Raw genomic sequence first — 288358 nt, 5'->3', positions numbered from 1 at the left:
CCAGTGACAGAGTGACTCAGATGTTTCATCTAGTCCCATAAATTAGCATGTTGCTCTGGGAGAATAACTAACGGTCTTTGCCTAGACATTTAATTTTATAGTGTAAGTGAAAGAGTTAGGGAGTTTTAATATCCTTATCCAAATATTGTTAGGTTGAGTTTTCCAAGCTAAAATACAGAGAACATCACGTGTCATATTTACTTCTTACTTAAAAATGTTCTTTTTTCCCCTATTTGTTTATTAATTAGAAGTTAGGAGAATCCACAACATTTTGAAAAATGCCTTATCTGAAAGTGCCAGAAGAAAAAAAATCCGTGATAGGATAGTCTTCTCTTCACTGAGCACACTTCTCTTTATTGTATCAGTTGGTAAAGAGCGGTAGCCTGGCACTTCCTCCTGTCCTTCAGGTGAACCTGGCCCATCAGTCTACCCTATACATTTGCACAGACAGACTGCAGGGTAAATCTGTGTCAGCTGCCTATGCTGTCAACATAATCTTTCATTAGTAAATGTCAATGAATGATCAGATAGCTCCAAATATTTGAGACCAGGTCAAGTAAGAGAAAGAAAGTGATAATAAATAAAGATAATTCAAGAAATATAAAAAAATTCTAAGTATAAATCAATGTTCATGATAGAATCAAGGGAATATAGTATTCATAAAGTAAGGTCAAAGTGAGTATAAATTGGAGTAAATCAAGAGAAGAAAAAATGAGTACTTTACATTTAATTAAAGTACATAAACTAGATAGAAGAAATAAAATAATAGGTTAAATATTGTTGAAGACTATTTTATTCATATGAAAGATAAATTAAAAGATATATCCTAGAACATACAGCAAAATGACTTGAGACCAAGAAAAATTCCATAGAGAGAATAGAGACTGTGGAAGAGAAGGTTATTTTCAAAGAAACAATAGAGCATCACTTTTGTTATTATTAAAAGTTTTTCTTCCTCTTCCTGCCATAACATTCTAAATGTTTGCTTTGTTAATCATAGGAGTTGCAGATGACTTGCTTTAGCAAATTAACCGTTTGTGGAAGTAACGTGCTCCACTTCCCAAGAGAAGTGTTAAGTCTATTTTTTCCCTCTGCCATGAGACCTGAAATGTTATAGATAGAAGCTGTGTCTTAGCCTAAATACTGGACTGAAAACTAAAGGTTACTATTTTACAAAACAGTTGCCACTGCATATTTTTCCAGAACCTAATGGATTTCTCAACATTATCAATCCTGCCTGGTTTACTTTTGCACACACAGGATGTGAGATCATAAACATTTTTACACTACTATGTTGTGAGGGATTAGGTGGAATTTAACTGTTGCAGGTACAACCGTGTGCTTCCTGACTGATTCACAAATTGTGTGTTACCAGAGCAAAAACCCTCAATCATGCGTCACTGGCCTTATAAGCAGCCAGTAGACAGTGAGAAAAACGTTACTTGAGATTAGAAGGACAGTGAGGGTGTGCAGTGATAAAACATTCTTAAAATTGTAACCAGCTCTGATTTTGAAAGCAGGTAGTGTGCGAACTGAGCTCGTGCTGTGAGCCCATATGGAAACAGTGTTGGTTGCCTGCTGTGGCGTCCTCATTGAACAAGTTTCTACAAGACAGAGATGAACTCCAAAGTGAACTGGCTGGATTGCAAGCAAAATGTAAGGAGACACACAATCAAAAATCTTGGACACTTGTATATTTTGGATTTGAAATAATTAAATGTTTAAACTCTAAAATCCAAATAAAATATAACACATATACATTCACATATACACGCAAGTAACATGTACATAAAAACTCTTTCTAAGTAGTAGTTATGAAAAAATTATCAGCTTTCTTTTTTGGTAATAAACTAAGTTAAAAAATGTAAGGCATACAGGCAGAAATATTTTCACTATGTAAACAATACAAAGAATTAACATTGATTCTTATGTAAATTGCCTCTATAAATTGATATAAACAAAGATAATTAAGTAGAAAAATGAGCTCATAAAATAACAGGAAATTCTGTTTTGACAGCTTATACTTGCCAATAAATGTATCAAAAGGTGCTCAATGAAAGCATTTGCTAGCAAGATAAATACATTAAAATCACATAAAATTACCATATTTTGCTGTATATGATGCGCACATTTATGCCCATAATTTTTAAGGAAAAATAAGGTTACATATTATACATAGGTAGTACTAATTCCATATCTATAGAAATGTTTTTAATTCTTTTATTTATGCCTATACATTAAAAGTGTAACTCTAGAAAGCAAGAACAATATCCGTATGCCTTGGAATAATAATACCTTGGGATATAATAACCGGTTTTGTTTCTAAATAAAAATAAGTAAATAATTGAATTAAACATTTAAAACAAAAGATGTTTTTCTAAAGTTTGGCTGAAAATGTGGGTGCACGATATACACAGGAGTGCATTATACACCGCAAAATAATGCCCTTTATAATGCCTAGAAATTTCAAACTGTAGGGGACAGAATACAATTTTGAGAGGAGTACAAAATTGTGCCGTCTTCTGTGTGTCTGTGTGTGTGGTATGTGTGATCTTTTAAAAGAGTCTTTTGGAAATTTTTATCATTTAAAATTGTTTAAAGTCTTCAATTTCTTATTTCTAAGTATGTGTGTTGGAATGCTTGTGAGTATAAAAATATATAGAAATTAAGGTCACTGATATTTATAAAAGGAAAATATGTTAAAAATTAAACAGGATGGATGGTTAAATAATGCATTATACAAAATGACACAATAAAGCAGAGTTTTTAAAATGGTGTGAATCTAGCAAAATCAGTTAAAGATGCACACTGCTTATTTCTTCATAATAACAATCCCAAGGTATATCTGGACAAATAACACAAATCAAAATATTAAAACAATAAAAATTTAAAATGTTGAACCATAATACTTAGGAAAGTAAAGTCACTAGAATAACATATATATTATATAGAGTTAAACATTTTGTTTTAATAAAAATGCAGTTCTTTAGGGTTGTTTTAAGACTTACTTGGCTCACTTTAATATAGACATGGTCACTAGATTTGATGGTTCTTTCTGTAATATTTTAGAATTTACATATTTTAGTAAATTTTAATTTTGATGGTAATGGCAACGTTAAATATACCATAAAGACCACAAAATTATATGGAAACATAAGGTAAGCTATTGCTGCATATGTATTATAACATTTCACCAAGACTCGAACTAGATATAGAAAACAACATATTTTTCTGCTGTTCATGAATAAATTCAATTGAAAAATTTTAAGTAGTTGTAGTATTTTATTAATGTGCTACCTGGAACACCGAGGTGACCATTACATAATCTTTCTTTCTAAGCCTGAGATCACAGTGGGCTGATGTTGAGATTCAGGGTAGAAATTAACTTTCTTTTGCTTTTTTCTAGTATTTTTATATGAAAATAATGGCAACAATATCCAAGAGTTCATTATTAATTTGATGCTAGTAATATATTTTAATAAATGATATTTTTTCTGTAAGTTCATTACCCTTTCTATGCTTTCCAGAGTATTATGTACGTGGAATCTTATCACATTGCTTTTTTTAAATCTTTAAAAAAAAACTTTTTATCTTTAGAAGAGAAGGAGAAAGCGAGAGAAATATCAATGTATGGTTGCCTCTCGTGCATCTCCTGCTGGGAACTGGCCTGTAACCCAGGCATGTGCCCTCACTGGGAATCAAACTAATAAAGTAACCAATAAAAGGTTACTTAGAAAAGCAGGTGGCGGGACACAATTAGCCTGTGGATGTCACTTTCTGAATTAGGATTATCCATTTAAATATATGTAGGCATCAGAACAAGTTATCAAAACGACTGTAAATCTGAAAATTTGCCTGATACCTGAAGATATGGTTAGTGAAAAAAAGAGTAATGATTATATTTATGATTTTCAAAAATATATTTTGGTTGGTAGGAAGAAATAACTATGAATTACTGCCCTTGCTAGCCATATTTTGTAGTATTTACCATTTTTGATCAGCCAGCTTGACTTTAACCTGGCAACTCACTACAGACATATGAGAAATCTTACTCAAGATAGGCCGGGCCTGGGCCAGGGAAGCACAACTGGCCAGCCCAAGAAATTTGGTGACTTACAGAATTCTGAGCTAAATAAGTGTTGTTTAAAGCTGCTATGTTTTTGGTAGCTTATTACACACCAAAAACTGATTAATAGTAATTAGTGTACTAATTACCATTTCATTTAATAGGTGATGTTCTTAAATGATGGAAAAACTTATATGATACAGAAGGAAACCAATAACAGTATTGATTGAGTGCCCACTCTATGTGGGGACCACGCTTGACTTCTGAGATGCATCAATAATCAAGAGACTCATGACACCAAATCAAATGTTTGTTTCTATGATTAAATAACAAGTTGCTGAACGGTCCAGACTTACAGTAAAAGATTGACCTTCCACAGTGACAAAAATCAACCACCGTATAAATTTCAAAAGACTTAATGTGGCTCCAAGCAGGCTGATCTAGAATGTTTACGAGATTTTAGGTTTTTTAAGGAAGTAGAATATTGGGCTCCCCCTTTACTGGGAGCTTCCAAAATAGAGAACAATGCTGTACCCATCTCGCTCAGTTTTGCTTTTGTGGGTTAGCTTATCTGTACATATGGTATTCACTAAGCCTAGTTTTCTCTCCCTGAGAGTCTGTTGAAAGTGGCAGCAGTAGGTATATGGGACTTGAGTATCTTTTTAAAAAGTTTTGGAACGCCTCCAGTTCCTCGAAATTTAGTTCTGCTCTCTATGCTGTGATAGTTTCCATGTTGAGTCTTAGCTTCCATATTTCACATCTCACAACTGTTTGTGGTTGGGTTAGTTAAACTTAAAAATTCATTGACATAAACAATACCATAGCTGTGTGCATAATAAAGGCCCAAACTCATTTCACCTATATACTCTTTAACTAAAAATTGAGAATCGAATGTGTTCATCTTTGTCAATGACTTAATAATTAATAACTCTTATTACAAAGTATATTAAAATATGTGAAAAATGATATTTCTCACTTCCCAACTCTACAGGGAATTTCCACCACATTTTTAAACTAAAACTGATGTTTCCTGCACATTTCCTAAACTGTAAGATCTCTACTGTTACTGAAATTAAAAACCAAAAAAGGAAGTGAAAGACAAAGCAGGTTGTCCATGATCATGTTCAAAGTGACTATTGTTTCCTCGAAATTATTAATTTTAATATTAAACAGAATGAAACAAAAATTCCTAAGTACTTTTAATGCTTTTTTATCACATAACATCTATCTTTAACAAAATAAAAACTTAAGTTTTTGAAGTTGAGAGAGTAAACAACTTATTAGTATAATTATGCTAAAAATGGTATTAAAACACTAAGTAAAATTTATCTGTTATGTAAACTACAAAAATAGTAAATAATAAATTGTAAAATATCAATTAGCACTTTTTGTATTCATTTAGAATAGTGTTAATTAGAAGGCACTCAGCATATTAGGTTAACATTATCTTGAAGGTTATTCCCCACATGGAGTTGTGCATTGATATAGTATCTGGATCATTCAAATATTTTCTCAAATCTTTCAAAACACTCTAAACATCAAGCAACCAAGACCATTGCTTTTGCTATCAGTCACAGGTGCAGGCAAGAAAGAAATAGACTGGAATCAAATCACATTAACTGTCCTGTCTGCATGTCAACCATCTGGAAAAATATTCAAAAAATACTGTCAGCATGAGAACTGATAAAGTATTCCTGAGTTTAAGCTCATTAATTCTATATCTTTCCCCACATTTTTGTAGTTAAAAATTTTATATCCATATGTTTTACTTTATTTTACCATAGATAAAATGGTCTAGGCTTATAATAAGCAATTCTAGACTGTATAATTTTCTGTGATAAAACAACCAAAATTATATTAAATTTTATGCGTAAAATCTAAATGTTATGCCATATTATACAGTTTCATATTCTCAACTTTTTGATGTAAAATATTTCATTTTTACATTTAGAGCTTGCTTTTAAAATAGAAATTCTGAGCCTCAGGACCAGGGCTCCCAGTGGCACACGGCAACTCTGAGGTCGTTTCCTAAACTATGGGCTAGAGAAAGAGTCTAAGCCAAGAGTGATCTGCTGTCTAGCAGGAGCAAACTTGAGATCAATACCTGAGGCTGCAAGTGCAGTGGGGACTTGGGGGCAGTACTGGAGAGGCAGCACCCACAGAGAAGGAACCAGAAAACCTGCACAAAAACTTCCTTCTGGTTCTTGGTTAACTCCTGAGCTGCAAATTTATTAGGGTGAGACTCTGGGAGACCATCCTTGAACAGAATGAGAGTCAAGAACTGAACAGAGATTTCGGAGGTTGTATCACGCAGGGAAGACCTTGGAAACACAGCACGGCCAGAGTGGAGAGACAGCTGAGCACCATAAACATTCAACTGAGTCAAAAAAAAAAAAAAGGCCACATCCTTCCTCTCAGAACCGTGCTGTAGAGGAAGTACCAACTGGACAGGTAAGGGCACACCTGGAACAGACCATTCCCACGAAGTCTAAAACAAAATTAAGCTTGACCCAATCAACTGCTCACTAGAACTGCATTCATCATCTTTGTGATGTGCAATGTATTAAAAGTACATGCTTTACTACTCATATATAAAATTAATTATCTTAAAACTTGCAATATGTGACAAGGGTTTTGTTCTTACTATTCTAGTTAAATAAATTTGTATAAAAATATGTTTTTCTTTTTGAAAATACCTTCTCAAAACATGAACAAAAGAAAAGAACCAGATTATTTAGAGTGGTGAGAATTTTGTTATACTTAAACACATTTTCAGCGTGTTAACATTAGGGACGCTGGTTAAAGGTATATGGGAACTCTTTATACTGCCTTGGCAACTTACCTGTAAATGTAAAATGATTGCAAAATAAAAACCTTATTTAAGATAAAAAAGAAAAAAACACTTCCTCAGTCATTCCAGCTAATGCTGCTTACATCTGCCTTCACCCTCCACACTTTCCCCCTAAACAGTTGATTGCTCATAAGGTTGTCCTATCCTTTGTTTTTCTGGATATCATGCATTTTTATGAGTCCTAATACGTGTATGTTCACATTTTAATATTTCTATGATTAGGATACGCCTTATAATTCAGTCAGCTGATAGTTACTGGATAGCTTTTTCCTTCTGATGGATACATAAAATGATGTTACGTAGTACAATCAGTTTAGTCTTAGAGTTAATGAACTACGGTAAATATTTAGAAATACCTTTAGTTATCTGATACTAAAGATAAAACACAAAGATAAAGGTAAACTGCTTTAAAGGGCCATAAAAGTTATGAATAAGAAAATGATCAATGGAGAGAAATATGTTAGGGTTTCAAAGGTCTGGATTTGACTCTTGCCTCTCACTCACCATCTGGCAGACCTTGGATGACTTACTTAACATTTTTCAGTTTGGTTTTCTAATTGGTAAAACCACCAACAATAATAGTAGATAACTCATATTTATTACTATAATGACAATGAAGATGTTGGGTTGTTCAACTTCTTGCATATATTTTCCAAAATGCATATTTTAGTGTTTCAGTGCTGAAAAAAAGAGATGAGTAAAGAAAGGCAGGCAGGTAGGAAGGGAAGGAAAAAGAGAAAAAGGACATTGGGAAAGCTGTTATTTAATACAACTGGCACAGAGAAATGCATCCCCTGTTCATTTATGAAGTAATCTTGGCACCAGTTGCTGAGATATGAGTATCTGCTTTTACATAGGTGCAGAATTGTTATTGTCTTTCTTCTCAATAGACTGTAAATTCCATGAAAGCAGAAATATATCTTTTTTCTATACAGCAAGATTATAATAGAAATGCAAAATACATGATGAATAAATGTTTTATCCATTATTGATTTCCTGTTTCTCGAAGGAAAACAAACTTCCTTATAAAATTACTATATTATACAACTTGATAACAAAAATGAAGAAATATCTTTGATATGGTAATATTTAACTTATTAAACTTTAGGCTTCTAAACAGCTTTCTGAAACAATATTAATAGAAACTGAGGTATTGATACATGGAACAGACTAACAATTTTCAGAGGGGAGTGGAGAGAGAGGAACTGGGTGAAAGAAGGTGAAGGGATTAGCCAAAGAACATGTATACATAATCCATAGACACTGACAGCAGAAGGAAGGTGGGTGAAGGCAGCAGGGAGGTGAAGAAAGGGAGGGGAATGGGGAGATCTTTAATAGTGTAAACAATAAAAACAAAGTAAAAATTTCAAAAAATAAAATGGGAAAACAATGAATATAATATCTAATGACAGGCAAAGTTATTACAAAGAATAACCAGCCTGAAGATTATTTTAAAAATGTGAAGGCGACTTTCCTCACAAGATCCCCCCCACCCCCCTCCCGTCCACCATGGATGAAAATGAAACTACCAAGACAAGATCTGCTTGGAGAGGAAAGTTGGCCAATCCCTCAAAGGGGAAGGGCCAAGAGCCCCTTCCTCAAGGGGCTTTTATTGGGTTCTTTTGTACAAGAATACAGGTAAGGCTCAAATAATAGATAGCATTCAAAGTACTATGAGGGCTTATTCTTAGTCAGGGTCAGATAGCTAACTGAACCATAGAACTTTGAGGAACAAACTTCTTGCTTGGACCCTTATCATTTAAATGAGAGCATTCTAAACAAAGCAGGTTTTACAGGATTTTTACACATTCTTTCTTACGCCTGATTTACTCTAGATACCCACCCTTTCCAGCACAGGACTGCACCGCCTTCCCATCACAGGTTTTTAGGCTTAAGTGGATTAGAGCCAGAAAGTGCTTCTCTCAGACGGAAATGGGGACTTGGGCTAGGTTACAATAGCCAGGGGGGATGAGAATCCATTGTTCCCTCTTTGTTGCAGCCCCTGAGTCCTTCAATGAAGGGCTCCCAAGTGATTAAGTCTGGCTTAGATTGCCCCCCCACCCAGCTGTGAGGGGTCTTACCTGTCATTGACCTCCAACCAAGCTTCGGGGGCAGGGAAAGGAAACTGAGGCAGCGTTTGCTACAAGAGACAAGCTTTGTCTCCTGCAGCTTGCATTCCAAAAGTCATTGCTTGCCCTTAGCCACAGGGGGTCGAGTTACAACTCCTGAAAACAGGCAGAGCCATCCACAACAAAAAATTCAACTCAAAATGATATTTATAATAATGCTTTAGGATGCTTGTTTATCTTCTCTTCTTGTTACAAACAGCAAAACTACGGGAAGAATGTGGACACTACAGAGACGCAGCTACAGTAGCTGTGAGAGAGAGACGGTGAGCAATTTTGGGGAAAAGAGGAAAAAAACAACACCAGTGGAAAACAGGAACAAAAACAACAAAGACCCTGGATAATCTTTAGTGGTCAACAAACTCAACTCAGGTTCAGGCACACCCAAGCTGATCTAGGTTTACATCCAGGTCCCCCCTCCTGATAACATGACCATAGTCAGATCATCTCCACCCCTTACATATTAGAAGATTTAGAAAATATAATCCATGTAAAGTGTTTAACAGATCCCTACCTAGGGTGAAGTAGTCCTCAACCAATAATAGCTTTAATTATTATTACTATTTTGTTAAATATGGTTAAAATCACAATTTAGAAAAATATTTTGTTATATTTTATATTCACTGTTTTTCAAGATGTATAGAAATAATGAAGAGCTTTTATGATTAAAAGTGTCATTTTGGTCACTTGAAAACATTTATTCGTTTAGCCTAGCACTTCTCCCAAAGTCACTAGAAAAAGAAGAATAAACCCAGTTTCAGTAGTGACAGTGAAGGGATATTTTGACTCTTTACAGTTGGTATTGTCCTTCATAGTAAGTGTATCAGCTTTAACAACTTGAATAAACAATATGGCAAATATGGAGAATTATTCTCTTCTTGTTAAGGGACTCAATTTTCTTTCTTTCTTTTTTTTTTTTGTCTTATGTAACCTCTGTGAACTGGGGATCTGTGATGTGGCAAACTGGATCAAAGAAGAGTGAAAACTGCCCAAGAATTTGGACGTTTTTCCTTGTGTCTTCAGAAGAAAGGCTCCGTCTTTCGTGCTTTCCCCTCAAGCCACCCAGTTACTTTGCAGCCACTCCCCTTGGCTCCTAACAACAAGAATATGTCATAACTCCCCGAGAGGCAGCTGCATTTAGTTACTGTACTCGACAGGCACACATTGCAAGTCGACACCTAATTTAATACTGAAGTCATAAAAAAATGTTCAAACTCTGTTTGCTTTGGAAGAAACCAAAAGGAAAGTGACCACCATGCATTATATGGGCAAAAATGAAGAGTTCAGAGGAAGGGTTGACATCCCAGTGAACATATGCACACGCATAATGAGAGTTTTTCAGATGCCATCCTGTGAGCCACTGCAGGATTGTAGCTAAATGACAAGCAATTTGTTGAATATGTTTTTTTCTAATATATTGCAAAATCTTTAGTGTGTCTTTGTTAAGGTCCTCATGTGCCAAAAGGTTTTGATTTAATGTCATCTTTTAGTAGCTTAACCAAATACTGTTATATGAAATAGATACCATAAAAGGGTATTCACTCAATCATTTATGATTTAATCAATAAATAAACAGCATATAATTTCTCAGCCATATATTTTATAAAGCAAAGTTCAACAAATATCAAAATATAAAAACCCATTACACTTTTAAATATATCTAAATTTCTGTTATATAGTAAGCAACCTATATTGATGTCTATATATTATCATTTTTAGACTGACATTTTTGTTCTCTTCAATTTTGTGGAGTCTCATTTATTATTTGCTATTTATTCTTAATTGCTTATCTTTTGTGGAATTCATTACTAATCTCTGTATTTATTTTCATGTTTTTTAAAGTACTCAGTGATAAAATTGATGACAAGTTAAAATTTATTTCAACAAGTTTTCCCATAATTCTACATGTGAAAATGGGGTAAAAAAACTTTAGAAAGGAATGTGATTATAGCTATTTCATGTTGAAGAACTGGGTTGCAGAGCATTTTAGAATTTTTTATTTCTTATTTTTTATTGTATTTTTTCCATTACTATTTACCCCCCTTTTACTCCCCTTCTACCTGCAATCACCACACCATTGTCTATTTCCAGGAGTCTTTTTTCCTTTTTGCTCAATTCCTCTACCTTGTAACTCCTGCCCATAGTTATCATCCCACTCTTCATCTACGGGTCTGTCCCCATTTTCCTTGTTAGTTCAATTTGCTTATTAGATTCTACATATGAGTGAAATCATGTGGCATTTGTCTTTCTGCGACTAGCTTATTTCATTAGCATAATGTTCCCCAGTTCTATCCATGTTGTTCCAAAGAGTTAGATTTTCTTCTTTTTCATAGCCTAGTAGTATTCCATTGTGTAAATGTCCCATTGTTTTTATTGAATTATCTACTGATGGACACTTGGGTTACTTCCACATTTAGCAAATAATGATGCAATGAACATAGGAGTGCTTATGTTCTTTTGAATAGGTGTTTTGGGTTCCTCCAGATATATTCCCAGAAGTGAGGTTGCTTGGTCAAAAAAAGTTCCATTTTTTATATTTTAAGGTATTTCCATACTGCTTTTCAAAGTGGCTGCATCAATCTGCATTCCTGCCAATAGCACAAAAGCATTCCCCTTTCTCTAAACCCTTGACAGCACTTGTTATTTGTTGATTAATTGATGATAGCCTTTCTGACATATGTGAGGTGATATTTCATTGTGGTTTTCATTTGCATTTCTCTGATTAGTGACATTGAGTATCTTTTTATATGATGATTGGCCATCTCTGTGTTCTCTTTGGAGAAATGTATATTCAGATTCTTTGCAACTGAAATATCCTTTCTAATACTCAACTGTCACAGGTGGTATGTTCACATCTCTACCCTTCCTATCAGTCTTGATGTGCCTTATTATGTATTCCTTGACTTCTGTTCAGTTAGTCTTCAGTTGGTTTTTCAGGTTGATTGTTCTATAACTTAGTTGTACTTCCAATTTGGTTCTGGGAAGAGGGGAGTGCAACTTTTAATTATTCTACTGTAATACTGAATTCCTCAGAACATTTTTAAAGGTATCTTTTTCCCAAGTGAAGAATAAATGTAAAATTATCTCTATGGGCTCCAGATGTGTTGTAGAACAAAAGGCATCTTCTTTCCAACTTTATCAAGCAGAGCAGAACAACCTTGTCTTAGGTAAGATATCTTCTTTCTAAAACTTAAAACCATTGGTGTAGCTGCTCACTATGGACTCTGTTTACTAAAAAGATTCCACAGACAGGAAAAAACTGACATTGAAGACCCATAGGATCTCTAAGTGCGTTGTTATAGACCTTTCAGAGTGAGCACCTTGGGACCTACTAGTGTCACAGTGTGAAGTTTCAGCTAATAGTTAAATGAAGAAAAGTGTACCCATTCTTTAATTTTATTTTCAGTGTAGAAAAAACTTGAATTTGAAGCATAAATTTACTTGACACTCTTTAAAATTCAATTATATGAATCAATGACCCTGTGTCAGTACTTCTTTCTGATATATAAAAGAATAAGTTTTAGATCACTCAGCAAAAGAGTGTAAACAATTTGTTAAATTTCCAAATATGAGGATACATTGCCAAAATACAAAGGGAAAAGATGGGTCTGTACTTTAAAAAAATTATATCTGACCATTTCATTAATAGGCCAAAAGGAATCTGTTCTCCCACTCTCTCTTAATAAAATTTGCTGGCAATTACAGGAAAATTAATTAGGAGCCTATCGACAAAATATTTTATTTCAAAATAAAATTTTGAATCATGCCTCAATTTTGTCAAAGAATAACAGTGGCCTTTGTCTAGAAGGAGGTTCAAGAGGCTGGATTTATTAATTATTATTCATCATTAAACTAACAGTAGAGACCACAGAAAGGGTTCAGACCACAAAAAGGGTTATGCATGCAAAGATTTTTACAATATGCCATTTCTGCCAAAATAATTTAATTTCTAAGCATTGCTTCTGAGAAATATACAGAAAATTTTATTTACATATCAAGTCTTCATTATCTTAGTAAAATAATATTCTGTCACCCACGGTGTGGGTGACAGAATAAACCCAGAATCTGGTTTAGAAGCAAGAGGGAAAAAAATTTATGTCAACTTGAAATAAAGGTTACTTTCTCTGAAAATGTTAAAACACTTGCAACATCAGGCAAGTGGTTTCAGGAAAAGGAGTGTAGGGATTCCGGAATATAAACAGTTTTGCTATTTAAAATATGCATGTGTTTGAATTCTTTGAAGAGCAGCCCTTGTACTATCTTCAACATGCATATATATCTAGTAGATTGCAACGACATGTGTAGATCTGGAGTTTTAGAGTTTATGCATGACATACTATCATTCTCTGCATTTTTAACAAAGTTAAGTTCTAGTTTTGAGTTAATGTAGTTAAGTTCGACATTGTAGTTAAGTTCTAAATTGGTATTTGGACTTAGAGAATGTGGTGAGAAAGGAGGCAAGATAAGAAATAATATATTAAGAAATTTGCCAGATTCAAGAAGTCAAGGATGTACTAACTCATAAAAATCATTTACCTCAGAAACACTGGGTGAGTCATAGGACAATCTGATCAATGGACACTGTAGTGAAGCATACAAACCCCTGGATGCCAAAATTTCCTAGTCTCTTTCATCCTAGTATCACTTTCATTATCTTTTAGCTAAAAATCTAACCTTGGCTTTTTAATCATATCCTCGCACTCTGCAGATATCTGGGGATATGATATCCCCAGAAACCATATCCTCCATTAAAGGATTAAAACTTTTAACGCTTTATAATACAGGCTTTAAATATTAATATATTTTAGATAACAATGTTGAAATTAGCCTCTTAAAATAGTGCATTTAACTTGAATTGGTTATTCTTTTGTGAGCGGAAAAACTCCAATGTCATGTACCAAAATATACACAATGAACAAGCAACTCCTAAAAGGACTTCATGATTTTGTATTTTAGATTATTAATTTCTGGGCTTTATTTAAACAAAAATATTTATAAATATGTTCAAATTTAGATTAATATAAATATTTAAATTATAATATTTTAGCCTTAAATTAAATTAAACTCCTAAGGAGCCTTTGTGTATGGTTTTCTGTTCTGTTGATGTCTTTGTCTTATTTAGTTTTTAGGGTATTGCAGGTTCCCGAAAAAGATTTGGGAAGTATTTCATCCTGTTCTATTTTTTGGAAGAGGTTATATACATACAGAACTGGTTTTATTTCTGCTTAAATCTTTGTTAGAAATAGCCCATAAAATCATCTGGGCCTAATTTTTCTTTCTTTCTTTCTTTGTATAGATATTTAAAATTTTTTGTAGGAATTCAATTCTTATATTATATAATTGTTCAGTTTATATATTTGTTAGTTTGTGTCTTTGAAGAATTTAATATTTTTTTCATTTAGGTTGTCAAATTTACATACATTGAGTTATTTCTGTTACTATTATCATTTTCAATGTCTGTGGGGTCAGTAATAATATTCCCAATTTCATTTCTTATTAAATAATTTGTGTTTTCTCTCTTTTCTTGGTTAAGAAGAGAGAAGTTTATTAATTAAGTCTTCTTAATTAAGAAGTTTATTATTAGTAACAGTGCAACTATTTCCTGCTCATCTTTACTCCTATCTTTAACAAAACTCACATTAGCTAACTAGACCAAACCCATTTCTGTTACTTACAGTTAGAAATATTCTAATGTTTCATATTTTAAATGTCTGTGTCATCATAAACAAAAATCTATAAACAAATTTGGAACAAGGACTCCTAAATGAATGAATGAAGCACAAAGAAACTAAATAACTTGTCTAAAGGAAATACTCTGGGTAGAGTGACTGTTAGCTCCCTTATCCTGCAAACATAAGAAATACATATTGCATTTTTCTGGACATTTTTTTCTTAATAAAACAAAGTTGACAATTGTTTTCTCTATGGAATCTTGTAGTTTTCAAAGTGTATGCACAAAATAAAACTGATTCTTTAATTATTCAAGTTGTAGGGCCTGATTTATATTTTTAGAAGAAAATCTCTTTAGAATAAAGTACATGTGGTTACATACATCATATTTGTTAAAACAATGCATTTAATCTTGTCTTGGAAATTTTAAGTTACTTTTGAAGTATTGGAAAAGTTTAGCAAATCATAAGAATGAAATATAGTAATGCCTTAACTTGTAATGAAACTATTTAAAATACATTTTTACATAGATAACTGCTCTAGTGTGATAAAGAAACACTTTCCACTTAGTTTGGTAAAAGGCTAATAATTTACTTTCCACTCACACGAAATGACAATTAAAGATTGTTAAAGATTCCATTACATATAGCCTCTATATGTTGATAGCATCCAAAAACATTTTAGTGAAGGCTGTACTTTGATTCCTATGGAACTATTATTCTGAATACCATACATGAAAATATAACTTTTACAACGTACCCAAATCATTATGATTGGCACAAATCAGATAAAAAATTAACCCAACTATCTACTGTGGCTGCAATAAACATGGGAGTTCAAATATTTCTTCCAGATTCTTATTTCATTTTCTTAGGACATACATCCAGGAGACAGATTGCTATATCATATAGTACTTCAATTTTTAATTTTTTGAGGAACCTCCATATTGTTTTTCATAGTGGCTGTACCAATTTACATTCCTACCAACAGTGTATAGAGTTTCCTTTTTCTTCACACCCTTATCAACAATTAATATCTGTCACTGTTTTGGTGATAATGATCATAATACATGTGAGGTAATATCTCATTGTGATTTTGATTTGCATTTCCCCAGAGATGATTAATGCTAAGCACCTTTTTACCTACCTATTGGCCATTTGTATATCTTTGGAAATATGTCTATTTAGTTCTTCTCCAATTTTTAATTGGATTTGTTACTATTGAATTTAAAAATTGTATTTAATATATATACATTAATATTAACCTTTTATCAAATAAATTATTTGCAAATATGTTTCCCATTCCATAGAGTATCTTCTTTTTAAGGAAATTTAAATTTTCTCTTTGCATACAGTTGACACTCAATATTATTTTGTGTTAGTTTCAGATATATCATACAGTGGTTAGACAATCATATATTTACAAGTGTTCCCCACAATATGGTACTCACCTGGTACTATACATAGTTATTACAATATTATTGGCTATATTCTCTATGCTATAGGTTACCTTTTCATTTTGTTGATGATTTCTTTTGGTGTGCAGAAGCTTTTCAATTGGATGTAGTCCCACTTAAACAAGCATTTTTGCTTTTTTTGCCTTTGTGTCAATTTCAAAAAAACCATCACCAAGACCAATGCCAGAGAGCTTACTGCTTAGGCTTATGAGAGTTCTACAGTTTCAGGTTTTACACTGAATTCTTTAATCTATTTTTGAAATTCTGGGATATAGTTTAAGATAGTGGTTCAATTTTATTCTTTTTCATGTGGTGTCCAGTTTTCCCAACACCATTTATTGAGGAGATTGTCCTTTCCCCCACATATATTCTTGGTTCTTTTGTTTTACATTAATATATTCGTGGGTTTATTTCTGGGGTCTCTATTTTGTTCTATTGATCTATGTATGTTTTTATGCAGTATCATATTGTTATTTATTATTGTAGTATTAAAATATACTTTGAAATCAAGAAGCATAATGTTTCTAGCTTTGTATTATTTTAATTTAAAAATATTTTAATCAAGTTTACATTCAATATCCTTTGGTATTATTACTTTCAAGTGTACAATATAGTAGTTAGACAATCTTAGACAATCACGTACCTTACAAAGTGTTTAGCTTTGACTTCCTCTGGCTATTCAAAGTCTTTTGTGGTTTTATACAAATTTTAGAATTTTTTTCTTTCTGTGAAAAATCCCATTGAAATTTTAAAAGAGATTGTATTGAATCTAAAGATTGTGTTGGGAAATATGCAGTTTAACAAAATTAATTCTTCTGCTCTATAAACACAGGTATCTTTCCATGTATCTGTGTCATCTTTGATTTCATTCATCAAATTCTTGCAGTTTTCAGCATACAAATCTTTCACCTCCCTGGTTAAATTTATTTCTAAATATTTTATTGTTTTGGATGCTAGTATGAATGGGACTCATGAATTTCTTTTTCAGATGTTTTGTTGTTAATATGTAGAAACACAACTGATTTCTGCATGTTGTTTTTGTGTCCCGCAATTTTATAGAATTTGTTAAATTAGTCTTAACGGTATTTTAGCAAAATCTTTTGCATAAATAAGACCATATTACCTGTAAACAAAGACAGTTTTACTTCTTCCATTTCAATTTGGGTGACTTCTATTTCTTTTTCTTGCTGAAATGCTTTGGCATGAACTTCTAGTACTATGCTAAATAGAAGTGATATGAGTGGGCATTCTTGTCTTTTCCTAATCTTAAGGAAAACTTTCACTCTTTCACCACTGAGTATGCTGTGAGCTGTGGGCTTGTTATATGTGGCCTATATTATGTTGAAATACATTCCTTTTTTTTTTTTTACCGAATTTGTCAAGAGTTTTTATCATGAGAGGATGTTGTGCTATATCAAATATTTTTCTCTGCATCTATTGAGGTGACCATATGATTTTTTTCTTTCTTTCTATTAATGCGATATGTCAGATTTATTCATTTTCATGTATTGAACCATCCTTGCAAAACTGAGTAAATGATTGTGATGAATGAATGATACTTTCATTTAGTTGATTAAAATTTTGTTTTCTTTCCTGGTAGTGTCCTTATCTAGCTTTAGTATCAGCTTAATGATGGCCTCATAAAATAAGTTTGAGAATGTCCTCTCCTCTTCAAAAATTTTGAAGAGTGTGAGAAGTCTTGGCATTAATTCGTTAAATATTTGGTAGATTTACCAAAAAATCCATCTGCTCGCACTCAAGTTGGTGGACTCTTCCCAGCCCACGGATTCTGACAGGCTTTCTACATGTGCTCACTAGTTATCTGCCAGTGCTTGTTCTCGTCATCACCACTGGGAGTGCATACTGGGCACTGGCTGCAGGAGGGGTGTGTGGGTAAGGCATGCTTAGTGCTAGGGGTGACTGTGGGCCGGTCAGGGAAATCCATGAGCAAGGCATCCACAGTGACTTATGGGCAGGCTTCTAGATGTAGTCCATGTTGCAGTTAGTAGGATTCATGTCCCTTTAATGCCTTCCAAGAATTCTGTCTTCCACTTCTCACCTCTCAATCATCCCATTCATGGTTTTGTACCTGGGATGGTGTGAAAGAGAAGTGAACCTTTTTAACAGCATTTTGCACAGCTGGGGAAGCCAGGTGCTCATTCACACTCTCTCATTTGTCCCAAGGGAGGAATCACTGGCTAAGGAAGATCTCTCTTGGCGCCGAGGCAGACCTCTTTGGAGAAGGGTGATGCAGGTGAAGTGAAATTGTCTTTATTACCCTTTCCATGTGTCCAAACTTATATTTTCTGGTTCCAACAGAGTGCTGGAACTTGTCCACTGGAAACTTGGACTTCCACGAAGGCTCTTGCATCCCTGGGTGGCTGTCTAAGACAATGTTTTCCAAGAACTCCTGGGTTATGGCCCAGAGAGACTGGAGTCTGTTAATGGGCCACTGCAGGTTCTATAGTCAGGACCAAAGTTTGTAGGCCTATTATCCAAAGCACAGGTGGGAGAGACTCCTCTCAGGCCCCTTGGTACATGCTGTTGGATTCTACCACTCCCCACAAAAGAACCATTGTTCATGGATCCAAAGCAAATGTTTGTGTTCATAACATGGGGGGACGTGAAGGAGGGATGTTTTATTCTGTCATGATGCTAACATCACTAGATTCACCTAACATTTGCTTTCAGGTGAAAAGTAACTTTCTCAGGTTAGATGGTGTTATGATGAGGTAGTTTTGACTAAAGTATTTATACAACTTTTATATTTTTAAAATGGAAAGATCAATGCCATTTCAGAATTTCTATACATGCATCTGCCTTCTTGTGTAAGATATAGTTTTTTTTAGCAGTTTTCAATAATGTTCTTACCAGATATTTTTTCTATCTTTCACTTCTGTTTTTTTCACTGTGAGAATATGCCTTGGCTAGCCACTGCTCCAGTGTGGAGCAGACCTAGACTCAATTCACAACTGAGGTCAAATTCATCTTAACCCAGTCTTAATGAGTTAAAGGAGTCATGCATATTGCTTATGTCACTAAGTTGGAGGTGGTTTGTTGCATACATTGTTTTGGCAATAGCTAAATGATCTACAGTTTTTGGAAGTATAAGAGCCTCTATACTAAAGAGGAACGAGGTAATGTTGAAGAAAACAACATATTGGAGAGCAAAATAAGGGTTGAATATAAATGAAAGTTTCCTATTAACTTATTGCCCTGCTCTAGGCTGAATCTGTGGTAACTGAGAGAACCCCCTTTAAATCAAGAGATTCAAGATGAAATATGCCTGCTGGTACTTTTCAGATAGGGTCCAGGAAGATGTCGAGTCTCATTCAATAACCCCCAACAACAATGTCGTATGACTGCTGTAGGGGAGAAATGGCAACATACTATTTCCAGGTGTAAGAGGACAAGACCAGCAACCTCTCCTCCCAATAATAGTTGTGCAAAAGAGCATTTAACAGTTCCCCTGCTCTACCCTCCTTCTGCAGAAGGAAGTGTAGGTTTCCTAAAAAAAGTGAGGTTTGGGGCCTCGGTAAGGAGATGCCATGGTGGGAGTTGCAGAGTAGGTATCTAACCAGAGAATCAATAAGATTCCCTGTGAATGCCAATAGGGAAAAAAATATGCCGGAGGAGATGCCTGTGTCTCAAAGGATGCCAACATGAACCTCACACCACAGCAGCATTTACAGCATTTGCCTGTTCTCCTATAGCTTAGTGTTGTCCTTGGGAATAATATTTGAACTGCAAGCCTCTTGAGTCTCAACACATTAATTTGAATTTTGGATGTGTTACTACTCAGTTGTTACTGAGCCATAAAGGGATCTTAAAGAACAACCCGCCCCCCACCGTCACACACACACACACACACACACACACACACACACACACACACGAATTTCTGTCTATCAGCCTATTACCAGGTTTTTAGTGATCAGGGGAGGCTTCATCAGTCATTTCAAAAGAAAACAAAGGTTTTTCTTCCAGTTTTGTTTTTTAGGCTCTATAAGAAAAAACTAGTCCTGAATATTATATTTGAAAAAGCACCAAAAATATGATATTAATACCATGAGGAAAACAGAAATTGAGGAATGTGTTTTACTAAATATGATAGCTTCCCCTGTTGAGGAGGTCTTTAGATTCACAAACCGTATTGCACTAAAAATGCCCAGGCATGGGATCACCCACGTAGCAAAGCTGGAAAAAATTAAAGCACACACATAGAATTTTTAAAATTATTTTTAAATAATATACTGTGGGAAGACTTTCAGATATGAGGGGGAGAGAGAAAGGTTGAACATATACTAATTTCTTTAATCCACACACACACACAAAATTCATGCGATGGACCTGTTTTGTGGGCGAGAACTGAGACACAAGGCATCACTCAACTAGGAGGCAGAGAACTGAATCTGAGCCTGCAGGGTAAATATACCCAGAAGACAGATGCGGATCTCTTTTTACTTCATAGCTCTGAAATTCCTTGGGGCTGATCCTGGTGTTGTTTTTAATATCTGCAGTCTGATTCTTTTCAAAGTTTCGTTTTCCCCCGTTCTTGTTGATATGGAACTAAGATTGTTTCATCCATAGGATGGCATTTTTCTTTCATATTTTGCATGAAAATCTACAGAAAAAAACATTTTAAAATATGTTCAATTATTTTGAAAAGCATTTAATACTTAGATGTGCATTCCAAATGTCAGTTCCATCTTGAATAGACAAAACTTTAAAATATTGTTTTTATAATCTGCATTGAAAATACAAAATGGAAGAACACGGAACTGATATTTTATGTCAAAGCATATAAAATATATACTCCACATTTGACTAATATTCTTCTAACCATTATAATATGTAATGTAGAGATAAGTAAATACAAGTGTAAGCTTTATATATATTTCCAATTTATGAATAATGCCAACTTTACCTTTTACCATGAAAAAGATGTTGGTCAATCTATTAGTAACAATCACAAATTTTCCACTTGCTCTTTTTTTCTTTTAAGAAATTAGTGCTTTTAATTCACACAGAAGAAACATTATGCATCTATCCTCTCTACATGTCATTACAAGGTACATTGAAACATGAGTCATTTATGGGGGAAAAGGTGAAAGCTCTCCTCTTACCCTTTTTAGCGTGGTTTTTTTTTCAGTGTTTTTCATTGTGCCATGGAGTTCCCACAAGTGCAGTTCACAGCTGTGTGGTGATTGTTGTTCATTCCTGTCCCAGTGGTCCTCTGACTGTATGTGCAGCCTCACTTAGAGATCATCGGAGGCCTTATGATCACAGGGCTTAGCCACATGGCGCCGTTACACATGACAACTGCTGTCTTTTCTGCCAGCCTCCTGTTTTCATTCATTTTATGTAGTTTTGTGGGATTAAACTTTTTTTTGGCATTTTATTGTTTTGTATTTTTTCCCCTTAGGCCCCACTTACCCACCAACCCACAGTCACCACACTGTTGTCCATGAGTCCTTTTCCCTTTTTGCTCAATGCCTCCACTTCCTGCTCCCACTTAGCTGTCATCCTGCTCTCTATCTGTGAGTCTATCTCTACTTTGCTTGTCAGTTCAATTTGTTCATTAAATTCCACATATGAGTGAAATCGTATGGTATTTGTCTTTCTCTGACTGGCTTGTTTTACTTAGCATAATATTCTCCAGGTCCATCATATTATCTCAAAGGATAAAATTTTCTTCTTTTTTATGGCTGAGTTCTATTCTCTTGTGTAAATGTTGCATAGTTATTTTATCCACTCATCTACTCTTGGTGGACCCTTGGACTGCTTCCGAATCTTGGTGATTGTAAATAACACGGCCATGAACATAAAGGTGCTTATGTTCTTTGGACTTAGTGTTTTGGGTTCCTTCAGATATTGTCCCACAAGTGGAATTGCTGGGCCAAAAGGTCATCCATTATTCTTTGAGGTGTCTCCATATTGCTTTCCACAGTGGCTGTACCAGTCTTCATTTCTACCAACAGTGCAAAAGGGTTCTCCTTTCTTCACATCCTCCCCAGGACTTGTTGTTTTGTTGATTTATTGATGATAGCCATTCTGACAGGTGTGAAATGATATGGCATTGTGTTTTTAACTTGCATTTTCCTGATGATTAGTGACCTGAGCATGTTTTCATATGTCTACTGGCTAGCTGTATGTCCTCTCTGGAGAAGTGTCTATGCAAGCACTTTGCCCATTTTTTAAATTGGGTTGTTTGTTACTTTGGTGTTGAGTTTTGAAAGTTCTTTATAATTTTGGGCAATAAAACCTTAACAGATATATTGGTGAATATGTTCTTCCATTCTGTGGGATGTATTGTCTTTTTGCTTTGTTGATGTCTTCCTTTGCTGTGCAAACCTTTTTAGTTTGATGTAGCTCCATTTGTTTATTTTTCTGTTGTTTCTCTTGCCTAGGGAGATATATTATATAAACTATCTCTACATGCTATATCTGAGATTTTACAACCTGTGTTTTCTTCCAGAATTTTTCTTGGGTTTCAGGTCTAACATTTAAGTCATTGATCCATTTTGAATTTATTCTTGTGTGTAGTATAAGAGGTGGTCTAGTTTAATTTTTGTTTACATATATATCCAATATCTCCAACACCATTTATTGAATAAACTATCTTTAACTAATGTATGTGCTTGAGTCCTCTGTTCAATATTAATTGACTGTAAAGGTATGGTTTTATCTCTAGTCTCTCTTTCTATTCCATTGATTTATGTGGCTGTTTTTATGCCAATACCATGCTGCTTTGATTACTATGGCCTTATATTATAGTTTGATATTAAGTAGAGCGATTCTTCCAACTTTGTTCTACTTTCCCAGGATCACTGTTGCTATGAGGGGCATTTTATGAGATATTTTTTCATGTAAAAATTTGAAATATTTGTTCTAGTTCTGTGAAATATGTCATTGAAATCTTGATAGGAATTGCACTGAGTCTATAGATTGCTTTGGGTAGCATGGACATTTTAATGATGTTAATTCATTAACACATCCATGAACACAGGAATATCCTTGAACACAGTATGTGCTTCCACTTATCTGTATTTTAAATTTATTTCTTCAGTGTCTTACAATTTTCTGAGCACAAGTCTTTTACATCTTTGGTTAGGTTTATTTCTAGGTATTTTATTCTTTATGAAACAATTGTAAAAGAATTATTTTCTTCATTTCTCTGTCAGTTTGTTTTTGGAAATAAAAATATAACTGATTTTTATATTTTAATTTTCCATCCTGCTACTTTGTTTAATTTATTTATAAATTTTACTAGTTTCTCGATGGAATCCTTAGGATTCTCTATATACAGTATTATGTCAGCTGCAAATAAGAACAATTTTACTTCTTCCTTTCTTTGGACGTTTTTATTTCTTCTTCCTGTCAGATTGCTATGGATAGGACATTCAGTACTATGGGTTTTTTGGTTTTTTTTGCATTTAAAAAAAATTTTATTTAGTTATTTTTCAAGTACAGTTTTTTTTTGTCTATTTTTCCCATCCCAGCCCCCTCCACCCCGTGCTCCCCACCTCCCTCCCATTTCTTCCCCCCCCCCAGTCCTTGTCCCTGTGTCCTTCATATTTGTTCCTCAAAATCCCTCCCCTTTTTCCACCTTAAATTCCCTTTCCTCTCCCCTCTGGTCACTGTCCCCTTGTTCTCTATTTCAGTGTCTTGGTTTTTATTCTGCTTGCTTGTTTGTTTTGTTGTTTAGCTTCCTGTTAAAGGTGAGATCATATGGTATTTGTCTTTCAACACCTGGCCTATTTCACTCAGCATAATGCTTTCCAGTTCCATCCATGTTGTTGCAAAGGGTAGTAGCTCCTTCTTTCTCTCTGCTGCATAGAATTCCATTGTGTATATGTACCACAGTTTTTGGATCCATTCATTTACTGATGGGCACCTAGGTTGCTTCCATCTCTTGGCTATTATAACTTGTGCTGCTATGAACATTGTGGTGCATAGGTTCTTTGATATTGATGTTTTAGGATTCTTAGGATATAATCCTAGCAGTGGAATTGCTGGGTCAAAAGGCAGGTCAATTTTTATTTTTCTGAGAAAATTCCATATTGTTTTCCATAATGGTTGTACCAGTCTGCAATCCCACCAACAGTGAACTAAGGACCCCTTTTCCCCACACCCTCTCCAACATTTGTTGTTTGTTGCTTTGTTTATGATAGCCATCCTGACCGGTGTAAAGTGGTATCTTATTGTGGTTTTAATTTGCATCTCTCTGATAGCTGACGATTTTGAGCATCTCTTCATGTGTCTCTGGATATTCTGTACTATGTTGAATAAGAGTGTTGAAAGCAGACATCCCTTTCTGGATCCCAGTCCTAGGGGGAACACCTGTAGCTTTTGCCCTTTCCATATGATGCTGGCAGTGGTTTTGTGCTATATGGTCTTTGTTATGTTTCAGTATGTTCCCTATATTCCCATTTTGCTGAAAGTTTTTATCATAAGTGGGTACTGGATTTATCAAAAGCTTTTTCTGTATTTATTGATGTGATCACATGGTTTTTATTCTTCATTTTGTTTATGTGGTGAATCACATTTATTGATTTGTGAATGTGGTACTAGCCTTGCACTCCTGGAATAAACCTTGCTTGTTCATGGTGTATGAACTTTTTGATTCATTGTATTTGGTTTGCTAATATTTTGTTGAGGATTTTAGCATGTATGTTATCAGGAATATTGCCTTGTAATTTTTTATAGTGTCTTTATATAGTTTTGGAATTAAGATAATCCTGGCCTTATAAAATGAGCTTGGGAGCTTTTCATCCTTCTGAATTTCTTGAAATAGCTTGAGAAGGAGAGGTGTTAGTTCTTCTCAGAATGTTTGGTAAACTTTACTTGTGAAGCCATGAGGTCCAGGGTTTTGTTTTCTGGGAGTTTTTTGCTTACTGCTTCAAATTAACTAGTTATAATCTCTCTAGGAATGTGTCTGTTTCATGAGGTTGTCCAGTTTGTTGGCATAGACTTGTTCACAATATTTTCTTACAATTCTTTGTATTTCCTTGGCATCAGTTATTTCTCTTCTTTCATTTCTGATTTTATTTATTTGGGTGCTCTCTCCCTTTATTTTTTATTTTTGATGAGTCTGGTTAAAGTTCTGTTAATTTTTTAATCTTTTCAAAGAACCAGCTTTTGGATTCATTGATTTTTTTTTGTATTATTTTTAGACCCTGTTTTTCTTATTTCTGCTCTGATCTTTATTATGTCCTTCCTTCTATTCACTTAGAGCTTGTTGATCCTTTTCAAGTTCCTTTAAGTGTAGAGTTAGATTGTTTATGTGAGCTTTTTTTCGCTTTTCTGAGATAGGTCTGTAATGCTATGAATTTCCCCATTAGGATTGCTTTTCCTGTGTCCCACAAATTTTGGACTGTTGTGTTTTCATTTTCATTTATTTCAAAGTACCCTTTTATTTCTTCTTTGATTTCTTTGTTGACCCATTCATTGTTTAATAACATGTTATAGCTTCCATGTTTTTGTGTATTTCTCAGTGTTCTTGGGATCTATTTCTAGTTTCATAGTATTGTGGTCAGAGAAGGTACTTGATATGATCTCAATCTTCTTAAATTTATTGAGACTTATTTTGTGTCCTAACATGTGGTCTATCCTAGAAAATGTTCCATGTGCACTTGAAAACTATGTATAGTCTGCTGCTTTGGAGTGAAATGCTCTGAAGGTGTCAATTAAATCTATTTGGTCTAGTGTGTCTTTACGGTCACTGTCTCCTTGATTTTTGGCCTGGAAGCTCTATCCACTGAAGTTAATGGGGTGTTAAAATCCCCAACTATGACTGTATTTCTGTCTGTCTCTCCTTTTATGTCCATCAAGATTTACTTTACATATTTAGGTGCTCCCATGTTGGGCGCACAAATGTTTACGAGGGTTATATCCCCTTGTTGAATTGTTCCCATTGTCATTATGTAGTGTCCCTCTTTGTCTCTTACTATAGCCTTGGTTGTAAAGTCTATTTTGCTGGATATAAGTACTGCTATGCCAGTGCGTTTTTTTTCTTTTCCATTTTTATGAAATATCTTTTTCCCACCCTTTACTTTTAGTCTGTGTGTATCTTTTGATCTGAGATGGGTCTCTTGGAGGCAGCATATATTTTGGGGTCTTATATTTTTATGCATTCAGCTATGCTCTGTCTTTTGGTTGGAACATTAAAGGCATTTACATTTAAGGTGGTTATTGATAGATACATATTTAGTGCCATTTTATTGTTTAAATGTTTCCTCTGTTTTTTTCCCCCTTTCTTTTTTCTTCTTCTTAGATCAAGCCTTTTAACATTTTTTTTGCAGTACTGGTTTGGTGTTAACAGATTCCTTTAGTGTTTTCTTATCTTGGAATCTCCTCATTTCTTCTTCAATTTTAAATCATAGCCTTAGTGGGTAAATTGGCCTTTGTTGTAGGTCCTTGGTTTTCATCACCTTGAATAGCTCATGCTACTCTCTTCTGGCCTTAAACATTTGTGATGAAAAATCAGATGACAGTAGAATTGGAGCTCCCTTGTATGTAATACCTGCTTTTCTCTTGCAGCTTTTCAGATTCTCTCCTTGTCTTTAGGCTTTGCCATTTTAATTGATGTGTGTTTGTGTAGGTAGGTGTCTTTGGATTCAACTTGTCTGGGATTCTCTGATCTTCTGGGACTTATGTGACTTTTTCCTTTACCAGATTAAGGAAAATTTTGGTCATTATTTCTTCAAATAGGTTCTCAATTCCTTGGTCACTCTTCTCCTCTGGTATTCCCATGATGTGGATGTTTTTATGCTTCAGGTTGTCCCAAAGGTTTCTTTAGCTCTCTTCATTTTTTAAAATTCTTTTTTTTCCTATTTTGCTGCTCTTTTGGGGTGTTTTTTTCTACCTTGTCTTCCAAATCACTGATTTGAACCTCTGCTTCATTTAACCTACTGTTTATTCCTTCCAGTGTATTATTTATTTGGGATATTGTGTTCTTTATTTATGACTAGTCCTTTTTTCTGGTTTCTATGTTTTTTTCCATGCTGTTGAGTATCCTTATAATCATTACTCTAAACTATCTATCTGAGAAATTGTTTGTCTCGGTTTCATCTAGTTCTTCTTTTTGAGAATTCTCTTTTCTTTCATTTAAGTCTCCTTTTTTTGTTTTCCTATTTTGGCTACCTCTTTTTGTTTTTGTCTATGGAATAGGTCATTCTGCAAGACTCTGGTGCACATCTAAGTCAAACCCTGCCTGTGACTAGCCCTGGGGAAGCTGTTTGGAGTTGTCAGTGATCCACAGCATGTGGCTTCCTTTGCTGGGCTTGGGTGTGTACAGAAAGCACTATGCTGAGCAACAAGGCTGTTATTTATCTTCACTAGGCCCAGGGTAGTGTCAGCTGAAGCCTTACAGCTCCCAGAGATTTGCCTCTGCCTGCAGGTTTACTGTAGGCTTAATCAGTGAATGCCTTCCAGCTCTACTCCTCAGCTGCAGGGTTTAAGCATCATAGGGTCAGAGAGAGTAATTCCTGTGAGCAGGGTTATTGGTTACCCTCAGGTTGATGCTACTTGGAGGGGAATGCTGTACCTGAGAAAGATGTCTCCTGCAGTATGGGGAATGATTCAACACAGGGATCCTGGCAGCTGTTCCTTCAGTTTTCTCCCCAGAGCCTCAGACTCTCTTCATGTGTCTCTAGTTCATTCCTTCCCTTTGCTAGAACTCAGGATATGTGGCTGCAAATGAAATTTTTTGTGCTGGCCCTTCAAGAAGCTCTCTGCATCTCCAACCATCTCTCCCAAGCAGGCAGAAACCCTGCTGATTTTCACTGCCATATGGTATATGAGTTTCTTCCAAGGTTCTGATGCTATAGGTTGGAGAGGCTACCTCCGCACTTCTCACACTTCTCACAGGGACCCCCCAGCCCCTGAAATATCCCTCTAGCACTTCAGATGTTACTCATGGGAGCCCAGCCAGCCCTCTCACACCTCTTCCTCACTCCCTATCAGTCTCATTACAGTGATTGATGTGGTTTCTTCCATCCGTTTGTGGTTATAAGGCTTCTCTCTCCTACAAGTGTTCAGTTGGTTATTCAGGATAATTTTTCTGTAATTTAGCTGTAGATTGGTTCAGATTGGTCCTGGGAGGAGGTTAGTGTAGCTTCCACTTACTCTCCACCATCTTCCTTTATACCTTCCTCTTGCTCTTTTAACTCATACATCTTATGACCAACTTAAATTAACCAACATAAATATACCACTGCTTTTTATTACTGAAACGTGTTATATGAAATAGCATGGTTGATATAATATATTAATGTCAGTCAAATGAGTGAAAAATAATAGAACCATGTTAGTATCTTTTTCATTCAAATCTATTCATAACTCAAATATTATTATTTTATTTACAACTATTTATATGTGGTTTACCAATTTTCAAGCACTGTAGTAAATGTATTACAATATTAATGTTAAAATATTATAATAATCCTATAAGGATTATGTCATCTCCATTTGACAATGTGGAAACTGAGGCACTAAGTTAAAAAAATCATTAAGATGATACGGCTAATGAGAAGAAAATAGTATTTAAACTCTGGCAGTCTGCCTATAAAATCTTTCTTTCAAATCATTCTTTTTATATTTGTTGAAGATTTCGTTATTATTTTCATCTCACATTTTAAAAGATACTATTTTCAACTTGACATTTATAACTACATTGTATGAACAAAAGACATGCTATTATTAAATCACAATATAAGCAATAACTTTAAACTACATATGCTTTCATACTTGTGACAAACATGCTTTGCATGAGCTACTCTTTTATTTGCTAACTTATTTTTTTTCTTCTCTGTCACCCAGAGTCGTTTCAGACCATGGTCTTTCTTCGCCTAAATTCATCTTCATGTTTGTACACCTCCTGTGCTATTCCTTCCACTCTATCCTCCCCTTCACTCATTTTTGAACACTTAATTTCCCATTATGGGTAAGACTTGTTGCCACAGAAGATTCTTTTCCTACTGAAGTGGGTGGAATCATTGGGGTAACTAAATACATGACCATCTAATGAAATTTTGTGATAATTGAAGGGATCTTATTAATTACTTATTAATCACTATATACAACAGGTATAAAATACAGTTTTTTGGTGCAAACCTGACTTTATGTCTACTGGAGAGAAATCACTGACAGACAAGATGGGCCTTGAAATGAGACAAGGATGGCAGAGGAGTGTTTCAAACATAGGCAGTAGAGTCATTCGAAGCAGTAACTATGAGAAGCCCAGGACGGCAGAGATAGAGGCTCCATGTTCCATGGTAACAGAAGGTAAATCTGTAGAGCAGACGTTTGTTGTCAGAATGTAGAGGAATGTAAACAGCAGACTAGGGAATCTGACCTTAATTATACAGAGGGCGAGAATCATTGAGTATTCCAGGGCAAAGACTGGAAAACCAAAATATGGCGAACCAAAGCTTAAATAAGATTAATCTAGCCAGTGACCATCACTGGTAGGTCATGCTCTATAATTAGAAGGTGACTTGAGAGGTTCATGACTTGACCATTTAAAATAACAGCTAAATTTTATAGTTAAGAGCAATATAAGAAATCTTATCAATTCTCAAATTTTCACAATTTACCTTAGCTAATTCTTAATAATCAAATATGTCCACCATTACCACTTATGTCAACTTTACCTAATAATCTTTTATGACACTTTAATGTTATCAAATATTCTCTTTTGATAACCCTCAAACTGTTACACTTTCGTGGATCAATTCATAATTCACAAAAGTTCAGAACATCATTTTGCCCTTTTTTTTTTGTTCAAACACACTATACCTTTGGTAAAAAAAAAAAGTATTTCTATTGAGCACTACTCATTTAATTGAGCTTTCATGTTAATGGCGGTATTTTATTAAATTTTCATCACATCAGTGCACAAGTTGTCATGCTTAGAAACACTGCCTAAGAAAGTGACGTGGTCCTGACGGGTGTGGCTCAGTTGGTTGGGCATTATCCTGCTAAGCAAGAGGTCCCTGGTTTGTTTCTGGTCAGGGCACTTGTCTGGGTTGTGGGTTCAGTCTCCTGTCAGGGTGCAGTTTGAGCACCTGCGAGGCAGCCAGTCAATGTTTCTCACTCACATTGATGTTTCTCTCCTTCTCTTTCTCCCTCTCTTCCCTTTTCTCAAAAAATAAAGAAAGAAAATCTCAAAAGAAAGGAAGAAAAAGGGAGGAAGGAAGGAAGGAAGGAAGGAAGGAAGGAAGGAAGGAAGGAAGGAAGGAAGGAAGCCATATACCTGCTAAATCACCTAATGGGAAAAGATACTGCTTAAGATTAACTTTTTAATTAATAGCCCTGGCTGATGTGGCTCAGTGGACTGAGCAAGGCCTGAGAACTGAAGAGTTGATGGTTCTATTCCTGGTCAGAGAACATGCCTTGGTTGTGGCCCAGGTCCCCAATTGGGTATACGCAAGAGGCAACTGATTGATATTTCTCTCACATACAATGTTTCTCTCCTTTTTTCTCTCTCCCTTCCCCTCTGTAAAAATAAATAAAATCTTTAGAAAAAAAGATTAACTTTTTAATTAACAAATGGGAAAATAATACCCTGGGATTTATTCCATTTTTTATTCAAAACTTTTATGTCTCACTGGTTATGCATGTATTCTTTGTGCCTATATTAGCACTAAATTATTGACATTGTATAATTATCTTCTATAAGGTCACGTTTACAATTATTTTTACAATATCTATTTGCTATAATTGGTAGAAATTATGACAATATTGTTACTTTCCAGTAAGTTAAACCTATGTTGTAATCTAACATATCTATTTTTAAATTCTATTTTCTAATTAATTATGCTAAATGTTGTGTAATTATTTTCCTTTAAAATATATTTATTGACCTATAAACCCAGATTTTATTGATGAATTGAGGACTCCTCCTTTTATGTATCTTGTAAAAGGCCATTGAGAAACAGAATGCTGACCTAGATTTCTCTAGGTCACAGAGACCTTGTCCTGTGGACAGATAGAGCCACATTGTAAAGTATTTCCACGTGGCAGAGACCAAAATAATGAATAATTTAGGAAAGATCCTAAAATATAAGCCAGTGATAAATCATAGTACTAATGTTAATGATAAATTTTTTCCTTTGTTTAGAATGTAGCCCCCCCCCAATTTGTAAAGAGTGTAAAGAGTGTAACCTGTACAGAGTGTAAATTGTAATGTGTAAAGAGTGTAATTTGTACAGAGCGTAACCTGTTTATGAGTATATAATATGCTTGAAAACTCTAGTTTTATTGTAAATGCAGAAAAATGGCAGGTAGATTTGTATAACTGTGACAGTAGATGTAATTCCAAACTCTATATTATTTTCCAAAATAACTTTTTATTTACTACAAAGTTACATGTGATATTTTTACTTGAAAAATTTTTCTTTGTCCTTTGATACAGGCTTACAAATTAAACAAGGCCTGGTTCTGCCCTAAAAATAGCCTAGCCAAATGGAAGTCTCCTAACACCAGCCTGGCAACAAATGAGCCTGCTTCCAATTATGAGCCCCCATGAATGTGCAAAAAAAAGTTAATGTATGTATGAATCACCTTGGGATCTTGTTATACTGTAGATAATGAAGCAGTATGTCTAACAGAGGCTTGAAATACTGCATTTTTATCAAGCTTATAGATGCTTACTTCTGGTTCTCAGACTATGCTTCGAGTAGTAAGACACTGATAGGATAAACAATAAAGAACCGAGAAGGTCATTTTCAATATATTTCTCATACCACTGTGAGCCGAAATAATTGGCAATGTTCCTCAATACTGGGAACTGCAAAGTTAATGTCAAGGCAGCTGCAGCCAACTTGAATCTATTCCAGTGCATTCCATACAACTGAGGGCAAAGGAATACATAATCCAGGAATGATCCTGCAATATGTTAGTGATAAATGTTGGAATTAATGCTAGAGCTTAGTTCTATCTGAATTTTTTTCAGAAAAGTAGTGTCTATTTTACTTTATAACATTTCTCAAGGTTAAATCAATGCAAAAATATTCTGCTAAATTTAATTTCAGGGAAAAAGTCTTTACATGCACTAAAATATCTTTTAACTTTTAGATAATAAAGCTACATATTTTAATACAGCTTTTCTTCTCAGAGTTATCCAGAAATTTAGAGATGTTTTTAAATGCATTCCTAGGTTTCAATTCTTAAGGAAGTGACAATTATAATTTAATCTTATCGTTTAATTTCTATTGCTTTGTATCACTAATACTCTTTTAGTTTTAATTTTCAATTATAATTTACATTTAATATTATTTTATATTAGTTTCAGGTGTACAGCATAATGATTAGTCAATCATATACTTTGCAAAGTGTTCCCTTTGATATTTTCCGGTACCCACTTGGCACCAAACATAGTTATTACAATGTTATTGACTATATTCCCTGTGCTATAGTGACTATTTTGTGACTACCAGTTTGTACTTCTTGATCCCCTCACCTTTTTCACCCAGGCCCACCAAGACCTTCCCCTCTGACAACCATCATTATGTTTTCTGTGTCTATAAGTCAGTTTCAATTTTTTTTGTTCTCTAGATTCCATATATATCAAAATCATATGGTATTTGTCTTTCTTTGACTGACTTATTTCACTTAACAGTATACCCTCTGGGTCCATCTATGCTGGATACTCTTATTTTACATTATGGTTAATCTTAAAAGCATCTCCAAATAATTTGGAGGTAATCAGTAAAATAAAAGAAGAGAGTAAAGGAAAAATAAACAATAAGACAAAAAAGGGCTACAAATGAAGAGAAGATAGGTGTAAAGGAATGAAATAAGAAAAGAGGGAGAGAAGGAAAAAGCAAAGAAAGAAAAAAAGAGAGAAAAGAAGGAATAAAAGCAGGACGGAGTTTCTTTTTACATAAGATATTAGAAATTATTTTTGTGAAAAATGATAAAATACAAGGAAAGTAGTTTTAGGTCAAATTTGGCCATGCATACATTTATTTCTAAGCAGATATAAAAAATCACATAATCTGTTTGATAAACTCAGTGAGTTCTGAGGTTTAGGCATTTTAGCAGAGCCTTGCATGAAAAGTTCCTTTGAACTTTTCAGGGAAGAATTCTGCTAATCCAGTCAGAGTCAGGACAAAATCATCTGTACACAGGTTTGCATAAGACCAGTCAAAATTCTTAGCCTAGGATACTGTCCACTAGATTCTTTCTTTCTATTCATACAAAAGCTGAGCTGCCTGACTGTTCTTTCTAGCCCATCCATGTGAATTTCTACCATCCCTTATGAAAAAATTATCAACTTTCAAATGCAGATTAAAATAGAATTCTTTCAAGTCCCTCTCTGATTAACTCCTGCAGGTATATGGATTCATAACTAAGGTTTTTTAAATGCTAACTATCCAATCCTGAATTATGTACTCCTGATTAATGTACTTGCCATAATGTATTGATTAAGTTTTACATACATATAGCCCATATACTGAAACATTATAATGGATATTAAATGCAATATAATACAGTGTTTTGAAGGGCCTTACCCTGGTCTCTCCTAAAGTTTTCTACAGCACCAAAGTCTGGAAGCTTAGAATTTTATGCCTCCCTCCCGCTTCCACAGTCTTTTGTCCAATCGGCCATTGACTCTTCGGGTCTAGAATAGTGCCTAGGAATTTGAATAGGAATCGTAGCCAAGGACCATCTGTAAAACTATCAAAATTGGCTGCCTTTATGTCAACACTAGACTGCTAAAGTATGAGACCTTTAAGGTCCATTGGTGCTTGCTCTCAACAGAATTATAAAGATGTTCTAAGATTCAAGAATGGAGTGAATGCTGGCTGACTTTAACCTTTTCACCCTCTCCCAGTTGAAATTGAGAAAAAATTTTCACAGCCTGAATGTCAAAATGTTTTGATTTTCCTTTTCTCCTTTCTTTCTTTTCTTTTTCCCTTATTGAGACAGATTCAGGAGACACAGATCTCTGCAAGACTGGCTCTCTTTACAGGCCTCCAGGAGTTTGGCTGCCAGCCCGAAACCCCCAGCAAGTCAATAAGAATAATGATGCATTTGGTTCCCTGCAGTGCCCATTCCTCTCAGATCCCTGCTCTTCCTGCAGGGGTTTCTTGATCAGGAGTTACACAAATGATTTTGAAAGGAGTATCAATCCATTCCACTGAGATTTTGCTCAACTCTCTACACTCCTTTTCATTCATAGCCAACACCTCTGAGCCTTACAGGCCAGAATCCATGCCAGACTTCAAGAAGGCAAGCACCCCATGAGACACAATGAGCAGAGAAACAACACATTTTAGTCTCCAATTCACTGGCCTGGCTTGGCTTCCCTAGTTTAGAGTTCTTAAGGAAAGTGTCTAAGACATTGAAAAGAAAAAGAACATCGTGCGTTTTCTCTAACATTTTCCACCCACACCCTGCTTTCCTTTAACCAGTTGTCATAGACTATGGAGAGAGGTAAAAACAAGCCTTATTAAAGGCCCCCATGTTCCAGGGGTTCCTTCCCAATTCTGTGCCAGCTGCTGCTCCAGAGAATGCATTCTCCGTTCCCTTGGATTCTTCAGACTGGACCTCCTTGAAGGCCCCCGCTCTCCTTGCTCTGCTTTTGGCTGACAACACTTAAATCTGGATTTGAAATGTTGGCCAGTGAAGGCTTTGAACCACTCACACTGTTTTCTCCTGCAAAGTGCTCACCACCCCGAGGCCAAGGATGGAATCACTGATCTGTAAACAGAAGGAGGATAGCTGCCAGGCCCAGAGGTCCAGGTATAACGATTACACTATGGAACCTATCGGGATAAGAGATGTTTAAATCCCGAATCCCCATAGTCGGGGGGTGCGTAATGCCGACCACAAAAGGAACATTGCATGCCTCTGCAATATTCATCCTTTCTTCTCTTATTTCCCTAGGCTTCTGGCAGGTTCTGCAACAAAAGACTAGAGCCAGGGGATTTCCCCTTTCAGAAACATTTTCAGGCTCTTCAGCGCTAGAACTTTAAGGATCCAAAAATGAATATTCCTGAGATAAATGGCCTCACCAACGCCCCATTTCTTATCTGCTATGGTCCTTAGAAGGCAACATACATTACATAGTTTGATGAGGCAAATATAAATTATTACCTTTTTTAAATTTAGAACATAGGAGTTTATTATATAGAGAGATAATATATGTACACATTTACATATGTATAAATGCATATCATCAAAATTTGTACTGTAATCAGATTGCATCGACTGAGGAGTTTGTATGACGGAGCCTCCCAGTGTCCTCTGGGACCTAGAGGGTTGTTTTCACAAGTGACTCTGAGTCTTTGCAATTGGGACTTTAAGTTTTACTGTAAAAGAACCTGAAAAATTATATATATGTTTGTGTGCATGTACACATATATGTATATGTACATATATGTGTATATAAGTTGTATATGTAAATGTACACACACATATATATTTTTTTATTTGAAGTGAGAGTGTAGCAGAGGGGCTGTTAGGGAGGTAAAGAAGATGAGGAAAGCTGGGTCAGCAGGACCTGGGGAGGAGGACAGTGAAGCCTGCGTGGTCAACCCTGGTCACAATACCTAAGAAAGTAAAGATGTTGCAGCAAGGGAAAAGTGTCATATGTGAGAAAGGAGAAGCAAAATACTCCTTTCAAGGGACATTGTTGTTAATACTTGGTCTTAAGTTGAGTTGAGTTCTTTTCACTGACTGTCTAAGCTTCATTCCATTAGGAACACACAGTCACCTGCATCTGGGGGCCATCACCATTTGATCATCTCACCCACACCAGTGAATCCCTAAATGACCTGGCAAGAGTAATTCTTGTCTGTCTGTGCCATGAAACTTTGCTCAGACTCAATGTAGATAATCCTACAAATTCAATGCTCTTGTGCATCAAGACTATAACTAGTATGATAGTATATTGAGGGTTAGGTTTGAAGGATTGAACAAAACAAAGAGGAAGCCAATCAACTAGAGACAATTTGTGGCATTTCCGCCATATGCACATAAGGTAGAGATGTATCTTTCACTCTCCCTGAATCTTAGCTCCTTAATCTGGCAGTGGAACCAGATCTCTGTCCTGAACACATAGATCCCAAAGGATGCTCAAGTGTTTTCTACCACATCTTTTGTGAACACAGTGGACTCAGAGCTGCCTCAAAAAAGAAACTTTGGAAATAATCTCATTCTTTTCTCTAAAGATCCAGGCTCCTCATGCACAGGAATGAAGCAGGAGAAGGTAAGCCTGAAGGTATTGAATCTTAGGCGGAGATGGTGGACAGGGGTATTGCAAGTTTAAATCAAAGGGTTAAATTCTGTGAAAAGGAGGAGAGCTCAGAGAAAAATTCAATTCAACCTCAAAGAAAATGTAGAAATCCTGTAGAGAAGTAAAAGTTCAAAATGTTTTGTTTCAAAAAGTCCAAGAGAACTTCTATTTGATTTCAAAGATAACAAAGCCAACAAGGAGAGTTTTAGAACAAACTATAATGATTTTTTTAAAAAAAAATCAGAGTACATGACCTGGAAGTATTGTTGAAATTGGGGCCCCCTTGGAAAATTCACATATGTTCATTGAAAGAGCATTTCTAATATTTCTAAAGAGAAGAAACTCCTGGGAGTTAAATACACCCATGACCTCATCTATCCTAATCTAATTTTATTTAGGAAAGAGTCAACTTTTAATAATAAGAAATAAAATTTATAAAGTTACAAAAATTATGCTAAATGACTAAGTTCTACATGGATTATTCAGCTATTCTCTGTACTACTTTATAAAATTGTAAAGTTATTTGTAAAAGAGAATGAGGCTTAATTTGCCATTTTTGTTCTTGAACCTGCATAGTAGGAGCTCTGCTAATGGGAAAGAAGTTTTCAATGTTTTCTTTCTAGATAGAAAAATTCCAATAATGAAATATGAAGAGACACAGAAATTCAAGTTATAAGGCTGTCACTTAAAGACATCAACAGCCATTTTTAAAGACATTTTGTTATTTATGAATGTGTTTGGTTTCATACATCAGAAACTTGAATCTACTAGCTTAACCACTTTTTCCTTCCATAACAATAAATCCAAAGGTAAATAGCTTAGGGTTGGTATTGGTATGGGGTTATTATATGCCATTAGAGAAGATTCAGTATGTTTTCTAGCTTTTACAAGTGTAGTGCAAACTGACTATTGCATATCTAGGCATAATGCCTGTATTACAAGACAGAAAAAGGGAGAATGACAAAAAAGTTTATGAAACTGACTCTTTTATTTTATCTTGAGGATTATTATAGGCTTCTACACAAATGTCATGTAATAGATGCAAAGGAGTGTAAGGAAATAAGTTATTTTAATTGGACACATTACTGTCTTTAACAAAATCAGAGCTCTCAGTAATTAAGCAGGAAAGATGAAAAGGCCAAAACAATATTCTACATAATACTACCTAATATTTTAATAACATAGAACTTTTGATCAATTTTAGCTTTTATTGAAAGCTCAAGGCACTATTACATATACTGTTAACAAAAGTCTCTTTAGCCCTGGCTGGTGTGGCTCAGTAGATTGAGTGCCAGCCCGTGAACCAAAGGGTTGCCAGTTCAATTCCCAGTCAGGGCACATGCCTGGGTTGCAGGCCAGGTCCCCAGTAGTGGGTATGCAAGGGGCAACCACACCATTTCTCTCCCTGCCTTCCTTCCTTCGCTTCACTCTAAAAATAATTAAATAAATAAACCCTTTAAAAAATCACTTTATGTATCCATTTATTCATTATTGAGATAATAGAATAAATGTAGGGTCTGTCCCAAATAGTACAAGTGGTGTTTGTGTGTGTATTAGTCTGGATGAAGACAAGAACCAAATGTTACCATTTTTATATAAATAATTCATTAGAGCCAGTTATCTGGTGCTACTGGTTATAGAGTGAGGGACTGGTGTGGCAGTAAGGAGCAGTCCGCAGGTACAGAAGACTTTCTGGAGAAGCAGAAAGGCTGGACTTATCATGTCTCCTGGGATTTGAGTTGATCTCCATAATGTCACCAAGAACTGGGTAGGGGCTGAAAGGAAGTAGAATTAAGCAGCCAGCCACTCGCATTGACTCTGCCTCCAAAACCTGGTCTCAGAAAACTGAGTGTCCATTACACACTATTAATTAGGTATGCTTTTTGGAATTATTCCCAAACCATTTAATGTTAATATCAGATAAGGGTAATATAAAAATGCCATATGATAGAGTTTTAACCTAGAAGAATTTTGGAGGGGGGGTAAATTTTTGATCAACCAGATTTAAATATTAGACTATTAAACTGTTGGAACAAGTGTCAGTGATGCTCAGATATAGTTAGGAACAAACAAAAATCATGAATACTATAAGTCTACAGGGTTACTTCCAGGAAAGAAAATGCTAAATTGGAGGTTATAAAAGGAAAAGCTATTTCTTAATGAAAGGCTTTTTATCTTATGTGATAGGCAGGCTATATCCCTTTCATGTCAGAAATCTGGAAAAGCAGAGACTGATCAAGGAAAGCAAGTCACCAGATTCACTCCAAACAACTGAACAGTTTTGTAAGAAACAGACAGCTTGCAGATATTTCACAATGGCACTATCTGAGCTCTATGAGCTGTACACAGAGGCTTAGATCAAAGCCACAAGACGTGTCGAGGTTTAGCTTGTGCTTGAGTTTATCCAGAAACAACAGAAACACGATATCATTTCACATCAGGGGATAAACCAAAGTGGAAACAGCACAATTTCAGGAACAGGTTCAGCCTGTGGTCAAGTCACGCAAGAAGAGGAGGGAAAAAGTTAATTGTTCTGCTATAAATATGTATTTCCCATTGTAAAAAAAAGGATCATCAAATTGTGATTAATAAAATCAGAGATATCGAACTAGAATAAAATACCCAGCAGTTGTACATATTTATGCAGCAATTTATTTAAATTTTTCTTTATTTTCTCTTTCCTTCCCCAATCTCATGTTTTGATGTGACAAGGTGAAGATTCACATCAGATCGGCATGTATTGGTGGTGGTTAAACATGTGAGACTGTGGGAGGGCCAGCAATGTTCTCTTTAGTGCTTCCAGATAACCGAACAAAACGTAGAGGACTGTTTGATAATCACATTTAATCTCTCCCAACCAAAAAGGCAAAATCATCCTCTTGTACTTTAAAGGAATGACAGTTACATTATTTTGTATGTTTTTAAAATCTTCCTACAGATTTTCATTTTGCCCTAAGCAAACTGTGTTCAATCAGGTCAGGTTCATATTTATTAATGAAAACATTACATTCAGATCCCCTTGATTTCTTCATAACTAAAATGTACAAAGACAATTCCTTTAATTTTTAGCTCTTTAATTTTTTTAGCACTTTAACATCCATTCTACTTTTTACTTGTCATCACCTTCTCAACTAAATAAGCAAAATCTAAGGTCATTTTTTCTTTTTAAGGGGACAGAACAGCATAAACAGGTTAAGTTACTTCTCTAAACTAACATGGAGTTGTGACCAGAAGCCAATTGTCTTTCTCCATACCCAGAAAACAAATGAGGAAAATTTGTACCAGGCAGATATGGCTGATGTGGGGTTGCTTATTTGTCTGTGCTAGTAAACTATCTGGAAATACCTAGAACATCTTTCACTGAATTATGCCAAGTGCTTCAGTAATTTCCACCCATATCAGAACTGGACATACTTAAGTTTCCCCAAAAGTCACTCTGTTCCTCTGTGTTTATTGGACATGACATGCAGATTGGTGATCAACAAACCCTCTTTATTTTTCTTCATATGTCATTTCTTTTTTCATAATATTTCCTCCTTCTGTTGTACCTTATTTCATGTTATTTTTTTCACTGTAGCAATCAGATAAAATCACTACAACTAAATGCTGAGAATTGCATTTTCGTATTTACAATAGAATTATTTTACATTTAAAAAATTAATCCTAGAGAAAGCAGTGGATTGCCTATGCTACAGCAGCCAGTGGGTTACAGCAAGGACCTTCAAAGTATGTTCATCTGAAATTCAAATTTACTTTGACTAAAAAAAAAAAAAAATCTCAGAGGTTGGAAGTCGACTTGAAAAGCTAAAATCTGGAAGTAACTGAGAAGCACTATAAGAGCCAATTAAGAAGCACCTGCTGAAACAATCTGAATAAAAATTAAACTGTCGGCATAATTAGCATTCACTCTCTCCAGCAGGTTTATAAGTTTCTCTAATTTGTTCCCACTCTGTGAATATGTGGTTTCTTGTCGTATCACTTACTTCACCTGAGGACCAAAATCTATCCTGTGTCACGTGGGCATCAGGAACAGAGTTCACTGAACCTAAAAATATGGCACCATACTTCAAACACATTTTAGACCAATTTTTAGTGCAACAACACTTTTTTAAGGTAATGAAAATAAAGAGAATAATAACAAAAGGTAATTGAACTAATTTGTATCATGGCCAAGACCTGAGGAGGTAGGTTTTATTACATTCCATATAAAATGGAGGTACAGAGAATTTAAGTCAGTTCCCTGTGTCACTCAACTCAGCAGTGGCAGAGATAGGGCTCAAACTCAAAATTTAGAGAGTGAGAATTCATTGCTCATGATGTTGGGCTACTACTGATATCCCAGGAATATATAATGTCACACCTTGCGGACAAACAAAGGTTTCTGCGGAAAGTAACCTCTTGGGATTATCTGATCATAAATTCCTAACTGGGCAGGTCATGGCTAGTAGTCAGGCCCTAAGCAAACAATTTCTCTTTTTGTTTTATAGCAGCAATTTAAAAAATATTTATTAATTTAGCTTAAAATAATAAGCCCATTACATGTTAACACAAATAATATATTTTATGAAGGATAACTATTTTCCAATATTCTGTAACAATTTCTTTACTAAAAGATTTAGCTTTGCCTTAAGCAAGCCCTGTGCATTGTTTCTGTGCATCCGGGTTTAAACACTTTTGAAATTCCCCTTTTATATCCTTCCTTCTGATACCTGGCCATCCCTTCAGACACTTCAAGGGAGCACATAATCTTAAATTCCCTAGGATACAATCCCTTCATCGCTTCCTCCAGTCTTCATGTAATCTGCCTTACATTTCTTCCTTAATATAAAGTGCATTACAAAGAAGCTACAAACTGTTAATTTCTGAAGCATTTTTCTCAGTCTGTTGAGATTTTGCTTCCAGGTGTATCCTCTGTTTGGCTCAAATAAATTTTTATAAAAATTTTCTGCAGGTTTGGACATTGTTACCTACATAAGTTTCACTCATGCTAAGTCCTTTGTCCTTTTAATAATTATTTAAGATTTAAACAAACGCAGATCTACAACCCTCTTTTTTAAGCTCTAGATTTTTTTCTGATTATAAAGTTACTAAATTGGGAACTAGGAGACATTAGTTATCTAATCTAATTTAGCTCTGAGATACTGAGCCTCTAACCTTTCTGTGTTTCACTTTCACTGTAAAATGAAGTTTTTAGAATCAGTAATCTATAAAGCTCCTCTTGTACCCCACAGCCAACTCTTCATTCAAGCTCTGTACGACATTTAAGTAGCCCATTTGTTTTTAATGTAGCAAAGTTGAGCTGGGGTAAATAGGGAAGTCAGAGAAAGGAAGTCACAGAATATTCCTCTCTCCAAATTCTTGTTGCATTTTGAAATAGGCTCAGAAGGCAGGTCAAGTTTGCTGTGGTATTTGAATACCATTGCTGTATAATAAATTACAGCCTATATATGCCTTAAAAGATAAAATACAGACACATGTTGTATAGAATATATGGATATTGGGTCTTGAAGAATGTGTAAGATGTAGACAAGTGAAGGAGATAAAGGGGAATTCCAAAGAGCGAACACATCCTGGGAATAAATGCTGATGCAGGAATGAGAACCATGCCTATGGGTTTGAAGTGTGGGAAGATCAAAAGTACTGAAACTGTTTTCACTTGGGCTTATCTTGAGAAACACCACTGGATAGATAAGTCAAGGCTGAGTTGCAGAGCATCTTACATGTTGGTCATTAGTGAGCAACTGCTGCATGACAAAGTACCACAAACTTAGTGGCTCATGACAACACCCATTTATCATCTCAGTGTTTTTGTAGGTCAGAAGTCCAGGCATGGCTTAGCTAGATTCTCTGCTCAGTGTCTTAGAAGACTGAAATTAAGCTGTTAGCTGGAACTGCCATCTTATCTGAGATTCAGTCCCTCAAGCTCTCATTTGGGTTTTTTGTAGAGTTTATGATGTGGCTGTGTGAGTGACATTCTCATTTTCTTGTTAGCTATCAGTAGAGATTCTCTCTTAGCAACTAGAGGCCTTCTATTCCCAGGCCCTCTGACAGCAGAGGAACTGGCTGCTTTTTAGTGGTTATCGAGAGTGTATCTCTGATGTTTCACTTTCTTTTATTGGACTCATCCTATGATGCGAGGCCCACCCAAGATAATCTCTTCCTTTGATTACCTCAAAGTCAATTGATTAGTAACATAAACATAGAAATGACACTCCATTATATTCACTGGTCCTGCTCATCATATTAAGGGAAAGAAATTATATAGACATGCACACCAGAGGAGGGAAATCTTAAGGGCCATCTTAAAAATCTGCCTACTATGGCCAGGCATTGGAAACATTATATTATAATTGGATACTATTAAAAGTTTATTGCAGTGTGAGGTCATGTCGTTATACAAATCAGACATAGAGAGATATATTACCAGACAATGTTAGAGATTCATGCTGGATGGTATACCTCTGCCTCTTAGGGCTTAGAGCATTCATTCTCCCGAAGGCTGATCGTGTTGCCCACGGATGGGTCAGAGCTGAAACCCTCCCTGAGAATCATCCTTTGCAAAAGGAGATGACCTCACCTAAGATGATACCTCATTGTCAGAGAAGAACACATCCAATGGCAGATCTAAATAGGAAGTACAAATTCTTTCTAACTCGGGGTATTTCTAAAAGGACATTTTAGCTACAAAGTTCCCTATTGGCACTGCTTGGTAATTCCCGTGCTTCATTTTGATGATAAATAAACAAATGTAGAAGCCATGAACTAAAACAAAAAGCATGGTATTCAGAGGCTCAGTCTCCTCAACGATGTGTCTTGCTCTTCTAAGAGTGAGCATTTACATGGAGAGAGGTGCCAGCTAAGATGGAAATTTAGAATGGATGGTACTAAAAGATGGTGATGGTATCAGTGGCTTACTAAATACCAGCTGCAGTGATGGGAGCTCTAGTTTTTCCCACTAATCCTCCCCTTGTACATTTCCAAATGAAACAAAGACCAACCAAAATCATAGAGGAACTCTTTCCAAATAGGATAAACTTATTAGATACCCACATCCCTCCACTAGGATGTTCCCAAAGCACTCATGTTCTCAGTCGCCAGAATTGTTGCCTTGTAATAGTTTATAGTTGAGTTTGTCCCCAGAAGTTACTTATAGCTGAAGGGATGTCCCACTCAAAATAACTGCCACTCTCCAAAGCAAACTGCGTATAATTATTAACCCTTGATAAGGTACAGAGGACCAGCCCCCTCTCCTCAATTAGGGTGTCTCTGAAGGATTGCCCCAGCCCCACAGTTCCCACTTGGATGGCTGAAGCCATTGTTGCATTACAGTTCAACGCCTCGCCCTGCCCAGTCCAGCTTCTGCCACTATTGTATAGGTCTCATTACTAAGAGTAACTTCCAGTGAACCGTCTGTGCACAAATGTCTATCTCAGAGTCTTTTTCCTAGGGAATTCTTCCTGCAACATTATTATATCTCAATTACTTTAGCAGATATTTAAAACATTAAGCATAACTTCTCCATTGTCAACCTGACTCTCAACTCTCAATGCCCCACTTTCCAAAGTGTAGGTCTTCCCCCAGGTGCTGATTCCTGGAATTTCCATAGGTGCCCTGTGCCACACTTTCTTCCCAGGACTGGAGAAGGTCATTTCTCCTTAGGTTGATCCACATGTAAAAAGCTGCTGCACTATTTTTTTGCTGATTGTGAATGCTCATGGGATCCCTATTAAGTTACGGCACAAACTGCCCGATTTCAGCAGCCTCTCCTGTATTCATCCTCTTTTATTTCTCTGATCTGAAGCCCAGTTTGGGACTGTTTACTCCAGAGCTTCCACTCTGGGCAAACTATCCTAATAATAATTACCAAGCTTCCTCTTTTACCCAACTTCCCACATTGTTGCTAACAGTGTCTGTGCTCTATTTTGACTTCACACAACGAAAGCAGGTCAGTGGTTTCAACCCCAGGAATACCTCTAACACACATTTTTAGAGAATTATATAGGAAAAGTCCAAATTTAAATTGTGCCTTTCTTTATTAGTAAGGTCTCCCACCAACTGACTTTAAAATACTATAAAATGTTTTGTTTTTTCAGTTGATTAAGTGAATACTCAGACTATAATTACTTTTAAGTGAAAATATCCTTTGTAGATATGATAGCAACAAAACCAGGAACAATGATAAGCAGGCACATGAGAGAGTTTATAAATAAAGCACATGCTTATTTATACCAGCACCGTGCCAGACACCAAGTCATTAAAAAGTATACTTAATATAAGGTTGTTATTAGTAAGCATTTAATAACTAGGTGGAAAGGCAGAAAATATCATGTAAAATAACATTAGAAGTAAGGACTTAACAATATCCAGATAGAGGTGGATGAACTACAAGAATGCGAAAGGAGATTTGTCAGTGAATGAGAAAGAATTTGTACTTGTAAAAAATGGAGTAGAAGAGTTCAGAGTTGTGGAAACCAAATATTCGAGAAGAATGAGACAGAACACTGAAGCACTGTATGTATTCACTTTCTGTTCCATACCCCATCATGTTCAAGGAGAGAAAATTGGACAGACACTTTGTCAGCAGCCATTTACAGTTCAGCATATCTAAGTTGCCCAAACAGTCATATTTTCTAAGAATTTTTGCCAGTTTTGGTTTGGGTTTAAGCTCTTCCTTGGGATAAATTTCAAACCATAGAAAAAGCATAGTTTTTGGCTTACCAGTAAGGCAGTCTGGATTATATTTTGTGGTACTGTTGGTTCTGTGGCCATGCTCAGCACAAAAGCTCTGGCAGACACAGACCCATTTCAAAAGCCATGCCAGTGGCCACTATTGCAGGGGTAAGCCTTTCACTAGACCAACATTCCTGTTTTCAATTATGCAGGTCTTATGATTTATTTAGTCTTGAACATCTAGTCCTGGAAAGATTGAAGCCTATTTTCACTAAAGATATCATAAGGAGAAAATAGGCAGCTCAAAATTGTGGCATATTTCATGGTTCAGACAAAATAAAATTATTCTGAAAAAATATATCAAAACAATATTTGTTAAGTAATTTAATGATATATAAAACAGTGAAATAAGAGGTTAAGCTCTGTTACATTAATTTCCTTAATGCCTTATTATTGTTGCTTAAGACTTATTTGAAGCATAAGAATCTTAAAACTCAACATTTGGCATTTATAATAATAACTATCATTTATTAAGATTCTATTTAACTATAATGCTTTGCATATTACTTTATATTTTATCCTTAACACCATGACTAAATACTGTTCATACTTTGTAAGCAAGGAGACTGAGGCTTAAGGAGAGTGTTTTTCCTAAGGTCACAAAATGATTAAGTGTTGGAGACATTTAATAACTATCATAGATTATATTTATGCTTAAAATTTTCCCCCCCTTGTAGTTCTCATTCTATACCCCTATCCCAATGAGCTGAAGAGTAGACATGTGACTTGATTTGACCAATGAAATATGTGTTCACTTCTGAGCAGAAGCAATGCATGCCGCTGCCAAGCAGAAGTGCTGAGTCAACGAACTGCTTTGCCACACCACTTTTCCCTTTACTGCGAAGTCAGTAATGCTGTGGTAGGGGCAGTTTCTTCAGCCTGGAGTAGAACAGCAGCACTTGTAATGAAAATGTAGTGTGGCTGGTATACTTGCTGACATGTTACGTTCTGGCCTGGATTGATTTACTCAATATAATCAACAAATAGAAAGTCACTTTGACCTATTTCAACAGGCCTGTCCATGATTGATATATTTAATCCTCTGGAGGTGTTCAAGAATAAACATCTGATATCTCAAACTTGATTAAAATCTTTTTGGAGGCAAATATGTGTTATGCTTACATTTTCAAATTTCTACCAAAGAATTGCTCTATTCAGTGTATTTATGTGGTGTCTGCTGAAAATGAATGAGATTACATCCATTAGGTTTTTTTTTTACATTTTAGTCTGTGACCACACAAGTATATATATGTCTTTCCTCTGCATGTCCTTAAGTTTTGTATATTAAGTATCATAACTATTTTTCATCTCTCAAGGTGTGTTTATTTACTGTTGGCAGATTAATTGCACTTGAAATGAAGTAAGCAGGATCTTTGAAATTACATTAGAAAATGTCATTTTGTAAAACCTCTATAACGTAAAAAAATCTAGTATTTCTATTGAGTGCTTGTAAAATTAATGTCTACTCAATTCTGATATGCTTATCACCACTTATATATATCAGATGCATAGCTCTCTTGTATTTTTTAAAATTTAAGAGGACTTCTAGAATTTTAGTCTAGAGAAAAATGAACACTTCCACAATTAATTTCTTATTACTATACCTATATTTTGATTTTTAAATAGTGTGTTATAGTAATAAAAAATAATTTTAGCTACCAAATAAATAGGTTACTATATTTCTCAAGAACATATTAATATTTTTTAAATAAAATTTAAAATTTTGAATAGTTTTAGATTTCTGAAAAATCACAAAAATAGTTCAGAGTTTTCATGTACCTCATATATATACACCTATTGTTAACATACTTTGTATAGTGTAATGAACTAATATTGATGCATTATTATCTGAAGTCTAAGATTATTTGGATTTCTTTAGTTTTTGCCTTATACCCTTTTTCTGTCCCAGGATCTCATGTTGGGTACCACATCACATTGAAAAGTCAAGTCTCCTTAGGTTCTTCTTGGCTGTGACAGATTCTTATACTGCCTTTGTTTTTTGATGATCTTGACAATTTTGTGTAGTAATGGTCAGTTACTTGAATTTGTCTATTTTTTTTCTTTTCATGATTAGATGGGGTTGTGGTTTTATGGGAGAAAATCCTCAGAGATACGGTACCATTTTCATCACATCATGTCAAGGGTACATAGTATCTACATGATTGATAACTTTTTATGTGAACCTCAATCACCTATCAGAGGTAGTGTCTATCAGACTTCTTCATTGTAAATAGAGTTCATCTTTTTTCTGCTTTTGATACTCTTTTCTATCTTTTTATACTGTACTTTACTTCTCTATATGCAGTAAGAAGTGGGAAGTTACACATCACCCTCTTGAGGGAAAAGTGTGTATCACCTTCTTGAAGGCAAAAAATATTTGAAATTCTTCTGTACGAAATATTTCTTTTTCCTACAATTTGTTAATGTACTCAATCATTTATTTACATCACAATATGAGCTATTAATATTTATTCTTAATTATTGGACACAATCCAGTTCTTTGTTTTGTTGCTTGAATTTTCCCATCTTTGGCCATTGGAAGTTCTTTCAGGTGACTCACTCCTGTGTTGCATTATTGAGGTTTCCATTTCTTTCCTTTCCTTTCTGTCCCTTCTCTTTCTTTTATTTCTATTTCCTTTCCTGTTTCAAATTATATTTTATCATTTAAGCTATTAAGTAGTTCCAATTTTTCTCCCTATGTCCTCCTCTGCCCTGGCCCTCCCAATCCCTCAGGCAATCCCTACACTGTTGTCCTTTTCCAAGGGTCATGAATATATAATACATTCTTTGGCTACTGCGTTCTGTATGCCATCCTTTACATCCCCATAACTATTCTGTAACAACCAATTTGTACTTCTGAATCCATTCACTCTTCTTGTCCATCCCCCAACCCCTCTTTTATCTGGCAACCATCAATACATTCTTTATGTCTATGATTCTGTTTCTGTTATGCTTATTTATTTATGTTTTTTAGATTCAATTTTGATAGATATATATTTATTGCCATTTTATTATTCATATTTTTGGACCTCTTAAAGAAGACTCTTTAACTTTTCAAATAATACTGGTTTGGTGACGGCGAACTCCTTTAGCTTTTTCTTGTCTAAGAAGCTCTTTATCTGTTCTTTGATTCTAAATAATAGCTTTGCTGGGTAAAGTAACCTTGGTTGTTGGTCCTTGCTTTTCACCACTTTGAATATCTCTTGCCAATCCCTTCTAGCCTGAAACGTTTCTGTTGAGAAATTAGCTGACAGTCTTATGGGAGCTCCATCGTAAGTAAATTACTGCTTTTCGGCCTGCTTTTATGCAGTCAGTATGCAGTGATCTAAATATATGCCTTTAACAGGAGGTAGTCAATGGCTACAGAATAAATTGAAAAATGTAAAGAAATATTATTCAGAAATATGAATATAATAACCAATAGAAGGTCTAAAAATGGAAACAACTGACTTTGACTCTGTGGAATGGGCTGAGGTTGACTGACTGTTGCTTTGAATGGTATGTTCCCTATATTATCTGTTACAATGATCATATGTTACTTTGCTAAAACTCTTTTTTTAATGAAATAATTTAAAATCATAGAAAAGATTCTTTGTCTTTAACATTTGGCATTTTAATTATAATGTGTCTTGCAGTGGGCGTCTTTGGCTTCATATTGTTTGGGATTCTCTGCACTTACTGAACTTGAATGTTTATTTTCTTCACCAAGTTTGGAAAGTTTTCTATCATTATTTTTTCAAGTAGGTTTTCAATTTCTTGTTCTCTCTCTTCTCCTTCTGGAATCCCTATGTTGTGAATGTTGATATGCCAGAAGTTGTCCCAGAGGTTCCTTATACTATCCTTGTTTTCTTGGATTTGCTTTTCTTCTGGTTGTTCTGATTGGGTGTTTTTTTTTTTTTCCTTATGTACCAAACCACTGATTTGGCTCATCCATTCTACTGTTGATTACCTCTAACTTGTTCTTCATTTCAGTTAGTGTTCAGTTCATTTCCAACTGGTTATTTTTTTATGGTTTCCATGTCTTTTTTAATGCTGTTTAAGTTCTCTCTGAGTTCACCTGCTCTTCCCCTAAGTTCATTCAGCATCCTTATAACCAGTGTTTTAAACTCTGCATGTAGTAGATGATTATCTCCATTTTGTTTAATTCTTTTTCTAGAGTTTTATTCTGTTCTTTCATGTTCCTCTCTTTCCTCTTTTTGACAGACTCCCTGTGTTTATTTCTATTTAATAGGTAGAGCGGCTATAACTCACTGGCTAAGTGGAGTGGCCTAATGCAGTAGGCATCCTGGAGAGTCTAGTAGCACAGCCTCCCCTATCACCAAACTGACTCCCAAAGTCACTGTACCATTTTACATTCTCACCAACAGTGAATGAGAGTTCCAGTTGTGCTACAATCACTTACAATTGGTATCGTCAGTATTTTTTATTTTCTCCAAATTTTTTATTTAATATGGAAGTTCTAGTTAGGAAGAGACAGATGTCATGCAAAATAGCCAGAGCTCTATAATTTTATGCTAATTTTTTTTAAGAATCATTAATCCAAGTAAGTTTACTTCAGAGTCCACTTCAGAATACTGTAAGATTTGCCACCGTGTTGGTGGTATAGTGGTTAGTATAGCTGCCTTACAGAATACTGTAAGATTAGTTACATTGGGAAAATCTATGAGAAATTAGAAGAATATGTTTTAACATATTATCAATATATCAAAAAATAATATAACAATGCAATAAAAATATATCACATGAATTAATATTTGCACTGCTTACTTTAATAGCAGAATGTTTACAAGTTGTGGATTTTAGAGTGTCTGTATAGAAACCTACTTATTACATGTTGCAGTTTTATATCTATAGGAATAAAGGGTTATAAAATAGTAATCAGAAGTTTCTCCACTTACTCACACTATTTCACATATGCTGAGAAAACCTTAAGCTAGTACAATTAAGACTAAATAATTACAAGACTTAGATTGTTTCCATTCTATAAAATTAATAAAAGATAGAGTTTTATTAAAAGTACTGTATGTACAGCTAAATGAGTAAGGGATCAAAAAAGAGCATTATTTGGACTTCTGGTCAAGATGACTGTGTAGGTAAATGCAGTACTTGTCTTCTCCCACAATGACATCAGAATTGCATATAAAATGCAGAACAACCATCATTCAGAACTGCCTGAAATTTGGTGAATGGAAGTCCTGCAACTAGGAAATTAAAGAAGCAGCCACATTGAGACTCATAGAAAGGGCAGAGATGTGAAAAGGGCCTATTCCACACACAGGTGTGGCAGATAAAAGTTGAAAGGGATATCTTGGCTGCAGAGGTCTCTGCCTGAGGAGCAAAGTGTCCCAGCCTCACAAGACACTGCCTCCCCAGCCCAGGGTTCCAAGAAGAGAGGCCCATATAATTTTGGGCTGTAAAAACCAGTGGAGATTGAGGCCGAGGAGATGAGAGCTTCTGGTTTCTCAGGCAGTTCCTCTTAAAGGGCTGCCCACATGGACTTAGTATGACTCACTCCCTCTGAGCCCCAGAGCTGGGACAGCAGCTTAAAAGGCACCAGAGGCATATGGGGAAAAACTGAATTGTCTGGCATCAGAGCAAGAACTGGGGTGGTGGCAGTTTTCTCCCAGACAGAAGTATTGGCAGAGGCCATTGTTTCTCTGATGAACCCTTTCCCCACAGAGCTGCCAGGCAGGCACCAAAATGGCTCACACTGTTTGCCCCTGTCTAGTGAATCCCCGAGGCTCTGCCTCACCCAATTTTCAGGCCCACACAAGCTGTTTACAGTGGATTTTCTATACAAATGGCTTGTGTTTGTTCATGTTTCATATTTTCCAAAATTACTCAGACAACAGCATCTGGCCTCAATGTGCCCCATACCTCTTGCTAAGTGGCCCCAGGCCCAGCATTAACAGCAGCCAGCCTTGGTTCACAGATTGGTCTTGCCTGGGCCCATCTAAGCCCAGCACAAGTAATAGCTATATGCAGATCACTTTGTAGCTTTATACCCAGTGGCTCTGGGCAGGACATAAGCAGTGACTGACCTTGGTCTACACTACCTAGGAGGCCTTGGAGCCTGCTCGCCCAGTTGACAGCATCGGATCAGTTCATGGCACCATCACTCAACCATCTCCCCACATGACATATTCCAGGGGTGAACTCAGGAGGTACCAGAGTCCCACTGAAATAAGTCCTGCTCTGTAAGGTGGGCCCCAGCACTGCTTATCATCCACAGTAGTCAAGATGGCAGTCAATAGTCACAGCCAGTGCTTGCAGTTGATTGGCATGGGAGTTAATCTTTCCCGCTGACATGCCAATAGCAATCAATGCTGAACTACAAGAGGAGTATGTACAAAGCTCACACATAAAGTGTATTTCAAGTACCCAGTTTGGTTGATAGGCTGACCCTATAGAACATCTACTACATCAGTCCATACCACCAAGACATGGAGTCAAAGCACTCTACCTAATACATAGAAACAAACACATGGAGGCTGCCAAAATGAGGAGACAAAGAAATATGGCCTAAATGAAAGAACAGAACAAAATTCCAGAAAAAGAACTAGATAAAAGGGAAGGAAGCAATCTACTAGATGCAGAGTTTAAAACACTGGTTATAAGGATGTCCAATGAACTTAGTTAGAACTTCAAGAGCATAATAAAATGCTAGTCAAAAATAAAGGATACACTAATTGAAATGAAGAATAATTTACAAGAAATCAACAGTACAGTAGATGGAGGCAAGAATCACATCAGCAATTTGGAATATAAGGAAGCAAAAAATACACAATCAAAACAGAAAAAAATTATAACAAGCTTCTGGGACCACTTCAAATGTACCAACATTTACAATCATGGGGTGCCAGAAAGAGAAAGGGGGAAAGCAAGACATTGAAAATCTAGTTGAAAAATAATGACAGAAAACTTCCCTAACTCCCGTCTGGTGAAGGAAATAGATACACAAGTTCAAGAAATTCAGAGAGTCTCAAACAAGATGAAGTCAAAGATGCCCACAACAAGTCACATCATAATTAAAACAGCAAAGGTTAAAGACAAAGAGAGAATGTTAAAAGCAGCAGGAGAAAAACAGTCAGTTACTTACAGCGGAGCTCCCAATAAGACTGTCAGCTGATTTCTCAACAGAAACTTTGCAGGCCAGAAAGGACTGGCAAGAAATATTCAAAGTAAAAGACAAAAGATTTGTACATTCTGAAGAGAAACCAGAGTACAGAAATATTCAAAGTGATAAAAAACAAGGACCTACAATCAAGATTACTCAGCAAAGCTATCATTTAGAATTGAAGAAATGATAAAGAGCTTCCCAGACAAGTAAAAGCTAAACAAGTTCATCACCATCAAACCCATATTATGAAAAATATTAAAGAGATAAAAATATGAATAATACAATGAGAATAGATACATATCTATCAACAACTGAATCTCAAGAAAACAAAATGAATTAACATATAGAGCAGAAACAGATTCATAGATACAGAGAATATTTTAAAAGTTGAGATATAGGAGGGGTTGGGAAAATAGGGGAAAAAGGTGAAAGAATTAAGAAGTAAAAAGTGGTTTTTACAGAACAGTAATGGAGCTATAAAATATTCATAGAGAATATCATCAATAGCATTCTAATAATTATGTATGGTGTCAGATGGGTGTAGGATTTATCAGGATAATCACTTAGCTAGTCACATACTTTCTAATCATGGGGTGTACACCTAAAACTACTATAATAATTTATGTCAACTATCATTGAAAAATAAAAATGATTTTAAAGTGGGGAAAGACAAATCATCATTTATATGGGTAAACTAATTTGAAAAAATATTGTGTAGAACAACAGATTGGCATTATGCAGCATTAAGAAAGGTATATAAAAATTAAAAAATAGAAACTCATTTTATGAATTTTTATAAAATCTTGACACAAAGGCAAACATGTTTTATAACTATATAGTTATTGTATCTTGTTTTTTTTTTTAATTTGAAGTTATCACAAGAGCTTAAAAACATAATTGGCCTGTCTGCTTCTCATCCTAAATCTGTTTGGAATATTTAGATAAACATGAAAAAAAATTTATATTCATAATTGCCTTTGTTCTAATTTATATTAATTTATAACTATTATGAAGTGTCAAATAATAAAGTCAAGAATAATTTATGAGCCCTGACTGATGTGGGTCAGTGGGTTGGGCATTGTCCTGAAAACCGAAAAGATTGTTAATTTGATTTCCAGTCAGGGAACATGCCTGGGTTGTGGGCCAGGTCCCTGGTTTGGGGGTGTGTGAGAGTCAACATACTGAAGTTTTTTCTCACACATTGATATTTCTCTCCCTTTATTTCTCCCTCTATTCCCTTCCAATAAATAAAGAAACTCTTCAAATAAGAAATTATTAAAATATCTGAATAAATATGTACTTTAAAATGAGGGAAAAATATTTCCATATGGTGACCTATATTCTACACAAAGACTTCCATATTTACTAATTCAAACTCATTAAGGCAGAACACAGATATTTAGATGCCAACCCCAGCTTGACTAAATTGATGGGTTTTTGCAACTGTCTTTTGTTTGAGATGCTGTCTCTAATATAAATAAAAGTGATTTTGAAATTGCTGTTCAATACTGTCTACTGTACTTTAGAACCACATTTCTGTAGTTTGCTAATAACCTTTCCATATTGTGCTGATTTGCAATTTTTGAAACCATATTTTTAACTCAAGAAGTTGGCATAATCTTCAGAGTCATTGCTTTATTCTGGGAAGTCTGACTGTCATGATTGGTGGTTTGACTGGAGTATTTCCATACAAGTAAGTTCCCACTGATGTATGTGGTTTCACATATACAAAAAAAATACTGTATGATGAGTACTGGATGGAAAAGATTGTTCATCTTACTGTGATGTTTCTGACCACATAGGCATACCACAATCTGTATCAGTAATCTTCAGATTTTGGCAGTCATAAATATGCATTGTCCTTGTCAATATATGCTCATTTTTATATCATTTTCTTTTGATGTTTTAGCATTTACAAAATGAAATAATAAATATGTCACTAAAATGATTCCAAAGTGTCCACTGAATACCTCAAGTGACTTTAATAATTGGCTTAGACCTAATTCAGAGTCATATTTTTAGGGGCTTCAGTTTTGTACATAGATTTAAAAAAAAGTAAAGGTTTCCGTTGCTGGAATGAGAGCATAGTTAGAGCGCAGACGCAGCCAGGGTGCAGAAATGTCTATTGTTCCTTCAAGAATATGTGCAGTCAAGGCACAGAAAAGGATCAGTAAAGAACAATAACTTGTTTTTCCTTCTAGTCTATACCCACCCAGGAGAACAGACTCTAGTCAGCACAAAAAGATCTAATCAGAGAAGCCTTGTAACATAAAGCATCTGTCTTAAGTATTAAAAATGTGACTTCAGTTTTTCTCTTAAATACCACTGCTCCTGACCTTTTGAAACAGAGCTGCAGTTTCTCTCTGCCTGAAATTGCTCATTCTCATGAAGAACAATAATCAATTAATGCATTTATTTTAATCTTGCTTGGCCATTCTTAAGAGCAAGCACATTCCAAAATAGCTCTGTGTTCTTTAAATTCTAGTTACACTGGATCATTTTACATCATAAAAATGAATTTGTTATAACAATTTTCTTGATAATTTTCAAAGAAAAAGATAAATGGTATTAAATGCCAGTTAATATAAACACTTATATGAGATAAAAACTGTTGAATGTCTTTTAATACATAAAATTTAAAGTGATAAAACATGGCCTCCCTTTTAGTTTTGTTTGTTTTGGTAGTTGTTTGACAATTTTCATGCATTGCTGTTTGGGACATTTTTGTTCAATTTTCCTTTAACCTTCTAATTTTTAGTTGGGGAGCAGTTTGGAAAACAATCTGGTTTTGATGGAATCCCAAATTTTTCCAAGTGTGTGTATGTGTGTTCTAAATAAACTTAACTAGGTCATATGACTCATGTGCTTTCCATGGTCTCATTCACTGTATTTTCTGTCCACCAACTTTCTAATTAATTTTATTTGATTAGATAGACATTCTGACTGCTTTTAAAAAATTAACTTTGCTTTAGGGCTTTTTGTTTTTGTTTTTTTGTACACTGTCTTTTAAAGGTTTGTAGAGATTTGATCAATTTGCATAGCAGAAATCAATGCTTGAGTCTTGCGTGGTTTTCAGGGACAGCTGTTTTTCAGTTTCAGCTTTATGATTAAGGCTTAAGGAAGGGATACAGAGTGATGAGAAATGTATTGCTAACTTTGGAAGATTTAACAGGGATGCAAGGAATTTTCATGTTCTCCACATTTTCTTTTCTTTATACTTAACAGCAATAAGAAAAACTTTACCATAAACACTACACAGAGGAGACAACTCAGTATATGTCACATACACATACATTACTCGAATACATTTCAGGAAGGTAGCCTGATATTCACATCTCAAACATGAAGCTTCGTTTTAAAACCTAAGCACATACAAGCAGATTCCATTAAAATCCAAAAATACAACAAATTCTCTGTGAATCTAAACATTTTTCTATATGTAAACATATTTCGGATTACATTTGTTTTGATATTTCAGTACAGAATTATGATACATTGTAACATGTCTTTGATGGTATTTTCAAGGTTAACATTTATTTGGAAAGATAGGTGCCTTTGAATTTCTTCGAGGCAGGCATCATTTATCTTGAAGTTATCCTGAAAATGTGACAAATTGTTAATATTTTTAAAGCAAATATAGGCTCTAGTTCTCCAGTGCAAATATGCTCTGGGCTCTTCTTTCCAACATGTCCCTAGTCGGATAGAATCTTAGATTAATTCTTTTGCTTTGCGTTCAACTTTATTATGAAGGTTTTGAAATAATAAACAGACACAAAGGCCGAGACAGTTTAGTGGTGTCTACTGTCTTCTTTGACAGGGTTAGTGCCAGCTAATGCACTATTTACCTAGGAGCCATTGATTCAATATTTATTTATAGCTAGTATGTAAATAAAAGATGAAATATGTGGTTTCTATGACAATTTTAAAAAGCTTTGGGTTACTTGGAGGGCTTTCTTCTCTCTCATGCCAAGAATAGCTAATGTGCATGAACTTCATGAACCCTATTACAAGACATTCCCAAAGTTGAAGATCAGACTAAAGCTGTAACCGTTGAGTGTAACATCAAAGTATGAAGTTTTAAATCTTCTGTGGTTCCCTTTAGATCAAACTCAGATATTCTAAAGCAAACATAGTTTATAGAAGTAATCTTTAAAAATTACTTAAGAATTTAAGTAAAGTATGGTTTAGAAACTTTCCAACAAGTAACTCTAAGAAAGTAAGATTTATTTTTCTAATTCCCCTTGATGGCAGAAGTCATGAATCAAGAATCATCTTATCCTCAGGTACTTTCCTATTTACCACCTTTTATGTAGAGGAAAAGAAAAAGAAAGCTGTAGGCATTATCAGAGAGCCAGAGGAAATTAAAGATGAATCACTGTTGAAAGAGCTTTTTACATAATCGCATCACACTTACTACTCCCTAGCCTGCAGATGGTCCAAACTGTTTTAAAAATGAACAGGTCATATATCTGTCCACAGTCAGGTTGCCAAGTGTGGCTTAGTTGATATCTCTGAATATTTATGATTACCCCCATTACCTATAATTTCTCATTCCTTACACCGTCTAGTGTTCATTAAGCTTATTTCTCTAATTAAAGCAGATACCACAAATAAAATAAATGGAAACTATATAGCTAAGTGAAATATGTGTATAAGAAATTAATACATGCTGACTCTGTCAAAAATCATTCTGCATACACGTATAAATTCTTGACTAATTAATACCAATTACTAAATGATGCTGATAATAAACAACTGATTTGGAAAAGTATACAAAAATCAAAAAGATGCAAATCACTGAAAAAGTAATAACAATTTTAAGTTAGTTTCAGAATTACATTAATTTTCTTAATCTATTAGTAGACTTAGCCATAAAGTTTTTAATTTTTTTCTTTCAAAATGTAGCCAAGACACAAACATCTTTCTTTGCTTTCTTTGCGGGAACAACCAGAATCTGGATTATTTCCAGTCCATCCAGACAGCTATTTCAACTGGAACAAGTGACCTTTGGAACAGACTAGAACATAGCAGCCTGGCCAGACAGAGGGGAGGGAGCACTCAACTGGGAAGAGCCCCAGCATGTTTTTGTAAAATGTCATTTGAAGTAAGAAGACAATAAAAAGTTGAGAAGTAAATGAATTTAAAAATATTTAAAACCAAGGTACACTGTGTGATTACAATATGAGATTCAAAGAAAGATACAGTTTGAGTTTTTAGCTATCATCCTTCAATGTACATGCTCACCAAATAAGAGTTCTCCACTCCTTTGAGAACATGAAATGTCCCGTAACTATACAACATTCATCTTTGACTCTTTATAGCCTCGTTGAAGCTCAATAGTCCTTTGCTTTTTCTTCTTCCCTCAGTTGAGACAGATTTCCTTAGTCTATGATTCATTCTGTGGTGGTTGAGAGATGCTCTTAGCATATGTAAAGATCTTTATTTAGCAAATTGTTATTGTGGTAAGATTAAAGCTAAAATAATGGTAGAGATTTCATTAGAAGGGCAAAGTGGTTATCTTCTGACATTTACTTGGAATGCATGTTGTACTTTTCTTTCAAAGACAGCATAAGAAGTTTTAGTTCACATCATTACCAAGAAGCATGCTAGGGAATATATTCAACCTTTTACACTTAAAAAGTGTAGGAATAAAGTGTTGTGCTGGGCACCAGAGAGGATACAAAAATGTCAAGACCATCCTCCCCTCAAAATTTTTGGGTAATAAATCAAAGTTTAAAAAAAGACATTATAAAATTTTAAAGATGTCTAAAGAGATTACTTTATGGATTTTTGTAAAACACATTATTGATAAATTGATAATGTTAGAAGATAACTACAGCTTCCACTTAGTGATCTTTTAATGAATTAACATACATTTAAGAACCTTAATCTTGTTCCAAAGTGGTCATAGATAGAGTTGTTTGCAAACTGGAAAAGCTTGCCTCGACTAATTTTGAGTGTGCATCTGAAGGAATGGCAAAATTTAGCTAAGGTTAATAAGGCAAGTTTCTGCAAATTTTTAGTGATGCAATCATATTGGTAACTGACACAAAATCTAATGTTAGTGATATAGAAATAAGAAATTCAGCTATTTTACTTTATTATGCAATGCCAGAAAAAATTGAAATGAGACTTTAATTTTAACCCCTTTTTAAAGATGCCACCTTTTGTATATTTAACTATGATCTTGAGATGGTGTGTCTTGGAATCCAAGAACTAGGGTGAAAAGAAATGAATCCAGAGAATGGTAAATTCTTTTGCTATTTAAATATCCACAATTCATAAAAACTTACTTGAAAGTAAAAAAAATAGAAAATCATAAACTGTTTTAGGAGGTGGTCTTCTCACTAGAGTAAAAGAATCCCACTTTGGGTAGAATTCAAATATATTTTAAGGGAGGGATTTCTAAAAGTGTGTTATATAAAATCAAGACATGGAATAAACGTGTAAGAATAAGTGTATGTTTATTCTTGCCAAACGTGTGAGATAGACATTGAGAAATCCAGCTGAGGTTATCTGGGAAGGAGAGGATGCTTAAGTTAGGACCTTCCAGCATGACAACAGGAGTCTGAGGACAATACCAGGTGGGGAGAAAGTAGATTTACAGCTGCTTGTATGGAAAAGAATGCGATAATTAATAAATAATAACACACGGACAAACTCTGTCTCACACACTCACAAGTGTAAACCTACTTTTGCCCCACCTGATATTAGCCATGCCCATCTCATCAGTGTGGTAGCGGCTTATCAAGGGCGTCCTTTAGGTGGAGTCTGCGATTTAGCTGTCAAAGGCGAGACCAAGATTTTTCAAGTAATTTAACAGAGGCTGAAACCCAAAATCATGAATAAATATTGAATTTGGAAGTATATATGGAAACACTGGAACAAAAAATATTAACAGCCAGTTTTTTCCATGGTTAAGAAACATCTAAAAGAGTAAAAAAAAGTCAGTACTTAGAAATGTAACAACATGAAATCTATTAGAAATTCTATCTGAAAATGAGTTACTATCATGTGACTAAAAGTTTTTGAAAATTTTTCAAATAATAAATGGAAGAAACAAGAAAAGAAGAAAATGGTCATTCACGTGTTCTGATAAGCTTCACAACTGGATAACTAATGTTACAGACACAAGGCAGTGCTAAGTACCCAGATTTAAGTTAAATATAAAATGTAGGGCTCCTGACACCTTCAATTTAACAATGTCTGCTAGCAAACCGACAAGATGTTTGCTTATCCATTGTAATACATGTTATTCACATAGAGTAATAAATGAATTTCATTGAATGGATTGATGAATTATTCATTGGTGGGCAAAGCGGTGCATGTTACATCCTGTGTGTCCTTAAAATACTTAACATTATGTTTTGAATAAGTTCAAAGCTTCTTCATAATAGCCCATTAACCACAACTCGAATCCTATTATCGAGTTCACTTTTTAAGGCAATCAGCCAAGACGTGTATTGTTATTACAAGGCTACAAAGACTCTTAATTTTGAAAAGGTGTATTTTCATAATATGGTTATTGCACCAGATGCTTCTGGTGAAAGTAACCAAACTCCGACCTCTCTCACCAGCAGGATCAAGTCCATTGTTTTCACAACTGAATGATATTTGTTCATACGGCTAAAATGTGTGTGGGCTGTAAGAAATGAAGTTAAGGATGGGGGTAAAGGCAGAAAACTGTATTTGAACAACAATTAAAATAAATTTAAAAAATGAAGTTAAAATTCTTTCTTTTTCTTCTATCTGCCCCTTTCTTTCTTTTGTCTCCAATGTATGACCAGAAATACCTGGCACGTAATTAGCTTCAGAAAGTGTTTTAGCTAGAGATTATGTAATGAGTAAATTATACAGTTTAATTTAATTCAAATCATTTATTTTCAGCAAAATCAAACATATCATTGAGTTTACATAGAAATACACTTTTCAACTGGATCTTCATAAAAATGCATCGGTGAAATAAATTCTCATAAGTAATGACCAATTGTGGACTATTTAACCATGCCCATAGCAGAACCGATTACCATTAAAAATTGGTAAAGTAATAATCTTAAATGTGCAAATACATCTTAAGTATTCTATTATGTTACCATTGATAATAAATGGCCACTAAATATATACCTATTACATAAAGCTTTTTAAAGTACAATAAAAATACAAATTCTATCTGTTAAAAAAAGCCACTGATATGGCTTCTAAGCGTCCTCATTATACAAATTCCAAAATACTGTATGACCAACAAAATTATAAAGACTTTTTTTATGAAACATATACTGTCTTCTAATTAAGATACAACTTAGCAGATAGCAGAAAACAAACAACAAGGCTTATATATATCAAAGAACATGATGAAGAAACATACAAATACAACATTGCATAAGCTATTTAATGTCTTTGTCTAGTGAAAATGTGTCTTTAGCACTAGAAAAAAACTTTCCAAGACTAAAAAGAAAGTAAAATCTGTTTTGAGATCTACCCCCAATCTAAACTCATTAATTAATTTTTTTGACAATGTAATGAATCAAATTATAAGTTTTAACCATAAATTTTTGTTGTACTGAGTAAAAATATTTATGTTAAAAACTAAACTAAAGGCAAGTTGATTTTTATAAAAAAATGAGATTCTAACTTCAACAATAAAATATTATATTTGCTAAATAACTGATTATTCATGAATAGTTGTCATAGATTTTAGAGTATCAAAACTAATGAGGCATCACAATACTTTGAGACAAAAATATATTTGGTAAAGTAAATAGGAACAAACTGAAACTAGAGATAGCATACTTTTCAAATGCTTTTTCAGGATACATGAGACTCGATTACATGTTTGGTAATGGAAATTATCTCATTAAAATTAAATGTTAAATTTTTTGTAAATAGCAGATTTTCTTTTTTCCACAATATTTATTTACGAAATAAATATAATATTTAGAGTATAACTGATGATAACTAACATTATTACCCTGCATTTACTAATACTCTAAATACATTTGATTTAATTATTGTAAGAATTTATATATTTGTTATTTAACCTGCTGAAAATGATCTGGTGGCATTGTATTCAAAGTTTAAGTTTTTCTAATGATATGAAACTACATTTCATAATAAAATGACATCTGTCTAATGAATGGTAACATGTTTATTAGTTTGAATACGGTACTAGGTTTGAAATTGGTATGTCTCTTTAGGACATTGAAAGGTATTGTTAAGGTATGGCTTTTAGAAAATCAATCATAATCTAGCAGCCTGGTATATATGAACACAATATTTCAAGATGCTAACTATTTAGAACTCAGACACACGATAGATATTTGGATAATTTGTTTTTTGATTACAAATTCTTCTATAATAGAAACTGAAATGAACATAAAAGGATGATTTACTTTACAGTGAGTTGTTTTTAAAATAAAATTTTACAGAGCAACAGTGAATGTATGAGGATATTTTACTGAAATAAATTTCAGAAAGTGAAAATATTAACAAATTTATTGGCACAAGTATAAGACCTGTTATAAAGTAATAATGAATGATATATTTATATATATATGTGGATGAAATAAATTTAACATGAATAAGGAACCTGTTTTTCGACGTCAGCACCTGCTGTCTAGTGGGTCAAGGCAAAATACTGTGCCTTCGAGAGTTAGTCCCATTTTGAACCCCTCCTGTAAAATAGAGTAAAATAATTAAAATAGAAAATACTCACAGCAAAAAAAAAAAAAAGAATCAGTACACCAAAGAGACTATGAACTGAAGTTGAAATCTTCATGCTTTGATTAACTAAGAAATAATTAAATGTCAAGTGTTGGCTTGTCAAATTTTTATATATTGGTGTATATCCTTTATATATTGGTGTATACCAATATATAAAGCATATAAGCAGATCTTTATAACTATTAGAATTAAACATTTTTAAAATATATGTGAAGTTAGCTTGCATGAGAGACAGAAAAAAAACTTAAATATATGGAATTATAAGTTGCAGTTTTAAGTTGTAAACATTTTTTCAGTAAAGTCTTCACCATTCTTAAATTCTTCTCTGTTGCCTTTAATGATTGACATTTACTTAAAACTAAGTAATATTAAGTAAGATAGTTAAACTTCAAACTGACACTGGTTCAACACAGCCAGCTAGTTTTCACCTTTCTTTTTGGTTACCATTGTTTGGATCCTGATAAAATCCGTTCAGTAAAATGCAATGTCACATCCTAGGCGGAACACAGAAAGAATGGCAGGACACTGTCACCAAGAAAGCTTCCTTTACTAGGTCTGCCTGTAGTGGCAAGAAGTCATCACAAATCCCACTCCACTGAGCATGTTTTAGATGTTTTTGGAAATGAAGTTGCCTCTGATATAGTTACAAAATGTCTTCATTTTTTTTATTCCTTAGGCTTTGAGCTAAAAGTTAATGGCAAACAACAACAACAACAAAGAAAACCTTTCCTTCTGGACTCCAAGTTGTCTTCTTTTTTTGCATGACAGATAGTAGAAGTATAAGCTATCACAGTCCCCACATTTGTATGTAAATCTTTGCTCACTGACCTACAAAGGGGAGAGGAAAAGCACGGACTCCCACTGACCAATGGAACTGGAGCCCACGTTTTGGGTTTTCCTGTAGAAGCTGCAAGGCAACGTTTCTCTTCTCTCTTTTTCATATATATATATGTATACATATTCATATACAAATCACATTATGTACAAATATATATTATGTATTTTAAAGATATTTCTAACTTTCTTACAGAACTGAAATTTTGTTCACTGAGATCACCTGTAGTCTGGGGTGGGCACACGACACATTTTTGGCACATGAAATGTAGACAGCAGTCTATTCCTTAGCAAAAATAAATAGAAAAGAAAAAACCCTCTAAAAAAATAAGGATTTGTCCCTGTTTTGCTTTGTGTTTTGTTTAATTAGATTGTATCTACTATCTAACTGGTAGTAATGGTAGTGGTGGTAATGGTGTATCTATTTGCATTTCCCAAAATTACATTCATTTAGAACAGGTATTTAAAAGTACATATGTTACTACAAATCCAATGTAACCATTCCTAATGTAGTACAGGAGGAAGAAGATTGTTATAAAACCGCAAGCCACACCTTATTCTCTAGTAATGTTCACGGAGTGCTCATTCTACCTACGGCATAGACAATGCAGAGCAATGTCATCACTGTAAAGGTTTCTCAAAATTTCTTCCCAGTACTTAGAATACAAATTACATTCAGTTAAGCAAATGTCAGAGTACTTACTGTAATTTTTTCAAAGTGTGTTCTTATCACAAGAATATTTTGCTATATAGTAGGTAGGTAGATAGATAGATAGATAGATAGATAGATAGATAGATAGGCAGACAGAGAACTAGGATATATATTAGCTTTGGAAAAGTTTGATACCATACAGTGTTTTTTAAATTTTGCCAGTTCATTCTGAATTAAACCAGTATCACATCAATGGCCCTGAAAATACTATTTCTCAATGTGTTATTAGTATTTAAAAGGTTGAATAGTAATCAAAATAAATAGGGCTCAATTGTAATTTCAATATTTTAAAAAAGTTTCTCACTTAAAAGATGATCTCTTTTTTTTTTCTTCTTTTTTTTTACACTGTTACTTGTGCAGCTCCTACACCAAAGACATCATATTCAAAGGCAGGAAAGGGCTGCAAAGTGTTCAGTTTATGCCTTTCTTGACACCGCATTCACTAGTTTCCAAAAGTGAACGGGCAACACAAAGGCAACAAGATGATCTCCATGGTAACTTTATAAGGACCCTTTCAAAGTTCCCTAGATTATTTTAATCATCCCAATGAACAGACACGTTGTTATTTCTCCTACAATAAAATTTCTCATACATTATCTGACCTTCTCTTCTAGGTATCATTTTGTAAATCATAGTTTAACAGATTCTGAATCTGTCTAGGTTCTGAATAAAAACGAGACTTTATTTAACTTATGTAGTCATGAAAATTATCATAAACTAACACCACACAAAAATAATTTTATTATTAATATATTAATATGTTTTTTGTATAGAATATTTTGCCCAATTGCATTCTTTTTTTTTTGAAATAGGGAAGATGCACATTAAGAAAGGAAAAAACATTAATGTACACAAATTGTGAACATGTCGATTAAGGTCTTTTGAGTCTCCTTTTTTTCCATCTATAGATTTTTAAAAACAATTTTGATAAAAATGTAAAACACAATTATACTACATATAACTTTCTATTAATGCCTAATGTATAGTATATAGAATTTCCTATGTTTTTAATATTAGCAAAACAAACTTTCTATTATTATTTTGAATCCACATTAAACTAATTTACTGACTATATAAGATTCTATTCATTTTTAATATGATTTAATAGCTTCCATTATTTTACAGTTGCTAATAAGGCTGACTAGATGTTCTTCATATTTCCTACACTTATAGTTTTCCACCTCAGAATAGATAATATTAACTTTTGATGAAAAGTGCCAATACAAGTTTTAATAACAAATTGCCCTCTACAGGAGTGCTGTGAGCTGACACTGTGCAGCAATGACTTCGAGTGCTGGTTCACCACATTGCACCAGTGCTGTTTATTATTAAGAAAATAATAGTTGTAATTTGCTAGGTCAAAACACACTGATAATTCTTTACTTAATGTGTGTGGCTTTTTTTCTGATTTGTATGTTGATTGTTTAGTTTCCTAATCATTTGTCTACTTACTTTATTCATATATATGTGATATAGTTATATATATTTTTGAAGATTTTATTTATTTACTTTTGAGAGAGGAAAAGGAAGAAAGAGAGGGAGAGAAATATCAATGTGTGGTTGCTTCTCACGTGACCCCTATTGGGGACCTGGCCTGTGATCCAAGTATGTACCCTGGCTGGGCATTGAACCAGTGACCCTTTGGTTTGGAGGCCAGGGTTCAATCCACTGAGCCAGACCAGCCAGGGCTGATATAGTTATATTTTAGAGGGAAAATTAAAAAAAAAAAACTATATAAGTTCTTCTGTAGAAGATTATATGTTCCTATAAAATATGCCCTTATAAAAATGTCTCACCATATAAAAAGTTTGATCAATATTCACTTATATTTCAAACATTTTAAACTACCTAATGCTTATAAAATTTATTTGAATATTTGCTGTTTCTGGTGCATATTGATTCTCCCAAGTTATTAACCAGTTGACTTAGCACCACTCAATGCATAGTTCTTTCACCATTCATTGACTTGCCATGCTTTTTTCTTCAATGTATTAAGTTATTATAACTTACTCGGTACACTTCCAGGCTATCAATACTATTACACTGATTTGCTTTTTGGTGACATGTACCCAGCAGTTTAAATTAAATGGAAAAACTAAATTATTGATTTCTGTAGGGAACCGCTCTGCCTGCTTTCAGGAGTTGTAACTAACCCCCATGGTTAAAGCTGAGTGAGCGACATCCAGAATGTGAGCCTAAGGAGACAGACCTTGTCTCTGGTAGCAAACGCTGCCCCTGCTTACGCCCACTGCCCCCAAAGCATGATTGGTTAGTCGATGATGGGTAATACTCCTCACAGAGAGGGGCAACCTAAGCCAGACACGATTACTTAGGAGGCCTTTGTGGAAGGACTTGGGGGACTGCAACAAAGAGGGAGTGATGGACCCTCGCCTCTGAGCTATTCTGACATAGCCCAAGTCCCCATGTCCTCTGGGAGAAGGAATTTCTGGCTTTAATTCACTTAAGCCTGAAAACCTGTGATGGGGGAGGCGGTGCAGCCTCATGCCAGCTAGAGTGGGATCTGGGGTGATTGGGCATAAGAAAGAATTCCTACAAGTCCTGTGAAACCTGCTTTGCTAAGAGTGCTTTTATTCATATGTTGAGGGTCCAAGCAGGAAATGAGTATGTCTCCCAAAGTTTCTGCAACCCCCTTTCCTGACAGACACTGACTCAGACTAAGCCCTCAGATTTCTTTGAAATATTATCTACGTTTGATCCTTGCCACCTGTATTCCTGTGTATTACAACCCAATAAAAGCCGTTGAGGAAGGGGCTCTTGGCCTTTCTTCTCTGTGAAATTGGCCACCTCTCCTTCCCAAGCGGATCATGTCTTGGTAGTTTTACTTTCATCAATGGTGGATGGGGGAGACTTGCAGGTAACGTTGCCCCCCCAGATTTCAGATAAATATCTAATTTTCTACCAATTTATAATAAAACATGGCTTAACCTTTCTGATTAAATTGTTCACGTATGAGGTGTTTCAATGATTTCCTCTGTAAATGAACAAGGAAAACCAAATACTTCAGTAGTCTTATTGACTCAATGCAATGGTTTATATAAGCCATTATAGTGTATAAATTTTTTACGTACTTGCAAAGGTAAAAATAGTAGCTAAAGTGTGTTAGATTAATTAGACTAACAAGATTAATAACAAAAGCCATTATAAACTTTAGATAGAAAAATTATTTTACTTTAGTTAAAGTCACCTTGCAAGTAAATCCTGGGCTCATAGAAATGACAAGCAATTAAGTGGACAACATATTAGTGACTAAGTCATCAAAAAAATACTTTAAAATACAGGTTATCAGATCTCCTTAAACACAACTAATAATCATACAAATCCATATGAAACAGCTATTTGAATATTTATTAAATAAAGCATGCAAATAATAAGGCTTTAGCTGTAAAAATTTATGTTGTTTAAAATTATTATGAAAATATATACCAACCATCTCTGGCGCTACCCACCATGAAAGCAGAAAGGAATAAAAAAAGCATTAAGAAAATATTAGAAATAGCAAAACTGAAATAAAAACAAAAATACCACAGATTAACATTATTTGACTAACACATCATGAACTCATTCCAATACAGTGTTTCTCAAATGAGTTCTTACAAAAATCCAATGTTGTAAGATTTTTATCTTTTAAAAATCTTATCTTAAAAAATCTATAGAAAAATTTTTAATTTTGTGAAAATCTAAAAAACATTAATGGAAAAGTACTCTTCAGGGTTTGTGGAACACTTGAGAACAAATACTACCACATCAGTGCCCATATCTGTATTTGTCCGTACAAAAGCACTAGGCCCAAACAGTACAAGCCTAATCAAAAAAGGAAAGCAACTGATTTTGTATGAAAGAAATAAAGCATCACTGACAAATTATTATGCACCATTTAAGTGAAAGTTCCATAATATTTGAAATATAACAAAGAGATGGGGAAACTGTGTTGTCATTCATACATGCTAAAATCAACAGAAGTTTGATATTGGTTGCTTTAGTTTCAGCCAAATAATATCATCTAGGAAAATCACATTATCCCTAGAAGGTAAGACTGCTTCCTAGGTACAGTCCAAAATAAACAGATGGGTATTTGTATTATCTTTCTAGGAAGGAGTGTTATGTATGTTAGAAGATCAGAACATAATAACTAATTTTCTTTTTCTGGGAAATGAAGCATAGAGGCTGTTAATAAATAAAAATGACTCCTCTGCCTCTTTTAAATCAGCTTCGGCTTCATATAATTTGCTTCTGTCTGCATTCTAAGAGATTATGTATATATATATCTTTGATAAAAACTAGCATATAATAAATAACTTCACCAAAATATAAAGTGAAAATAGTAACAGAAGTGTTTAGTGTTTATAAGAACATTTGTTAATCATAGACAATTCTATGGAGTTCTTAAAATCAGTATCTTCAAACTTCCAGATCAAATCAGAATTGAAAAATAAAAGGGAGATAAGGAACAAAAACCCAACTTAACTACGTTCATAAAAAACTTGTTACTGGGTGTTTGTTTTTCTTTAGTAAGAGCTCCAAAGTCATGAAATACAGATACAATGCTTCCTTTGTTTTAAGGGAGACTGATTTTTAGTCTTACAAAGATTTCCTTCATCTTCCCATTCACAATTTTGAAATTCATAATTGTTAAGACTGAGATTGAATTTTAGTCTAATTACCTTTTAATTCTTGGATTTCAAAATAAATAATTAGAATCCATGTAGTTTTATATAAAAATGTGAATCATCTTATTACTATTGTAAATTAAACCATTAAGGACAAAACTAAAACCTATCCTTAGCAGGTGGAGGAGTATTTTTAGGACTTAAATGTGTATCATTATTTTAAAGTAATTATTTTAAGTATGTTTTTATACTGATAGTAACTCAAGAAAAGGATAGTTTTTGTATATAGCAACTCATATTAAAAAGAATAAGCATTTGTGGGTCAGTTTGTTAAATAGTCACCTGCATTTCATCTAATTTTGATTGAATATCAGGAGGGAACTCCCCTGCTCCACAATTAAATGGGTCAAAAGGTTCTGCTCCAAACAGGTCCCGTTCTAAACAGAAGAAAATGATTTAGTATATGAATGACAGGAAGTTGGGGTGTGTTATATTTAAAAGACAGAATTATATAAACAAATACTTACGTGACCAAATGAGCCAGTATCCACAGTTATACTTTACTCTGGGCTTTCCTGAGCTTATATTGCCAACAAGCAAGCAAAGATTCATTTTATGATGATATTTAAAACTAGATATAAAAATTATTATCCAGAGATGTTTCTGTGTCTTTAATTAAGGGTTCTTAATATCAGATTCACCAAATATTTGATGATTAATATGTTATAATACATACATTTTACTCAAGAAATTTAAATATACTAAAGTGAATCTGCTACTTAATGAGACTTTCCTACTTCATTTACTGATGACTTTGCCAACACAATCATGAAGCAATATGTAGGACTGACTAGATTAGTATGTACTTTTACTCATAGTTCATCTATTTTTATCTCAGAAAAAAATTTAAGGAGCATCATCTCACGTAGTGTGAAATTATTTCATCTTTCTAAATAACCACAATGAAACAGGTTGTTTTTAAATGTTTCTTAGCCCAGAAACAAGTAGAAACTACTATAAAGGACACATGGACAAAACCAAGGGGGAGGGTGGAAACAAGGGAGGGAGGTGGGCTTGGCTGGGGTTGGGGAGAGTGGTGGGGAGAAAATGCAGACAACTGTAATTGAACAACAATAAAGTCATTTAAAAAATAGCAGCCATGGAATATCAAAAAGCTCTTTGTACATATAAAATATGCATTTTTTATTACAAAAGAAGTGTCCAAGTTAAAATCAATGTCTGTGATTGATAAAGCTTTCCTATTACATAATTTTAAAAGTTTAAAAAATGGTTAAGAAATTTCTTTCCTCTGAATTAATTCAAATAAAGCCTTAATTGACTAGAAAAGAATTTCAAATGATATATGGACATCGGAATTTAAAACGTAGTAAGACTTTCATTTTTCAGGAAACTATAACTATAGTCTCTAAATTCAATGCTATGTAAGGAATAACATTTCTGCTGCTTAAGTTCTGTGATAGCCTCACTCTTCCACTCCCACTATACTTGAGTCTCCAGTCAACATTTTGGGGGGCCAGATTCATATATTATGTAATCTGATATAAATGCTCAGAAGTTTCCAGTTCTGGTAAGTGCTGTACAAATAAGAGGGGCATATTTTATCACCCAAAATAAAGACACTTTTAAGAGTGAAAGGAACACTACCCACAGTTATACCAGAACAAAAGGAATAAGCCAGGGTCACCTAAACATGTGGAAATTTGTTGCTATCTTTTATATAACTTATCAATATTATTGTTTTTATGATGTATTTTCTCAGTCTGATGTTGCTTGGGCAATCAACCAGAATTTTGAGAACAAGAGGAACTTTTCTTTAGAGGAGTAGCCTGGTTACCACCATTCCACAAGCACACTGAACAATGCTTTACACATGGCAGATGTTGGTCAAAAAATGAATTAATAAAGAGAAAGAACTGCTGATCAGAGCTACAGAGATTTTCATTACATAGATTTTTTTGAAGTCGGCACTCGAAATTGCCAAAGATTTCAAATGGGCTTAAAGGGATCTCTGACATTCCTGAAATGCTTCATAACTTTTATCATACTCTCAAGGGTTCTTGACCCCCCCACAACTTAAGAAGCTACTACATTTACATATTAATGTATTGGTATCATTATATCAATAAATTAATAAACATTACAGAGCTCTATGACATATTTTGGTCAGCTCAGAAGAATTTAAAATTTATAACAAAATGTCACATAAGTCAATTTCTAATAAAAAGATCTGTTATGCAATTAGTAATATTAAAATTATTTAAGTCTAATGTAAAAGTAAAAGAATAAACTATTAGGTAATACCTCACTCAGTAATTCTTTCCTTTATCCACTCAATATTTATTGAACACATGTTAAATGCCATGCATTTTGCTAGGTAATTTTTGTTAGGATTAAAGTAGTAAGAAAGGATCAAGTTCTTTCCTTCATGGAATTTAGAGTCAATCAGGGAACATAGTATTAAATGAATTAATTAAAGTCTATACATATTCAAAGGTCAAAAATATGTTCTGGAGAACTAGCAGGGTTCTCATATAGTAAAAAAGAGAAACTCAGGAGAAATCTTACAGGTTTCTGTTTTTACGTATTTAGCAAATAATGAAAAATATATGAATGAACATATTTAAGATCTAAAGAAAAAGTCCTATTACCAAAACCCTACTGGATTAGAGTTTCAGACAATTTTACTATTAAAAACAAGTTGAGGATTTTTTCCTTAAATTGTCAGTATAGGCAGTAAGGGGTAACCAGGACTATCTATCTATCTATCATTTATTTATCTAGTCTTTCTATCTATTGACATATTAAACTTTGGCGCTTAGGAGAGGCAGACAATTAACAAGGCAGCAAGGTGTTAACTTCAGGTGATAAATCCCATTATACCATTTGACTACTTCAAATGATGTCTAAAACAGAACTCATTATTTACTCCTTCTCTACCTTAGCTTTCCCCCATTAAAAACATTTGTTCTAAAATCCTAAACCATAATTGATTTTGAAGTCTCAGTTACTATCCTGATAGATTATTCCTTCCAAATATCTTAAAATTTATTTACTCACTTCAATTTATCTTTTGACTTGGATTAAAAGCCTCCATCATGGATATGTTGCTAATTTATATTTCAAATTCCAGTATGTAACCTAAGTCTAGTGTATATGCTAAACAAATGCCCACTGAATTACATAAGTGAATGAGTAACTTATGGTGAAGTCCAAGTAAGTAAGAACAGCAGTAAAGGAAGAGTTGTGGGACCTTCAAGGACAAAACTATCCCATTACAATATCAAGATATTGGTAACGTTTTCTAAAAACATGATCATGTATGTATTATAGAGTAACCTTGTATTGTCAAAAAATATATCAATATATATATGCACAAATATATATATATTTCAACTTATGAAGTATTGAATATTTACATAAACTGATTTTTAAGGTTCCAAATGTCATTACTTCATATTTATAAATTAGTTTTCTAAAATTTAATGAATGCCTAACATGTGCAAAATACTTTGTTAAGTTCTACAGGGGAAAATGAATCAACTATGGGATCTGACAAACTTTAAAGCGTTAAGCTAAAACTTCAGAGTTACAGTGAAAATGGTTTAATGTGAACCAGAGAGGATGCAATACAGCACATTATGTTAAATTCTCTTTTCTTCAATTTGCCCTTGGACGTCATGACTGACCATGGCCACTGGGAACTACTCTCTCAGGTTCTGTGGCAGGATGCACAACGCAGAGATGAGATATTGGAAATGAGCATGTTAGATGCCTTCCAATTCATCAAAAAGAGATTTTTGTGTTCCTTCTAGATATATAGAAGGAAAATCAGAAAATTAACGCGTTTGTAACATTTTAGATATCAAAGAAACAGCTCTTACATAAAAGTTAATAAACAAATTATGGAATTCATAGACTTATGTATTTCTTCAACTAAGATTATCCATATACTCCACAATAACAAAAAGTTTAGAATGAGCTCTATTAAATATGTCTAAAATTATTAAAATAATTACCATCGGAGTTGTTTTTAATAATTAAATTAAAACATAAAAAATATAACACCAAAACAAAATCAAAGTATAATTAAGTGCTTTGCATTTTAATGTAAATAACCCTATACCAAAATATCATTTTCATAAAATACTTTTAAATGCAAATACCTTAATAGTATACTCTGAATTATAAAATAAAATATAATTAACCGAGTGTGGCAAATATATATGAACATAATACTTTGGTAATTAAAAATTTTAGTGAGCTCATTAAGATATACACTTTCACATAAAGTACTAATTAAGTATTTAAAATGTATACAAACGAAGTAAAGAATATTAATTTGTTTAGAAAGCTTACTAATCTCAGTAGATCTACTGGGTATGGGAGGTGGCTGTGTGCCATTGGGAGTAGGTACTGCAGACTGGTGTGATATTGGAGAAAATGGGATCATATCAAAGATGTCAGTGGAGGGCGACTTCGGTGGCACACTGCCTGCCTGCAATGAAAACAATATGAATTAGGGTACTATTTCATGTAGATACATTCTAATGCTAAATATTTCATATGCATATATAAAATGTATATAAAAACAACAAATACATTTGAATGAAAAATAGTTAAATATTAGGAATTTCATATGGTTCAACAGGTGACACTAAATACTGAATGGCAAGAAAGCAATGGAAAGTTTCTACAAAAATGTTCTCAAAGATGATGACAAACATAGTGAAAATACCATTCTAAACAGATATAAAAGAAAAAGCTGCCATTTGTATAATTGAAAATGTTAGAAACTATATAAAATATGATTTTAGTAATGTGTTTTCCTTAAGATTATGTTTTAAATAGAAATAATTAAACGTAAGTGATGTATCATCTTAAATATAACCATACAAATGCAATTGAAAACATTTTTTTCAATTTTTAAAGGATATATATTCATTTGTATTTAGAACTACAAATGACAGCCAATTATTAGATTCAGTGCTGTGCCTTTTATCCTGAATAAGATTTCATCAAGTTTTCTATAATAGATACCTACCTTGTGAAATAAATTAATAATCACTAAATATGCCATCAAAATAATTATCTGGGTCAGTCTGGGCCAGAACATAATGTAAGAATGAATAGTCATCACTTTGATTGTCATTTAGGGGGAAACATATAGAAAACACACGTAATCCATAAAATAAAAATAATAGTAATAAAAGTAAAGAATTGCTGTTTTAGAGAGGGATAGTGAGGAAAAAGTTTCTTTTTCTATAAGAGCATGAATAGAGATTACTTAAGAGTGATTCATATTAAAATGAGAGTTTTCAAAATACATTTATTTTTCTGACTCACAGATGAAAGCAATGAAGAAAAATAAAGCTGCTTCTGTGTAAAGAGAGATGGATTCGCCATTCACATGATTGTTACTACCCGTTTTCATGCAGGAAAATTGCTGTCGTCTCCCTTTTTTAACACCTGCTTCCTTTAACACAAATACTGTCTATCCAAAGGCTTCCAGGCAACTTTCCTCCTATTCAGGAATGTTCTTGTCCTAAATGTCTCATTCCTCTATTTCCACTGGCCTCCTCATCTCTCATCTTTTTCACAATATAAAGATACTCAAACTTCAATGGTAATTAAAAATAAAACAATAAAAAATGCCTTCACTCTGTCCCCTCTTTACTCCTCCAGCCTCTCATCTTTCTCTTCCCTCCAAGCCTAAGTAAGTGCCTTGAAAAAGATACTACATTTCCTGCCCTAACTTTTACTTCATTCAGTTCTCAACTCACATCAACCTAGACTTCACTCTTTATGCACTGAATCGACTGAAACTGCTTTTACCAATATCACCAATAACCTACTTTCCCAATCTAAAACTCTCAGATATCAGGTAACTGATGGAAGCAAAAATGGCATACAAAGGCCCCAGACTACATCCCAATTTTCAAAATATAGCTGTATATTCACTACTATATAAATAGCACATTATAGCAGAATTAAAGAAAATAAGTGGGATAATAAAAATAATTTTCTGTTTAGAAAGTTACATGAGGTCTCGGAATGCTGCGCTCACTGATTGGCTTGGGAAGGCCACATTTAGAAGGTGGTGGTATTAACAGTCCCAGTGACAGTCTGGAATCAGTGGAGTTGACAGGAGTGACAGTAATGGAAGAGACATTTAGACAGGGAGGTGGGCCACCACTACTACGCCAGAAAGAGGATGAGCATCTCTGAAACCCGTGTTGCTCATGATCAGACACTGTGTGCAGCAGCTGTAAAAAAAGGACAGAGAGATAAACTAAGGAGAAGAAAAGAAAGAAGAAGGAAAAAGAAAAAAAGTATACATGAAAATTTGTTTGTAAAATATTTTGTGAAAAGGATAAGGAATTTAAAAATAATTTTACTACTAATAAAACAGTTTTAGTAGAGTTCAGTAGAATAGATTTTCCTATTGGGGCAGTCCTTGGATTCTGGATTGTTTAATTTGACCATTTATATTGAAATATAACATTTTTAGAGATTTCAATAGAATGTTGCATTCTTTAGAACGTGAGAGCAAGACAGTGGAGAGAAAACTTAGGAAAGCTTAATGATTTATTTTGGAGAGAGCCTCTATATAATGAGATGAAAAAAGGAAGGAAAGTAAAAAAAAGGTTACTGAAGTTGAAGTCTAGTAATATTTTTAAAAAAGAAAAAAAAAGAAAAAAGTTGAGACTGTAGAATTTTCAAAAAGGGTTACAACAATCATTTTATATTTAATTCTCAAAATTATTTTGAAATATTAGTATTAGTAACATTATGTCATTATAATAAAGATATGGGGATTAAGGTCCATAGATTTTTTTGTGAGTTATTCCCATATGAAGTAAAAAGCAGAACTGAACTTTAAAACAACTGGCTCCAAGCACCATGCCCTACTTCTAGGTCACAGGTGGCAAACACAAGGCCCATGGACCGAATCCCGCCCTCCACCTTGTTTTCATCCAGCCCAGCACCTTTGCTTCTACCTGGTGGCAGTGCTGAACTCTCACTTAACTGTTAAAGAGTACTTACATTTATACAGTCCTTAAATTACATTTGGCCCTTTGAAGGCTGATGTGACCCCCCCAGTGAAAATGAGTTTGACGCCCCTGCTCTAGGTAGTGAGTTTCAAATGGTAGAGCCTTTGATGGGCAGAGGAATTTGATAAACATCCTGAATAAATCAGAGATATAATAATACATAATAAGACAATATGCAAGCAGAACACTGTGTTGGGTCTGAACATTATTTTTGGATGACTTTGAGATGCTATTTCCATTACAGCGTATTGAAAAGCTACTGTCAAGAGGTAAGCTAGAGATAGCTGAGCTGCCAGATGTCAACTTAAACAAGTCAATTTGCAATTCTCTGATGATTAGTGATGTTGAGCATCTTTTCATATGTCTATTGGCCATCTGCATGTCCTTTTTAGAGAAGTGTCTATTCAGGTTCTTTGCCTTTTTTTAAAAATTGGATTGTTTATTTTTTGGTGTTGAATTTTATAAGTTATTTATAAATTCTGGATATTAACCTCTTATCAGATGTATTGACCATTTTCATGGTTGTCTTTTTATTTTGTTGATGATTTCTAATCATCGAAGAAATGCAAATTAAAACCACAATGAGATGCCACCTCATACCAGTCAGGATGGCCATCATCAATAAATCAAAAAGCAAGTGCTGGAGAGAATATGGAGAAAGAGGAACCATTTTGCACTATTTGTGGGAATGCAGGTTGGTGCAGCCACTATAGAAGGCAGTGTGGAGATACCTCAAAAAACTAAAAATGGATCTGCCTTTTGACCTAGTGATCCCACTTCTGGGAATATATCAAAAGGAACTCAAAACACTAATTTCAAAGAACATAAGCACCTCTATGTTCATTGCAGTGTTATTTACAATCACCAAAATTTAGAAGCAGCCCAAGTGCCCATCAGTAGATGAGCAGATAAAACAACTATGGGACATGTACACCATGGAATACTACTCAGTCATGAAAAAGAAGAAAAATCTTATTCGTAACAGTATGGATAGATTTGGAAGACATTATATAAGTGAAATAAGCCATTCCAGACGTGGACAAATAACATATGATTTCACTTATATGTGGAGTCTAATGAACAAACTGAACTAAAAAGAAAAAATAGAGACAGACTCATAAATAGAGAGCAAACTGACAGCTATTGAAGGGATTGCATCGGGGGGTAGAGGGACTGAGGAAAAAGGACTCAAGGACATGGACAACAGTGTGTTGACTGCAAGGGTGAGGAGGGTATAAGAGGAATAAATGGAAATGAAAAAAATACAATAGTAAAAAATAAGTCAAAATGAAAGGACTTATTAGGGTTTTACTCACTTACTACGATAGCATAAACAAAAAACCAGAAAGAAGGTACTGGCTCTGTTAATATCCCATTTTTTCTCAGGAAATGGCACTGCGCAAAGATCAGAAGTATCAGTGCAGAAATAGGGTACAGTCTCTCCACTGAGGGAGCTATGAACAAGTGATTCCTGCTGGTTTTTTTGGGAGGGGTGGGGACAGGGGATTTTTCCCTGTCCCCAATAAGATTTTTCTTCTTTCGGGGGGTAGAGGGATTGAGGAAAAAGGACTCAAGGACAGGCCAGGGGAAGGGAAAGAGGAAAAGACAAGGAGTAGAAAAGTACTACAAAGTCATAGTAGAGAAAAATGTCCTCAAGGCCACCAGATAAGGTGGTCTCAGCAGAAGCACCTAAGAGAGGCCTTGGCCAGAGTGTCCAATAAGGAGGCTTCTGAAAGGAGGCACCTGGATAAGGCCTGCAGCTGTATGTCTGGCCTTGGGTTAGAAGGGGTTCAAGTCCTTCTCCCCACACTATGCACTAAATCTGGGAGACAGCTTCCCACACCCCCGCTCCCTGGTTTGCCAGGTGCTGCCTTTGTAATTGCCTATGATGGGGTCTGAAAAATCACCTATAGGATTTAGCCTGGAGCCAGACTCATCAGTTACAAATCATACTGGAAAGATTTTTCAACACTGATAGTACTTGGAGGCAGCCAACACGAATCTGGCTTTTGATAAACCTGACCGTGTAAGGTTGCAACTAAATTTACAGTTAGGAAGATCAACAAGTTTGAAGGAAATCTTTAAGCTAGGAACCACCTCTTCACACATTTCTAGAAGCACAGATAGAAAGAAGGCAGTGGAAACTGAGAGACTGGAGTTGAGGGAAGGGCTCAGTTGGGAAGTAAAATCTCGGATAGTCTGACTTAAATAATCTATCACTCTATTAATATGCATGAAGTTATATACTCATTGCTTTCCCTATTGATCGTCATGGTGCTCTATTTATTAATCCACAGATATGTATATGTTTGTATGTATCTACACATAATTGTAAGTCTACTTTTTGGTCTACATAAATAATGTATTGTATAATATTGATTGGTGGCCATGTTTTAATTACAGGTGACAACTGTAAGCTCCTTGTGAATAAAAGTTTGTTGTTCTAAAATGCTATATGTAATACATTGGAGTATGAGCTATACTATGAGTATTTGTTGTCCAAGTTATGCTAGAGAAATTTTTTTAACTTAAACTGTAAATTGATAAGGATGTCTGTACTGAGTAAAACCAAATAAGATATTAAGAGTATGTTGTTCTTGGTATGGCTTTTATATCATAAATGACAGTACTCTGTGTTGTTTTATGACTTGTATTGGCCAAGCTACCTTTTCCAGACACCTCTCAAAACAAACTGAAGACCAATATAACGTAAGTTAAAAGTGCTTCAGTATTTATTTTATCATGGTACTAATATTATGCATCAAATTCCTCTGAGAATATATAGCTATGCAAAAGAAGAATCTATATGAGATGACAAAACCAAGTATTTAAATACTCCAATTAAGAGGTATTTTTATTTTCCAAATGGTAAAGCAGGAATATCTATCAATAGCTTTTGGTATCTAAAGTGCAAGTCTCTAACATTATCGATCACAGATTTCCTTCCAGTAATCTTTAATACAGATGTCATCAGTATACAGATGTGGTCAACAGGCAATTTTGTGAGGGGGAGTGGGGGTCACACAGGTTCCTTTTACTATTGACTCAGTTGCTTGCAGGCAAATATTTAGAGACTTCACATTAAAAACCAGGGCTTTTCTTATGAAGTTAGATGATCTAGAATGTGGGTTCACAAACTTGCATGAAAATAATTGACTTGCATTGAGTATCTGCTGTGCTTTTTAAGTGAAGTGTATGCTCTCCAATTAAATGCTACTAAACACATTCCCATTTCACACATTTATGTCACATGTGAGCTCTGCTGACATTTGAATCTGTGATTCCTCACTGAGAAGCGATTCAGATCAAGGAACTAATGTTACATCTGATTCCTTAAAAGAATGAAATCTAAGCCAAGTGTATTTACATATAGATATATTTCAGTAGTTTTTGATTCTGCACCAAACTATTAGGCCTATTAAATGAGAATAAGAATATTTCAATATAGCACCTAAATGGCACTAGATATTTTGAGTGGTGTCTCTAACTTTAAGGGTTCAGAAATTAGTCATTTTTTGAGCTGCCATTTTTAATTGGTGAGGATATTATATTTTTCTAAGAAATTAATTTAGATGAAGTGGTCTACTATTTTTATTTTGGAGGTTCTGTCAATATTTTGACAGATGGCTAGAAACCAAAATTTTTGGACTTTCCACAGAAGTTCATGGCATCACTGTTTAATCGCTGATGCCGTAACCCAAGTGTTTCTGTGTTTAGAAAGATGCACAGGATCTGAATTATTATACTATTGAGAATGAGGAATTTTATGCTCAAATATTGCTGTTAATTATGCAGAAGTTACATTAAGACATTAGCAACAAGAGCCCATATTTGAGATTCATTGTTCCTGTAGTTTTATAACTCTTTCTTTCAGTAGGTAGTGACAGTAAATTCAGGCAATGGTGACTATTTCAACTTCGAGCTCTGCCTAAATAAAATGTTTTAAGGTTTGAATCTTATGAGTAAATGTTGTATAAACAAAAATACTGAATTAAATATTTCTGTGGTAATATCTATGTAATATCAGAAATATCAGAATAATACCAAGTTTTTATTTTATGCTGTTGTTTTGGTGATACAAACTTTCAAACATCCTTTTAAAAATGTGAACAATGTTAAGGTTAAAATATGATTTATCAAAATTATTAAAATAATAGAGGTATAAAATTCTACTTAGAAATACATTTTAAAAGTAAACTTTTAATTTCTATTTTTACCATAGATATCTAAATTAAAATATTCTAAATGTTAAAGAGACCTATCTATAAAAAATATAATAAAAAATATGAACAGTAAAATGACAAGAAACTCACAACTATCAACAACTGAACCTAGAAAACAAACAAACAAACAACTAGAACAGGAACAGAATCACAAAAATTGAGATCATGTGGAGGGTTATCAGCGGGGAGGAGGATAGGAGAATAGGGGAAAAGGCACAGGGAATAAGAAGCCTAAATGGTAGGTACAAAATAGACAGGGGAGGTTAAGTATAGTATAGGAAATAGAGAAGCCAAAGAACTAATATAAACATAAACTAAGGGGAAGGGGGGAATGCTGGTGGGAAGGGTGATACAAGGCAGAGGGGAATAAAAGGGAGAAAGAAATAGGATAACTGTAACAGCATAAACAATAATATATATATATACATTAAAATTTTCTAGTTAAAATGTGGATAATAAATAACATTAAAGATGGAGAATATAACTGTAATGTAAAATGTTCTAGTACTTTCTATATTGCTATGCTGGTTCATACTTTTAAATTCCACTGTTATGGCACATTGTCAACATCATGTGGAGGAATGAGTGAAGAGGTGAGGGGATTAAGAAGTACAAATAGGTAGTTACAGAACAGCCACGGGGATGTCAAGTATAGCAAAGGAAAGGGAGCAGCCAATGAACTTATAGGCATGACCCATGGATATGAACAATGATGGGGGATTACGTGAGGGAGTGGGGGGTGCTGGGTGGAGGGGGAGCAAAAGGGTAAAAATCAGGACAACTATAATAGTATAATCAATAAGATATAATTAAGAATAAAATAAGCCATAAACGTAACAACTTCTAGAAATTTAGAACTTATAGCACCATGGATTTATTTTTGTCCAGATTTCTAGATCCACATTTTGCTTATATTGGTCTCTTAGTTAGAAAACCTATTACTCTGTATGTTCTTACGAGAATTTTGGAAGTTGAATGAATGTAATCATCTACATATCTCCAAGAGGAAAACTGAAACAAGGAGAGATTGAGTGACTTAATCAGGTACTCCTGGTCAGAACTGGAATGGAAGACATTTTCCTCCCATTAGACAGGGTTTACTTCTTTAGAATTATCTTTTGTGCAAGGACCAATTATGAAAATGAGGCTGTGGACCGATAATCATTTTCTATGGGCACCAAATGTTCTTAAATCTATGTTCATGTTTAAAATTTATGCCTTTGTTTAAAGATTCCTATTTGGCTAGTTGTGTAATTGAGAGTTTTCACAATCTGCTCTTGCTCATCTTAACTTCAATAGTAGTTGAGAAAACACTAGAGGAAGATGAACAGGCAGGTCTGTTTACCCACAATGAAATACACATTTAGGTTATAATTGTCTTATCAAGTCTAATCAGTGGCCACACAGTTGATTATGCAGAGGCAGAATTTCATCCAGTAACACTTGGTTTAATTGAAAGGGACACATTTATTTTACTCAGCAATACAAAGTCCAGTATTTTTTAGGACTACAATTTTGTTCATTTAACTTCCTGGCAATAGTTTGACTTGGTTAAAATCTTCTATAGACATAAATGTAAAATGTAAGCACCCAGATGCAAGAATAAGGAGGGACAATTCAATTTAACTTGCTATTCCCACATCTTATAATGCAGCAATCCTGTGGAGGCATTCATGAGGCTAAAAGGACAGAATAAACCCTTTTTCTGATATAAATACAGGCAACACTGCCATGTGAATGTAATAAAGGGAAATCAGATTGTTGCTAGATAATCAGTACCAAATGGTGGAAAACCCAACCTCTAATCTATTGCCAAACCACTAGAACACAGCAAAAAGCAAACAGCACAGTCAAGTAACGGAAATTTCTCGGTGTATCTAAATGACTGTATAAATAAGGACCCAATTTCTAAAAACCAATAAAAAGATTTCTACAATTTCAGTGTGATACAGAGGTATGTAACATGGGTACTCTCAAAAGGCTATTTCATTTGGCAGAAAAGGAACCCATGATTGAACCACTGCAGCGATATTTAGGAGACATGGAGCATGCTGTTTGTTAAGTACGAGCAAAAACCTGCCATGCCAATTTATACATGAGAAAATTAAAAAATGGAGTGCTCTTCATTCATCATGCATATAAGGAACTGGTTTTAAGTAAAAATGGTTTGTGATATATATTAAATATATACATTTTAGTTAGAAATGTCTTTTGATTTTAATACTGAGAAAGAAGGCTTTTGCTTTGTTTTGTTTTGTTTTTTTTGTAGGTACAACAAAACTCCATAAATGCACAGGGAGCAAATTTATACCGACTGTATTAACTAAAACAATAAACAATACTTTACATGATGCCAGAAAAAGAGCACACTTTTTTCATTCAAGTACCATACCCGTAACCCTAGACCTCCTTCTTGAATTCCAGTTTTGTATATTCAACATCTATTAAAAATCTCTGTCCAGTAGGCAGAATTAACATGAGCAAAAGTAAAATACTGATTTTTTTAATGTTCACCTTCTCCAAGTTATGTCTACTTCAGAAAATGGCATCACTACCCACATGCTCAGGATAAAACCTTCAGGGGCAATCCTGACCATTCTTATATGTTACAGCCCCTAGACAACCATCAGTAAATCCTGCCAACTCTACTTCCAAAATGTGTCAGGGATCATGCTATGCTCATCATCTCAGCTGATAGAAGAGCACGTTCATCTCAGCTGATAGAGTACATTCTAGACCAATGTACTCCTCTCCCTCTCCTACTCTGCTGCTATAGTGTCCTAGCCAGTTCTGTGGACCTCACTTCGGCTTCTTTATAGTGCATGGTGCATGCAGCAGCCAGATGACCCCCCAATCCTGTTTAAAACCTTTGAGTGATTGCTCACTCATTGCAATTAAATAAACAACAACAAAACAAAACCTTTACTCACAGGACCCTGGAAAATCTAGACCCTGACCCTCTCTTCAATGTCATTTCCAACTGATTATTTTAGCTCTCATTCACTGTCTTCCAGGTTAAAGGTCTTAATGTTTTCAGCCCTGTGCATTGACTTTTTATCATTCAGCTGTCAATCCAAATGCCACCTGCTCAGAAAGGGGTTCCATAACCAATGCACACTGATTCATGTATCATGTAAATGATTAAAGGTAGCAACCTTTCCTTGAGGTGTCTTGGAGGAGAGTGAAGAATAGCATTCTACTCAACAGGCCTCACATTTCAATATACAATTTAATATATATTAAGAGAATCAACATCTGTAACATCAAAATTTCCCATTAAAAGATCTTATTCCTTTAAATCTTTGTTCTGTGTTAGAGAAACTCAACTTTAATGTCAGACCTCTTGCTAGGAAAGATGGCTTGTGATCTATTAGTTATCTAATAAAATTGTACCAAAAATGTTTCTTTTAATTTTTCTAATGCTTCCATAACTGACTTTATCTGATATTTCATCACACACTCAAAGAACAACATGCATACCAATAATTTACATTATTTTCATTTTCTACATTACTTTCAACCCATGCACCAAGCCCCCCAAATTCCATTCCTACTTTGTTCTCTTTTTCTCCCTCTTCCCAAACACACCATTTTAAAGCTAACATCAGAAATTTAATTTAATTTTAATTTTATTTTACTAGCAACTGCTTCATGTGGACTATATTGTGTTTGACTAGCAATCCTGATACTTCAGAAAATTCTTGTTCATGTGTTTATTTTTATGAATCAAATTATAATGTTTAAATTATTTTTTAGAGAATTGTTTTTGAATTGGAGTGTTTTATATGGTAAAAGAGTTACCTATGTGCAACTTAGGAAAATTTGGCTCCTGTTGGACTGAGGGCTGGTCATTGGTGAAGTGACATCTGTCTTGAGAGTCCATCTCATTACAGCACACTGAAAGCTCATGGAGAATCTGGTGCCAAATTAATTGTATTTACCAAACACATCTATAGTGTAATTTAAATGTGTGATGGGACCCATAGTTCACTTCACTGCTGCTTCAATTAATGTACATTGCTGCCTTTAATCCTTTAAACAAACTGCTGAGAACTCTAGCAATTTTGAGGCATTCTATCCTTCAGTCCTCTGAAAACTAATCAAACAAGCAAACAAACAAAATCTACACAAGTCTCATTTCCAAAGTTCTAAGCCCAACAGGTATTTACTATGCATTAACTTTGCAACACCTGCTGGCACTCTCAGATGCTTGCTGTCCTGTAAAACTGATGCTCAAATTTCCTAAGAACAGTTGTAAAATATTCCTAACTTAATAAAAATTTGCTCTTACAGACTCACTGCAAGCTACTTAACAATGGGGTACCTATATTTAAGTTCATACTTTAATTATTTATAATTTCCATTGTTTTTGAAATTAAATTCTAATAGTTCAAATCATTAACAAACCTTCAGAAAAGTGGATATTTATAAGCATGTCAACATTTCATACTTATTAAATAATTTTAGGTAATTTAATTTTATTTAAAATATCAGAAAATTGGGAGCTAATTTTAACAAATGTGAAATAGATTCACTTAGCATTATGTTAATACATTTCACAGCTACATGACTAAAATAGAAAATAAAAGGCAAAAATATTTGGTGATATTCCCTTAAAAAAATTTAAAGTATGTTAATAAGTACCTATAACAATATTTCCAAATGACTTTGAGTTAATCATATGTCTTTTAACAATTCAAAAATGTTGAGTTTATTTTCTTTTAAGAATCAAATGCATTTTATTTTTATCTTCAAAAAGATGTACATCTTCTGGTGTATCAGCAAATTCAAAAATCACATAATAAGACTTTAGGAGCCTGAGAATGAGACAAGTACCTTTTTGAAAGTTAAAGAAAAAATGCAAAAAAAAAGCTACAGTGGCAAAAGAATGTAAATAGATTGGTCATTTATAATTTGATTTATTTGCACAATGATCACTGATCAACATTGAACGTGATCAACACTGAACTCATTATGCTCAAAAGAGTGGTTTAGAAAAAATAATTTTTCTTTTCTAATTTAATCTTTTAGTTATAGCCTTTGACACATTCTGCTGAAACACATTCAGTACTGAAATGAACACAATGCCTATAAAAATTATTAAACAACAACTTCAGGAGAGTTAATCCACTTAAATAACTGGCTATTTGAATAATTGTGCTTTTTTTAATATAACTGACTCTACCAATGAGAATTGCTGAATACATGAATATACTCACAGATAGTCTGTGTTTATTTACATACCAACATTCTCACTCATGGCCTGTAATGGCCATCTCAGTCAGAAGGTCACAGAAAGTTACAAGTGCCATCTCTTCATTCCTCCTACCCTTAGCCATTTATGAAGCTCACTTGGCAGCCATGTGATGTAACCAAGGCGCAGGCACAACCCTAAACCTGACCCACCTTCTTCTCGGTTGCCCCAGTGCTTGTCCAGGGCAGTGTCTGCTTTCAGGAGATAAAAGGGGGGAGTGAGTTTTTAATCCACACGTCCCAAATCCTTCTGCTCCTCCCAAATTCATTCCTTAACATGATACCCTTAGCTCTCTTAGGGAAAGAGGATACAAAATGGACAGCTTTTCCTCTGCATTTAAATGGCAAAGGATCTTACCTTACTCATTTATAAACACAAAGACTGAAATAAAGCTAGATTTCATACTCAATAATTCCAAGAACAACACCTTATGAAGACTACTTGAAAAACTTTTCCTCCATTTATCTTTATACTCTTAATTTGTGTCACAGGATGATTTATAATATGACTTTCAACAAGACCCAGTAGGGTGTTGCATCATATGGGGCCCAAAGGTTGAAGGAGTCTGAGCTGATGCTCTCTGTTCCTTTAAAATGAGAAAAACGAACAAACAAAAAATTATAATTGTGATAAGAAATAAATAATAATGGTAGTGAAGATAAAAATGTAGGAAAGAATATTAAAATATGCCAGAACCTGAAGAGGATGCTCCAACACCTCACTGTGCATAACAAAGGTACATGGGAATGTAAGTACCTCACTCCTACCCTCTCCTCAGCCATATCGGCCCCACAGTCACAAACTACATGGCAAGCAATGGAAATACCAACTGCTGCAGGGTGGGAGATGGGAAAGCGTAAGTGTAAAGGAAAGGAATTTGGTGTGTCCATTTCCAGGGCACACCAAATTTGAAGCCCTAAATATAACTTCTCATAGAAGCATTCTTCCTGGTGAACTGGTGAGATATTCTAGTCATAGATGGCAAAATATATACACATATGCTAAAAGTGTTTGTTGAGTTAGCCTCGTGATTACACCAAAATGAACTTGCAAATAAAAATTTGCTAAAAAATTCTTTTCAAAAGTTTACAAATGCCGTATTTGTGTTTCACCTCAGTATAATGCTATAAATTATGTATTAAATATTTTTAGATTACAAAATAAAATATACACTTTAGTGCAGAATATCATCAGTACTGATGATTCAAAAAATATCCTAAATATATTTTGCCTAGAAAAAATAGTTTTAAGTTCCATCTCCCTCTAAAAATTTCTCTTAGCCAAAATCACAAAATAATGGTATCACACATGGTATTGGGAATGGGATTTAAACTGTATGAGAAACCACAAATAAACAATTTAATGATAAACATTCGAGTGTTGTCTGCAGAGACTACCATTCAGTTTAGTGTCTGAAGTACCACTGTGTCCCCTGTGGGAACTCCTGCTATGTGATGTAAGAAACCCAATTTGGTCTTGTTAACAGTCTAGTTTCTAGAATGAAGCTTAGTACTCCAAGGATATACAGTTTTGGGTCACTAAAGCAAACCTCAGGAAACAGTAATCAATAGGAATAAAACAAATATGCAACAACGAAAAAAATTGAAGGCTGAATTATTCTAGAAAAAAAAGTGAAACGAGTAGCATAGAAAAATAACTCTGATTTCAGCTACTTAGGTAACTTTTAAATCAACCTTGTTTAGCATTTTTTATCTCTACCCATGTGTAGTTTTTAATTAATGATCACAGAGTAGTACTAGAAATATCACAGAGCTGAGGATCCAGAGATGTTTTATCTCTAGGATACCTTGTTTCCCAGGAAAACATGCACATACTCTTATACTTACAGGCGATGTTGATACCTGGGTTATTCTTAGCTGGTTTTCCAAATCTTGCACTTTGTTTTTAAGTTCCATATTTTCTGTTTCTAAGTCTTGAATCTAAAAGAGCAAATGATTATTGAATAACCTTCAGAAATTTATTCTTGGAAAATACTGGCTGTTATAATGACTGCATTAATGAATGGGATTTCATATATTTAATTTTAATGTATTCTTTTGTATTATTTGATAAAGTTTGGGAAAGAGAATTCTCAGTCACTATACAGACATATTATATTTATAAAATGCTCTTAGTTGTGTGCAAAATTCATGTTCCTAATGCCTCATCTCTATGTTTCTTGTAGCACCGTGCAATCTGTACCCATAATCTTGGAGTATAACCACAAGACAGTGAAACTTGCTTATGATGATTTTGAAGAGAATGGAGAAAGGGTGTAATTTAATTACAAAGGAATCTGATCTGCATGGGAAACCACTTACCCAGCATCTGCTGCTTCTGCTGCTCTGATCCCCATGAGAAGCATCAGGAAGTGAAGCAAAGTCACATGAGAACACTAAGTTCTTGTGGGAATTCAATATAAAATGGTTAAAAACTGTGCAGGGGATCAGTAATGAAAAATTATAGGAACACAGTGAAAGCAGATCCAATCAGTGTGGGGGAAATTGGATGGCAGGCCTTCTAAATTTGTTTGATGATATGCAAGTTTCCCTGTCCTTACATCCCATCAATGTGAAAAAAAGTTTAGTTTACTCACTCTTTTCTGTAACCCTGCAATCTGTTTTCTTGTTTCAACATCTTTTCCTCCAGATTCTAGAAATTTCCTGTATGCCAGGTTAAACGCTTGGCCAATTGTTAAAGTTATTTCTTCAGCCTTTGTAAAAATAAAACAAAGAAGAGTTGCATTTTAATAATACGTCAGACTGTTCTTTGAATCAAGAAAAACATTCACATGAGGTACTTTAAAGGGGCAATAGTTGTGGGTAGAGTTGTGGTAAACGAGCAAAGTCATCTCTCATAATATTCAATGCTTACTGATGCACAACATAGAAAAAATGTTTTGGCAATTAAATGAATAGCGTTGAAACTGGAAACAGGATTTCTATCCCACTTCTCATCTCTCATATCCTTGTTTGTTTCCTTTCTTCCTCAGATACCTAGTGCCTGTGACATGAAAGCACAGTGCCAACTGTGGTTTCTCATTGCTTTGCTAATTGTTTCCTCTTCCTAGTGAGGAGGGCCGGTTAAACCTGGCAGGTAACTTGAATGAGGTTGTCTGGGTGGTGCTGAGGAGAACTTGAGGCATGCCCTCCCCACATGAAGCAAATGCTACTCAGTTCCAGTTAACTGTTGACTGTGGAAAAGAACAATTCCAACCCAGAGATGTCAGATGTCAAATATGTCAGATGAGGTCAGAAATCTGAATCTTTACATAAAATCCCCCAATCTTAAATGATAGCAAACAGTATTTTTAAAATCAGTGCTGACTGAACAAAATATATCTATCCTCTGAATCTGGACAGGATAATGATTTACAAACTGGTCTATCAACTAGAAACTGCTAGAGATTCCCTAAGTTCATCCCCTATTCCTTTTCCATTCACTTCTTAACTGATATCATATCTTGCACAATGTAAACATTAAATATTTACTTTGTTAACTTAAAGAAGTTTGGTAAAGGCATTAATTGAATGCAGAACAAAAGTGTCCTATTAAATTCTAAGACCTCCAGATAACATAAAAGCTGTTAATAAGATTAAGTGTTAAAAGTGCCAAGTTTCCACTAATCTGCAAATTCTAACTTTGTGCTATGCTATGAGCCATCTAAATTGAAAATATACTTTATTAATATAGCTTCAATTATTTAATTAAGACATTGTCATTTTAGTAGTTCACATTTGTTTAAGGAAGTCTGTTGCCATAAAAAATATTTATAGTGTTTAACCCAGTTAACTAAAAAATGCAAAATATATGCCTAGATTATATATGAAGTTATATATGAAATTGTGATAAAAAACTAATGAGGGATGCATACAAATTGGGTTAATGCTCTGGAAAAAAGCAAAGTCTCAATAATCTAAGCTCTTACTTCAAGTACCTATATAATTCCTATGTGAATTCATCTCATGAAAGAATAGGAAAAATGTCTTCTTAATTTAAATTCCCATTATATTACCCTAGTTTTATAGCTGACTAAGCTAAGAGGATTCATTTTAACCTCTGATCATGTGATATTAAAGAGCAAGAATACTTTAAAATTCAAAAATATTTTATTTCAAAAATTATTACAAGGCAAACATGAAATATAACAAGAATATATATAATAAATAGATTGCAAATAAACAAATCTGGTAAAAAGACAGAAAATGAATGATTTCTTCTAGTAATCATATTGTATGATTCTTTTGTCACATGAACCCTTCTTTGCAATTAGTTAAGAAGAAAGAAGTTTCAAACTTTGCCTTATTTTACATTCGATTTCACATAATTAAAATAAAAAACATGGAGGTGAAGTGATAGTTTCATATGTTTATTGGGCTACTATTTAAATTTTATCAAGTTCAATACCCAGTGTTTTATATATATATGTGTGTGTGTGTGTGTGTGTGTGTGTGTATGTAGTATATATATATATATATAAAAGAAATTGTAGGGAGATCCAAGATGGCAAGGGGTAAGTGGAATCTATACTAGCCTTCTCCCAGGACCAGTCTAGAATTTCAACTGTAGAGAAATCACCTTGAATAACCAAGTGAACTCTAGTTGGAGAGAAGCCTTATAGTCAAGGACAGACAGAAGAAACCACTTCACCCAATGTGACTCATAGAGAGTGTGGAGACGCTAGAGGGAAGGCTGAGCTCCCATGGGTGGCAGCTGAAGTTGTGGAGGGATACTTGGCAGTCAGGGGTGGACCCCAAGAGAAGTGTGGGTACTACACCCCAAGCTGGGCTCCCCAGACTACAGCAGCAAAGCCTGAGAGGATACTAGATAACATCCAGTTGTGAAAAGCAGCAGCGTTTCTGTCTGCCAAGAAGAAACTGCTGGAGATGCAGAGAGCCTCTCAAAGGACCAAAACACAACATTTCATTTGCAGCCACTGACCCTGGACTTCAGCAGAGGAAGGGCAGAGTGGACTAAAAACCTTGAGAGTTTGGAGCTCATAGCTCAGGGGAGAGAAATGAAGCAATAGCTACCAGGATCCATGTGCTAAGTCATTCCCCATACTGTAGAACCCATCTTTCTCAGGCAGAGCACTCTTCTTGGAATAGCATCAGGTTGAGGGGAAGCAATAGTCCAGCCCACAGGAACTACTCTGCCCCACCCTGTGGTACTTAAGTATGGCTGCAGATTAAGCTTAGTTATATTAACAGCTGATCCATTTAGCCGCCAAGGCAGGAAACACAAAGAAGCAGCCAAAATGGGAAGACAAAGAAACAGACCTCAAATGAAAGAACGAGCTAATTCTCCAAAAGAACTAGATGAAATGGAGGTAAGCAATTTATCAGATATGGAGTTTAATGATTATAAGGACACTCAATAGCATGAAAAAGGACATAGAAACCTCAAAAAAGGACCAGTTAGAAATAAAGAATACAATATCTGAAATAAATAATACACTGGAAGGAATAAACAGTAGGTTAGATGAAGCAGAGGACTGAATCAATATTTTGGAAGACAAGGTAGGAAAAAACACCTGGACAGAGCAGCAAAAAGACAAAAAACAATTTAGAAATTATGAGAAGAGCTTAAGAATCATTTTGGACAAATGAAACATAACAATATGTATATCATGGGTATACTAAAATGATAAGAGACCAAGCGAGGGATTGAGAACCTATTTGAATAAATTACCAAAAAATTCCCTAACCTGGTGAAGGAAAAAGTCATACAAGCCCAGGAACCTCAGAGTCCCAAACAAGTTGGACCTAAAGAAGCCTACACTGAGACACGTCACAATTAAAATGACAGGGTTTAAAGACAAGGAGAAAATCCTAAAAGCTACAAATGAAAAGCAGGTAGCAACCTACAAGAGAGCTGCAATTAGACTGTCATCTGATTACTCAACAGAAACATTTCAGGCCAGAAAGGAATGGCATGAAATATTCAAGGTGATAAAAACTAGGACCTATAATCAAGGCTACTTTACCCAGAAAATAATTGAAGGAGAAATAAGGAAATTCCTAGATCAGAAAAAGCTAGAGTTTGTTAATATCAAACCGGTACTGCAACAATGTAAAAGGGCTCGCTAGAAGAAGAAGAAGAAGAAGAAGAAGAAGAAGAAGAAGAAGAAGAAGAAGAAGAAGAAACAACAACAAAGGAAAATGGTTTAACAATAAAATGGTACTACATATGTATCAATAATCACCTTAAATGTAAATACCTTAAAAGTGCTAAACAAAAGGCAGAAGGCAGATGAATGGATAAAACAATTAGACCCATATATATGGTGACTCCAAGAGACCTATTTCAAATAGAAACATATACAAAGACTAAAAGTTAAGGACCAGAAAAAGATATTTCATGAAAGTGGAAAAGAAAAAAATCTGGGGTAGCAGTACTTATATCTGGCAAAATAGACTTTAAAACCAAGGCTATAGTAAGAGAAAAAGAAGGATACTACATAATGACAGCAGGAACAATTCATCATGAGGATATAACCCTAGTAAACATTTATGCACCCAAGTAGGAGCATCTAAACATGTAAAGCAAATCTTGATGGGCATAAAGAGAGAGATCAACAGAAATAAAGTTATAGTTGGGGATTTTAACACCCCATTAACTTCAATGGATAAATCTTCCAGGCAGAAAATTAATAAGGAGAAAATAGCCTTAAATGACACACTAGGACAAAGAAATTTAATTGATATCTTCAGAGAATTTCACCCCAAAACAGCAGACTATACATCTTTTCAAATGCACATGGAATGTTTTCAATGATATTCCATATGCTAGGGCACAAAACAAACCTCAATAAAGTTAAGAAGACTGAAATCATATCAAGCATTTTCTCTGAACACAATGGTGTCAAACTAGAAATCAATCACAAGAACACTGAAAAACACACAGACATGGAAACAAAATAACACATTATTAAACAGTGAATGGGTCAATAAAGAGATCAAGGGAGAAATCAAAAGATAACTTAAAACAAATAAAAATGAGGAAGCGACAACCCAAAATCGGTGGGACACCGGGAAAGCAATCTTAAAAAGGAAATTCATAGCATTACAGGTGTATCTCAAAAAAGCAAGAAAAAGCTCAAATGAACAGTCTAACTTCACATCTAAAGGAACTTGAAAAAATGGTAACAAAGCCCAAAGTGAGTAGAGGAAGGAAGTAATAAAGATCAAAGCAGATCAAAGAAATAGAGAGTAAAAAATGATATGAAAGATGAATGAATCCAAGAGCTGGTTTTTTGAAAAGGTAAATGTGACTGACAAACCTTTAACCAGATTCAACATGAAAAAGAGAGAAAGGACCCCAATACAATAAAAAATGAAAGAGGAAAAATAACGATGGACACTAAAGAAATACAAAGGATTTTGAGAAAATATTATGAACAATTATATGCCAACAAACTGGACAATCTAGAAGAAATGGATAAATTCCTAGGAACATACAATCTTCCAAAAATAAATCAGGAAGAAGCAGAGAATCTGAATAGACAGGTTACAACTAATGAAATTGAAACAGAAATGAAAACCCTCCCAACAAACAAAAGTCTTGGACTATATGGCTGAACAAGTGAATTTTACCAAGCATTCTGAGAGAGCTAACACCTCTCCTTCAAAATAGTATGTAAAATTCAGGAACAGGGCAGGCTCCCAAAGTCATTTTATATGGTCAGTATTATTCTAATTCCAAAAACAGATAAAGATACTATAAAGAAAGAAAAGTATAGGCCAGTATCCCTGGTGAACAAAGATGCTAAAATCCTCAACAAAATATTACCAAATTGAATACAGCAATGTATCAAAAATATCATACACTATGATCAAGTAAGATTGATTATGGGAATGAAATGTTGGTACAACATTCACAAATCAATAAATGTGATTCACTACATAAACAAAATGAAGAATACAAACCACATGACCATATCAATAAATACAGAAAAAGACTTTGATAAAATCCAACACTCATTTATAATAACAACTCTCAGCAAAGTGGGAAGAGAGGGTGATAAACATGATAAAAGCCATTAAACCCACTGCCTGCATCATACTTAATGGGCAAAAACTATAAGCATTCCCTTTAAGACTGTGAACAAGACAGGAATGTTCGCTTTCACCTTTCTTATTCAACATAGTTGCAGTGCGAGACCCAGCAATTAGACAAGAAGAAGAAATAAAAAGCATCCAAATTGGAGAGAAGGAAGTAAAACTGTCTTTCTTTGCTCTATCATAACATGATAGAGTACATAAAGAACCTTAAAGACTCCACCAAGAAACTACTAGATCTGATAAATGAATTCAGCAAAGTATGGGGATACCAATTAATATTCAGAAATCAGTTGGCATTCTTATATGCCAATAATGAACTAATAGAAAGGGAAATTAAGAAAACAATCCTATTTACAACTTCTTCAAAAATAATAAAACGGGAATAAGTCTAACCAAGGATGTAAAAGATTTGTACTCAAAATTATAAGACATTGAAGAAAAAAATTGAAGAAGACAAAAATAAGTGGAAGCACATACTGTGTTCAAAGATAGGAAGAATTAACAGCACTAAAATGTCCATACCCAAAACAATCTATAGATTCAACACAATTCTTATCAAGATTCCAATGATGTATTTCACAGAACAAGAACAAATATTTCTAAATTTATTATTATTACTTTATTTATAAAATTGATATGTAGAAATCACAAAAGGCCCTTCATAGCAACAGTGATCCTGAGAAAGAGTGAAGATGGAGGAATCATGCTACCTAATATCAAACTATACTATGAGGCCATAGTAACAAAAAAAACTGTGGTATTGGCATAAAAAAAGACACATAGATCAATGGAACAGAATAGAGAGTCCAGAAATAAACCCACAGTGTTTTGCCCTACACTATGTATCCATACTCTAATTTCATTTTTGAAGCTTAATGAGATGACTATAGAGGTTATGTAAACATTAAGTCTTTATTTTAAATATTTTATTTATTTATTTTTAGAGAGAGGGGGTGGAAGAAAGAGAGGGAGAGAAACATACATGTGAGAGAGAAATATCAATTGGTTATCTCTCACACATACCCTGACCAGGGACCGAAACCACAACCTAGGCATGTGCCTTGACCAAGAATCGAACCGGCGAACCCTCACTTTGAGGGACCAGGCTCAACCAACTGAGCCACACTGGCCAGGGAAACATTAAATGTTAATAGCACAGCATGACGATACTAATAAAGTGAGTTCTAGCTTTGCAGCATACTAGGACAGGCCTTTATCTAAATCTCAAGCAGCTTTTAGAAATTCACAGATGTATTAACCATATGAAACACAATGAGTAAATAGAATACAGGCCCCATTAAGAGTGGAGGGACTACGGAGGCATCACAGTCATGCAAGTAATATGATAGAAAGATTGTAAAAATGGGAATCTACGGTATTATAGTTCTGGTTTTGTCACCACTTAGATCCATGACTCTGGGAAAGGCACTAAATCTCTCTTGCCTGGATTTACTTAAAATGTGATGAAAAGGTTAGTCCAAATAGGCCATAATTTATTTCTCAAAATAAAAAGCTTATTTTTATTTTGAGATCATTTTAGATTTATAGAGTTTTAAGAAATAATAGAGATATCCTGTATACCCTTTATGTACTTCCTCAAATAGTAACATATTACAAACACTAGTTAGTGAACATCACAACCAATTAATACTAATATTAATATAGTCAAGATACATAATAATTCCTTGTTTTCTGACAGTTTTTAATCATGAATGAGTGTTGGGTTTTTTAATATTTTTTAAATATAATATGATTTTCTACAACATTGTTGGATATTTGCTGAAGAAGACTTGCATCGGAGGAGCAATCTCCACTTAGTCTTGGTGTATAATTCTTTTTATAGTTTGCTGAATTATATCTGTTAATAATTTGTTAGGAATCATTGCATATGTAATCTTAAGGAATATAGTTTGGTCTGTTGGGTTTTTTTTTGGTTTTGCTATTCGGGGAATACTAGTTTCTTCAATGAATTGGGGAGTGCTCTCACCTCCTCTGTTTTTTGAAACAGGGTGTGTAGAATGTTAATTCTTCCTTAAGCATTTTGTAGATTCCTCCAGCAAAACCATCTAGACCTGGACACTTCCCTTTTACTAAGTATTAAATGATAAATTCAATTTCCTTTATACTTGTGGAGCTAACCAAATTTATAAATTTAATATATTGGGTGATATAATGTAGCTTGTTTTTCTTGGAAAGTTGATTCAATTCATCTATCTTATCAAACTTATGTGTATACAATTACTTATAGCATCTTATTATTATTCTTTGCTACTGGAGTGTCTGCAGTGAAATGTCCTATTGCATTCCTGACATTGGTCACTTGTGTGTTATTTTTTTCCCTTTGCCAATCATACCAATTGTTGTTAATTCTATGATCTTTCAGAGACTCAGTTCTTTGTATCATTGATTATGCTTTTTGTTTTCCGTTTTATTAATTTCTTATCTCTTTCACTTTCTTCCTTCTGCTTTTTATTTATTTTGACATTTTGGTTTCTGGATACTTGAGGTGGGAGCTTACATTATGATTTGAGACTTTCCTTTTTCTAATGTATTAACTTGTTATATATATGGTATATTTCACTCTCAGTACTATTTTATCTGAATCACAAAAATGTTTTGTTCTATTTCATTTATATGTAATTTATGGTATCTTGAAATTTTTCATTTGCAAATTCCTTTTTGACATATGGAATGTTTACAAGTGTGATGTTTCATTTATAAGTTTTTTAGGACTTTTCTGTTATCTTCCTTTTACTGATTTTTAGATTGCTTTCCTTGTTGTCCTTTCTTTGACAATCAATTTTTGAAATTTATTTTATAGTCCCAGGCATGGTCTATTTTAGTACATAGGTTTCCTTTTATATTCTCTTTCTTTGATTAGCATTTCTATTTCCTTGATAAGATTTCCTGGAAAAATAATTTGTTTGAAGTGTATCATTGTATTTTTTTAATGATGGTGCTTTTAAAATCTTTAGTAATTCTAATATCTCTCTTATCTCAGGGTTGGGATCTATTGGTCATCTCTATTCATTTAGTTTAAGATCTTCCTGTTTCTTAATGTGATGAGTGACTTTTAACTGAACCCTGGGTAGTTTAGATATCACATGAGACTCTAGAAATGATCTAAACTTTGTGTCTTGGGTGGCTCACTCCGACACAGTTCCAGTAGGGGAATGGGAATGGGAATGAACGGCAGGACACTGCCTCCTCACGGCCTGGTGGGGATCGAGTCTCAGCTTCCTCACTCAGCCTCCTCATTACGGCTTGACAGGGCTGAGGATGCTAATGCTAAGATAAGTTTCATTTACCTTTCAAATGCTCAGTAAAGTCACAGAAGTGCTGAAAAGATAGGGCCTCGGGAAAAGCAGATGGTCTCCGCAACAGGTACAGATATGACAGTAATATGGCAGGATGGGATGAATGCTACTCTATGATTTGTTACTTAAAATAAAAATTAGAGAAAATAGCATGGAAAAAATAAAATATATGTAGAATAGTCATTATTATCATTAGAGCAAATAAAACCTTAAAGTATCCTCTTTGAGTTCATAAATGTAATGTCAACTTATAGTTGGAGAGATATCTTAGACCCCTGCTTTTCAAAGCCCAGATTTCATCTACCTGTAGCAGAATCACCTGGTGAACTTGCTGAATGTAGATTTCCTGAGCTCCAACCCCAATCAATATGAACTTATTTTTTTAATGGATCTTTTTTTTATAGATCTTTTAACCAAAGATCTATATTTTAAAAGACCCTCCTTATGAACATTATGTACACTAACATTTGTGAGCCATTGCTGTAGGCTTTAAGGGATTACTTTCAACCTTCAAGAAAAGAAAAAAAGAAAGCTAATATGCTATATCCAAAGAGCATAATGTATCAAGGAATTGAAATTATAGAAATCAATTATAAACAATTATGATCAGGCAGCAGCAGAGCCTATACTTTTGAAACAGGGATTCTGGCACGCTTATGTTTTAAATCATCATGTAAACAATTTTGATGGGGATCAAATACAGAAAGATAAAACAGCTGACACAAAACTGTATGAAGCCTAATATTTATAATGGTCTCTGATTATGACTATTCCAAAGGACCTCAGGGAAGTTTATTTCAATGTGTAAGCCAAGAAAGACTACTACATTTACCTCTTGGTGAAAGTAATACAAGGTTATTATATCTTACACATAGACAATATCTACTTTAATCTCAATCACAAGGAGAAAAATGTCTGCAAACAATCATAGTCAGGAAGCACTTGGAATATTAAATATAATGCATTCATGCAATAAGATAAATTTCAAAAACAACTTGAACTTCATTGCCTTATTGTGCACATAGTATTTGTTAGATGAGTACACATACTTTTCTGATGAGATGTCCCATGATGTTCATAAAATTCTCAAAAGACATTTTGATGCCAATTAATTTAGCACATTGGTTTTTCTTTTTACAGCACTACAGCTCAAAAGATACACAGAACTTATTCTACTTTAAAAAAAATTCCACATGGTCTTTTTCTATAAGGAAAAACTCATTGGGCATCTACTGTCCACCTGTTGTAGGAGTTATGTGGACAAATAAAAAGGTATGAATTTTCAAGAAGCTCACATACTGAAAACAGAGAAATAAATTGTATAGTAGTGACGATATTAGTCCTTTGACATTCTTGACAGTATGAAAAATGAGCAAAAAAATGAATTAAGGTCTTTTCCTGCCTAAGCCAAGAGTGTTGTTGAGGTTAGATGTTCTTCCTTCATTAAAGCCATCAATAGCTGCACTGTGTGTGTGGAATTCACATCTCATGTTTTGTAACTGACCTCAGACTAGGTTATGATTAGCATTAGCTTATGCTTATAATCAAGACACAAGTTTTTCCAAAAGATTCCAGGAGATTAAAAAACTGTGGCACAACTTCATTTTGGAATTCCCTGGTAGTTCGTATTTGCTAAGAAGTTTAGATTACACTCACAGGTTAACCCACACATACATATGATTCTACATATTAAGTTTTCTGAATAATGAAAATTAAAAACCATATTTTCAAAGTATTAGTTGTTTTTAAAGAAGCCATAAAGATTTTACTTCCTGGAGTTTAAAATTTATTTTCATCAGATGTATTACATTCCAGACAAAAAGATACTCTGCTCATCACTACTCTGCATGATGTGAATCTTATTAACTTATACTTGAAAATAAACTACAAATAAATTATGATTATAAGATAAACAAATGCATAACGTAAGCAGGCATGATATTCTAAGGAAAGAAATTTGCATGTAAGCTTGTGTTCCTGACATGAGAATTTAGTTAAGGATGAAATCTTGGAGCATATTCTCATGACAGGATGGATCTATTAGTGTGTTTAAGTATTTGCAGACCTTATTCATTTCCAAATACTTCACTAATGTCGGAAACAAGACAGTTCCTGGATTGTAAAACAGAACAAACCACCCTAAAACATCTGGCATACTTACACACTTTTCGCTGTCAAATACATAGCACAAATGTTTATTTGATTCAGAATCTTTGCATATGAAAGTGAATATCCTCTTGTCAGTTTTATCATCTGCACAAAATGATATTCTATGAAGCTGGCAATTGTGTTGGACTTCCTGTGGACACGTGGAAATAAACATAGTTGAAGAGATTTTTTTTCCATTTTCTGAAATAGCAGCTTGTGTTAGTAACATACAACTTATGACTTTAAAAGTGAAACAATCATCTGTCAAACTTTGGTTTTTTAATTACATAAACCCCAAACTTAAACAAATACGTAATGGAGATGGACTTCCTGACTCAGGGTTAAACCAAGACAGTCATTTCAATGGAACTTAGGAAAATACAAGCAAAATACAAGAGGATCAGAAGCCCATGGGCTGTTTGTGCTTGCTGCAATTTGGTAAGTCAGATTTACATTACCATTCATCAAACTGAAAATGAGTACCTAAATGAGATATACAAATAAGTGTTAAGAGAATTTGTCCGTAGTAGTGCATTCTTTTCCCGCACACAAAGCAAACTGTAAGTCATCAAAGGGTAGCTTGGCACGTGTGGCAATTAAAGTGAGGAAGTCTACTGCATGATTATAATGCTTTCTATCACTACTAGGTAGCCGGATCCGTCCATTTCAACAGCAGGGAGGAGCAATGCTAAACAGAAGGGATCAACTTACTAAAGCTTTAGATGAGGACAACTTCCCTTTCTTGTGGTAAGTGCTGGGATGGACAATGACCACATCTGTCTGAGACTTTCCTTCTCCTATACGTTGTCTGATTGGCCATCTCTTCTCATTGACATATATTTTTGTTTTAATGCTAATATATAAATGTCAATCAAGTAATAGACTTTAGTTGCACTATATGCTGTGAAATATTGATAGAAGGTCTATACCAGTTTATTAATTGTATAATTACGTTAATGATACATAAATAGAAAATATGTTTGCCATATAACATATAAAAATAATTCATTATTTTCAAAATAATTCGTAATATATAAAACCATTCACGAAACTGATGGGGAACCTATGCAGTCCCTTTGTGACTCACCACCCAGTGTGATCCCAGAGAGTCTTTAGTTATGACACTCGGGGGTTACCCGCAGTTTTGTTTAGATTAGCAGGGGTATCTTCCTGCAAATGACTAAAACCTGTCATTTTAGTATTTGCACAAACTTTTTGTTGTTGTGATAGAACTTTATGAATTTTAAATGCAGTACCAATGTTCGGTGAGACAGGATAGAGACTTGGAAATGCAACGAAGCACAGTCGGAACACAATTATCCTCTAACATGGATGACACTTTACTGGAATGGGAACAAAAGATAAGTATAGCCCCTGTTCACCTATAACAGCTTTTTCCAGTACCGCACAATCTTCGTTTGCAAAACAAAAGAAAAAACAGAAAGAAAAAATGACACAGAAATGAAGATATTGGAGCCAACTGAGATTGCTCCAATATCTCTCTCTCAATATATATACACACATATATATACACATATATGTTATACATACAAATATATGCATATTAATATACATGCATATATATATATATGGTAGAGAGTGACAATGCAACGAAAAGCATAGCAACCACAGAGTAGTGTTATATGCAATTAAAAAGAAAAGTAATTCTAGTCATTCACTTCCTTTTTAACGTTAAATGGATATGTAGTAGCAAATGTCCAGGCAGAACAGGGAAAAGAAAACAACAAAGTACGGTGCTCCTGAAATACATTTTTTATAGGAAAATATGCATGAGGCAGGATTTAAAAATTCACTATTAATCTAACATGGGCTTGAGAGGAAAACGATTTCCTATCCTATTTGAGGGGATGCATTCTATATTCAAGAATATATACATATTCTTGAAGGACCTTCCACCATCCTTTCACCACCTCCTTGTCTGCTTTCAGCCACCTCAGCAATGACAATTCGGGAATAGCCATAACCAAAGTAAAGTTTCCAACTCTTTGTCATTTAACATGGAGAGCGGAATAGTAACAGGAAGTAAGACAGGACAATCGTGGGAGGTCTAAACTTATGGTTTGAAAGTCTTAAGGAATGTCATTGTTCTTTCATTTGGAATTGAACAATAACTGTGGGTATATCCATGCCACAGTCTCATTATTCTCAAACCTGTTGAAAAAAGCCAAATTTCCATGGAGATTCCAATGCTGTAGGCTAACACAGGGCCTTAGAACTTATTTTTGCAAAGGGCTCAGATATCTTTAATGCAAGTATTCCATGGACTATAGGGAGAAAGGTGGGTTACTACATGTAGCTAGCAGACTGTGCACTGCACCAGAACCCCTTAAATATCAGTGTGCCCAAGAATCACTGTGCTTCTTCTTAACCTGCAGATTCAGACTCCAGGTCTAGACCCATTCAGGTCTAGAATGGGGCCTGGGATTCTACACTGCTAGCAAGCACCCAGGTGATGCTGGCCCACAGACCTCACTTTGAATAGCAAGCCACTGTCAGGGGGTGTGATATGCACACAGATAAAAATACCAATGACAAATGCTGAACTACTGAAAAGTTGCAGACCTGTGAAAAATATTTTCATAATCTGTTTACAGGTTAGGGTTTCCTTAGACTTTCAAATGGAATTAATTTGTCAGTAAGCAACTTGTTGTGTTTGAGGGAAACACTGGCAATTTGTATTTGTAAATAACTAGAGCTGAATGTTAATCAGTTTTGCCAAAGTGATGCTCATGGTCTTATCAACATTAAGCAATACTTCTGAGGCACTGTGAATAAAGTGTTGTATTAGTTTTCTAGGGCTACCATAACAAAATATTACTGACTTGGTGGCTTAGATAACAGACATTAATTTCTTCACAGTTCTGGAGGCTAGGAGTCCAATATTAAGATGCCAGCAGGTTTGGTTTCTGCTCCAGTCTGTCTCAGCTTGACCTGCAGATAAGGTTGCCTTCTTGCTGTGTCCTCACGTGGCCTTTTGACTGTGCACACACATCTCAGTCTCTCCCTATTGTTGTAAGGACACCAGTTACCTTGGATTAAGGCCCCAGTAAGACCTCATTTAACCTTAATGACCTTAAATGCCCTATGTCCAAGGTCAGTCACATCAGGGGTTAGGACTTCCACTTAGGAATTTGGGGTGGAAACATTTCAGATCATAACAAGTACATACTGATGAATGTGAATCCAGAATATGTTCCACTCATATGTGGGATAGAAAACTAAAACTCAGACGCACAACAATGTGGTGGTTACCAGAGGGAAGGGGATGAGGGGCAGCACAAACAGAAACCGGGAACCAAATGTGATACAACATACAGATCATGTATCATAGAAATGTATCTTGAAACCTACACAATCTTCTTAACCAGTGTCATCCCAATGCATTTAATTAAACAATAGGTGAAAAAAAGAAAGCAGTATGTTTAACGAAAAAACAAACTCATTGGATTTGTAGGGGAGAAGGCTCTTAAATACAAGAAACTTAAGTTAATTCTATTATATGAGCAGAATTGTGTTCCCTCAAACTTCCTCACTTTCATCACCCTCATAACCTCAGAATGTGACTGTCTTCGGAGATAATACTTGAAAGAGGTGATTCAGTTACAATGAGGCCAGTAAGAGTTTTTTCCAATCTGATGGAAAATTGGGTACACAAAGAGACACCAGGGACCCGAATGCATAGATGACCGTGTGGAAGGGCAGCCAAGAGGGCAGCCACCTGCAATCCAAGGACAGAAGCCTCAGAGGAAACCAACTCCAGCCTGCAGAACAGCGAGAAAATAAATTTCTCTTGTGTGAGACATCAGGTCTGCGGTATTTTTCTGTTATGGCAGCCGTGGTCAAACAACACACGCCGGTTATGCCTAAGGGCCGTCAGTCCGTCCAGGGCACATTAAGAAACCACACACAGCTTTTGTCCCTTCCTGCAACTCTTTCACAGCACATGAAGGAAATTCCTAAATACAAGGCTCAATACTGTTAAATGCACTTAAAGTACATTATCCCAAACACAGGCTGAAAAACAGACCACTCGGAAAGCAATCCCCAAAGTTCATGTTCTCCACAAAAATCCTACAGAGTTTTAAATGGTCATTAACTGAGAGCTAAACAGTTCAAGTTGGTAACACATTTTAAGTATTTAGTAAAATAGGCATATAACTATAATTGAAGATTAGAGCACTTCTGACATTAAAAAAATAAGCCTTACCTTTGTTTTGGGTTCTAGAATTTTTACTCCATAAATTGATATTTGTAACTCAACTTTAGGGATTTTCTGGCCTTCGGATTTCTTGATATGTCTTGCAAACTACAAATAAAAAAATTATTCACAAAACTGTAATTGTTTCTATGAAAAATAAACACAAATATATATGGAGCTTGTCTTGTGTTGAACTTCCATTAAATTATTGCCCATTATAACTTTTTAAAAATAATATTTTATATGGACTTCTTTCATGATATTTTTAAAAACTGCTGTCATACCAGTTGAGACACGAAAACTCCTTGTGGGAAGATAAGCAGAGATCAATATTTTTTCCTGTGGGCCTTTCACTTTTGATACCGTTAGAGAACTTGCCTGACCAGTGTGGGACATGCCAACTTTGCCATTTCTGGGCCCTTCATTTGGTGTATGGGCTCAATCAAACCAATGAACACAAAGAGACAGGTTACCATATTCAAAGGCAAGCCAAGAGCTGAAGCAATTATCCCAGCTAAAACACAGGGCTCAGAATTAGACAACTGGACGAAGTCTAGAATGACAAATGTAGCGAGCTTCTTGAAAACATAAACTTTTAAAAATGCTCTCATGGTAGTATTTATTGTATCTTCTTATTGAACTAGTAAGTGTACATCAATGCTTGTAGGTTGTATTACAAAATCAAAAAGAAAATCAGAATAGTCACGTATTTAGTACACAGAATTGTTGCCTCTCTGCTAACTCTGCTGGGTTTAGTGCCAGAAAAAAAATTACAGGAGCCCAGTTAAATGTGAATACTGAACAATAACTAATTTAAAAAAGCCTTTTAATCTTAGAATACACATGCACACTCTCTATGTATACACACAAATACTACTTATATGCTATTTAGTGTAAGTATGCCCCATGCAATATTTGGAACACACTTATACTAAAAAAATTTTTTTATCGTTTAACTGAAATTCAAAGTTTATTGAGTGTTTTGATTTGCCTAGCAATGCTATTCTGTCCCTACCTTCCTTCTTTCCTCCCTCTCCCTCTTTCTTTTTAAGAAACAAAAACAAGAAGAAAAAAATTATTGAAAAGAATCGGATTTCTTACCCTCTTTTAGGGCTTCAAAATGTTATTTCCTTATGCAACATCTTTTCAGCATATGGATCAGCCTAACCTGACTGAACTAGATCACTCACAAGGCAGGGCCTCAGTTCTTTCCTGTGTGTCATATTTATTTGCATTGTGCATCTGTCTCTAATTAAGAACAGATGTGAAAGTACATGGCCTAGTTCAATCCCGGAGCAGAAAGTGGCTAAAGGTCTTTTTCTCTTTTCATGGCCTGCCATGGCACTGCCACGGAGAATGATGCACTTAATGCACACACAGATGCCTTGAGGTATCTGCCTCGATGTGTGTGTGGGGGGCAGTGTGCCATTTCTTTTATTTCCCTTTGTGTGGTATAAGTTTTTAGCTTGCTGTCTGTCCTGTTCTATAAATGTAATCAAGTTGGGTTTTTTTTTGTAACCAAGATTCTTACATTCTGCACATGAATCTGACTAATTTGTGCCACGTTAAGAAACGTGTTCTGTTTTGGTGAAAATCATTAAAAATGATCCCAGCTCTCACCCAAATCAAGAAGATCAATTTTGTTTCTTTTCCCTTCATGATCTCCTTCCTGCTTTGGCCTAATTAAAACAATTTGGGGATGCTCACATGTGAAGGCTTACAAAATAAATCCATCTGCATGAACACATCTGAACGAAGGCATTCCATCTTGGGCTGCACAAGCGTTCTGAGCTGGCTTCCCGGGATGTTCTTTTTCAGACACAGACAATGAGCAGTGGCTCTTGAGGCTTTTTCTACATCTGGACACAACAATTCCTGTGACCTCTTTTAGTTTCCAAAAAGTTTATCACAAATCAAACACTAATATTAAACTTGTCTTTTGAAATGTTTATTTTTTGCCAGGACAACGAAGGAAAGAAAGAATGAAATAATGAAGAAAGGAAGTAGGAGTGGGAGATATAAAAAAGAGAAGAGAAAACATAAAATGATACAAAGAAAAATAAACACGAAATATCTGATCTAAGGCTTGTGAATCCTTTTTGTCTGTTTCATCAGAATAAGTCATTGTGATCAAAGGTTCTTAGGTCACCCAATCCAATACTGTAGGAATCTGGTTTTACAGCTACCCCCCCCCAAATAACTCTTTTCTGCTACAAACAGATTTTTGGCATTAAAAAAAAATAAACTCCTCAGTTTTATTTTCGTGTCTTGCAAGGTTCAGCCTGGTTATTGGCCTTGACTGTTGCACAGATGTCGTGAGACACTTATGCCTAAGGTTACATTCACTCAATCTACATTTTAAATCACAGTACGATATTCTCTTTCAACCTATGGTTTCTGAAGTTTAAGATTGCTATATTCTATGGTCTGCATGCTCTAACTCTAAGTCTCTTTTCTTACTTATAGATCTCTTAACTGTGTTTCAAAACACATGTGGGAACTTGCATGTGGAAGTCATGCTCATCCTTTTTACTTATATTATAATCTTTCTGCTCCCTACCTACCACTTGAATGTTAATGTTTGAAGAGCCTGTTTGCAAATCTCTTGCCATTTTAGCTTCAATGGATTCATTTCTTGGTCATCCAGATAGTGATCTACCATTAGAATTTGTATATTAACAATCCAAAATAGTAATTATTTAAATCAGGCAAAGCCTCAGCATCCGGGGGGATACAACCAACGAACAAAAACGAGCCTTTATCACATAAAATGATGGGAAAGGATGATCTATTACTTGAAATACACAAAGTACTCAGTTAAATAAATGTGAGTGGTAAGTGGAACAACTAAAGAAGACTTAAAGATTTTCAATATCATCATGCAATTTCTATTCATTCCTCACAGGACTTTTAAAAAAGTGAAATCTAACTTTATTACTAAGGAAATGTATATTATTCATATTAGGCAAGAAAATTAATCAATTTATTACTTTGGGCCAAATATTCTGAGCTACTATTTCTCTTTGTGGTTCTTATATTTGTTTATTTTAAAGTGTCCCTATTAATGCAACGGGGAAATCTACTATGTATGTATATTTGTCATTAAATTAGGTCTAGCCATTTTATTAATTAAATGGCTGGTTATGGACAGAGCAGAGCCCCATGTCATGGCGTGCGGCTGTATTAAGAACACAGTGTTGCAGACCTGAGAGCTGCTGGTACTAGACCTGAAAAGCCCTCATCTGGTGACAGATGTTAATTAGACTTTCTGCGATCATAAAAACAAAAACAAAAGCAAAACGAAGTGTCATGTTAAACAGAGAAAGTGAAGTTGAACAAAAAACCCCTGCTGGACCACGATTGAGCATAACTTCAGGGTGATTCCCAAGAACACATTCCTTGCTTAGGATATAAACTGAGTCCTCTAAAATTTATACTAGTTGTACTCATAAAAATAAGTAAATACTATTAAAAATTAAACCCATTACAGCAACACTATATTAAATATATAAAAGTTTAAAGAGTTTTTACATTTTGGGAAAATTGGTACTTTCTTAAGTTTCAGGCTAAAAGAATCAAGAAATAGGTTTTTCTGAGAAACGCAGAACAGGAAAGTAAATATAAATAAAATATCTAACAAATAAAGTAAAACATTACACTGTAGTGGATAAAAAGCAGTCGGAATACATATGTTTAAGAAAACTAAGCAGCAAATTAAAATGGGGAACGTGTACTCAAAGTGGAGTTAATAAGCAGATTCCTTTATTTTTAGTGGAGCCATAGCGCCATCTTCTGGCCATTTCTATATGACACCAGAATTAAAGAAGAGCCATGATCTAAATACTCTTAACATCCTTTTGAGTTGTGGTCTCTGACAAACACAAAGAAATAAATTAAAAATACGTTAAAAATTGGTTTATTAATTCTCATTGGTTCCTGAATTATTACCTTCAGATATACCGTCCTGATCTACAAAATTTTTGCAATCAGCCGAGTAAAGATTGCTTTTTATATACATATTATTTTTCTGGAAGATACTTGAAATACAAGGTGACTATCAACTGGTTGTGCATTTTCAAACTATACCACCTAATATTTTTTCTTACTGTACATCGCAGCCCTTTCTTAACAGAGTATATTTGCGGATGTAACACCACACAGGAACTGCATAAAAAGTCTCACAAAAGTATGGGCTGGAGCAAAAGTAGGTTTACAGTTGTGAGTGCACAAAGCACAGAGTTCATTCTTGCACTTTTAAATTATTATATTATTTTCCATCCGAACAACCATAAAACTACTTTGTCCCACACTGTACATAAAAACTAGCTCTGTTTAGAAAGTATTCCATTTCAAATATCTCCTTACATTTTATGTAGCCATTATGTAATTGAATTCTTTTGGTTTGGGATTTGGGTTAACTAAATAAAGAACCTCCTAGGTATTAAGAGACATTAAGTATAAATGCCATTATTTTGTTACAAATATTCTGATTGTAGTGAAGTTGGACTCATGCCCAGAGTGTGAAACATACTAAATGTTGAAATAGAATCTTATTCTAAATGTTATCCATAAACTGTGAGACTTTTAAAAATCTCCATTAGTACTTTAAAGTATTGGCCAAAAAATAGAAAGTCTGAATCATTACCTAATGAGTAGTGGAAAGAAATGGTTGGCTAGCTTTCTTCCCAAGTGGGAGTGATAACATCTTGGGACCTTTTAGCATATTTACTTATAACATTACATAAAATATATGCATATAAAGTGAATAAAAAATTGTCCACTTTTATTTCTTCACCCAGAATACAAGACATCCCACTTAAGTTTTCCCTCCATTTAAACACTCAGAATCAGCCTGGTATGACATCTCAAAGCAAAACAATTGTCCATGACTTTATCTAATACAATCTGAAGCCTAACTCTTCTAATCTAACTAGAGTTGGAGAAGAGCTGTTTCTCAAAAAAAAAGTGACAGCAGCTACAGAGAATAACAACTGTATAAACAAAGTCAGTCCTTACTTAATGTCGTCAACAGGTTCTTCGAAAAATGGCGAGACAATTAATAATGGAACCAATTGTACCATAGACTAATTGACCGAAATAAGAGTTATGTTCCTGTGGAATCTCATCAATGTTATAACAAAACAACATTAAATGAAGTGACGTTACTAGAGGACCTGTGGTTGTAGTGGTATGTTAGATTTTCTTAAGATAAAGATGAGAATTCTGATGGAGGCAGCTAAGTGTTCAATGATGAGTGGATAGATAAAGAAAATATGGTGTGTGTGTGTGTATTGTTCAGCCACAAAAAAAGAAGGAAGTTTTGCCATTTGAGACATGGATGAACCTTTAGGGCATCAGACTGAAGTGTCTGCAAGGAAACATGAATACTGTATGGTTTCATATGCAGAATCTAAAAGAAAAAATTGATTGATGGAGACAACAGATCAGTGGTTGATAGAGGCAGGTGATGGGAGGCGAAAAGAATGTATACGGGTAGTAAAAAGGTACAAACTCCAAGTAAAAAATAAGTAAGTCCTGGTGATATAACTTACAACATAGTGACTACAGTTGAAAATAATGTATTATATATTTGAAAGTTGCTAAGGGCATAGATTTTAGTTTTCATCCTAAGAAAAAAATTCTGTGTGGTGATAGATGTTAACTAGATTTATGGTGATCATTTCACAATGTACACAAATATCTAACTATTATATTAAAACTAATGTAATGTTACGTGTTAGTTTTATATCAATATATGAGATGAGAATTCTGCTGAAGGAGATTTTCAAAATCTTGCTTTGAGTGAAAACAATGTCCCTTAGGATTGGGTACAATTAGAAAAGACATGCTAAGATGTGCAACATCTTACATAAGATTTTCTCAGGAAGCTGACTGATTGCGGGCATGTGAGGTTGCTTCCTCAATGCCCCTTTCTGTTCTTGGTCTCACCAGGCCCCGTGTCCGCTCATGGACACGGTCAGATCCTCTCGGATTTGCCGTTAAGCCAGCTTTAACCTACAGCATCACTGCACAATTCTACTTTGGAAGCAATTCTAACTTCGCACTTGTTTTTTTAACTGTCATAGATTGAATTTATTGAGGAGTTATTATGTACCAAGATTTCATATATTTCCTTTAGTCATTTTTTAAAATTTTTCAGTTACAGTTTACATTCAATACTATTCTGTATTAGTTTCTGATGTAAGCATAGTGGTTAGACGGTCATGTGCTTTAGAGAGTGGTCCCCCCATTATTTCAAGTACTCACCTAGCCACATACACAGTGATACAATACTATTTACCATAGGCCCTGTGCGGTAACTTACACCCTTGTGACTACTCTGTAACTACCAATGAGTACGTCTTAATGCCTTCACCTTACTTCACACTTACAACTGAATATGATATTCTAACTATTAGAGATAATTGTTACACCGTTACTAGTTACTGAGTTAGGGCATGAGTCCACAATGTCCAAGCAAAGCAAAGGCAAGCTACCGAATGTCAAAACTTATGAAATATTGCCATTACAGTTTTTGCTATGTATGAGAAATTACACTTAGAAAAATATGAAGTATGCCATATTGAGAAAAAATTATGTGTACACACTTATTACTGAATTGTTTTCCTTTGTCTTTTGACATTTATTCATTAGCCCATTTTTAAAAGGGCAAAGCTATATCTGCTACAAAGTTATTCATGCTTTGAATTTTCATTACTCTACTGACAGACTAAGACAGGATCATTTATGCAAAGGGCTCTCCCTACCTTTAGTTTTCTTACAGCATCTCGGACCACTTCCGTTCCTTTGGGCTGCTCCACTTCCGTGCTGCCAAGAAACTAAAAATTTTCATCTGTGAGACACAGGCTTTACTCCATTATACATCATTAAATCATTTTCAAATATAGCATGGTATAACAGAAGGATGAAATAGTAATGCAAATCCAAAACCTAATTAAACAGAAAACTTATTAATTTATATTATTTTGAATCATAGGAAAATGTCAAGCTAGTCAGCAAAAGACAGATACCATATGACCTCTCTTATAACTGGAATGTAATGAACAAAATAAACTAACGAGAAAAACAGAACCAGAGACATGGAAACATGGAGCAGACTGATGGCTGTAGGAGGGGAGGAGGGAAAGGGGAGAAGGAAGAGGAAGGGGCTTGTCAAAGAATGAGTCTGAATTCCTCATGGACTTGGACGAGGGGGAGGGGACTGACTGTGGCAAGAGAGGTCGGCTGAGTGCAGGGAGGAAAAAAGGGAAAAAGGAGTTGGGACAACTGTAATAGAATAAACTATAAAAATGTTAAAAAGTCAACATATTATCTAATCACATAAACTTATTATCTGAAGATTTTTTAATGCATGTTCCTAAATATTTTACATGCAGGTGTTTACTAGAAAGAAAAAAGATACGTCACTGAGCCCAAAGGAATAAAGTTGACTTCAAAATTTAAAATTTAAAACATATTAAAAATGAAATAGTTATCTGTAAATTCAAGGCATATAAATGGATCTTATTTGCTGCTGTATTTAAATGTCAACAGTGCATTTTAAGATATTGATATGGTTAACTAGAGTTTATAACCTCAAATAACCATTTTTGTATTTTTTCCAATTACGACACTGACACTCAGTATAGTATATTTAAAGTACAAACTTTTAAAATGCCCAATATATACTATTCACCAAAGCTATGAGCTAAAGTACACTAAAAAATAAAACACACATGATCTACAGTTTTACTATATTTGCAAATATCCCTGAAGGATTTTGGTTAAAAACTGGTCTATCAAAAGTTTCATAATAATTAATGCATTGTACCCTGGGTGGTGTGGCTCAGTGCACTGAGTGTCGGCCTGCAAACCAAAGAATCACTGCTGGTTCCATTCCCAGTCAGGGCACATGCCTGTGTTGTGGGCCAGGTCCCCAGTAGGGGGCGTGGGAGAGGCAACCACACATTGATGTTTCTCTCCCTCTCTCCCTCCTTGCCCATCTCTCTACAAATTAAATAAATAAAATCTTTTAAAAAATAATTAATTTATCCTAAAGAGACATAATACCTCCTAAACAGAAGTCCAATATCATAAAATACTCATGAGCATTTAGAATTGGAATGTGGGTATTTTACTCTATAAAATATTTCTATGTAAATAGCAAATTATCATTAAATTCATTAAGTATCTATAGTTTCACACTTTCTTGTTACACACTACCAATTATACCACCAAAGTGAGTCACAAATTCATCACTTCTTATATAAATAGATGTGTGTGCATACACTTTACAGCAACTGATTAAGTACAGTCCTTTTTTTGTATTAGCTCACAAAATAGTAATGCTATAGTATCTTTTAAAACCACATTTAGACCTTTCCTTCTTAAAAAAATAGCAATAACAACTAAAGAAATTAGACTTCCCATTTTCCAGTTGGGCTCTTTGTATAACATGATTGAGAAGTATCCAGGAAGCAGGTTGAAATATAAAATGTGGATTTCTCGATCAAACCAGCATCGTTAAGGGTAGGTCTAGAAAATTATGTTTATAAAAGCATCACAGGTGTTTCTTTGTACTAAAGTCTAAGGAACAGCATTAGAAACTATTTAAAGGTCAGGAAGACTGTAGAAGGCAGATACAAAAGGTGAGCTCAAAATACAGGAGATAAGCATTAAGGCAAAAAAAGTTTTGCTACTCAGTTTCTGTAATTCCTAATACGCTCAAAGTATACCAAACAACTGTTACGAGGATCTACATACAATATCATCAGGCACTTTGTTTGCCCAACTGAGACTTCAAGTTTGTTGTCCAGGTCTGTAAAAAACCCACCAAAATTAATGGAGAAATTCTCAGCTTAAGAGGAACTCAAAACCAGTTACTAAGATGTGGGAGACAGCCAAATCTATTCCCAACACTAATATACCTGTCACATTTCTTCTATGTCAAATGAGTACATTCGACCTTGACTACTATTTGATAGTGTCACATGGGACCTTTAAACCTAGATCAGTGCCTAGGAGTCTAATTTAATTGGTCTGGGGCAGAACCGGGACATCTGTGTATTTGAAAGCTCCCCAGGCGATTTTAATATGCCATCGGGTTTGCAAAGCACTGCTTTAGGTCATCCAGAAAAGATAATGGATTCAAGTGAGAGGAAGGGAGTTAGCAAAATACCGGCTACTCAGTTCTGAGTAAACCCATGGGGTGAACTCTTACTCTCAACATCGTTGAATTTATCATTGAGAGATTCCCCACGAGTGGGTGGTGTAGTGCCCATGGGAATGGGGGGCCAAGGCAGGCTCTTTATTTGTGTTCCTCATCTAGAAGAAGGAAGTGCCTCAAGTGTCAATAACAGGCTGTAAGAGTAACTGGAAATATTTACAGAAAGAATGTTCATAATTCAGCAGAAATGTCATGAGTCATAAGTGTTATATGTAAATAGGCCATACGGGAAAATTATGGAAGAACTCCAAGTACACTCTAAATGAAAAAACCTCTTGCTGTGCTCCAGGAACCTTTTAATATGTTTCTATCACACGGGTTTTAATTAAAACATCTGAGCAATGAAACACAGAGAGAAGCCTTGGATGATGGTGGGAATTAAACCACAGAGACACTTCATATGGAGCTTACGAGCTAACTCAATTTTGCTATGCAATGTTAGGTGACCTAAATAGAAATGATTTTACAACTGAAAAGTAGATTATTTCTTATAATATTTTCTGTGGTTTTAAATAATGAGAGTCATCATGATACATACATTAAATTATTCATATTTGTACACACTCCATGTGTATCTACATTCAATATTTATAAAACTCTTAAATATGATGCAGCACCCTGGAATAAACGCAAGGCTTAGGCTCTGTAGATGTTAGAGAAGTCACTTAATCGGCCTTATCTCACTTTTGAAAAATGAGAATGATAACATGCTCTTCTTTCCTTACAAAATTTTCTGATGATCAATTACAATAGGAGGCAAAAGAAAAACCCTCTGTAAATCACAAAGTGTTTTATAATTAGGAGGGATGGCCACTCCTGTATTCAATGATTTAATGGATACTCCTGGTACCTGCTCAGCAATCCTTAGATCCGTTTTGTCAGCCCTGGGCCCACGGTCCCCATGCTTGGCTGGTAATGGCGCAATTCAAGACCTTCAGAAGACCTTTGGGCAATGAGGTCACTTTGCTGGTACTGACAGCTGGAAATTCCTGGGAGTTTTTGCTTCGCTCATATCACCACATTCTTTAGCCCATGACTGGTGTGGAAGTACGGAGTCCCAGCCCATTTGCTTGGAGCTGGGGAAAACTCTGTGATCTAATGCAGAGCTTCCCATGGAATCGGGTGAGGCTGGGCTCCCTCCACCTGACACTGGGCTCTTCCTTAACTTCTTCCCTTTGCCTGCCTGCTTTCCCACACCTGTACTGGTTGCTCCTAGAAGTGCTCTTTTAATAAATCACTTGCACCCCGATCTTTGTCTTGGTGTCTAATTCTGAGAGAAAATGATATAAGACAGTGTTAAATGCTTAAATGCTTATATTCAGGGACATGCAATCTAGGATACAAACCCACAAAGAACTGAAATACTTAAAAAAAGTCTTGCATAGGACTTAGAAGTAGGACTTTGGTTTTCATCTTTTCCCTCTCTGCCTGGTACCTGAAGGATGAAAGACAATATGGAACCGAATCACGCCATGGCCAAGGGATTCATCCATCCCATCCCAACCGGGTTGTTAACTAGCCAGAGGAACAAGGACTGAGGGCTCTGGACTGCAAAATGCTAGGCCTGGCTGTCATCAGAGGTGAGGCGTTTTGCTAAAACGAAGAAACTAAGCCACGTCCACATGTGAAACTGGAAGCCACTAGACCCTTCCCAGTCTAGCTCTCAGGAGACTGGCTGCTAGTCTTCTGAGGCTCCAGCTAGGATTCTTCTCTAGGCAAAGTAGCAACCTGCTTTGATATCTCCCCTAGGTGATTCTGATGCATGTGTAAGTGCGAAAGCCATGTGTTCTAGGTTATTCAACATCAAACCAGATAAGGAGTTCTAAAGATACAGAACAGGAGAAAATGAAGAAAGAAAAATATCCAACACTTCTCCAAAAATAAAGGTATGGATTTTCAGATTAAAGAATTTAAGATTATACCACTGTAATGAGTGGAAACCCACATACAAAAGCACAATACATTAGGTTCATCATCAACACATTACAGATCATAAAAGATCCCGGAGAGAAATAGGCAAAGAAACAAATAACCCCACAAAAGACCAGGAATATGAATGACATCAGAGTTTACATCAGCAATAACAGAAGAAAAATAACCTCAAATTCTAAGAAAAAATAATTTCAAATTCCAAAGAAAACTAACTTCAAATTCTAGGGCAAAAGGATGACTTACAGCCAAGTTTCCATGTTGTGAGGGAAGAAAAATATGCACTGAGATATGGAAAGGACCAAAAACTTTACCTTCTATGAGTCAATTCCCAGTAAGAAGTTAAAATTAAACAGAAGAAAAATGGAACCCGGGAAATGGGAGCGACAACAGGGCGGAGTTGTTAACTACTGCAAACATGACAAATCAGGGCACAGCAGCCCAGCAGGGTATCCCAGAAGGAGACGAAAGTGACAAAGAAACACAGAAGAGTTCCAAGGGGGCTGCAGCGAGGGAAACTTGGGAGAAGAGCTCGGAACATTACGCTTTTTCCTTTATGAGCCTTGGGTAAACAGCTGACTGCCTGAAATGAACACGGATTACTTTGATAAAATAAAAATTAAATTAAGCCTCCAAATGATAAGTTAATGTTGCACATATTCATTTTTTTCTTTAAAAAAAATTGTTGAGTATTTACTGAGTCAAGCACTTACTAAGTGGTGGGTATATAGTAGGAGAAATGTCTGTCAATTCAGAGAGGTAGTTACAGAATAGCCATGGGAATGTAAAGTACAGTATAGGAAATGGAGCAGCCAATGATCTTAAATGCATAACCTGTGGACATGAACAATGGTGGGGGGATTGCCTGAGGGAGTGGGGGGTGCTGGGTGGAAGGGGGCAAAAGAGGAAAAACTGAGATGACTGTAATAGCATAATCAATACAATATAATTTAAAAAAATGAAAAGGACCCTGTCTTCATGGAGTTTAAATTTGAGTGTGTGTTATCAATATTTCTGTGTTTTTTTCTTATGTCTAGATCACAGACAGATTTATAATATATCTTAGATGGCATAAGTAAAAATAACACAAGTAATACATCTGGAATGGATAGAGTGTGAAAATATTTAAAATAAAGTGATCGGGAAAGCCCTGTCTAAAAAGGTGACATTTTAATAGAGACCTGAATGAAAGGAAGAAATGAAACATATACTCAAACATATTGAGGTTAAAAGTCTCTGATGTGTCAGCTAGATAAGTAGACTCACAACTGGGTGTGCAAAGTGCAGCCTGGGGAAGCAGAACTCTGGGTAGAGGGTGTGGATGAGGGAGACCCTGTCCCTGGGATCTCAGTGGAAGGCCTGAGAGGTAGAGACGAGTTCCAGAGTCCTGCACCCTCAGGCAGCTGCCAGGTTTGGGAGGCGGATGAGAGAAAGTAATGCTGTCAAGAGGAACGAGGTAAGTGTTCAGGGAGATGGCAAGGGGAATCAGAACGATTACATCATTAATGCTAACGGAGGTTGGTAATGCAAAAACTAGAATAAAATTTTTAAAGCGAGGGAGAGAAATACTCATTGAGGTTGTAGGATTAGCAAAGAAAATTATTAGATGCTGGTGCTGTTCAGAATATAAAATGGCACAACCAGTCTGGAAGGAAGATTGATCAGTTTTAAAGGTAAATATGGACCTATAAGTCAAAAACTGCACCTTTTTGAGTATTTATCCCACAGAAACAAAAACTTATGTTCACACAAATATTCAGCCACCAATGTTCGTAGTACATATATACATATTTTAATTATTATTGTTGTTTTTCAGTTACGGTTGTTCCACCTTTTTCCAGTTGCTGTTTCCGGTACCCCGGCCACCTCACCATCAATCCCCACCCCAGTGTCTGTGCAGTGAGTCCTCTGTTCACATTCCTTGACTCGCCCCTTCCCCTCCCCTCTGAGCATTGTCAGTTTGTTCTTTATTTCAATGTCTCTGGTTCTATTTTGCTCATTTGCTTGTTTTGTTAATTAGGTTCCATTTATGGGTGAGATCATATGGTATTTGTCCTTCACTGCCTGGCTTCTTTCACTGGACATAATGCTCTCCAGTTCCATCATGGCAGATATAATTTAAATAGCCAAACATTGGAAACAATCCAGATATCCTCCAGTGAGTGAATGGCTACACAAGTAGTAAGTAGTATATCTACACTATGGAATACTACTCAGCAATAAAAATCAATGAATTCTTGTCGCATAAAACAACTTGAATGAATTTCAAAGGAATTATGCTGCATGGAAAAAATCAATCTCAAAAAGTTTCTTTTTGGGGGCGGTATCTGCCTAAGCAAAAAATAGATGTTTTAATTTTTATATTCTCCTAGAAAATGGGACAGTGGTATGTTTAACGATTTGAACTGAGTAAAAATAATTGTCTTTATGTTTAAGCAACTTTACATGTTAGCTCCTCCATGTGGCAGAAAGAAATAACAATAATGAGGAGAGAGTACAATGTATCAAACTGTTTTTGATTTGTACCTGTAGATTCAGAATCATATTTTTCAGTGTGGTGAAGAGCAAATAAAAAAGTTATGTGCTTTGTGGCAAGTGATAGTAGTTGGTGCCATTTTTTGTTACTTTAAGTTTTCAAACTTTTATCAATTATTTTTCTTTATAGCCTCAAAAAGGCAACAGTCATTTCAGTACATTTTGGGTGGGAAAGATTAGACATTAGACAAGTGTGTCCAATACAAGTGTGTGGCTTGCACAATTGTAAGCTTGTGCTTTGATGCTCTGCAACAGAATTTGTTTGCTTATGAATAAACTCTAGCATTTTAATAATAACAAATGTTTGCTACAATTAATTGAAAAACTACAAAATGTATTAATGAAAAAGCTATTACTTCATAACCAAGAAGTAGCCATTATTGAAAATATAATTTTCTATCTTTAAAGTCTGTTACAGTAAAAGTAATTTGTCAAAAAGAATTAAGCTAACTTATGCAAACAAACAAAACTTCTTAAATTACTGTATACGATTGACTGATTTGGCATTACTGTGTGTGTGTATGTATATATATTTAATTTTGACTGCTAGCTGAGTTATTAAAAGGGCTTATATTAAAACATTAATATGACTCTTAAACTATATGGATAGATAAGAAAGATAGTCTAAGTACAAAAAGCATGTTCAGAATATATTATACTATGAAAAGTAAAAAGACAGCAATCAAAAATATTTTGTGTATTCCTAGTCTGTATATTGATAGGTATGACAATATGGCACATATTTAAACAAATTTCACAAATGATAAAAATGCCTTTTAAAAACTTTTGACAAATACAGAAAAAAATTCTAATACTATAAAAAGCTAGTTATATATTCATACAAACATTCCAACCTATACATCTCTCTGCTCAATGCACTTGAATACATAATAGATGTACTCACAACAGGTATTTTAGAGACTGCAGTTTGCTAAAATTAAATACACAAAAACATCATTAAATCCACTATTATATGCAAGATGCTTAGAGACTTCTTCATTTAAAATGCTAATATGATATTTCAAGTTTAGCTTAATACTTTCCAAAATTTCCACACCTATTTTTCAATCAATTAAAATGACAAAGATTTTAAAAAATGAATTTCAGGTGATGTCTGTATTCATTTATTCTATTTCTCTGATTATATTCCTGGCAATAAGCATTTTGCAAAAACCTGAGTTAAAGTCTGAGGAATCCACCTCTACATTCAAACGTTACTCAGAATTTGCCTGTTCTTTTTCCATGTTAAGGTTAGTTTGTTCATGACTTGCTCCTTTGCCAGTAGAGAGCAGTGTCGGCCATCTCATGGACTCATTCACGATACCTGATTTGCTTGCTTCCTCAAATGCTTAATCACTCCATGAATAATGTAGGATGTTAATTTTTAAAATGTCAGATTAATAACCATTAAAATAATTAACTAAAGAGTTACTAAGCCTAACTGCTATGAAATTTGACACTATTTAACATAACAAGAAGCTGATTTACAATGGAAATAAATGTAGTACATGTTTTATTTACATCTAACTCAAAATATGCCAATTTTATGTAGGTAATATGTTCTCTACACTATTATTTTAAATATTAAAGGACAATAATTTCTACTGTTTACAACATAAAAGTTCCATCTAACATCAAGTTTAAATAACTATTGGTAGCATAATGACCAATGAATATTCTAATGAAAAAATCATTAAAAAATCATTAAAAAAATAATCAGGTATGTCTCTATCGTTGTAGCCAAAATTGCAGAGCCTTATATAGGATGGGGCTATTCTCTTGGTGTTAACTTGACTGTCTATGTGTTGAAAAATAAAAAGGTATTGAAACCTTCTAGCTACTCAACTGCACAAGTAGATAAGCCATATAGGAGTCAGCCAATTTAATTTTTATAGTCTTCACTTGGCTGACTTGTGATGCCACAGTGCCAAGCAATACGGGAAAAACCATTAAAAAAAAGCACATCGTAATAGTCTATTTCTTTAAAAAAAAGAGTCAGAATCAATCAGGTTTGAACCTATTACTTGATTGCCAAAACCATAATCCTGAAAAAATATAATTAAAATAAATCCACCAAAAAGAAAAGTTGTACTTCAAATTTGAAACTAAATACTCTACAGGTTATCCTTTAAAGGAGGGCCAAAAAAAACTGGACCGAGATAATTGTGAGGGGCTCAGTACTGAGAAGTCTACATTTTGTATTTGATTTGATATTTAGATTTTTGTTTTTATTATAGTAACTTTGTAATAAATTGCATCTGTTCTTATTTTATGTGAATATGGTCTGAATTATTTTAATAGGCTCTTGCTTTTAAAATAAGACTTGAAAGTTAAAGCCAAAACTATGCTACTTACTAGAACCAAGAAACTGTGCTCACTGCCCATTGTGCAAGCAAGGGTCTCACAAGCAGGGCTTTGAATCACATGGTCCCAGGAGGAAGGGGCGAGTTCTTGTCCAGCCCCAGAGCCGACCCCTCCAATGGTCACGCCTCTTTCACCTCTGAGGAGTGAGACAGGTGGACTAAAGAACAGGCCATCCACTTGTATTATTTTAAATAACAATATTACAAAAATAAATAAACCCAAATTATACAGAAAACTAACATGGGCTTTGGAGCAAGACTGCCTTCACGATCCATTTTCTCATCAGAGAACCACATGATCGTGCACTGTGGAGATATCCTCATTAAAACCTATTATGTTATAGATGTAGAACAAGGGACCAGAAAGGCGAAGTGACTTCTCAAGGCCCTGAAGCTTGCTAGTAGCAGAGCTTGGGCGGGGATTCTGGCTCAACTAATTTTCAGACACAGACTCTATTCTTTTTCTGGGGGGGGGGGAGATTTGACACCTTAAATAAGACAGAAATAGAAGAAAAGATAATACAGTATAAGGAATATATATATTAATGATTTATACCACATTCATTTGGCTAATTATGACTTATATGTTCTCTCTCCTATGAGATATGCTTAAAATCTATGGGAATAAAGGATATTTGGTTGGCTTTACAGTTAGGTAATCTAAGTTTCCAAATACCATTTATTTACTTAACATCCCAGGGCCTCAGTTTCCTCACTCGCAACAGAGGAGTAAGCCAATCGTGTTTTTGTGAGAATTAAATGAGAAAATCCAACAGGTACCTGGCTAAATTCACTGAAATAATAAAATAACAAAATAACAGTCAAAACAAGCAAATAAAAAGAGCTGACCTACCGACAATACACTGTGAAGTGAGTAAAAAAAAACTATTTTAAGCCATTGGTATTTGAATGGTGGATCTTGAGGCTGCTAGAATCCTTACAAACATAAATGCAAGTATACTTTTCTCTCAGCGTTTTATTGGCTATTTTCAAACATTTATTCTTAATTCTCATTGTAATTTAATTCAATTATAATCCTCATTGCACTTTAATCAAATAAGACTTGAGACAAGAGAAATTTTTAGGATATCTATATACCATATGCTTATTTGTGAATGCCTCATCTATAAGTATTTACCTATACTGTTTTTTTTTTCCAGAAAGGCCAAGTACATTTCTTATTAAATAGATTCCTAGTTGTTTTACAGCTTGGGATAAATAAGACTTTTGTAATTCTATTTATAACAAGATATTGCTCTGCAGAAAATATGTAGCCTATACTCAGTGGCCTTATCGTATTCTCTTGTTAAGCTTAGTAGTTTGTGTTTTTATTTACTTTGAAACTACTGGAATATAATTGTCAATGAAATGCAATATATTTTCTTTTTCAATATTGCTAGCAATTATCTCATTTTCCTTGCTCACTGTATTAGTTACAAAACAACGATGACTCACAGGGATAATCAGTATCCATATCTCATTCTTAACTTTTATGGAACTTAAGTTATTGTTCTATTTTAATAGAACAATACTGCTATTGTTGTACTTCAGATTTCAAATCTGATAAAGGGATTGCCCCAAATCTGCTTGTCTTCCTAAACTCTGTCCAAAGAAATATTTTTATCTGGAGAAGTGCCTAATATTTCAAGAAACTTATTTGTCTTTATCTCTTTTTCTTTCCCTTACGGCAAAAACATTCTTTAACACACCCCTCCAAATTCAGGTGATAGCATTTCCAGTACTCCCGCTTTGAGAGGCTACATCATTATTACTATCAGCACCACCAGGGTCATCGCTATCATTTCCACATTCTGTTCCATTTCAAAAACAGTTACTATGTAGCATGATCATCTTTATTTCTGTATCCTGACCTACTTCATAAGTATTTCTTTGTTGTGCATCATCCTTCTGTTGAGTACAATTCCAGACATGGGCTGCAGCAGGGAACAAAGCAGGCCCAAACCTCTGACCTACAGCAGGGCTGTACGCTACTCCTTATCTTGGTTCTTTTATTCCCCTACCTGGAGCCTCATTTTTTGAGTACCATCTAAACAGACTGCAACAAGAAAGATTCCAAGTAAACAATAATTGCAGTGGTGAAGTTTCCTGGATATAAGTGATCATTGTTTGTTTGAAATCATCAGACATTTTGGAGAAGACCTCATTCCAAGCTGCAGACAGAACTTCAAACTCCAGTATCAACGTGAGTGATCACATTAAAAGGCTTTACTACTCAAATAGCTGTCCTTGTTTCTTTATTTTCTATTTTAAAGAGTCTATTTATTTATTTTTAGAGAAAAAAAGGAAAGGAGAAAGAGAGGGAATGAAACTTCAATGTGTGGTTGCCTCTCGCACTCTCCTACTGGGGACCTGGCCCGCAACCCAGGCATGGGCCCTGACTGGGAATCAAACCGTGATCCTTCGGTTCACAGGCCCATGCTCAGTCCACTGAGCTATACCAGCAAGGACTGGTTTCTTTATAAGGAGAGGAAAATCAACTTTTTAGGTTGGGCATAGCTCTTCCAAGTGAAAAATGAGTGTGGGTTAATGATCTTCCTGAAATGACGAATATGCCCTCTGATTCTGTGAAGCATGGCTGCGTGCAGGACTTCTGTTAGTGGGCTATGATGGTGTAAGCAGAGAAGACTGGATTCTGGCCCCTGGGGTTTTTATTTCCTAGATTTAGAGATTCAGCCACAGACATGGAAAGACAAAGAAAAACAAACAAAAACCTGAGATCCGAAACAGACCGAGACAAGCCTAATGCCTGACTATGAATGTACCGTCCTAACTAACTCCCATCAGGTGCCCCTAGAAGCAGTAGCGAGAGCAGGCTCTGCACCAGAGCAGGCCTTCTTTTATTTAACAGATGGTTAACTGAAGGCCTACTATGTGCCAGGCAATGTTCCAGGTACTTGGATACAGTAATGAACAGAAAAATCAAAGATGTCTGTGAAAGTAGCTTAGTGGAACCCATGCCAAGGAGTATTAGAGTCACATGGACACAGGGTTTAAATTCTGGCCCTACCACTTGATAGGTCTTTGTACAAAACCTCTGAGGAGCAGCTTCCTTCTATTGTAAACTGTAGATAAATATCTCTATACTTATAAGTGGATTCTGAGCAAAGTTGCACGGGTAAAGTGCATGACACCTAGTAGGCAGTCACTAAATATTTGCTTCCATTAAAAATATATTCCTGGCCCTGGCTGGTGTAGCTCAGTGGATTGAACACGGGCCTGTGAACCAGACAATCGTGGTTCGATTCCCAGTTCAGGACACGTACCAGGGTTGCAGGCCGGTTCCCTGCAGGCCAGTTCCCAGCAGGGGGTGCATGAGAGGCAACCACACATTGATGTTTCTCTCCCTCTCTCCTCCCCTTCCCCTCTAAAGATAAGTAAATAAAATCTTTTAAAAAATTAAAAAAAAATATTCCTAAATGATGCATAGTTACTGATTATCTGTCGCTAGATCCTAGAGTAACGATGGGAAAACAGGGCTTGTGACATTATTTTCAACAAGCACCAGGGTTTTTTCCTTCTTCTTCTTATTTTATAGATTTCACATAATTCTATTAATGGGGTTAACTAATTCTGCCAGGAAGCTGGTGATTCTGGCTAATTAAGTGACAGATGGGGAAACACAGAAGCATCGACCATGCAGGAATGGCAGGATCCTGGTAATTCCCTACAGTGGAGTAGGGGAAGGAGTGAATCATCGAGTTTTTGTGTAATCAGTCCTGTCCATCAACAGCAAGGAGTCTGCCTTGCAATCAGATGCTGATGTGAGCACATAAGTTGTTTTACCTCATTAACTAAAAGCCTAATTCTCTGTGTGTGTGTATGAATGTGTGTGTATATATATATACACACATTTCTAACTTTACTTTAATAATTTTGTTTATTTTTAAAAGTCCATGTCTTTTTATTTTAAGACAACTATATTTACATTTTTCAACACCCAAAGACAATTATCACTAATTAGCACCAATTTGTCTTCACTGTAATGCTTAATTGGTTTGTTTAAACCCTAGTATATGCTGATTTTATTTGATATTCCTTGACCTTTAAAAAAAACAACCTTTGCATATGCCTGGGCAGCTTTTGAGAGTATTTTTCAGTTGCCCTTTGAAAGTTTTAATCCTGGTATTAACATAAACTTTTATGTTTTTATTGGACTATCTCTAAAAATTTAATAGCCTGATTAGTGACTATAATTCCAAATTATATAAAAACTCCCTTTACATACACTAGACTATATATATCACAGTATATTGGTTTTCTGGGGAAAAGACTTTATACATTTCTATTTCTCATAATATATTTGGTTAATACATCAAATATTTAAACTTCTTATTTTCGCACAGAACTGGCATTTAAAAGAAAGCTTTACCCTATATATACATCATTATAAATATGACTAAAGTTTAAAGCAAGCTACTTATTTTTAACCCACTTTTTAAAAAAATATTTATTTTGAGAGAGAAGGGAAGGGAGGGAAACAGAGAGGAAGAGAAACATCAATGTATGAGTGCCTCTCATGCGCCCCCTACCGGGGGAATCTGGCCCACAACCCAGGCATGTGCCCGGACTGGGAATTGAACCAGCAACTTTGGTTCACAGGCCAGCACTCAATCCACTGAGCAGGTTGAGTGGCTTTAACACACTTTTTTTTTTAAACAAGAGAGAATTTTTTTAAAAGATTTTATTTACTTATCTTTAGAGGGGAAGGGAAGGAGAGAGGGAGACAAATATCAACGTATGGTTGCCTCTTGTGCGTCCCCTGCTGGGATCTGGCCTGCAACCCAGGCATGTGACCTGACTGGGAATCGAACCACAATCCTTTGGTTAGCAGGCCCGCACTCAATCCACTGAGCTACAGCAGCCAGGGCTTAACCCACTTTTAATGTAAGCATTTTGTGATATTCCAGTTCAATTCCTTGCCTCTCAGACTTAAGAGCAAATACATATGCTGACTCGATCCTGAAATTAATTTTTCATTTAAAAGTGATAAATGCCTTTAAAATGCACAAATAAATGAAGTATGGGCAACATCATGATAGCTTTAGAATCATGAAACTATTTGTGTCTCATTTCAGGCTAATCTAGTAAAAATTTCAAAATTATAGCACATCTATAGAAATTATGGATCCTGCTTTACATAAGAATTAGGAAACAAATGCCTTTCTTTGCTCCCAAAATATATATTCTGCTATTGAATCCCCAGGTTGAAACATCTGTACAAACCCCAGGGATCCTCACTCTATAAAGCCCTGATATACTCCATAATGAAATTTTACCAGAGACTCTGAGAGTTATTGCCATTTTAACATGATTAATGCTTTATCTGAAAGTCAGATCACATTTCATACAGAAGACAGCTTGGGGAAGGGCCTTTTTCAGTCCGTGATGACATCTCACTGGAACTGGAGGGGCCTCCATTTCTGGAACCCCATCTGTCAGGCTATGCCTGTGGGAATCCTGCCAGCAGCCTGCAGGAAGGAATGCAACGTGGGTGGATGGTAGGGAGAATGTCAGGAGAAGGGCAACTTTCTTTTCATCTCTCAATGGACTTGTTAGCCTCTGCAGAGAAAGTAGTTTTGAGTTCCTGCTATAAAAACACATTCTAGGAGAAGGCAAAAGCTCAGGTTATGGTTGCTTCTTCTTCACATGGACTGAATCTCCAGCGTGCTATTAGGATAGCAGCTCAGCATATAAAATGCAAATCCTCATGTAAACACTGAAGACAAGGGCTTTATTTTTGTCAATTCTTATTGTCCTTAAAGACTGGTTTACTGAATGATGAGGTCCAACTTATTCTGCATAGTCTTATAGTACTTAAGAAAAATCTAGAAACTCATGGGAATTATTATTTTTTAAATTATCTCTGCTGTTACTAATTTGTTTTGGTCTATTATTTTATATACTGAATCCGTTACTTTTTATAGAAAGCGGTGGTGATTCTTCAATATAGTCATTGTGAGAATTGCTTGAGCTAATATGACAATACAGTTTAGCACAATGCTTGGAATTTAATGAAGTCATATTTAATATATTTGTCTCATTTAATCAAATAGGATAACTAGAAGTATTTTATAATAAAAGCCAAAATGCCTCCTTGAAATTATATTGCTTCATGGTATACATGATCCAAGTATATTATAGAAAACAGCTATAATCGGTTTGCTTCTGGCTTTTATCTACTATGAAATTATATAAATGCAAGTGAAAAACAAAGGATGTTTGTCATGCTAATTACCCCAATGGTTTTAATATCTTATTATAACCCCAGGAATTTAATAAGTGAAAATCTGAAATTAAAAAGAACTATGAAAAGCATATGTATATTAGCAAACATACACATTTATTAGTCAAAGTAATAAAGTAAAAAATTTGATAAGTTGCAAGAATTCTATCTGCTATTAAGTGGTGTAAGAGTACCACGTAGGTGTGGGGTGATGTCATTAATGAGGTCATGCAGTTGGTCACCATATGATACAAAAAAAGTTATTCCGAGGTAACCAGGAAGCACACTGGTTTAGTGACTATAAATTGGTTCAAGTTTTAAACTTGCCGTTAAATAATCCATTTTACAAAGGTCAAGGCATAGCACTCAGGAAATATAAAAATGGTATCAATGTCCCTAATTTATATGTGTATAGATATATATATTGATTTGGGCCAAAGTATCTAACCTATCGATTATGACATTCTATACTCTGATAATTCCACCAGTATCCTAGAACAGCACATCAGCTCTCAATGGGTAAATCAATTATAGAGCATATCCAAAGATTTAGCATGACATGTCTATTTGCTTGAAAATGTTTATTGACAGACATGTCACTATCTCACAAAAGCATCTGCTCATATAATGACCATTCTGTGTATTATTTTATCTTCCTAGTATGCAATTATTTAGGGGAGGGTGATAATAAAGCAGGAGCTAAAATACTGAAGGAGGGAAGGAGTGATGTGAAGATTGTAAATGACCTCAATTAAGAGAGGAAGAGTGGCAGAGTTTGATAACATGAGATGCAAAGCAAAGAAATTTTAGAGAGAAGGGACCGTGAATTCATCTGCCAGGCCAGATGTTCTGGGAAGAGTTGTATGGAGGATACAAACACTCACCACTTGTGCAAAGTGTTCAAGGTTGGAAAAGGCAACAGGAGATTTAGTGTCCTTGGTAGAGAGCTAGAAGGTTTGCAGCAAGAAGAAGCAAGGTTCAGAGGAGAAGTATAGGACAGTGGAGAATCTGCTGATGCCCACTCATCACTCTTTTGAGTTCCCAGGGACCCAGGCATAGATCCTGTTTCAAAATAACCCCATTTTTTTCATTTGACTGATTAAAAAACATATTCCACTATGTCCCCAAGTGTATTTAAAGTGGCTATAGAGAGTTATAAAATAGAGGTGTATCATACACTAAGTTACAAGTTCTTCAGAAACAGCACAAAAATATAGTCAGTTAACCATACAATTCACTATTGACAAGATAAAATTTTTTTAGAGAATGTTTCATATATATGATGGAACTTTGATATGCAACAGGATTAATATATTTCACTGGCAAAAGAGTTTGACAGTTCATTAAATTTAAAATAGCCCCCTAGATATTTGTTTTCTTTTGCAACAACTATGAATAACAGCTTCACAGTTATTTTTAACTTTATTTCAACCCATCATCTTCTGGTATTTTCAAGTACTTTGGAGAAATAGCTATCATTTTCCATCAAAATGAGATAAAACATTATCCCATTTTTGCCTTTTGCCTTTACATTTTATCCTACATAGTTGCCTGCCTAAATAATAACTTTTTTATAATTGTTAGGTCAACATTTAATTTACTCAACTAGGAAATAATTGTTGGGTGAGAAATGCACTTTGGGACTTTGTAGAGTATATATAACATGTAAGCAACGCAAACCCTGCTTTAAAAATGATTTCCCTTAGTAGAGTTTCCTCCTCCAGCAGATCTGTCAACCTGTTACAAACCCCAGTAAGTTTCCAAAGTCAAGTTTTCCCAATTGAAAATATATGAATCATGATATGCTGTCCACACCATACGTTCTTTTTGGAGGTTTCCTTACCTCCACATTGCTAACATTGGACATTAGAAGCCATGCCATCCCCTGCCATAGCACAGGGTAACGACAGCTGAATTATGTCTGCTGCTTGGCTCCCTTAAAAATGGTTGTTAGCGTTATTTTGAGAAATCCTGTAGTACTAAATCAAGGTGGTAATAATTAGGAGAAAAATGTGTTTTAGGCAAGTTATGATAAACATTTTTAAAAGACACATGAAGGCCTTATTTTGTTAAGTACAGGTTAACATAAAATTAAATCTAGAGAGACAAGATGCACGTGAGTATAAATTTCTGAAAATTATTTTAAATGTACTTTGTATTATACAGTATCATCACAATAAACGTAATGCTAGGATTCGCATTACTAATTTAAGGATTCATAGAGCCTTAGCGGAGTCACTGTGCTCTCAGTTGTTTGTAGAAAGGATTCGATGAGTAGCATCAAATGCCAAGTCCACAGCAGCTGTGTTCATGTCTAGTTCTGTTCACAAGAAAAGGAGACTTTCCCGGAAGGGTCCATTAGAGCACCCTCTAAAAACGCCTTTGAAAGTTACGCTCTGCTGGCATTTTGAAATACTCAGAGGTTAAATGAAATTCTTGCAGATGGCTAGAAAGCATAGAGAAGGGGCAATGTCTAATAGATTTCAGCCTTCTGCTAGGTAGCATGTAGTGTAGAAACTATTTTTAAATATAATTCTTCATTTAAGGGTAATGGAAATGTCAGGAAGTCTGCCATTAATTTTTAGATTGAAGACAGACAATTTTCACCTTAAGTAAAATAATTAATGTCCATTTCTACATAAATTAAAATTACAGACATTATCTAACAAATATAGTGAATTTACTCTAGCATATTCTTATAGCACTAATAACAAACATGCTATAATACCTTTATTAAAACTGAGTTTAGGTTCAAGATTGCATTCTGATAAATTAGAAAATAAGCGTCCTAAAATGTAGAGATATTCTTCCGCTGAACATTGCTTTGCCAGCAATGGTAGTATAATCAATTAAATGCCTAATGAAGCACCTCCTGCTCTGGCCTTCAGATGCAGCTCTGTCGCCTCTCTCGCCCTCTTCTCCCTGGATCTGGCCCCGTGCAAAGCCATCCATTGCACTCGAGTGGTATCCTCTACTCAAAGCCTTCCCACAGCTGCTTCTCACCCTGCCAAGGCTTGCCTGAGTGTTAAAATTCTAATAAAGTGTAAGTCAGGCTGTCTATGAAATCAAAGCAAATGAGTAGAAAGTGTACTTTCTGAATAAAATGAAGTTTACACATGGAGGAATAGAAAATAGTAAGTATGGCTATGGAAAACCTGATGCAGAAAAGGCAGGGACAGGACCGGTGTTCAAGGCTGGGAAGGGCGGCCTGGGAGAGGACAAGACAGCCCACGATCACGTATGTTCCAGAAGAAGGCGGTGACAATAGGACATCTGTTCCTTTCTATTCTGGCAATTTCTCAGGAATAAATTGCTAGAAACTGCTCATCAGAAGAAGCCTTTCAAGTGATTAGATGTTGAGTCGTCCTTTTTCTAATAGAACAGAAAGATCTTCAACAGGAGACATTGTCTCCTTATACATAAAAGCAAAAGGCTTAATGTTCTGAGACCTAATGACATGCTTTAGTGATTAGAAGCTCATGCTTTAAAACAATGGTGTCTGAACTCTGCTGATTATTAACTGTGTAGCAATGGGCAGGTTATCTAATTTTTCTAAACTTTAATTTCTTTATTTGTAAAATGGGGGCTATAAGAGTTGCCAAAATGAGTAAATATAGAGAGAGTTATAACTACATTACCTACTGCATAGGGTTGATGTAAGGATGAAGAGGGAATAAGTGTCTGACAAGTTATAAGCAGTCAAGAAATCTGTCGGGTTATTATTACTGCTAATGTATGAACTGATCAATAGCGCATACCAATGACCAGTCACTAACTTTTACTCAATTTGACCGAAAGTGGCAGGTTATACATCCAAGATTACTCTATCCAGCAAAGCTATCATTTAGAATGGGAGGGCAGATAAAGTGCTTCTCAGATAAGGTCAAGTTAAAGAAGTTCATCATCACCAAGACCTTATTATATGAAACATTAAATGGACTTATCTAAGAAAAAGATGATCAAAAATATAAACAGTAAAATGACAAAAAACTTACAATATCAGTAACCGAACCTGAAAAAAAACACAAAAAACAAAAGTGAACTAAGCAAACAACTAGAACAGGAACAGAATCACAGAAATGGAGATCACATGGAGGGTTCAGTGGGGAGGGGAAAGGAGGAGAATGGAAGCAAAGGTACAGGGAATAAGAAGGAGAAATGGTAGGTACAAAATAGACAGGGGGAGGTTAAGACTAGTATAAGAATTGGAGAAGACAAAGAACTGACATGTATGACCCACGGACATGAACTAAGGTGGGGAAATGCTGGTGAAAGTGGAGGTGCAGAGTGGAGGGGAATAAAGGGGAGAAAAAATGGGACAACTATAATGGCATAACCAATAAAATATATTTTTTAAAAAGAAAGTACTAAGTTAAAAGATGTGAATTCAGAGAAAGAAAAATTGAGAAAGACAAGGGTCACTACTGAGAGAGTATGGAAGAGAAAATGGAGGAAGAGAGGGGATTACTAAAACAGATGACTGTATCAAACTGAGCCCATCAAGTCTTGCTCATAAGAGATGGACGACATTCAGAAAATCTTGATGGCGATATATCTACATGATGCAAACACATCCGAGAATAGTTTACGAGAATATTTCCATTGCACTAAAAAGTTACTCTTTATTCTAGTATAGTCCATTTTATTATAATCTTTGTACCCAAAAGATTTATGTATATGGTATCACCACTAGAAGGAATTATTCAGATCCCGCAATTTTCTTTTCTTTTACTTCCTAAATCCTCAATTTGGATGATTTTGATGCTTATTAACACTGCTGCAGGTGGTGTGCAAGAGAAGAGAGAATTGAAACAAAAGGTACTTGATTTTGCTGCCTATTATTAGTTTTCTATAAAGACAGGTAGGGAGCCAGGTTGACACTATTGATTAAAATAGACTTTATTTGTGACTTTCATTTGTTTTGTTACTCGTATCCTCCAAAACAAAGAAAGTACCCTTATCTTTCCCAGAGCTTCTCAAATACGGTGCTGTCAAAATGTAGGTTTCTAGGCTCACTCTAGCCCTACTAAACCAGAATCAGTGGACAGGAAACCTGCACTTCTCACGAGCATACTGGTTTAAGAAACACTATCTATCTTAAAGAAATCTAAGTAAGATTAAGTCTACATATTCAGTGATAACATTTCTTTGTGCCACAAAGCATTGTGGCACCTCTTAATCTGGTAAGGGATCTATGTACCCTACTTACTAAAATGTCTATTTACAATGTCTATTTATAGTAGGATAGGGCAGTAGTGCAGTAAGGGAGCGTACAGACTTCTTTAAATAAAAGGAATGAGGCCATGGCATTCATTCCCAGGGCATAAGAACTCACAGCTCTCAAAAGCAGTTTCGTCTTTTTTATATCCTTCAATAAGAAGGTGACTTTAATGCAAAATTCACAAAAGTTGCATGAATGATAATAAAAATTCCATCTTTATCTCTTAAAAATATGTAAGAGTAGTTAGTAAATATTTATACTTTTACTGTTGGATTTCTGAAACTAGAAAAGTCAGCTTGGTGAAGAAAAGTATTATATTTCAAACAGGTCAGAATCTTAAAGGATATTATGTTCACAGAAGACCAGGGTTCACTTTTTATGTGACCTTGACAAGTAACTTAAGGACTCTGAAGTTGTATCCTTATTTGTAAAACATGACACTATCAGTTCTAACTACCTCACTGGAATGTAAAAACATAAACAGCTATAAGGCAAGAGACATGGCCACTACACTAAATGACATGCAATTTTGTAGTACACAGGAAATGGCTTTGTGATATTTCTGATTACTTTTTAGACATTTTATCATGAGGCAGGGTGAGGTACAAATGCAGAATAATACTGATGATCCTTATTATTCAGTACTCGAAAAGAACTTACTGGTTCATCACTCAGGAAAAAAAATTGAGTCTGGTTTTTTTTTTTGGTTTTTAGGAAATTATTTATTTGAAAGATGTTATGCCAACATGAAGATAGCCCAATTTAAAAGTTGGTGTGTGTGTGTACTTATATATATAGTATACAGAATAGTATATATAAATAATTAACATATAACATATTTATATATGTATATATGCATTTATACAGATGTATGTATAACACGTGTGCATTATGTATGTGCATACACAGACATGACTTTAACTTCAAGGAATTGTTATTTAAGAAGTTAAAATCTTTGCATAAAAGAGAATACGAAACAGAAAAAAAAGGAAGCGTCTGGTTTGACTCCAAATGGTGGAAAGGGGGCAGAGTGAAATACTTGAGTCAGATTCCTTCCTCACAGAAAGCCAGCTTTCACCTGGTTTTCTGCAAGTTAACTGAGAAAACATTCTTTTTTTGATGGTGTTTAAACCTGAAAATAGCAGCTTGTTCTAACATAAGTTCACAGCATGGACAGATTTTAAAACTTTTGTTTGTTTGTTTCTACTTATAACAGATTTATGACAAATTACTAGATCTCTCAAAATGCAACATGACAACATTAGTCCTTTAGTTGTTTAGGGTTTACCGATGGTCACAGTATACTATGTCTATATTCTGGGCCTTGAGTTTCTTAGCTGTCTCCAAACTAGATGTTCCAGAGGAAATCAGGTTTCATGCCTAAAACCAAGAGATGAGGCTGAGGAGTTGAGACCCTTCAGAAAATAATATCTTTAATTTAAAAAAGATAGGTTTGTACTCCTTAGCCTAAGGTCTGCTGGTCTGCGCTTGGGGGAGTGGGGGTTAAGTAACTGAGATAGCAGAGATGGTAATAGCACAACATGAGTAAGAGTCACAAGATGTACAGCCTCCACTCCTGCACGTCAGGATAAGCCAGAAACATGCATTGTTAAGATGGCTTTTGGCCCAATTGAAACTGATGGTCTAGAGCAGGGGTGTCCAACTCAATTTCACTGGGGCCACAAATGTTTGGTAACATAGATATTTCTGACCTCATTATCCCCTGTGTTAAGTTCAAGTCTATCGCTACACTCCTGTCGCCTGGGAACGTAATTGGAGGATCACCTTCATAATTCTCTACTTTACCTACATAAACACTCTACACTGTGGCCATGTTGAATCCTTACACTTTCTAACAGGTGCAGTGTTCTGGGATGTCTTTCAGACCTCATACATCCTGTTCCCCCTGACTGAAATGACCATCTCACCTCGATCACTAAGCTCATTTCCATCGGTTCTGGATCTCCATTAGAAAATTCTTCTACACCCTTCACATGGATGCTCCTCAGAATAATCAAGGTATCATATTGCATAAGATAATGAGACAGCTACATGCTTATCTCTGGGATATGTAGAAATCTCATACTAATCCTCGACCAAGACAAGAACAAGGTCTTCCGAATCCAAAATTCCTTCCAGTTATGTTGGTCTTTCACAATGTGATGAGTCTTGGGGGACTAACCAAGGACCCTAGAGAGTTATACATGGAAGCTTCTCAGGATCCTGATACTTTTGTGTGCATTATTTCTCTTGCTGTAACATTTCCATTGCCTTCGTTAAAGCCATACATGAGTGAGGACACACACGTGTGTCCTTCCAATTATTCAACCTTGTGTAATCCTTGGAGATAATCTCTTCCATGCCGAGACTGTGGGGCAGGCATGTTAGTCTGGCACCTACTACATGCTAAAAAAGAACAGGCTGGATCAGTCCATAACAACTATAGAGTGCACTGTAAAGCAAGCATTAATGTATTTTGTTCATCGGCTATTCTGGAATTACAAACTTGTCTCTTGAAAGTTGGCTGAAATGTTGTTATTATATGACTTAGAATCAAACTAGCTATAAATATAATTATACACATCATCACACTATGAAATGATTCATGATGAAGCTGACAACAAAATCATTTAAATCTGTAATAATTCATTAACCAATATTTTTTTCCTACAAAGATTTCTATTTTATATTGGTGGTCATTAAAAGAGCCACTGCACTCAGTCAATTAATGTTGCTATTTGGATCATTTACTATAAAGTCATATGTGTTTGCAATCAATACAATTTTTACTACACTGGAAAATATAAAGGACATTACTCAGGAAATCTATAAATAAATGGTAAAAAAGTAATATTTATTCATTAATTCATTAGAAAAGTCCACGCTAAAGTTGTGAAAATATCATTGATTAATTGCTCATAGCTTTGTGTTCTGTTTCACATCTCAGTGATAAATGTTTTCTCTGTCTTACTTACTTTCCATTAAGGACAATTCATTGATTATAGTACCGGATTTACTGCTTTCACCTGCTATTGCCATAGTCACACACAAACATGAAAAATCATCAGTAGAAATCTAATTTCGTTTCCTAAATTACTTAGCTGTTGTTTTCTCACTCTTTGTATGTAACATTAAAATAAGTTAAAGATACTGGCATATTCTCCTGGAAAAGCTTAAATTCAGTCCTACTCATTTTACTTCAGCAATTCCTGTAGGATATTATTTAGTCTGAATATTTGCAAATGCGAACAGCTTCTCTGTTTGTAAGACTTGCTTTGCTTTCATTCAGTAATCTTAACAAATGTTTGTGCGAGCAAGCCTGGAGCAATACCATTTTAATGAGCAATAGAAACAGACATGTAACCAAATAAGTGGTATAGTAATCCTCCGAAATAAATCCAAAACCAGACAGAGTTAGAGATCTCACTTTAATTATTTAGGATTATACCTGGGTATAAACCACATTATTAAGCCCCTTCATTGCTTGCTTGATGCTTAGGGTACCATTTCTTATCTGAACCTAGAGAGAGTCTGGGGTGGGGTGATTTACGCTTCTCTGACTCTAAATTTCATAGGAAGTGATTAGCCATTGTTGTCTTGCCTATCACCCTTCACCATTCCTGAGTAGTTCCATCACAGATCACATCCACCTAAGAGGTAGGGCAGGGAAAGAGGGAGATTATGCAAGTCTGTTCAACTTGCTCCTAGTTCTTAAGACTGAATCTTGTAATAGTCATGCAATTCAAATATTCAAGGAATTGAGAACTAATCTTCTAATGAATGTGTTGTATTCTAAAAACTCCAATCTGGTTAATTGGTTATTTGAAATTATGGAAACTTTTTCCATAGTAAAAATGTTATTAAAAAAATCTTTGTTAAAGCTAAGCATATTTGAAAGACAAATAAGGAAAAGTAATATTTAGTGAGCACCAGTCATGTGCCAGGCACTCTATAGATATTACCTTGTTTAGTTGTCATGAAAGCAGTATAAACATTTGCATTTTACAGATGAGAAATGGAATTAAATACAAGCCTTGCCTTATGAAGTTGTAGAGCCCTGAACTCTCTACTCTGAGACTCAGGAGCCCTTGCTCCTTTGATTACGGCACACAGCCTTCCCAGATGCAAAACTATGAGTTCTGCTGTACTTATAGCAGAATAGACCTTACTCACTTACATATTTCTTTGAATAGGGGAGTTTGTTATGTTTTGAAAAACAGAGGAATCATTTCCTACTATTCATTCCCCTCATTTCTCCAGGGGCGTGCGGAACCTTCACAGTAGAGTTAAGGACTTTGTTTACAGGTTCCAAGGTATTAGAGATGTTTGCTGAGACTTGAGTTAGACCCCTAAGCTCTGTTATTAAAAGTTAATGATAAAGAATGAAGTCTCAGTTATTCATTCAGAAAAACTAAGGACACTTTCAGATATTTTCTCAACAGGAGAACAAGGGAAGACTGTGCAACCAGGACTAACTCTGAGGGAAGAAAAGATCTGAGATAATAGGCAGATATTCTCAAATGTGAAATACCCCACAAAATATTGAAGCAATTTAGACTTAAAAAAATTCTTAACGAGAAAAACCAAAAGCAAATAAAGATTTCAAGAACAGAGAAGAAATAGTAAATGGAGTGATGGAGATCTGAATCTATCTCAATATGTCATTACAATAAAATTGCTATTACAGTTTCAGAACAAAATGTAAATGTTGCAAATCCTGGCAAGTAGAATGGAAATAAGCAACAAAAACTGGGGAGTAGAGCATGCTAGAGGGAGGAAATATAAGTAGGCTAGACACCTCATCACTCATACACACGTACTGTCTAAAACCATAACGGTACTGTTAAGAATAAACATAAGGATGCCTAACACTTAGTTACTTTAACAATCATCTTCTTAAATCCCAGAGCAATCTTTTAAAGACTAATATCCCTTTTGGCAAAGACACACATATCTGAAATGTAGTAACTCCTTTGATTCACTTGATTTCCTTTTTTCTTCTGTTAAATTCATGTAAAGTTCAATGTTTTTACTTATAAAGTAACAGTACAGGTGTTATGAAGTTGATTCTTGTAAAGTTAATGTTTCCTAACTATCCATGCATCTCACTGTAACTATTGATAATTTACTGTTATGATTTTGCTGTTTGTTGCAGGATACTAATAGTTCCAGTGTCACTGGGCAGGTGTAAAGATGAACTGAGATGATGGATGTAAAATGCTTAAAAAGTTATTGGTATAGGGTTGTTTATATAATGTTGAATGTTACCTTTTTAATCTATATATTTATTCTTGCATTTTTATTTGTTCAAAGAGAGACACCTGGATCACTGTTAATCAAAAATTAACACTGGGTTATTTCTGCCTGGTAGGGTTTGAGCAATGCGTTGATTTCTAGACTTTGATGTTTTTTCTGTAGCTCTTAAATTTTAATAATTAGCATATATTATGTTTAGGAAATAATACAATAAAGACCTAGTAATGTAAACAATTGCTTCTTCAATGCTTTATCCTATGTTCTGTATACTTTGAGATACATCTTTTATCAAACTGTGGTTGCACAAATTACATGGAACCTTGAGTTCCCCAGTGGCTTTTATTTTGACTGCTTTGCTGTTACAGCAGAGGGGGAAGGTCCTCTAACCCCATCTGATATAAAGACTGACATTGGGTTCTGCTTTTAATTTTCTGAATACAATTTTTAAAGGTTTAGAAAAAGGAACTGCTTAATTACAGAAGGAAGAAAAAGGAGACGATGATAAACACTTTCTTGGAAACTGAAGAAATCAGTACACAACAGGAGGCCATTCCCAAACATAAAACTATGCAGAACTGCTCTGGAGATGATGTTAACTCACAGCTCATAAAATAACATTAGAAGACAGGCATGAATTGAGTTTCATTTGAAATTTATGTACTTATGTACATATTTCTTAAGGGATGAGAGATTACTTCCTCCAATGTCTCCTAAAATGTAGGAACACAGAGACCTGGGATCTTGCTTTGTTTGTCTTCAGAGATGTTGTCTCTGAAGTGAGCTGGCTACTTCTTATCTCGCACCATCAGAATCCAGTGACAAAGAGAAAACTCTGGAGGCAATTTTCTTTTACCTAATAACATCTTCCCTAATTAATATTTGAAATGCAACTTTCTACCCATTCATAGTGCTGATTAGATGTTTAAGTAATTTGCAAACTCCTGGTGTTTCCTGCAATGTTTTACCTCCTGTAACAATCCCTTCCTTTTCATTCCCATTTCTCATTTTTTCTGGGTCCTTTGTTTAAAAAATGCTCACTTCTTTACAATTTTCTTATATTTAGCATATGCTTATTTTAGTTAATAAAAATCATTAGTGAAATGCTCTTGATTAAATAAAACATTATTTTTATAATACCCCTTACCTGTCTTTTCTGTTCAATCCCTAAATTTCATATTCCAGTCTTCAGAATTGCTGCTGTCTTACTCCTCTAAGACCAAATCAGACTTCCTTTTACAGAAACATTCTTTGGCTATGAACAAGCTTTCTTGTTATTGCACAGAATGCCAAACATATCATGAAGAAATATGAAATATTGATAAATGTATCCAACATTAAAAAAATCCCCATTTATAACTAAGATGCTGTCAAGTTGCATAAGCATTTACAGACACAGCTAACACTGAACTATTTTTACCCAAAGATTACATTAATAGAAATATCATTAAGCAAAGCAGAATAAGGAAAGTGAAATACTTTACAAAAGCACAGACTCAGTGGCCTCTCTGTCAGTCAGCAAATATACAGGCTTTATTTAGTCTACTTAGCTCATATCCCTGCCAAACTCCTGGCCGGTTTTAAATGATGTCTAACGAATAAGTTCTCAGGCAGGGCTCTATAAATGAACCCATTTCACACGTACCATATACAAAGGGCAGATGTGCATAAATATCCTATTTTGCCTTTGGACTCATTCATCTGGTGGCTAAGTTTCTCTTCCTTAAGCTTGGTTATAGTATATTATAATATCAAGAAAAACAGGTGTTGAATAGAAGACTTAATTTCTATATCTAACTTTGCTATTTTTCTATGTAAGCTTGAGCAAATCACTTAGCCTCTCTCAGCCTTAATTTACCTTTCAAGAAAATGATGGACTTTTAATAAATGATTCTTAAAATGCTTTTGAACATACAAAGTCTTTGAATCTGTAACACATATGGCTTTTTAAAATTTAATCTGTATTGTACTTTTCTTCCATTACCACTTAGTCCCCTTAGATCCCTCTCCCCCCGGCAGTCACACTGTTGTCCATCTTTTTTTAAGAAAAAAAATACCGTAGTCCATTGTGAATTTTACAAAGAATAACTAATACAGAATTTTAAGTTTTCATTCAGCAATGTTCAACAGGTAAATTATAGTTTTTTAGAGCATTCTAATATGTAGAGTAATAGTTTCCAATGATGGTGACCTCCAAAATTATGTTGAAAAACTATTTAAGCCACCTGGGAAAACTTAAGGGAAAACCCCAACTAGATATTCTCTTTATGATATGCATATGTTTTTGAGAAATGAAATTGGTGTTAAAAGTTCATCCCAATAATTTAGGAGTTAGGTAATGTTATGTGTTTATTGTCATTTCTCTTCTCCCATTTATTCTTATATTTTAGAAGTATAATCCAACTACAAAGTCACAACTCTATAAATTTCCCGTTACTACTCTGTTCTTATTTGTTTCCACACTGTTTAGCATAAAAATGCTTATAGCTTCCCATCCCCAAGAAAAGTAATGGGAAAATAACATTTTATAGCTTTAATTCCTTTAAAAAATGAGTCAGTACTGCTTTGGAACATAAAAGGACAGTTTCTAATGGTTATAGATGCATAATTATTGTCAATATATATGATAGCATGTATCATTTGCAAATGGAGGAAATGACAGTTAAAGTTCAATGTATATGCTCATTCTTTAATTTTAAAATGTTGGTAATGGATATAAGTTGTACATATTAACATTATTAAAGTACAGTTCTAAAATCCAGAAAAACTTTTTATGAAAGTTCTATATAAATTAATTTTTGAAGTGGTACCTGTGCATTAAAATTAAAATTTTCATTTTAAAAAATTTAATTAATTTTAGAGAGGAAGAAACAGAAAGAGAGAGAGACACTGATTTATTATTCCACTTACTGATGCATTCATTGGTGGATGATTGGATGTGACCTGACCCGGGGCTGAATCCACAACCTTGGCATATTGGGACAATGCTCTAAACCACTGAGCTACCTGGCGAGGGCCTGAAACCTCATTTTTAAACAAATGTAATGAATTATATGGAATGAATTTGAACTCTTCATGTTCTTTACATTTCCCCTGATATCTACAACCAGCAAAACTGGTAAATGCTTATGTTTGCTGCTATTACAAAGCTGCTCTGAAGAATCTTTGGAATTTGGAATTCTAAATTATTTTGGATGTTTTAGCAATGCATCTCATCTCACTATCACAGGGGTGTATCTTTTCTCAACTTTTAGTGATTCCACAGGGTTCAATATGAATGCTTTCTTTGATTTCCTTTTTTGACATGGATGTAGATTATTTATTTCTAAGATCCACATTTTCTTCTATTAATTTATAAACCAATATTAACACTTCATTGAAGGGCAATTTATCATATATTCACCAAAAATAATTGAGAAGCATTAGCAAAATGACTTATTTATAATAAAACTTTTCTTTACCATGACTCATTAGGCCACATAATATAACTCGCTCTCTTCATTAACTTCTTACTTGTGAAACTTTTAACAATTTTTAAAAGTTTGCATTGATTTCCATGTATTTCTGTATTTGACTTTAAGACCAAGGTGATCTGTGCATTAATATCTTACTCCATAATGTAGTTGTTGAAAACAGAAAAGCATGATTGCAGCAATATTATTCTTTAACCCTCAAAGCCTTTTCTTGTCTATAAACCTACAAGGTCAGCAGTATTGAGTCTGCTGCCATGCTTGAAGGAAAAGCCATTCCTTCCCCATTAGACTCTCAGGTTGGCCACAGCGAGTGCCTTGGCTGATCTCACTGTCTCTGACGCAAACAGAAAAAATGCAATACCTGACATGTAGTGTAAGAACTTTGTTCTCTGTTTTCCAGATAATAGTGCAAAGGTCTAAGTTATTCTCAAAATACAATAATAACTAGTGCAACTACAGTGTAGACAGATACTTTCTATAATAAGTATATCAATTACAATGAGCTTTGGATACACTGGACACTGACCTAAGGCTATTGTTTTTTTTTTTAAATGAGGTCTGTCCACAAGATATCCAACCATATATGAAAAATAGGGACATTTATTGAAGAAGATATAAGATACAAGAAACAATGTACATAGGACAATGATGCCTCAGTCCCCTTCAAAGTTGTCAACTTGGGACCTCACGCAGTTCTCCCAATCATCATCAGTTGCCCCATCATAGTTTGTACAATCTCATCCATGGTCTGAAATCTCTTCCCTTTCAAAGGTGATTTTAGTTTTGGGAAAAGTCAAAAGTCATGGAGCACCAAATCTGGGCTGTAGTGGGGCTGAGTCAGCTGGGTGATTTGATGTTTTGCCAAAAAACTCTGCATTAGATGGGATGCATGAATGGGAATGGTGTGATGAAGCTGCCAGTCACCAGTTGTCCATAGCTACGGCCTTCTGAATCATCTCAATAGTTTCCACGGAGGAATGTTCAAGCTTAATGCAAAATTTGATGCAGATTTGTTGCTCTACTCGTTCAGTCATTTTGAATGTGATGGGCGCACAGTACACATGCTCACTCAACTGCATCTGCCACCTGCACTGACTAGTACAGTGAAGTCGTCATTATTCACTCATGTGCATTCCAGTCCACTCTCCTTGGCTGCCAGGTTACATTGATGTCATAAAAACCATTCCTGTTATATTAACTCATTTAAATTTAAGTCTCTTAATAGCTTAGAGAGGCAAGTACAGTTATTAATCTCACTTTACAAATGAGAAAACTCAAAGATAGAAAAATTACATAATTCAGATATTAGTTGGGGGAGCCGAAAATTGAACTTAAATAGATTGATGAGAAGTGGTTGCTCTGATCCTATAATAGGATACAGCAACTACGTGGCTATAAAATTCTGATAACATCAATGGAACTGTTGGGGTAGACTATCGGTTTTGGGGTTTACCCAAGTGTACCACATACCCAGGTTCTGATTTCCCTGTATCAATGACTACTAACCAGGTTTTGCTATAAGTTTCAAATGTCAGTGACTAAGACGTAGGTTTCAACTACTGCGGATTAGAACATTTAAGTTCTAACCACTTACTGTCAGATCTGAGATTGCATCTTTTTTTGTTCTTGACTTTGTTATTTTCTGGGGTTTTTTTTTGTTTGTTTGTTTTTTAAGCCAAATAAGAGCTTGTAAACTGAAACCGTGGAAGAAGATTAGGTTGTGAAGGTTGTGCGAGCCTGGCTAGAAACTCCAGAACTCGCTGAGTCGGGAAGTTCCCGCAGGTCACAGCTCTGTCTGCCTCTGTCTTACCAAACAAATGTAGTGGCAAACAATGTATGTTTCACGTATGCAACTCTGACATCTCTAGAAATCACCAAAATACAGTGTCATTTTTCTTTTTAAACCTCTTTTTGACATTCATATTTTATTTTGCTAGTTATCAGCTCTACTTACTTTGTACCAAAATTCTTCATTTTATGTGTCTGTTCTCTCTCTCCAGAGAAGTCGTGAGTTTTTAGGGTCAAGATCCATGTTCCTGTTTATTTTGGATTCACTTACTTCTAGGACTTGGAACACGGTCAGCAGATAACCCGGGAATGCTGACTTTTTTTAGTGCCACATGGTACAAAGTAATGTGATAATCTCCTTAGAATTTCATTCTTATATATTTTAACAAAGCTGGCTGCCTCATAAAAAATAAACACATCAGCCTTTTTGTGGATAATTACACATTTAGAAAAAGCATTGAATAAATAAGTGCTTTTTTATGAAGAATTTGTCACAATTTTCCATCTAGAGAATATCTATCTGACACCAACAAAATAACAAATTCACTGAAAGAAAAGTGTTTTCAGAAAAGAAAAGTCTTTATAAAAGAAGACATTTCAGCAGTTTCTTCACAAGCTTGAAAGAATGGAAAATACTACAGTCTTTGGGAAATGTGGCTGAAAAGTATTTTTAAATTTCTGCTTTAACGTTCTAATTATAGCAGCAATAGAAAGCTAACACTAGATCCATCTACCATACCTAGATGCCCAGTACGTTTCTCCAAATCCTACCCAACCTCGAGCCACAACCACACTTTCTTTGCCTGGACTTCTGTGCCGAACTCCTGATGTGTGACCACCTTTGCCTCCTTACAGCTAATTCATATCAAAAACTTGTCTCAGATTTCTCCACTCTTTCTCTCAACTCTTTAAATAGAGAGCTTCTCAAATTTTCACTGGCCTACAAGGCCCTATAATCACAAGAAGATGCCCTTCACTCCATCTGCTCTACTGCACATGTGCCTGTCAGATACTCACTACGATTTCCCTGCATTTCAGCCACCTGACCCCTGGATAGTCCTTTCCCAGGTGAGGATGGTCCCATCTTGCACGTGCTAGGCAATGCTCTTCCATACCTGGAAGGTATACTCTTCTCCCATGCGGTCACATGCCTCACTCCCTCTCTTCCTTTAGGCCTCTGCCCTCGGAGATCTGCCCTGACCACTTCATGTAACATAGCATGCTTTTCCCCACTTCTCCCAATCCTCAACATCCTGCTTTATTCTTCTCCAAGCAACGGTGATAGCCTGGAACACACTATTAAAATATAAAATATTGTTTATACTATATTACATATACCTATATATACATATACACTATATAACATACTATATAAATATATTTATTATTTATTTTCTTGTTAGTATCTCTCAAAAAAGTATTATGACTGTTATTATATGTAAGCCTTAAGAGGGCAGGATTTTATCTATTTGGTTCACTAATCGATTTTTATTGTCTAGGTCAGGACCTGGCATATAGTAGAAGCTTGATTCAAATGAGTAAGTCTAGGTATGAATGAAGGAGTGCACAAAACTATATTTTACACTTTATTATATTTCTGTATCACTCTTACTATGTTTATATGTGTATTTCAGAAGTCATTTTAAGATGTTATATTCAATGAAGACATGGATAAACTTACATGTGAATCATCTCTTGTATTAAAATTTTATTTGCCTTCTTAAGCAGTCCCCCCTCTTATTATTTTATAATTTTAATTAGTTAAATATGATGACGTCTTTGGTGCTATTTAAAGGCAGATTACTGTTCAAAGGCAGTGAGTCTCTAACCCTTATGATTATGAGTCACAATTTCATGCAACAAGTTGATTTTACCATATACATTCTGAAAGTTGCTTGTCTCTTTCTCTCCTTTTCTATTCATCTTTAAATGCCTTCCATGACCTGCTGCACTGATTTCATAACCAACTACTTTCATGCAGTATAACTTTGAAAAACATAACTACAGAGTACACAGAACATGCAGAATTACCAATACATTAGTATTAATGCTGTTACTGCTCATTAAAAAAATCCTGAAAACCAATGAACCCTACATAGACTAAAACTTTGAAACCAATTACTATTTTATATCCACGTATGACCTGAAATAAGTATACCATGAATATTAAATGTGAATTTTTGAAATAGAATGTTCTATAAAGTGAAAGTGTGGAACTAAAGATATGTTTTTTTTTAAATTAAAGGAATTATAACATTAAGCAGAAAACTATTACTTTAAAACTGAAAATATCTCAATGTAAATGTTATTATGGATTTAGTTAGGTAGAATTATATTTTTAAACAGCTCTGTTAAATTTATCAGATTAATTTGCAACCAGCTGATCACCAAAAGTGAGTGAAGTGGTGGGAATCTTTTAATGGTATCATTTATTCTCCCTTTTAGCCAGGATGAAAGTAGAAATTTTTCTTTTTCCCTACATATAAGTTATTCTTCTGTTGCACCAATTTTTCACCTTAAATATTTAACTCATCTTTGTTTTCCACTGTATGCTTATCTACTACCCTATAGAAACTTGTGACCACACACTTGGACCATTAAAATACATTAAGTCCTCACTTACCATCAATGGATTCAGCAACTTAAAGCAAAACAATAGTGACATAACCAATCTCACCATAGGCTGATTAATACAAAGAGTTATGTTCCTACAGCTTCTCATCAAAGTTGCGATGAAACAACATTGAATGAAACTATTATTTCAGGACCTGCTGCAACTTCCTAAGAAGTTCAATGTCATCCTATCCCTTTTGATCCAAATCAACTTTCAGATGACTACAGATGTATTTTCCTAAAATCCTATTTGATTAGTTCACTGCTCAAACTGCTTTTCCTGCCATTCAGAGCGTTCTCAATTTCTTTTATTTTTAGCCTTGTCTGGCATCAGTATTTGTGATGGTCATTGTTAGCTTGGCCAGGTTATCCTATCCAGTTATTTAATCAAACACTAATCTAAGTGTTGCTATGGAGTTGTTTTGTAGGTATTATTCACAGCTATAATCAGTTCACTTTATACAAAAAGATGATGCTAAATAACCTGGGTGGGCTTGATATAATCAATCTAAAGGCCTAATGAACAGACAGGAGACAGAACTGCTGAAGAAGAAGTTCTACCCATGTTTAGTTTGTGCCCAGTAGTACCCAGCCTGCCTTTCCTGATGGCCTGCCACATAGATCTCAGACTTGCCTGGACAGCCCCTCAAAGTTGCATAACCCACTCCTTAAATAAATGTGTGGGTGTCTGTTCACCCAACTAGTTTTGTTTCTCAGATGGAATTTTAACTGATAAAGCACTTTATATTATCATTAGTCCTTTACTAATGATAATGGTCCAGCCAACTCCTGCTGTATCCAGCCTGTGCCTTAGACCCTACTGACTCTGTGCTGCTCCTCCTCCGGATGTCTCAGCTTGAAACGGTCCCTTCACCCTTGTTTTGATCCTGCTTCACTCCCACTCTCATAACTCAAAGATGCCATTCCTGAATCTTTATAGCCTTCTGTTAAGTGCCATTTGAATGGCACAGAACATGATCTCCTTTTTATAGTATTTACTTGTTTGTATGATATCCTGTGACAATAAGATCCATTAAAATACAAGCCTGTGTCATATAGCTCTGAAGTGTCTCTAACATTCATGAAGTTTCAGCAATTGCACCCTATATGTAACAGTTGTCTAATGAATGAGTGAATGACCAAGTGGTATTATACACATAAAAGTAAGCAAAGCTTTAAATCAGATAAACTTCAGTTTTTAAATCTGGGCCTGTTTTATTAGCTCTGTGACAGTGGGCCAATTACTCAATCTTTTAGCTTTAGTTTTCTCATATAAAATGTGAAGTTTTCTACTATGCAAAGATATAAATAATCTCCAGAGTCACAGCAAATATTAAATGAGATTGTGTAAAAACAACCAGCATAGTTCCTGGCACATATTGAGGGTAAATGAAATGTAACAATTCTGTTAATTACCTTGGAAAGGATTTTATGCATTCATTCATTAAGTACATATATACTGGCTCTGACTGGTGTGGCTCAGTGGATTGGGTGTCACCCCACAAAGTGAAAGATTCATGGTTCGATTTCTGCTTACGGCACATGCCTGGGGTGCAGGCCAGGTTTCTCTCTCTCTATTTCTCTCTCCCTTGCCCTCTCTCTAAAAAGAAATAAGTCATTTAAATACATATATACTGAATGCCTACTATGAGACAGGACCTTTGGCAAGTCCTGTGAAAAATAAAAAGATAAATGAACAATTTCTAATGTTTTTTTGAGCAACTATTTTATTATAGACATTCTTCTAATACTTATCTAACACCTTTATGTCTACAGTCTGTATTTTTTTCTGTTGTGCTAAGGTACTTCCAATAGACATAAATTTGGTTGTCAAGTGGAATGTGTTCTAATAAGAGAAATGGAAAATTTTTAAAAATTAACTATTAAATGATCAATTTAAAAAAGGGCTACAAAGGAGAAAATCCAGAAAAAGAAAAAAGCTCTTCATATAGTTGTAACACTACTTGGTATACATCATATACATTATCGATCAAGAGGCCATATTGGAGCGGACAAAACCAACCTGCTCTTCCACGCTTCCCCAAGCCCAGCCTGGGAAGGAGCTTCTGTGCCGTCTACAGTGTGGGATGACTTAGGGTTGTTACACGCCTGTCAATTAGCACGAGCAACTTTTTCACGCAGACGAGCAGATCTCCATTGTCACATTAACCCACAGAGTTAAAGTTCAAGGTAGTTCTAATTAGAATCTTTCAATCCCATAACCATATTTTTTTCTCAAAATGAGACATTCTGATCATATACAAAAATAAATAACCTGTGGCAGCTTCTCATGAAGGACAGAATTCTACTACAACTGTTATTTAAAAAAAAAGAGCATACTCTTTAAAATGATAGTGGTTTTTGAGACTTTTTTCTACATAGTTTTCATATGGTTTCTCAACAGCTAATAAAGAAAACCTGTGGAAGAGCAGGGTAACACTAAAATTTTTCTCATTAACTAAATTTTACATGCTACATCATGGCAATTAAATCTTCATGTTAACTTTACAGAGAAATCTGTAAGTATTGTAGTGATGTCAAATATATTAGTTTTACAGAGAAAGTATTTTAAAGCATTTTTATTTTTGCTGGAAAGTCAGCAAAAAACCACAGATAGTTGCTTCACTCTACAAATTCTCTGTTGAGTAGCAGCTCGGGGAGAACTTCTGGATGGCCCAGTAAATGTGTCCTCCTGCTGATTCAGACCCAGGCAAGCACTCCAGGGTTCCCTGTTAAATACCATCGACTTTCTGTTCAATAAATTTTAAAAACTTTTTTCTGAAACAATTTCTCATATCTAATCTCCATATATACCAGCATATAATGTGTGTTAACTTATAAGTTCTTAACTTCTCTTATAAAAATAATTTCATCATTTTATGTTTCCCCCCAACACTACCCAAAGTTCACTTGCTTAAGTGTGACCAACTCTCCTATTCCCAAACCCAACCCTTTAATTCACTCTGTGTTTTCCATATTTAAACTCAGATGTCTCTAAAATCCATTTCAGATTCGGTACTCACTAACCCCAAAATAACACCTTTCTTTAAAGACTATTTTGTATAGCACATTCATTCCTCTAGCTCTCCAAGAACAATGAGTTGAATCTTTGAGGATGCAGAGTACAGGTTGTTTTTATTTGTTAAAATGCAGCAAACTGAACAAAAACTTCACCAAAAAATACACCTTTTTTCTGTTTTCTTAATAGCGTGAATTTTGTTTGTTCCTTTCTTTTTTCTTTTTGAATGATAAGTACATTCATTAAAATTGCAGCTCATTTCTCTCATATCCTGATTAATTTTTATATTCATCTCTGTGATGCAACATAAAAATGTTTTTAAAGGACACTAATTTGTTGGTTACTTTATTTCCTACAGGCCATGATACCACAAATAATTTTTAACAATAACTAAAGTCATTTGAAGAAAACACATGCATGACTTTAACAGAGCTGATAAAGGACGTGTTTTTTGCTTTTAAATCACTTATTTAGAGAGAAAAATAGCTTCCCATACTATACACTACAAAATTATTTTATCTTTGCAAAGTTTTCTACACAAAATGCCAATGCATAAACAAACTTTCTAAGATCAACCATAAATTAATAATATTATAGATACATAATAAGTTCAATAATATGATATAAATTATTTTACCTTTGCATTATAGGGAATGTAATGTTTTGATAAAGCTTCAGGCGTGTGCATCCATGTTTTGTCTGCAATAAAGAATAGACAGTGTTAACTTAAATTACAGGTTTTGAGTGTGTCACATTCATGCATTAGCATTTCTAAGGAATTTGAGATGAATGAGAGCATCTCTAATTCCAAAATTCTTTCACTAAATTAAGAAAGAGAAACTAGTTAGATATAAGAACAATTTAATTGAGCGCGGGCCTGAGAACCAGAGTATTGCGGTTCGGTTCCCAGTCAGGGCACATGCCTGGGTTGCAGGCCAGTTCCCGGCAGGGGACACATGAGAGGCAACCACACATTGATGTTTCTCTCCCTCTCTTTCTCCTTCCCTTCCCCTCTCTCGAAAAATAAATAAAGAAAATATTTTAAAAAAAAGAACAATTTAGCTGGAAAGTGGTTAGAGAATTCTTTCCTTCACCTAAAAGTCCCTGTTAAAAAAAAAACTATATTGAGATAATGCAAATATTACTGGGGTTTTAAAGAATATATAAAAATAATAATGTTAGTTGACCTATGAGTAATTATATCAATTATGTGTTTAATTTTATAATTATTTTTTCTTTTTTATTCTCATAAATTATTTTTCTTACTTCTCTAATCAATAATCAATCCTTTTAGTAATCTTGTCTTTACTCATCATTATTATTTTTTGCAAAGAATTAACTATTTAGTAAAGAAAAATTTTAATATTATACTAGTAACTACATTTATAAAAATCCAAAATAAATCAATCTACTAAGTTCATTTAGAAATCAATATGATATTAGGATAATTTTAATCTAAACTTTGAGAAACATTAATTGAGGGTCTACTATCAGAGGTTCTGATATAGATAATCTTAATTTCAATCTTAATTTGAAATATTTGGATTAGAGTAATGAAATATTAGAAATAAAAGTAATTAAAAGGATAGAAGATATTGAAACTAATTTATACTGTATATTATTGATATAATATAAAATATACTTTTCATTCAATTTTGAAACTTTATTTGTAAATTCTGTACATCATCCCAAATATTTTGTGGAATTCATAAGAGAAAAAAGTAAAAATATTAATCTTAGCCCAACCAAATTTGACTTTTTTAACTGTTTTTGTAGCAAAATTTTATCAATATTCAAATATGTTATGTCTCCTTTAATAGTTTTGTATTTAATTTCTCGTGAAAATTTAAAAATGTAGAATGAATATTATGAACAGAATAAAATCAAAACATTTAATGTGAAAATATTAAATAAGTGCACACTGTAGGGAAATATTGAAATACTAACAAAGTATTTTAAACACTTAATTCAGAACATTTGAAGGTGGAATCAATAGAACCCAGCCTGACAGCATTAATATGTCCCCTCAAACTGGAGGAATGTGAAGACATTTAAAAAAGACATATTTCTGGAGCATCAATTCTTTATACCATTTGAAGGATAATGCAATTTGAAATACTGCATTATGAAATATGTTTCTGGAATACAATGCCTTATTCACAACTTTAAGACCAAACATGAGAGATCAATTAAATGCCAGTTTAGGGTGCATTTAAGGGCCCTCTCGGACTACTGAACAGTATATGAGAGCCGTACTTGGTTCAAACATTTTGAGAAGCAAGGCATTTTAAGCTTCAAAAAGCAATATTGACATACTGGCATTGACATTAATGTGGGGAACTTTTATTTTTTTGTTATAGTTTTCTTTTTATGATTGTTACTGGACAGTGACATGATTAATTCATGATTAATGTATAGTCATGATTAAGACATGATTAATGTATACTTAGATTTGGGATACATCCTTGACTTTGTCTATTAAAAAAATAAATCACAACACTATATACCAAAATAATTAAAACACCAATATAATAAAACCACCAAAGACCTGTATTAAAGAAACCTAAAAAGGCCTTGGCTAATGCGGCTCAGTGGGCTGAGCACTGGCCTATGAACCATAGGGGCAATGGTTTGATTCCCAGTCAGGGCACATGCCTGGGTTGCAGGCCAGGTTTCCCAGTGCAGGGCACGCAAGAGGCAATCACAAATTGATGTTTCTCTCCCTTCCTTCCCCTCTGTCTAAAAATAAATAAATAAAATCTTTTTTAAAAAGAAAATAAACCTAAAAAGATACCCAATTTCTTTTTTTTACCCCTTAATTCAACTCTCCTCATGGCTCCATTTCTAAGACAGACAACACTGCTCAGGAGGAATAAAGTTTAACTAGAATCTGAATATGATGGCTCATTCCAGTCCTGAGGCAGAGAGATAACTGCTTTCTCCATAAACTACTGTTATTTGAAGACTGATGATATTACCTCAGTTACAGTTTCATATTACAAGGACCTAGAGAGAATGTAGGTATATCCAGCTTTTACTAGTGACAGACTAAAACAATTGCAATCTTCAATTAGTAGTGCACAAACTGTAGTTGCTACCATGGCAAAAAAATTTATATCCACATATCAAGTGCTGCTAGTTTAGTGGTTTCTCATTACTGACCTCTAGTAGAGGTAGTACACTTATGAAACCTGAAGGATTTCCAAAACAAGTCCTTACTGTCATCCTAATTTATACTCTGGCAAAAGAAAAAAGGAACCTGACACAATAAAATTTCTTATATTAACTTATATAGGTGAGGTTGACCTTGAAGAGCTAGTACTTGAAGAGATGGTCCTTGGTCACTGTAAATGCTCGCAGAAGCAATTAGATACATGTAAGTGGTATAAGAAGGAGAATAGAGACATTCAAGAATGTGTCTCCTTCCTTGAAATTAAACTATAATCACTGAATCAATAGTGAACACTTATATAAGTGTTTGAAACGCTAACATTTGAAATGTTTGAAATGCTAACATTTCAAAATACTTAAGTGTTAAACAAACCACTCTCACTGCTGGGACAATAAATTTAAGCATTTAAAATGCATTTCAATTAAGAAATATGTAGTAACTTAATTATTTCGATATCACAAACCTTAATACTTTGAGTTTATACTAAAGTATTTTTAAAGATACCTTGGTTTTAAAATACTTAAAATTTAAAACTAAATGTTGGATGAATAGATGCATATGAACAGATCATACAAAGGGAAATAATATTTAAATATTGAATACTAAGCACTATGATTATGTCTACTCATCAGCATGTCAACTGCTAAGTTAAGAAAAGTAAAGTATAATTAGTTAAATTATTTAATCACATGTATTCACATGCTGTTTATGCATTTTCACTAAATTAATCATTTTTATGTAATAAGTAAAATTTGTATTTTAAAAACTTAGATAGAAAGCTAACATAGGGAAAGGAGTTATTAAATATACTCATTAACATGAAATTAATAATTATGAAGATAGAGTAATTTTTACCAATTAAAAATTGTGTGAAATGATGCAATTCTAACACAATCTTTTTCCAAATCTATAAGCAGCACTAATACCATTAAAGCTTTTGCAAAGAAATCAGTGAAGTACCTAGTTAATTCAATTCAAGAATAGCAGGCAAATTACTTATTGGGTGATTTAATAAAAAGAGGAAAAACAATTAAGATAATCTTTTTTCCTTAGGCTTCTGAGACAAAGGATGATTTAGCAAGGTTGCACATGATAAGTGAACTGGACATCTATAAAAGAAGATACAAACTTTTACTGACTGAAGACCATCTTGCTGTGTTTCGAGTTTAGAATGTATGTTGATGCTAATTATTAGAATAATAAATTGAATTATATATTCTCTAGAGCTACAATTCAACTCAGTTGTCAGGATACATGGATTCCCTCATATAATTCAAGTTTCCCAACTCATATTAAAATGAAATCAAATAGTATTATTGGTTGGAACTAGAAGGAGAGGCTCTACAGATTTTCCCTTGAAGAACTTCACTACATGAAAGATTCAGCAGTGACTGGTGAACTTAAGGTAGAATTTCCAGCATCAACTTCTAACTTGAAATTAGAGTAAAATATTGAGCAATAATTTCCTAATATGTATATTTTAATCATTAGACCTGAAAAATAAGAGAAATTAAAAAATTTAGAGAATGAAACAAAGTAGAAAATAGCAAGTACTTCCCCTTCTTGATTCTTTAAATTACACTAATTTTCCTTATGGTTACATTCCCACTGTCTTCAAATGAGACAAATGTACAAACTGCTAGTTACTCACATTGCTGTACAGCTGGTGGGATTAGTGCTCAGTGGACAAATCCTCTAAATTTTCTTCAAATAGAGAGTAAATTAGAAATGTGAACTTTCAATTGAAAACCGTGGGAAAGGGAATTACAATCAAATAAAAAGAGAAGCTCCAGAATCCTGTTGCCTTTTTTAATAAGGTAGTGTAATTAAAGTAGTGAGCTGAGATACAAGGATTTTTATTACTCTGTTAGAAATACTCCAGATAATCATTTCTAGGTATTTTTTACTAGTAAAAGGAATAAAAAAATAAACAAGCATTAATTTACTGTTGGCATAATCATTTAAATCAGAAGCAAATTACAGACCATAATAAATGTCACTTGGCCTTCCCCTTATTCAGAAAAAATAAATAAAATAATAAATTCCTAGCTTCCAAGACTTGAAAAGTACCAGAAAGTTCACATTACCTAAAGCCTCTGTACCACATCTGGATGAACACCTCTTGCTTCGGTAACAAGAAAACATTAGTACTTTGAGTAATCCCATTATATTTTTGCACAATTTTGTTGAAATGTTCTTCCTACATTAAATCAATGACCATATAGTTATACCTCTGTGTCCTTTATTAAACTTAGTCTCACAAGCAAATGACAGCCTTTCAAACATTATAAGACAATTCCCATTATCATGCCAAGGATTCAGCCATGCTCCCCTCCTCTTTGGTTGAGAGTCCTGAAGTCATCTCAGCCTTTCTCGTAAGGGCATGCTACAATGTGTCAATTCATTATCTAGAGAGAGACCACCCTGTTCTGCATGGATTAGCACAGATCTATTCCCTGGTGCTGGACTGTTCATTATTCATATCAGAAAATGAACTGGAACCTTGGATAATGACACTGTTATTCTTCAGCCATTTTTTACCCACCATATATGTATATGTATATGTTAACGATGTATGTATATAACACATACAACAAAAAGTATTTGCTTTCATGAACCCATGTTTGGCAATTGGCAGCGATAACGTTACCTAACTGGTCATTTCCCACGCCACCTGCACACATCTGTAATCCGGCCTCATCAATTTTCTTCTGCTTCCAGTCACCTACGAACCTGAGCAGCACTGAGAGCGTGTTATATAAGAGAGAGCCCTGTGCTCACCACTAGAGAATAATAAGGACACATTATTTTAGCCTCACTGACCATATAAAACTATCAAATTTTTCTGTCTTTCCAATGAGTGCATCATATTTTGTAAAATGACAGTATCTTCCCCCTTAAAAAATAAAGGCTGTTTCTTTCATTCTCATACTGATAATTATATATATAATATATGTTTAAATCCTTATCTTAAAATTAATAACAAACTTCATTTAGCCTCATTGCTATCGATTCACCTATCATCAATTCTCACATATTATTCAGTAAAAAGTAAAGTGTCCTTACACACTTACACACAGGAGTGAATTTAAATCAAGGTAACCTTAGGTAAGCCCAGGAGTGTTACATGGCTACGTAAGGTGGAGTTAGAACTAACTTCAGATCATTTTATTTTTTGCAGTTTCACACCACAGAATAAAACTACCAGAGAACAAACCATCAAAAGTGTATTCTGAACAAAGTATATTAAATAACTCCATTTTCATTACGGTGATGACCAAAAATGGTTAACTGGTAATGTTTGTAAATTTGCATGCTCTATACTAAATCCATTCTTGAGCCACATGGTTTGGTAATAGGAAAAACTGATTGCTTAACAAACATCTCTGCTTGCCTTTCACAGTAATATTGAACTGACCCCAGAGCCGTTCAGCGGGCACACTCACCTTTCTTCCTGCTAAAAGCACGGTTCATGATGAGGATCAGCCAAAGAGGTGTTCGATTCAATCACACTTTACAGCCTATGAAAATAACAAAATATTAAAAATCATAAAGGAAGGAATGTTGATCAACATTTTGTGCAAATGCATTTTAATCACAGTCTTTTACATTTAAAAAAAAATGTTTACAAACAATATTCTAAAATCTCCCAAAGGACACAGGGTAAGAATAGACATAAGTAGTTAATATTATGAGTGACGCAGTAGATAAGAACGGTAACTCAAATGAAATTCCTCTGAAGTTCCTAAGTATCCTTGTATTTTTTCTATTACATATCTATTACTAATTATAGTTGAAAATTTAAGGAGAAAAAATGTAGTAAGCACACCAAAACTGAGGAAGGAGTCTCTCACAGAGTTTATAGAGACAAGTCTTACAGCTCACACAAGAGCCAGCAGAAAGGGAGGGAAACTTCATAATCCATAGGACATCAATAAGATTTTTAATAATTTTCTTACCTTATAAGTGGAAAAAAGAAAAACTAAAATACATGATGCTTTGGTCCCACTTAGCAAGCAAATCTTAAAAATTAGACTCCCCCACAAATTAAACCTTTTCCAACTAACTTCACCATATCCAAAACTCTGTTCAAAAACATTTTAAGAGACATAAAAATATTCAGTACTCAGCATGGTAAAATTCACAATATCTGGCAGCCAACAGAAAATAAATCAGCCATAGAAAGTATAAAAAATATAACCTACAGTGGGGAGAGAAAGCAATGAAAAGTGATCCAGAAAAATAATATACATGATAATAGTGATATCCAAGGACACTCACACATTCCATGTGCTCAAGAAGCTAGGGCATAGATTAAGCAGTTACTGAGAAACAGAGGAGATAAAAACAAACAAATCCATCTTCTAGAAATGCAAAACACAATGTATGACATAAAAAGTACACTAGATGGGACTAATGGCAGATAAGATATTTAAAAAAAAGAGTAGTGAAATTGAAGATACAGGCATAGCAACCATCTAAAATGTAACAGACAAAACAGAGGAAGAAAGAAAGGGAAGAGAGGAAGAGGAAAGGAGAAGCAGGAATGGGGAAAGGGGAAGAAGGAAGGGAAAAAAGAAGAAAAAGGGTCACTGAATTGTGGAAAAACTACAAGTTGTTAAATAGTCCCTGTAGGAGACGAGAGAGAGAAGAGGAACATAAAATATTTGAAGAAATAAAGGCTGAGAATTCTCCAAAAATATAAACCCAGGGATTCAAGAGGCTTAACAAACCCCAAATACAAGAAATAAAAAAATCACACACATAACATATAAAAACCAAATTTCTTAAATCCAGGGACAAAGAGAAAGTATTAAAAGCAGCCAGAAAAAAAGACACATCATGTATAGTGGGAAAAACTGGAACGGCACAAGTTTTTACATCTGAAATGTTTCAAACTAGAAGACAGAGGAGCAACAGCTTTAAAAAATAGAAACTTAAAAATAAATAAATAATTGAACAGATCATCTCATTACATATGGGGAGAAAGTAAGAGTGATTTTTTAAGGCTCATTTTGAGTTTCTTTATTAAACACCATGATATGTTTTTTAGTTTTATCTTTCTAAATAATCCAGAGGCAAGATTCTGCATTAAATATTTGCATTATAAATATCATTAGGAAACTTATAAATTAGCTTGATATGTAAGTCTAGTTATATTAAAGATGAATACATGTGATCAATTAAAAATTTATAATTCATAACTTATTGAAACATTATCATTTTAAATTTAAAGCCAATTAGAATTTTAAATCTCTGAATAAAAATGTAAAGTGCATTATAAACATTAAAGGTACATGCCATTACATGAATTACTTTAATTCCAAATTTCACTGAAAATCAATAACCACACTGACAAAACACTGTGAGGCCAATCGGTATTAACTACTCTATAAATTTAATCTTTTGAGGGCCTAATTTTCTTTTTAAAGTTTGGAGTCAACAATCATTTCTTTAAATAAATCCAGCACACTTAGGATGGAAAACTGATTCACTAAAGGAAATCCACTGATATTTATAGAGTATTTCATAACTGTAGTGTGACTTTTTAGGGAATGACAGTTTCCTGCTTTGCAACCTGCTACCCAAGCTCTTACTTAAAAAAAAAAAGTGCCCTGGCCGGTGTGGCTTACTGGTTTGAGTGCCGGCCTGTGAACTGAAAGGAAGCTTTCCCAGTCAGGGCACAAGCCTGAGATGCAGGCCAGGTCCCTAGCTGGGGTGATGAAAGAAGAAACAAGAGGCAATTGATGCATCTCTCATACAGTGATGTATGTCTCTCTCTCCTGTTCCTTCCCTTCCCTTCCCTCTAAAAAAAAATACATAAAATTAGAATAAAAAATTAAGCCATATTGTTATGACTGAAGAAACTATATATGGTATGACTAGTCAAACCTATACAACAGCTAGTTTTCAATTTCATCTTTATCCTTATAAGTGCATTTAAAAATCAAATTTTCCTGGAATTCTTTCAAGGTTACAGTTTTTAAAAATCTAAAAACTGGTTAAGACATAGTTTACATATAAGTCATAAATCATTTAATAATCTTATTGTTCACCAAGAGATAAGAAATATGGGTAAAATAATGAAGTCTAATAATTAGGTTTAGTTCTAGGAAAGTAAACAAAGTGAAGTGAGAAATAAATAAGTTGCTTCACCTATAAATGTACAGAAGATGCAATTTTTACTCTCAAATATTTTGTGTACATTTCTGAATATGTAATTCAGGAAGGTAATTGTGAAAGAGTGCCAAATGTTTTTAGATCCCACTTTAACTCCTCCAGGTTGCTAAATACTCTAAAGCAGTGTCTCATTATTGGAACTTCAAAGCCTCCGAAATCCTACTTAGCTCACTTTTAACACTCCTCTCGATATAGTCAGTGTCTGCTGTAAAGGTTCTGTGTGTAAATCTCCCAACTATAAGGTACCATATAATATTTTTCTCCATTATATTTATAACTATAATTTGCCATAGTCTTTGCTTTTATAGATAAATGCTATCTAAGAATAACCAATGAAAACTAACCAGTATAAAAACTGAGAAATTTCACATTACCTGGAGGGGAAGTCACATAATATGCACTAAATATACATTTATAATTTGCCAAGAAATAGCAACATTACTATTTTCTGAAATTTCCTGATGTGGAATATAATTGTTTATCATATTTGCCTTCTTTTGTTTTCTGATATTGACGCATAGCTCAGATATGACACTCAAAAATTATTTGATTTTCCTTTTTTAAAAGATATTTTACTGATTATGCTACTAGAGTTGTCCCAGTTTAGCCCCTTTGTCCCTTTCCACCCAGTCAGGGCACATCCCCTCCAACAATCCCCCTCCCTTAGTTCATGTCCATTGGTCATGCGTATAAGGTCTTTGGCTTTTTTATTTCTTACACCGTTCTTAACATTCTCCTGTCTATTTTGTATCTACCATTTATGCTTCTTAATCCCTGCACCTTTTCCCCCTATTCTCCTCTCTCCCCGCTCCCAACTGATAACCCTCCAAATCTGTGATTTTGTTCCTGTTCTGCTTGTTTGCTTAGTTTGTTTTTTAGATTCAATTGTTGATAGTTATGAATATATTGACATTTTAATATTCATAGTTTTGGTCTTCTCTCTTCTACATAATTCCCTTTAGCATGTCATATAATAGTGGCTTGATGATGATGAACTTTAGTTTTATCTTGTCTGGGAAGCATTTTATCTGCCCTTCCATTCTAAATGATAGTTTTGCTGGATACAGTAATCTAGGTCCTTGCTTTTCATGCTTTGAATACCTCTTGCCAGTCCCTTCTGGCCTGCAAAGTTTCTTTTGAGAAATCAGCTGACAGTCTTATGGGAATGCCTTTGTAGGTGACTCTGCTCTTCTCCTTTTGCTTTTAAGACTCTCGCCTTATCTTTAACCTTTGGCATTTTAATTATGATGTGTCTTGGTGTGGTCCTCTTTGGCTCTAACTTGTTTGGGATTGTCTGTGCTTCCTGGACTTGTATGTCTATTTCCTTCACCAAATTAGGGAGGGTTTTTTCATTATTTTTTCAAATAAGTTTTCAATTTCTTGCTCTTCCTCTTCTCCTTCTGCACCCTTATGATTTGGATGTTGGTAGGTTTAAAGATGTCCCAAAGGCTGCTTATACTACCCTCGTTTTTTAAAATTCTTTTTTCTTCTTGCTGATCTTTCAACAGATGCACCTTGAGATCGCATTGTGGCAAGCATTAGAGGAGTGAACAAGTAAAAATAAGTATGACATGATCCTTGTTTTCATCTGTGAGAGGGAGGGGGAAGGGTTTGGGACTTTGTTTAGTGGAAAGCATCAGAGTGGATAGGAATAGTTATTTCCCAGATGGATAAAGGCTAAAAGTGAGAGGAGGAAAGAAGATTGCAAGCAAAAGAGCAGGTGGAGCACATGTGGTGCAGAGTGATTATGGGTGTGAGCTCCCAGCCACATGGCTAACAGCCTTCAGGGAAACACCTGTGTCCCACACTGCAACACCCCGGACTGGGAGTGAGGGGAGGTCCGAGGGGGGCACTTTGGGCCGTCCATATTGTCACCAACACTTCGGAATGCCTCGGATGTGCGAAAAACGATATACAAGATCCAGCAACACCAGGTACATGAAGCAAAATTAAAACTCTGAGTTTCCTCCAGTGCCAAGAGTCCAGTCAAAATTAAGGCTAGAATGAATCAAAAAGAAAATGGACATATACAACCTATCTTTCTAACAATGAAAGCCACAATATTTGACAATTTTTCTGCTGTAATGATGAAGTATATTCAAAAGTCAATTCCACAGCTGTAAACCTCTAAGTGTTGCACAAAAAAATATGTGGGCAATGATTCCGGCGATGTTGGGATATCACAAGATTCAGTGCAGAGATTGGGTACTGCAGAAATACCCCTTGTTCCCATATGTCACCTGGAGGTGGCGCCACCACTCAGCACCCCAAACGAAGTCCTTTTTGCTTCCTTAAGACCAAAGAGTGAAAGCTCCAGAAAAGGAGATGTACTGGATTTTCAATCTGTCTGGGCAATCTCTTTGCATGGGTTTGATGAGAATCCAACACAGTACTTTCAGAAGTGCCCATAAAATTCTGCACTAAACTTTGAAAAGCTTCTAACAGTCTGTCCCAATAATTAAGATACTGAGATATTTTTTAATTAAAAGTTTATTCAGTGATCAATTAACTATTCTCTCCCTAAGTTTTCTTCATTATCTTGTATCCTCAGTGGGAGGTCAGCTACCTTTCTCTAAAATGAGATAATCAAAAAATAAATTAATTATGCTAACAAAAAATTTTAAAGACAAAACTGTGTATATTGAAATAAACATTAGTTACAATAGAATACATAGGTCTCTATGTATTCTGTTCTCTATGTATTCAGTGTGCTAACTATATTGGGTTGGCTAAAAAGCTCATAAAATAAGACACATTTATTCATTTTCACTAATAACTTTATTGACTTGGTTACTTTGAATATGCCAGCTACCTTTCATGCGGTATAATGTTGATTGTTCTCAATTAATTAATGTCTCAAGTTGATAACTATCAACTTCAACTGGTCTACCTGACCATGGAATATTGTCAAGCGAGAAATCTCCAGCACTAAACACCATAAACCACTTTTGACACATTTGATCAGTCACAGCATCTTCTCTATACACTGTACAAATCTTTTTTATTTTAATTTTTATTTGCATTTTTCCTTTCTTGAAATAATAAAGCATAACATGCTGAAAATGTATCTTTTCTTCCACGTTCAATATTAAAATGGCTACACAAAAATTTCCCAATTTTGATGTTTTTTCTTTTTCTTTTTTAATGTATGCTGATATGATAGCTGTCACAATACAATCTAACAAAATTGTTTTGAATGAAGTTAAAGACAATTAAGCACTACTAGAGCCATCTAACAATAAAAAATACAACAAGAAACTTTTTGGCCAACCATACACACACACACACACACACACACACGTAACCTAGGTTGTTTCCTTTTGAAGTTCTTTGTAAAAGTCCTACTCATACTTTCTCCATTTTTTAAAATAACAGTATAATTTCTCTGCTTTTAATTTTGATTTTATGTGTAAGAACTGCATCTCTTTAGACCTACTGTTTTGGTGATTTCACCAAGCACTTTGATACTCATACTGTAAGAGTGCTAACTTGTGGGTAACAATATCTGGAAAAGCATCTGAGTTCCTTGGGGAGACTAGAATAAAAGAACTTGACTGCTCAATTAAAGCTGTTAAGACTCTAAGACTCAAGACTTCATGGAGTTTAAGACTAAAATTTGTAAAGTGTTCATTGTTTGAAAATTCAGTTGATCTACACAACAAACAACAATATGAAAATTTTTATTTCAGTTTATTTTCTGCCTTTTATTAGGGTACTTTACTTGAAACCAATTTTTGTTTTTAATTTAAACTTCTTGCTTTAATGTCCACTGTTTTTAGATTGGTATTTTGTACAGTAAGCCCAATTCTTTTTCTTGCATTTAATTTTAACAATCAGTGATTATAAATGTGCATAGATTTACCATTTTAATCATTTTATAAACTTTTATTTTGACAGAGTTTTATTTCATCAAGTCAGGGAGAGAGACAGAAAGAAAGAGAGGGAGAGAGAGGAGAGATTATTCCTTTCACCAGCTTTTAAAGGAGTCCTCAGCAGAAACTTCCCGTATATTTTCCCTTGATACCCAGAGCATCTCACAATGCGAATGGCTTCACTGGAAGGGAACTGCCTGGCAGGAAATCTAATCTTCAAAAATAAAGCTTCCCAAATATTTACACTGGGATATCACACTTTCTTTGCTGTTAGGGGCAGTGCTGGACATTGCCGCTCCGCTAGCCCACACACAATACTGCTTAACCACAGCTAAGAATGAGTTCCGTTTCTGCCACTACAATCATGCATGCCCTATTTTTAACTGTAGTGGGACCATGGTATTTTTTAATTCTGGGGCGGTCTTCCTGTGCATTTCTACCAGTCTTTCACTTATAGCTGCCAAAATATTTCTCCTGGGAAATCTCTTTATCTTTACTTCCATCCTGAAAATATTGAGCTCTGTGATCCTGGAAAATAACAAAGGTTAAGGAAATTCCCCCACCCTTTTGTGTTCTGGAAATGGCTTACTGCAAAGAACCACCCTTCCCCATTTGACTTAGATAAGATTCAGGGCACTCTCCTTGTTTACTTGTGAGAGGCAAGACAAAGGCCCTTCAAATTCCCATTATTTGCTTCATAAAGAATTAGCTAAACTGTGTCAGTGACCAATCTGGATAAAATACCTGCTGCTACCTTTACTTTAGCAAACTTCAGCTCAACTTCTCTCTTTCCTCTAGGCTTCTGAACTTTGACCGACCCTCAGTTTAGGACTCAACCCTTCCTTCAGAGCCTTTCTGAAGAATAGGCTGACGTCAGGACAAAAGGTTTTCGCAGTAGTCCCTAATCACACCACCTTAATAATCCACCTTCCTACATCCTATTTTGTGTAGCCTTATTTACTCCTCCTTATAAAAGGGAAGCCCTTGCTAGCTTTTGAGACGGTAAGCAAACCATTCTCTCTATTGCAATCACACCTTCCCCTTAGTGCAGTAATCTTTCCATATAAAGTCTCTCCTTACCTACATCCAGATTTGATTTTTTATTGTATATGACACTCCATTTGGTCGAATTCAGAAAGATTTATGGCAACTAACCCCCACCTACTTCACTGAAATAATTTGCAAATTTTCCATTCATGTATCTACTTAAATGGAGCTTATTTTCTTGCACTCATAAATGTTTTCATGTCATCATCAAATGAATTGCAAACAGAATGTCCTATACCCTAGAAACGTAATTTAATAGGGTTTAAAATTTTTGTTATCTTGCCCTGGCCAAGTAGTTCAGTTGGTTAGAGCATCATTCCAATAAACCAAAGTTGTGGGTTCTATCCCTGTCAGGGCACATAAAAGAATTAACCATTGAATGCATAAATAAGTGAAAAAACACATTGATATTTCTGTTTCTCTCTTGCTCTCTCTGTCCCCACCTTCTGTCTCTCTCTTAAATCAATAATAATTTTGACCTCTATAGCTTTAGCATCTAGTTGATACCTACAGAAAATATCTGTTGAATTACAATGAGAATGGACAAATTAAGTATTCTAAAACAATATACAATGTATGGTAATACCAGCACATATCTTAGCTGTCAAAATGTGTTAAAATATGTAATTACAAATATTACATTAATTTGAAGATATTTTTGGAGTTAAGAAATGCTCTAAGATTGTTCAGTAATCCAATTAACAAAAATATGATCTTACATTATTACACATATTGCACAGGATTCTTATAAATTATGCAAATAAAAACAATTCTTCTTTTCATCAAAGACCACATAAACAAGCCAATAATAGTCATGATCATTCTCTGGTATAAGAAATATTTCATCTGTTGAAATAAATCTATTGAAACAAGTTAGTGAACAATTTGATAAAGCTATGAATATTTTCAGGCAAAAGTTCCACTGATATCAAGAAACCTCTGTGACAGTTTCGAAACCAAAACTGAAGAAAAAATTTAACACGTAAGGAACAGAGCAATATTCTTTCTCTAGGGTAAACTTTTCACAGACACAAAATTCTAAGAATAGAAGAAAATGTAGATAGCATATACCTAGGGACAAAGAAATGTGGATAAAAGGAGTTCTATGGAAAGTCACCTCGCAGGGTGATCTGACCATATATTCCTGAGCAGGTCATGGTGGGCAGTCATGCCCCAGGCATATAACTTCTCTAGTAAAAGGCTTATCTTTGCCATAAGTAAGCCCTGTCCATTGTATCTGCGCTTCTAGGTTGACACACTTTCGAAATAAATTTGAGCATATAATCTTGTGAACTATCCTGTAATCCAAACCCCTCCTAGTTTAGTTCTTTCTGTAACTTCAAATGCCTACAAGAAGCTGCAAAGCTGTTCTTCTCTAGGGCATTTAGGATCTTGCCTCCCTTCATGTGTCATCAGTTGGGCTCAAATGAACTATTACAAAAATTCTCTATAGGTTTGGGCATTTCTTACACCAACAGGAAGAAGACATTTGTAAATGAAAAAAGAACAAGAAGTCATTAGTAAGTGAACCAAAGAGAAAATATTCATAAGAAAATATAATGACTATAATTGTAAAAGCAACATAAGTAGACTAAATTGCAAGACGGGTATGATTTATAGATAAATTACATGTTCAAAGATTAAACACATAAACTGTCCATTTAATCTGTTATCCTTTTCATTTTAATTTGTTCATTTGAAAAACAAACCACGGCGATAAGCAGACTGAATGTTCATACACCCTATAACTCATAACCTGCATTACTGAATATCTATCTCAAATGAATTCTCATAGATCCGCAAAAGGATGTATGTGAGGAATCTTTTTACTGCGTGTGAAGGTAAGGGGGTGGAGGCAATCTGGTTGTCTACCACCAGTAGAAGGGAGAAGCAAAATGTGACACAGATGTAGATATAAATATATAGATATAGACACAGATAGATACAAATATATCATAGAATATTATGTAGAACAATCTATTTTAAATAATGACTAAATGTACATATAACAACATGAATAAATCTGAGACACAATGCTAACGGCAACAAATAAGGTAAACAAGATAATTCATAAATTAAGCAACACTTACAAAATAATACTACTAAATAAAAGAACAAATACAAACAAAAATATGTACATTAAACAACTGACTAATGAAGAGGGCGAAAGGGTAAGGGATGGCATAAAGGAAAATGGTTATTTCAGTACTTTGCACCTGTCTTGAATCAGGTGCCAATCACAAATCTTGAACAAGTTTGGTACACTCTTGCCATTCTTCTCTATTTAGTCACCCAGGTATGTGGAGTCTTGCAGTGCGTTTATGGGGTAATGTCAGAGCCCCTGCCCCTCAGTACAGGAGAAAGCAGAAACTTATTTGAGAGAGGAAAAAATCATACTTTCCATACAGCTAAAGCTTCTAGACATAGTGTGCCTTTGATTCCTTGTCCTTTGATACCTCGTAGCAGCTGTTTCAAATATTTTCTACTCTTGTCAAGCCATATCCTAGGAGACAATCTTGCCTCCTACTTCACTGAGATGATTGATGCCCGCCCTTTAATATTCTTCACTTTTTCCTACCTGCACTAGCCCTTTAAGACTGAAATACAAACCCCCAGTCATTAATCTCTTTGCCTATTCTCTTCTCCTTCCGTCTTATCTCAGAGAAACAGAACAGCTTCTGCATACCCATACTTATGCTTTGTTCTAGTTCAATCCCAGTTCATCCTAGTTCCTGAGAATTATTACCTCATCTTCACTGCATCTCTTAATTTTCATTAGAGCTGTAGATACCTCTTTTAACTTTTGCCACAAAGTTCTTGAAGTTTTGGTTACTTTGCTCCAGTCTGAAATGTTCTCAGACCCCGTGCATTATTATTTGATTTACGTTTCAAAGGCAGAGCTGACCAGTTGAATTGATGGATGGATATTGAGAGAGAAGTCAAGGACATATATTTTCTCCTTTCTTTTTAAATGAGTAAAGTGTCATTTATTGAAAAGGAGGCACTTGGGGAAAACTAAGTTTGAAAGTCTAAGTCAAGACTTCTGTTTTAAATAGGTTAGTTCTGAAATACTTAATAGACATTGAAGAAGAGATATTGAGTGAATGTTGGGGAGAGGCAATATGAACTGTCAGGTAGAATATGAATAGGAAGATAATTTGTGCAGTAACCAGTGCATAGTTGATGAGGTCAGCTAGAAGGTAGGTGTAAGTAGAAAAATAATGATTGAGACCAAGGGCACACCAAACTTTACAGATTAGTCAGAATAAGAAGATCAAGGTAGGAGCTGGTTAAGGAGCAGCCTTTGAAGTCAAATGAAAACCAAGAAAGTGTGAACATCTGCATCCAAATGAAGAATGTTTTCATTAAAAGAAGTTGAATGAATACTGACTTGTCCACAAAGGGCAAGCTTGAGAAATGGTATGAGTTTCAAAACAGGAAGATTATTGGTGACTCTTGCATTGCACTTTTGGGGTGAAGGGGATGGAACAGACTGACTGCTGTTGGTTCATGAAGGAATAATATGTGAGGAAGAAGAGACAAGAACTAAAGAAACTTGAGGAATTTTTCTACAAGTGAAAACAAGAAATAAGGCAAAACTAAAGGGTGACACAGACTCAAGAAATAGACTTTTTGTTGGGCACTGCTGTACATGTGTTTATGGAGACGGAAAATTACTTTAACAGGAGAAAATTGATGATACAGAATAGACAGAGGATAAATGCAGGAACAAATTCCTTGAACAGGCATAAAGAGATACGGTCAAAGGCACAAGTGAAGTGGCTGCCCTTCGATACAAAGAGACGGAGCTCAATCATCACAACAGAAGGGAAGGCTGAGGCATCGGACCTTTTAAAACTGGTGAATACAGTAGATTTAGTGCTGAGAAAATATGGAATTTCTCTTCTAACTGCATGTATTTGTATCAGTAAGTAAGAAGTAGGTCATTAGCTCTGTGTGAGGAATACGAAGGGATGGAAGGATTAGAGAAAAGAAGATGAGAGCATGTGAAGAGAGGGGAGAGGAAAGGGAGACAGAAAATAATCTTCTAAATCAAAGGAGCAAACTGAAGAGACGAGGCAGGTGAACTTCTGGGTAATTTCAGTGAGGTAAGGAGGACTGCAATCTAAACCTAAAATGAGACCAATTGACAAGGTCATAGGATTGGTGTGTGTTTGCTCCGGCCACATTAACTACTCAACTGTAGAACAGTACAGAGTCATCAATAACAGTTGAGGTTTCTCCAGGCAACTAAAAAAAAGAAAAAAAAAGGAAAAAAAGTATCTTGATAAATTGTGTTCCATGTAGTAAAATAAGACTTCCCTTTGAAATTGGTCCAGCCTTAGAAATCTACATTAAAATATTGTTTCCTCTCCTTATCATATCCTTATTATAATTAACGTGAATATTCAGTTATAATTTACTGTTTTAGAATTACTTTTAAATTATCATAGCATGAAACTTATTTGTAATTTAATAACCAAAGGAGAAAACATACACATAATTACACTCTCACACATCATGTTTTTCATACCAGGACATTTATACCTAAGAAGGCTTTCTTGAAGATCTTCTAAAAATAAGAGGCAAAAGGAAAAGATACACTTTAGTATCTTTATGCTTAGTGTGCATTTCAACACAAATAGCAGTGACTAAAATAACTGATTACCTCTATACGTTAGTACTATGAAATATGTTAAGTTTTGGACTTCCCCATCTTTTCACCAGTAAACCCTCTTGCCCAATTTCAGTTAGACATTTTTGACCATGACCTACCAGAAGGAGTAAGTCTGGGCTGGGGAGCTAAAGTCCTGGGGCAGCTGCAGCTACAGAGCAGAAAGAGAAAGATGCAAGGGCACTCAGGCATGTGCCCCTACAATGAGCATCCCTCACGTTCCTCATCAAGATCTTTTTCTACTGAAAATCTGGAAGCCCTGACCCATCTCTTTTCATATTTCTGGCCTCTGACAAGAGAAAATTGATGAGATGTCCTAAATTAACTTATAGCAATCCAGCGAGTGAGAGGAAGAGATAAGAGTCCTTACCAGTTAATAGCTGTGGGGTCAACCAACAATAAACTGCTCACTAACAATGTATGTTGGAGCTTTTAATCAAATTCCATAAGGAGGACCAGATGCCACCACATCCTGCTCATGTATGAACTTTCAGGACTGTTGCCTGCAAACCAATCAAAAGTAGTAAGTATTTCTTCTTTATAGACTATCCACCTATCCTGGAACTGCCCTCGCTTCACCTTTTTTCACCTGCTTATCTGTAGCCAATGTCAATTATTTCAAAACAATTTATATCTTTCCTTCCCAAAGCAAAATGTACAAAACAGCGCATCAACTCCAGAACAGTAGACATATTGCCTACTCAATCCAGCTTGGTTACTAGTGGTTTAGACTACATGACCCAAGACCTGGTGCTTTACTGTCTTGTCTTTGGCTCAACAAACCCTTTCTTCAAGGAAAGCTTCTGGCCACAAAAGTTTTTGTTTATACCTCCATTCCACTAGTGAAGTAATTTCCTTTTTTCCTCTGGACTAAGAAACAAATGGAGACACCGGATTGCAATTAAAGTGATATTTTTTCCTTTCAGCATGCAATTCACAGAGAAAAAAAAAACAATAATCCAAATCATATATAGTCCTTGTTCTGTGTCTTGGAATATGTCAATAGTTGTTATTGACCTGGTTGGTGTGGTGCAATGGATTGAGTTCCAGCCCATGAACTGAAAGGCTGTGGGTTCAATTCCCAGGCAGGTCACATGTCTGGGTTGTGGGCCAGATCCCTAGTAGGGGGTGTGTGAGAGGCAACTGATCAATGTGTCTCTTACACAGTGAAGTTTTTCCCTTCACTGTGTAAGAGATACCTTCTCTTTCTCACAAAATACCTTCTCTTTCTCTCTCCCTTCCCTTCTCTCTAAAAATAAATACATAAAATCTTTTTAAAAATTGTTATTATTTAGCCTTTGCTAAGCAAAACTAAGCCTTAAAGCTCCCAGTACTCTGGGATTTGTGATGACCATTTATATCTTTGATCAGTTCTAATTTGGGTTTCAAAGTCTTAAAAGGTAGAGTTATTGAGTCAAACCTACCAACCTATGTACCTACTACTAGTTCCTATAAAAGCACAGATCTAACAATGTAAAAATATTCTTAGCAAAAATTTTTAAAAGGGTTAGAAGTAGCAAAAAAAAATAAAATAACTTTAGTGTAAAATAATTTTAAGATGCAATGATAATTTTAATTTATTAGTGTTAACATTTCTAAACATACAAAGTCTGTCTGGGAAAACCCCAATATTAGCATAACAAGAATGGTTTCAGCCCAACACTGATGTAACCTGGCAGCCAATGAGAGTAGACTGGAATGCACATGCATGAACAAAGACGACTTCATTGTACTAGTCGCTGGGGGTGGTAGATGCTGTTGAGTGAGCAGGTGTACTGTGTGGCTATCACATTCAAAATGATTGAGTGAGTAAAGCAACTTGCATCAAATTCTTCATTAAGGTTGAAAATTCCTCTGTGGAAACCATTCAGATGATTCAGAAGGCTGCAACTATGGGCAGCTGGTGATTGGAAACTTCATCATGAGATCACATCAGGGTTCCAACACCAGGGCAGCCACTTGAAGAGCTCCAGTGACATACAGGGAGAACCTGAAGTGTCTGGTGTCAGGGCAAGTGCTGGGGTTCAGCTTCCTCCTGGACAAATCCCCAGATGCCAGGAAAAGGCACTGTCCCCTTTCTGATCCCTCCCTTGCAACAGAGCCACAGAGCACTGATTCCATATCAAGAACTCCATTAAACTGATTCACACAGGTTGCTCACCCTGCCTATTACCTAACACTCTGCCCCATCCAAATTACCAGTGCGCTTTTCTACAATAGACAGGGAGTCAAAGCAGCTCTACCTAACACATAGAAACAAACACAGGGAGGTTGCCAAAATGAGAAGACAAAGAAATACAGCCCAAACAGAAGAAAAGAACACAACTCCAGAAAAATAACTGAACAAAATCGAGATAAGGATTCTATCAGATGCAAAGTTCAAAACACTGGTTACCAAGATGCTCAAGGAACTCAGTGGGTATAGTTTAACAGCATAAAAAATACCTAAGCAGAAATAAAGGTTACATTAGGCGTAATTAAGAAAAATTACAGAGAACCAACTGTGGAGTGGATGAAGCTGGGAATCAATTATTTGAAACATAAGGAAAAAAATTCAATAAGAACAGCAAGAACAAAAAGGAATCCAAAGAAAGAAGGATAGGCTACAGTGCCTCTGGACAGCTCCAAAGGTACCAACGCTCAAATCATAAGGGTTCTGGAAGGAGAAGACAAAGAACAAGAAATTGAAAACATAGTTGAAAAAATAATGAAAGAAAACTTCTCTGATTTGGGGAAGGAAATAGACATGCAAGTCCAGGTAGCACAGACAGGCCCTAAGAGGATGGACACAAAGAAGACCACACCAAGACACATCATAATTAAAATACCAAAAGTTAGCCCTGGCTGGTGTGGCTCAGTGGACTGACAACTTTAGCAGCATAATCAACAAAATATATTTTTAAAAGTGTTAAAAAATAAACTTTATTGCTCTTTCTCCTAGTATACCTTAGAAGACACAGCAAAGAGTAGAATAAACGGAGAAAAGAGGCGAGGTAAATTTCCCAGTGACCTTCTTGACAAAGTGCAGAGCAAAAGCACTTTACAAATACTGTGTTTTCAATTATGGTGTTGGTATTGAGAATAATAATGGCAAGAAGCCTCAATTAAAACTCGCATTTTAGAAAATTACAGGAATACTGGCAAAGTATAATCATTTAAGTGCTGGAAAGGATCCACTTAACTCATCTTACAAAATCATAGAAAATGATTATTTAATCATAAAAAATACAATATATGCACCATTATCAAGAAGTCCTGTCTTATAAGGAGACTAAATGGTAATGGAAAAAAATACAATAAAAATTAAATTTAAAAAAATGTCCTGTGTTGGTGAAGGTGAAATCAAAAGTTTCTTTTTAGAGAAATAAATCTAGAGTTTTCTCATGTTTCCCTTTTTTTTTCTTTTAGCATTCTGTTCTCATAATGCAAACCGTATGTGTATTTTTTTTCCAATACACAGCCAGCCATTCCTTTACCATTACACAGATGTGCTCAGTCAGCAGCCCAACTAAAATGACTAAACTGTTGTGAATGTTTTCGATCATGGCTGTGCCAGCGTTGGCCAGGTAACATAAGACAACAATGTGTCTTTCCTCTGAAAGATATCATGTTTTTCAGATCATAAATTGTTAGAAATGTTCAAGAGAAAACTAGTTCTTTAAAAATTTGAAATTGAGAAGTCACCAATCAAAATACAAAGTTAACAGGTTAGATACTAGTACTGCTTTGTTTTGAACTAAAACAATCACTAAATTTTACAGGTTTAATGAGTATATAGAGTCATTTATTAACAGTAATTTCCTACATGGTAAAGGTAAAACCTCTTACTTGATTGGGAAAAATCAGGGACTGAGAGGGAGAAATGAGGCTGACGCTTGATGATGTTCCCCTATGAGACCAACAGTTCTTCACACAGAATTGAAAACTTTTTTGAGTAGTTAAGTTGAGGCTCATGAAACATGGAGGAACCCTGCCCTTGTTTCTGCTGGGTCCCCTCCTTTGGACAAAGAAACTGTAATTCCTTATGAAAGTTCAGTAGGTCCAAATACATCTACTACCCAGAAAACATCTTTGGCTTAGAAAAGAAATCTCACATCCCAATATCTTCTATTTCTTTTATAAGTAAAACATTCCAAATTCAAGAGAATTAAAAGAAAATGTTGGTAATTCATCTTAGTCCACAGGATGCACTGAGTTTTACACTTGAGGGAAAAAATGTAATTGTGTATTTATATCCATATGTTATATGGATATGTTTATATAATGACCCTAAAAACACTCCTTTGTTGATACTGAAGGAACCACTATAAAGTTTATGCAGCCAACTTCTTACTTCATTTAGCTACTCCAGGTTACTATTATTTCTCTAATTCAATATACTGTTAAAATGATTCAAAATGTAAGACAACTCTATGTGTGTATAATTGAACTATATTGTACATGCTTAATGCTTCAATATTATTCATCATAGACCAATAAGCAATTAAATCTTTAAATATTAAGATAAAAATGGTAGACAACAAATAAATGTGAATCTGAAAGTCCTTACTTTCTCTACTGAAACCAGATTATTTTTGTTATATTCTGTAAATCCTAAACCACCTGATATAATGCCAGAAATACAGTACAAGATCACTAACATATATTCCCTAAATGTATTGATGATAATAATGTAATATATATTTGGGGCATTTTTTTGTATCATGAGTATTACAAATATTATTTGGATTAATCATCAATTTGCATGTAAGGCATACATATTACAACATTGGTTAGACTTACAGAAACTGAATCAGATGAAACTGAACCCAGATGTGTATAATTAGAAAAGGAGATGGAAAGGAAGAGAATCAGCAACAGGAACAACTTTCTAAATATCGAAATGATTTAAAAAATAAACAAATTCAATAGACACCATTTAACTAATGCCATCCTCTACTTCCTTTAAAGTTCAAGTGAACCCAGCTTCTCACCGAATTTGCCAATAATGTGGCAATAATTCATTTTGGTCATAGTCACCACAATCCTTCCAATGCATTATTTCCGGGCATAATTCCAAGACTCCAAATCCTAGCATAGCGATGGGAATTCCTTTGCAATCCTTCACATTAGCAGAAATGTATTTTCATTTAGAAAATTTATAGCAGAAATCTCCATTTTAATTTTCAAGCTTTATTCTTGTACTGCATACTTTATGCTGCACACATCAACCGAGGAAACCATGACATCTCACAATGTTCATGCCATCTGTATTCGGAATCTGTCATAAGTTCAATTCCATAACACTGTTACTAAGAGTATATTTACCATCCAATTAGTATTCATTCTACACACTTTCTTTAGTGCGAAAAATACACCGATTATTGGGAGGGCAAGCCAAAGCTGAGAATCAAAGAAAAATTATAGTTGAAAATAGAAGGGAAAATAGTGAAATAAATTTCCTACTCCTGAGCATGGCTTGCTACATGAAAAGACAAATGGAAGTAGTGTTACTATAGGACTAACATATTTTGCAAGATAAATACTCTGATTCTCTGGAAGCCTGGGAAAAAATGGGGTGAGGAGACAAACACTGAACTTTAGAATGATGTGTGATTCAGCGAACATCTACTGTGTACCATTTTGTGTCAGGTTCTGCATATCTAGGTGATTTCACCAATGTTCTCATTTAATATAGCCATTCTCTGAAGCAGATTATTTATAGATGGAGATACAGAGGTCCACATAGGTTATTAATAAGTATTGTCAAGATCACACAGTAAGAGACACAGTAAATGCTAACACTAGGTCTTCCAAGAGCATGTTCAGGAGATTTTTACACTGTATACACATACATCTAATGATATGTTCCCAAAGGAAGATGAATTTGTTAATTAAAGTTTTCCTTTTTTTAATGGTGTGGGAAACAGTGTTTTGGGTAGTGCAGTAAAACTAAACTTGGGCTGCAAAGGAAGAAAAGAATGTGAGTCCTGGTTGATTGCTATAGTGTAGGTTAAAAAATCACATAAACATTTCTTAAGAGGAGATAAAGTTAAAATCAAATATGCTACTTTCAGCCCTGGCTGGTGTGGCTCAGTGGACTGAGTGCCAGCCTGCAAACTGAAAGGTTGCTGGTTCAATTCCCAGTCAGGGCACATTCCTAGGTTGTGAGCCAGATCCCTACTGGGGAGTGTGTGAGAGGCAACCAATCAATGTATTTCTTATACACAAATGTTTCTCTTTCACCCTCTCTTCCTTCTCTGTAAAAGTAAATAAATAAAATATTTTTTTAAAAAATGCTACTTTCACACATGCTGTTCTTAATCCAAACTTTTTATCACAGACCTTCCAAGATACATATACTTTTTTCTTTTATCGCTGTAAGAGACCGAATATCCCAGAAATTCCACTGTCTCAGAGTCCGAACCATGTCTCTGACTCCAGGTCTTATTTCTGGACCTGACACAGTCTACATGCTCTGATATTTCAAGTTATGTGTTCAATCTAGGTGTCTGATTTCACTTTGGCCAGCATGAACTCTTTATTCCTATAGCAGCATCAGTGATACTGTACGTTTTACCCTGTAAGGAATGAGTTCAAATTCTTTCTCCAGAAGGCCTTCTTCTGATCAATGATAAGAGAGCAAGGCACATTTCTAGGGTACATGCAGTCGATGGGTATGGAATAAATAAGATCAGGGTAACAGAATGACTAGAATTCCTGGCCTCAGCATCATTTTCAGGGAGGTCTGAAGAGCTGATGTACCATATATTTGACATATGGCATGTGTTTGGTAATGACTATTTTAGATATAGCATCTTATTTACTTCTCAAAATAATATTCTCAGAGCACTAGCAGTTCACTATGAACATACCTAGATTAATGCAGCAAAATAATTTACCCAAATCTATGTGTCAATCAAGTGGCAGAATCAGAATTTTACTATATAAAGTTGATGTGATTCCAATGAATAGGTTTCATCCTAATTAATATATTGGGCTGACTTTTATCTTGGATTCAATATTATAAAGCAAATTCCTTCTAAAACATCACTGGCTACAATGAAAGCAGCATAGCAACTTTTATTTCTAAATCTGCTGAACATCTAACAGAAAATACCAATACAACATTAAGTAACACCTTGCTTCATTTATGCAAGTTGGAATAAGAGTTTTTTGTATATAAATTGAAATTTAATATTTTAAAGTCTTGCCTGGTTATCATGTAGTGGGACGAAAGGACCCTAGACGACATAACAAGCACTACCACTTTAGAGATTTAGACCAGACAGGGTGCAAACACGAAAGCCAGTTAGCAGGGCTGACCTCAGAATCTAGGAAGTTAGACATGCTGGGCCCTGTGCACAATTTTATGTTGCCATCTTAGAATAGTCGCCAAACATGATTTCAGTCTGTCTGACTCAGGATACTTAGAGGATGCAAGGGTCTGACTAAGGTGGCTTACATCATAGGGACTTAACATTTCACATAACAAGAACCTGAAGGCAAATAGTTCCCGGCTGGTAAATACAACACAGCCCTCATCAGAGACTACTGTGCTTTCCTTTCTTCTGTTTTCCCACCCTCAGACATCAGCTTTTGTTTTTAGGTTGTTCCTTCACAGACACAAAATGGCTTCCCCATTCACCTAAACACATACCAAGGTAGGTAGAAAGAAGAGTATTTCATTGTTCACAGAAGAGGAACCCACAAAACTTTCTAGAAATTCCCAAGGAGAGGGGGTGTTCTATGGCAGACTATATTTGAAACCAAGCATGGTAAAGTGAGTATCAGACATTTTAACTCCGTCACATGGGCTCATGGATAAGGAAACATGGCAGGATGGCTGAAGAATATGCATATTTACTACATGTAAATCTGTATCCATCAACAAGTTTAAGATCCTAAATGACATTCCTTGAAATACAGGCTGAAGTTAAATCTTAAAATTACCTGAGATGTTCAGTTTTGTTTTACCATCTTTCTCCATCCATCTATAAAATTCATCAGGAAGTTAAGACACTTGCTTCAACTTCTAGGATTAGTAGTAATTTAGAATGAGAAACATAGAACGTGAATGAAATGAAAATATTCTTGGTAACACCAGACAACATCAGTCTTATGTCCTAAAAATGAGAGACTTCTGTTATGAAACAGTACTGGGCACTGATAGGTGCTCGTACAGACTGAAGAGGAGTCTACAATAGGAAGTTGAAAGAATTATGCAGGGGCGTAAACATGCCTTTTTATTGCTAATCCTCTCTTTTTTTCAAATATTATATTTATTTTTTATTGAAATTATTGATTACTACAACATTTGGTATGCAATAATATATTTAGTAGAGTGTGTAAACATAGCTGTGGCTTTGGCAACTCATAAGTGAGCCTCTTAGTCCCCTCTCACATTTAATGTTTCTTTGGAAACACATGCTTTGAAACTGTCTGCCTTTTTTTTTTTTACTTTTTAAAAAAATATTTATTTATTTTTAGAGAGAGGGGACAGGAAGGAGAAAGAGTGGGAGAGAAACATCAATGTGTGGTTGCCTCTCATGTGTCCCCCACTGGGGACCTGGCCCACAACCCAGGCATGTGCCCTGATTGGGAATCGAAGCAGTGACCCTTTGCTTCACAGGCCCGTGCTCAATCCACTGAGCTACACCAGCCAGGTCGAACTGTCTGCTTTTAATGTCTTTTTAAACAATTCTAAATCTTTTGTTTTTGTCTTTGTTGCTTTTTGTTTTGCATTTTCATTCACTGAGAAACCTACATGGATGGCGCAACAGAGTTAGCAGTTTGAGGAGGGAATCTAGAATTGAAACAAGGCAGAATGGAATCAGCCTCAAGGTTTATGTACCAACCAAAGCAAGAAATAACACAGAGCTTGGGATCCATAACTAAGAATAATAAAAGACTCACAGTTCTGTCCCTGAATGAAGTAGAAATCTTTCCCTCAGTGACAGTTGGAAACTTGTATTTTATTACAAGTTTCACAAAACAATGACATTGTTAGTGCTAAAAATAGTGGGTGACTTAATCAGTTGGAATTCCTTCATATTTTTACAATTCTATAATTCAAAACTCACTATTCTTTAGGCAAGATTCTTTAAAAAATATTTTGTAAGGCAATGTCAGTTTTGGGTAGAAAGGTACAGAGCAATTTTGGAGAATCTGTCTATATCCTAAGAGGCAAAGTGGGGGACATCTGCCGACCCAGAATGCTCAGCCATAGAATTACTGACTGCTTGTGATCGAGCAAGCATGCAGCTTGGCATTTCCCAGCAAGCCAGCTCAGTTATGTGCTGATATACTGACAACAAAGGGGAATTGCACACACACAAACTGCTATGACCCAATGTGGTCATGGATAACCGCCCTGTGCCTTTGAGAAAGGAGTGATCCAGAGGTTCAATAAAGGCAGAAACCACTCTTGGCTAGCTTTATGAAGGAGCCAGCTTTTCAAATTAAATTGAGGGTAGAAAAAAATACTTTGACAGTTATCGATATCAGATATCCATCAAAGAAAATGTGTTTTACCAATATTAATCTGGCAGCAGAGCCAGGGTAATTTAACTAAGGGAGATCAGTTAAGGGTGTAGGTAGCGGTTTAGACCAGAGGTAATAAAAGCTAAAGGAAAACTAAAAAGTGTTGAGAGACACCAGAAACTGGCCATGGGCACTAAAAGAGAAAATGGAATGACCAGGTCAATTTTTTTAAAACTTTCTACAACTATCTTTTGGGAAAAAAATGTGCACTTGACTTTGCTTTTTTTTTAAATTCTGGTTTATTTTTGGCTCAAGTCAAGGTCATTTTTTTCAATATGAAAAGAGCAGCAAGTTCAACACAAAGCAGAAATGTATGTGTAGGCTAGGACAAAACCAAGGGTGCAGGGGAAAAGGCAATAGCAAGAGAAGAAATGACGTGTCGCCAAGAGACAGAGGGTATCTTGTCCCTTCTCCTCCAGGGCATGACTCCAACATTTAGATGGCAGTACATACTTTTTCACACACACAAAAGATTGATGTTCCTTTAGGGTAAGAAAAGGTGGAGATGGGAAGAGTCTTTGTGGAGGCATAGGGACCAACACTGGTCATGCTCTTCCCCCTTCCCCCTTTCTCTATCCAGAGAAAGGAAGCAATTCACTATAAGAAAGGGACTTTCCTTTCTGAGAGATAGCAAATATGATTAGAATCATTAGTCTGATACATTTTGAATTTCATTCTCAGCTACAGTTCAAATTAGAAATTCATAGAGATTTTTAGTTTAGGTTATTTTATAAAAGTATTTTTTAACACAAGATGCTTTCCAAAAATGGTATCCAGGTTTGTAATCTAAACTTCTAACAATACAAACCAATAAAATACTGTTCTAATTTAGAAATACCCCATGCTAACTTGATATTTGCTTGATTCCTTAGGTTCTAGAGTTGCAACCATTAAAAAGTGTTGGTTTTTTTTTTCCTTTTGGTGAAATGTTAGCCATTTTATTTAATGTTGATTAAAATGCCACAGGGAGTTCCCATTTGACTTGTAAAACAAGATCCTTGTGGCTTTAGATAAGATGTTGAACATTCAGAGGCCTTCCAGAACCGGGAAGTAAGATAAACATGTAAATCATGCCAACTGCACCCTGGGGTTGGTGAGGACCTGGCAGTATGAGTCTAACCATTGTGCTAGCAAGGAAGCCAGACCGGAGTAGGCAGCTTGGTTTAGCCAGTCTTGACCACATCTTGCTGGGTACTTGCAATTCTTACTTTCCCAGTGTGTCTCCCCTCCATGGACATTATACCACTCCAGTAGAGATTAAAATAGGAATAGTTTTAATAGTTAATTCTATGAATAGTTGATTTTTGGTTTGGGTTTTTTTATTTTTGTTTGTTTTCTTTATAGGGCACCCAGACCTCCAGTCCCCTAAGACTGTTTACCCATCTGTAGGTTTCCATTTGTAAGTTTTCCCCTGCTACAAAACTGAAAAACAACCAGCTTTTCAGAGTCACATAGTAAAACAAACAGAATTTGATCTTTCAAATGAAACTTGGAACTTAACAAAAAAGTAACTAATTTTTTTAATTTTTATTTATTTATCTTTAGAAATGAAGGGAAGGAGAGGAGAGAAATATCAATGTATGGTTGCTTCTGGTGCATCCCCTGCTGGGAACTGGCCTGCAACCCAGGCATGTGCCCTGACGGGGAATCGAACCACAACCTTTTGGTTCACAGGCCTGTGCTCAATCCACTGAGCTACACGAGCCAGGGCTGAATTTTATATCCTATTATTATATGAGCAAAGCACATAAAAGCTACTTTGATTCAGCTGCTGCATGTCATAAGAATAGTTAACAGCTACTGGATTTTACTGTAAGTTAAGGGCTGTTCCATACACTTCATAAATAGTATCTTCAGTAATTCTCACCACAGTGCTACCAGGTAGGTACTGTTGTTACCCTATTTTACACAAAGGGAAACAGTGGTTCAGGAACTTGTCCACAGCCTCTCAGTACCAAGTGGGAGATTCAAACTCAAGGCTGTCCGATCTACCCTGTTGTCCCCAAAGCATCTCAGAACTTACCTAAATACCAAATTAAAATACAAAGATTTCCAGGTACCCTACATAATTTTTCTGAAAACAAAAGTTTCTCAGAAAGTTTTTTTTTGTTTGTTTTATTCGGGAAGCAAATTGGTCTTACATCATCACAACTTTATTAATTCCTTCACTCTTCTTTTTATCAAGTGCCAGAAATGTGGCTAATACTTAATGTTACTGACGTTATTGATGGCCTAAAGACTCAGTGCCTTAACTCCCTCCGTTTACCAGATGTGACTAGACATCACAAGCAAAGGCCAAAATAACAATGAAAAGAAGCCACACTACTTTATGAATAGAAAATTACGTTGATGTATGAGGTCTCTATATTTTATTCTAAAACATCAAAGAGAGGAAAATTGATTTTGACATTTACATATAAATTTAAAATGCCACAAACCACTGATTGCATTCCAAATGTGTCCATTATTTTACCTTTCACACAAAAACCTAACCTCTGTAATTATTATCAGAAGAATACTTTTACTGGAATTCTAAAAATAAAAAGATCATTCTCATGAGCTGCATTTGATATTTTTCACCTAGGTTTTTAAAAGACTATTTTTCATATTTTTGAAAATCAAAAATCTTAAACTTTCAACCCATCATTATAAAGTCTACTTCAAAATGTTTGTTAGTTCAGTAATCAGAAGCCATTTTAGGTCCACTGTATAATTTTAGACTAACAGGGCTCTTTCAGTTACAAATAAAGTACCATCAATTCTAGCTTAAACAAGAAAAGAAAGGGCTTTAGTGGCTCATTTAACCAAAGCACAGAAATGGGAAGCTCATTTCATTACGAAATGAAAATGGTGGACAGCGGTAGGCCTGGACTTTAGGTGGACCAGGCTGAATCAGGCCTCTCTATTCTCCATCATTTGCGTTTGTTATCTTTAATTCACATAATACAATCTTTCAGGTTTTCCCTTTTTAGATATCTTTCTAGAAGATTCACTGTGGGTGGACGACAGAGTCTGAACAAACACCCATTGCAGAGGTTCCCAAGTGATGGGTAATGGGGCCCAAGTCTGAGCAAGAGCCACCACTGATGGGATTCGGAACAGCACTGGAAATACTGGCAGGAACACTCACTGGATCTGCAGGAGGGCAATGCTTGATTTCACTCCCACCTACAAAATTTAGAGTGTGATTTACGCAACCCCTTCATCCTCAGCTTCTCATACTTTAAAGGTTATAATAACCACTTGCTTTTTAATTAGATTTAAATGAAAGAGCATTTAAAGGGGCTTATAGAGGATCTGATACATAGCTACCATTTATTGTATGTGTAGGAGACTTTCAATATGAGAAATCTTATGATTTCTTCTAAACACATGGATTCTGGGAGGATCAAACATATGGGCAAGTGCCTTGAAAACATTAAAGTACCATGTAGATGTTAAAGCGCTTTGATTTGTGGAGTGCCAACTCAGTGCTCCACCTGTCCCACTAGGGCTTTCAATGCTTTTCAAAAGCATTTGCCCTCTATGTGAGCAAATCAGGGTGGAAGCCACTTCTTGTATTTTCCTTTCCCCATCCTTCAACCTACAGTTCCTAATACCATGCTGAGCAGAGAGTAAAGCCCAACACACAACTGTGGACTTTAAAAAATTTTTTAATTTAATTATTTTTCAAGTATTCTGTCTTTTACTCCCATCCCAGCCCACACCCCCCTCACGCCCCCCACCTCCCTCCCATTTCCACCCCCCTTAGTTGTCCATGTGTCCTTTATAATTGTTCCTGTAAATCCTTCCCCCTTTCCCCTGAAACTCCCTCCCCTCTGCCCTCTGGTCACTGTACCCCTGTTCTCTATTTCAGTGTCATTGTTTTTATTTTGCTTGCTTGTTTGTTTTGTTGTTTAGCTTCCTGTTAAAGGTGAGATCATATGGTATTTGTCTTTCACCACCTGGCTTATTTCACTCAGCATAATGCTTTCCAGTTCCATCCATGCTGTTGCAAAGGGTAGGAGCTCCTTCTTTCTTTCTGCTGCATAGAATTCCATTGTGTAAATGTACCATAGTTTTTTGATCCATTCATTTATTGATGAGTACCTAGGTCACTTCCAACACTTGACAATTGTAAATTGTGCTACTATGAACATTGGGGTGCATAGGCTCTTTTGGATTGGTGTTTTAGGGTTCTTAGGATATAATCCCAGCAGTGGAATTGCTGGGTCATAAGGCAGGTCCATTTTTAGTTTTGTGGACTTTTTAAAATTCATTGTGTTGAGAGAAAAGAGAGAGAGAACAAATTTGTTGTTCCACTTATTTACGAATTCATTGGTTGACACTTGTACGTGCCCTGACTGCAACCTTGGCATGCAAGGACGATGCTTTAACCAACCCAACCCCCCAACCAGGGCCCATCTGAATACTTACTAATAGAAAGTACTCTCTCATCTTGACATTATGAAATGAAAATTACCAACGGTGGTCTAAGTGGAATCTCACCTTTTTTTCTACCAAAAATAATCCTTATAATAAAGTACTGAATAACAAAGTACATGATTATTTATGGTTCTGCCTTCAAGCTGATAATAAACAACTAGGTCGGAACGTTTTGAAGACCTAATTCTTGCAAAAATAATACTAAATGGCTATGAACACTACCATTAATGATATTTTATAGATATAGTGCAAAACATAAGTGGTACCTAGAAAACAGGAGTCATTATGAAGTTGAAATACTACAATATCAAAATAAATTCTTGTGTGATTCTGCACAAAATACATTAATGCCCTATTTATCCCTGAGGTTTGAAGTACTCCACATGAATAGCTGTTCACACAGTTTGTATCTTCAGATAACCTGGCTTTTATCTTAATTTCAGGGTGGGACCTTTCTGCAGTTAAGTTTGGTAGCTGAGTGAGACTTGAAGGGAACTGCTGCACTTACCCACTCTGCCCACAGCTCAATGCAAAGTGACTTCTACAGCTTCCCAACAATAGATAAGTTTTTATGTAATAAACCCCGTGAATTATATTTTCTTATTTATCCTGGCTTTTAAAAATCTTAGGACCTATATTTGTGGCACAATTCTAGCAAAAACATGGTGGGACAAAAGTAGTTTTACAGTGTTGATATGGAGAATAATACAATAATTAATAAGTAATAATACAAGAATAAACTGTCCCAAATACTCACAACTATAAACCTACTTTTGCCACACCCTGAAGCCTAGTCATAAACGATCTCTCAGTTTTACTTATTTTTTTAATATCTCTATAGCTCTGTGTTATTTCATCACCTTTGAATTCTCTTAGATTTATGGTTCTATTCTGTTTTGGGGGAAAAACATGATATGCATAAATGAGTGTATGACTTTTCTTTCTTACCATCTACTACTACTTGATGCAACACAGTCTCATTTGTTCAAGGTTTTCCTGATTTGCTTTACTCATAAACAGTGCTCACGATAGCCTGCCACTAGCATTTAACGGACTACTTTTTCTTTTTTTTTCATGACTGGCCCATTAACCCTTGGAGTCTGCAATAACACCGAGTAGATACTGTCAGAATTGAGCTAAATTGGAGGGCGTCCAGTTTGTGTCCACTGAGAACAGGCAATTATTTAGTGGGAAAAAATTGACACATCAATTGTGAGATGTGTTGTGAGTAGAAGGAAGTTGTTTCCCTTTTAGGAGGATAATGAACGATTAGGCCTTAGAGAAATCGCCCATGCCATCTTCCCTTTATCCCTCCCTTCCTCCTTTCCTTCCTTCCTTTCTCTTTTTTCCCTTTTGCAAGTATTTATCCAACACTTTCTCTGTTTTCAGGTATTAATCTGAGTTCTGGGAAGATATAACTGAAGAAGTCAAACTCCTGGTTCTCATGGAGATGACATTCTTGGGAGAAGTAAAGGGGGAGGGTACACATAGGAGGTCTGTCCAGAAGGTATCCAGCCATATAATATGAAAAGGAGACATTTATTGAAGAAGATACAAGATACAAGAAACATTGTACATAAGACAATGACATCTCAAACCCCTTCAAAGTAGGCACCTCGAGACCTTACACAGTTTTCCCGTCACTGGTCCCATCTGATTTTCCTGAATCTTACTGATGGTTAGAAATCTCTTCCCTTTCAAATGTGATCTTAGTTTTAGGAAAAGCCAGAAGTCACAGGGCACCAAATCTGGGCTGTAGGGAGGCTGAGTCACCTGGGTGATTTGATGTTTTGCCAAAAAAACTCTGCATAAGACATGATACAAGATTGGATGCAGGTGCACTGTCATGATGAAGCTGCCGATCACCAGTTGCCCATAGCTGCTGCCTTCTGAATCATCTGAACATTTTCCATGGAGGAATGTTCAAGCTTATGGCAAAATTTCATGGAGATTTGTTGCTCTACTCCTTCAGATGTGTGTACTGTGTACAATGGCTCAATGGTGTCTACTGCCCCCACTGACTAGTATAGTGAAGTCATCATTGTTCAGGCATGTGCACTCCAGTTCACTCTCCTTGGCTGCCAGGTAATGTTGATGTCGTGCAAACTGCTCTCATTATATGAACAATGGCTGGACTTTTTCTGGACAGATATTGTGTGCACAAGCACACACACATAAGATTTAAAGTAGTGTAAACTACTATAGAAACTAAGGCAGATGAGACAGAATAAAGGGTTAGAAAGTAATATGATAGGATTGGGAATTTGGATAAGGAAGATAAGAAGATTTTCAAGTAGAGGCCCAAGTGAACTGAAGCAGTAAGTCAAGATTTCTGACAAGTCCAAGAGGAAAAATGAGCCTGGCATTTCGTGAGCCAGTGTGCAGTAGCTGCACGTAAGAAGGAAAGTGGTGGGAACAGAAGTCCGAAGGGTCAGGCCCTGCAGGGCTTTGTAAACATGGAGAGTACAGATTCTGTTCTGGTACAGCAGGAAGACACTGGTAAGGTGATATCATCTGACTTTACATCTAAAATTATCACTCTGACGATCAATGGAAAGTAGGCAATTGAAGGGAGGTAATGTGCTATAAGCATGAAAGCAAGGAGGCCAAGTAGGCAGCCTGGTAAAAGTGATCAATGAAGCTAGGTTGGTCTAAGATGTTGACCATGCAGAAGTGAAAACTGGCTGACTGTGCATATGAAATTAAGGATGGAGGCGGAAATTCTTACTAATGGACTGACCTATGAGGACAGCAGATTTGAGAAAACGTGAGAGTTCAGTGATCTGTGGGATTTTGAAGGAGAAGAATGAGTGAGAAGCAAACTTGAGGTTAAATTGTGAATCAAAGTTTCTCTTTTGGATACTTTCTAAGCTATTATATTTTATAGTTCTGTGTTAATATCATTGTTTAGAAAAATACTTTTTAAGAAATAACCGTAAAGCAAAGTCCATGTGCCTGTTCCTTTCTTCATGACTGAGGCTGGTTCCTGTGAGACCAGAGAAGAGGCCAGGAAACAGCGGTTCTCGTGCCATGCAGTACAATCACTGTTTTAAAATATTCAATTACATAATTACGTGGCTTATGTGGCACATTGGCTATATTTGGTTAATAACATCTAATTTATAGAAGGCTTTAAAAATTGTGTATTATTCAATGTTTTAAGTGTTGAGATTTTAATTTCCTACCTTATGTTAATTTTGTATTCATCAATGAACAGTATTGATTGTTAATATGTATATCTCAACTCTTTTAGCATCAATTTGTAGTCTTTTAACTTTTCATTAAAGTAATCTTATTTTCTTGAAATAATAAAATATTTTTATTTAAGGTGGACTAATAATAATGGTTATAAAATAATGCTAAAGAAAAGCATCGGATGGAGGCATAGGTGGATGTGCCGTACCTTCTCACACAACCAAGTTTAGAGACAACGAAATATTAGCAACAGAAAACACAGCCAGAACACGGAAAATTGAACTTTTCGGAAGTCCGTTAACAACAAATTCTTCAGCCTGACCGGTAAGGGGTGAAACCAGCGGCTGGTGAAGCGGGGTTGCACAGGAAAACTCGGTCAGACGGACTCAGGCGCGGAATCCAGGCACAGGGTTGGACCTAGTGAGCGACCGAGCAAGCGACCAGGCGAGCGACCGCGGAGGAGACAGCGGGGGAGCGGTGCTGCGTGTTGACTGTGGTCACGCATTTGTGCGCGGGTGGACAGGCGAGGGAGTGGGCGGTTGGACCGGAGCCCGGCGGGTCCCCACGGCAAACGGCAGTGGAGGGCGCCGCCATCTCCCTGCTCTGACCCCACCTCCACATACAGCGTCATAACCCAGCGACTCTGAGTGGCCCTGCCCAGGTGAACCACCTAAGGCACTGCTCCTCCGCACCCAGCTGTGAGAAACAGCAGAGGGAGTAGCCCTTTCCCCGCTCTGACCACGCCCCCACATACAGCGTCACAACCCAGCAACCTGGGAGTCCAAGGCACCGCTTCTCACACTTAAAGGACGCGAACAGACCAAAAATGGCACAAGAAGATCTCAAAGCCTCAGAGCCCATAGATCTAAGCGATGAAGAAATAGCAAAACTCTCAGACACACAGTTTAAAACACTGGTCATCAGGATCCTCACAGAACTGGTTGATTATAGCCACAAATTAGACAAATATATGAAGGCGAAACTAACTGAAATGAATGGAATTGCACAGGACACCAATAGCAATGAAAAGGAAACTGGGACTCAAATCAATGGAGTAGACCAGAAGAAAGCAAATAATGGCCAAACAGAAAAGAGTCAAGAAGCAAGAATTCAAAGAAATGAGGAGAGTCTTAGGAACCTCCAGGACATCTTTAAACGCTCCAACATCCGAATTACAGGGGTACCAGAAGGGGGAAAGGCACAGCCACCAGTGGAAAACTTATTTGAACAAATAATAAAGGAGAATTTCCCCAATCTGGCAAAGAAAATAGACTTCCAGGAAATCCAGGAAGCTCAGAGAGTACCAAAGAAGTTGGACCCAAGAAGGAACACACCAAGGCACATCATCATTACATTAGCCAAAATTAAAATGAAGGAGAGAATCCTAGAAGCAGCAAGAGCTAAGGGGACAGTCACCTACAAAGGAGTCCCCATCAGACTGTCAGCTGATTTCTCAAAAGAGACCTTACAGGCAAGAAGGGGCTGGAAAGAGGTATTCCAAGTCATGAAATCCAAAGACCTACAACCAAGATTGCTCTATCCAGCAAAACTTTCATTTAGAATGGAAGGACAGATAAGGTGCTTCTCAGATAAGATCAAAGTCAAGGAGTTCATCATCACCAAGCCCTTATTATATGAAATGTTAAAGGGACTTATCTAAGAAAAAGAAGTTAAAGAAACATGAACAGTGAAAAGACAACAAACTCACAGTTATTAACAACCACACCTAAAACAAAAGCAAACTAAAAGGACAGCTAGATCAGGAGTGGAAAATAGAAATGAAGATCTCAAGGAGGGTTAGCAACAGGGGAGTGGGAGGAGGAGATGGGGGGAGAAGGTACAGAAAATAAGTAGCATAGACAGTAGATAGAAAATAGATGGGGGGGCAAGAATAGCATGGGAAATATAGAATCTAAAGGACTTGAGACACATGGTCATAAACTAAAGGGGGGTAATGGTGGGGATGGGGGGTAGGGTGGAGGGGAATGAAAGGGGGAATAGAACTAACACATAATCAATAAAAAAATTAAAAAAAAAAAAAAAAGAAAAGCATCAAAAATACCTAATATAAATTGATGTTTAATTTTAAGTCCTTCACTAGGGGGACAAAAAACACAACAACAAATCAGTTTGGACAGCCAGAAAGTATGCGTGTTTCACAGGTGATCTACAGACTCGGTACCATATGCATCTGAGAAATTAATACCAGTTTTAGGTCATTAGATACAACGTACCAGTAGCTGACCTTTGTTTGATCTCAGAAAAGCTACATTGTTGTTAAGAGTTCGTTTTTTAAATCCCTATCAGTCTTTTACAACTCCAAACGTTTTGATTATCCAGCAAATATTGAACCCAAAATAGAAAAAGTAATGCTGTTCCAACTCTAAATAGAATAAGCAGATGATAGCAATGTATAATCAGTTATAACTTCAACTTCATATGTGCAACTGCCACTTAGATCATATGGGCTCTAACTTTTAAAAAAGCCTAAAGAATATTTTCAAAAGGAAGCAGCTCATTCCTGGGGAACAAAATGCAACCTGAAAAAGTATATGTTCCAGGTTTCTATGAAATATCCAGGAACATAGCCTCGTGTTTGTACTGTTTAGTTAACAAATACTAATGTAAATATAAAAAATGTAAGAATTTATGGCTTTTACATACTACAAAAAAATCACAGGTCAAAGAAAACAGACAATAAAATGTACTAATTGCTGTAATAGAGGCATGGACGTGTTTCTCTGAGGGGAATTTGGAAGGAGCACCCGAATAGGTGAGGGAGGTAATCTCCGAATAACATGGTGAGGGGCTAAGGACCCAAACTTTAATAAAACAGGAAGATCGCATCTATGATGCTACAGTATGTTTTTTATTATGATAATATCACTTTAAAATAATGCTTTCTTGGGATCTCTAAAAGAGTATGTTTTAAAAGGATACGGTGCTCTTAAAACACAGGTCATAATCACGAAATCTTTGAAAAAGTCTATCCTCTTATTTAAAAACAATGAAAGAAAATTATACGTGCAACAACATTGTGCATCAGAAAAAAATACTACCTTAGGAAAAGATAAAAATGAGTTTTAATTCTCATAATCATTTTCTATACAGCCTGTGGAAAATCATGTTGTATGGAATTTAATATTTTTTCTTTCGTACCATAAAGTGGGGATAAATTGTTTCTACCAACACATTCAACTGTTTTATTTTTTATTTTTTGCATAATTCATTGACTTGAATGATAAAGCTTTTTTCTCATTGTTAAAAGGGGTAATATTATGAATATTTTATGGGCCTCTTTGAGTGCAGTGCTAAAGAAAAGCAGAGTGCAATCATTAATAAACACGGATTTTTCTCAAAAATCCACCCTCAGCTGGTGGAATGTGACTTTTCTGTCATGCTTGGGAGCAGTGAATGTACTGGAAACAGGAGAGTAAAAGAGCCATCCCTGGTTTACTTTTGAAAAGCAGATTTCACTGTACTCAAGATTACACTGTATATCTGCCTGGTTTGTGAACAACTGGTCTTCCAGGTAGTTTCTCAGAATGGAGGTCAAAGAAAGTTCGAGAAGTCCAAGGAGCTGGAAACCGAAACAGCAGAAAAACACACAGTGACCAACAGGGTCAGTGTCCCGGTGGGCACGGCACAGAGGATCTCCACTGCTCACAGAGAAAGACAGCTGTGTAAATCCTGTAACCCATGTACTGGAAAGGGCTTAGGGAAGAAAAAAGTACCTTCAATAATAGTTGCAATAACTCCTTAATGTGCTGCGGGCGGTTTTTATAAATCAAAATTCCTTCCCGAAGTTCAATATTGATGAATAATATTTCATTAAAATTATTTAATATGAAGTTTTTATTTCATAAATGTGCTCATACTTCAATTATATTATAAAATATATCAGGCCTTTAGACTATAGAGTGAGAAGCAAGTGTAAAATGTTTATATTATTAAATTTCATATGTGTCAAATAACAATAAAATATCAAACTGACCAAGAGATTTAAGTGTAGGAGGAAAATGATGTAAAGAACTATCATTTGGCTCCATAAATGATTTTATGACTATATAAATTGTATATGTATGAATGTGTGCATATTATAGGTACATTATCTGCATGTATGTGTGTGGTGTGTTATTTATACATGCATGCATATGTATTTTGTGCAAATATGATAATAATTAAATTTCTTATAAATTAACCAATCAATACGCCTAAGTTCAAGAGGCCATTAATAAGAAGTAATTTTTGGTTAAATTTTTCGCTAATATAATTTGAAATAAAACCTGATGAATTCTGAAGTGAAATAGAAGATATTTAACAGGAAAATTATAAAAATGAAAAGATATAATGCATGATTTATTAAAAAGTAAATAAAAAAGAAAAGGTAAAAAAAACCCAGTGCATCCAGAGGTTATTCAATGTTTATCTACATTATAAATGATTTTGCTTAAATTTTGAATTTTTCAACTAACAAAAATATTAAAAAGTTGGTGAGGATGTGGAAGAAAAAGGAACCCCTTCCACAGCTGGTGGGAATGCAGACTGGTACAGCCACTGTGGAAAACAGCATGGAGTTTCCTCAAAACCAGCAATTCCATTTATGGGAACATATCCGAAGAAACCCAAAGCATTGATTCAAAAGAATATATGAACCCCTATGTTTAGTGCAGCATTATTTATAATAGACAAGATTGGAAGAGCCCCACTGCCCATCAGTAGATAAGTCGATAAAAATGCTGTGGGACATTTGCACAACGGAATACTACTCAGCCATAAAAAAGAAGGCAATCTTAGCCTTTGCAAAAGCATGAATGGACCTAGAGAGTACTATGTTAAGTGTTCAGCCAATCAGAGAAAGACAAATACCATAGGATTTCACTTATATGTAAAATCTAATGAACAAAATAAACTAACAAACAAAATAGAAACAGATTCATAGAGAAGGGAGGGGAGATGGGATCCTGGGTTAAAGAGGTGAAGGGATTACACAAACAAACAGAATTTCAAAAAACCTAGGTTTGATTCCAGCCATGTGCCCTGACTAGAATCAAACCAGTGACCTTTTGGTTCTCAGGCCAGTGCTCAATCCACCAAATCACACCAGCCAGGGCATAAATCCATGTTTCAGTGCTACTTGTCCCTCTGTTTCTAAAGATTATTCCAATATTAAGCATGCATTTGACTGCTGCACTCCCACAAAGAAGGTCACTCCCTTCTATATACATTTCCATATATTCTATCACACTATTTGCAATTACTTATTTATGCATGCTTTTGTTACTATAGGTGGTTACGTAGAATTAATAAAGAAGTGGGAACAAAGGGAAATAGACATTGAGCTTAATGAACAGGGAGGAGAGGGTGTGCATAAGCCCATTTGCTCCATCAGGAAGTTATAGCTTCACATCCCAAAGGATTTAGGCATTGCTCCACCATGGGGATTAGCACTCCACCTTTCCCCTCTTTGGTACTGGATTGTTGGGGGTGCAAGAGGAGGAGCTTGACCATAGAGGCCTGTCAGTATAACTAGGGGGTGTGGACCTATGAAAAGCCTGTAAAAACTTAGGAAGTTTAGTGGTCAACTTGAAAAAGAATCTGGTTTGTCCCAAATCCACACTAATATAATAGGAGGGAAATGAAACAGCTCTCTCTCTGAGACCAGCGCACACCCGGTTTGTTTGTGAGGTTTCTTCCCCAATAGCACACAACCATGTGAGTCTAGCAGCTGCTGGAGCTGCAGCCGATATGTGGGATCCCAAAGACTAAGGTTTTCTATGAAGCAGAAACTCTGGCCACTGGCTTTTGTTTTGGCCTTGCTCAAGACTCAGTTGGACTTTTTCCACTGTGGGACCAATGGAGAAGAACCACGGATGGAGCCTTCGTCCGCACTAAGGAACCATCCTGCCACACCATCGTCTCCTGGGTGGAGAGGTCCTTGCAGTGATCCCACAAAAAAACCCGATTCCCACCGACCACACTTTCACTCTACTAAACTGAAGGATTCTCATCTGCAAAAGCTCTGCCTTATGTATAGTTTTAACCCCAAAGCTGAGCACTCAAAAAACATTTAATTGGACACTCAAAAACATTGAATTGATTGTAGATGGACATACCAACAAAGGGCTGGTGATAGTAGCCCTTGATCTACTGAATATTAAATTTTTGTAAAAAATGTTTTAGCAAAATCTACCTTGGCACATCAACATTTCATTATCGTATAAATTTCAACATTCCTCCAGAAATACACACAAACACACAGGCACACACATACAAATATTCCAAGTTAAAATACAAGTCCATTAGTTTGGATGCCATATATTCAAAGTTTCATAATTTTTACAAGGGTACAGCTGACTTAAATTACTGATAGATTCAAAATCTAAAATAGATGAAATATAAGCTCTTCCTTAAAAGAACAAACCTACTCTTTGCCCATGAGGAGGGGAGACTGGGCAAGAATATTTAAATTCTTATTTTATTTTTATTTGTTTTTATATTTTTTTATTTTAACTACTGTTCAAGTACAGTTTTCTGCCTTCCCCCCATCTAAGCCTACCCTAAATTCCTATTTTAAACAGGTGTTTCTTTGAAGTCAAACTTCCATTAAAAAACTATCATTAATATTGGATAAGCTCATCTTTCATAAAAGAACAGGATTTTCAAATGAAGTTAAAGTAATTTTTAATCTCTAGTCATTTTACACTGGTGTATATTTGATGCAGGGTGCAGCGAGGGGGGGCCCCCCAAAAAAGATTTGGAAAAGTGTCCAGAATTCAAAGTGTATAGAAATATTGGAGAGACATATAAGATGTCCTCACCCCCCCCCCCCCCCGGGGAAGGGATGAATGGAGCCAGGCCATTGAGAGCTATTTTGCATAGCAACAGTTTTGGAGCTAACCTCGGGAGGAATGGTTATTTAACATATCTATAACCTTTAACTGGTTTCATAGATATGTTAAATAGCAGTGGCCAAGTTTGGAGCAGAAGAGAGAAGGGAGAAGGAACTAGCAGGGACTCAGGATGGAACTGGGAGGACTCAAGATGGAACTAGGAGCTGCGCTCCTGAGTGAGAAGGGCTTGGACTCAGAATGTAACTAAGGGCTGCACTCCTGAGTGAGAGGGCTTGGACTCAGGAAGATGTAACTAAGGTCTGCACTCCTGAGTGAGGAGTGCCTGTGTGGGAGCTTGGAAAAGACTGGCTCCGAGACATGAAGGGTCCCCGCTTGGCCAGATGGAGAGAGAGCCACGCGGTTTCAGCAGAGTGAGGACACCCTCTTGGTGAGGTGAAAGAGGGAGCCACGTGGTTTTGGCAGGGTGCGGACCCCCTCTTTCCCAGTTGAAAGGGAAAAACCACGCAGCTTTGCCAGAATGGAGATCCCTGCAGCCAGGTGAAGAAGACAGCCACATGCTTTTGGTGGAGTGCGGACTCCTGCAGCTTTGGTAGAAGAGGCCTACGCGGCTTTGGGGTGCCCCCTTTTGGCCGCGGGGCCTGAAAAAGCAAGAGAGACTTTGACTGGAACTGGGTACAAAGGACTCTTGCCAGTGGACCATGAGAGGGTACCACAGTACTTTGGATTAACTCGAGATCCTGCACAGTGACACAGCTGACGGTGCCAGCGGCCTGCAACACAGACGTGTGTTCTTTTCCTGATTTACGGTACCCGGAGTTGGGACAATGGGAGAAGGGAGCGCTGTGTGGGTGTAGGTGTATACATAAAGGACTTTGATATTTTAGTGGTGGCATTAGGCCTGAATAGTATTAAATAAATATTTTGTTTCCTTTTCACAAATCTCTGGCTTTAAGAGATGTCTTTCCAATTGGCGGCGGACAGAAGGGCCCAGCAGATTTTAGTATTTTGGTTTTCGGGAGGGGCCCCTGTTGTATAGCAGTTTTGGGCATCCCTGGATGGGCCAAATATTGTATTGCCCCTCCCTCGGACCTCCTCCTCTTGTTCGGTAACATATTTACTATTGCTAACTAATTGGACTAAATTATACCCTATAGTTACCACTGGGGAAAAAATTGTTAAAGTGCATCTTCCTTCTTGATAACCAAGATCACCTCAGCGTCTCAAATGATCTAGAGCACACAGACAACTTCTGGCACAGGAAGTAAGTGACAAGCTGTTGGGTAATTCTAGCAGATAGCACTAGTTTGAGCCAAAGTAACAAAACAATTCTTTATAATTTAAAGAGCCATGCTTTGAAAGCTCCCAGTGTTCCCTGAGAAACATTCACAGTCAATTAAAAAGCAGCCATGCTATGTTATAAGAGATAATGGGAAAGGAATTTCCTGTCATAATGGGTGAGATGAGGCAACAAAGGCAACCAAATAGGCCCTGCTTGACAGGACAATAAAAATAAAACAACCTTGTATTTTTAAAATGCTACATATATTCTGATTGCAGAATTCTCATTGTCCCAGTTTGCAATAGAGTTTGACTACTCTGAAAATTTTTCTGATGCATACAGAAAACATTACCCAGGTACCCAAATCTTCTTGAAATAGAGAAATTACAGCACTTCTTAAAAAAGAAAATGAGTCTTTACTATTGTGATTTGTCATTTACTTGAGAATGAATAAAACTTACTAAACTTTACAAACAAATGTTTAAAAAATATTTACCCAACTCTATCTGATTAACTGAAGTAAAATTTTTGTGCATTTTATTCACCTTTCAGTTGAATACTATATATTCAAGTTATTGCTGTCCTGTGGTCTGTCTCAATAAAGGGCAAGGCCTATCCTTGAATTATTACTGACAGTTTTCATTCCCAGGATGTAGGGCAGAAAACCCACAACTGATTCAGGTGAATTAAAGCTGAGACCAATGCCAATTTTCTGACTGTCATTCCATCTGTTCTATCACAGGACTAAAATGAACAAGATCATTAAGGAACTGAAAGGACATACCAATTGAGTCCTGAAACTGAGTGTCTAGTTCAGTGATTTACTGTAATCAATCTGAGAGCAGACTAGTGTCCTTGTACGGATTGCAGTCACCTCAGTTAACCTCAGACTGGCATTTCTCATTTTAAAAACCACTTAGTGGATACATAATTTGTATACTGTAGAATACAGTCATTTAAAATATACAATGCCATATTTTTTAGAATCATTACAAAGCTATACAACAATCACTGTAATCTCAATACCTGTATGTAGAACATATTCTTTACCTCTGAAGGTATGACCCTCAACTGATGGAAAAATGGAAAAAAAGGGGGGGGGAGAGGGAAAGAGGAAAGAAGAGACAGTTGAAAGGAGGAAAGAAGACGAGCTGCATAGAAAGAATTCTGTTTTAAAGAGTACAATGCTTACAAAATTGAAAGATAAATCAGTAAAATTTTAAATGTGTATTTCCTCACTTTATTCTAGATGATTATATCTTTCTTTCCTTTTGCACTATTATTGTTAATTATTAATTAGTGATTTAATGGGCAAATGATTCCAAGAGAAGGGCTTCGTAAATGAACAGTGTTCCTGTAACACAGAACTGAAGCAGCTTGGGTCAGTTTTTTCTCTGCAAATCATGGAATGCACTTTTAACTGAGAGTGGTCAGACTCATTCCATATTATCTCAAGAAATTTTGAAATAATAAAAATATGTTTTCATTCTTACTGTAATACTCAGTTTCAGGAATCAACTGGTATGTCCTTTCGGTTATTAACAATCTTGTGCTTTTCCGTCCGATGATGGAAGAGATGGGCTGACAATAAAAAAAGTGGCCTCAGTTACAGCTTTCATTCGCCTAAACTTATCTGCTCCTCCTTTTCAAAAGGCATATTCCAATTCTTCTATTCTTTCCTTTTCCAACCGCAAACACCTTTTTCCCTGTCAATCCTACATTGACAAAGGATTTGGACAGATGCTAACATTTCCTCCAAACTTAGCTTTTCTTTGAAATTTGCTAGGGCAGCAGAATAAGTTACATTCTCAAATTACCAAGGGACTTTCAAAAAGCCAACTCTCAGGAATTACCATTAAACTTTTCAGTATCTGGGCTACATTTCACAGATAGATACATTCAGCCCTGCAGTTTTTTGAGATAAAGTTGCTTTATTACTTAGATGAAATAGATTTTATCAGACATCATTCTAGCTAGCTCTGAGACATAGAAACCATAGTAGGCTTCACATTATAATCTTTTTTTTAAAGTCCCCAAAATGTGCCCTTTCCTCTTATCTGTGAAATAGAGTTTCCTTAGATTCGCTCCTCACTCTAGCAAAGACTCCAAAGGTCTATATAGGAAAAAAAATTCCTGAGATCATATTAATCTACAGTAAAAATTTTAGTTATTTGTAAACTAATTCTGAAATTGAGAAATGAAATGAGATCCTTATTTAGAATTCTTAAGTAATGTTAAAAATCACCTTTTTCCATTCCAAGATTTCAAGACTTATCCCACATAGTAACACATTTACTCTGGACAAAACATTATTCCATAAAACTAAAAATTATAATTTGTCAAAGGAATTGAAAGGAACCCTAAGACACCATCTAATTATTTTGTTATAATTATAATTCTGTTATTTTATTTTATAATTTGATTTATTTTTATTTGTTCATTCATTCATTCATTCATTCATTCTTTTCAGGGGAGAGCATGAACACAAACTACCACCAACTATGCATTGCAGGTTCCCACATTTGGGGAAATCACAGGGGGCCACACATCCCAAGAACAGGGAATGAGTCAGCCTCACCCTAAGAAAACCACCTTTGTGATCATGGCATCTCCCCTGCCAGGTAGATACCTGTTTTATCATTTCAAAGCAGTCATGCAAATTAATTCCACTTAAAAGATTATCAATTACTCTAATTAAATAAAGATTGTTTTTTGAAGAGACCAGAACTATTTTTGTCATCACGTGTGATTTTAAAATTTATATAGCTTCAGTAACACAGAAACTGAAATCATCTTCCTCTTACAAACATTGTTTTAGAATAGAACAAAATTATAAGCCTCTGACATATTACAAAAACTCTGTTTAATGATTAATAGTGTTGAGTTCTCAGCGGAGCTGCCAGGTTCAGATGCATTGAGCTTCTCCAGCTTCCGCACTGAACGCTCTGGGAGAGCAAACATCTTGTCTTTCAAAGACTTCGCTTAGCTCTTACTAAATTAAGCTCTAAAAAAACGTACAAAATTAGTTTCCCAATGAAGATTGCTGAAGTGTTATGATTTAGAATAAGTGTCTACTGGCTAGAATCATACTGGTAAGTCAAAACTTATCTGTATAATGGTTACACAACAACATTTCAATTAAACATATATTTAGGCAGTTTCATTGTAAAGAAAATGACAAAGGTTTCAGTAAATTAGACATATATAACAAAAACTGGTCATCAACCAGAAGCATATAAAAATCAATCAACCATTCTAAACACATTCCTTAAAAACACTAATGCTATTTTAATGCATTAAAATAAACTAAGTGTATAACAAGCAAATTGAAATTAGAACATCTCTCAGCAAATACAATAACCAATTTGTATAAGGCCATTTATCCCAAGTAGTTTTTTTTTTACATTTAGTCATAATTAGTGCATGTTTTTAATTATACATTTCTCTTATCAAGAGAAAATGTCAAAAAACTGAAAATTCAACAGATACATAAAAGGGAGAAATGTCTCTCAAAAAAGAACCCATCTTTAAAAGCAGCTAACAAAGGTATCTTTTACTCATTCATCCTCTTATTTAAACAATATTTACTTAGAATTTATATTGTGGCTGATATTATGAGTGAACAAGACTGAATTAACCTAGGCTCTGATGGAACTTACAATCAGGAAAAACAGACATTAGATAAAAATAATAATAATACTTGCACAGGTAATGAGAAGTGAAAAAAAGATATACAGGATATGCTGGTAGCATATTATGAGAGAACTTTAATGAGTGTGAAAACATCAAAGGGAGTTTTTCTAAGGAAGTAATGTTTCAACTAGAACTCAAAAGATGTAAGGGAAGTTTACCAAGCAAAAGGACATTATGTACACAGATTTGAAGGTGTGAGAACATGGCATCCAAAGAATTGAGAGCAGACCAAGAGGGATGAAGAACAGAGAAATGGGGAAGGAGGAAAAACAGACACAGCTGAATAAGAGACAAGAAGAAAAAGACCACAAAGAAACCTGTTGCGCCTGTTAAGCCTCACGATGGGCAACAACTGAAGTTAGCTGGAAGATATCATATCTGCATGTAAATTTGCATATTCATGTATCCATATTTTTGAAATGGACACCAGAAGAATTAAAAAGCTATTATTATAGTTCAGGCAAATAGGATGGTAGAGAAACATAAAGCCGTCTCTGAGAACGGGAAAAAAAGTGAAAACATTATATTTAAGAGGTTAAGTAAGAGACAGAATTTAGTGTCGGAAAGTATGGGGGTAAAAAGGCTGACTAAGTGACCCAAGAATTACGATTCTAGCAGCAGTATGAGAGGCCCAGGTGGACCTGGAAGGCAACAGACTTCTAGGAAGCAGATGCAGGTCTTCCAGTCAAAGAAATGTTTCTCACCTGACTTGACAGAGTTTTAGATTAATTGTTAAACCAAGCTTACTGATTAGGGGATCAAGTCTCATAAAAATTGGAAGATAACTGGAAACCTAGCCAAAGATCCCAAAGAGAAGAGTAAAAGCCATCATGCTTTTTGCATTTAAATGTAGAATTGAGTTAATCGCCAGTAAAAACAAAGAACTGCTATAAAATATTTATTGCAGATGAAAAGAAATGATGTAACATTTATCTGGGTTTTGCCAAATATCCATCATTTCCTTATAAAATTGGTGTACATAAATCCCGTTCCAACAGTACAGAATCACTGCAGAGGAAAGATAAATGATAATCACGGCAAACTCTAAGATGCACTTAAAAGCAGATAGAAAATGGAAATAACCTGCAATGATAAGGCTGAATGAAAATGCTGTTATAACAATTTGTATGTATGAAATATTTAAACATCACAGCATCAGGTAGCTCTTAACTGTAGTTTTTATCTGTTAGGGGGTTGAAGGGAGAATATATATTACTCTGAGACAAAAACAAAACCGCTCAGAAGGAAAATGTTTCCTAGTACTGTCTGGCAGTGTTGAAGGAGAGTCATTCAATCACGCAAATTAACATCTTGCACATAAATTGATGTTCTGTCTCAAACCCAGCAGTGATTCTATAATTCAAGTCAGCAATCCCCTGGCTTGAATTGGCACAGAGAATTCGTGGAAAATACTCTAATACATAGTTGCAGACCTATTAGCTGAAAACATTATCAGTAACTATAAGCAGTAAAGAAGCCTCGTCTTTGGTGTAGCCAACATTTGAACACAACTGGCTAATTCTATAAAATAACAGAATTATTATTATTATTTAGAATGATTTAGAATAACATTTAGAATAACCATTCTAAATAACAGACTTATAAAATTCTATAAAATAATGGCTCAAACAACATAACCAATAAGCCAGCTGAGGATACAGAAAGATTATGCTTAAGATACTGACATATGAGTAACCTCTCAGGGAGACCCAAGCTGTATCCTTAACATAAGGACTCTGACAACATGAAGAGACCAATCCACAATGAGGAGGAATGGACAAGTGTCAAACTTTGAGGTATACGGGGAGATGATCAAGCATTTGAGGAGAGGAATGGAGTCAGACAGAACCCAGATGGAGAGAATTGTCTAGCTGCCCGTATCTACGGGTGGAGATGAGAAGGAACTCACAGGTAAAACCACAGCTACAGGTGGAGGTGACACGTAACTGTCACACAGTCAATGCTTCTGAACATTGTTCATGGACACCTCTCAGGGGCTTTCTTGTTCTGAATATATTCTTCTGTACTTGAATGGGAATTTCAAGCTATAAAATAGCACTGTCTGAAATCCAACAATTTTTACAGGTTGGTTATGTTTGTCCATAGAGCAATAATTGCAATTAATTTGATGATTTCTTTGTGTTTTTTTTCATTATTTTATTTTTGTAAATAATGCAAAACACAAAAAAGGAAGGTTCTTTAAAACAAAACAAAACAATAGTTCCTTTCTGGCTGGTGTGACTCCATATACTGAGTGTCCACCTCTGAATCAAAGGGTCAGCATTTCGATTCCCAGTCAGGGCCCATGCCTGGGTTGTGGGCCAGGTTCCCAGTAGGGGGCACATGAGAGGCAACCACAACGGATATTTCTCTCCCTCTCTTTCTCCCTCCCTTCTCCTTTTTCTAAAAATAAATAAATAAAATCTTTTAAAAAATATGTTCCTTAAGTCTAGGTCATGGAGTTGAGGAGGAGGAATGGTGCTCTTCTAACTCCAGAAAGGACAGGCATTTCCTGTGAATCCAAGTGCCTAGAACATTGCCAAGCGCATGTTGGTTGCTTAGTAAATATTTGCAGAACAAAGGAGTGAATAAATGAGTAAGTACAATCTCAGATGAGAGCTAGGCAGCACAAGTCCACACAACACCAACAATTCCAGCAACTCGTGGCATCTACCTAAGGAGGCTGGAACAATGCCAGTATCTGCAGTCCAAGCCCTAAGGACTTGAGAAAGGGAGAAACAATTGAGACAAAAGTACAGAAAAAGCCCGCTCTTACAGACTACATTCTTGTGCATCTCACATTTTTTCTGAAAATATTAGCAATATGCATCATTAAGAACATTTATTAAGAAGCATTATGGACAAAAATTGACCGAGTTTCAGTCAGAAGGCCTGACCTAAACTGTGTCTTCAGTGTTGCATTTGCTGAATGTATTTGGGCAAGTCACTGAATCCCCTGAACCTCGGTTACCTCATCTGCACAATGAGAAGAATAAGTTTCTTATAGTCAGTCACTTTTAAGAAAAAAATGAATTACTGAGTACATGTAAAAGGGGTAGTTACACCAGTATTAAAGACAAAGCAAGCACTAAATAAGTAGGGGTTTTAAATATGTTAAATAATACATGTCCTTATTTCTGTATCATTAATAAATGATCATTGTCCTTATTTCTGCATCAATAAATAATCACTGGCCTTATTTCTGCATCATACTAAATGGTACTTGCTTGTTACTGAAACAGTTTGTGTACTACCAAAAACATGGGTGAACTAATAAATCTGCGAGTTGGAAAAACAAATCTGAAAAATTACAGGTTTTCTCAGCATTGTAGTTACCACTATTAGAAGAGGAAGGACTTGCCCAAGACCTCTTCAACTTAATGGGTCTGTGTGCAACGAAATGGCAAGAGTCCTACTGAGAATCTGTTAGGCTTGAGAATAGCAGATTAAGTAACCAAATCACATCACATCTGGGTCTGGCAAAAGAAAGAAGCCTGTGTTAAAAAAAAAAAAACTAGTATAACTTAGGATAAAAACAATGAAATATTTTGTTACTATTTGAAAACTTCCAAAGGTCAGGAAATAGAAAAGTATTCTTTATGCCCTCCTGCACAGATAGGCTTCACACAGCTCTCTGTTTCTAGAATAAATATACCATCATTACAAAAACCTGACAAAGAGTGTCGTCTGCTACTTTTAGAGTGGATTCAAATTATTTCCTCATGAGGGTTGGGGAAGAGATGAAAAGGTGCGCTCTTTATCTTTACTTCCTTGTATCCAAATACTTAACTTTTAAATCACAGGTTATTTTCTTCAATATTGTTTATACTGCCCCCCAAAAGTGAGAATACATAATATGCTCAAACTCAATACAGGCAAAAAAAATTTCTCCCTGCTGTTAACTTTACATTTATTAGAAAATAATTTTCTGAAACTGATCGTCACTCTATTTGAGCTTAACTATTTTCTATGGTTAGTGTTGAAATATGTGTCCATGTTGTAACAAAAATTGAACATTATACTAATTTGGGAAAGAATTACACAATATAAAACAATAAAAAAGTTAATATTCTCAAAAAATAGCTTGTTTTGTTTTGAAACTACATAATGACCTTTGTCCTCTATCTTCATTCCTGATTTTTAACACTATTTCTAACATTTTAAATATGCAGGGAATTTTAGGTTGAACTATTTCTCACCTATGCTTTGGCCTCACTGAAGTGTTAAGGGAACATGATCCAGTGTTTCATTCACTCGGTCTCTGCCCGATTCTCCCCTATTTCAATGAATGTCTCTGACATCCCTCTGCTGTGTGTATTATGGCCGTTGCACTCTGCTTCTTCCAGTAACGTTGGCTCTCTCAGTGCTCTTGTCCTGTCTCTTCGGTCAGAGAGGGGGAACGGGCGGGCACACTGAAGAAACGGCAACTTTGGGAGCTGAGTTCCCTGATTCTCCTCATCGCTGCCAATCATCTGAACACCTAAGGGTTTTTAATTCGAGCTCCCATCCTCACTGTCCTGACCTCTGAGGTCAAGATAAACAGGGGCCTGCAGCTTTAAATACCTCAATACTCCTCTGCTGTGGGCCGACGAAGCAACTAGTTATGTATCCCCAGATTCCTTGCTTGTGTAAGAATCTGGAACCTGCATGTGTGAGTGCGGAGGGTTCTGGGCACCGCTCCCACCTTCGGTTAACAGTCCTCCCCTGTGCTTCGCAGTTGTAGCTTCCTTCTCAAATCTGACACTATATCCTTTTCTGGATTTCTCCCACTTCGTGCTCTACTGAGGGTACTCTGACTTATTTGCCAGCATAATTCTGAACTGAATTATATATATTTAACTTGTGTTCTATCCAGAGATTTGGCATTGTAAGTAGCATATTACTGTGTATGCTTGGTTTATCATAAGGAATAGAGAATCTATAATTTTTCTAAAATATAACTTAATATCAAATATAAGCTTAAATTATAAAAAGAGATACCAAAAACTCTTTCAATAATCTCATTAACCTGAAAACTTACCATTGGTGTTTGCATTATTGTTATAGGGTACAGAACTAATGTACTTCTGTTTTACTATCTCAAAGTGCTGTTTTCATCTCTTCTAATTAAAAAAAAAACAAGATGTTTATCTTGGAGTCCCCTTATAATGTTACATATACTAGAAAACATGCAAATAAAACTATGAAATCGAATATTAGGTAGGAGAAAAGAAGAGTTAAGGAATCTGGAAGGACTGAAATGTGAGGAGGGAGAGAGGCATAAAGTGTGGGAGAAGATGAAATATGTAACACGTCAAGCACAGAACTGAATGTCAGATTGTCTCAGGAGATGACATGGAATACTGACTAGGTATTTGATGTTTGGGGATTAAAATACTTTCTCCCACTTTAATGCATGTCTTCTGGATAAAATAAGGACTCTACCTGGGTTCTAATCCTATCTTTGCAACTTGACCTTGGGCAAGTTTAGTTCACCTCTTTGTGCCTAAATAGTCTCATCTGTAAACTACTTCAAAATTTCCCCATGAGATTAAATATGTTTATTTGTATAGACAGTTTAGAGCAGTGCCTAACATAAAACTATATAACATGTAACTTTGGCCATTATTATTAATATTACTAATGTGGCTAAATATCCCATGGCAGGTTTTTAATATTTACTTAGAAGTTTAGAAAATTTCTGGAGTGAGAAAGCACATAAACTCTAAACAGATAGATTTTCTAGTAAAATTCCATGTCTATAGTACTAATTAAGTCGAATTTTACATAGGACTAGTCATTTCAAATATTTTGGGGATAGTCTAACTAAATGATATGAGGAATGTAAACTTGCTTGGAAAAAGTATAAATCTCTACTGAGATGAGCAAAATGTAAGCTTATGCTCCTTTTATAATTATTACTATCTATATTTTCTTATAAAATAATTAACCGAGATTTATTTCCAGTATATATATATATATATATTACTTGAGTATCTTCTAAATGAATTTCAAATAAAGAGGGTTTGCCTACTTTACAGTCATTAACAAGTCATATGTTTGTTTGCATTTTGAACTATCCTTAAACAGCAATATTTTTCTATTCCATCCTAGGTCAGGGTTAGCAAATAACTGTATTGATGAAGCAAAGCAAACAATTCTATTGAAGCAATTATCAAAAGTTGAAAAAAAGACTTCCATAAAACTGTCAAATGATTCTCCCTATTGCAGGAAGGCATTGATTTACTCTGTGTTATCTCTTGGTAACTCCAAAACCAGGAAATAGCCTAATGCACCATGATATCATCCAGTATGTGTCAATGAAATCGCTGTTTAATTTTCTGAACCTTGGTAGAAATCAAACAGGAGAACATGCAAATATGTTCTGTTCTCCAGCACAACCCTTAGATATGTAAAGTAGATTTCATATTAAGGCTCTAACTTTGCATTCCAGGAACCTAAATACCACTCATGGCTTAGGAATTAGTAAAATCTGCACAGGAATGTTATGTCTAATCACCTTACATAAGGCAACCTGCATTGCTGATGACAACTTACATAAAAGGATCCGAATTGGTGATTTATTAAATTGCTCATGCACTGATAGTTTTCAAAATCAAGTGAGAAAAATGTTGTAATTTATTTAATAAATCTAATTTATGTCCTATTTTATGTCCAAAAGTAATAATCTTTTTCCCTGATTTACTAAATATCTAATTAACTATACTAAGAATGTACAATCCATATCCCCATATATATTTCAAGATATTTTATAAAATACCTGGCTCAGGTGGTATAACTCTTTATTCATTTACAGCTCATTTTCCTTTTATGTCAAAAAGACACCCAATCCTCGAAATCAATTACATATTTTTTAAATACTATGCTATAAAATTCTATTTCAGATACATTTTATGTGTTGAAATTTATCCCAATACAGCATTTTTTCTGGTTACAGAAGTTATATATACTCCAATACCTTTAAAAATTAGTTAATGCCCCAGTTAGTGTGGCTCAGTGAATTGAGTGCTGGTCTGCAAACCACAGGGTCACCAGTTCGATTCCCAGTCAGGGCACATGCCTGGGTTGTGAGCCAGTTCCCAAGTAGAGGGCTTGCAAGAGGTAACCTCACACCAGTGTTTCTTTCCCTCTCTTTCTGCCTTCCCCTCTGTCTATTAAATAAATAAAATCTTTAAAAAATTAGTTAAGGAGAATAAAATTCAAATCACCTAGAAATAGCCGCTGCTAACATTTAGGTGCATTTACTTTCAGAATTTAATACTGAAGTAGTTGGGTCAGGTATATAGAGTATGAAGATCTTACTGTAGATAAGCCGTGTATCCCAGTTTTGTTCTTTACATTATTGTTCTTTTTGCATTTCAAATGGCTATTTCTTATGCCATTAAGTATTTCTAAATGTCATTATTTCAGTCTGCATAATATTTCTTTGTTAGATACAGTAATAATGTAATTTTTTCAAGTATCGCCAACAATTTCAGGTACCATATATACTCTCAAAGTTCCGTACTCAACATCACCTGTCCTATATAGACAGCTGCCTCTCGAACAGCCTCGTTTGGAAGTACCACAGCAACCCAACCTGGAACTGTCCAAAACGGAATTCATTATTTTCTTCCCAGGTCTCTCTCTCTCTCTCCCTCTCTCTCTCTCACACGAGCACACACACACACGCACACACACGCACACAGACATACACTTTCAATCTCAGCACCTACAGTGTTGGAAGCTAATAACCTGAGCCATTACACTTGATTCCTCACTTTTCATCCTTTGCCTCTGATTTACATAAAATCCATTCCCCTCTTCCAATATACCATTATTACATTTATTTTTCTTCATTCCCACCGGCATCTCAATCTCTAAGCCTCCATTATTTCAAACCTGGATTATTGCACACTCTCCTAGCTACCTCTTTCTCCAGCATTGCTCAATCATTTCCTTATTTCCACATTGCACCCATCATGGGTTTTGCAATCTTATTTGGTTGTTCATCTGCTTAACTCCCTCCAGTGGCACCACACTACATTTGGGATAATGGTAAGTTCCCTACATGACCCCTATCATCTGCCCCTTTCACCTCTTCATCATCTCTCCTCTCTACCTCCTACCCAGCCCTGTGTATTGGTTATTTCAGCTGCACTGAACTGCTTTCAATTCTTCCAGTGAACTCAGATGCTGAGGGGGTCCACTTCCTATCCCGTTCCTTCTGACTGAACATTCACCCTTAGTTTAGACATCATTTCCTTTAGGCAGCTTTCTCTAACATGCACCAAGCATAGGCTCAGGGTCCCTGCTAGGAACATCAGCACTGCAGTGTACCATCCTAGAATGAGTTAAAGAGAATCTCCCCGAAATTCATCTTCACTCAGAACTTCAGAATCTGACCTTATTTGGAAATAGGATTTTAACAGATATAATCAGTTCAGAATCTTGAGATAAAGCTCTGGAATTAGCATAGGCCCTAAGTCCCATGACTGATAATATAAGAGAAGAGGACACATCCAAAGATACACAGGGAAGAAAACCATGTGAAATGGAGCCAGGCTATAAAAGTCAAGGAATGCCAGTAACTGTCAGAAGAATCTCCTCTAAAGCCTTTGAAAGAAGTGTGACCCACTGACACCTTGATTTCAGACTTCTAACCTCCAGAATTTTTGTTATTTTAAACAGCCCAGTCTGTGGCTCTTTGTTACAGTAGCCCTAAGAAACTAATGCACCTCCCTCCCTAGACTTATTGTGATATGTTAATTGTTACATTTCTATTCTCACTAGACTATAAGCTCTGTGCAAAGCGAAAACTAATTCTATTGTTTACAATTTTTTTATTTTTTATTTGGGGGGCTTCCCCCCCTGGCCGCCCTCACCGGCGTGGCTGAACCGACTGTCTGGTTCGCTGTTTACAATTTTATATTCACTGCTAAGTACATCAATTGGCACATGACAGGTAATTAATAAACATGTATAAAAGAAAATATTTGTCAAAGTAGTAGATATCTATCAAAACCTAAGCAACATTATTTACTCTACATTAAGTTTACTGGCAAAATCTTTATTATTTGAGGTTTACCGCATTTAGAGTTTTGTGGCTTTCAAAAGACGGTTTGGAAGAGGGGTTTTAGCACAGATCTATTGTTTTTTCTGGTCCCACATTCACTCCCCATTCTGGTCCCAGATCTCTGAAGGTTTTTGGGTCATGATCATGCAGCCTCCAGAGTTGTGAATCAAGTGTCATGGTTCCCGGCACCGGCTAAGTAATTCAAGCTCAGCCATGCAGACTCCCTTTGTGAACGTGGGAGTAATAGCATGAAAACCGCACTCTTGGCCCACATTTAGCTCTGGGCAGCACACTTCACAGTCTCTCTCCACTTCCTGCTTTCTAGACCCCTGGAGCAGCTCCAGCTTGTCTTTCCTGAGAACTGTTTTGTCTGATCACCCTCTGATTCTATGAGCTAACCCACAGCCTTTTGTTTAACATGCCCAGAACTAATTTCTGTAACTTGCAATTTAAGAATGGTAATCTTCAAATGTAGGTGTGATTCCTACATAATACAGATTGCTTGTATGAACAGGTATTGTTTCACAGATGGTTACCTGTTCAAAAAGTTTCCAGCTTAGACTGTCAGGCCACTTACTGATGAACTATGCAATTTCAAATTCATGACTTGCCAATTTCCTTCTCTGAGACAGCCACTTCCATTTCCTTATGCATTGCATAAGCTAATGTAAGTCCTATTCTTATCCATCATTTAATTTTGTCTTATGTATAAAAATTCTCCTTTTTAAGAACATTTTTATTAGAAATTGTTTATTTTAAAATTTTCTCAATGTAAATCATGCTCTAAAAACACATAGAACCATTTTACAAAAATGTTACTTCTAAGTAAGTGAAGGCTTTGGTATGACAAGTGACACTCAGCATAGTTTACACTAGAAGACCCATAGTTCCCCATTTTGCAACACAGAGACCAACATATTCAATGAGCATTGCTTTGCAAGGTTTCATTGTTTTGTTCAAATAGCAATTAATTCATAAATAAACTATTTATTATAATTGCATATTATGTAAATACATAGAACTTTTTTCCTTCATATCTCTTCATTAAATGAAAACTAATGTTATTATGACACAAGTAAAGATTTATTTGAATACTATTGATTATTAGAGCACAAGTTTATTTACTTACATAGATATACTAAATGTAAATTTTAGATATACGAATTAAGGTTAGTAAAAGCAAAATGTTTTCTTTAACTCCAATGACTTAAAGGTTATTTGCTTTTGTATTTAAATGCAGATAAAGCATCATAGATCTCCTGAATAGGATTTGAATTTGCTCTCCACTGAGCTGTTCCCCTAGAGATTCTCTGCGGATAACAGTGCTATTAGTCTTACCTATTGAAACAGAAGGGGCAGAAGAAATTACACTTCTACTTCCTTCCTGCTAGGTTCTTAACATTGCTTCCAATTGTGTCATCTATTTATTCTCCTTATTCTCCTGAACAACTGCATCACCTTTCACTCTCTGCTCAACTTATTATAATGTTCATGAGGATATATCTTCTAATATTCCTAAAAGCTTAAAACTACATTAAGGTCACATTTTAATCCAAACTTCATTTATGAGCTCAAATTTAAAACCTTCTCTTTTCTAAAACACTTTCTTCACCTTGTACTTCTGCACATTTACAGTGAACAGACTTTTTCCTTCATCCTATCCGTTGATGTCCCAGTGTAGCTCCATAATTAGCCCCTAATTTCCCTTTCTCTTTCATTCATTTCCACCTTAGGCCAGTCTGTAAGTTAAACTACTTTATTGATGCTTTAGGCCTCTTCTGCTCTCTTCAGCTCTTTCATCTTTGACATTAGTTTACAACAGATGGAAACCTATTCTGTGATGGTCATTAGAGTAGAAATTCTGCTCAGTGCTTTGAATATAAAAACAAATACCCAAACACTCATTTTATTACTAGAAAAAGAGAATCCCATACAAAGGCAAGCAAAAGTTAAAACATATCTGGAAAATTTTATATAATTCTGTGGACCTATATTAAGGAATAATTAAAGATGAAGCTTAGATTTTTAGGACGTTAAGATTCAGATCACAAGTCTTCTTTTTCTTGAAAATGTTAAAGATAATGACATAATCCCATTATGTGACAAAAGCCATTTTGTAGGGGACAGTTTGAGTGGGGAAAAGTTCAGAGACAGTTTGACCTCGGAGTGGCTATTATGCTAGTTTCGGCAAGAGACAACCAGTCTGTAAATAGTAGGAGAAAGATTAGAGAAAAAGAGTTAAACAATACAAATATAAGGAATAGAATGAAAAAGATTGGTTAGTCAATTAAAAGTCATGGCATTAAGAAAGAAGGAATTAAAATGTATTCTAAGCTTTCAAGTTTGACTAACCAAATGAATAGTAATTCTAATCTGAGAGGTAGGAAATATAAAAGAAAGAACATAATTTTTGAAAATGTGAGATCATGCTCCTAATCTCTGACCTGTTGCATTTCGGCCAACCACACAGACATGTCAATCAAATGGCGCCATCCAGAAATCTGATGGAGTAGGTAGTCTCCCAAATGGTTTCCACTGATTTCTACCTGCTGGTATTCATGCCTTTTTGTGATCCCTGACAACTGAATGAAGTCTGGACTTACAGAATCACTTCTAAAACATTAAAACTGCATTAGTGGTGGTATATTATTCGAGAGACTCCCATAACAAATTACCACAAACTGCATGGCTTAAAACAGAAATTTTTCTCTCACAGTTCCAGAGGCCAGAAGTCTGAAACCAAGGTGTCGGAAAGGCTGCATTTCCTCTGAAGGCGGTGAGGGATATTTTGTTCCTTGCTTTGCCCAGCTTCTGATGTCTCCAGGTGATGCTTGACTCATACTTGCATCACACAAGTCCTTGCCTCTGTCCTCACATGGTCTTCTCCTCTGTGTGTGTGTCCAAGGACACGTGCCCTTGGATTTAGGACTCGTCTAGTTAATCCAGAATGATCACACTCAACACCCGTAATTTAATGACATCTGCAAAGACTCTTTTCCCAAATAATGTCATATTCACAAGTACCACAGGCTTGAACACATCTTTTTGGAAGTCACCATTCAACTCACTATAGGTGGGATGACACTACCTAGATTTGGTTAAAAAGGAATGTGGTTTCCACCACGAGGGCTCACCTTTGCTCTCTCCTAGATTGCTTGCTGTGGGAAAAGCTATCTTCTTTACAGTGAAGTAGCTCTATAGAGAGAGGTCCTCCATGACTGTGTCTGGAGGTGGACCCTTAACCCAGTTGAATTTGCAATAAACCGTAGTTCCAGTGCACAGCTTGACTGCAGCATCATGACAGACCAAGAGCCAGACACGAGCTAAACCGGGTCTGGGCTAATAGCCCACAGAAGCTGTGGGACAGTAAATAAGCACTGGTTTTAAGCTGCTAATTTCTGGAGTGATTTATCACACAACAATCAATATCTAATATGGAGCTCACAAAAAGTGTATAGGCTAGTTCAGCAATAATTAAGATAAGCCATGGAAATGAATTTAATTTTGCATTTAAGAAATATATATGGAGCCCTGGCTGGTGTAGCTCAGTGGATTGAGCGCGGGCCTGAGAACCAGACAATTGCAGTTCGATTCCCAGTCAGGGCACATACCGGGGTTGCAGGCCAGTTCCCTGCAGGCCAGTTCCCAGCAGGGGATGCATGAAAGGCAACCATACATTGATGTTTCTCTCCCTCTCTCCTTCCCTTCCCCTCTAAAGATAAATAAATAAAATCTTTAAAAAAAAGAAACATATATGGAGTATGATCTACAAAATAACATTGTGATGACTTTTATTTAGATGTACACTTTTATAATATATATATATACACACGCGCATATATATGTATAAAATGATAAATGATGGCCTAGTCCCAAGATTGTGTAGTTTCAGGGAATGATAGACAAGACTAAAATGTGCTCTATGGCAGAGAAATATAAAAGGTGTTAAGTAAGGTACAAACCTTACTTAAGGAGAAGGATCTGGTCCAGATTTCAAAAGAACTTCCTGGAGAAGTTGAATTTTAATTTTCACAAATTTAGCTACTTATAACTATGTATTAACAATATTCTCTTTCCTTTCAACAATGCAATATTTAAGGCACCTCTAAGCAATAAGGACATTTTTCTGTTCCATTACATAATATTTCTACAATAAGCTTATGCAAGCTTTTAGGGCAAGAACATATACCCATTTCTGTGACTGCCAAAAGGGCTAAAGCTAAATTATCTACACAGATAGTTATAAATCAAATCAGACCTTTACTTCATAGGTCATATGTTTTGTTTGGTATAACTTGTTTTTACTCTTATTATTGTACTTTCATCTTAAGGAAACCCAAATGACTTTAAATAGTAAATAAATGAATCCTCATTCCAGAAAAAGTCCAGCCATTAATATAATGAGAAGAGCTTGTCTGACATCAGTGTAAAGCTGGCAGCCAAGGAGAGTGGACTGAAATGCACATGAGCGAACAGTGACAACTTCATTGTACTAGTCGGTGGGGGTGGTAGACACCATTGAGTATGTTTACTATGGCCATCACATTCAAAATGGCTGACCGATGATAGCTAGTGGTGCGGAGGAGGTTAGGGGCTGGAGGGACTGAGCAAAAATAAGAAAAGGACTCATGGTCATGGACAATAGCGTGGTGCCTGTTGGGGGGAAGGGGTTATTAGGGGACTAAATGGTAATGGAAAAAAATACAATGAAGATTAAACTTTAAAAAATTAAACAAAAACAAAATGACTGAGCAAGTAGAGCAATGAATCTACATCAAGTTTTGCATGAAGCTTGAACATTCCTTCTCAGAAATTATTTGGATTCAGAAGGCCGAGGCTATGGGAAACTGGTGATTGACAGCTCCATCATGATAATGTGCCCACTCATGCATCATGTCCCCTACAGAGTTTTTTGATGAAACATCAAATCACCCAGCTGACTCAGCCCCACTACAGCCCAGATTTGGCATCTGCAACTTCTGACTTTTCGCAAAACTAAAATCACCTTTGAAAGGGAAGAGACTTCAGACTGTCAGTGAGATTCAGAAAAATATGATGGGGCAGCTGATGGCAACTGGGAGAATTGTGTGAAGTCGCAAGGTGACTACTTTTAAGGGAACTGAGGCATCATTGTTCTATGTACAATGTTTCTTATATCCTGTATCATCTTCTATAAATGTCTCTATTTTTCATACTACATGGCTGTATACCTTCTAGACAAACATCAGATAAGAAATTGCAATGAATTTTTTAATAAAAATGCTCTGAATGCTCTAGCAAAGATATGAAAAGGGAGCACAGAAAACCCCTCAGTGTTTAAAACTAAACCTACTAATTTGCCAAAACCAAATTCACTTTTTTGGATTTCCCCATTTCTGTTAATGCCATCAACAGGCTCCCTTTTCCTTAACTTCCCATCACTTCTACCACTGCCAAATCTCATCTACCTACATCCTGCTCCCTGCTTTTTATTTATACTACTTTCATCCTAACATTTCCATTGTTTCTTGTTTAAATTACTGAAAAGTTTAAAAACATTGCTTCTTAGGGAACCTTGATCAGACTTGATGTTTGTGGGACCACCTCATCAATGGGTAACCCAGTACCTGCATCTCGATAACCCACTACCTGCATCTCTAAAGTAATTAGTTACCAACTAGTCTTTCCTTGAATATAATTCAACTGTTACACTGTCATTGTGTGTTATATTTATCTGTTTGTCACCCAAGTCTCATCCACTAAAGTACAAGCTCATCAGGGGTGAAGACTGCATCTTCTTCACCTTTCTTTTTCTACAGTTCTTATTGTAGTGTCTTCCAAATTGCAAGTATTGAACAAACGCTGTTGAAAATAAAAGAAAAAGTGTACAAATTATTCTCTCTTCCTTTGGGTTTGTTCTCTGTTCATTAGTCTAACATGCACATCATTTCCACATGAAGCCTCTGAAAGGACGTGGGTCGTCTAACTGTCCTATAACTGTGCTTCACCATACACACACTGCTGCAATATAAATATCTAAGTCACAGAACGTATTTCCCGCTGCTTTGTTGTATCTGTCTGCCCTTCCAATTTCCCGAATACCCCCTGTGCTGCCTCAGCTCTGCGCGTTTGGTCCAACTTGATCCTCCATTTAAATGTTCACCTGCCTTTAGAGTTCTATGGACCTCAAAAAGCACAACTCACATTGTGACTCATTTGTGTTCTACAATTGCCACCCTGAAAGTATTATCATCAGCAACTGCCCTTTCTTTATACTTCTTTTTGACACTTAGCACATCCTACCTGTAACTAAGGGCCCAAAATATGTTTCTTAGGTTGTCATATTTTATTGAAAAGTAGAAGACAGAGGAAACTGTTTCTGTACCTTTCTGCATGTAATACCTAGAATCACCACCACTGCTTTGAAATAATCACAGTCCTTAGGCTTACTATAATAATGTTTTCAATAAAGATTAGTTGAATAAATGTATACTTGCCATCATTCATAAATGAAGTATTAGAGACTGTGGGAAGATAATGCAAATATAATATTCACTTTATTCTACACTTACATTATGTTGTTCTATAAGGCATATAGTGGTGAATACGTGAGTAGAGTGTACTAATGCTTGCAACCAAAATTTAGAATCTCAATTTTTAATTTTTCTTCCACTAGGTTTTTCTTAGGGAAATTCTTGGAATAAAAAAATATAAGTCAATGAGTTAACAAACATTTTCAAAAATAACTGATGAAGTGGTAATTCCTTATCACTTTCTACAGGTAATTTCAGTCATAAAAGTAAAAAGCCTTTACAATATTATAACCATTGAACCAGGGATGCTAATTTTAGTAACCACTAATGCAAAATGAGCGACGTATATATCTACCTATAAGCATATTATCTAAATAATAAATATACAAAATATTTTAAAATAATTTGCTCATATTAACCAATACAATAAAAACCATGAAACACTAATTCATATTATCAAATAGGACAAAAGAGATATGTTACAAAAATAATTAATTCAACAAAGAATGTGTATAACATTATCAACTTTGCATACAGGGAAAAACCAACAAAACAAAAATCAAATGATAGAGAACAAAATGACAGCAATTTTTAGAAAACAGGTTCATTCATAATTTTAATTTTACAGTATTTTGTTTTTATGTAATTTACAATTTTTTAAAAATGTTTGGTGCAAATAAAAACATTTTTAGTTTCAATTTTTTTTCCCAAACAGCTCAAAGTAAATAAACAAATAATCACTTATTCTTACCTGGTTTTGCTGAACTTTAGTTGAAAGAATACCGACACTTGACTTTGGTAGTTTCAGTCATGCAGCTGCCATCCAAGTTCTCTTGCAGTCACTTTCTCTCCTACGTGTATCAGATGCAATCACATAACACTAAAAACAGAATTAAAATTGGACTTAGTGGAATGAATCAATGATTATATTTATGTGTACCACAATTTAGAGGTTTTAATACATATTCTAAAACAAAAAAAAATTTTCCTTCCAGGAGAAACAACACAAATTATTCCTTCCCTTAATTTGGTATTTTCAAATTTACCTCTGACCTAAATTCAAAAAGTAGCAGTATTTCTTCTTACCAAAATATCAAAGAGCTTTTGTATGGGGGGGGCAGGTGGAGTGGTGGGTTTGGGGGCAAATATATGAAAACACATGTTTTGTTCTGCCTACTCTGTAACTTTCACATAAACCATTGGTAAGGCCACACCTGCATCTTTTACTCTTTTAAATTACAGACTAAAGACAGATTTCAAATATTTTATCTCTAGCTCTTTGCATTTATACCATCTGAAAGCTAGCTTTTTCCACCTCACACATTATTTTCTTTAGAAGCCTGTTTATCTATTTGTTGACCCTATTCTTTTTTACTTTTTAACATAGAAAAAAAGAAGGGACCCTAGTTTAGCTGGCCCCGGAGGCAAACTCTGAGGTAATAAATGAAGAAAAGAAGTTTAGGAGATTCAAAGGGAGAGAGGTGATAGGCAGAGCATTAATAACATCTATCATACAAGGCCACAATTTTAAAATTTGAATTAAAATATAAGCAGGGTATATTTTAAGGCCATTTATCGGTATTTATAATTTTAACCAAAAAATGTGTATCTCCCATCATTTCATATTAAATCATATGTTATTCTCTTAGCATTAATGGGCCATAGGGTATATAAATGATATAACCCACTTTATCTTGGCTCGAAATGTAAAGACTGAATTTTCACATTCTTCCATCACTAGAAATAAATTTGTTCATCGTGGACAGGACATTTCAAAGAAGACACAGCTAAAAGGTAATCTTAAAACTCTGTCAGGATTTGCAGAGCAATTTACCAGATCATTTTCTCCTTCTGGTCCCTGGGAAGAGGGAACAAAATGAAAGGCAACATTAGTTCCTTTCCAGCACAATGGTAACTTCTCTATTTATTTTGTGCAGCTATTAGTCTCAGAAAAGAAATAAGACAATCCAAGATAACCAGACTGTTAAAAAAATTCACAATATTATAGCAAAGTAAATATTTTCCTGAAATTATTCAACTTAATTCAACTTCACATCCCACAGATTTTGTTTTTATCTCATATTGACTGAAATCCAGTCTTACTGAGGGAAATATTTTTCAACTTAGAATATTTTATGCAATGTTACTGAGTAAAGAATAGCCCAAAACACCCAACGTCAAAAGACAAGAATCAACTTGTGCCTATTCCATTTTCCCTTTTGCAGGAAAATGACATCTACTCTGAAGTGAATCTATTATTCATGTCTGAGGTGATTAGATTTGATAATATAAAAAGCATTTTAAGTATCCTTGCAAAAAAATGTGATGTGTTTATGAGCTGCTCTTTTGAACATTTTTTAACATAAAATCTTGATTTCCAATTCAAATGATTCTTTAAATTTTAGAAGCATAACACACTCAATTTTGTGGTGTGGCCATCATTTATTATATATTCTCATTAAATTTAAAGATGTAATGAAGTTAAATGAAACCTGCCATTTCTTTACCAGGCCATTCATTTTTCCCAACAGTATAAGTTTAAAAAAAAACATTATTAACATTGCAATGTGACTAAATGCTTTAATTTGTTACTGTAACACTTATATCTTTAAATATTCCAGATACAATAAAACCAAGCTAAGCAAACAAGCTAAGCAAAAAGGTATTTTTACATTAAATGAAAGAAACCGCCATCTTAAAAATGATGTTACTACATATTTTTCTTAAATAAGCTCCAAGAATTTAATATTTCAACCTAATTTGCAAAAGGCTGCCAAAAAGAACATTTTCCTGAATATTCATTGCTTATCTCCAACAGGCATCTAAATTCAAAATATACAAAATCAGATCCTTGGCCTATAACTGTCTTACTTCACTTTTTTTGCTTTGTCCTGTGATTTTAATTAAGTAAATAGTACAATCTTCATTCTAATTGCTCAAGCCAGAAACCTTGCATTATTAATCCCTATAATTTCCCTTACAATCTACATGCAATCAAATCAGATTAAATTTAATTCTACTTAATAAAAAATACTTGGTTTTGTATTAAATTTACATCTTAATTAATCCCTACATAGGCAACCAGGCCATAGCACCCTCCCTACGAAGTCCAAATGCCTTGGCATCTTTTCTTAAAGATGTCTTCTCCAGTCTTTTCACCATAATGCCTCAGGCAAAATGCACAAACATAGTGACTCGGGACGGCTGCCCTAAGTGGCTTGGGGCCGTCATTTCCCTTGGATTCTAGTGTTTTCACTGAGGTGTGGGCATACACACAGTCATAACTATACCCCTATGCTCTAAGGGAAGTTGGAAAATGAACTTAGTTCATTAAAAGAATATTCATTGAGCACCCACTGAATATCTAATTGTACTAGTCATTAGGGAGAAGAAAGTAAGTCTACGTCATCCTTTATCAGTGCGTTAAGAACTGCATTAATGGCAAGGTCAAGTGTGGAAGAAATGAGGAGAGGGTGGGACCTGTGAACCTTTAATTTAGAAGTTATTCAGTGAAAAGACTGGGAAAGGCCAAAGTTGCCAATGAGAACATCATAGGCAAAAGCACAGGAATAAGAAAAAACATGCCACCTTCAAGTAGGCAAGTAATTAGGTATTCATGATTTGAAAATAGGATGCTTGTGAAAGACTGTTTTATAAGAAATTTTAGTGGTAAGGTAAAGCCTTGTTAAGAAGTTTCCTGGATGCCATGCCATAAAATTTAGATTTTACTCTAAAGGTAGTAAGAGTATAACAAAACAGGGAAGTCATGTGCTGTCGAAGATTATGCAGATGTGGCTCTGAAGAGACCGTGAAGTCGAGGTGAGACAAGCAAAACTGCATCTTAGAAATGTGTGTATAATTGTCATGTGGGAAAGCAAAATAGAAACAGACTCAGAGCATTCCTGTTTGTGAGATGTAAAACTAGAAGGGTGCTTGAGATTTAATTTATGGAGGAATAAAGCAAGGCCAAGACCACCCTGATCCTGGCTTTCCTATTCTCAGAGATGTCAGTATGGACCCAGAATTCACATCACCTGATACTCTTCCACATTCATTTCAAGTTCTCAGCATGGCAAAGAAAAAATGATAGAGGATATGACACGACAAACTATTTCAGAACTAACAGAATTTTAAATTCACCAATTTAACAACAAATTCTATCTAGTTCTTTCCTCTACATTTGACACAAAACTTTTAGCAGTGCATTGAAGCTGTCACCAGCAGGAAATTTTTCTAATTAGAAGAAGTAGGAGCACAATTATCAAGTCATTCACTCTTTCAGCTGAAATCAGTAGAAAACACAAGTCGCTTGTATGACACTTTATCATATTTTCAGCCTAAATAGGTTAAGGCTAAGTCTTTGTTTTTTTTTAACATTAACTCTGCAAATTCTGACCTCTTAAATATTGTTGTTTATGGAAAACACAGCCTAGGCATCAGGATGAATCCAAAGTAGTTACAACTGGTCACAGGTTAAAAATGTGAGTTAGTAAAAAATGTATGGCAGAGTGAAGTTCATACCTGGGTAGGGAAACTTTTATTAACACAATTGGGAATTCAAAAAAGAAAATAAATCGAAGGAAAGAAAGAAATCTTGGCAATGTTTAGAGGAATTGGAGGGGTGGAAGGTGGCGAGGACAGGGAAGAAAGAGCAAAGGAGCCTCAGCAAAAACAATAGAGAGAGCTGGAAGCATTTCTCTTATAATCACTAATCACAAGTCCTGGGATTTACTCTGGACCAAAAAGGTAACAAGCACATTCTTAACCAATCACTGGGGTGTACAACCACTGACTCACTCCCACCAATCAGAGTGAACTCTTAGAGATTCAGATATGGCCTGTTCTTCAAATCACATGGCTCCTACACATGATGAAAGGGGAGTTCCACCAATGAAAATCTGACCCTATGTATAAACACAGAGATAGGAAAATTAACAAATAAACACTAGCTATACAGCACATGAATTTAGAAAGATATAAATGAGATAATTCATACATAGCAGAAATCACACTACTTGGTATATGAAAATAAAACAGTAATTCCCAATAATTATGATTATTTCTGTTGGATTGTTTAAATGGTCTACACTTTCACATTATAAATAAAACTATAATACATATCTTTGTTCATAAATATTTGTGCTCATCTCAAATTATTGCTTTATTATGGCTTCCTAGAAAAAATATTTGCTCTTTAGAGTATTTTCATGCATACTGTCATTTTCTAGAACGATATACCTAAAAAACTTCCACCAGCAGCAGATGGTAATGCTAATTTTAACCACCCTTGCCAGCTGTGATATTTTTTCTAATCTTTTGACAACTGGATTGTCTAAATGTGTCTCTTTCTGGTAAGGTAAGTATACTACCTTAACTGCAAGTAAAGTACAACTTTTATGTGTGATTTATTAAATACTTATTTCATAATTTTTATTTGCCTTTTGGTGTACTCTTTTTTTTATAACACTTTAATGAGGTTTTTTTTGAACTTCTGATACAAAACAAACTTTATACCTTTGAATTTTTTATTTCTTCTGCTTTCCTTGCTCTTCTCCCAGATAACTGCATTCATTCACTCAATTCCTTCATTAGATTAGGAAAAGGTTGGTTTTTACCTTTGTTTCTCTCAAAGTCAGTTTTACATTTTACCTACAAAATAATGAAAACAGCTACTCTCAAAGGTGTCAAAGAATTTTATTTAACTATTATATTTCTCCAATGTTTTATAGATTTAATTAGTTTAAAATTTTTCTAAATTAAACATTTATTTAGTTTATCTTCTAACACTAGGACTATTTCTAAAATACTGCAAATAAGGATTTCAGCACCAAGCTCTTTAGAAACAGAATTTTGTCCCAATATTCTCATATTTTAAGCACCTTCTTTCTGTTCTTCCTTCCTTCTTCCCTCCTTCCTTCCTTTCTTCTCCCTTTTCCTCCTTTCTTTCCACTTTTCTTTCCTTCCTTCATCTCAAAAAAATTTTTGAGTCATTGTTTTTACTGTAGTATTTTAATATACTAGAACATATTCAGATGATTAAAGAAAGTATTTATAAAACACCTATGGTAAAAGCCATGCTTAATATTTGAAAGACTTTATATTACTATCAAAAGATGTAAAATTGTGAAAAAAGTTGTAAAACTATGAAAATAATTTTCAGTTTCTGTGGAAATAGAGCACCTATTCAATAAAGGTTCTCATTAAGCACTTTTGTAAATAGCCACAATAGAGGCTATTCAAATGGAGAAAATCAAGAAACTGGTTGATGAAAATCAGGCTAGAAAGCATTCATTAATTTGAATTACATAAAAATTCATTAGTTTAATTTTTTGAGTTCTGTGGAGTTTAATTCATGTTAATATCCAAGAAGTATGTACTATATTCAAAGACAGATTTCAGCAAAGTGTAATTCAGTGATCCAATTTCCCACAGTTAAGGCGGGGATGAGGGAATAGGAAGAAGAGCTTTATTAATCCTTGTCTCTATTCTAAATTAATTGCAGTATTGTCATACTTGAATAAGGGAGGGGGGCAAATGTAGGTTTACGGTTGTGAGTATACAAAACACAGAGTTCATTCTTGTGTTAGTATTTATTAATTACTGTATTATTTTCCATACAAACAACTGTAAATTTGCTTTTGCCCCACCCTGTATAATTTACTTACACAAACCCTGTTCAATAAACATTGCAATGCCTTCTGCATCAATATGATTCAATATAAAAAGTTTATAAATGTGTCTATTATTAACCAAATAATTATTTTATAGATGAGGTAATAGGATGCTGTCATTGAAAGTATTTTGTATCCTACTTTGGTTATGTTTCCAGGCCTTTTTTAGCCATCAAATATTTTCAGTATTAAGATTTCACAATCATCCTTTACATTGCTCTACTACCAAAGATTAGTATACTGTTTTAAACTGCTATTCTGCTCAATGATATTTTCACAAAATGGTATACCACTTTCAGTTTAATTAATTTAGCATGTACGTACATCCTGCTTTCCTGCCAACACCAGCACCTCTAACAACACCCTGCGTTCCTCTGCAGACTTACACCTCTTTCCTCCTTCCTGGTAATTACGTTTGGCCAAGGGTGGCTCTGGTGCTGCTGCCAACACTGACCAATGACAGCACCATCACCCTAATCATAATTATTCATTCAGGAATGAAAATGTACACGGAGTTAAAAAAAGGAAAATCAAGCTGGCACCTTTCCCCAAAACTGTTTAAAAGGGAGCAATCCCTTTCCACCTGAATTGATTAGTTAGAAGACTGAAAGCCTGGTGGTTATTTTGTCCTCAGGTTTCCTGCCTTAAAATGCATCCAACTCTGTAAAAAACAGAGTTATGAGAAATGAATATCTGAATGCCTGAATCCTGTCATGCCTGAAGCATCACTCGAGAACTTTCAAGTGTGATAACCAATATATTTTTTGGTTTGCTTAACTGACTTTTAATTGAATTTTGTCATGTACAACCATAAAAAAGTCACTCTCAAATATATTATATATAATGCATATATTTTATTGAATTGTATGTGACTTTCCCTAAATTGAGTTAATCATACAAAATAATAATGGGTCAAAATGATTAATTGATATGTTGAAAAAATTATCTACAAAATTATTATTCAGCCATTGGTGTTTTGAGGATATTTGTTGTTATTAGAAGATGCACGCGGTTCGATTCCCAGTCAGGGCACATGCCTGGGTTGCAGGCTGGTTCCCTGCAGGCCAGTTCCCAGCAGGGGACGCACGAAAGGCAACCATACATTGATGTTTCTCTCCCTCTCTCCTTCCCCTCTAAAGATAAATAAATAAAATCTTTAAAAAAATGTTAGTTATTTAAAAAAAAGAAAGAAAATGCAAAGCACATAGAAATCCAGATGAGTCTTCAGTAGATTTTTCAGATTTAAAAAGGCAGAACTTAATATACTTTGAAATGTTTGTGTTTTCTTCTTTTTTTAAGATTTTTTTATTTACTTGCCTTTAGAGAGGAAGGGAAGAAAAAAGGGAGAGAAATATCAATGTATGGTTGCTTCTCCTGTGTTCCCTGCTGGGAACTGGCCTGCAATCCAGGCATGTGCCTGACTGGGAATCGAACCATGATCCTCTGGTTCGCAGGCCCACACTCAATCCACTGAGCTACACCAGCCAGGGCGTTTTCTTAAGAAATCATATAATATATACGTTCTTCAAATTTAGGTTTGAGTATTATATTAATCAATCACTTCTGTTGAAGACAGTATAAATGTGATTGGTTTAAACAACTATAGAGTTAAGATAGATAAAATCAACTCATAAGTTTGACATGTGATAGGTGATATACAGCATTTACAATTAAAAATTATGCAAGGTAAAAATATCACTTCATTACTGATGAGTAATTACTCTTTATTACTGATAAGTAATGATGAGTAATGTTATTTTACATAAAAGCAAATAAAAACTGATCAGCAGCTGAATAGATTTCAACCTGATTCTACTCTAATAAGGTACTTTCTTATTTCTTTAAAGCTTTTCACAAAGACAACGGCCAAGTAAATCTTTTGTGCTCTATTAACTGGTTATAGAAGTTTCTAGAACAACTGTTTATTTTGGCACCTGGACTGTTTATAGCTTTCAGTGCCTGATAAAGATTTAGTATTTGCTCTGTAGTATCTGACTGACCTATCAAAAGTAAAGAGAAACTCTTTACAGTTCCTGAAAACATAAATGTTATAAGAGACTTAAGGATACATTAGAGACCTGCGTCTACAGTTTCACGATTTCATTTTAAAGACTAGGTACACAAACTAGCAAAAGGCAACAAGAAGTTCTCCCCAAATATCAGCTATAAAGAAATAAAAGTTTAGCTTATATAACTTATTATTCTCATTGTTTTGCTTATAAAAATTGTAACTGGTTTTCTTTTTTCTTAAATAGATTCAAACATAATATGCTGTTCAATTATCCACTACCTCGATCCTTCTCTAGAACATGCTACTCCCCCACCCCCTACTCTTTTAGACCTGAGCTACATCTCAAACAGAAATCAATCAACTATAATCACTGAAAAAAGAGGTGACAGAATTATAAATACATGTTTGAATGATTCCTTCCACTAGTTAGAGTCTAAGTTATAAAATGAATACATCGAAAATTTATAACGAACAAGCATTATATTTACCCAAGCTATAAACATCTTTCTCTTAAGCCTGCTCTGTTACACATTTTCCTCATCAGAAGGGAGTGATTTCTATCTTGACAATTGTCAAAGCTGTCTCTGCTTCGGTTATCTCCAGTTACTCTGTGATAAGTGAAGATAGTTTCCTATCTGTGATCAAAGAAAATTGCAACCATCTTATTTGAGCCCAATCTCCCAAGGCTCCAAAACCCAGTGATATAGTTTAGCCTAGGTTGAGCAAGTCTTTCCTTTGTTCACAAATTTAATTGATATATAAATTCACAAATTTATTAGAATAACTTGAAAAATGTGGAAATGTCATCATAGTTAGGACAAGTTAATTTTATTTGACTATTTTATATTTTATATATAAGTTAGCAAGGTAACCTACAGAGAGCACTTGCAACATGATGCTAATCATACCATTCTTCCTCTCCCCTGAGGGTATTTTCAAAGGAACTATATGAAAGCACATACAAAAGTATAAAGTACTATACAAATATGAGATCATGTTACTAGCCAAAATTTTTTTTAAATGCATTCTGGGAAAAGTTATGACTTGTGCTAAATAAGGTAAAATTTACAACCAAATTTTCCTTTTCCAAGTGATGTCAGACTCCACACTTGCATGTAAACTTTTTCAAAGACATTTCATAAGAATTCAACACTGTATCAGTGTTAAAAGTAGAGGGTCATGCAATCCCAAACACATCTAATTTCCAAGCTGTGAGTAAGTCAAAGTAGTCTCCACAGTGTTCTGAATGGGCTTTAAGGGAAGTGTGTTCATGTCAGCCGTAGCAGTTCACCTCTGCAGAACTCACGACTAAACGGAATTGGGCAAAGCCATCTTCATCGTTCCCATCTACAGGAAAACACTTAAAATTGAATCAGTACAGTCCATTCTTTCAGATAATAAAGACTTCATTTAATAGTTAATGAAGATGATATTACCAAGAGCATATAATCTCTGTGTTTCACTATAACCATTTACAGCAGAAAAAAGAAAAAAAGAAAGTGAAATGAGTAGAACAAAAGGCTTCCAGTCTCATAGACTGTGGCCAAGGGAAACCGGGACCTAGCTAGCTGATCGAGGAATTTATCTCTCTCCCCGAAATATGACTGGAAGCCAGTTCACTAGTTTATAATAAGCAGACTATGACATTGTAAAGACGTTCTTTCCTCCTCTCCTCGCCAGCTGTATTCATACAATGAACAGTTATGGACGACCTGCTCAGTCCTGTGCGTTGTGGGTACAGATGGAGCAATGGAACTTCAAATCTAATAGGAGTCAGACATAAAAATTACAGCCTGTTATTATACATGTTAAAATACATGCCACCCTATGAAGCACTTGCACCTAACTTAATTCTTAGTACTCTCCAAGTAGCGATCTCTTCAAACTAGGTCAGCCTCTGACAGTGATGAAGCTGTCAGGTTCTTTGTACTTATCGAATGTTTTCATGGTTATAATAACATTTTATTTAAAAAAAAACAACTTTGTCCCATATATTTCTTTCTTTTATCAACAAGAAAATCAATATTGAGTGATGAATTGGAAGTATTAGAGCCAAGACCACAACTCAGAAATTCTAATCATTTTATTTCTTTTTCACTGCTAAATAATAACACCTCAGTCTGCATGCTAAAATCCTGTGTACTGTTTGTCATTTTATTTCACGTTGTGGGGGACAACTATGTTTATCCATAATACCTGAAAAGAATAACTCTTAGCCATTGTGACTAAAACATGATCGTGTGAGAAAACTATTTTAGGCTATGAATTGCTTACTGGGCTTTGAAGTGAAATAATGGTGTTTACTTTTTTTCTATTAATATATGCAAAGAAAACTTACAACTGAAGAAAACAGGCCCAATGTGACATCTGAAAGAATATATACTGGAGGCTGGTACACCAATGATTATTGCTGCCTAATCAAGGCAATGTTCTATTCAACCTACTTACATCTTTCCAACTGAATTATAAGTACAGCAATCACAGGTTTACTGTATGTCTGAATTAGATAAAAAGTGCATCAGAAGATGGAGGTGTAGGTAGACAAACTGTTCCTCCTTGCACAACCAAAGTAAGGACAACAAAAATTTAGAAAGAAAAAAACAAGCGGTACTGACAGAAAATTGAACTGTATGGAAGTCCAACATAGACTTCCATAGAAAATAGACAGGGGGAGGGCAAGAATAGTATGGGAAATGTAGAAGCTAAAGAACTTATGACACATGGACATGAACTAAAGGTGGGGAATGTGGGTGGGAGGGGGTTTGCAGGGTGGAGGAGAGTGAAGGTGGAAAATGGAACAACTGTAATAGCTTAATTAATAAAATATGTTTTTTTAAAAAAGAAAGCCCAGCTTTCAGCTGACAGTGACTGTTCATTATTGCCTGGACCTGTTTTTGCATTTAGGGTGTCCCTCATTGTTTAAACAACTTTTTAAATGATTAAAGTGGTATATGCTCATTGAAAAAAATCAGCGACATAGAAAAATAATCATCCCTAAATAATCACCTCAAACCCAACCTCTCTCCCCCTGAATTACAGTTGGTATTTTGGTATTCAAGTTTTTTTTTTTTCAGTCTTTATTTTGAATTCCCGCATAGTATTTTATTCTGTTTGAACATTGGGTTGTTTAAATTTTTTATTGTTATAAATAATGCTTTGATTTTAAAAAAGTGCATCAGTTTCTCTATGCAAGATACATAGTAAATGATACATATTTGGAAAGGAAAGGTAAAGACTGCTAGACCAAAGAAAAATCTTATGCACAGGTCATTAAGCTCCACCTTGGGAAGCAAACAAAAATCCCAAACAACAATAACAATTACACACACAGACAAATAGAAGTGGCACATACATTTGAAACCAACACATTTAAAGGCAACCCTATCTCACACTTTTAAAACTCTAACTCTGCTTTTTGTCAATGTTACCTGCATAGTCTCCAAGTACCTATTCAGGAACTCTGCACAGAATTAATTTATTCAGGACAGAGACAACACTCCGAGATGCGATAATTATCACTTTTCAAAACTGAAAGAGCCTTAAATACTTATTGATGTCACCAGTAGCAAGTAAGTTTAACTCCCTGTAAAACTTGTGTGTATATTTTCAGTTCTACTTGTAGGTTAAAATAATCCATGAAATAGTGAGAAAAAAGTTAAATTGGAAGAAAAATTGGTGAATTCAATGGGGGGATTATTAAAAAATTTAAATGAGATCCAGGGAAATCCTCAAAAACTAAGTAAAGAACAGTTATTTCTCATTCACTGATGGCTTCATCAAAGCAAAAATGCATGGAAGGTCAAGTGTGAGCCGGTCCCTGGACTAGGTGTTTCAGGTCCTCCAAACAATGCACTCCCTGTGCCTAAGCAACTTCTCACTATACTCAAACTGCCATTGTTTGCCCCCAAAATGCCTGCCCTGCCTATAAATCAATCCCATCTACAAGCACCCTGCCCTCGAGCTCCAGCTGGAGGAATAACCTGAAGCCATTCAGCACAGCCCTTCCCCTTTGAGGAGACTAGAGTGAGCACTCGAGCTAAGACTAGATCATCAAAGGCTTAAGAGGGGACCATGTGCAAAAATCTCCATGTAAACAAACTGACAGTAGATTACCCAGACCAAGAACATGCTCCACATTCTGAACTCGGACATGGAACAGAATTAGACTATTTATAACTGGAGCCGAAAACAAAACACGTAAGAAGATGCTTTACTGATGTTAGGAAGCAGTAGTAGTCATGAAGAATAATGAATAGAGAGAACGTTAGTAGTAGCAGAAAAGCAAAGATGGATGGTAGCTGTCATTCCAATAGCAGAGATTCAAGTCTGTCACTGGGAGGCTCAGAAGAGCTGCACTGGTTCCTGCCCATTTCTGCACCTCAGTCCATTTTCCCCGAGTTCCCTTAAAGGCTGGCCACATGCTTAGGACTGCCCACATGTCTCCCACCCTATGCCTAACCTTACGGAGGTAGCTGAGCGTGTCTCTTCTGTGCATCAGAAGAACCTAACATCACCTCTTCTGTCTGGTGTCACTGCCGTCCACGTAAAGAATCAGTCTTAGAACCACAAGTAGAAAAACTTCATCATACACAGCTCTGTAAAAATGCTATTTCTGTTCTATCAAATTCATATACTCTCCAAGAATTACACTAATCCAGTGAACGAGTGGGGCTGGGAGGGAGGCCACACGAGTTTTTGTCATGCATGTGATGTCACTGAAAAAAGTGCAGTCTCTAAACAAGAAAACATGCTCTTCATTTGCAGACATCTGCTCTACAGTTAATTCAAAAGCAGAAACAGACAAAGATGTGCTATGATTTCTCTCTTTCTTCCCAGGAACAATAAAGCAAATATAACTTATCTGTGGCTTCTGTATTTTCTTTGTTGTGCTTAAAACATTTTATGTTTTTTTTATTCAAAGCTAAATTAAATGTATTCATAGACTAAATCAGTATAGCAGGAAAAAATATTCTTCCTCAGTTTTATGAATCCCTCAACACCAAGAAACCCCAATCATTTTTCCTAGTTTACTCTTATATATTACATTTTATTTTCTTATATTATAAATAATAGGTACAGACTTTTTACCATACTTATTAAATCATACCCTGCAGCTGGGAGGAAAAAAGAAGAATGAGAAAATGGGAAAACGAAGGGAGAAAGGGAAGGGTTAGGATGTAGGCAGGATGCAAAGGACAGAAAACAAAGGGTACAATGGGGGAAGAAAGAGGTGCTGGATTAATAGTTACAAGTGCACCTGTGGAGTATCACCACAACCCTCTTCCCAGACCTCACATAGGACCTCCACCCACCCACCCACTCTAGAGACAAAGGCTCGTTAGGGAATACAGTGCTTAGGCTTCTTCATTACTCATTCGGTGATGCTGTCACTCTTCTTGCTGAAGGACAGTGCTGATGACCACTTTGAGTGGCAGCCTCCTCTTGTTCTGGTAAGAGGGCGGACACACACTCCTATTTGTACATCCCTCCCATGGGTCTCTGTATGTAACTGTTACTCATTACTATCTTGGTACCTATTTCTCAGTTCCTAGGATAATATTGTACTTTTGTCACTCTACCTCCAGACCTGACACTTGACAAATAAATTCCATTTGCTGGCATGAGTTGACCTAGACCTCAAAAAGAACACCTGTGAAAGCCGCAGGTGTCTATGTATTAATACCACCTGATCCCCACGGCCGTGCCATACGTACAAGCCCAACCTCCCTGCTGCTTCATCCGAACTCCTAGAGCTAGTCCATTTCCTCAAAAGTGCCTGGAGGTAGTCTGAGGAAAGCCTGGGTACCAGGGTTTTGGCCACCCACAGGAACACAACTGATTATACAGGAGGGAACTTCCACAACACCTGCCCTCTCCTCCCTCCATCCTGCCGATTCACACAGACACAAATAAATGCTAAGATTAAGAGAAAAACCGAAACCATTGTTCCAGTAACTAACAGATATTTGTTGAGTGTCAGAGATATGTCTCAACAATAGTGACACAATAGTGAACAAGATAGATCACTTGCCCTCAAGGAATGTATGCTCTATTTACCCACATACATAAACTAAAATCTAACCACATAAAAAGGTAAAAATCATTATCTTTTTATACTTTTTTTGACATTTAGACTTCCTAGAGATAAGACATTCCAAATTAGTTGGGCTTCGTTAGAACAAGGATGCAAATGCTGAGGGCCCAGTACCGTGAAGCTGGTACTCTCAACATGCTGCTTGCAATATAAAATCTTCATTTTCCACAGACACCTCCATATAAGTAAGCAAACCAGGTAATCTTCCAGATCAGAAAGTGGCTTCAGTGGGCAACTCCCTTCCATGCAACAAAACTGTGAGCTCCTACATGGAAAGCCAAAAGGGCTTCCTATTACTAGAGCAGTGAGCAGCATGATTGGATAGAAAACAACAAGGATTTGTTGATTTATAGTGAATAATTCTTCTTAGCAACATGAAAAGAGAGCTACTAGTTCTCATGATAAATTAGCCATAGCATACATTAAGCCCACCACAGGTACACTGAAGATTTGTAATATAACTTCTGAAACAACTGCAACATTAAATTTGGTATTGTCTAATGGAACACAATCTATAAAATCCAATATTGCACAAGCATATGAAGTGGCAAGACTGTTGCCTCTCATCAGCTCCCAAAAGGTGTCACAAATTGGACATGTCTCAATAAGCCCTTATCTTCATGTCTGCCAAAGCTTCCAAATTTCTCACTTAGAAAAATATTGCCAACTCTTCAAGTAACATCATATTTCTTCCCTTCACTCAACTTCCAATATATATCCTGTCAACAAATCATGTCCATTTTATTTTCAAAAGAGCCCTAGAATTTATTGCATCTTCTCTACTCCCTCTGCCAGACACCAATGACACTTTGCCTTGAAAACTGGACTGACTGTCCTTACCTGCACTGTCCTCCCGAGTCCTTGTCCTACCCTTTGACAACCATACCTCAAAACCGCAAATCTTTATTCTGCCATCCACCTCTTAACCATGATTCAGTGCTTCCTTGGAATTTTCAGAATACAAGTCGTGCTCTTCCATAATTCAGTCTCTGCAAACGCCTTAAACCCAACTGTCTTCACCCATTATGTGATGTGTATCCATCGTCTGGACAGCTTTCATCCATCTGATTTAATTCCCTGAATGAGCACAGAGTCATTGCAAAGCATCTACAAATCTACAGGTACACTGAGTATCTTCTACAGACTAAATATGTCACAACACAGTCATACTATAATTGTTCAAAGGTGTAAAAAATAAACCTTAAAGTGTACCCAAGGCAATTAGATGTTATAATTCAAGTTCTTACAAATAGAGCTGATGAAAAGAATATTTTTAAGAGAAAAAATAGGCAATAACATTAATAAAGATATTGAGAAACTAGAAAGAAAATTGCTTTCCAAATTTAATATTTCCACAGCTCCTGGGAAATTAAGAGTAGGAAGGACGTGGACAGCTATCTCATCCACCTGTCTTTACAATCTATGCTTTTTATTCCTAATTAGACACAACTGTGGAACCTGAGAAAGAAGATACCTATGAGAAGGCTCCTGGTGGCTAACGGGGCTCAAATGGAGAAGCAGAGCCTAGCAACTATTTTAAACAGAGGCCTCTCACACAAACCGCACTTCAGGGACAGCCTGCACTATGTTGCCTGCCTGCTGCACTGTTTCTGCCATCTGAGCCAGCTGTTTTAAAGGAGTTCCTGTAATTCTATTTCAACCAATAGGACCAAGGTTTTCCCAGTCCAATCATAGCTGTGCAGCTATATCCCCACCAGCATCTTCACTGTGGCTCCAATCAGAGTGACTGCATGCATTCTGATCAATCAGAACAATGCCTTTTGGGCCAAACTAGGAGCATTTGGAGTCCTCATTTGCATAAGCACAGACTAATAAGGGACCGGGGCAGAAAGTACATTTATCCTTTCCACCAAAGGCTAAAGGCCTCATTCCTGGCTGGATCCACAACACTAAAGATGTGTGTCCAAAGTGGCCCCACTTAGAGCAGAGCAGAGCAGAGCAGAGCAGAGCTATCTGGCTGAAGAGGGGCCTGGCCCCAGGGCTGCTTCACAGCCATGCTATTTCATAACTGAGCCGTAACACCATTCCACAGCCAGAGCCGTGCCGTTCCACAGCTGACTTGTTTGCCCTGAACCAAGTTTCCTTCTTCACTGACCCCAAACTGGGAATCACTGATGGTGTTGAACTGACTCCAACAACCACTGCCTATTAGCTGACAGAATCCACCTCCTCCTAAGCATCAGTTTCGTTTTCTGTATCCTGTTCCCTTTAACTGGTTGGAAGTAAGTGATGATAATTCACTCGATGCTTCAATTGTTATATATTTAGTGGAAGAAGCCACTGTGCACACTAAAGGGAATTAAGAATGTTCTACTCTCCTGACCTACATTACCTACCAGCCTCCTAAATCAGATAATAGAGAAGAAACAGAGAAAGGAACCATGTTCTTTAACGTTCTTGGCATATGGCTAGGAGGGCTGTAGCTACTCTTTTAATGAAAAGGCCTGCAGTCATCTATAAATTTAAATTTCAGACTTTAGAAGACCAAACAACGAACTACTCGCAGGACTTTATTTGAAAGTCCTGCAGGCACTAATAAATGTCACATCTGTTCAGTGTCAAAAGGAATAAGTCTTCTACTGTTTTGTTTTGTTTATCGACATGTACAGGTTAGTGAAACATCATGAATAATACCACCTAAAGAAAAACAAGTAAGTGGCATATAGAGAGAACAATGTTTCTGAAAATGAATTCTGAGAAAGGCTAGTTCTATGAAATATAAGAAGTGTTTTACAAACAAGTGCACACATGCACGCACACCCACACATAAACTTAAAAGGTTCCATAGTCAAATGTGTTTGGGAAACATTTGAATAAACAAATGTAAACAACATTTTCACTGCGGTATGTCTCACAATACATATTATTATGTATTTTGAAGCTGCAAAAATTTATCTTAACATAATCCCTTATTTTATTTCACCCAGAAAACACTTTTTCACAGAGTACATCCAGAGTTTTATTCATACTGCTCTCAGAAAAGCAAGATAGAAATGATTTAATGATTAAGTTTTATCTGCAGAAAATGAGGCAAATGTTACAACTGAAGTCTTGAATGAAATGCAGAAGAATATGACATGCAAGCAGCTATAAGTATATGAAACCAAGTTTATAAAGTAGCCATGAAGCATCTTTATATTTTAAAATTGAGCTGACAATATATCAGCACTTATAAGGAACATTGTGCTGCTTGCATGTCATATTCTTCTGCATTTCTATGTCAGCTCAATTGAATTGTAGAACAATTCTATGTCATTAAGAAGGACATAGAATTAAATCTGGAAAAAAAAGCAAGCATGCTACAGTTTTGTACAAAGAAAAAGTTGTGTTGAACACAAGTGACATGCGTATTTTCCTAAAGAAATGTGTCTTCTCTCCATTAGATCAGGGTAATTATCACCACATACATCAAAGGCATGGGGAGCACACAGTTGCTTTCTAAACCTAGATTTGCTTTAGGTGTGAACACCTGACAAATCGTGACAAACACAAAATGTGTACTTTCTAAGGATAGCCTCCATATTTTTTCTGAAATAATATTACAGAAAGTCACAACGACCCTCTAAAAATGCAAATAAGATCAAATCACTGAATGGCTTCTGCTCACATTTACAGACCTACAGGCTTGCTCTGAGCTGTCTCGTGCATGCTCATATTCTCTTTCCTCTCTTCTTCTCCTTCCACACCACCCATGTCTTGCTTTGCCTCAAACATGCCAGAGTCATTTCTGCTTGAGGTCTTTACATGAACCCCTTCTGTATACCTTCACCAGGGTCAAGTACCTGCCCATTATTCAACCTTCTCAAATGTTACCACATCCAAAGGTTGTCCCAGCCTGACCACTGTCCTATAATTCCACATTTTTTCTGTGCCCTCTCCTCTTACCCTGTTTTATTTTGCTTTATAGTGTTTATCAATAGCTTAAATTTTTATCCATTTTATTGTCTGTTTCTTTCACTAAAATGAGGAGAGAGCCCTTTTCTTTTCTCTTTACTAATAAAAGCACGGTCTTCAGATCTTGGTGTATATTAGTAACACCCTAACAGGTTTTCAAATGTACAAGTGCCGGAGTGCTACGCATTCCTAATTTGAAAACTCTGAGGTCAGACGTAGGCATCAGTGTTTCCTGAAAATGATTCAGAAGATGTCTGGGACATAATAGATGAATCAATTCATGAGTGATTGCCATAAATGAAGGTACCTACTTCCTATCAAGTACATTTGCAGAGCACAACACGTTTCAAGTGCTGCATATCATATTCTGCACTTAATATCTTATCTAATGGCCGAGACATCTGTAATTGTCATCTGCTTAATATTACACAGTGCAGCGACATTTTAGAAAGGCAAAGAGCATAGAGATGCTCACTTGCTAGGAAAAATAATTGTGTTCAGGTTTATGTCACCATAAAATAAAAAAGAATTTTCTCCATATTCAAAATCATACAGTCCATGACCTTAAAGCATCATTAAAGAGGGAGAAATTTTGTTCAAATCACACAGCATATCAGCACTACATGTGTTTATATTCCTGAAGGTAAGCTAGTGGTATAAACATACAAAACTAAAAAGATCATAATTCATCAGTGATATGTATATTCATTAAAGTAACTTTACTGTATTCACTTTATTTAACTAGAAAACGAAAATTCCCAGTTACTATTTCTTAGAAAGGCTTAGCAATGACTTTATTTATAACAAGGGACAAATGTCTAAAGCTTTGTAATTATGGCTAAGTTGTTTTGTAAACATCATTCTGAAATTCTCCGTGACAATGCCTTTTTCTTTAAAAGATTTTTTTAAACTTTTTGATGTGGTTGTTTAAATGTATTTGAATATTCCTACACAAGCTGAACATTGTTAATTAAAATGATCACTTTAATATCTGTATATTTTAAAGATAGGCTCATTATCAGTATAAAATTCCACAATGGGCACAGAAAAATACACTTTTAAGTAATAGTGTTTAACATGTTACAGAACTATACACTAAAACCACATAGTATTGAATGTATTCAAATGACAAATTTCTAAAAATGTTATCACCAAAAGCAATTTACAGCTGTTACTTGGCCTAGAAAGTTTTTCATCTGAATCCCTGCGAAGTCTTCATTCTATTTTCCATTCTCTCTTAGTGTGGCAGGATTTTTGGTGTCCAAGTTGTTAACAGGCTAGATGTGTTCCAAGAAGTCTCCAGATTGCCTAAAATTGTATCTAGTATTAGGTGTGTATATATGAATTTTGATCATATTCTCAAAAGACCAATGACCCCAAAATGTTGAAAATCACTGCTTAGCATTTGGTGCTTCTTCAGTGCACAGGCTAATGCGAAAGTGAAGTTAACGCTGAAGTAAACCGAAGTTATGTCCAGACGAACTTCTTCCCAAGTGCGTGTTTCATCCAGAGTTTATCTAACATGTCTTAGGTTCAGTCCCCAAAGTTGTAGGCTGAGTTTCTCAGTGCATAGTCTGTGAAATGTTAAGTCCAAGAGTTGACTCTTTTCGGCCTAAAGAATTTACAAGTGTGGACACGCACAAGCAGCATGGCTTTCAAAAACTTTAAAAATATTCAACTTTATTTCTGACATGATATAAATAAATACGTGCAAATAAACTATCAAGCACAGTGATAACAATACCATACCAAGTAAAAGAGCCACAAACAAAAAAGTCCTTAGGAATACTGTCCATCATCTGCTTGCCTTGCCAGGCTACAGTGTAGGTCAGGTAAATGATTTACTAATATGTTGCTCTTTTCCTGACAACAAAAATTTCAATGATCACCTAACTAGCTCGAAAGAACCAATCAAAAGCAAAGCACAAGACATCTTTTGCAAAATCAAGTTTGATTGGGTATTTTGACAAAGAAGGAGCAGAGGGAGGATAACAAGGTAGAAAGGAGAAAGGGAACAGTAAAAGAAAACAGTACTTTTTATTCCTGTATATAAAAAGGTAAAAATAAGACCTATTTTTAATACGTGTGGTGTTTTCTCAGGCTTTCCAGGATGAAAGAGCTCTTCCATCACTGAAATTTTAAACTGAAATGTTTATTTGTACTCTTCTTTTTTCCTCAGTGAAGTACTTGCTAGTTTCATTTTTGTCCACTGGCTTTTTAATTGTTTTTCATTCTGTCTTTTAGGGTGGGAAGGGATGAGAAGGGTTGTCTGTCAAGGCTCCTTTATTACAGACTTAATTTACCTATTCAAGAACTTCCTGATTCATGTGAGTTCGTTCCTATGTATCTTTTTCAACTTCCACAAATTTGTGCTTGAATAAAATAGAGTACTATTTAAGAATAAAATAACATGTTTTTTTCTTTTTTATTGTTTTTTAATTGTAGTAGAATGCATAACATAAAACTTACCATCTTAACCCTTTTTAAGTGCATAGTTCAGTAGTGTTAACTAGAATCACATCGGTGCGCAACCAATCTCCAGAAGCCTTTCATCTTGCGAAACTGAAACTCTGTACTCCATGAACATCAACTTCACCTTGCCAACACCCAACTCTCATGGGCCCTGATGAAAATAGTGTTTATGGTAGTATGAACTCCTCAAGGAAATGAACTCCCTCAAATACATTCTATATTTCCTCAAAGTATTCACTACATAGAAGTCTTTCCTCAAATACGCACTGGTCTTTGACAATGTCTTCATAATTAGGACAAAAGCATCATGTTGTTTCCTGGACATCAGTGGCACCTGTGCTCTGGGACTATTTCTGGTAATGAGGATGAGTTCACGTAACCTGCCCACAGTTTTAACCCAGTCCTTATGAGTAACAGGAGAGAACAACAAAGTCCCAGAGATTGTTTTGTGTGCTTTACAAATATACTAGTTTTTTTTTTAAATTTCTGACAACAAGCACATAAGTAAGTACTAATATTACCATCATCTCACAGATAGAAACTTAAAGAGAACTATCAGCCTATTTTTGATAGGTTCATTACATCAGCATTAAAGTTGGAAAGGTCACCATAACGTGAAAATATCTAAAAATAAAAACCTGATAAACCTGTTGGTTTCCATTTTTCTGTAAGAAGGGTTCTGTCTAGGTTCCCTTTTGATGATTTTAGTATGTGTGCTTCTGACCTCTGCACTGCAGAGTGAGACCCTCACAGACTAACAAACTGAGGAGGAGCCGACCTCTGCTCCACTGCTTGGACAACTCTGAACAACTTACACAAATATATCCTATCTGTAAAATGGCTATACCCTCCTGTTCCCTGCTTCACAAGGGGTGTGGGTACCAGAGTGAGACAGGGAAGGAATATGAGAGAATGTGCAGACAAGGACTTTATTAACTACAAAGCGTTTTAGAACCATAAGGTTGTTATGCTTCCTTAATTGCTCATGTGTAAATAGGCACTTAGGGACCCATGAGAAGACAGTATCAGGCAGGCTATGAATCCAGAGTGTCTCTGGACACCAGTTGAGTGGGTTTGCAGGTTAACTAACCTGTCTGTCTTACCTTCATTTGTAAGGTTAAAAGAACACCATCACGGCTCGTTCTGTGAATAAATGGGTGTGTACAATTAAAGCACTGACAAAATGCCTGGCATCTAGTGAATGCTGGATAAATGTTAGCCTTCATTTTTTACTTAGTATTTGTTAGCATTAGAAATTGAAGTTTTTTCATGCCTACCAAGTCTTTTCCTAAAACAATTCATGTAAAAAAAAAAACAGCAAAGCATTTCTCATATAATAAGGGCTCCAAGAGTGTTAGTTGGATGCCGTCTGCTATTTGTTTATTGTGCCGCGGGCTTCTCCAAGTTAACAGCTTAGCATTAAGTCTTTGCACACAAAAGTAACCGTGTTTCTGTCAAAACCCTAGTAATCAGCTGCAAAGTCAGGTGGGAGAGATTTTATATTTAAAGTAAAAATATATTCTGTGTCATAAGCATTAAATCAATGTTGGCCTGTCTTCTGAATCACAAAATTTCTTCAACCTATTTTGTATTGTTTTAAGTTCAATTGATAATTAGCACTCATATACTTAATATTTTACCATTTCAGCCCTTCAACAATGAGGCTAAAGGTTGATGGTATACATTCAAATCAAAATTTTATAGAAACATGAATTTAAATGTATCACAGGTTGGGAGACCTTGTAATTTACCATCCAAATTGGAACACTTTTGAGAGTGACAAGAGAGCTAACTAGATCCAGCCCCAGGACATCTAGTACCAACGAAGATTATCCCTGGCCAGGAGGGATGTGATGTTACCCCAACTGAAAGGGTGGGGATAGTTAAGAAAAATTTAACTAATATTTGAATCAAACTGTCTTCTTTTCACAAAGCCCTCATTTCTCCTTGTAAAGCTTAGAATGTAGTAGACATGAAGTAACTATTTGTTGAGTAAATGAACAGATGCCTACATGATATACAGGAATTCTCACAGTCAGTGACAAAGGGAAGCATGATACAACTGTATTCGTTCTTCTTTGTTCCTGCAGTATGATAACTCCTGGGAGCCCACTTCGTGGAACTGGGCACATGGTGCTAACAAAAACACCGTGGTATATTATGAATGAGAACATATTCATAAACTCTTTCATACAAATAATTCAGCTTTTCTTTTTCCGACTTATTGTGATCATCTTCGGCTATGACCTCTGGAAATTGCGAAGTTAAAAGGCCAGGCTTCTCTGTTGGTAGATGAACTGCAGTAAAAAATGTAAAACACTCTATTTAAGAATTTGGGTAGGGCCCTCTCTGGGTAGCTCAGTCGGTTAGAGCCTTGTCATGATGAGCCAAGGTTGCAGGTACCTACAGGAAGCAACCAGTGACTGAATAAATAGGCAGGACTATAAGATCATGTCTCTCTCTCTCTCCAATCAATACATGATTTTTTAAGAAATATGAATTAAATAAATAATAATTTATTGGAGATTTGGGGGATATAATAAAGCCCATGGCTATGCACAATTACTTCTAAAATGAAGCATAGTATAGACAACACGGGCCATCGTGTTATGAATGGCAGCTCTGCCATCCACGGCTCTGGGACCTTGAAAAATTCACAGGACATCTCATCTATTTAGCTGACAATATCAGTAATTCTACCATTTCTTCCTCTTCAGTCTATCGTAGTCAGGCTTTTACCAAACCTTTTGTCCCTCAGAAGTTCTCTCCTCATCATGTTATTTTATATTTTTATTAAACTTTCTACTTTATATCTGTCTAGTACACATACATCTTATCCATACTTTTTAGTCTTTCTCAAACTATATTCAAGCTTCTGCATTATTTGTCTTTTAGTTAAATAAGACTTTTCAAAAAATGTTCCCAATGTTCTTACCTACTCATGCCAGTTTGTAGGCAGAATATCTTGCCCTGTTCACCTGTATTATTAAATTCCATTCATTCTTTTACAAATGAGACTGTTCTGCCACTTCCACAGTTCTGCTATTTACTTCAGGGTTCAGTAATAGTTTAGTTTTCCTAATATCCACTGAATGTGTGTATGTACTACATTTTCTTTGGAGTCATTTCAAACATTTTAAAATCTGGCTTCCCTATGAAATTTAGTTTGTAGACAGAGCTTATTTTTTTATAACTTCCACAACATGTACATAGTATATTCTGGAAATAACGTTGTAGTCAATAAATATTTGCTGACAACTAACTATATTGACAAAATGAAGACAGTTTATTTTTCAGCTTCATTTATTGTTGGACTGGAACAGATGGCTAAATGAATGTAATTGTGATATTAAAAAACTGTTACAATGCAATGAACAACTTGAAAATGAAATCAAGGAAACAATTCTACTTATAATAACATCAAAAAGAACAAAATGGGATAAATATAACAAGAGAAGTCCAAGATGTGTAGACTGAAAACAATACGTCTTCTGCCTATGGGTTAGCTATGCTGTGAATCGAGAGGGCCATGGAGCTGTGCTTTATAAACTACAAAGAACATGTATACCTCCTGGAAGAGCAATGGGGGGGAAAGCCAGGACAACTGCCACTGAACAAAAAAAGTAAAACAAAGGAAATGAGGTAAATATTTCAAGTGGATTTTCTTGCCCCTTGATAAATCAATAGGTATTATCAATATTTCTCAATTGTTGTTGCTTACTTAAAGAATCAATGACAATTCTAAAGTGCCTAAAGAATAAACCTCTATACATAATGTATGTTAATGAGCTAAAGGTGTGAATATTTTCAAATAAGTAGAGAAAACTTTATTTGAATACACTCTAAAGTGAAATCGTCTAGTATTTATTACAACTGATGGTGGGAAAACATATGTGTACAGAAGAAAAAACAGTTGAAAAATGTACACATTTTTTGAAATGATAATGTGTTTAAAGCCTATAATTATTGACTGCATTATTTTCAACAGGTACTTTGCAGAAAATATATAAATCTATGAGGTATTATAGAACCAGTAGTGTTAAATGTTAAAATAATTCCTGGTTTTATTGAAATGTGATTGAAAAATAAAATTGCATGTATTTAAGGTATTAAAAAAAGCCATGTATCCCACAAAAGTAAAATAGTCTTTAATACTGTGATTTATCAAATACTCATTATGGATTTTAAAGGCTCCTTTTCCTAAACTCCACAAACCTATTCTTGTTTGTTTGTTTCTTTCTTTCTTTTGACTCTCTTTAATTGTCCTCACTAAAATTTTGTGTACATTCAGTGCACACAATTTGCAAACAGTGCACTCAGTTTGTGGACACTCCAAAATGACCACTTTCATAAGCATTTGGAGGCATTAATTGACTCATCAGGAAGTCCCTTTAACCTGGAGATTTCTGCAATGTCTTCAAAAGTCCTTTCTGGGCTCAAGCCAAGCATCCCACTGTAACACAACTGATCACTGTCTGGATTTAAGTCTACCTAAATCAAGCCATATTATCTTAAACAACAGAATCCCAATAAAACATGATGAGGATTAGGGCCTATAAAACAGAGGTTATTTCTGTTTTCAGGGCCAATGTTAACAGGAGTTCTATTCCCTGTGATTCATAGAGATTATGTATATGAAATCATGACTTTCAAAATACAGGTCACATTAAAACTCTGCTAAAGAACACACTCAAAGCAGGATTGAACCCTATTCATATCATGTGCTATGACTTTAGATTGTAAGTTCCAAAACAAGAGTAACACCTCATAGTGCTCTGCATATAACCTCAAACAATATTAGGGGTTATCGTTATCAATATGGGTTTGAAATGAAGAGGAACACTTTACAAAAGAGGAAATAGAACCGAGATACAGAAATTCTCAGTAGTCTCTACCCTCCTTACTGGCTTGGTTACAAATGTGTACCCACCTCTTTCATCTTTAATAAAATCTTATCTCTACTCTATCCCTCTGCATTAACTCCTAACCTTCTACAAAGTGTTTCCTTTTTTTCCACATGCTGTTGAAACCACAGCAATGCTGCTTACCTTCCCCATTCTACCCTGCTTCCTGGTCTCTTGAAGTACTTTCCTCTCACTGTCTCCTGTGGGATCAACAGTTTAGCTGAGGTATAGTAAAGTTTCTTGGAGGTATTTGAGAAAATCAGTAAAGTAAGAAGGACCTCGAAAACCATTTCGCAGTGTTCTGTGGTGACAGCAGGGGCCACTGGCTGATAGTTCAGACTGCATCTAAGAGTGGTGTGAGCCTAATGATTTGGGAAAATCATCTTGCATAACTGGATGCAGCACAAGAGGTACATTTGCCTCACAGCTAGCATTACAGACAGGTCATAAACACAATAAAGAAGACAATTTTTCAAAACCTTACTTAGTAAGCAAAAAGTATATTTTTGGCAAACCTAAAGCACATAATCTGAGGTTTGTAAGAAAGCAGATATTTCTAAGCATTGCTCAGAGTTTGGCAAATAGCATAATGAAACTAAGTTTCTAATTATTTTTATAATAACAAAGTTATACTTTTTTTAAAAAGTATTTAACCTTACTTTGCAAAGAACCTAACCATAAACTAAGTGTGTACATAGATATATAAATGGTATCAAACAATAGGACAGCTTTAAAGCATCCAAGAATATCACATCCACATTTCATCTCTGACTTGCCATGCTCAAGTGAGGTAAGAATGGCCACACAGGAAAGGACCACCCAAAAAACAGCTATAAAACTAGATGACCCACGATCAGAGAACTGCTCTCTCTGGAACATTGGAATCAATGGAAATTTCTCTCCCCTTATCTCTCAGCCTGTGGTACAAATGCCTGGAATAATTTCTCAGCCCCACGAGACAAACAGGCATTTCCCTTATCATGCATCATTTTACTATCTTGTCCTTCAAAGTTGGCTCAAATCCAATTTTCTCTGTAAATTCTTTCCTTTTGAATCTTCTGTGAGGATTTTGTAGCATTTTTTAAACTCAATTGAAAGAGCAGAGTTCCACTTAACCAGCTGACCACTCAGCAAATTTACGGACACCCTCCATTAAAATGTAAACCATACCTACTGGTGCCTCTAGCTCACTGAACACCCAAAGCTGCTAGACTTTGCCCCACATATACTTAAGCAATTCTGTTCCCACCACACTTACTGCATCTGTCTCATGCTAACTGTCATGAAAACTGTGGACTGCCTAATAGGCATCCATTCCTCATTCTTCCTTTCTGATCAAACCACAGTGGAGTCGGGTATTCAGTTGCACTGTCATATACATGTGGGCAACACAGCTATCAGAGATTCAGATGAACTTACTACAGTTTAGATGGAATTTGAAGTTAAGTCACTTATAGGTATCCCTCAGTTCTCCTTCTGGTTTGAAGAAGGAATCATTGAGATGATCTGCAATGAGAACTTTTTACCAAAGAGAGTCTTTACAAAACTCCAATCAGCAGACTCATACTCAAAGGAATGGCCTTAATTTATATGAAAAGTTTGACAAATAAATGCATCTGTATATGCCTTAAGTTAAAAGAAAATAGTTTAAGTAGATATGCATCCTTTTTGTAATTATACTAACTTAACCATTTTGTACTGTTACCTTATCAGCAATTCTCCCAATACCATCACCTAGGAAGATTTATAGTCTAACCCTATGGTCTAAGCCGTCTTTTATGTTCAGTTAGCATCTCCTCCATAGTATGCCACTAAACTTTTAAAACACAGGTATAGTATTTCTAAGTTCATGCTAAAAAATCATAGTGATTGCTTTAAACAGGTAAAGAACACCTATCATCCTTAGTTCCCTCTTTTCTTATCTCTAAAGGTGTGTTCGAATTTTTAGATCTAGGTTTCTTTATGAGTCACTGTCTCCAGGACTCTTAGCAATCTGCATGCTGTGGTCATGTCTCCATTCATTTTATTCTCTAAAGTTTATTATTATTATTATTATTCCACTTTGCAAAGGAGAAGACCTTGTAAAATGCTGAGAATAGATAGAATCCAGATTTCTTGATGCCTAGTTTGGCTCTTTTCTCCTACATGCCCTCAATTTTGGCCAATCATCAAATGTTATTACATCTTCTTTATCATGTCAATATTTTTAATTCATTATCTCTTCACTAAGTCTAATGCTAACATTCTATGTCATGATGGTAAGTGCTTTGAAATGAGAATCAGGAGACATCAATAGAATATGTAATATCTTTTACCATTTAGAGTCTCTTAGAATAATTATAAATATCAAAGTTTGAGTAATGAGGAACTAAACATGCATATGTAATTGCATATCCTGGGAATAACTGATAGATGATAATTAGTATATTTTTTACTAGTGAGATGGAAAAAGAAAATAAAATTTAAGTATAAATTCCTTGGGGGATATCTCTGGCAATGATATCATGTATATAAAATAACATTCTTATATAAAATACACTTAAAGCTAAGTAATATATGAGTTGAGATGATCTAAAATTAAAATTTGTATTGTACTTGTACTATTTCACTTGTTTCTTTAATACAAATGTTCAAAATAGGTAGTGAGTCAAATAATGGACCCTTAAAAGGTATGTCCAAATCCTAATTTCTGGTACCTGTGAAGCCAATGACTGGTGTCCTTATAAAGGAAAAAAGAGGGAGATTTGAGATGCAAAGAGAAAGTCACATGAATACAGAAGTAGAGATGGGAACTAAACAGCTACAAACCAAGGAATGCTAAGGATTGCCCACAACAACCACAAGTTAAGAGAATCAACCAATTTTCCCTCAGAGCTTCCAGAAGGAAACAGTCCTACCAACACACTGATTTTAGACTTCTGACCTTCAGAACTGTGAGAAAATAAATTTGTTGTTTTAAACCACCAAAATCTTAATGTTTGTTCTGAAAGCTAGGAAATTCACACAATATGTGAATAGTTATTTTCATTTGTACATTTTCATGTATATCATTTCCATTTTCAAAAGTGGACTTTCTGAACTATTATAATAAAAACCTCATGCGTGTCTGCTCAGACAGCTGAATAGAGGAACATATATTATAAAGAGACAGAAATACAAAAATGTTCAGAACAAAGACTGGACTGAAATAATTGTTATAAAGAACCAATGTGTTATAGTAAAGACCCTAGGTCCTAGAGTTAGAATGGTAATTTCTATTCCAGGTTCTATCAATTTTATTTTTACTTATGTACACTTGGGTAAAGTATTTTACCTCCCTGAGCCACAGTGACCTGCCTCATCTATTGAACAAAAGGTAACAGCACTCCTTCACCATGAGGCTATGAAACAGAAATGGGATTCATTTGTTATTAATTTTGCACATTCCTAGGCATACATAAGCTTCAAATTTGAATAAATGTTATCTGTTCTTCATAATGTCCAAAATATTGTAAATCCAAATCCATCTTTCGGAGCAGATGAAAGTTCCCGCGTGACTCCAGAGGAGCTGGCCTGGGCCACTTTCCTCAGTGACAGTCTCTAATTTTAAAGACCCGCATCCACAAAACCAATACTAACTTAAGATATTAAGGAGAATATCCCCAATCAAGACATGTTTACATCTATTAGTAACTAAGATCAGCATTTTCTAGACTAACACAGAAAACGAAGCATTTGTGGTTCCAAGTTATGTTTGATTTTATCCCGCCGTTTCCCAAGTGACCATTTTCTAAAGGCAACACATGACCTCTCTGAGCCTCCGCCATGACCCAACAGGGTCCTAATACAAAAAATAATTATGCAAATCTCTGTCCAGGTCTTCTAGGTTAATAAACATTGAGTTACACTTGCACACAATCCTTTTATAATTAATACTTGACACATGAATAGTATTTTAGAGTACAGTCTGCACTGGAACACTAGAGCATTCATTTCCTGATAAAATTCTAATCCTATAAATCGAAGCTTTACTTCTTTATTTATGAATTCCTTTTACAAACAAGGACACTGAAGTTCAGAGATGCCTAGGAAATTGCCTCAGTGACAGGGTTACATTAGTCTAATACATCGCATTTTCTTTTTAACTTTGTATTATGAAAGAAAATAAAACATACAGAAACATATGCAAACCATCATATACCCATCACCTAGCTATTCATTTAGAAAATGTACTTTAATATCTCAAAATTTCCCTCATCATATGACAAATGCACATCTCCAGCTGTTAATGCATAATTTACAATGAACATTGTGTATTAAAACAAAAGGGGGGGGCCAGAAAAGACATTCCAGAAGGAGAATTTTCGGCCAAAAGCATTGTTTCTAAACCCATAAAGACAAAGAAAAGATCCCTAGGGAGTAATACTCAAGTGACCATAAATGAGTCACCAAAAACTTACTGACAAAGCATGAAATGAGCAAGAATCTCTGAAAAACTCACTAGCAAAAGCAAAGCCTAAATATGCGTAAACCTAATGATTACATTTCTCATAAGCACACTTTGAATCAAAAATCTGCTTTTCTGTTGATATTCAAAGTAAACTCCTCTTAGTAGTGTATACTGGTATTAAAGCAGGTAATGCCTGAGAAAAATGAGGTCCCTCACTTCCCTCCTATTTGTAACAATGAGCAATTTCCATTAAGCAAAAGAAGTGAAATAGTCCCAGGAAACAATCCTTTTTACCTACACAGACTTTGGGATGGGGGGGTGTTCTTTACTAGTGCTCATCATGAAGAGCCGGCATCAAATTGATATGTCAGTGAAAATAAAAACAAGCTCAGCTATAAATATAAAAATAAATAGAAATAAAATTGACAGAAGTTAGAGAAAATTCAGAATTTCAGCACAGAGTAGAGGAACAGCCAAAGAGGCATAAAAATGCAAAGCCACTTTAGAGAAGTAGCTACATTTTCAACAACCCTTCTGAGAACAGCCTGGAACATGTATGGAGCAGATGGGGGTGGTGATAATTATAAACGTATTTTCACCTTACTTTTGTGTAACTATTAAAAACCACTTAAATTTTGGATGCTCTTTCCCAGATGCAGCACAGGAGACCTGATGCAAGGATGCCTACACATTTTATTGAAATAATGACTCCTACGCAGATGTCTATAAAGATGCATCTATGTTTAGAGTTGTGCTTAGTAATTAAATACTTGTTTAGCTTAACCAACAAGGTGGGTTTTGGAAGGAAGGACTGGTCTGGGTAGTAAATCCCTCATCAGTGATATACTGGGAAGCCTGGGGAGATCTTAAGTGCTAGTGGAAAGTTCTAGTCTAGCATCTTTTGTACTAGATCTTGCCCTTTAAGTTAACGGAGGCCAATAAGAAGTTTCTAGAAGAAAATAACAGAATAATTAGTCTGCCTTCCCATGAGTACTGAGAATGAGGTAGGCTTCTAAGGCAGAAACAAGTTTATCAATACTAACTTTGTAAGTAACGTGGGAAACTGTTTTGAAATAAGCAGTATTTACACCTCCAGAACTTAAGAGTTAGAATTACTCTCATAAATCGAATGCTTCTCAGACATAGGTAGTAAATCTCCCTGACTCTTACTCTCTAGTTTGAGACAGTGACACAGGATTATTAATTGCTAAGAGAAATATACTCTAGTTAATTTAAATAAGAAGCAATTTATAAATGAGTATGAGAGATTTATAGAAACTCCATGATGGCCAGAGAACCAAACTAAGCTGTCAGGAATGGTACTGAAATAACAGAACAGAAATGGCCCAGTGAGTTCAGCACCGCTACTTACACCAGGTATTCTCACTGAACTCCACTTGGCTCACCAGGATCTGGGCAGCAGATCGATGCTATGTTAGAAACTCTGCTAGAGCTGTGAAATGTATCAGCCGCCACCATCGCCAGAATAGATAGATTCCATGGTGCCTGTTTCTTGTCACTAATTTCCAATTTAAAGTTTTACCCTGTGCATCTGACTGACCTAGAGCTGGGTCAGACACATGCATCCCTGATGCAAAAGAGACTGGGGAAGCAAGTTTCTGGCTTCCACTCTGAGACATTACTCATAATAAAAAATCTCCCCACACACATGAAAAGAAGCAAAGATGTTGGAAGCTATCAAAGATAGCAAAGGCATCAAAGATGTGAAAACATCATCGTGAATTCCCCTGGAGAATCTACACCCTGGGGACTGAGAAACAGTCTGTACCACTTCACCTAAGCCCATGATCTGGACTTGCCAGCCTCTCCTCTCATCCCCTGCTACTGCCTTCCTGCCAGCCACACTGGTCTTTAGCGGCCTAGAACTCTACATTCCCCCAAATGTATTCGCGTCTGACTCCCGCTTTGTTTTCAAGTATCAATTTAAATGTTACTTCCTGAGGGAAGCCTTTTCATACCACGCATTCATGGATGTCCTCACCTTACTCCAGCCACATCCTTCTTTGTCACCCTGTTCTATTGGCTCCATGGCACTAATCACTATTCGAGTTTACACTTTTATTTTCAGCCTCAATCACCATCATGTATGGTTGTGGGAGGATGGATCTTGTCTGTCCTTTTTACTACTGTGTCTTTAGCACCTAGAACAGTGCCTAGCACACATTCACCTTTCAAATCTTTGCCACAAAATAAATAAACCCCTGATGTAGTTTAATAGATCTACTTTATAATGTGGAGATTGACAGAAGGAACTTCAGTGATTTGTACATGGTCATACAGAAAATTAGTGACCAAGGGCCGGTTCTTTCATCCCCAACCATGTAATTTCCATGAAAAAAAAGGTGCAAGGAGTTTCAAGTGCTTCTTTTTTTTGGGGGGGGTTTTAATCAACTTATTTATTTTTATTTTTTTCTCAATAATTTTATTTAGTTATTTTTCAAGTACAGTTTTCTGTCTATTTCTCCCATCCCAGCCTCCCCCTGCCCCGTGCTCCCCACCTCCCTCCCATTTCCACCCCCCCCAAGTTCTCATCCCTGTGTCCTTCATATTTGCTTCTCCAAATCCCTCCCCGTTTTTCCCCCTGAAATTCCCTTCCCTCTCTCCTCTGGTCACTGTCCCCTTGTTCTCTATTTCAGTGTCTTTGTTTTTATTCTGCTTGCTTGTTTGTTTTGTTGTTTAGCTTCCTGTTAAAGGTGAGATCATATGGTATTTGTCTTTCAACCCCTGGCCTATTTCACTCAGCATAATGCTTTCTAGTTCCATCCATGTTGTTGCAAAGGGTAGGAGCTCCTTCCTTCTCTCTGCTGCATAGAATTCCATTGTGTATATGTACCACGATTTTTTGATCAAGTGCTTCTTAAAGGAAGGGAGGTAGCAGGAAAGAGCAGAAAAAACACTAATTAGGAAAAGGGACTGAACTCTATAATCATACATTTCTGAGCCAAAGGCCATGTACCCAAATCTAATGTTAGCCTCCCATGTTTTTTCAGATAATTACATATGGCTGTATTTGTTTACTTATGTACACATTATTTCTGTAACACCTGACATGTACAGGTTCTTAACAACTGGAAGCTATAAAAATTATTCTTAACTGATGAGTAATCACCCATGTCTGAGTTCACATTCTCTTAATAAGATGCTGACACATCTTTAATATAATCTAAACCAGAGTCCTCATGTACAAAATGAGAATGTTCATTCTTTCACACAACTAGAATTTTCTAAGAATCTACTATATGCCAGACATGTTCTGCACAGGTTGAAGTCTCTAAATTTCCTCCTAGCTATTAATGCAAAGAGCATTTCAATCTCTTATAACCATAAGAGATTGCTTACTTGTCATTGTAAACTAAGGGCAAAAAATGGGTTATTATTTTCACTTCTTTCATTTATTTCAAAGCATTTATTGAGTCGAACAGTTTGCAAAGTATTGGAGACACAGAAGCCATTGAAAGATAACCCCTGGCTTCAAAGTACTCTTTTATGAAAGAAACAGACAAAAAGAACATTAGCAACGATGTGACATTTACAAGATGCTGTAGGAACCCAGAAGAAGGGTCCCCAAACTACAACTTAAATGAGGAGAGGCTTTTTGAAGAAGTGATTCTGAGCAGAATTTCAGCTGAAGAATGAGGAGGAGTTAACCAGGAGTAGAAGGGGTTGCCCAAGCCCAGCAGAGGAAAGAACACCCACGAAAGTCTGGTGGAGAAATTTAGCATGGCACCTCAGGACACCGGATCATCAGAGGACAGCAGGGTCACGACAGCTCTCAGAAAAAGAATTCCAAAAAAGGGCCTGTCTGCAACCCTCTTCAAGAGTGCTAACACTATGAAGGATTGATTTCTTTTCATTACTTGGCTTTTTTCAAAAAAGAAAAGTAAGTTGTTCCATTAATTATTATAGTACCTCTCTTGTCTGACATTAATCCTCCATTTTGGTTAGTACCTATTATCTTTTTAAAAACATATACATGTGCATCAAACATTATATTTTCACCAGGGCTCAGTTCCATGTTCTTCTTCAATTCCCTTTATATTGGCAACTTTTCTTAAAGAATTGTCATTTAAAAAACTGTACTTGAAAAATAACGAAATAACATTTTTAAAAAAGAATTGTCATTTGCATCTTTCTTTGTGCCTGGAATGCCTTCAAGTCACCTTCCTTTGACAAGGTTCTCCAAACAGCATTTTTCACTTCCTTCTATACAGTGACAGCACTTTCCACATTACTTCCATTACAGCTCTTAGCAAATTGCCTTTTAATAAGTTTCTCTCTTGCAAGACTGAGCTTCTGGAAGGAAGGTTTTGATCTTTGCATCCCGAACATTGTCTTTTTTTTTCCTGATAAACATTTTCAAGTTTAGAAGAGCTTTAGGTTTACATAAAAGTTGCAAAAGCAGTACAAACAGTTCCCTAGGGATCCTTTTAAAATCTGGGTTCTGATACAGTATGTCCAGGAAAGTACCATCACTTTATTACTAACAAGCTTCTACCTCATGCAAATGCCACTGGTCCAGGGACAAACTAGGACAGACGTTCTCAACCCTGGCTGCAAATATGCAAGTCACCTGGGAAGGCTGTTTGTTTGTCTGTTTGTCTGTTTGCTCGTTTGATGATGCCGATACCCAGGCTCATGCCCAGAGACTCTAATCTAATTCATCTGCCATAACTCAGGAATTTTTATTTCAAAAGCTTTTCAGGTGATTTCAAAGTACAGCCAGCATTAAAAACCACTCTTCCTCCTAAGTTGTCAGGCACACATAACCCAGCAGCTCCCAATTTCCCTCCGTATAAAACAGAAATAATCAGAAGTATCTCTCTCATACAGCGTTATGGGGACTAAATGAAACAGTGCAATTCAGCACCAAATTCAGTACTTAGGAAATTCTATATGCTTGAAAATGTTTAATTGTAAACCCTGACTGGCAAAACATGTAAATCCACATTGCTCCTCCATAAACCTTTGCGGACATTCTTCCTGAGTTGCCTTCCTGGGGCTAGGCTGCTCTCGGGTCCCCAGCTGTCAGAGGAACATTGAAAAGGAGCAGCTCACAATGTTAGGGTGGAGTCACTATAGAAAACACTCGTCTTTGGGGAATGTGGTCTAAGTATGCTTTGATTAATTCAGCAGACTCAGCAGCTGAGCCTGGAGTCCCTGCCTGTGGAGGACAGAAACAGCTTTGTCCGGGGACAGTCAATGGGGTGGCTGGTGGAGTCTAAGCTGCTTACTCCAGAACAATGAGTAATCGCATCCAAACTGCAGCTGGTCTTAAGAAGAGACCTCAGAGAATCATCTGGTTTCAAACCTCTGTTCTTAGGCTTGTGGGCAAAGCTCCTAACGAAATTGAAAGAGTGATAGTATGGCCATGAAAATTCAAGCAAGAAAACCCTAGCATTTGTAAAACTGGCACATTTTTACATTTACTTCTTCTAACATACGGCCCCCTTCTCCAACTCTAAAGAATACAAAACTAACTGTACTTTTAACAGACACTGGAGGTTAAAGAGTTATCTTTTATGTTCCTTGGTCGTTTTTATCTGACTAGACGAAGGTTAGCAGGTTCTTGGGGTGATTAGAGAAGAGTTTGCAGATTAAGAGATACCATGCATAATTACTATCCCCTTTGAGTTAATGGAAAAGAACAACTACATAGACAATTAATCCTGGCTTAACCTAAATCAATTACTAATTATTTAGTAACAGATAAGCATTCTTGCCCAAAATATTGTTACCTGCTTGTACAGCCAGAATACTGCCAGCTATCAATACTTAAACTGCATGCTATTTTTCATGGCTGTTATTTCTATTGTTTTATTTCATATCTTTTGAATAATATACTTCAAGAAATAATGAGTGGATATTAATACAAGCACATATAAATATGAAAGCATATTCATCAAGTTGTAGCAGAGGAAAGTAAGAAGGCTTTTAAATTTACTTCCATTTCTGTACCTCAATTTTTAATAAAAGCATATGTTACTTTGTGAAATGTACAATAACTTAAAAAATATATGAAATCTGTCAGCAGTCTGTTTTTTAGTGTAGGTAAAATGAAATTACTTTTGCAAATCAACAGACTGCCTACATTACATTAGTAGCTACCACTAACACCTAAAAACCATTTAAGCTCATTTAGTATTAGACCGTATGGATGTGTTGCCCTATTTGGTAAATATTCATGGATTCCAGCCCCTCTTAGATTGTCTGCCCCCACTGACCGGCCAACATTTCGTGAAACTTATCCTTGCTCTCTGGCATCTTTCCTGCTCATTTGTGGCCTGACTTTCTGATTTTTCTAAAAGGTAATATCTCTTTCACAGTTATCTCTAGATTCACACAGACAAAGAAGGAAGTAGCATAAATGAGAAGTTATGAAATCATATCTAATAAAAACTTTCTGGTCTCAACAAACTTCTGGTCCTAGAAATGCTGAAGTTAAACATAAAGATGGGTACCTGAAAAACAAAGCCCAGGTAGAGAATTTAGAAATTTTGTTTTCTTCTCAACATACCATGTACTATTTGCTCATTCTTTCCTGTGACATAGTAAAATTTGAAATGGTTCTAGAATCCAATCCACCCAGAGACCTTCTACCAAAAAACTAAGAGTCGGGCCAGACTTCTCTCTCTTGGTTATCCCCACATGACCAGTCAGGATGTCCTCTTAATCCCAACCCTTAACAGATCCTGCCTCTTTCTTAGCACCAGAATAACCCTCCAACAGGCCCCACGCTCCCCAGCCACACCTCCCAACTATCTCAGACTGCTACCACGATGTAAAGTGGATTCAGTTAGTCACCCAAATCCCAAAATTCTTTGTGCACCTGAAAGCTATATGATTTCTTTAACTAGTGTCAGCCCAATAAATTTTATAAAAAAGAAAAATAATAAATAAATAAAAACAAAATAAGATAAAATGGTATATAAGATGTTACAAGCCTGGACTTCTGCTTACCCATCCAAATTACCGTTTTTGGGACTATAAGACATACTTCCCCAAAAAAAATTTGAGAGAAAAATAGGGGTGCATTTTATAGCCCGAATGCAGTGTGCCTGGCTCGTGGGGGTTGGGGGGCAGGGAGGCTTATGTTCTTTATGTTATTAAATATTTTACCACATTTTTTGCTTCAGAATTTTTTTCTCCTATTTGCTTCCTCTAAAACCTAGGTGCATCTTATGGCCTTGTGAGTCTTACAGTCTGAAAAATCAGGTACCTCTTGTAATCTCTCCTGGGCAGCCAGCCCTTTAGCCATGTCAAATTATTAATACTCGCAGTTCCTCATTCACATCACACCGGGGTCACATTTCTATGGCTCTGCATATGCTTCTCAAGGACATATGTCTACTCCCACCACCTCATCTGCTTAGAGAAGACGGCTCCTCACTTTTTAAGAGACTTCACTGAACGTCTCAAGTAAAATCATCTCAGAGCTGCCCAGGGAGAGATAGCTCCTCTGTTCTTTCTGCTACCTTTGCTTCCTCTGATATAGTAAGAACTGGGTCCACAAGTGTTTTTTCAGAGCCTTAGTGAGTGGCACAGAACCTAGAACGTAAATGTTTGTTGAAAGAACAAATGGGTGACAGATGAAATGGCCTTGAACTGAATAATGAGATGACTGCCAAGGCTGACCATTGTCCTCCCTTTAGAGAAAACCAAAATAGTCAGTATTTTTTACCGAAGGACCTTAACTCTCATGTGCTCTGAGAAGACTCAGGGGCAATAAAAATGCTGTCATGCTAGAAAGGTCTCTTTAATCCATGCAAATATCCATCTTCTATTTTAAAAAAATCACCTTTATGATAAGCAGTGAGGGTGATAAATCACTCATTAAAATATACTATTTTAATAAGAAAAGGAATATAAAAATTATTTGGGAAATATTAGAATGTAAAGATAACTACAAGTCTAAGTTGTCCAAAATTCCAACAAGCAAAAATAATCAACCACTGATAACATTTTGGGAATATTCTCCTAAACTGATTTTTTAATAGATAGATTCTATTATATACAAAACTGGACTCATATTACACAAATTTATAACTGAACTTTTCATTTCACAATATTCTGTGTTGTTATAATAATTATCTACAGTTATAATCACATGCAATTTTTATTAAAAATGTAAAACTGGACTCCATCTCTTGATCTATTGAAACAATCTTTGGCGAGAGTTGTGGAATATCCATCCTAACCCTCTAAGTGATTCTTATGTACAGTAAACTTCGAGAGCCACTAACCACAGATAGTGTTTCAAATCACTATGGTAAAAAGACCGAAAAGAACGTTCCAAAGGTATTTATTTTGGCTGCACATAAGAAAGCATAAGAGCTATTACAAATGGAACGGGTAACCATCCCAGTTGATGAGCCCCTGGAACTCCACAAATAGACTTTGAATAACTACTCTTAGGCCTGTAGTGGTCATTCTGTATCAAGAAAGAGGTTGAAAGAGATCATTTCTAAGGTCTGTCTCAACTGTAAGGTCCTAAGACTCTATAATCAAAGAATATTAAGTCTAAATTATACTTCAGAGGCAAAAAAAGATAGTTACCTGGGAAGACAGTTATGGACCTGAATGGAAATTTAGGGGTGGGAGGCAGTGGTCTCGAGATAAGCAGCTCTTAAAGCTGACAAAAACTTTGCACATAATTAATTAAAATATTTTTTTCTAGAAGAGGTTTAAGTACCTAACTGCTTGTTTAAGATGTTTAAACTGGTGATCCTGTGGCTCAAAAATGTCTCCCTTGGTGCACACTACCACAGTGCAGTGACAGCCGGTGGAAACAGTGCAGACTCAGACATCTCTGGCGCACCAGCCAACTGCAGCGAGTCTGGAGGGGCATCTGTAGAACTATGGTAATGCCAGTAATCTAACGTAACTTTTTTTTCATTTTTCAAACAAATAACTTACGGAAGTTAAATCTAGAGAATTTCAGCCAATGGAGTGTTATGTGTTGTAAATTCACATGCCTAGTTGGCAACGAACAGCCACCCTGGAAATCCACAGTCCTCACTACCACACAAGTGTTTTGGGTAATAAAGATGTCTTTACTACTGCAATTGCCTTTTACTTAAAATCCTAAAAAGTTACCAAAAAATCACACTGGGCCCAAGTAAGGATTTGAGAATCAACAGTCTAGATAATTTTAATGTATTGACTTTAAATATAGTAAATATGTTGATGACTCTGAAATTTGCACCTCTAATCTTAGACATTACCAATGAACTTCACACTCAATGCATCTACTTCAATGCATCTCAAATTTAGCAAGTCCAAAAGCAAATTTCTAAACTTTCTCCCTAAATTCTTCCTCTAATGGCCATCTTTATACCAGAAATGAAAGATTCATCATTCTAGTTGTCAAATTTGGCATGAATCTGGACACCTCTCTTAACTCCTACACCCATCAGCAAACCCTGTCCCCATATTCCAGAACCCGACCATTTTTCATGATCTTTGCTGCTATAATCACCATCCTCTTCCTTAGCAGTCTTCTAACTGGCCTCCTGCTTCCACCTCCATATTCCACCCCCACATAGTCTATCCTCTCAACAATATCCACAGTAACACATTATAAGTTTGTCATCACCTCTAATGATTTCCAATTTCATACTGAAAGTTAGCTCTATAAGGTAGAGCACATTTGCTTACTTAATTCCAGCCCCCCAGTCCACTCTGCTGCCATTCCAACACTCCAAAGGAAGAGCTGTTGTTTTTCTATGCGGAGGTTCTCTCCTACACATCTCCACGGCTTTTTCCACACCTCCTTCAGATGTCACTGACCATGTCAGCGCCTCATGGAGCTCTTCCTAGACTAGCATTTTATCAGTTAGGGTCCTAGAAGGAAATGGGTGCCCCACTAAAATTAACACAATTGGTGAAGAATTTAATAAAGGACAGGTGTGTGAAGGAAATTCAAATGGGATAATGAAGAATCTCAGGGATAATGAGAGTAGGATTATTGCCATCCCCGCCCTGAAGGAACAAAAAAGTGGAATGATAGTGGAAATCAGAAGAGTCCATTAGAGAGGGCTGCTTGCAGAGGAAAAAAACTGAAAATTAGAATAGCGTAACAGTCAACCCGAGGTCATCTGTAAGAAAAGAGCTAAGAGAATAACCTAAACTCATACTTGTCCCTTCCTCAGCTCTCTTCCCAGGGGGTCTATTCCATCCATATATTGGTCCTGGATGATGTGGTTCAGTGGACAAAGTGCTGGCCTGAAAACTGAAAGGTCATGTGTTCGAGGCCCAGTCAGGGCACATGCCTGGGTTGTGGGCCAGGTCCCCAGGTTGAGAGAGTGCAAGAAGCAACCAATCAATGTTCCCTTAAATAAATAAATAAAATTAAAAAAGACAATAATATCATCTAGATTAATTTTCTTCCCAGGCAAGAGAACAGAATGGACAAAGGTGGAAAATGGTCTTGGAGGAAACAATCTGAAGATTCCCCACCCACCACTTCATTTCTCCCCGACAGTCAAACAACATTTGTGGAATGAATGAATATGATGCTATAGCCACTGTCCACTGAATAAGACAGAAAGAGTCAGAAGAGTCCGAGGTCATCGAAAGGAGAGACTACAAGAGTCTTGCGTAAACTTGATATGGTTACTCATCATGGGGCTTCTTGCTTGCCTCACATTCTACCTTACAATGTAAGATTGGTATCACATTCGCCAAGACAGGGAAAATGTACAAGACAGGAGATGGGACCGTAGGTAGGCATTACATTCAGGGTCTCCCTGCTTTGATGCTTACAGGTGATTTATGAAGAATTGATTCATGACATTTGATGTCTATCATAGATGTTTCTGATAAAAGAAACAATGGAAAGAAAAGGCGTGCCTATGTTATATTCCAAAGGGCAAAGGAGTATAAAATATTTAAATATCCACCCGATATACTCATATCCACCACGAATAAATCAAGCAAGGTCATTCCCCTGGGCAAGGGTTCACTAAAGAAAAGCTCTTTGAAGAATATACATTAATAGAATCTCTGACTTAGTTTTCTAGTTTATTTTTCATATTTGGGAGCTTGATGTGTGCAGCAGTAAGAATGTCATTACTTTTTTCCTTAGAGTTTCCCACACTCCATAAGGTTTGCGCAATTAGAGAGAAAGATAAAACAATGGGGTAAAGGGCAAACATCTGATTTACCCATGAAAACTGAGGTGTTAGTGTTCGTGGAAAATTTATTAACAAATAATGCATTTGTTAATTCTAGCAACACCTCCCGGGCCACTCCTGCAGAAAAGGCAAAAAAAAAAAAGTGATCAGAGTAACATGTCAGGAGAAACAAAGTGGAAATTAATTATTAGATGTCCTTAGGCCTATCCTATTCAACCTAGTTTCTTTAAGATTAAGAATCCCGTTCATTGATGTTACCTATATGTCTTCAGGTTTTCCCAAAGGGAGATCGTAGTAAACAAGGTTGAGAAAAGATAGGGAGGGAGAGAAATGCACTGCTACAGTTTTTGAAAAGTACTCTAACCCTATCCCTAGAAACATAACCTTTTATCTTCTAGCATTACTTTTATAATCCATTTTAATCTATTACATACCTTTTTTTACTATGAAAGGAAATCAGTCATGTTACTATCATTGATCTCCAACTTAAGAAATTATAAAATAATCTCTGAAAGAGATCCTTGGGTTCCTGGGGATAATCTGTTTGCTAATGTGATCCCATTTCATATTCCCCATTAGGGGCACATTCAAGCTTATGTAATAGAGACAAGGGAGACCTTTAGAAAAATAAATGTCAAAATACCACAAATAGCATGATGATTATCACAAAAATCACAAAAGCCAGAAGAACTGCCTATGTGTTCAAATAATTGCTAGACATGTTTCTGTATACATTTCTCTTTTTGGTGTTTTGTTTTGCTTTAGCTCATACACTTTGGTTTCCTCTTCATATCTCGAGGATTTTATAATATTTTCTTTGGAGAATAGAAAGATAGTTCAACCTTTCCTCTACCGTGGTCAAAGTTTTGTGGTTGTTTCCTCTGTACCCAGACGTTTTGTGTGCCAGGTGCTATAGAGCACAGGCATATTACGGAATGACCTCTGGCATGTACTGCTACTCACCACACTGGGTTCACAGGCTTGGTGAAGAGCTGGAAGATTCTTGGAAGACATTCCTTTACCGGGACAGTAGAAATAACTTAATTATACCCTGAAGTAACTTTGGACCACATATGACCATACGAAATTGCCAATGTCCAATCATCCTTGACCTCCAAAAATGAAAATTTCATATGGTTCACACTAATATATCCCACTAAGCTCAAAATAAATGTATCTCCAGCTCAGCATGCCATTAACCAGATTCTGAAATTGGCCCCGGCCACTCTCAGACACTTTGCACCAGGGAAATAGCACAGAGGGGAGGAAGAGGGAAAAAGGCCTCAGTCTTACCTGATACCATGCGACATCCTTTTTTTGGTTTTGTTTTAAAATGAGTTTATTAAAGAATTTTAGTAGGAATGCACAACATTTGACTTGTCATTTTAAAAAGTTCTGTTTCTTCATGCTGTGTAATAAAGATACTATACATGGCTAGAGTTATAAGCTTCTTGCTACTGGATTCTCGGGTAGTACAGCACAGTGTAGTCATTTCTGCCATGCCAGAATAAATAAGAGAACATCTCTTCTATGCTTCTCTTTGAAAAGTGATGAATAATAACAGAAGATAGCATTAAAAAGCCATTTTTCTGTTCACTCTGTAGTGCTGGAGCCATAATTTTTACCAGCACAGGGTACAATTTTCACTTTATCCACTAATAAGTTCATCACCTCTCTGAATTCAGCGTCATGCAATAGAAAAGTCCATACCTCATCTCAGAATCTGTATGTTTTTAGAGAGCCCTTGAAACAGCCTCTGTCCTTGACCCTCTGAGCCAATAAAAAATTTATAACCTTATCAAAATGAAGTATAACTTGAAGGGCAAATTGAGGATGATCTATTCAGACTGGATGAGTGCACTGAAGCTTTCCTAAAAACGGTTTCCCAAAGCAATATAGCTATATGGCCAATATTCCATGGCTTAAGAAGAAGAAACTGGTTTTCTTATTCAGTCTGTCTGAGGTCCTGTGGGCTAGGTAGTTCCTACTCTTGGGCAGACAGAAACAGCATGGCCAATGGACAGAACATCTTAATTTCAAATTTTACACATGATCATGTGGATAAGGCCCAGGGTCTTGGTCAGAGCCTGGGAAATTAAGGAGCTCTGAGAGCTGCGGCCCACTAACCTCACAGTGAATCAACTCTGTAGTCCTAGTCCTAGCCCCGGAGGTCTTGTCACCTGAGAAATCCCTGGGAAACCTACAGGGCACATCAGAAAACCAAACACAATTCTCTTTTCTCCTAAAGAAATGATACCCACATGTCACATAGAAACGATTTCCTAATTCATAGGCACAAGCAGAGGAGGCCTTGTCCATCCATTACTGGATTCAAATAACCCTTCCCAAAATAATGAAAATGTCTATAAAACAAAGAGTCCTCTGTTGGCACAGGACCCCACCCCCCTCTCATTACCCCCCGGGGCATTCATCAATGGCATGTTTCGCACACCAGGCGTCCTGCCCTCCTGTGGACACTGGTACAACACAGTGCCCTCAGACAAAAACGGTCTCGATGTAAAATGTAAACTTGAGGTATATCTGGAATCTGACACCAGGCTATTTGCTAACTGGCCTAAGGGGAAAGAGCTCTCTGGCCATATGTTTTTTAAATCTGGCACAAAATGCCACACAGAGAACAATTTAGCCAGAGTCCTCAACCCATTTTGAAAAGAATCTTTTTTTCCTGGTTTACAGATAAATCCCTCCACTGCAGACAGTCGCCTGGTTTAGGCAGACTGTGTATCTGCAGGATTGTGCTGAGTGGGCGGCACAATCCAGGAGTCCTGTGCTGAGTCCTGTGCTGAGTCCACACAACGGTCCCCGGCAGTAGCATAGCTTCTAGGAACAGTGTCGTCAGCAGTAAACCCGGGGTCAGCCCTAATAATTAAAGGGCTGCTTTGGAAGTTAAAACCAATGATGGAAACGTGTTCCAGGAGGTGAGTAACACCTGTCTTCTCTGTAATAACTGAGAGCACAGCTGCATAAGGATAAAAATAAAACTCTATATATGATGTTCACTCCATTTACATTTCAAAAGATATCAAATAGAATCATCACAGACTAAAGATTCAGATCAGTCAGAACCACAGCTATGCCTCAGCTGAGATGCTGGCATTGATAAGAGTAATAACAACAATAGTAATAAAACAAACATTTATTGAAGGGCTACTATATGTCAGGCTCTGTGTGAGCTGTTTAGGCCATATAGTATCTTAATTTTCATATTAACACAATAAGAAAGGTATTACCTAAAATCCAAACTATTTTAATCCTGTTTCATTTTTCTCATCTGTAAAACAATTTCACCTACTTTGTAAGATTTGGGTAAAATTTTAAAGACAACACAGATAAAGTAGTGAACATTCAATAGTAGATGTATAAAATAATAAAAACCTGCCCTGGCTGGTGTGGTTCAGTGGATTGAGTGCCAGCCTGGGAACCAAAGGGTTTCAGGTTCTATTCCCAGTCAGGGCACAAGCCTGGGTTGCCAGCCACGTCGCCAGTAGGGGGTGCAAGAAAGGTAACCACATATTGATGTTTCACTCCCTCCCTCCCATCCCCTCTCTCTAAAAATGAACAAATAAAATCTTTAAAAATAAATAAAATAATAAAATATTTTATCAAAATACTATTAAAGTCTTAAAGTTTATATAGAATGCATATATACTGAAATAATAGCTCCGCACTTAACAGGTATAACACAAAGTGTAGAAAATGTCAAGCAGCCCATCAGGCGACCAAGGACACTGCCTTGCTGATTCCACAGATTAGTGGAATAAGCTAACAAAAACAAAACAGAGCAGCTGTGTGAGGTGTATCATCATTTAAATCAGTCAGCATGTACTAAAAGCCTAGTTCACTACAGGTGTAAGAAACTGCAAAGAAAGTAATAATACAGTCCTTCTGAATTTTAAGGAGACAGAAAATACAAGGCTATAACATTATTCCATTATTTGGATCAATGCATACAAGAATAGTAATGAGGTGAGTGGCAAAACAGAACACTAGTGTGAACACCCAGAAATCAAGAATCTATGCAGACTACGAGCTGAGAAACATTTGTGCTCAGTGTATAATTTTCACACTAAAATCCCCCTTTAACACAAAAGTAATGACTATGTGCCAAGTGACAAGGTCAGCTAGTGGTTCTACCCCAAACAGTGCACACTGTCTCTGTGGGACGTGAACACCAGCCTCTCCATGGACCACCACCGTCCCTTTTTCCCTGCCTTCGGACTACTAGTCAAAACACCTCAAAGGCACACGGGAAACAGGGCATATTCTGGCTCCACTGGTCTACACGTTTCCATAGTGGACTTAGATATTGAGCATGAAAAAGTTGTAGTTAGGATAAAAAACTACTAATCATGGAAAAACAAATTTACCAGAATGCTTTGATTATCACCACATAAATCAGACTAAAATGTTTCACTTAATTCAGGAATGTAGATATTCAACAACAAAGGAGATAAGTGAGTGATAATACAAGTGAGGTAAGATATTAACAATAGGTTAATGTAGGTAAAAGGTATCCCTTCAACTGTTCTTGCAAACTTATTCTAGGTTTAAAAAAGCTAAAAAAAAATCTAACCATAAAATAAAATGAAAGTAAATTTTCAAGGTATTTATTTCACCCTCTTAAAATTCAAGAGAGATTACTCTAACAATATTACTATCATTATCTAAAAGAGCACTAAAAGAATTTAAAAATTTACGTCAATGATGAAAACTGTTGGAGAACAGACTACTATGGGGTTTTTTTTCTTACATAATTCTCCTATGTATAAATATGAATCTAAGACAGAAACAATAAAAGAAATCAAACTTAAAATAATTCTATTTGACCAGACATGAGATTGAACAAGGCATGAAGTAACAGTAGCCATATTTCAATATGTTGTTGTCTTTTTACTATCTCAATTGCATTCAAAGCTTTTTGTCTGACATACAATCAGAAATTGTACTGCATTCTCTAAGGAGTACAATGATTACAGCCATGATCTCATATTGCTGACAAATTTGCATGCCCCAGATTCTCCTAAATAAGAGAATATCAGCACAATTCAGGATAACCTACTTTATGGATATAAAAACATATGTCGCCGCACTGATTTTTGGTTATATATATTAATAAAAGTTTCAGTATGCAATGGCTTCATTTAGCACCGACACACTTGCAATTGATTCCAGTGAATTGGAAAGGAGATGATGTTTCTAAAGGAAATCAATTTTTGGATTGGTTAAACTGAGGTACATACTTAAAGATTTTTGAGTTGTTATATTCAGTGTCTTCAAAGCTCTATTTAAAATAAACAGGCATCTATGGAGGGAGAAAAAGTCCTAATGTCCCATTTAAAAGAAGGCTTTTATGAATATCGTTCTTTTTGAAGAACACAGAAAAGTTTCTTGGCATTTTTATACTTTCAACTAAGCAATTACTGTTACAGGTTTAGTTTCAGAATGTTCCCTGTGCCCTGGCTGGTGTAGCTCAGTGCATTGAGCTCAGGCCTGCGATCCAAACAACTGTGGTTCGATTCCCAGTCAGGGCACATGCCTGGGTTGCAGGCCAGTTCCCAGCAGGGAATGCACGAGAGGCAGCCATACATTGATATTTCTCTCCCTCTCTCCCCCTCTAAAGAGAAATAAATAAAATCTTTAAAAAAAAGAATGTTCCCTAGAAAATGATTCGGGACATCAGACACTGTTCAATGAAACTGATTAATAATGCTGACATTCATTCACTTACTCATTTAGTCCTGAGTAAACACACACAAAAAAGTGTTCAGAGTCATCACAGACACCTCCGTGAGACTCACGGGCAGCATAAGGGTCCAGACGCTTTTAGGGATTAAAGTGTCTTATAATTAAATCTATTTTCCTATTTTGGTCATTAGCGTGAGCTTGAGGCAAATATACCTGGTACTAAATTTTACAATGTGACATATGTTGCAATAAGATTCCATTAAAGATACAAGCAAGTATAAAAGGCAGTTATATTCAGGAGCCTAACTATATAACTCAATTACTATATTATTATCAAATCAAGAAATCATTTGATATTCTCAAACATGGTAAGTTTTTCCCATATGGTAACTTGCTGAACAGAAGGTTAAGTCATAAAAACATGAGAGATTGAAATGCCGTATAATCTTCAGATTGCATGACATAGCAATTTCCCCCTTAAAAATTAGACACTGACACTAGAAATCACAGGTAACTACATAGGCTCTAAAGGCACTGAGTACACTTAGTGGATACACACGGACTTGAAACAATAGAAGCAGCGATGGTAAAAGACAACTTCTCTTTCCCCAACTTGTGCATGCACACACATGCATGCACGTGCACACGCACACGCACAGTCATCCGTTATCTCCTCACTGGTGCATTTTCATTCAATTCACCCACAAGCTCCGTAACCATGCATTTTACTGGAGAAAGAAGTCATTTCTCTGTGGGTGGCAAAAGCATTGAAATTCTTCAGATTATTGTTGAAATGAATATTAAAATAGCATTCTTCATAAATAAGTGGTTATTCATCCTTCAAACGCATATTTATTGCCAATTGGGTCTCTGTGTGTGGGGAATGGAGTCCCTTAGAAAGTAAAAGAATATACGCCGCGGCATGGTCCCTGCATAGGACAGCAACACAGAAAACAGATCATAAACCAGATAGGCCTGACTCTGAGACCATGCCTTTCTACCACAGTGAGATTGCATCTAGTCAGAAAAAAACAAGTGAATAAATAAAAAGTACAATGGCAATTCAGGGAGAAGAGAGACAGTACATCCCACTTGTGGAGGGCTACACGAGAACACAAGAAGCCTAAGGTAAGAGGTAAAATGTGAGCTGAACCTTGAAAGAAATGTAATATTAACAGATAATGGGAAGAAGACAGCAAAAGCAAAGGTGAAATCTCCTAAGGATTCAATGGTTGTCCGGTTTCTGCAGAGTAGAAAGGTAATGGGAACATATGAGGACTTCGGAAAACGGTAGTGGGAATAGAAAGCAGAGATGAAGTGTGCAAAAAGTGAGATCCTGAGGGGTTTTTTTCTTTTCTTTTCTTTTTTTTTACTTAATTACTTTTCAAGTACAGTTTTCTGCCTTTTACTCCCTTCCCAGCCCACTCCCCATGCTCCCCGCCTCCCTCCCATCCCAAAGGTTTTCAACCAAAGTGAAACAAGATCAGAGTGGCAGTGACCTAGAGTGAAGAAATACCAAAGGCTGAGAGAAAAGTTAAGAATTCAAGCAACAGCCCTGGCTGGTGTAGCTCAGTGGATTGAGTGCGGGTATCCCTTTGGCTTCTGAACCAAAGGATAGAGGTTCGATTCCCAGTCAGGGCACATGCCTGGGTTGCAGGCCAGTTCCCAGCAGGGGATGCATGAGAGGCAACCATACATTGATATTTCTCTCCCTCTCTCCTTCCCTTCCCCCTCTAAAGATAAATAAATAAATCTTTTAAAACAAAAGAATTCAAGCAACGAGGCCATTAGTGAAGGCCAAAATAAGTGTCAGGGAAGCAACGAGAAGAAGCAATGGGAATGGAAGTTGCTCCACTCCAATGTCCTGCTCAGTCCTAAAACCTGCATTTCAAATAAGTATGACCTTTACTACAAGGAGCTACGTGAGAGTGGCAAAGAGCGACACTTTGGTCAACATACATCTCCCAAATTAACCTTCATGAAATAGCTGCATAACAAAGGTAGGAAAGAATCGCAGTGTTCTGAGAAACTGAGAATTGCTATAGAAATTCTGGTAAGCGAGTAGCTACAGATTTGGAGTACAATAAACCGCCATGAATATTATACCCAACCTCATGTTATATTTTAATGTTGTCCTGTGGAAATCTACAATAAAACAATCTGTAATCAGTTTCAACTCTCTCCTTTACTCTGAGGTGTTACTGAAGTTTATGTCATGAGAATAGCACAAAATAAAGAGGCCGTATTGTTTATTCCTTTACAACCCCAGCTAAATAGCCAATACCAACCTCCTCTCCTCCTTCCCCCAAAAGACTTCTGAGACATCAATGCATTAAACTCAAGTATATCTAACAATGGCTAGTATTTTACTAATCTCACTGTGTATAAAACATCAATATAAAGAAGTACAAGAAATTTTGGTTATGTTCTAGAAAATTCCTGTTTCTAAAACCTGAAGCTGCTGCAATAAAAGAATAAGTTTTATAATGCACAAATTATTTCCCTCAAATCAGTGTTTTGCATAATTTGTCAGACAATTCCTAAGTGAAGTTTTCTGTAACCCTTTTTATTTCACTATTTATTTTAATGTGTTTTGAAAATAATATTGACCATAACCTAGTTCCCTTTTAAATATATTTAAGATTTATTTGAGCAATGTATTAAAAGCTATGCAAGCAATACTCAGATATTGTCAGTGAAACAATAAAGACTTACCAATGAAAAAGTTTTAGCATGACACTGTGTATACAGATTTTAAGATGCATGAAATTTAGTGGCATCTATATTCTTTATCAAAATATTACTTCTATATAATCCTTACTTAATCTCAAGTTTATGAGTGCAAACAATCAAATCTATTACTTTAGTCAGAATTTGTATTAATGTTAAATATAATATTGGTATCTAAAATGTGTTTTGTATTAGTTTGAAAAATAGAGAAAATACTTCACCTTGCCATTTACAAATCCTTTTAATTAGATTAGGTAGTTAAAAACAGAAATTATAAAAGCAGAATCAGGAAATACAGTATGTTAATTTATTAAAATTAATACAAGGCTTGGATTTTACACTCAATTTTAAACTTCAGGAAAAGTTGTATTGTTTCTGTAAAGAAAATGATTTAAATACATATGGGGAAATGCTTATAATAAGTAATTTTTTAAGTAGCTTATAGTACAAATTTCTTTTAAAATCAACAGGAAATTAAATTAAACAAGAATATATAACAAGGGTGGAAATATTGGAACTAGTGCAAATTTCATCATGAAGATCAGAATTTTTTTGTTTTGGGCCCTTTGGGGGAAGGACCAAAATGTTAAATTTCAAAGACAATTGTGTCTGAAAACATTTCCTAGATAGCTCATAAACTAGGGCTTTTATTATTAAAACATTTTCACAGAGTTTTGCAAATTTTTGATGAAATATTAAAACTTAGTTTATTTCCATTAAATTGAATATACTCATATTCATATTTGAAGATGATTTGGAGGCATTATGTATGAAGAAAACCGTACATATTTAGACTTCATGTTGCAGCATCAATTCTGAAAGGCTGGTTGATTTTTTAATTTAACACCTTTCCCAAAAAACATGTTTAATATTGCACTGCAGTAGCCCAATGCATATATTTTTTTAAAAGTTCTAGGAGTTAAAGTGCTGAGTGACCTTCTGTCAAGATATAAGAAAGAAGGTCTGATTTCAGGTTACTGATGCACATACAGATAAGTGAGGACGTTTCTTTCAAGTTGCAGAGGACTTTTCTTCAGCATATACAGGTGGGACAAAAGTGGGTTCACAATTATTCCTATAGAGATAATGCAATAATTAATAAATAATACAAGTATAAATTCTGTTTTACATGCTTACAACTGTAAACTCACTTTTGCCACACCCTGTGTTTTCCTAGTTTTGTTATCTGTGAGTAACTACTCAGCAAACACCGATCTACTGCTAAGTGAATTGAAGTTAGTTATACATATATGGAGTGAAGGTTTAACAGTGTTGTATGTATAGCAATTTTAATGATACATCAAAACATGTTACAAACTGGTTTAGGAATAGCTACTGATCCCTCCGAGATATATGCCAGAAATATACCACAAGTTTAGAATGCTAAACCATGTTTCTCAATGAGGTCACTTTGCACCCCAGGACACATTTGTCATTAAGTGAGGATGGTTTTCCCTTCCTAGAAGATATCTGTATCTACCAGGGGTGTTTTGCAAACCTGCCCTCCACCCCAGGACACTTAGCAACAACTGAAGATAATTTTAGTTATCACAACTGGGGGCATAGTGCTGGCATCTTGTGGGTGGAAGCTAAGGATGCCGCTAAACATGCTACACCGCACCGAACAGTGCCTTCCCCTATTGAACAACTAAGAATTACTGGTCTGACAGGTCAGTACTGCCAAGGTTGAGAAATTCTATACTAAATTCATCACCATCAAACATGCTCTAAAATGTTAAGGTCAAAACAGGAGAAGATAGGAAAAGCACAATGAGAAGGTCAAATGAGAGGAAGAGATAAAAAGAAATCAAAGTAAATTAAAGAAAAATCTAAAATATTCTAACACATTTACTGTGTGGTTAACATAAGAAATGCACTGCGGGGCCAAACCAGTAATGATTACAAAGATGGAGAAAGAATGTGGGCAAACTTGACAACGTGTATAAAAGAAAAATGATAGCTATTTTTTCAAGCTACATTTCTAGCTTGTTGATGAACGCACTGACTTTTACATAATTATTATGCTCTCTTGTGAACACGTTTCCCATTTTCTCAGTGATGCTATGCCAAACAAACAGAAAAGCTGTAATAACTGACAGAGACACACATTGGGCTGCAGTGTTAACTGCTTGGGCAAATTGTTCAAATAATAGCGACCTTGAGTTATACAAATCAAACTCTTTAGTTAAAAATAATGTTGATATCTTCCAACTCAAGTTAAAAAATACATTATGATTGGTTTTTATTTTGTAACATCAAGGTGTATATGTTTGTCAATGGACTGAATTTGTGTTGGAGTGATGTATACTAAACTATGAGCAGTTTTACCTCTGAGCGGTATGAGTGTGAGGGGCATGAAGGTAAATATTCATATTTTGCTCTCTAGGCCTTGAGAGTATTTGAATCTTTTATAACAGGAATGCATTCATGTGTAATAACTTATTTTTTTAAAGAATAAGTTTTTCCAAAAGCAAAATGCAAAAATTTTGCTACAGTGTGTAATCATTTAATACAAATACCTTGCTTTGTATGAGCTACAAATTGCTCAAAATTTGCAGTAACAGCTTTAATCACACTCCCAAAAAGGAATTTGCTAAAGAAAGAACTCCTACAGAGTTTATTTCATAGGTTTAATTTTTTTTTAGAAAACAAATATCAGTCAAATTACATGATGTACTGAGCTAAATTTCTATACATGGGTTTTATTGAAAGAACAATTGCATACCACTGGGTCATCAGCATACCACTGGGTACCCCTGGGAATGTTGCTGACACTTGTACCTTGTTAATCATCTGAAAATTAACTGGCTGATACCATACAACCAGTGATTTTCAACTGGCATGTCCCAGTACACCCCTGTGCCACCAGAATTTTTAAAACATGCAATACTTGACTATTGGTCAGGGGCACTGCCCTATTTTCCCTGAGATCGTCAAATAAAACATGACAACAGCCAACAAGACAATAAGCGTCCAGTATGAATGAATCAAAACCATGCCTATTTTTGTCAGATAAGCAAAAAACATACTTCGTGTGCCACAAAATTGTAGTTATTAGCATATGTCTGCTATAAGATGAAAAAGGTAGAAAATTGCTCATTAGATCATTTTGGACATTTTTAGGAACTTAGAAATTCTCCTAATAGTTATAAAAAATTTATAGCACCTCTGAAATGGATTCCATAAATGTTTTACAGCTTTTATGAGAGTTACTCTGATTCATTAGAATAGCATACATAGCAACTGTCAATAAAAAGTTAAAGAAATACTTTGGATTTTCTCAATCTGCTATTTTAATTCTGAGCAGGAATAAGTGGGTTTTGCTCTTTTATGATTGATTTTTCTCATTATTAACTTATTTTATGGGACAAAAAAAATGAATGAGAAGAAAATCAGTTATCTCAGCTAACTAAAATTAGGCAAGTATCTTCCAGTTTCTCACTCACCGATTAGGGTAATTTAAAATAAATAGCCGGGTGAAATTTTGGCCATTGCTAAAGATGATCTTGCCAAGGTGTAAGAAATGAACAATGAAAAATTAGAACTGAAGAGGCTGCCATCATAAAATCGATTTACTTATGGAGCTATAATTTCATTCTCAGAAAATACACTTCTTGTTCCATCTAATATTACCTTCTGTGTTATATATAAACATTACATATAATACAAATCTAATATATTTAATAACATATTTAAGATTATATGGTAAACATGTCTTTATAAAATGTATACTGGGTCATCTAATCATATAAAATGTTATGTTATTATATATTATAAATAAAATCAGTGTCTAACTTTCAAGGAAAGTTATACATTAATATTGCATCAACTAATAAATTAAAAGATGTTTACCTATATTTCTCATATTTTATTAGTAAGTGGCATTTTTCAAAAAACATTTTGACAAGTTGGAGAAAGAAACTTGAAAAAATGTAAAGGATATAAAAATAAATCTATGTAATTATTCCAAAAGGCAGACATACTCACATCAACTTACAATTAAATTATGCTAAATATTTCTCTTTAGTTATCACCATTTCTTAGAATTTCCTCCTCAAATCACCAATTGAAATACCAGTTGATTAGGTAGTGTCAACTACATTTTGCTCCCAGTATATTTTGTAAGAATGCAATTTCTATTTCAATCTCAGAATATTCCAATTCAATATGAGAAGAAACGTGATTTTAGGACAGAACTGCTCAGATAGGTATAATATGTATAATCTTAAATAATCATAGAAGAAGTAGACCACAAAAACCCTGTCATCTTTTGACTGGTGTGAGATGATGTAATAGAGACAGCCAAGGAGAGGCTGGATGGAGCTGTCTCACTCAAGATGCAGCGTTTGGACTGCTTCTGCTAATGTCTCCAAGATAAAAACTGACTTTCCAAGTACTAGCCCTCAGGTAACAAACAAACAGGGTGAGGGTCAGTGTTGCACAGGTGTGTCCTTGTCCCTATTTATTCTCCAAAATTTGCATCTTTCTAACAGCTCTTCCCAAGGCATTATTTTAGTATATGCATGTTGGATATGGCACACTTTCTCTTAAGATCTTGAATTCCTTTTCTTTCCATTCACTCATCAAATATTTGGATGCTTCCTGGGCCAGGCCTCTGAAGTTTCTGGGCCCCTAGGGATAAGTAAATTTAGCACAGCAGTCCCTGCTCTTGTGGGACCACCACTTCAGTGAACAAAAACTACAAGCTTGACAGTAGCGTCACACTCAAATACACTATTCCTTGTCATCCTCATCCACCCCCCTCCATTCAGAGAGATTAAGTATTTGACAAAGATTATCCAAGAATCAGATTTTAAAAAAATGTAAGAGTCCACACTAAAAATAACTCTACAGAAAGTGCTAAAAGAATCTGTTTCAATACTATTTCCAACAATAGTATCTTAAAGTTAATCTATAAGTCCTTTAATATGCACCTTTATTTTTATGTTCCTTTTTATGAAAAATTTAAAAAAAGAAAATTTTTAGGTATCTTCTAAAGTCCTGATTTTTAAAAACTCATGACATAATGAGAGTAATAAATCTAGGTATGCTATTCTTAATTATATTGAAGGAGCTGTCTAAAAGACCTGAATAAAAATAAGGTTTGCATTCTACTTCAATGCTCTATTTCTCTAAATTCTTTATGTTTCCAGCTGAATGACTGTACAAAAATCAAATTTGACTTATAAAATTAAAATGTTGAATAATATAAATAGACAACATAGAGAGCAGGTTTATAATGTTTATCAAAAGGTAATGAAATGTTTTTTTTATAATTAATAGCAATACCATTTTATAGTAAATAATATTCAATAATCTAAGAAAATCCATTTTGTCAAAACTGGTTATATCTACTCATATATTTATTTACAGGTACCCCTACAGCAATGATTGGTCAAATTCAATTTGTGTGGGAAGCAGCAAAATCCGACCTGAAGCCACAAACAGGAACAAATCACTCTACAATACAATTTTCATTATCTTTAAAATGGCCTTGTGGAAACATATTGCAGAAATATTCTTTGGGGAGTTAGTAAGGCCTATGTACTTCATTTCTGACCAAAGATTGAGGTTCATTTTGCCAAACCTGTGAAATCTTTTTTGTTTCTGGAGTGGAATGGTGTGAACATAGAGAGCCACAACTGCAAAATGAACCCGAAGCCCTGGCCAGCCAAACTGGCCAACTCTAAAAATACCTACCTTATATTAAGGTGCAATTTGGTCTTTACCTTTCACAACACAAAATAGTTCTTTTAAACTATTGGCAATTAAGTCCTCTCTTTTCTGTCCCCTGTAAAATGATTCTAGTTTAAATCTCTATTTATCTACCTTCCAGGCCAGTAAGACCTTCCTTTAGAACAGACTTCCCATTCACATTTGTGTTCTCAGTCTCTTTTGATAGCTTTTCATTTTCTGATTCCCCTTAACTATCAAGGATCTGAAGGGTCAGACCTCAAGGCACAAACAACCAATCATACCGATACCTTTCAAATCTATGTGTCCGTCCCAGGATTTCTCCCTGTTTCCAAATGGCATATCCAACTTTAAGAGCATCTTCTACACAATTGTCCCAAAACACCTCAAACTCAAAAATCCAAAGTGGGATTCTTAGCCTTTTCCTCCAATCATGCTCTTCATCCTGTATTTCCTTATCTTGGTGAATATTACCACAATGAAGACAATCAATCCAAGTCTGCACACGATCCTCTTTATTCCTTCTTTCTGAAATGCTCACATCCAATCATCCGACGATTCTGTAAGTTCAAAATCACTCCAATTCATTCTTCTCCAGCCTCGCTGTATCTCCTACATTCAGGCTCTCACTGTCACACATCTAACTATTTGAACATTTCCTGACTTAGTTCTATACCATGATTCTCATACTCTTCATTCCATCTTGCCCCAAAATCATAAGGTTTCATAAATGAAAAGCTTATCATGTTCCTTGTTTCCTTTCTCTTGCTCTTATTCTGTTTGAAAATTTGAAAGACTCACCACAGCTCATGGCCAAAGTACTCTAACGAAGGTGTATATATATACATACACACACACACTTAGGGAAATATAACATCAAGCAAGGAGTAAATGAAGCCACAGGATTAATACTCCATAATCCTGGAGGATCAATATTGCCTCATTGCAATTAAAATACATTAATTTTACTTTAAAACCAAATTATGGAATAGAAGCTCAGGTTCAAATACATTTGGACTTCAAAGAAACTACGCTTGCAGCAGGCAGATGAAGCTCGTGAGTGCATGCTTCTCTGGCATTAGGATACTTGAGAGGAATCCAGCACAGTAGCTGGCACATGAGACTAGGATCTGAAAGGTATTTTGAGTGAATGAAGGTCTGCATGATTAAATGTAGGAATCCCAGTAGCTTTAATCCACTTAGCACAAAATTATTGGCTTTCCCTTATTTTACAAATGTTATTCCAAGAGACTGATTGCCTCATTTAAATTTCAATTATTATCATGGTTGAATCTTTAAAATCTTCTTTTTCAATGTCTCAGGCTACAGACAAGCTAGGATACTCTTCCATAACAGACGTAACCCGTAGCTATTCAGATTTTCTCCAACTAGGTAATGGTAACGGAACATGACTATTCAGGCTTGATCCATTGTCAGAACTTTCTTAACACTGGGTTGGAATCTGAAGATAAGATAACTTCATTTCTTTTTAACATAGAGACCATTCCTGATGTTAAACCTCCAAAACTACAGGATTGGAAAAGAAAAATGCCATTGCATTGAAACTGTGGAATGAAACAATTTCAAAAATAACAATGAAACAACAGGAACTTTATTATTGATTCTCAAAAGCCTCAGGGCAATCTGATAAGAGCAAGAAGAACTGTTGTTGCCTGCTCTGTAAATCCAACAGGGACAGTATGGACTCTAAAACAATCCTGGGGCCAAAGGACGCACAAGAGTGAGCAACATGAAAATCTACTAGAATGAAGATTCCTGCTTTCATATGCCTCAGTGGTGCATACAAGGTGCAAGTCATTATCTTCATTTTACATTCAAGAAAAAGTTCTAGAGATGCTAAGTAATCTACCCAAGATCCCTAAACTAGTCAACGATGGAGTCAAAAGCATGACTACATACTACGGGAACATCTGTGAAGGGGCCAGGTTTCTCTGTGTCTCTGTGAATCTGTAACAACTCATCTGAAGTCTTTCATAGCACCCCTTTTCTTTGAAGATAAGGATGCTCTTTTCCTCATGGGATAGGGAAGGCACCATTCACATGAGAATTGTATGACCTGCTTTAGGGAAAGCTTACGTTCTTACCCATGTCATTTCCCAAATTCCTCCAGGTTGAAATATTCAGTAGGTTTCATATTTTGAGGTCGCAAATCCTAAACACAGTCATATTCTTGTTATATTTCTCTCTTGTTCAAAAAATCATTTTTCATGTGGGCTCACAAGTATAAGAAATTAGGTGAAGGATAGTATGGGTGCCAAGAAGACCCTAATGGAGAGAAACAATTTAAGGCAGGGATGATTTTCACTTTATCTGATTATTTTAGCACATAGTGGAAGTTGGGATTTAGATTGTTTGGATACTTATCTTCTTCCTCATTTTATATCTGCTATAAACCAAGGTATATTTTCTATTAAAATTTCCAAAATAGATAAAGCAAGAGTCTCTTTATAATCGGTTCCATACCAAAAGGCATTTATTCACATTCAAACACCCTTATTCACATTCAAACACCCACAAGAATGTGGCTTCCTTTAAACAAGGAAAAGGTCACCAGGGCACTTCTATTGTGTGGAGGGAAAGGGATGCCCCAGGACAATCCCTTAACTGCAGCTTCTAAAAGAACAATAATCCTCTGAAAATTGCAGCACTTTGTACTCTCCCTGTCTCTGGCCTAGCTTTAAATGAAGGTCATGATCTCATAGAGGAAGCCTCCCGAGCATGTTTACTGCATTTTTATGCAATCCCAGTAATGTAGAAGATCTTGTTACTCTAGCTATCTCCATTAGTAACTACTTTTCTGAGGTCTCCCACTTTCCTTTGGTATTCAAGTGACTACTGGCTGCCTCTGTCCCTACCCAACCAACAGTCACGCTCTCACATCCACATTGATACCAGTTCTAACACAACAGCTTTCGCTCTTTCTTGATCAATGACCCAGTTACCGATCTGCTTCACTGCTGGCTTTAACCATTTGCAACATTCTACCTCCAGTTTCACCAGCTGCTCTTCACACGCACGGCCTATGCAATCTTTAGTTTGCTATTTCTCATACCCCCTCATTCCCAGCAAACATGCTCATTGTGACACTTGACTAATCACTAAGTCAGTTAGGTTATTGTTTGTTCCCACCTCCTGCTTAGACAACTGGGTAACTATTTTTATCCCCCCCCCACAAGGATGCTACTAATGCTTCAAAATATTTCACGCTTACTTTTGTCAAGTCTTAGCTTCCAGTAATTCCTACCACCTCTACAGCAAGAGGACAAAAACTCAGTATTAACTCCACACTTTGACACAGCACATTACAAAAACCAATACACATAATGCTAAGGTCATCAAAAATCGAACTTAAGAACATCCTGACAGAAAATAATTTTTTGCTAATAGTTCCAGTGAACTTGAGTTTTATAAAACTAGTTCTTACTTAAAAGTTTTTATATATCCACAGTTTTTATAACACTGTGAATGGACCTGCACTTCATAGTTTCAGGGAACCTTTATCAGCTTTATCTTTTATATTCAAATAGTGGTAAGTCAGTTTTAAGTTAGTTTTATCAGGCTCCAAGCTTTAAATTACTCAGACCAGTCACTGAGATTCCTTTAATGTTTCTTAATGTCTGTTTAGTGTTTCCAATACACTAAAGACACCACAAAACCAAATAAACAGTGATGTGATTTTATAGGTTGATAAGATTAGGAACTTAGATTTCAAACTTTTATTTTTATTGAATAGCATATTTCTAAGATGCACATAGCATTTATTCACCTTGGAATTTAGTTAACATGATTAATCTATATATTGTATTAAAAACAATAAAGCTTGGTGATTTGAGTAATAAAATATTTCTTTAGCACTAATCATATCCAAAGTAAAAAACCCAGGTAGTCTACAAAGCTTTTTAATAATCTAAATTATTGTATAAAATTTTTATTTCAAATTAAGATACCACAATCACTGTTCTAGTTAAAATACTGAAAATCCTTGTTCAAACTGGCTTGGAAAATAAAGAAATTTAGTATCTCACACAACTGTAAATTCAGAAATATGAAAGGTTGATTAGGGACCCAACAAGGCCATCAAGCACGGACTCTTCTACATTTTCGTGCCCTCATTAATGCATTCGTTTTGCCCTCAGTGATCTCTCTCCTTAACAATTCTCTAAAACTGTACTTTTCTACACTATATCACATAAGCAGCATCATCTTACTAACTATACTCAATTGAAATTAATTCAGTTATAAAATTGTCCTTTAAAATAAGCCAAACTTTCTCTCGATGTATGTGCAGAGCCAGCAGTAATCAGCATTGATGTTGGAGATTTTATGATTTAATAATAGTGCAGATACGCAAGGAGGTAGTTATCAAGTTCCACCATCAGTTAAAATTCTGTATTCACTGTGGAGTTCCACAACAGCGGACAAAAATTAAACAGATTACAGAAAATAACATGCATGTGACCTTTAAAGACATTTGCAAAGTACTTTGTCTTCTTAAACTCTTACCAGTGCTTACCAATGTATGTTTTAACCTACCAACATGGAAATCTAGATAAACGAGCCTACTTGCTGATAAAATTTTACTTTAAATTTTTACCTTGTGGGTGTAAATAGCTATGAGAGAAACCCAGGGGCTAAAATCATGTTTTTGCTCTTATATCAACTTTTAATTACCACATATTTGGAGATTTGCTACCAGACAGTACAGTTGGTTCTACTGGCCTTTTTAACTAAAACATGCTATCTAAAATCATATTACCTCATTTAAATACAAACTGAGAATGAGACCTTAGTCACCATGTGATGAAATATTACATAACGGTGAAGATGTTTTACAACCAACTCTCTAATGACTCAGTTTATAGGTTATTTATGCTCTTTTTTTCTTCTACCAAAATGACTGTGTTTCAGTTATTTAAATGACTAACATCATTTCTTCAAGAGAATGGACTAAAGACTGAGCCCAGGTCACTCAATCTGCTTTTTTTTTTTTGGCAGCTCTGGCAAAGTTTATATTCTCTGAAATTTTTGGAGGACTTATGGCTGGAGTTTCAGGAAAAATATCAACAATAACATAACTTCAAGAAAAAAGCTATGCAATACCAGAAAAACACTACCTTTTTTTAAACTTTTTTTTAAAGGATTTAATTTATTTATCTTTAGAGAGGAAGGGAAGGAGAGAAATATCAATGTATGGTTACCTCTCGTGAGTCCCCTACTGGGAACTGGCCTGCAACCCAGGCATGTGCCCTGACTGGGACTCGAACCACGATCATGTGGTTCATAGGCCTACGCTCAATCCACTGAGCTACACCAGCCAGGGCTAAAAACACTACATTTTTACACAATTATTACTTCATAGTATCTTATAGACTTAGCGGTAGTATTTACATTTGCCTGTGCTCTACTTTAAAAAAGCAGAAAAGGCCTCTGGGAGTTCAGAGCTAGTCACCTCAAGATGTGCTTCTGTGGTATACAGATTGTTTTGAGTTAAAGGGAATTTTGGCCTGAGGCTCAAGAGAAACTTCTACCCCTCCCTTCAACCTAGAAGAGCTTGAATCAGGAGTCTTGGCTGTAAGAGATGGTATCATCAGAGATAACTCTGGACCTATCTGTAGGGCAGGAGAAACTTCTGTTTACAAACATCTGCCCTTATCATCCTGTAACGATCCTCCGAAGTTCTGAAAGCCCCTCACTTCACCCTTAGCTCAGAAAGTCTTATACACTCATGTTCCCTTTCCGTCTCTGAACCTCTGAGATCACTGAGTCTTAAGTATTTAGGATTCCCATACATATGAATGCATTAAATTTGGTTATTTTCTCTTGCCAATTTATCTCATGTCTATTTGATTATTAAGCCAACCAGAAGACCTTTCAGAGTAGAGGAAAATTTGTTCCACACCTCCATGATTATATCATCAGAGCCATGAACCAAGAATGTGGGTAACAGATCTTTCCCACTACTTTTCTCAACCTGTACAGGTATAAATATAAGCCTAAAAACTCCTCTATTGTTTGAAAAAAGAAAATGCCAAGGATCTTTAACAACAGTAATCTGAAAAATCCTTTAAATTAATAGTTTAAAATGGCTTCAGAAATATCAAGTAATTGAAGTTATTTTTCCTTATGAAAAATAAACCTATCATAATTAGAGAAACATCAAAGGGGGAAGTCATCTAAGGCATCTAAGTTTCTAAATTATATTCCAAAGTTATGTGATGAAGACAATGTGTAGGTATAACTGTATAATGTGAATAGCAAAAAAAAATACGGAAGAAAAGCAGCTACTGCTATCTAGATATGCCGTGTTACATGAACCTTAGAAAGTATGTAGTGTTATTCAAAACTCTTTTAAAAAGGCATAATCTTTGCAATGTAGCACACCATATGGTAGCAATCACAGTTATTACATTAAGTTAGCTCAGTTATTCATATTATGTGAGCAAATTGGAGCAGCCTTTCCAAAACCCTCCTTAAGTACACAATATTGGGGATGAGACTAATTCCAAATTTACCATAACTATACTATTTCAATGAAAACAGAAAATTAGCACTTTTCCTCCTGCGCAGTGTTTGACTCAACTGGCTGTCTTCCAGTAAAAAATAATCACGCATTGTTAACACCATTAGGGTGGCTAAAAACGTTTTCTTAGCATAAAACAAACGTAAAACTAGCAAATTACAGAGCCTTAAAAATTTATAAACACTGCTTTTTAAAGCCTAACTCTGGAACAATGACTTTCAGCCATAACCTATCAAAATAGAGGCCTAATTTCAATTTCATACCCCCACTGTTTGGGAGCAACGCGATTTCTCTGCTCAGGGTCTATTCCATTTTTTCTCTTCCAACTTGAAAATATTTAATCTTCTATAGGAACAAGTTTAAGTTTCTTCATCTCTAAATACGCTAAGGCAAACACTATTAGATCCATCAGCCTCTGATACATTTAGGGAGTAGGACTCATGGTAGCCGTGCAGTTGGATCCTGTTACTACTTTTGAGTTTATTATTATATTCAAGTAAAGTAACTTTTCTTCTTTAGAGGTTTTGGAAAACAAATTGCAACTTTCCAGAGTAAGTCACAAAGACGTCCAAGTGAAATCTAAATACAAATGATTTATTACTCGGCAATGGAGATTAAAATTTAAAAAAATTTTAATTTAAAATTAAAAGCAAAATTGGATAGCTTCATTGAGATTATCTTAGTTCATGCTAGAACATTCACTTCTTTTTCTTCAATTTAAATTTTTTTTAGATTTTATTAATTCATTTTTAAAGAGAGGAAGGGAGGGAGAAAGAGGGAGACAAACATCAATGTGTGGTTGTCTATCGAGTGCCCCCCCCCACTGGGGGCCTGGCCTGCAATCGGGGCGTGTGCCCTGACTGAGAATTGAACTAGCGACCCTTTGGTTCGCAGTCCAGCACTGATCCACACCAGCCAGGACAACTTCTTTTTTGATTATCCAAATAAAGTGCCAATTTTGTTAATATGACCATAAATTCAACTACTATTTCCCATAAACTCTTACTTTTCGTCAATTTACTATAAATGATAAAGTCTAAAAATAAAAGTTGTGATTAAGGGGGGAAAGGTACAGTGAATAAGTAGCATAGACGGTAGATAGAAAATAGACGGGGGAGGGCAAGAGTGGTGTGGGAAATGCAGAAGTTAAAGAACTTACGACACATGGACATGAACTAAAGGGGGGAATGTGGGTGGGAGGGGGTGTGCAGGGTGGAGGGGAATGAAGGGGGGAAATGGGACAACTGTAATGGCATAATCAATACAATATATATTTTAAGTTATAATTAAGTATTTTACCAAAATATTTAATTCTGTAAACAATGTCCCTACACAGTGTGGTTCCCCCTTAGCTGCAGTTTCCCTTTCCACGGCTTCAGTTTTCCTGGTTCAGCCACAGTCAAAAAGGAGTAAATGGAAAATTCCAGATATTTTGAGAGAGACCATATTTACATAACTTTTACTACAGTATATTGTAATTGTTCTATTTTATTATTAGTTATTGTTAATCCCCTACTGTGCCTAATTTATATAATAATTTTATCATAAGTATGTATGTATAGGAAAAACTAGTATATATAGGGTTTGGTAGTATATCCACTCATGTTTCGGGCATATAAGGGTGGTTTTGGAACATATTCTCCCATAGTCAAGGAGAGACTGCTATGCTTGTTCTGGGTTTTTTTTTCCCCTCAAACATGTTCATTTATACACCTGAGAAAGAGTTAAATTAAACATCCATGAATATAGCAGAGTACATTAAGCTATAAATATAGGCATTTTATTTTATTGACATGTCAAACTGAAAATTAAGTATTTCACTATTTTCATGGATGGGTGGGCATTAACAAGTTCTTACATTGTAGGTAGCAATATAGACACTAAATTATATGCTGATAAAGTTTAAGAAGTAAAAAACAGGCACAAAACCACAGTGCTCACAAGTACAGTGCTGGGATTCAAATTCAAGGCTGATGGTTTCTGCAACATAGAAAGTATGCCATTAACAAGGGTTGAATCAATGAATAAATGGCTCCTAAATCTACCCTTTAAACTCTTAAGGAAGTTGTTGCGGCCACTGGGGAAAAAAGTTTGTACATCATAAATGTATTTTTGTCTCTCAACTGTTATTTCCAAGAAGGGAGCCCAATTCTGCAAATATAACTGGTAACTTCTCAAAAAGACGAACTGGAGTGGAACTCAAAAAGCAGCGGTCCTGAGTATAAATATATACTAGAATGAAAATAAATAAATTTGCTGATTGTTCATCTCTGAGAAAATGACTCAGCTTTACCCATGACAAAATATCACCTCTCCCTTCAAAAATTAAATTTTATGGTTTAATTGAGGCTTTAGCTATGATTAAAAGGCAAGAGCAATAATTTTTATAAATTAAACAAGATATTCTCACATTATATGTGTTCTGGACATAAACATTACTATTTTAGCTCTATAATCTCAAGTGAATCAAAACTGAGTCAGAAACCCTCTGACCTTTGTGTCTAAAAATCTATTAACATAATTTCTTCTCTTTAATGCTCATACTTAGCTTGTAATTATGTAAAGGAAAGTTTCTTTACAAGTGGAAAACTGAAATCAGAGTCAAGGAAACACTTGGCCAAGGGTGATGCATCAAGTCAATCTCAGAGAGCAGCCTGACACTCACAATCTCACACTCATCAATCCAGTGGAAATACAAGCCCCATTAGTATTTTTTAACCATTATCCTGCCCTAAACACACAATAGTGGACTTATGTCCCAAGGAAAAAAATAGGCAATAAACAATTTTCATACAGATAAGAAGGCTCTGAATTTCAGGGAAGGCTCTGAGCTCCTGGCTGCTCAGAAACTCACCAGCAGCAGGGTCCTTATTATCAGGCAAATGTGTGACAATGCTAAGATCACACAAATTCTACTCTTTCAGGTGAAAGAGTAAGAACTATTTAAAAGGATAACTTTTGAGAAACACAAGAAAGACATGCTGGACATGTTTTTCACTTTAAGTCCATGACCCAAATCTGTGCCATTTAAGAATACCTAATTGAATTATTCAATTTAGGTGGAAAATCATCTGCTCAAAGCCCAAGTCTTTGATTCTTACTGGCTATGGAAACAAAGAAGGTCAAGGTCAAGGGACTGAAGTTTCAGCAAGCCTAGTCCAAACTAAGGAGACAAATAGCAACAAATAGCAAGTGTGGGCATCTGAAAAGTAAATCAGCACAGGCAGCATCAGGCCCTCAGCTTTCCACTGCAAAACTGGTGAGGAATGACCATACTTTATTAGAGCACCTCTTTCGCTCTACTATGTCATATCCGACTGCACTTGATGTTTAGTTTACTTTTTTGCTGAGAGGGCTGATCTTAGTCACCAAAACCATTTTCATTTCAAAAGACACCCCTTGTTTTAAACCAAGTACAACCAAGAGCTCCTTTCCAATTGTCCCCTGCAACTTCCCCTGTCTTTCATGCCTGGCTACTGAGCTCAGTCTAGTTTGGCTGCCGGCCAGGTTCCTCTCTTCTTTCCTTGTCACTCGTAAAAACTTGGAAAACACTCCTGGACAGCTCAAGGAGACCTTTTAATTATGCACTGGGGCAGTACCTTAGCTTTATGGGGTGTTTCCAGCAAGGCTCGTAGTCGCCAGAGACTGCACTCTCCCAACTGGTAGGTTTTCTAGCAAGGCTACTTGTTTTCCTGGGGGATGGAGGGGAAGAGTGGCAGAGAAAGGGGGCATCTGCAACCTTGAAAAATTTCCAACTCCTCTCAGAGTTTCTGACCTCCCAATACTCATTGATTACCACTCCTTTAGTACCTAATCACCCATTTGGCATCACAGACACAAAATTATCAGTATAGCCGATTTGCCTGCTAATCCTAGAAATTAACAAGTGGTGTCATAACCAGAACACTTTCCAAGAAACGTTTATTCTCAAGTGTTGCTGCAACATTTTTTAAAAGCAGGTACCCACATAAATTTATTAAATCCTTCCTAATCGATTGACCTATACTTTGTCAAGCTTGCAGAGAGAAACATAGCATATAAATGTCTGGTTCAAGTGAAAGTAAGCCAAGCTCAGTTAGGAAAAACTGCAGGACCCAGGAAGGGGTACCTTGACCGCCAGCCTGCATATACTCGGGGTTTGTCCAAAGTACTAGGTGGACTAGCCAAGCTCAACACCAGCTACATCTTTCCTTACTCTACGCTGGTGCGCTAGTTACAGCTGCAGCGTCCAGCTTCCTGTTCCAAGTCCCATTCAACATCGTAAACACATTCCAAGAAAATCAGCCAGCCTGGAGTTCCCTCCCGCACTCAGGGAAGTCAGCGCGGAGGCCACAGGAGCCACGGAGAAGAATCGATCGCACTGGTTTCTGATCTGTGTAGTGAGTCAGCCCCTGGGGAGAGGACCTGGACAAACTAACTGGGCTTCGGGACCGAAAACCCAGGGTTTCATCACCCTGCCGCGCGGTGCGCCCCTCTAACACAACGCTAGCCAAAAGGAGCTATTTGACCCACCCATCCAAAGGGTACAATGAGGGCGCCGCCCCTGAGTTTGGGCCCACCCATCCCCGGGCTTTAAAGAATCCTCGGCCGCGCCTCGGAGCTCCGCGCCTCCCGGGCCCCAAGCCCACGCTCCCGGGGCCAACAAAAGGGAGCTTACACTGGAAGAAGTTTCCCTCCAGGGTGGTATCGCTGTGACCGGGCGATGACTTGCCTGCTCCGTCCCGTCCCGTGCACGCACCCTTAACGATACTGATCCACCGGCGCCAGCCGCCCCACTCTAGCTGTTGCCCACCGGCCCTGCCAGCCCAACCAAAGTTACCACAAAGGGCTAGAGCAGGCTCCAGGAGTCAGGAGACTGCTGGGTCCCCCTGACCTCGTGAGGCTCCGCCGTCCTCCTTGAAGCACTGCCATTGCAGTCTTCAACAGGTCTTAGCCTCCTTTCCGGCCGAACGACACCCAGAGCCTTTCACTGTCCTTATTTTTGCAACCTGCCCCGCGGCAGCGGCGGCGGCGCGCAGCTCCGCGCCTTCCCTCCCCCGCGCCCGCGGCTGTAGCAGACCACCACTCGCCACCTCTCGTGATGTCAGTTTCAAAGGGATTGCACCCTGCCCGGCTGGAGGCTGAGCTGGCAGCCAGGGAAGACCCGAGATAAACCGCGGTCTCTCCATACCTTAGTGACTGATGCGACCGGGTCAGCTTGGGGCAGGGGCGTGGAGAGCTGCTGCCGCCTCGGATCTCCGCTCCAGCACAGTGGCGCTGACGTTTCCGTGGCCGAGAGGGAAAGTTTCCGTACGCAAATGCAGTGCCGGACTTGGGACCCTCCTGCTCAGGTCCCCTCCCTCTTTGCGCTCTCTACCCTCTCCCTCCTCTTCCTAATAGCCTGAAGCCAAAACTGGCGCTGGTTGTGGCTGGGGCTGGGACTGGAGGCTCGGGACTCCGGGTCACTCCGGACTGGGAAGCGGGGCTCCCCCTCTCGGCCAAAAGGGAACTCTTCCAGACTCCGGCTAGAGCACTTCTGGCGGTCTCCTAGGACACTTCCACGCCGGACGCCAAGGTTCAAGCTCGCGGATTTTCCTCAATCTCTGATGGTCGCTTCCTATGGGCCTGCAGGGCTATCTGGCGTTTGCACCTTGGACCGAAGGGGCGAGGAGTGGAATGTGAGAGAAACCCGACTGCAGAAGGCGAGACCTTACCTTACTCTGCTTATGCCCGGACAGAAGCAGAAACACTATTCCCCTCCCCACCCCCAGCCATGCTCCGTATTCCCCGCCGAGTTTCCTTTTGAATCTCCTCTCCGGAGCTCTAGATCTGGATGATTCGCCCTTCCTTACCTCTGTGTCTTTCCAAACACAATTTAAAAACACCTCTGCTGCTTAATACGAAAGTGTCGAAAGAAGTACAGGAATACAATTAGAACATGCCCTTTTTACAGTCTTTATCAAGAAAGCATTAACACAGTTGTTACCGTAGCTCTGAGGGCTCTCCTACAGACTTTTTTCCTTTATTTTTTTTCTCATGTCTTTTAACTCAGCCTGAATCTCTGCGATTTTTTGTGTGTGCCTAAAAAAAAAAAAAAAAAAAAGACAGAAAGAAAAGAAAAGTCCCTGAACCACCAGATCATGCTCATTTGCTCCATTCGGATGTTTACCTTAGAATTCTGGATTTCTGTATAAGGCTCAAAAAAACAACAAACCATTCTTACCTTTGTAAACCTCTGTGTGGAAAGAAGGGCAAGGAGTAGCCTCATATAAGCCATTCTTGGATGATGAGAGGAACTTTACTAAATTTTTTTGAGATACTGCTCAGAATTTAGTTCACTAAAATTTAAATTGAATGTGAAAATGCATAGATAATGGGAAAAAGGATTTTACAAGGCTAGCAAATATAATGTATTACAGTAGAATCCAAGGTTTAGAATCAGACAAGCCGGCTTACTTTCCAGACTCCAAACTTAGCCATCCCGCACCCTAGGACACTCAGTGCAATTACAACTCCCAAAAAGAATTATATAATGGCATTCACAGAGTCACCTGGAACAGTGGCAAGCACAGAGAAGGTACTCAGTAAATATTTGGTTCTTACGTGCCACTATCTTTGACTGTAATTAGAAGAAAATGGTACTGGAAATTTCCCCCAAGACCTTATCAACTAAATTGATTTTTCTTCTCCCTGATACTTTTTTCCATTAAAAAAAAATGCAGCATCACAATTTTTGAAATGGAAACGAAGTTTAGGGATAACCTAGCTGTAACCAAACTTATTTTAAATACAAGGCAACTGAATTCCAAGAATCTTACTTAATTTTCCCAGATCTCATGGTTAGGAGTGCTAAAGCCAGGACCAGAAATCAGGCATCTTCATACTTGGACAGAGTCCTCTCTTAACTATGTTCTTTTCCCTTTATCACAGCAGTTAAGCACATAATAAAAATAATTACATTGAAAACATTAATGAGGACAGTGCTAGTTGTTCTTTCTGTGGGTAACATTTGATAATGGAGAAAATGAAATGTAATAGGCCATGCTAAGACAATCACTTAAAATAGGGTGTGAGGGCTTGTTAAGGAAGTGCAGCCTGTGCACAACTTGTGCCTCAGTTCCTAGAGCTACTATTAAGTTTCTAAGCCTGTTGCTAAACTCAGTTCAAGGCCCAGCCATAAATACCCCAGAGCAACCACCACTGAATGGGCACAGATGGACTTTACTTTTTTCCTTGTAGTTTTCACCTCCCCCCTTTGCATGTTAGAACTAAACAATCCCTGATAACCTAGTCAGCAATTGGTCATTAGCATAAGAGAATTACCTTTACTGGTTTTTGCTGTATACACAGTGCTTTTTTTTTGTTCTCTCCAGGGACCAGTTTGGGTTCCTGTCTTAATCTGTATGTCCTTTGTTCTTTATTACAGCTTGACCCTCTTCTTTGGTTAACACCTTTAAACAATTTACAAAAGCTACTAAAAGAATAAATGATGCCATTTAGGTGACTACTTGGTATCAGTGTGATTATAAAATAAATCATGGCCCAATATTCAAGAATAAGGAATGATTACATTATATAATTATAAGTATATGGGTTTTTAACACAACACTTTAAAAAGTTCTGATAGACTCCACCCTTCTCCATGAAAACATAAATAAATAAAATTTAAAATTCTGATAGCAAGCTCTAGACCCCCAAGAGTACATCAGTGAAACAGTGGTAACTGCAGATCCTACTTTGAGACACACCAGATCGGTCTTCGATATACTATATGCCAACTTGAAAAAATTCAGAGCATACGAATAAATCAGGCTACACAAAGTATGAATTAATAGAAAATCTCATAGCATACTTACTTCTTGCTCATTTGCCTCTGATATCTTTAAAGGGAAGTTCTTCCAAACCCTTTCTCACCTTACTCAATGTTGAAAATCATTTGGACTTTTATACACATCCCAGGTTCTCAGAGATAAGACCCTATATCTTCCTTCTAGGTAGGGGTTTTGTACCACTCTGGTCTTCCCCTGAGTTAGCCACTAAAATAATTTCTTGAAGGTATTTCACAGCTTTTTCTTTAAGTTCTTCTCTCCCTTTTGATGAAACTTGAGAGTTACCAGAAAGAGAAAAAGTTATAACTATAAAATGCACCCAGCATGGATGCATGGGTGGGGATGCATAAATCTCCATAACTATCTTTTCCAATCATTGCATACAGTGCTAACGATTACTCATTTTTATATTTCTTACAGTGTTTAAAGTCTCCAAACTTGCTATTGTTCTGTAATTTTTATAAACTGACTTTTTATATGAGCTGCTCTAGGAGATGGATCAGAAATATACAAATCTCAAGGGTGTCAGAACCAAGTTTTTAAAAACACTAAAACAAAAGAGAACAAGATTTAAAATCAGATTGATAGCATGCCCGGGAATTGAAGAAGGGAAATTTCAAGAAGGGTTGTAGAGGCCCTGGCAGGGCGCTACCAGTAAAATATGACTTATCCTACCCATAGCAAATGCTTATATTTCTACTTGAAAATTCTTTGCATTTATCATAGGTATATATAGACTATAAGAAGACTTGGCAACCTTCCAATATTTTTTTCATGCCAAATTATTCCTTTTTGCTTTTTTTTAAATTAGGTCTATCGGGATGACATTGGTTAATAAGATTATATAGGTTTCAAGTGTACAATTCTGTGATCTATGATCTTCACATTGCATTGTGTGCCTATCACCCAGAGTCAAATCAGCTTCCATCACCATATATTTGACAGCCTTTACCATCTCCCCGCCCTCCTTCCCTTTGGTGACCACCATACCGCTGTCTGTGTCTATGCACTTTTGCTTCTTTTTCTTATTTGTTCATTTGTTGCTTTCAGTTTATATCCTGCACATGAGTGAAACCACATGGTTCTTAACCATTTCATTCTGACTTATTTTGTTTAGCATGATATTCTCAAGGTCCATCCTTCTCAAAAATGGCAATATTTCATCTTTCTTAAGGTTGAGTAGTATTCCATGGTATATATGCACCATATCTTCTTTATCTAATCATTTATTGAAAGACACAAAAATATACAGTGAAAAAAAGAAAGCTTCTTCAATAAATGGTGTCTGGAAAACTGGCAAGCCACATGCAAAAAATGAAACTAGACTATATATGCCCATACACAAAAATTAACTCAAAATGGATCAGAGACCAAAATATAAGACCTGAAACAATAAATTACATAGAATTAAACATAGTTACAACACTTATGGATGTTACTTAGAAAAGATTTTGTGAATTTGACCCCAAAGTAAAGGGAAGTAAAGGCAAAAATAAACGAATGGAACTATATCAGATTAAGCTTCCACACAGCTAAAGAAATCACTAACAAAACCAAAAGGCAATCAACCAAATAGAAGATATTTACAAACAATACATTTGCTAGGGCTAATATCTGAAATATATAAAGAACTTATACAACTCAACAACAAAAAAAATGCAAAAAATGAGCATAGGACCTGAACAGACACCTCTAAGAAGACATTCAAAAGGCCAACAGATGCATGAAAATATGCTCCACTTCACTAATTATTATGGAAATGCAAATCAAAACTACAATGAGACACCACCTCACACCTTTTAGAATGAGTATCAGTAACAAGACAAGTAACAGCAGGTGCTGGAGAGGTTGTAGAAAAATAGGAACCCTCATTCACTGCTCGTGAAATACAAACAGCTGTAGCCACTATAGAGAACAGTATGGAGGTTCCTCAAAAAATTAAGAACAGAATTATTATGTGACCTAGCAACCCATCCTCTTTGTATCTAGCAAAAAAAATAAAAATGGAAAACATTTATTTACCTTTCAATATTTTAAAATTAATTTTCTGGCTCAAGCCAGTTATAAACTTCTCTTATTTGAACTACGAATCTTGACTAAAATAGACAACTACTGTTATTTATGTTGAGAGAAACAATTTTGTTGATTTTTATAAAAATACCCAAAACATACAAATATGCAGGTTGTTTAGTTCTATATTACTGCAAACACATCATTTAAAATATTTGATAATTTTTTAAAGGTTATAAAAACTAACATGGGATTTAAACTCTGGGTTGTGTGAACTAAAAAGGGCATATTTACTTTTGTTATGTGTGACAATGGCCAAATATCCACCAGGTTCCTAAAGGAATCTGGGTTCCAAAGTTAGTAAGTGCTGTATTTACTTTCTACCTTCCATCATTTTATCTCTCACTCTATTTTGGTCTTCCTGATTAAGAATATGAAACATTCTCGTTGCAAAAAAAATGAGGAGGGGGAATGAGAAAAAAGAAATAAATATAAGCTTTGGTTCCCACCACTAAGAGTTAACTCATTGTTAACTCATTTACTCTATGCTCTCCAAGTATTGTTGAAGACTCTGAGAGATGGACCGATAAATAACATCCCTTAACATCCATGCTTGGGTTGGGAGTAAATTGAGCAATAAAACAGAATTTTTAAATTAAAGCTAAAATATTACTCGTGTTATTGACAGAGATCTGGTTTGAATTGATTCATCTAAAAATGAGCAACCAAAATACCAGCCTCAGTCACATGGTTCCTGGCCTCACTACCCAAGAGACCATGCATTTAAAAAAGAAGTTAAATCATGTTTCCTGAGATCCATTACTTAGAAAAAGAAGGAAGGGTAGGGGGAGTGGGAAAGGGAGGAAGAGGAGGAGAAGTAGCAGGAGGTAAAGAAAGAGTAGAGAGAAAGGTATTGCTGAAGCCTGCATGCCCAGTAATTGGGCCAGGGTTTATTCGTAAATGTATTTATCAAATATGTCACAATACATCTCCAAAAGAGAATAAATAAAAGACCCATGGAAATGAATGGTAGAGAAAAGTCACAGCCCAGTACCCACAGCAAGTTACATTTTCTTTCCCTTTTTTCACATGGAAATACACAGTATATACTTAATACTTTATAACAATATACCAGTATATCATAGGCTTTTCTCCTACCACTTTATTAACGATTTCTTTTTGCTATTAGAAACAAAGACACTATGGTCATCTGAACAAATATTTTTTGTACACCATCTATACATATATATGCCTATCCCCTGCCTATTATTTTCATAGAATAAATATCTAAAGTAGATTCCAGAGTTAGAGTACAGACTATTTTAATTACTATTTTGAAAGCAATCTCAAGTTATAGAGAAATTGTACATAAAGTACAAAGAATTATTTTTCTGAACTATTTGAGTGTAACTTACCAACATAATACACCATCTTCCCCAAATATATTTGCATCCTTGTTACAAACACAGACCTTACCTTAATAAAGGCAAACCATCAAAAATAAGGAAATTTATAGTGATATATTTCTACCATCTACTTCTCTTGTCCTGTTCAAGTTTTTCCAATTATCCTTATTATGATCTTTATAGAAATAGGATCCAGTTTGAGGATCCTATTTCTATAGGATCACATGTTACATGTACTTATGTCTTTGATTCTCACACTGTTGATGTATTTGAGAATTGCTCTCTAGTTATATTGCAAAATGTCCTTAAATTTATTGTGTTAGATACAGGTTATGAATCTTAAGCTGGTAAAACACAAAAGTATAATAATACATGAAAGGATAAAGCCAGCACCATTTGCCAAGCATGCCTATGAACTTGTTAAACATGACTGCCATGTTACTCTTCTGAGTTTATGTCCCCAGGACTGGAAATTACTGGAAAGCAAGAACAGAACGTGACTAACCATCTCCTACAGGTGCAGGCAAAAGATACCATTGGAGCAAACCGCAGCTTGTGCAAAACCAACAGAAACCTCCTGTGCTGCAATGCCCTTAACAGCCCAGGGGCCACACAACAACAAGCCCCTACCTTTTTACAATACAATTATAACCCAGTGAAAACTCAAGTTCCTACATTTTGCTGCTGGTATATCTCTGCACACTTAAGCCCCTTTCTTCACTTGGAAAGTGAATCAAACTTTGCTCTTTGCATTTTCTTCTCTTCCTGAATTCTTTCACAGCCCATGTCAATGACCACCCTGACATTTTGATGGCCTATATTTGAACATTCTCTACTTCTCCCTCTCCTCTGCCTCCTGAGACTTGCAACTAGGGCAGCTGTGGGCTGCAGAAGCTCGGCCCAGGTGTACAACCTAACCCTGTCTCTGTGAGGTTTACAGAGAGGATTCTATTCATTTCCCTCTCTCCAGACTCTGTGGACAGCTTCCACCTCACTGCCCTACACAACCAGCAACTGGCAAGTCTCCCTGAGTCTAGGGAAAGAAAATTACTTTGTCTTTTAAGTGATAGCTTAACCCTCCACCCCCGGTCTTCTTGTCATAAATCCCAGTGCCAGGTTTATCACTTTCCCAGTGTTTGGGTCATGAAGGATGCCTCTGGACATCTCCCTACCAGATCTGGTCTGCTCTTGGACTCAAGACACCTGACTGTGGGCAGATCTTCATGGTTGATATGCCTTCAGGCTTGGGTATGCTTAGCTCTTTCAGCAGATCTCTAAATTGTTGGAGCCTTCTTGAATATCTCATTGACTTCATTTGTTCTCATCCCTGAGATTTCCTTCCCTTTTAACTTGAAGGCTCTGAGACTTACCAAACTCAAGCCTTTGCTTGATTATCTATTGCAACTTGGCCTGGCCCCAATACAAACTTAGTGAACAGGAGGTCTGGCCAGTAAATGGATTTCTTAACTATAATATTGTCCTCCAACTCGACCTTCACTGTCACCATTTCCATCCTCTACTTAGGTTTAGTTTTCAAGAGGTGGAGTCAAGATTTTTAACCTTCAGTGGGGATTCTGGGCTCTTTTTCTAACTATGTGTTTTCATTCAAATTTGCCCCACTCATTAAGTTTTTTTTCTTCCTCCTTTCTCTGACTATTTTATTTACATCTTTGCCACACACTCCTACTCATGCCTGTTGTGCTAAAGCATAATTGCTGTGTTTGTTTGGGCCATTAAAAAGCAGCAGAATGCCAGCCTCCCGAATAAATATATATTTTGAAAAGTGATTCTTAATCCCTTAACCTTTCTCACTTAATCCCCCCTTTACCTCTGGCAACTGTCACCCTCCCTCGGAGTTAGCGTCCATACAAATTGTAGAGATAAGTATCCAATATCTGTTTTTAAATCAGAATCTATTTCCTTCCAACAAAGAAATATTATGGGGCAAAATATATTTTCACCAATCAAATATGCCCTGATTCATCAAGTAGAGTGAGACTTTCTTGAAATAAATGATGCCCAAATATCTTTTTTCAGAATGTATTTATAACTAAACCAGATACTGGACTAAGTGAAAAAATAACAATTTTAAAGGAGCCCTACAAGCAGAAACAAATCTTGAGGTTGACAATGTTTTCTAGCCATCTTTTCTTCATGATAAACTTCCATAAGAGCCTCGGGGACAGCTTAACAGGGAATCCAACTACTCAGAATGGCCGAAATCAAACCAGAGACTTACAGGGATGCCTCTAATTCTTGGCTTGCTACAGATTTGACTCTCTGAATACAGGCAACCATTTCACAGTGCCTTGAGAGTCCCCATTTTGGGTACATACTTGGTAATTGGGAAAAATTTGACCCTGAGTCCCTCAAGAAAAAGGTTATTCTCCATTTGTAACACATCCTGGTACTAATATAAAGTGAACAATGAAGAGGTCTGGCCAGTCGATGGCACCATTGGCTTTATATTTTAGTATTATCTTGCACCTGGACTGGTTTTACTATTTCCCTGGAAAGTGGACAAAGGTTCCATATATCTGGGGCTTTACGGCTTTCCTAAGCTATATATGCAGGCAGTAAACTGAAAAAAATGTACTCTGATGGAAAAAAATTTAATATGGGCAAATGAGCTTAGTCCTTTACAAACATCTGAGAGGTGACCCAACTATGGAGGTATTTAAAATAGCTGCCTTTGTTTTATGAAAGAACTCTACAGGGCCAGGAGTGTGACTCCAGAACATCAAAGCCCATTACATTCTTTTACCTTTGCAAAGCCTCATCTATTGAGGTTTTTTTTTTTAAAAAGAAAAGAAAGCAAGCTTCTCTTAGAAGGATTTTGGTTTCATAAAGCCAATTATCTATAGGTCTTTTATTAACATTTCATATAATAACAGTTTGGTGATGACAATCTCCTTTAGTTTTTTCTTGTCTGGAACCTCTTTATTTGCCCTTTGATTCTAACGATCTCTTTGCTGTGTGGTCCAATGCTGGCTGTAGGTCCCTGCTGTTCATGACTTTGAGTATTTCTTCCAATCCCTTCTAGTCTTCAAAGTTTCTTTTGAGAAACAAGCTGACAGTCTAATGGGAACTCCACAGTGGGTAATTAATGGCTTTTCTCTTGCTGCTTTTAAGATTCTCTCTTTATCTTTAACTTTTGGCATTTTAATTATGATATATCTTGAAGTGGGCCTTTCTGCTTCCTTCTTGTTTGGGACTCTGTGCTTCCTGGACTTGCATGTCTATTTCCTTCACCAAATTAAGGAAGTTTTCTTTCATTATTTTTTTCAAATAGATTTCCAGTTTCTTTCTCTCTGTCTTCTGGCACTCCTATAATGTGAATATTGGAATGCTTGAATGGTCCTAGGGGCTGCTTACACTATCCCTGTTTTCTTTTTTGTTGGGGGAAGGATTCTTTTTTCTTCTTGTTTGATTGGTTCTTTTTTGCTTCTTTTTGTTCCAAATTATCAATTTGATTCTTGGCTTTATCCACTCCACTTCTGTTTCCCTGTAAAGTGTTCTTTATTTTAATTAGTGTATCCTTTGTTTCTGACTGGATCATTTTTATGCTGCTGAGGTCCTCACTAATTTCCTTGAGCATCCTTATAACCAGTGTTTTGAACTCTGCATCCGATAGATTGCTTATCTCCATTTTGTTTAGTTCTTTTTCTGAAGTTTTGATTTGTCCTTTTATTTGGACGACGTTTCCTTGTTTCCTCATTTTGGCAGCCTACCTGTGTTTGTTTCTATGTATTAGGTAGAAATGCTATGACTCCGTATCTTGGTTACATGGCCTAATGTAGTAGGTGTCCTGTAGGGTTCAGTGGCACAGCCTCTCCTATCACCCAAACTGCATACTCAGGGTGTGCCCTTTACTTGGACTAAGTACATCCTCCTCTTGTAGTTAAGCCTCAATTGCTGTTGGCAGGTACATGGGAGGGATTTATTCAGGCCAGTCAGTGGAAATGACTTCCTGTGACCTTGAACATCAACCTCCACCCTCTGTGGAGGATCAATTGTTTGAGTGCAGGGTGGTAGTGCTCCAACATGGTCTGTAGCTGTCCACTGGTTATGCAGGCTCTTGGGTTTCCTGGGTGGTACAGGTTAGGGTCAATCTCTACCTGTGTTTTGCCCAGGGCCAACTTGCCTGAACTATAAAGGAACCTGAGATGGTTGCTAATTATGCTGGGCTTGGCCATTCCCAGGCAAAGCCAAACTGTGAAGTTAGGTTGGCTGCTGCAAATTCTGTGCCTTTGGCTACTTTGTAAGAGGTGTGGGGTCTGGGTGCTCACTTAGGCCAGTTGTTACTTGTTTGATAGGAATTAGGAAGTTGTAGAGCATGAGCCAAGACAAGCCATTCATATGAGAAAGCAGCTTGGGTGGGTCCTTAAGTTGCATGGGATGGAGTTGTGGGAATCTTCAGGTCAGGGCAGATAGTGTGAGCCATTTGGTGGAGTGTCAGATATGGCACCAGCCTGCCAGCTCTGATGCTCTGTGAGGGGAGGGCTCAGAGAGACAATGGCCTCTACCCACCTTTCTGTCTGGGAAAAAGCTGTGCCTCAGCTCTCACCTTTATGCCATATACTCAGTTCCTCCCTGTATGCCACTGGTGCCTTTCAAGCTGCTACCCCAGTGCTAGAGCTCACAGGAAGTAAGTCTGTATAAGTCCATGTATAGGTTCATCAAGAGGAACTGCTTGAGACTCCAGTAGTTTCTTCTACTGACTCCATCCCCACTGGTTTTTGAAGTCAGAAGTTATAGAGTCTTATCTTCTTGGCACTGGAAACATGGGCTTGGGGGGCAAGGTGTCAGTCTGGGAATCCTCACTCCTGAGATATCCTTTCTGAATTTTTATCCACCTCACATAAATGTGGAGCCAAACCATTCCACAGCTCCACCCCTCCTACCAGTCTGGATGGAAGTGGCTTCTCTAATTCCGTAGCTGTCAGACTTCCATTCAACTCAATTTCTGATGGTTCTGAGTAACGGTTGTTCTATATTTTAGTTGTAATTTTGATGTGGTTGTGCAAGAAGGCAAACCTTATTTGCCTATGCTGCCATCTTGACTGGAAGTCCTTTCCCTATATTTTTGAAATGCATATACCTGGTCTTCAAGAATTCTTATCTAGGCCATTTTAAAAACACAAATTTTGGAGAGAGAATTCTTATCCAGAGTGAGAAAACCTTAGCTATATCTGAGCTAATCAGTTTAAT

The 288358-nt window shown here is 35.8% G+C and overlaps 1 protein-coding gene and 2 non-coding genes across 6 annotated transcripts; all 3 read right to left on the bottom strand.

The window, feature by feature from the left end:
* Positions 1-60133: 60133 nt before the first annotated feature.
* On the bottom strand, positions 60134-277619 carry GULP1 (GULP PTB domain containing engulfment adaptor 1). 4 transcript variants are annotated; one of them, XM_053665219.1, is made up of 13 exons: positions 277094-277619; positions 210355-210483; positions 152741-152815; positions 146760-146821; positions 109226-109297; positions 102468-102566; positions 98253-98390; positions 87308-87424; positions 86559-86651; positions 74221-74445; positions 72539-72677; positions 68504-68598; positions 60134-61938 (listed from the first exon to the last, which is right to left on the bottom strand). In XM_053665219.1, exons 3-13 carry the CDS (start codon positions 152766-152768, stop codon positions 61867-61869), a joined length of 1140 nt encoding a protein of 379 aa, XP_053521194.1. In that variant the 5' UTR covers positions 152769-152815; positions 210355-210483; positions 277094-277619; the 3' UTR covers positions 60134-61866. The 4 variants fall into 4 exon arrangements, with proteins under 4 accessions (XP_053521194.1, XP_037018869.2, XP_037018871.2 ...); XM_037162974.2 differs by lacking the exon at positions 74221-74445 and adding an exon at positions 87033-87113 and having other exon boundaries at positions 277094-277615; XM_037162976.2 differs by lacking the exons at positions 74221-74445; positions 277094-277619 and adding exons at positions 87033-87113; positions 276581-276976.
* On the bottom strand, positions 63877-64010 carry LOC119062138 (small nucleolar RNA SNORA13). Its single transcript, XR_005084926.2, has one exon. It is a non-coding gene; the product is annotated as a small nucleolar RNA SNORA13 (small nucleolar RNA).
* On the bottom strand, positions 192816-192972 carry LOC119062140 (U1 spliceosomal RNA). The gene has a single exon (XR_005084928.2). It is a non-coding gene; the product is annotated as a U1 spliceosomal RNA (small nuclear RNA).
* Positions 277620-288358: the final 10739 nt, after the last annotated feature.

The sequence above is a fragment of the Artibeus jamaicensis genome, unplaced genomic scaffold (genome assembly GCF_021234435.1).
Source record: "Artibeus jamaicensis isolate MK-2021 breed Jamaican fruit bat unplaced genomic scaffold, CSHL_Jam_final contig_391, whole genome shotgun sequence".
Lineage (NCBI taxonomy): Eukaryota > Metazoa > Chordata > Mammalia > Chiroptera > Phyllostomidae > Artibeus > Artibeus jamaicensis.
Note: the sequence above shows the minus strand (reverse complement) of the source record. Positions and strands in the feature narration are given on the sequence as shown.

Bases quoted from the DNA above. Each gene is read 5' to 3' on its own strand.
- GULP1 (XM_053665219.1), bottom strand. From the start codon at position 152,768: ATGAACCGTGCTTTTAGCAGGAAGAAAG. The intron at 146,822-152,740 runs GTGAGTGTGCCC...TCTTTATTGCAG, and splicing joins TGCTTTTAGCAGGAAGAAAG to ACAAAACATGGATGCACACG. The intron at 109,298-146,759 runs GTAAAATAATTT...GAAAATTTTTAG, and splicing joins ACATTCCCTATAATGCAAAG to TTTCTTGGCAGCACGGAAGT.